This window comes from Numida meleagris, chromosome 6 (assembly GCF_002078875.1).
Source record: "Numida meleagris isolate 19003 breed g44 Domestic line chromosome 6, NumMel1.0, whole genome shotgun sequence".
Taxonomy (NCBI): Eukaryota; Metazoa; Chordata; class Aves; order Galliformes; family Numididae; genus Numida; species Numida meleagris.
The window spans coordinates 28,028,409-28,268,665 of NC_034414.1; the positions used below are offsets into that span (position 1 = coordinate 28,028,409).

General features: G+C 44.6%; 3 protein-coding genes across 10 annotated transcripts; all 3 read left to right on the plus strand.

Moving 5' to 3' along the window:
- On the plus strand, positions 9,862 to 67,635 carry LOC110401750 (desumoylating isopeptidase 2-like). Of its 2 annotated transcripts, XM_021403175.1 has the most exons (6): positions 9,862 to 11,308; positions 45,247 to 45,319; positions 46,592 to 46,685; positions 47,095 to 47,154; positions 47,726 to 47,867; positions 64,543 to 67,635. In XM_021403175.1, exons 1-6 carry the CDS (start codon positions 11,270 to 11,272, stop codon positions 64,783 to 64,785), a joined length of 651 nt encoding a protein of 216 aa, XP_021258850.1. In that variant the 5' UTR covers positions 9,862 to 11,269; the 3' UTR covers positions 64,786 to 67,635. The 2 variants fall into 2 exon arrangements, with proteins under 2 accessions (XP_021258850.1, XP_021258851.1); XM_021403176.1 differs by lacking the exon at positions 47,095 to 47,154 and having other exon boundaries at positions 9,871 to 11,308.
- Positions 68,694 to 106,766, plus strand: LOC110401751 (cytochrome c oxidase assembly protein COX16 homolog, mitochondrial). 3 transcript variants are annotated; one of them, XM_021403177.1, is made up of 4 exons: positions 69,004 to 69,355; positions 77,656 to 77,733; positions 94,098 to 94,160; positions 106,381 to 106,763. In XM_021403177.1, exons 1-4 carry the CDS (start codon positions 69,155 to 69,157, stop codon positions 106,495 to 106,497), a joined length of 459 nt encoding a protein of 152 aa, XP_021258852.1. In that variant the 5' UTR covers positions 69,004 to 69,154; the 3' UTR covers positions 106,498 to 106,763. The 3 variants fall into 3 exon arrangements, with proteins under 3 accessions (XP_021258853.1, XP_021258852.1, XP_021258854.1); XM_021403179.1 differs by lacking the exon at positions 69,004 to 69,355 and adding an exon at positions 69,469 to 69,672 and having other exon boundaries at positions 106,381 to 106,766; XM_021403178.1 differs by lacking the exon at positions 77,656 to 77,733 and having other exon boundaries at positions 68,694 to 69,355; positions 106,381 to 106,766.
- On the plus strand, positions 107,623 to 233,825 carry SLC8A3 (solute carrier family 8 member A3). Of its 5 annotated transcripts, none has more exons than XM_021403140.1 (10): positions 107,623 to 113,245; positions 114,782 to 114,831; positions 121,400 to 121,528; positions 133,399 to 133,609; positions 151,482 to 153,293; positions 215,816 to 215,919; positions 230,203 to 230,327; positions 230,848 to 230,947; positions 231,935 to 232,210; positions 232,367 to 233,825. In XM_021403140.1, exons 5-10 carry the CDS (start codon positions 151,528 to 151,530, stop codon positions 232,741 to 232,743), a joined length of 2,748 nt encoding a protein of 915 aa, XP_021258815.1. In that variant the 5' UTR covers positions 107,623 to 113,245; positions 114,782 to 114,831; positions 121,400 to 121,528; positions 133,399 to 133,609; positions 151,482 to 151,527; the 3' UTR covers positions 232,744 to 233,825. The 5 variants fall into 5 exon arrangements, with proteins under 5 accessions (XP_021258815.1, XP_021258818.1, XP_021258816.1 ...); XM_021403143.1 differs by having other exon boundaries at positions 151,615 to 153,293; XM_021403141.1 differs by lacking the exon at positions 121,400 to 121,528.

Consider the following 240,257-nt stretch of genomic DNA (forward strand, 5'->3'; position numbering starts at 1 on the left):
CTTTCCACCGGCAAAGGGTTTGCACTGGTGTGTTACTGCCTGCCAGGATATGTCATCTGTCTTATTTAGTGGTGAGCAGCAAATGATACAGGACACACCATTTAGATCTACATATTTCACGAGGCTTTATTTTCATGAAGAATACAGGCAGTGTTGCTGTGGTACAGTAATTGAAGTTTCTAGCTATTGCAGAGGAAAGCCAGAAGCAGTTGTCATTTCCACTGATACTTTGACAAGTTTTGGTTTCTAGATCAGTAAGGATTGCCCATTCAACTCAATTGGTTGAAATTCAATCTATTTATTTGTCTTCTTTTTGTCACATCTAAAAATAAAGAGAAATTGTGCCATCAATAGGATTGGTGCCCTGCCCTTCACCAAATAATAGATAGCAAGAACTAAAAGGAGTTCTTAATGGAAATCAACAGAGATGTTAGGAACAGACTAGAAGCTAATCCTGATGTCTATTCTTTCTGAAAATCTGAGACATAAGTGTGCCAGGACTCTGACAGAATGCTCTAGATGTGAAAGTCAAAACTCTTGGAATCAAAAAAGTCAGTTTTCAGCTGTTGCCTCCTTTTCCCTTTTCTCTTGTCATCAACTTCTCTACAAATCATCTCCCTTTTATAGGTGTTCCAGCATCACAGAAGCAGTGGAGATGCTCCTCTGTCCTCACAGAGGAGCTGTTGGAAACTGTTCCATGTTGACGTGAGCTCTCTGGCCAGGATTTCCTCCTGAATTCAGAGATAACTTCTATGACAAGAGGAAACTAGAAGGAGAATGAATAATACCATAGAAGAGAAGACATGGAGGATATTTTCTTGTTCTGTTGTTGAGAAAGAGCAGTGGTATTGATCAGGGGATGAAGGACATATGTAGAGGCTATTTCTTCCTAAACAAGCAGGCAGTTCTACCCCAGGGCTCTGTTAGCAGATCCTGTAGGAGACACATCAGCCACATTCTACTAAGCCAGCTCTGCCCAGGAGGAGGGCTTTGCTCGTCACCTTTTCTCCTGTTACAGCACTCCGACGTTGTTCTGCCGTTCCCTATGTCTGGTGGGTGAGATTAGGAGTTAGTAAGGAGTGCTGAAGTGGGAATTCACAGCTCCCTGATAGAAAAAAGGGAGAGGGGTGAACTGGGTTAAGACCGTTCTGATCCACTAAATTCATATCCATCTGAAGTATACCAGTGCACTCTGAGTGTAGCTGGTATCTTTGGGGTCTTAGCATCAAAGTGATGATACTAAAGTTTTTCTACATGTTCTTAAATGCTGATGTCACTGCAATGAAAGTGCATGTGAAATTGTGGAAGCATGTGTGACATGCTATAAGAGCGACAGGGTTATCCTACTGGAGAAGATGAAAGAATGGATGATTGCATAATATAAGTACACAAGTTCTATAGACAAGATCTACTGCAGACAGAAAGGTACTATCCTCATATTATTGTATGGCATGTCATAATCTTAGATTCACATGACAATCAAAATGGAAATCACAAACTTTAGAAGAAAAATTACACAATACAAGTAGGCATATCACATTTGAGAAGCTAGAGGATTTTGCTCTCTCAGTCTATTGTTGCCTTCCCAGGTGCTGTCTTGTACTTACCCTGCCTCAGTCAGAATACCATTAAGGCTGCGTATTTGCTTTTCAGTAAGGAATAGTTTTCTAAGTAATGATCGTACAGTAGCTTTAATTCTAGAAAGTCCTGTCCTTCAAAATAACACCTCCAGCCCAATTCAGAGCTGCAGAACCTTCCTTGCAGTTATTTTATACATGAGTTTTTGTCATAGATGGTGGCTGTGATTACTGCTGTGCAAGGATACTAAGGGCAAAACAAGCACCATGTATGCTTCTTTCAAGACACATAGAAAGATAAATGAAACCTCTGGAGACAGTGGAAGCAAGTATCAAGCGATGCACTCTGAGGTGAGTCTGAGCAAGACTAAAGAATGAAGTCTGGGAGTGTTTGAAGATGCAGATAAACCAGAGGTGGCTGTGGATGTATGGCAGGGGGGTGGGGGGTATTGGCGGGCTGTGTGTAGGCTATCCTTAAGAGCCAGATGGAAGGTGTCTGGAATGACACTGAGAGAGCAGCAGGGTCACAGAGTTCCCTGGGAGGAGAAAGGCTGCTATGGGCTTTGTTTTTGTTGGCAGAAATAAGACTTTACTTGTGTTTTTGTGGGCCAGCAGGACTGCACCTGCAGACTCCTTTACTGATACAATCATATTTCTTAATAGGAACATAGATAGGTCTCTGACACTATCAAACTGCTTAGCCAGAGTGTGCAACAGGAAGAAGAAGAAATATGCTATGTTAATATCTATTTATTTTAGTTTAGTTTAATTTCAAGGCTTTTACCAGAAGCAAGTTGATATCCCTGTCTTGGGTTGGTTATGGCTGTAGTTGTGGATGAGTGTGCTTTAGTGCTCATGACACCCACAGTTAGGAATGGGCAAACCCTGATATTTGTTTGAAGCAATGCTGCCATTTTTATGTAATTAATTTCTTCAAGCTCAGTTATGAGGATGATCAGTAATTTAGAACAAGTGATCTATTTGTACCTTGCAAAATTATATACTTAGGCCTGTTGCTTTGATTTTTTCAGTGATTCAAGGCTGGAGAAATCTATGCTAGCATTTGAGCTTGTTGATCAGAATGCCAAATACACTTCATTAATTCCTATAATAATAAGCCAGTCCATTAGCCTGCAGTGCCACCTAGCCTTCTCATCCTTGGGAGAGCAGAAAGTATGGTGTGACTATTAGAAAGATAAAAGTAAATAGGAAAACATTCGTGTAATGATCCTTTTCCTCCTTTGTTTAAAGATATAATTCAATCTGAAGAGAAGATTTTCATTAGCATTCTGAAAGTCATTATCCCAGTATTAGACAGTGTTGGGAAAAAGCAGTGGAGAAAGAGACAATTTTCTTCAAAATGTTAGTTCTTTGCATAGTACAAGTATTACTCATAATTTGTAAGGTCTGAGCTTGGTGAGGAAGCAGTCAAGCTGGTGCATGACTATTAAATATTTTAGCAGTCTGATTCATCTTGAAGTGATTCAGAGACTATTGATAGTTGTCCTGTCAGGAGTTACCTTCTCTGTGGTGAAGCTGGAGTGGTTAGTGACATACCACAAGTGCTCTGTTTAGTGTAGAGCCATACTCCTGGAACTGGAGGAAAAGATTGAGACATTAGCACAGATGCAGGGTGCGAACAGCAGCCCCCAGTCAAGTTGGATGCAGGAGGTTAGTGAAAGATCAGAAACGTGTCTTTACATCCATGAGCTCTGTCAGGTTCTGGCACAGCTTTGTGCCTCCATCAGACTCTCTATCCTGTCAGTTGAATCTTCTCCATCACTATTAAAAGGCAGAATTGTATTTTCCTCATCCTTTGGGTGATTAGGTTCACATTTTTTACTTTCTGTTCAGGTGTTGATCTGACTTATGTGTTGTTGTTAGTAGGTGAGGGGAAAAATAAAATAATCAATTTCTGACCAGTACACTTTCAGGGCATCTGTGATAGCTTCTGCCTTCCTAAATAACAAATGCAATTAATCTGAAGTTTTGATTATGTGTAGCTCTGTGGAAACAAACACGCAGCTTTTTTGCTTTGGCACCATTAACCCGAATCACTTTGCACTTAGAGCTGAAAGAGATTGGCACATCAGATCCTTTGTGAAAGACAACAAATGGTGACTAAAGCTCTGGCCGCACTCAAAATGTAAAGAAAAATAGGCAAAAATTGGAAGGTGTGCATGACCACACTCTGCTTTTGTGCTCTGGACTCTTTCAATTAGTTTGCTATTGCCAAGTAAAATCTCAAACCAAGCCCAATGAATATGGGTAGGATGGGACACCATTACTGGTTTTCTTTGATATGGTTTTCAGCATATATTATAGCAGAATTCAAAAAAATTGGTAGCCAGATATGTCACATGTACCATAGCAGGCTTCTTCAGATCTGTGGGTGGGAGGAGTGAGAAACAAATCTATTTAGTTCCATCTCCAAATCCTGCTGTATTTTCCTCTGTATCAGCAAATCTTCCTTCAATCTTTGATGATCTTATTAAATGTGAACAGTTTTGTTTGAGAAGGTACTGCTGTGGATTTGGACTTGACTAAATAAAGAATCATCTGAGCAGTGCACGCGTATCTGATGGTTAGCCATGGCCTGTTCATACAGGTGATGTGCAAAAGCATATTAGAGCCCCTAGGATATGCCTTTGCATGAAACAAAGCCCATCACTGAGTCTTGGAGAATTGTAAAATGCTATACATATTAAGAAATCATATGAATAATCTTAAAGGCTAACAGTGAAGCCATGCTCTCCTGTTGCTCTGAGGGAGTGAGCTGCCCATTTTCTGTATCTAGTTGAACAAGAGACAGGGTACTCCTAGGGTAATGGATGCCTACCATCTGCTTAGGCATAGATCTGTGTCTCACTCTTGAAAATTAACAGAGCTTTTCGAGTGGCAGGAGTTAAAACTAGCAAAGAAATGTGCCAATTAAAGCTGCCAGGGAAGTACCTATAGGTGGTGCTGGTCAGTAGAGCATAGTAGTCTTAAACATCAGAGGGCACTTCTGGATGCAGCTGCATTGGGTGTGGCTTTTGGGGTGTTATTCTAAAAGCCAAAAGGTTACTTGTGTTGTTTGGATGCTATAACAGTACCACAGAATCCCAGTTTGCTGTTGTATCAGCTGGCTAATCATGCAACATGAGACAATGGAAGGTAAAATAAGAAAACGGAATTAAGTGTTAGTATTCTGAAAAATAACCATCAAAAACAAACACAAAACCCTCAGTGACCCACAGCTGATTTGCAAAGAAATGGATGCAATCCATGTAAAGGCACTGGAACAGTTGTAGTTACTAACCATAGTTGCTAAGCCGTGAGACTAGCTTACAAGTTGCATCTTACTTTACTTTGCACACTGTTCAATATATTTGTGACTTCTTCACTTTTTTTTTTTTTTTTTTTTTTTAATGTTCAGGTGCTGATCAGGCTACAAAGAGAGGCTAGGTATAGAGAAAGGAGTACTTAAATTCTGTGAATAAGGTATGATGCTTACATGCATCCTTTTATTGATATCCCATACTTTCGATAACTTTTCTGGAATGCAGCTATGATTCAGCTGCAGAATATGATACTCAGCCAGACAGAAAAAGGGACTTAGTACCCATGTATCTGATGGCTGCACACTAATCACTTGGCAGTTTGAAGGTGCTGGACCAGCCTAGATTAGCATCTAGTGAATGTGTCTTGCAGCAGCTGACTGAACATCCCAAAAAGGGTATAAAATGCCATAATCTGAAGTTTTGGGTGCTGTCCTTTTTGGAGTGTGCTTTAAATCTACAGGAATAAGAGTCCATGTTTCCTGCTCCTTGTAATGTAACCATCAGGTGATTATATGAAAAGCAGGCAGTGACCCCAGCAGGGTGTGGATTCTGCATTCAACTGGCTATGTGAGGCAGGAGGGACTGGAGCACATCAAGCAGACCGAGTTAGCTGGGGGCTGATGAGCTGAGTCTCTGCCAGCAGTGAAGACCCTCCCCCAGTGCTCTGGCCAGTGGAGTTTAGGGCATGCTCAGCAGAGGGACAGACATTGTCCTGGTCTGGGAAAGAGGCAGCTTACACAGACTGAGGGCTAAGCTGCAGCTGGCTTTTTGTATCTTATCCTCATCTTCACAAGTGTAGCACTGCACATCAGTTTAGTTCTCTTTGATCCTGACTGTACGCTCTGCAAGTTTTCTGTTTGGCTGAATTTTGGTCACTTTGATTCCCCATACCTCTGTGATGCAGGGCTGGTGACACATCTTTTCTCTTGCAGTTTACCCGTGCCATCTCTTTAAATTATTGTACTGTCTTTCTGTGTGTTTGTACGGTGTCTAATAACATGAGACTCTTGAGCTATTACTTAGTGCCATGAATTTGTTAATAATATTCATAACTACTTGTCTAATCCTTACCATCATAGTGAACATGGATGTTCAGCATTTCCACCCCGGTTTCCCTGAAGTATATTGATTGCCTGTCAGCTGACAATGTTGCTTCATGTGAACAGACCAATCTGCCAGGGACCTGAGGGCACAAGTGGCCCCTAATGGCTCTGCCTCTTCTCCCTTGGGCCTCTCCCAACCCTATCCATGGCCCAGCAGCCTCATTTCAGTCCAGCCCAGGGCTGTCAGCCTCTGCCCCTGCAATGCCTGCCCTGGTAGGATGTTGGTCTCCAGCCCTGCCCTGCTGGGCTGAACCTATGCATCAGTGTTTCAGCTTGACATTGGGCCTTCTTCATCCCTGTGAACTTGCCTGATGATCTGGACACTTGGCTGAACATGGCTGCCAGCTTCAGGCCTGCCCTGTGCACCCTGCTCATGAGTTTTGGGATGGGGCCCTGGACAGTGAAGATCCTGCCCTGCCAGTTACTGCATTTGACTCTCCATCCCTTTAGGGCAGCCAGCCTTCAGTGCTCCCTGACAAATAACCTAATATTCAAAAGTTGGGAATTGTAGCTGCAGTGAGAAAGGAGGCAAATGCAAAATTGACTCAACGAGGAGTTGAATGCAAATATTAATTTTTGCTACCTCAAGCAACTGACACATATATAGCTTTCAGCTATGGCTCCCCACAGTGTTGGCTAAATCCTTTAAATCCCTAATTTGACAGTTTTTCTTTCCCTTTTTGGTGCAATTTTAAGGTAACTATTTCAGCTATTGCATTAACACAGAGCAAAGCACAGGCCCTCTGGCATTGTTGGCATCCCATGCTAATTTCCTCTCCCCATTTTTTTGACATATCCCATGCTCAATAACCAGAGAAGAATCAGTCAGCTCCATATTATGTGCTAAGTGTCTCAGGTGGAAGTGAGATAAAACTCTTTCAATGAAAATGCTTCCTGTGACGTTCCTGGAACAAAGCTGCAAAGCTCCAGAACCCACCCAAGAGGTCATTTGTTGTTGTGGATGGATGAAGAGCAATACAACTGTCTTTACATTCTAGAATATCCTCCACAATCCTTAGGGATCTGATAAAATACTATCTACTTTTTAAAATGCCATTTTATACTTCCTTTAAAAAGGGTAGTCTTGGCTAATGTACTCAGAATGGGATAAGAGTGACAACTTGAAGTGGGCAAAAACACTATATACAATCCAAAATAGCAAGTTGTTAAAAAATATAATGGACAGCCATGGATGGTGTACCTGATTTGGAGATAGGACCATTACGTATCTTGACGCTTAAACTTGGCAGCCCAGCTGTGAAACATACTTGAAAGCTCCATTGTCTACTGGGTTTCTAAGGAGCTTTGGAAAGTGCATGAGAGTAAATTAAGGAAAGGTGTTAATTTAAGCTGGAATTTCTAACTAGTAATGCAAGTAGACAGACCCTCAGGTACCACCATCACTTCTAGTGCTTCCATTAGTTCCCTTTTGCACTGCTGTTTTTCTTTTGTTCTTGTCCCCAGTGGAATATTGCAGTGCTATTTAGAGTGCCCAGCAGTGCCGCTTTTCTGACTGAGAACCTGGAGGAGGTGGCTGAAGTGCTCTCAGTTATGACCTTGATATTATATAATTACTGAAAGTAATACCTGATTCTTGGTTTTCTATTTCATGTTGGTTGGTAACTTTACTATCTATTTTCAACCCTTTCACTGCATTTTTTTTCTTAATCTAAGAATGCATTATCTGATTTACAGGCAGTGATTCTGGAAGGTACACACACTGTTTTATGTCACAAATAGTAAGTGTGAATGACCAAAGATGAACATAAATAAATGAACACCTTCTAAGGGGGTGCCAAGGATTTGGAGAAACTCAGAAAACTAGACCTTCCAAGAGGCTGTTTATATGTGAGCTTTAGACATATATCTGGGAATTTTTTTTTTCTGCAGTGTCCTAAAAGTAGCTTTGGGATCTGCTTTGAGGATCTGCTACTTTTAGGACACAGAAGAAACACACAGGTTTTGGATCAAACCAGATCCCAAGTAAGAAGAATCTCTCTTTCCCTTTGTATTTGCAATTCATTTGAATGCTTTTTAATGCTTAGACTACGATGCCTGTTAGCAATGCGGCTATCAGCAGCATTGTACTCACGTCTCTGAAACAGAATAGTTTGGTTTCATGAGTGGTATCAGCGTGAGCTTTTGGTGGAACATTTTAACACAGCCCAAAGCAAACCAAGCCTTGTAAACAATTTATGTGACTGCTGAATAGCTTATATTAATGTCAGGACATTTGTATTCAGGCGGATCCCTTCTATCATGAGTTATAGTAAGTCTCCTACAGTAGAATGAAGTAGAGAAAGGAATTTTCAAAGGATCCCTCAAACACTAGTGAGGCTATGTCACTATGTGGAATAGCTTCTTTCCATGAACATTAGAGAGCCTAGAGCAGGTACATTCATGATATTGCTCTTGCAGTTATGTTTCAAGTTAGGTGGAGTGAATCTCGATCTTCATGTGCAAGTGACATTTACTGTCTCTCCTACAGCAAAAATCCTTTAAATAACAAATGCACATTTAGACTGGCTTTGATCTCCTAAATTTAAAGACAAGCTTTTAGATTTAACTTTTTTTCCTTCTTCTGTCTCTAAAACTAAAAGTGGGTTTCTGGTCTTATTTATTTTCTTTCCATAGGTGATTATTTTAGAAATGTTTTTAGGACAAAACATGTAAGCTTGTGACTACCTGTCACCCTTCCAAACTACTAAATATTTATAGCTGTCTGTCACTGGAATGTGGGCCTGGTTAAGTCTCTTCATTTATTTTAGTGAACTTTGGGTACTGCAGACACTAGAGTTAATTTAGCAAGTAAGCAAGTGGAAAAATATGGGAAGAGATTGTGTGCTGCTCATCTTTTCCAATTACATCAGCTGATCTTATATCAGCTATTCCCTTTCCTTTCCCTTTCTTGTATTTTTGAAACATCATTGCCAGAACAGCAGAGATACCCAAAAGTAACAATCTCACGATGTCTTTGACAGTTTAGCAGGAGCCCTGTGGGATTCAGTAGGAGGTTTGCTTTACAAGTGAGGGCACAAATGATGGAGCTTAGCTCCTTTCAGTGGGAGCCTTTCATTGCTTCACTGTCTTTAGAATGATGCTGGGGGTTCAATCTGTCCTCTAAGCAATATCTGGACACTGAGGTGGAAGGGAGGAGGAGGCACCCTCTCCCACCTGCACAAACTGTTCCTGCAAGCTTCAGACTGCTGCAACCAGATGGTTAAAGGCGCCTAACAGGGTAACCGGGGGTGGTGGATTGGAGGGCTGGGGTGCTGGCCCCAGCCCCAGTATCGCGTGCCTGGAATTGCTTAACCCCCCATGGAATAACTAGCCTGAATGAAATTGCTGTGCTGGAGTCCCTGCCATGCTGCACGCTCAAGACCGAGCTGTGGTTTTCCCCTTTCAAAATGCAAATGCGTACGGTTAGGGCAAAGTAGTTCTAGGTCTCCTTTGGCACCAGCTGGGGGATAATTTTCATGGCTGACTCTCTGGAGCTGGCAGTTAGCTATACAGGACATGAATGCACTCTCCTTCCAGGCTTGCCTGCCTCCAGCACAAATCCTCCTGCAGACTGCGTAACAAGTCGTTTACAAGGCTGCAGCTCTGTGGTCTTTTCTTTCTGCTCCTGACAAAGAGAGGTGAGCCCTTCTCACAGACGGGATGGTTCCTGTGTGACTCAAGACAGTATCGGGACGGGCTGGGGCATGCTGGGCTTTGCTGATGTAACAGGCTCCCTGCAATTTTCATTCAGATCTGGTTGGCTGAGAGCTGGCAGAAAGCCTCAGATACGCCTCCAACGCAGATGAGGTCATCCCTGCTTTTTTTTTTTTTTTTTCTTTTTTTGGGCTGCTCCAGAAAGTCTGCGGTCTCTGAACATTTAAGGTCATCATGCCAATTTGCACACCACCTCATATCTCTGCATGCGGGAGCCCTTTTCTCCCCCTACTACACCCCTTCCCAGCACCATCACAGACCTTTCCCTCCCTTTAAAGGGAGAGGAGGAGCAAAGGGAAGATGAAATTACCGCAGTGGATTTTATAATTGACTCTTGCATCCTGGTCAGAGGGAAGCATTTGCTGGCAAGATGTTGCAGAGCTGCCCGGGTCTAACACGAGTGTAAAGTAGCTCCAGGACAGAAGAAACTCCAGACCTTGCCACTAACAGAAGTGAAACTACTCGCCGTGCCCAGTCGCTTCATCCCTTCCCCGCCCTCCCACCGTGCGCCGTGCAGAGATGCATCCAGCCGGCAGAGGAAGGGGTAGGTCTCCCCGGCTGTCAGTCAGCAGGGGCTGCCCGGCCCGGGACGAGCTGATCCCGAAATAAGGACTCGCCCTGGCGGACAGCAGAGCACTGGGAAGTGCCCGGACCCGCACCGTGCCTGGAAGCATCGCCCGCTCGGCATCCTTCTCCCTCTGGCGCCACCGATCCCTCGCTACCTCCCTCAGAGAGCTGCCTGCTAACTTCGGCGCCGACTCCAGGTCTGCCCGCCCGGCTGTGGGCAGGATGGCGGCTACACCATCCCCACTCCGCCCCGGGGGCAGCCAGCCCCTTCCTCTTCTTCGTCCCACCGCCGAGCCCCGAGCTGGAGCCCCTGTGGCACAGTCGCTTCGCCGTGTCCTGCCAGGGGCGGAGAGCCCTCTCCGGAGCGCCTGAGCGCGGATCGAGCTCCAGCACCGCGGACAGCTCCCGGAGGGCCGAGCCCCGGCACGACGGACAGCTCCCAGTGGACTAGTGCGCCCGACTCCGCGCCTCGGAGCCGTTGTTTATTGCGTTCTGCAGCCCCGTGCTGCGTGTAGCAGCGCACTGCTCTGCCGAGGACGCCGAGAGACGACCCCCCCAGTCTCACTGCTACCCACCGCGGTAGAAGAAGGCTTCTCTCTTTTTTCTCTGGGCTCGGAGTCTGTCTTCTGTAGATCGGGATTTACAAGCCTGAATGGTGCTTGGCTACAGTGGTGCAAGAATCTACAGACTCCAAGGTGTGCTACTGAGTTAGAAAGAAATCTGGGATCTGTCACGCTGCGGAAGGATAAAAGAAACCCTATACAACCAGCAAAACAATCCCAAACCTTCCTAACTCCCTCCAGCCAACTTTACCCCACACCTCCTGGCCGTGAGCATTTCTCCTCCCTTCATTCTCCTTCCTTTGGAAGCTGTAGGATGAGGCATTTCCTTCTGTCTGTCTCAGGGTAAAAGGATACCCTGGGGGCAGCAACACACATCTGGCAGGGATTGAAAGGTTTAAATCCAGCCTCCACGGCAATCAACAATGGCCAATGAACCGGTGATTCTGAATGTGTATGATATGGTGAGTATGAAACAGTTTTGATTATGGGGAGCAGTGGGGCTGGCTGGGAGCTTATGCTTGGAGGAAGGCATTGTACGAAGAGGAGTCAAGCACAGTTCCTCAGAGAGGATGATATTCACCCTCCTCCAGCAATCTCTTCATCTAGGCATGTCATGTTCTGGCTGTCAGAGATGATGCTGACCATGGCATTTTTCTTTGAAATGTTTAGCATATTGTGCCAGACTACAGGTAGTACCATGCTGGATTTTCTGCAGAATTTTTCAGGAGCAGCAGTGGGTGAGGGGAGGACTTTTTAATTTCCAGTGTCCCAATTAAGGAAGGAGATGCGATCACCTCTCTCTCTTTGCGGCAGCCAACTGTCATTTAATTTTGAGAGATCAAGTACTGCCAGGCTGTGGGAAGAGGGTCAGGATATCATCCAGGGATGAGAAACATCTGTAGAATTGTATTAAGGATGCTGTTTCCAGGCTAATAATAATCTGGATCAATCCCTCATGGATGAGATCATAGTTAATCTTTGTCTCCGAAGGTTAATTGCAACAGAAGAAATAAAAAAGAGGCAGAACTAGTGAAGTTTCAGCGTGGGGAGGAGCACAGGGACATGCTGATTGGAAATGTTTTTTGGAAGTTCATAGTGTAGCAAGTTGATTCCCTTGCTCTCTGCTTGCATAGGGGATTGTAATTGGAAACTATCTGTGCTAAAAAGTCAGAAGATCCGAATCCTATCGTTGGCACGAAGACCTAAAGAGAAGATGGCTTGGCTCAACCTGTTTTGCTCTCTGGCTCAGCACAGGCTTAGGAGAAGCATGTTCAGATGAGGAACATTTTGATGGTGACTTACTTCCTCTCCTACATTTGTTAACGAGCTGAAGATTAATAAATAAATAAATACTTTCAAATCTTTCAAAAAATTTAGTGACCTTTACAGGGGAAAGTCTAACTTTATGAAGCCCACATGCTGACTGAGCTCCATACATCTAGCTCCTTTAACATTATTGCATACATTTGCTTTTTGTCATCAAGTGATAACAACTTTCAACCGGAAGCCTGCAGAGTAGTGTGGGTTTCCCTGTTGGGAAAATCCAGAGAATAGCCACCAAAGAGCGAAGAGTAGGCTCTGGTAAACGCCAGACTTCTTATTAAGTGATCTTTTGTTGGCTGGAAAAGCTGGTTTATTTCCTCGTGGAAGGAGGGAGTGGTGAGGACTATTCAGATAGGACTGTGTCTGTACTGAAAGACGTTTGAAAAGCAGAACCAGAATAGCTTGAAGCTGCCTCTTCCAGAGCTCTACTATAGGCAAAATCGAGCTAGTTGGTGTGAATTCTTTCCTTAAGAGTGTTTAATTGTCAGATGCTTAGCAGCTTGAACTGTGAACTTTCCCAAGCTGTTCTTCAAGCAAGGGCTGGTAACCCAAGCATCTGGTGGCAAGTTCTTGGTAATCGGAGGCTGATATTGCAAATGTCAAAGAGTTCCTAGCTAATAATTTGAAGAAGGTAAAGGGGTTGTGTTGCCCTTTTGTTGTATGCGCTATCTTCCTTGCATTTTTTCACTTTGTTCTGCTGCAGGCTGTGGTCTAAACTTTCTCAGCAACTATTGAGCAGTCCGAATCAGTGAATATTTTGCTACTGAGGTGAAAAAATCTGAATACTGGACAAACTTGGTCTTTGCGGTTGTTTTTTTTTTTATGTCATTGACAGTAAAGATGAAGCCCATAGGAAGCTGGGGAGAAGGAACTTGCTATTTATGGTCACTGTGTTCTGAGATGGAAACCTGGACACAGTGAACTGAATTGAGGTCATCAGTTTAATTCAGACTGACTTTTGCTTCCTAGCAAGCCACAAAAACTCTAATGTGTCAGTATTAACTCCATGGGTTAAGCACAAATTAATGCTCTGTACATGGGAACCATTCTATTTTCATATAGCATCTGTTTGACTACCACTGAGTCACCTTCAATTCAAATCCTGCATTATGATTATTGAGGCTACATGCTTTTCCATTGCTGCTATGATTTTAACACCATGGAGTTTGGAATGTAGCCATGCAAAATCTGCACTTTGTTACATTGTGGTGGGGAATTGCGGGGGAACTGGGAAATGAGCACATTTGTTTGAATAGCTGTTGGAAAACTAGTCTTGAAGAAAAAAAGACAGCTGGGGATAACAATTAACTGGATGTAAAGCTCTGCTTTCCTGACAAGCATCGTGACCCCTGTATGGCATCTGGAAGCACTTACACTGCAGGAAAGCTTACCCTTAGGGTAGAAGTTCAATTATGGGCTTTGTGCAGCTATGAAATACCCACTCTGTGTAGTCTCATGTATTCAAAGATTATAGCCATTTATCCTTTTACCCATTGGATAGTACTAAACTTGAAAGAGAGAGAAAAAAAAAAGCTTGTACTTAATGAGGTACTTTGCACAAATTACTGAAGCAGGTAAACCTATTTATTAGACTTATTTTCTTAAGCATCAAAGAACGGAGCAAAAATCACTGGGCATTCCAAGTGTTCAGAATATCTGTACCAAATGCAATTTCTTAATCCCCCAGCATGCAGGATGATTATATCTTGTTTACTTGTTGCAAAAGAACTTCTACACACCTGTACACACTTCCAAAAAGAGAGGAAGGGAGAACTTAGCAAGAGTATTTTAAAGAGTATGCAGGATACTGAAGTCTAATTTAAACATAAGTGGGAACGCAGAATAACAACACAGATCAGGGGTTTGATCGTGAGTAGATCTCTTTCTCAGTTTGAATCCATCTCTTGCATGGACTTATCTTAAGTCAACAGCTGTTTGGAGACTTGCTGGTAATAACTGGGTCTGCAGATCTATGACAGAGTTTGCTCTGATCAGTCAGTTATCACTTTACTTTTGGAAGGATAAATCAATTTCCCCTTCATAACTTGCAGCTCCCTTCCCTCCAGCTCCCCTTAGTAAGCTATTTATTGTGGATCATCTTACTTGGATCACAGGACTGATTTTCTTCAACAAGAATCTCATCCTGTTTCCTTATTGCTTTGTTTTTTTCTGTCTTACTTTGGAATAGTTGAGTAAGTAATTGTAACATTAATAAATGTCACTTCTTTAAATCAGACACAAGAGTGACTGCAGATATTGCCTGGGTTTAAATCTTTAGCAAACTAGCTAAACACATTCAACTAAAAATAGTCCATTTGACGGAGATTCAAGCTGGAGGCTCTCATGATGTTTTCAGCTTATTGCACAGCACATTCATGCTACCAGATTTGAAGAAAATATATTTATATCATTGCTGTCCCTCTTACTGCAGGTATAGTTGTCCTGAATTTCAACTGTCTTTGCAACTGGTGGATGACACACAAAGCTTTCACTTTAATCTGCTGGTATTTTTGCTTACGCTTTATGCTGGTGAAAATGAGACCCTGAGCTGTGCTGCAGAGAAGAATGAGAGCCCTAGTCAGTGGGCAGTGTTGATGTAGCATCTGTTTGGATGAGAAGGATGAGTCTTTTTCTCTTCCTTGTCCCACCTTTATCCCACTGACACTGCTTATCATTCTCAGGCAAATAACATTCAGGTCACAGTAGGCACAGTAGTTCTGAGATTTCCTCCTGTGACTTCTAACTATAGAGAGGTAGCCAAAAATGTACTTATTTATAATGGCCTTCCCAACGTCTTCCAGTTCTTTGTATCCTATATAACATCTTCTATCTGAAGGGCTGATGGCTGTTAGCAAAGGGTGGCCCTGCAGATTGCTAAATGGGGTCTCTTTTACTTCACTGATTAATGGGTGACAGTGTTGTCACTTTGATTTCTCCATCGCACCACTAAATGGATCAACTAAGTAGCCCTGACAGAAAGGCCTCAGTATACCAATGGCCTTCTTGGCCAAGAGTGCACACTTTTAGCTCATGGTCAACCTGTTGTCCACTAGGACACCTAGGTCTGCAGAGATCCTTTCCAGCAGGTCAGCCCCTAACTTGTACTGATAGCTGTGGCTATTCCTTCCCAGGTGCAGGACTTGCCCTTTTTGAACCTCATAGGGTTCCCCTCTACTCAACTCTCCAGCCTGTCTGGTGCGTTTGCCACTCCTCCCAGCTTTGTAGCAAACTTGCTGTGAGTGCAGTCTATCCCTTCATCCAGATCACTGCTGAAGATGTTAAACAAGACTGAAGCCAGTACTACCCTCTTGGGAACACTGCCCCTTTGGGAACACTGCTAGCTGCAGGCCTCCAACTAGTCTGGTTGCTGATCACAACCCTCTGAGCTCTGCCAGTCAGCCAGTTCTGAGTCCACCTCACTGTCCTCTCATTTGTTCCACACTTCCTAAGTTTATCTATGAGGATGTTATGGGAGACAGTGTCAAAAGCCTTGCTGAAGTCAAGGAATCCTCCTTGACCAGGGGAAAATTACTTTCATTTCACTGTGACCACAGTGTGGGCTCTTAGTATCAGCCAGATGGGCTGAGATCCTACCTGCAGTGTGAGGGCCGAGGAAACACTGTGGGGGTGGCAAAGTAGCTCCCTCACTCTCTACAAATACCTCCGGTGAACAAGCTGTGGTGCTAGGTGGTAACAGCACAGTTGTGTACAAGTCCTAGCCTGTGCTTTTTGTACCCTCTGTCCTATTGCCAGGGTGTGTGTATGTGTGTGTGTGGCAGGGCAGAGGCTTTGCAAGTGGGTGCCCTCGCTGCAAAGAGAATGATGTGGGTGGAAGGTGAGGGCTGACCTGGATTGTCCTTTCTCTGTTAGTGACTGCAGCATTTCATCAGGGCTGAGTAGGTTGCAATAGTCTATCGTACTCCCTGGGAGAAGTGAAATAGTTTTAGCTCTACCACCAGGGAGCATGGACTATGCTCTGTATAGCTAGTCAGCTTCTGGACTCCTAGCAGAAGCTGATCGCAGCCTGTGAGTGCCTCAGGTGGGGAGGAAAGCTTTGAAGAGATTGCTTCTTTCTGACTTTATAAATGCTTGCATAGGGAGCAAGGCTTGGCAGGATGATGTTGTACCAGGAAGGGGAAGGTGTATGAAGCAGTCTGGCTCTCTTCTCAGTTCTAGGAGGGAGGTAGGGAGGATTCTCAGACAAGCAGCTTGTGGTGGGGAAGCCTGCGTATGGTGTTGTTCTACAGCAGACAGAGATAGCGTGAGAGTTGGATTTTGTATAATTTATGTGCTCTGAAAAGAGAGGACAGGCCAGTGATCTGTGAGGAAAGGCACAAAGCTAGAGGGTCTGTACGGCCACTGTACAAATGCAGAATGCTTTAGTGCTTTAAGCTAATTTCTCTCATACAGAACAGTATGAGAGAACAAAAGATGGGAGCTCCTTTGCTGCTTGTTCTTTTCAGCTGAAAAGCATTTTGCTTTAACATAAATTGCTTGCATCTGATTTGGAGGTAGTAACCTGTGTATATGATTAAAAACCACCACAATCTTGCCATCCTAGCATTGCTTTTTGGTTTTCTGTGCAAGTGTGTGAGACTCTGGCCGCTACAATTATGTGCTTTGGGATGAAAGGAATTAGAGGTTCCTTGTATTTCTAGCTTCAGTACATAAGGAGTCCTTGGATCTATTTTAGAAGCAGCAGCATGATTGCAAGCAGAACACTTCATTCTCTGGTGAGAATCTTTTAAGCACTGACTAAATCACAGAATGTTTTATTATCTCTGTTTGGAGGAAAGAGTAAGTCTAGTTCCTCAGATAAATGTCAACATGTTTGTGATTACTGTGAGTAGAGGTCTTGGATGCTTTCAGCTCACTTAGTCAGAAGGGAGAGAAATCCTATTGTAGTTGGTGGTCCTGCTTCTTGCACTACTCACTAGTTGTTTGTGAGCAGCTATGTGTAGAGAAATACAGCATCCCCTGACTATTTCTAAGGAAACAAATAGAAAGAAAAGGGATATTTTCATCAAATAGATTGATAGCTGTAGCGTTTCCAGTGTGATGAGCTAAAGAGACGCTCTAAGTTAACACAGCAACTTGCACTCTTGAAAGATGAAGTGATAGAGAGTCAGTGGGATCTCTTCTGTCTCTTTCCTCTTTCATAGGTTGGCCTAACAATTAATTTATCAAACAGAGAACAGAATGCTAAATATTGCCTTTGGGAGATTTTAATTAAATTCTGGCAACTCCTAATATATTTTTTTAAAAAAAAGTTGTTCTGAAACAAAAACACCACTTCCTAAAACACACTAAGTGAAATGTTTTGACTCTTTTAGAAAATGTTTGCCAGTCATCTCTGGCTAAAACTGTTTGCCAAATCTGAATCACTTCCATTCTCAGAAACACATTGTTCACTGAAGTTTGCCATATTCTTGGAAAAGCTTGGTAGGGGTACGATATCCTTATTTATTCTGTGCCCACTCTAACGCTCATAAGAATTCCCTCTTCCACGAATGAGCTCTGGCTTCACAGGCTTCTTATGGAGTAAGTTTAAAGGTAAACCTTTAGATTGCTGAATGACAAAGGAAACGTTATGGTCTTGGGATTTTACTTTATTGCTGACTCCAGTTGTACAGAACCTTCATCTTCTGTCTTCAAACCATGTCACATGCTGCATACTGTGTAACAAGACAGAATGGTGAGATAACAGTTGCCTGGTGTCTAGTAGTAGGTTTCCCCACAGTGCTGTAATATGCCCTACATAAGTGCTGAACTGTTTCTGTTTCTGCAAGTAATTGAACTTGGCACTAGTCATAAGCAGCAGTGGGTGGGGAGGACCAGGTGGATCTCAGATGCTTGTTTTCCTTTCCTTCCTGGGGCTTTCGTTGGCCTTCCGTGCTAGCTTCTTCATGGGACTGGGTTTAGACTGATAAACTGTGCTTGTTCTGCATAATAGGTCTTGGATTCACAGCAAGTCAGGTAAAATTATCCCTGCAAAATCTGTAATGGCAATAATCATACTAAGATACTTGTTGTTATGGGCCCAGTAAAATCTCTGGGAAAACTCTTGGTTAGAAACCAGAGAATGGATAGACCAATACTGTGAGTGAGGGAAGGCAGGTAGTAGAGAAAGCTGCTCTGATTGGATGTCAGCAGAATCCTTAGCCCAAGGTATGAGAGACTCCTTCACTTCTCTTGGATGCAGCACTCCTGGTGCAAGTGCCTCTGGCTTTAAAAGTGTATAAATCAGCTGTTATGGCAAATCTGCCAGCAGTATATTCAAATCTTCAAATAAGACACAGCTCTAGCTGAGCAGCCTGGCAGCATGTGCAGGTGGGGGAAAACTAGGCTTTGTTTCTGCTTTTCTCCCAGACTGCATCAATTCAATTAGAGTGATGACAGGCTGACCGCAGGGAGGCCAGGCACGGAGTGGGATTTCTGCTTTGCTCTGCCTGAGTATGGGAGAAGAGGGAGAAGGAAGGCAGTTCAGTAGTGCAGATCACTGATGTACTCAGTGCCTGACTCAAGCATGTGAGAAAAATGATGACATGGAATTAGGCGTCCCTTTTCTCTTGCATCTTTGGAGAGAGGAAGTTAATTGGCGGATGAAAAGATGAAGCAGCTAATACATTGATCTGCAGCTGAGTTCAGTAGTTCAAGAAGAAGGACTCAGAACGCGACATCTGATCTAAAGCAAGTAAGAAGCTGCAGAGTAAGTGGCATGGCCTGGGTTAATAAGTCCAGTGATGAAGTGTGCCCATTTATGCATAAGAAATGGGGTTCTGTTGTCTTAGCAACAGCCTGAAGATGCTATCAATTAGGGAACAGCCTGTTTTGATGTTGTCAGGGTGACAGGCTGGCTACCTGTCCATGTTATTGCTGAGTTTCTCCAGCACTGAAGTCCTTAAGCTGACTACTTAGTTTTGCATGAGATGTTTTATGAGCTTAGTCTCCTAACTGTATCTTTCTATTGTACATGGAGTGTTGCTATCTCCAGCTACAGCATTCACCCCATCAGCAGTTCACTGAACCTATTGCTCCATGAACTGACTTGAATTGATTCAACAAGGATAATGTGAGAATTCTCACTTCTCTTAGTCCTATGTGCACTAGGGAAAACTGCTGCACAGCATGCTCTCCTTTACTTCAGCATCGGCAAATATAAGAAACCTCGATGAGAAAGGAGAGCTTAGGAAAAGCTAACATAATATGAAAAATGGATGAGTTGTTCTTCTGGAGCAAAGCCTTACAGGTCTTCTTGTTAGGCTGGCTCCCGTGACAGTGCTCTTAAGGCAGTTCCTGCAGGTACCAATCTGACTTAGTATCTCTAAAGTCATTTCAGTTCCTGAAGAGGCAGGATTTGGCTTGCTTATGGGCAGGATTTCAGGTGTAAGGTCAGATCTAACTTGGAGACACAAAAAAACTTTTGTTGCTGCTGCAATTTGTCCTTTAATCTCATCTATGGACAAAGCCACAACCTGCTAACCTGTCTCTGAGCATGGTTCTGAGTAACTCTGAGAGAAATGATTACTTGCTTTTGTGAAACTGTGTGAAAGCTAATGACTGGTGAATTTTCTCTGGTGCTTTTTGTGGTTTCCCCAAACATCAAGGCAGGCTCCTGTTAGAACACAACACTTCTGGCAGCAAGGTTTAGCCTCTGGCTCATTATGCTGTCAAGGTTATTAATGTCCCTCAGATATTTTTTTTTATTTTTAAATAAATCTTAGTATCATTAAAAGTTGATGGGTTGACAGTACTGGAGGCTGTCACTCTTAACCAAGAAGACCTGCTCTGTCTGTAGCAAAGCAGACCCTTCTGCCTCTTGTGCTTCTTCTATGGTTTATAGGTTTGAGCCACTCTGGTGCCAGGGCTCAGCTGGCCATCTAGCTTCCTGTTGAGACAGCCCCTGGGGATCAATTATACATGCAGTGGGGGCTTCTGCTGCAAAGAGCTGAGCACCAGTGACAGAAACAGAGCCACTAAGTTGGAACAGCTGTTGGATCTGTTTCTAAGGGTGGTGGTGGGCAGCTTGATATATACTTGTGCATTAGTGAGATGGACTGAATTTAAATGGGTGTCCTAAGACCCCAAGCCACTTTATTGACTTTGGTTGTGCTTATTTGATTCTTTCTTTTGGTCTCTCTTGTTCCTGTTGTTATGCCAAGATGTAGCTGAAGCTAGGGAGGGGAGGCAGAAACCAATCAGTATGTTAGATCTATATTTCTGCTGGGAACTAAGAGAAGCAAAATTCACAAGTCTGTTGACTGCCTTTCACAAGCTGACTCAAATTCTTTGGTGGGATAGGGGGAGGGAATTTGATGTTGTTCTGGGTAAACACTGGATGTTCTTTAGTGTGAAAGGTCTAGAGGAGTGAGAACATCCCGTTACTTCAGAGCTTTACCTAATATCAGTGAGATTTCTCAGGGCAAAATATGAGGCTACGTCCTAAGAGTGGAAAATCTGTCTTAATTGGTAAATCAGTTTTTCAGCATTGAATATTAAGGTGTATGGAAAAGCAATGATAAAGGAAGGAGAAATACTGTTGTCTACAATTGATTTCTGATAGGCAGGGATGCTTATTTAGATAAGGAATTGCCAGATGCTGGAAATGCTAAAAGCGTTTCAGCCTGTTTAATAAGTGCCTTCATGGTGTGAGTCAACACATAGGTCAGCTGCCATGTGGATACTGAGGGGTTCACATCTGTAGGAGATGGAGGCACCATGAAAACTCTGTTGGTAATGTGCTTTGCTTAAACTTCAGCCCTGGATTTGTTACTATGTTTCACCTGTAGGCTCACTTAAATCATCAGGGAACTCTTCAATATCTTCCACTAGTGATTTACACTGGATGTTGATGTAAGAAAAGCTTCCTAGGTACTGATCACTGCCCCAGGGGTTAGAGTGCATGAGGACCCCAATGGTGAGTTATAGGTGGCCTTTTCTATAGGTTAGCTTTCCCTAGGTGCGTGACACAGGAAAATTTGAGTGTTTCTAGATATTTGTTCTTGGCCTATCTGTGTCTTACTCTTGTTGAGACTACTTGGAGTAGATGACCTTATACTTGCCCTATATTTGTCATCTTCTTCTAGCTCTGGATTTGCGTGATGAATGTCGGAAACAGCAGAAAGAAAAGATCAAGAGGTTAAGCATGGGACTAGTCTGAGAGGTCATTTTCTCTATCGTTAACATGTACTCTTGTGTGGTTTGTAGGACAAGCCTCAGCACACTTCTAGTTGGATGAAATCTGGGCTGTAGGTTTTTCCAGATAGGGCTGAGATGCTTTCTTAGCAAAGCACTTACATGGAAAACGAAGGGCTCTGTTTACCTGCCTGAGCACAGGCGTCAGGGGCCATTTTAGGATATCAACCTGATGTCTGGTTTCCCCTCAGTGAAGGTCCAGGTCTCTTCTCTCATGGATCCTGTTCTGTAACTATCAACCTTGTAGACATGTCTGGAGTATTCTGGAACTTTGCGGATGGCATGATATGTTGAGAGGTTCTGACACAACCATTAGATGTGTGCTGGGAGAGGATCAGTGGTATTTTTGCATTTGACTACTACCATCTAGTGTGCTGATTCATCTAGAGTGACAGAGACCTGGTTAAAATCCCTGAGGGAGTCAAACAAAATGCCCCTTCATGCAGGTCTGCCACAGAAGCAGACAGCAGGACACTCAGGATCTGGTCATTCTGGGTCTATTGTGTCAAAACATGTAATATTTGTTTGAAATATTGCTTTAGTGAATAGCGGATGTTTCCAGTGGCACCTAGCTGCTCCAGGAGGGTGTCTAGGCTGGAACCAGGCTACGGCATTATTCATACTTGTTCTTTGGTCTAGTGATTATGTATTTTGTATAAAGAGGGATCTTTGCTTTATGTGAAAGGAAACTGCTTTACCATGAAATGCTGAGAAGGGTTGACTCCAAATACTCTATGAGAGAATGGCCGAGTTGCTTCCTTCTGAATCCCCTCTAGCAGGCTGAGGAGGTTAGGAATTTGGTCTGAGTCCTTCTGAACAACTGCCTGCACTCCTTGTTGTTGGGTACAGAAAGCACTTGCTACTCCTTGTAAATAGAGGTCAACTGTACTCATATTGCTTTGTTTCCATTCAGGACATTTTCAGAGAGAAGTCAGGTTTTGTTTGCCCTGACTTCTTAGTTGGCTAGGCAACCTCAAAGATCAATTACTTATGCAGCCTCTCTTCTGAGTTTGTCCTAGCATTAAGAATACACAGGCTAATGCATCATCTTAAACTACCCCTGTGATGAAGGCATTATGGAAAGGTGGGAAGGCAATGCTGGATGTTTCCAAATCTGTAGAGGCCAGAGCAAGAAGTGTACGTTCTGAGCTGAAATCCACCCACTGGCTTTGGCTGATCTGTCTTCAGTTCTAGTGCTCATTGTTCTTGATTGCAGTGTCATTTGCTGTGCCTTTGTTCACTCTAATTTTTATGGCTGCTTGTTATCCAGGGCAGCTGGCTATCTTCTCTTTGGCAGATGTTGGAATGTGGAATGGACCAACTCCACTTCCTGCTGCTGAAGCACTGTGCCTCTTTGGCTTGCTACTGTGTGGATACTGGGGGCAAATGTTTGAGGAATGGATTGTACCAAACTAAAACAGAACAATTCACAGATCAAAGTGAGGCAAACTAAATTATTCCATTTCAAGCTCAGACCTTGGGACTAACAGAAAAGAAGTGCTACGAAACATTTTTTCTAAAGCCTCATAAGCGTAAGGGAACTGTGGCTTCTCCAGAGCAAAGACTTTTTGAAGGATAAACAAATGCAAACCATGTGAATCCATGCAAACCACGTGAATCCATGCAAATTTTGCTGCTTTTTACTGTCTGTGGACAGGTCTGGCTCTTCCTTTGGATAGAGTGCTGCTGGCAGGAGGCATTGCACCTTGGTAGCCCGAGGCCTTGGCAAAGCCAAGCAAACAGGCATGATGCTCCTTGGTGAGAAAGGGAGAACAAAAAGGCATCTGTCCCACACATTGTTAACTGGATTAGTTGCATATCTTTCTGGCCTTGCAGCACTGCTGAGTGATCTTTTCTGTCCCTTGTGTCCAGGCGTACCTAATGAGAGGGACTGTTTCTTCTAGGTGTTGAATGAGGAGGCAAGAAAAAAGGAGGATGGGAGGGAGATGCTTGTACTTCACTCCCTCACAGTATTTCTTCTTTAGTCCTATGTAACCAATCAGAATTTCAACTTTTCAGCATCCTTTACAACTCACCCTATTTCTAAGAGGACAATAAGGAGCAAGACGCAAGCTGCAATAAGACTGACCTCTTCAAAATCCTTCACCGCGGAGAAGTTATTCTAGGAAGCTAATGCATCCATCTGCAGCCTTAAGTGCTGTTTGTTATATGGCATGTTATTGAAATGCTCCAAGGATTCCCTTTGTAGTGTGTAATTACTTTGAGATATGCAGCTCAGCTCCTATTGCAGCTGCTGTTTCGGATAATCTTGATACAGTTAAAGCTCTTGCTGGATCAAACAAATATACAAATAGAAATTTTTAAAGTTAATGTAAAGAACAATTTAATACTCTCTAACATATCAGGTGCTTAAAAATCCTGTACTTGGTGCATCTGAACTTGAATTCTACTTCTCACACTTACAGAACTTTGAAGCATGTTTCCAGCTGTCTGTTACCTCTCCAGAGGTCTCAGAGGTGTCTCATTAAAGCTGATGTTAAAGCCTATTAAATACACGAAGGTAGCTTGTATGGATGCATCTCATTTAGGAGAGCTGTCACCAGGAATTGTCTGAGATCGTTGCTGCACTGATCCCCCAGTGACTGGGGTAGTGAAACTACTTTGAGAAGCCCAGGATAATACCTTCTCATGTGCTGGGAGACAAAAGGCGAAATGCCTGGAAAAGGCTGCTGACTTCCTAGGGGCGTGCCAACCTTGTCACCTTCTCTCCCTACCAGCTCCCCACCCTCCTCCTGCAAAGTGCAGCCTCAGCTCGCAGAGCTTGCAGATGGGAGGCATCTGTCCTTGAGCTCTGTGTCTTCAGACAGTTAATTATTAATCATCACAATATCCCTTATGTCAAGGATCTGAACTGCTCGTGATGCATGGAGAACTGTTTTATCAGACAAGTCAGTAAGGTTTCAGTGCCCCGCTGCTCATAATTTGTGATATTGTTGTTCTCTTAAAGAGCTTAAGTACTTGAGGACGGATAAAAACACCCAGAAGTAATGGTAACCTCATCTGACCCAACATCTGATGAGCTAGTACCCCCAGAAACATGCTAGCAAGGGCAATATGTGTAGAAACAGGGAAAATGGAACAGAAAGTTAAGCTTGCATTGTGGGTTCTGCAGCAGTACTGGTGCCGTACCACTGGGTATGTTTGGAAGTGTAATGCTACTGCAGTATAGGTATGTTGTCCTTTATGAGTAAAAGCACGTAAATATTTATCTCCCTTGAAAGACACCTAAATAGCATTTAGATCCTGGAGATGCATCTAGATACCTGTCTGTGAGATACTGTTTTTTACCACTGCTCTAGGAACAGTGGGGCACATGAGCTTGTGTGAGGCACCTGCAGTTTGTGTTCAGGTAGTAGGCTAGGTAGGAGGGACTTAACAGGGACAGACCAGAGAGCAGGCATGAAAAAAGAAGAAAGTCACTCAGCTTGTGTCAAGATGTAGGTTGTTTCTTAATGTTGGGAGTATTCAGATATGAGAACCTGACCTTCAACTCCTCCTAGCTGGAACTATCCTAGTAGGAAGGGAATGGCACCAGCACTTTATTTCTGTTTTACTTTTGCTTACATACATTGACAAAGATCTGAAAAGAAATCAAAATCCCAACTCCTTTTCATTTATCCATTGGACGGTTTTTACAAGGAGTAAACTTGTTTCCTTCTTCCTGTCTGCAGAAGATGCGATTTGAATAATCTCATAGTGTGAGGGTCACCCAAATAAAAAGAAAGGTACTGATGTCTCCTCTTAGCAGTGTGGCCTTTACTAAGTACCTTAGAGCCTGCAGCTGTTGCTAGACACAGTAATAGCTGTCTCTAATCACCAAGCATCTGAACTCTTTTCAAGTGTTCTGAGTACTCTGAAGGCTCTCAGAAGTGAGAGCATTTTTCTAATAAGTTGCTTGAACTGACAAGCAAAAGCACCGTTATACTTTCCTGCCACTGTTTAAAACCCTATTTTTCTTAGGTATGCAAGTGAACGAACCATTAAAACAGGATCACGTGTGTGACTTACTGTGCTCTTTTCTTCCACTGTGGTACAATTAATGCTCGGGTTCTCTAGGGCTTCCAATTCTCCTCCATCCTTCCTTCTATCCCAGGATGCCTTCATGCAGAGTGAAAGAAGTGATGGTGAATCTCACAGGATGCTTTTTTTCCTCAGTGAATTGATGATGGATTGTCACTAATTAGCATAGCTAGGGTTGAGTTTGCTCAAATTTCATTCTCTCCTAAGATACCATGATAGCAGACAAACTTGAATTTGTGCATAATAATAGAAGGGGAGAGATGTTTTTTTCCTATCTGCAGTTCAAATATAACATCATGTTCAATGACACCACTGTGTTTTGTGAAAAGTACAAGTGCTTTGAACATGTGGGAATCAAAAGCTCTAAATAGACTGTGTAATGCTGCCAACGAAGCATGTCCTTGGACCCTAGCCGAGAACAACCAAACCTTCATTTTAAGTAAAGCACTGGATTTTGAGAGAGAAATACCAAAACTATAGTCCTAGTTCCCCCCTCAGTCATACTTTACAGCAGGGTGCCTAAATCTCTTTGCCTTGGTTTGCCTCACCTGTGGGAAGGGAAGGAGTGCTCTTGTTGGGGTGGGTGGATATGACTGTGGGGTGCCAGAGGAGTTAAACCCAAACTGCTGCTCGGAATCTGAGGTGTAACTGCTTGGCTTGGGTTGAAGGAAGGGCAGCCAGCAGCAGTGTTTCTGGGAGGTGGGTTGGGGGCCTGCTGATGGTACCTGCCAGACCTGTGCCCAGGTGAGCGGGCTCCCTGGTACAGCCCCACTCCTGCTGCCTCACTGGCTGCCCCTGACCTTTATGTGCTTGGGGTGATCTCCCCTATCCTTTCCTCCTGCCTGGGGACATTCTTTAATCAATCAGCCCATGCACCTGCTCCTGGGCTTTCCTTTTACTGGCCTTTGATTGCATGGGGCAGATGAAGTGTTTAGAGGCAGCTGCTGTTTCTGTCATTAGCACCCAGACTTCCTAGCAGAAGGCTGCTGGCTTTGTGACAGCTGAAATCTGAATCAGAGGGAGTGTTTTGCATTAGCATGTATGGAAGCAATGGGAGAGGAAAGTAAGGAGGAGGGGAAGATGGCTCTCAATTTGCTATTCATTTAATTATGCTAGGAAAGCCCAAGCAATCCAAGATGATGGTGTACAAATTACAGATGTGCATGTTGCAACACACTGGTATTGTTGCAGATGTGCAGTGAGTAAGAAAATAATGCAGCACAAGCGGCTGTGTGCCCTGTCTTGCCAGGACACATTAGTTCCCAGTGAGCTGTTCTGTGCTCTGGGGTTGCTGCCGATACTTTCCAGTTTAAAGCAATTTTGAGTGTCTCTGCTGCTGTTGCAGGCGCAGTAACAGGAGGGTGCCCAGGAGATCTGCTTAGCCTTTTCAACCCTGGCGTACGATCCTTTCTGTCTTCTCTACTGTACTTCCCAGCACTTCCCTGGAGAAGGAAAAAGCTATTATCCTCATCCCACAGCTGTGGAGCTAGCATGCAGAGAGACTGGCTTGCCTAATGCTTAGGTGTCCCGGCTCCGTGCTGTCTCTTGGGGTTTGATTCAGAGTAATGTTTGTGAGACTGTTCTTCCTTTTTTCCAGCTGCGGCTGCTGAAAATGCTCTGATTTCTTTTCAAGGATTGTGACAGATGTCTCCATGCTAAGCATTTTATTGAGGCTTTCCAGTTTACCTGTGCTTTCCTTTGATGGATTTCAAATAATTTCCAGCAGTGGAGGGGATGGTGGGTCAGAAGCTCTCTTCCAGAGCTCATTTTTCTTAAAATGAAAGTGCAGGCTATGTATTGCTATCATGGTTTCCAATTTGAAAGAAAACTCCCAGGATTTCATGTTGTACTGTGACACCAGCAGGTTCAAAGATGGTTCTTTCCAGACCAATTAACTTACAGAACAGCTCCAGTAATATAATTCAAGAGGCTTTTCTGAAAAGATGTCACTTAATATACAGGGGTACATGAGCCAGAGCTAGAAGAATTAATGCCCCACTTGTTTCCCATGACCCTGCATAAGCCTGGAACTGAAATAGAAAGAGATGAGGAGAAACAGTCAGTCCTAGTTTTGCCCGATGGCTAGGCAACTGGATTTGCATGTATGTTAATCTACCCAAACTCATCTTCTGCTTTAGAAGCAAAAAAGATTGCTTAGGGCCAGCCTGAAATCATTATGCTGGTCAGTTTATACAGATCTTTTTTTTATCTTTTAATTTGATGGCTACTACATTTGAAAGTGGTTTTGTGTTTCATCTGAGACTTGCGAAAATAGAAACCAACCTAGGATTTGAGGGATTGTGACACAGTTGCTTTACACACTGGGGTTACTGGAGGGGGTGCATTTAAATACCACATGCGCATCTATGCTCATGGATGGTTTGACAGACTGCAGGCTTTTGGAAAGAACTAGTCTAGCAAAGGAGGGGAGAGTGCATCTGTCAGTGAATAGGTGGATAAAGATTCTCTGTGCTGCTTTTAAGAAGCACCAATCATCTTTATAACTTTGACAGGTGGCACTGGGGCAGGGAGGGGAGGAAGAGATTCGGAGAATCGTGTGGGTGGTGGAGAAATTAATCCTAATGAAATGGAAGAGCAAATCCAGAGTGGGCAGAAAGCTTTGGATTTCTGCCTTGCTGGATATGGATAAATGCAAGAGAATCCCTTTTGCGTGCAAGAGCTAATTGGGCAATTACCATGTAATCTCAAAACCATTGCTTAAACTGTATCCTGACTATCAAAGGGTGAGACAGATTCTCTTCCAGCAGTTCATAAGGCTTTCCCTGAGACTTTCAGATGGGAGTTTGAAATAGGTCTCCTTTTTATCTTTCTCTCTCTTTTAGAAAATAAAATTTTGCTCCTTTTTAAAGTCACTGTTATGAGAACTCATTTCCATTTTCTTTTTTCTTTCTTTTTTTAATGTTTTCATTGCTCTCTACCTAGAAGAGAACTTATGAACACAAGAATGGCCAAACTGGCTCAGGACAAGGGTTCATCTAGTCCAAGATTGTTGTTTTCCCGTTGCTGGGGACAGAGCAGGACAGGCACATAACGTTTCTGGTTAACTCAGAGCTTATGACCCATGGCTCTTTCTTCCTTTCAGTTCTCTTGAGCAGCTGCATCAACACTTCTTTGCTAGGAAGTTGACAGATCTGCTACCTATTGTGAAAAGAGCCCAACTACCGTGCCCTGAAATGACTGCCACTGGCTTCTTTTGATGGGTCTTGTAGCTGACAGTGACTAGTCAATTTCTATCTACGTTTCTCATGCCACCTGCAGTACCCTATCCTATCCCTTTATATGACTATATTCTCATGACTAGCTATATCCTTAAACACACTTCCTGAAGAATATCATAAAAATTTTTTAGAAATTACAATTAACTATGTCAGTGAGATCGCTGCTTTCTCGGTATTCACTGATTTTTCCAAAGAGTATCAAGAAGTTGATTTCATGGGACCTCCCCTTACAGAAATTGCGTTGACTGTTACTGAACTCCGGCGACCCTTTTCATATTACCCTTGCACGCAGAGAACCAAAACCCGGTCCTGACCAGCTGCTGCACAAGGCACATCAATATGATGAGCAGCAAAATGGCGTTTATTGGTAAAAGCTACAGAACTATATAGTATTTCTTATCTTTTACTAGACTGTTCCAGAAGCTCACATGGGCTTCTGGCCAATCATATCGAATCTCCCGCTTCTGACCTCTTACTTCTGAAAGGCCATATATGGGGTAGTTATACACCTCATTATGAAAACAAAGAAGTACAGCCTCCCCGTCTTACGACATGGGTTCAAGTAAAGTAAGTCACCCAGTAGAGCGAAACGGGTAAGGGCCTTCCGCGTTACAGCCCAAGTGCCCCGTAACGCCTAATGCAACAGTTGACCCTTACTTAAACAATCATTTTTATTGATCTGTTAGTTATATCCTTTATTATAGCTTCTGTTAGTTCATTCGAACTAGACGTCCAGTTCACAGATTTGTAGGTCCCTGGTTCTCAAGTAGACCTCAGTTTAAAGATTGGTATTACAGTTGCTGCCTTCTAGTGTTTGGTTCCAAAGATGCTTTACACTAGAGAGGGTGCCCACGATTATTAATTAAATTACTAATGTCCTTGTTTTACTCTTCTGTCCTTGTAGTTCCTCCAAAACTTTTGCATGTGTATTGTTTTGTCCCTGGTGTTTTTCAGGGCTGATTCTGTCTGTTCTTATCATATACTCATCTGTGTCAACTTTAAAGAGAGCCTCTTCTGATTTCCTCACTCCTCCTACTCTTTCTACAAAAATAAAAGTGGGAGGTTCAGGCATGGGGATCTCACCAGTTTTATTTTAGCGGAAACAAGAAAGCTCTGATGCAAAGATCTTATGTACTTTCTTTGCAATAAACACGTCAGGTTTAAGTTCTCTGTTTTACAGCTTTGCTGTCGCTTGGCCCTACAGTCTTTTCTGATGTGTTGAAGGAAGGATTGATGGAATAGCTAAATGTTACTGGAGAGGCTATCCTTACCTTCTTCAGGTCTATCTAAAAGCTGTAAGTGACAATGTCTTTATTTGCTGTTGAAAGCCCACATTCTGAGACAATTTGGATGAGGCAATTTGAATCAGTAAAAGAGCTCTGCATATTTTGAAGTTTTCCCATCCCTAAGGTATGGGTTCATGCTGTCTAAACCTTTCATGTGACGGGATTCGAACTAAAACTTGAGTGTTACAATGGTGAATGATTCTATGCTCCAAAGAACTTGTCTGGTTGCTCCTGTAAGCAGTGATATTAAACATCAATACTGAATTAAAACTTTAAAACTCAATATCGACTCCTGTTTACTTCAGACATTTTCCTAAGGCTTGTTTATGACGTGAAGCATGTTGTTTTCCTTCTCACCTTTCTCTGGAATGTAGTTGGTATTCTTTTTCTCAGAGGGAGTGTTTCTTTAGAATTGGCATCAACACAATGATTCAGCGTTGAACTGGTCTTGCTCTTATCCTTTATCTTTGACCATCTGATCTGATGAATGAAGTGGCTGTGCCTTGCTAACACTGAGTTGGAAAGGAAAGCCAAGAAGATACCTGCAAACACAACTGCTCAAACCTCACTGGCATTAGTGTTGGTGTGAGTTAACAACCGTGGCTACAAGACTGTACAAAATAGAAACGTAGCTGACATCATAATTTTTTTTTTTTGCAAATAGAGGAAGAAGATGCATTGGTGGCTTGTGTTTGTACATCTAGCACTGTTTTCATGCTTGGTTACCTGGAAGCTATTGCTACTGAAGGATAGAAAACCAAGCTGTGTGCTTGTTCTCATGGCTCCCAGGGTACAAATACACCTTTGAGGATAAAGTAAGCTGGGAGAAAGTTGAGAAAAGTGCTTTGTTCGTATTTTCCTTGCTGAAGGAAACTGGCCTCTGAGCAGGCTAACTATTGACACGGCACTAGCATTTCTAGAGATTCAGCAGCACTCCTGTGCAAGTGACCATACTGTGGAGGAGGTGTGGTTAGTAGAAAATTGTTCCCTTAAGGAGATTTGACAAGGACCATTATATAGTGCTGCACCTTTGATGCAATACTGGATGTGATTCTAGGCTTTATTACTAAAACGTATGTGAGAGAATGTTGACTGTCGGTCTAGCTGTGGCTGACTTTGAACACACTCTGGGCATGTTTTCTTACCATTAGCAGGGCACCTCATGTAAACTAGAGTTAAAATGCTGCTGTTCTCTAATTCTTCACTGCTATAGGTGCAACTGTATGTGTGTTTGTACATGTGAGGAAATATACACCATTTCTTGTGCAAGTTTTAACTAAGTTCTTCAGTTGGATGAGTTAACGCTCTCCTGCTTAATGATGGTGTCTGCCTTTTCCTGCTGTTAATAAATTATTTGATAGTAACTATGAGACCCAGCTATGAACTGGATTTCCACTGTATTTCATGAAGAGACTGGAGAAAGTGGAACAAGAGAGTTCTGGCTCCAGAGAGATCACAAGCTATTTTCAGCTAGGTCTGATAGGATGCATGCAAACAGGGATTGGTTTATTAGCTTGAGCAGGCATCCCTAACCACTTGCAAGAAGAAAATTTCCACAGACTCAAATATTCCTTTGGTTGTAGTGTCCAGTTAGATACACCTTTGTTCCCACTCTGAAGTTTTATATGGATTATTTTTTTTAAATTTGAGTCTTTTTCGCTGGCAGAGAAGCTGAGGAATATTTTGAAGTGTTAAGGGAAAACACAGTAAAAATAATTATGTAAATGATACCAAGCTTACATTTCATAGCGCAAAAGAAAGTTTACCGTAAGATGAACTACAGCATCTGGGCTGCTGATCTTATTTGTTTGATGAATCTGCTTACCTCTTACACGCATTCATCTAACTCGGGAGAAGGCAGATATATGGAGTGGGAACTGAATGGTCTCAAATCTATCCATTTATCACTTCAATGACTTTCATTCCTGTAGTGTCCAGATACTTCCCTATTATATAGGAACAAAAATCTTTGTTTTTCTCTTGGTCTGCAAGATAATTAACTTAACTTACAGATTTAGTGAAAGAAATGAGATCCACATCTGCTGCACAATCCCCTTGATCTCTTGTGAGAGTTATGTCCTTATCTAGATAGGGTCCAGTTATATGGGGTTCTGCTTGTGTTCTCCTGCATTACTGTCTGAACACTGCATAGAGCCAGTGGATTGCTTTAGAAAGAGTAATAATTTTTCAGGTCTCTACCTGTCAGGGCAGCATTTTTGAGTACTCACAGAACTTGACTTTTGGGTTTAGTGACGTATTATTAATTGTATGGGTTTTTATTTTTAGTACTAATCAAAACAAGAGTGTTCTGCTTCACTCCTAGGAATGAGTTTGATTTGAGAGAAGTTGTGGCTCCTTGTCAGCTGGGACTGAGTGAGGCCTTGGTTTTTCTGTCATAGGTATCTGGGCATCTAGATGGTTCTTGAAAGAACTAAATCACAGGGAGAGTTTCATCTGAGAGCAGATGTATTTGATAATAGAGGATGTTGTGAGCTAGATGAGGCATTTACAGTGTTTACCTCGTTCTCCTGTATTTGCCTGGCCACAGTTCAGATTAGCTGTCTACTCTACATGCAGGAAAATTTTTTGGCAGGCCTCTGAGGAATCTGGCAGATGGTACCATTTGCCTGCTGTGGTACAGATATACAATCATTTCCCTTTTAACTAAAATAAATAGGAAGCAAAATGCAGTTGCAGTATCTAATGGACTTTTAAAGAGAAATAAAACTGGGGGACTGAGGTGGGATATTCCTGGTGAAACTTATTACATAAGGCAAATCATTCTCCTTGATTTTCCTGAACTGTTTCCTTATCCTGCCTTTCCCCTCCAATCCTTGATTTCCCCATGTGTGTTTCAGATGTACAGGTACTATGAGATGCGTGTCCATGAAGAAACCTGCTTGCTGAATTGCAAGGTTGTTTCAGGTCTTTTTCTAGGCATATGTGCAGTGGACTAACATAGAAGTTGTGTTTTGGCACAAGTCTAAAATTTTTACCATACCCAGCAGATGGAATTACTTAAAGCAGCCTGAGTGATATTTCAACACTGGTCTCACACATGCTGTGGTGTTTGGAGGGAGGTATGAGGACAGGTTTAGTGTTTTCCAAAGAAGCCGCACATGTGGCATGGTTGTGCCTGTCCTTGTGTATGGGGGTGTGTGACTCTCATGAGGAACAATCACAGAGGCTGTCCCACTGCAGGGCTATGCAGATGCCCACATTTCAACCTGAAATTACATGATTTTCACCCCAAACAGTGTCTTCATAGTAACAAATGCTGATTATTTGTTGCTAAGCTCTGTGGCTAACCGTCATTCCCATCTTTTGGTAATGGATCACCATTAAATGGCATTAGAGCCACACATCCAATGCTGCTTATTAAATAAAGACAGTGGGAATCCTTGAAGAAAAATAAATCCCCTGTAGCCCTCAAGCAAACCAGAGTACAGCATATTGCATCAGAGTCATTAAGAAACTCCCACAGCTTTTTAATTTTTTCCCAGCCGTCATGGTGTGCTGCATGTATTAATCATTCCGTTGCATCTTCATATGGGAGATAAAGTACCCTCAAAGCTGTTTGTCAGCATCCAATAGCTGAGTGTCGCTATTTAGAAATGATTACTCAGACTTCCCAAACTATTGGTGGCTAGCGTTATTTTCAGTCATTTTAAACAGTGCTAAATTTACCCAGCGTGGAAGCCATTTGGTCATGGGTTATAAGGGAGTTTCTATCTCCACTTCTCTGCTTGCTGTTTTGCTATCAGTTTTGTGCTTTGTAGTAGATAAGTCCTCCAAAAACCCATGTGACATCAGACTAGGTTACATGGAAACTCATTTTTTTAGATAGTACCCTTTGTGAGGAAATGTTCTTTGCTCTTATCATCAACCAGCTGAAACTGGTTTCCCATAGCACAGCAACATTTCATCACTACTATAGCTAAGTTCCTTGGATTCTGCTTCATCCCTTAAATTTTACTATGCAAGCATCACTGCAATGCACTTTTCAGTAATTGTGATGCAGACAGAGACTTTATGATTATGGCACAAGTGTACCCATATCCTTTCTCTTGTAGGAAAAGACAATGCAGAGAGATGAGGCACAGTGTGAAACTGGCACTGTATTTGAAGAGTTTTATCCAAGACAGGACAAAGCACTGTATTAAAAAAGGACAAGGCACTTGCTGAGGAAGGCCGTGTTTCCCTGTATTTTCCTAAGCTAAGCTGGTTAGAAACACTGCCAGCTAGGCATGGCCCCTGGAACGTCTCCAGGAAAAATCTCAGCTCGCACTGCGAAAGGGTTTCCCCCGTCCGTGCTGGAGAACAGATTCCCTTCTCAGAAGCTTAGAGATAAATATTGATTTTTGCAATAGCAAATTAATGTTAATGGCACCCAGCCAATTTCTATCATGGGCATAGTGAGATATTTTGAAAGTGTTCCACCAAAGCCAGCTGGGAGTATGGCTTCCTTGGGTACAAACAGCCCACACCCCACTCTTCTTCTGACATTGCTGCTGACTCATGGGACAGGCACCACTGCTCCTGGCGCGTGAGTGAGAAGGTCAGAGAGAATTTACACGTCTGTATGGTATGTAAACACTGAACTTTATTTTTGGCCTTACAAGGCACTTGCATGGAGAGGAGTTCTAGAGGATATTTTTTTTGTTGTTGTTGTTTTTTAATGGTTGCTTTGCTGCCTGTGGGAATCTGGATTCACTAGTAGTAGGTTTAACTCCTGGCTGTGAGGTGCTGCTGTTGCCATTACGAACTGCAAGGTGAGGTCTATGTCCATGGACTTGCAGCAGAATATGAATCTCACATGTCCTTTTTTGACATCCTACCTATGGGACTGTCCATATAGTCCTTTAGTGGTTTGTCTGTAGATGTTTGAATGCACTTCCATTTCCTATTTGAAGCCAAGATATTTTTCCTGATTTCTTTTGGGCAATAATTTCCTTCACTTTAAAGTTGATGTACCTTTTCTTTTTAACCCCTTACTACTGGAGAAGTCAGCATTTGTCTAACAGATTTTAGCCTGCCAGCCTGCAGATTCTTTTGAAGTTGTCTGCTGTCTCCCTTGAGTCTCTGCAAAACAGGTAGAATGTAGTATGCTGTTGTATTTTTTATTAAAGGAATGGAACAAAAGGTCTGCTTATTTCACTGCCTGTGGTGTTCCTGACTCTTTGGTGACATTATGAAAAGACTTCTTGTCCCTTTGTGACAGCTGTAATTTACAAGGACTTTGTTACCTCAACCTTCTCCGAGTAGTTATCCATGAAAGAACTTAGCAAAAGTCAGAAGTGCTTTAACTAGTTTCTTAGTGTAAAGAGAGCAGATTTCTCTGCTTTATGTGTCTAGAAGCCTATTGTCCTTGGTGAAAATATTAATGGAGTAAGCTATAATGCAAAAAAAGTCTTGTAAATAAGCAAGACTGTTGATGTGAAATGAGGATTGAGTATGTTTGGATGACCTGGCAGTCTAGGTAAATGTCAGAGAATAACTGGAAGAAGCACCATTTGGGTAGAAGGGCAGCTTCTCCAGTCCACCCAGCAGTGGATTTCTGCCCAATGTTAACAGCAGACAGACTTTTTTTTAAAGGTATTTTCTTTCTCTCCAAAGGGCTCTGGTGGCTGTACTTAAGAGTCGGGTCCTGCTGAACAGTAGTTCATTCTTGAATTACTAATGGATGGAGAGAGGATAAGAAAAGAGGATTTGTGAAAATCTGCCCTACTTGGTCAGACATGGGCAGTTGGTGTGCCAGCAGAAGTATTTGTGTTCTGGCTAGGCAGAAGCACCCTTGGGGAGAACAGGCCAGAGCAGAAGAATCAGTGTTGTATGAATATTTTGCCACTATGGGAGAGAAATTCAGGTACCTGAGTAGGGTGAAAGCCTCTGGCAAAGAATCCTTAACTGCCTGTTTATATGGTGGCATGGATCTCTTTCTCTCCTGATGGACCTGTTTATGTGCACATACATCACACTGGTGGAGAAGCTATAGTTGGTGATTAGGGTGTTCATCTTGGATGTGACAGGCTGAAGTTCAAATTCCTGCTACAAATCTGCCAGAGCAGAGAGATGCACTGTGCATTTCAGCACTTCAGAGCCAAGCTGCCACTGTCAGGTGATTATGGAGAGCTCTATGGAGAGCTCAAGGTACATGTAACCTATGGCCTGGTTTTCCCAACAAAGGCAGATATTAGGGTCTAGGCAAGCTCAATACGTAGACTGGAGATTACATTTTCAAATGGTGCACTGAATGTCACTTTTCCTTCTGTACTACTGCCTATCAGGACAGGGCTAGCTTCTGGACAGGGATGGTGAACCACAGAATTGGGCAGCCTCTTGAATGTGTCGGCTCTTAGAATCACAGAATCATAGAATTGCTCAGGTTGGAAAGGACCTTCAAGATCATCAAGTCCAATCACAACCTAACCATACTACTCTAACTCCAACAGCCCACCTCTAAATCATGTCCCCAAGCACCACATCCAAATGGTTTTTAAACACATTCAGGGAAGGTTACTCAACCATCTCCCTGGGGAGCCTGTTCCAGTGCTTAACAACCCTTTCTGTAAAGGAGTTTTTCCTGATATCCAACCTAGACCTCTCCTGGCCCAACTTGAGGCCATTTCCCCTTGTCCTGTCACCAGTGAGAAGAGACCAACCCCGCTCTCACTGCAATCACCTTTCAGGTATTTGAAGAGAGCAATGAGGTCTGCCCTCAGCCTCCTCTTCCCCAGACTAAACAGCCCCAGTTCCTGTAGTCTCTCCTCATAGTGCATTTTCTCCAGGCCTTTCACCAGCCTTGTTGCCCTTCTTTGGACCGGCTCCAGCACCTCAATGTCTTTTCTATATTGAAGTGCCCAAAACTGAACACAGTACGCCAGGTGGGGCCTCACCAATGCTGAGTACAGGGGCAGGATGAGTTCCCTAGTCTTGCTCACCACACTATTCCTGATACAAGCCGGGATGCTGTTGGCCTTCTTGGCCACCTGGGCACACTGCTGGCTCATATTCAGCTGACTGTCCATCAGCACACCAAGGTTCTTTTCCGTCAGGCAGCTTTCCAGCCACTCTTCCCCAAGCCTGTAGGATTGCCTGGGGTTGTTGTGACTCTTGAGGAAAGCTGTTGGATGGAAAAGTGAAGCACAGAGCCTTGAGTCCATGCTGCTGGGTCTAGGTTGGCTGTGACTAGCCTGATAGTTCTACCATCTGCACTCACACTTCAGTTGCCTCGTAAGCTGGACTGTAGGTTATTTATCTCCCAGTGGTTTTGTACAAGTCACCTGAAATGTTCTTTGGGAAACCTGCTTCCTGATATTCTCCAAAGACTGCGCTGAGGGCCTACAATACATGTAGGTGTGCAGGATCCAAAATACGCTCAGCTGGGACTGTTAATAGCTTCCTAGAAGCTACCAGTGGAAAACGTTTCAGGCCATTCAATACTTTGTCATGCATAGGCACACTAACACTTTCTTGATGTAGCTTTATGTCGTATAAGTCTTTCCTTGTGCTTTTCTTACTGCCAGAAAACTCCAGAATAGTTAGTTTAAGTCTCTCTTCATTTTAAAATGAGTGTGTTACTCCTATTTGAATTCTTTTGTACCACTTTTCAAAAGTCTTCTCACATAATTCATGTCAAATGTTTGCAAATTTCTCATCTATAGTCATTGCTTTGCCAAGCTTTTAACTCTTTTGTATTAATTCTCTTAGGTCTGTGATCACTTAGCTGTTCTTTTTGAAAACTTCTCAATTTGTCATTGTGAATACATCTCAGGGAAAGGTATTGGCGCTTAGCTAAGTTCATAGCACACACAAGTTCTCCAGGTGTATTTCTTTCCTTCTTCCCCCTTCTAACCTCAGTTTCTTTTGTCCAAGTGGAAAATGACTAATATGTGTGAGTCATAAAGCAACTAATTCAGCCCTACAGCGTAAGAATAATTCTACTGCATGTGAACAAATCCTGTGTACATCTTACGTACATCATGTCTGATTTTTCAAGAGAGTTCAATTCCCTTTATGCTATGAACTTGGTTTGTATGCAGACAGCAAATGAGGTACATCTCCAAAACAGAGGATTTACTGTGCATAGGAGCTTTATCAGAAAATATGTTCAAAAATATGGCTGCCCTAAGACTGAGAACTGACCTAATTCCAACCATATGGACTGTATCACTTGAAGCAGTGACTTTACTAACACTCAGTGGTATACTGTGAGGGGGGGCAGAGTATTAAGTCTAACCTAGGAGTAAGAACACTTCAGTATAGTCCTGCAAATGGATGCATTTTTTTTCCTTCTAGCTCCGTATTCTTGAGAGTGATTGTACTGGGAAGTTCTCAGAACTAAAGAGACGGAGCACGTGAAGTGATGTGCAGTAGCATGGATAGTTTTTCTGCAAGGATTGTTAAGCGCACCCGTCTCCAGCAACGCCCCTTTCAGTGCTTTCATGAGATGCCCGCAAACCCACCCTGGCCTCCTTCAGGCACACTCAGAACTGAGGTTAAGGGAAGCAGGTAGAGGTTTGGAAAATGGCATATTGCTTCTCATATGGCACAAACAATCTACTACAAACACCATGTTATGAACACAGATACCCAATCTGGGCTGTTTGTGTCATGACTGGTGTGACAAACCCTTGATCTGGTGGGTTAACTCCTGCTAGCTTCTGTGTGAACTTGCAAGCAGCAGAAGACATGGGGATGTTTGTTCTGCAGGGACAGAAAATAGTTGCTTGATCTAGCCAGCTAGCTGCCCTCTCTCTCCACTGGTAAGGCAGGTCCCCGCTCAAGTTCCAGAACACTGGTTGGATGAACATTCACTATCCCCAACAGGAGTTGGCTGCATTTAACATGGAACTTGCCAGATCAGCTGCCATCTGAGCAGCAGGTTACAAATGTGTGCGGCTTGAGGGAAAGGTTACACAGGGGTGAGCTTTCTCCCTGGCATGGCTGCAGGAAAGAAGCTCTGCTTAGGATGACACTTGCCATCAGTGCAATAGGGTGGAAAGTGGAGTGGCAATGAAGAAAGTAGATGATTAGTATACTGAGCCAGGACTACACCTGCTCTTTTGTAGGATGAGGTGGTAAGTGGAAACACTGAAGGCATTTCATTCTCACAGCTCATTTTTTTTATAATTTTAAGTGTACAATGTTCAGAATATATCCAGAAGTTAACAGCTGAAATGCATGCTGTTTCCTTTCTGCAGCATGATTAATGTTATTCTGTCCTGCTGTTCTTCCAGTAAAATCACATTACATCACAACATTGACACATAAGTAGATTTCCAACTCTCCTTCAGCAGCAGCATCAGTTTTTAATCCACATGTGGAGTTCAGAAGCCACAGAAATAAGCCCTTTATGTTTCATGATTGCTTCATGCATTGGTTCATGAATCAGGCAATTCAGAAATGTACCATGATGTCTGAAAAACCACAGCAACCTTCAAAGAAATTCCTCCTGAAGAGACAGCTAAGGAATGTATTTAAAGCATCTTGAGAATAAAAGATCCTGAGCAGAGCCTGGCTGAAAAATAGAAGAGCTGCTGTGACAGTTGGCTCTCACAGTCCTGTGGGTATCTAGCCTGTCTTACCTCCCCAGAATGCAGGTGGTGCTGTGCTTGTCCAAATGTGAAGAGGAGTCTTCTCTTGTATGACCCTTCATCTAAGTGCCACATCAAGCTCTCTGGCTGTGCTGAGGCTGCAGCCTTCTCTGCGCTCAGTTGCTCTCCTGTAGGAAACCCTGGAGTTCCCCAGGCTTTGATCAGTTCTGCCACTGTGGTTGCTCACAAAGAAAGATGCCAGTGATTGCTCTCTGTGAATCGTTTTTCTTGAGGCTTGCCAGCTATTACCTATCACAACTGGAGACTGATCCTTTGGGTTTGGTTTGTAAGAGAACTGCTTACTGCAGTATTGTGTTTTTTTAAGACTATCTGGCATTTAACTAAAGTTAGCACACCTGACTAAAACAGGCACTTTTGGCTAATAGGATTTAGAGTGACCTGATAACTGATGCAGCAGGAGACTTGTAGACTGATTCCTTTTGCCAGCAGCAAAGAGAGCCTGGCATAGAATGTGATCCTCCAACTGAGAAGAGTCATGTTCTATGAGTGCTGCAGAGTGAGCACCTATCCAGACAGCTTTTCCCAGGTATAAAGTACCAAAGACAGGTTTCTGTCATCACTCCTCTTCTCAATATCCTGTTAAGCTTCTTTTTTGGTTGCTGTTCTGCCTGCATGCATTTAAATCCTTTTATGCTTAATCTGTATTCACAGTGTATTAGGGAAATAGCATTTTAGATTTGGTTAATATAAAAACCTTGACCCTCTGGAGAAGTGAGTGTAAAAGAGACACAGGTCACACTGAAATGAGCTTGGGTCTCGTCCAATTGCCAAAGAAAACTCACAGCAGCCATGCTGTATAATTGTCATTCCACATGAACAGTGATTTTTTTTTTATTACTGGAGCTCTAGGCCAGGAGGAATGAACAGCAGAAGGACTTGGACATATTGGCAGAACTGTGTGCATGCCTGGGGCTGTGGGACATAAGTGAATACTGCCATAATATGACTGAAGTGCCTTGACAAGGATCTATAGGAAGCATGCTGTCCTTCGTACCTATAGTTGAGATAATGCTTCCTGCACTACTACAAGCATTATTCAGAGAATATTCTGTGAGCTGTTTTATGCTCTTTCCTTCTACCTCTGTGGGCCCAAGATTCTAGATTTTGATTTAGAAAAATGCAGTAGGGGAAACTGGAACTCTTTTGAAGTTGCTGAGCATTTGCACCTGGCCTTATAGGGCTAAGATTTTACTCATGGATTTCCTGAAATGACGTTCTCTAGCTTCTCCTGTAGCTCTGTTGTTCGTGCTCTCATCTTTCACATCTGGATCAATACATGTCAGAAAATAGTGCCAAGGTACCATTTTGACACTCCCTGGCCGATCTCCTGCATCAATCAGCTGTTCTGTTTAATGCTGGCTTTTGGCTTGAGTCTAAACAGCACAGATGATTTTTTCTGGTGTTTGATATATGACTGACCGGTGCATTCATGACTATTCACACTCTGCTGCATGTTTTCCTGAAGTTGCCTAGGTAAGGTAACAGCAGGGCCGTGCTGTGGGCGGTCTTGTCTCCAGTCTCAGGGGAACTGGTTAGGTTGGGCTGCTCAGTACAGGGATGCTGGAAAGAATCTGATGATGCCATGGAAAATAATGGTCTGAGATAGGGCAGATAAAGAGAGAGTTAATGATAAAAACTGTGATGCTCTAGTATGATATTTATTGGAGGTTGAAGTTAGTGGGATATGGATGGTTCTCTCCTTTCTGGAAACCCATGTTTCTAGTGGCAGTTTCCAAGAACTCATGTTCTGAAAAGTCAAAGGGTGGCATTATCTACAAGTATTGGACTGTCTGCTTCTTCATATCAAACCTAACAGAAGCATAGCAATATAATGAAGCCTCTTTAGTTTCTTATCTACATATATGGAATATGGTTCACTGTCCTAATAAGACTTTCACTTCTATCTCTGAGGAGTAAAGATGAATAAAGTGGATAACATAACAACTGACTCAGAGCATCTCCCAGAATCTCAGCTATCTCACCGGACGTTTAGATCTCTGAAGTAAACCAACCATGAAATCAGGGATGGCTTGAATAAAAACTGGAAAATTCCAAATTCTACTTCATCAGGGACCTGCATTAAAAGATCTTAACTGATACACTGCAAAATGCAAACGGGAAGAAGCTCCTCTCTGGGTTTGAATTTGATTCTTGGGCTGTCTCCTGCCTTTCTGAAGCAGCTGCAGTCTGGTTTGCCTTCGTCCTTGCCTCTCTTCCCTTCTGAGCTGTTGTTTGTCTTGGTTTGTGATGGAAGTAAGACAGAATGCTCCAAGTCCTTCTGTATAGGCTTTACAGCATGATTTTGCAGGCAGCATGCAATGCAGACATGAATCACAAGTCCCTTTAAGATCCTGCTGAATTCAATCCCCTAGCTCTTTCATCTGGCTCAGAACAGGCTGCAATTTTTTATTTTTTTTTTTAAATCTAAGAAATAGCCAATTTACTCAAGAGATGAGTATTTGCTGACTGTTGCTGCTATTCTTATGCTCTTATATATTCTTATGCTCAGAACTGCAAAGCCTTTGGAAAATGAGGCTGGCTCGTGCTTGTGTCTACAAACTGGGTTTCAAGTCTGGCTTGGATTCTCTATTCCAGCTCAGCAAGTGACTGACATGTTCACTTCAGCACAGCTTCCTCCTGAGACAAGCTGTGGGTTGTGCCCCAGTGCCGTGAAGTGGTTGCTGCATGTTCAGTCGCTCACTGGAGGCACATTCTGCAGTACCCTGGAGATAGGGGTGAGCTGAGGACAGCAGCAATGATTCAGAGCTGCTTTGCATTTTGGTCTTGATAATAGTTCACTGCAAATAAAAATCTTTAGTATTATCTAAGATGCAAATCAGATCCCACTTCAATAAAATCCCTGCATTATTAAGGTTACTTGAAAGAAAACACTAAACAAGTATAGCTTTTGCTTGGTTGAAATTCACGTATGGCTGAGGTTGTCACAGTTCTGTCCATAATTATTCAATAAAAGGTTTTGTACTAAAGAACACAGTATTTAAATACAGGAAAGTCTGTGTTATGGCTGTAATCTTTCAGCGCCTGTTATCAGCAGAGAAATACTTCTGTTCCTCTCCCTTCCCTTGGTAGAGCCCCCTCACTAGCTGTCCTGCCATCTGCAGCCTGTCTCAGCTCCCTTGGCTGGGCAGAGGTTGTTCTGGGGCTATGGCCCTGCTGGGAACAAGAATGGTGCAGGCAGGTGGGGGACGGGAAGGGCTTGTGACATGACAGTGCTCTTCTCATATGAGGGAGTTGTGTTTAGTGCATTATTTTTCCTGTTTGTTTGCTTATTTGTTTGGATGCAACATGGACTTTAACGAGGAAGAAGGGAAAACTGTATTTGAAAGTGGCTTTCAATTTAAATTCTTTGTTTGAAATATATAAGCCAGATCCAGCCTGGCCTCTGCAGATAGCTCTGACTAGCTAATATGCAAGAGTGTTTCTGATTTGAAAAAAAAAAAAAAACTTCCTTTTAGTTACTCCTGTAAGCAAAGCAGCTTGTGTGACCTGGGTGTGTTGTGCTTGTATTGTTGCTGTAAGCCAATAGCTCAGCCTGAGGGAGAAGGTAACCTACTTACCTTACCCTCTGGAGGCAGTTACAGCTGCAGAAACCGGTGTTTCTCTGAATCTTACTGAGGCTGAGAGCCGGAAGCATTAACCCATGAGACTGGGAGATGAAAGAACTGAACTGAGGGCTCTGCCCATGTGAAGTGGCCTTGGGCTCCTCAGCAGTTGTGGCTGGTGTCACATGGGTTCCTCCCATATGCATCTCCTTCCACAGTTGGAGCAGGGGTATCCCTCCTGCAGTGGGCAGGGAGACCGGTCTGTGGAGAAAGGCAGCAGAAGATAAGGGGACATCCATCCCTAAACACCAAGCATACTGCTCAAGAAGAGAACTCGCTGTTCATGTCTCATCTCAGCTAGCAGATACTGAGGACTGCTTGATCTAGCTCAGTTGTATCCAAAACCAAGAGTTTGCATAATTCAGTGATGAGATAAATGGAGGTTATATAAGGGTTGAAGAGAGGAGTGGAAAGGCGTCCAGCTTGGGTCAGGTGCTGGCATCCTGCACTAATACATCATCTATGATACCAAAACTCAAAGAACAAGAAGCATTATAGGACTTTCTGGAAGGAAAGGAAGCTGCTGTACTGCCAGAGGCAAGAACGCTGGGGGGCACAGTGTAAGGTATCAATACTGACCAACCCCACATCAAGTCAGGCTGGGATCTGCACTTTACACATCAAAGCTACTGTGTTTTTCCAGAGTAGCAGTTGTCGTGCAGAAAGCATTTCCAGGTGATTTACAGAGTTACTGCATTCAAGACAGTAAACAAAAATACATAAGAAAGCAGAGTACAGGAGGTAGATGGAGTGTGCCAGACCTCTGGCTGCCTGAGAGCAGAGGATTCTGCTCATCACGTGGCATCTCCATGTCGCCAGGCACCAGGGATGCTGCAGATCGTTCTGGCTCCACCAAAAGTTGCTACCTGACCCGTATGAGAATTTTCACTTAATGAACCTGTCTCATCATCATACAGAGAGACGAGTGAACGCCACTTACTTCCCTTGCAGTCCTTGATTACAATAGGAATTGGGTTGCTTAGATTTACTAGAGATGTGTTTTCACTACATGCTAGCTGTAAGTGAACTGTAAACACACCAGGCACTGGCAATTTCCATTCATTGCCTGAAAACATCATTTCTGCAGCAGCACAGCTCTGCAGCTAACCTAATAAATACTTGTGCTGAGCAGGGCTCATTATCTCCAGTGCAGCACTGCCCTGGCATGGCTGTACAGCTTCCCACTCCAAACAAGCCCCAGCTAAGCTAATTCTGGATGTCTGCACTGTCCTTCACGGTGTGGTGGAAACAGGCCCTGAGCAGTGCTGGCGGAGTGGTGCATGCGTGCTGTGGTGCTCCCCTGCTCTATACTTAATGGGGAAGAGCTGGACTCCAAAGCAACAGTCACTTAACAGCTCCTCTAGAAAATTTGTCTTGGAGCTGTGTGAAGTTGTGGTTGCCTTGCTCCTACTTTTGGAGCAGCCAGACCTTTGTCTCTTCTGAAACAGTGCTTGATAGTGTAAGGTGCCTCTGAGCAAAATGCTGACTGGTATGGTCAGTACTCCTTTTTTCAATGAAGCAGTTACTGATGATGTAGATAACTACTAAGTGGTGCTTCTCTGACATACCGGAGAAATGGATTTGCCTCCAAGGTCTGGTTGCCTAAACAAACCTGCTTAAAACTTGCAGAAGATGTTGGGAAGTGATGTAAAATAGTGTGCAGAAAATATTTGGGAATGCTTTAACTCAAGCTGTTCAAGATCTTGAAGATAAGAACAAGTAAATCTGAACAAAAAAATAGTTAGCTATTTAAATGAGGAGAGAGATGAATGATCATGTCCTGTAGGAGCCAGGTTTATGAAGGTTCAGGTCTGCTTGTATCTTAATATAGGAAAATGCCTTATATGGCAAGGATTAGATGAACATGTTTTGGAGAAGTAATCCCAGTCAGCTGTATAAACACAGTGCCCACTTCTGTTGCTCTATAAAGAGACACAATTTGTCTCAGAAAAATTACAAAAATACTTCTTCAGAGAAGTTGCCTTGAGGAAGGGAGATGGAGATATGCCCTAGGGCAAGACTGTGTGTTTCTTTCCTGCTAATAATTCCAAATGTGACTTTTTTTCTTACTGTAGTACTGGATAAATGAATACACCTCCACCTTGGGCATTGGTGTCTTCCACTCTGGCATTGAGATCTACGGCAGAGGTATGAAGTATTTCCTTTCATTATCTGCAGTACATGGAAAAGAAACTGTGTGGCTGGTCTGATATGGAAAAGAATCCAAAATTTATAGCTTTTGGCAAGGGATGTTTTGAGCAGTGAAAAACTCTGCCAGTTCTGTTTTAATCTGTTGTGTAGTCCAGCTACAACTTGTGCAGTTCTGCCATAAACCAAGAAACTCTTCTGACCTTTAGTGTGTAATTCCAGACTCTATAGCTTGTGCAGGCATGTAGCAAGATAGCAGGAAGGACCAATCAAATTGGAAGGACCTGCTGTGAAGGAAGGGAAAGACTGGGGCTGGGGAAGAGAGATGGATCACTAGCTGTATTGAAACCTATATAAGGAAAGCTTGTGCTAATTCTGTGTCAGGGTAAACCAGCTTTGTGGTAGTTCTTTATGAATGTCTATGGTCTGTAAGTTTGGAAGGAAAAAATATTTTGCAAGAACTTTTCCAAATGGTTTGAAGCTGAGTAGAGCACCCAAGGGATGTGGTCATGGTGTCTGTGAGAAGAGATGTAGCACAGTGAAGCCAAAGGACAGGACAGCATCACAGACTTTCCGTTTCCCCCTTCAGACAGTGTTAAATGGGAGTGACTGGAATTATCTCACTCATGGTATTTTTAGCTAGTGCCATGTAGTAGATAAAATGCTGGGGGTGCTGTGTTCTGTCTCAAGCACAGCAGCTTTCATAGGCCATGTGAGATGGCCCATATATCAAGAAGAGGCCTCCAGGCTCAACACACATGCTAAGGCAGTAGAGTGTAATCAGCTTGGGCTTTTTCTGCAAAGAGTTCCTCATAGCTGGCTGCAAATCCCTCTGGAAGAAGAGGACAGATTTCTTCCTACTCTAGAAAAGGCTTTTCCTAGCTTGGTATCGCTGCTGACAGCCTCTTGTAATATTTCCAGATGCCTCTGCCACACAACTTTATACTGAGAGGAAGCCACCTGGTCAGGCACAAAGATATGGACCTGGAGAGCTTGTCTGGCATTGAGAAGTAGATTAGCAGTGCTAGATACTAATTAGCGGTGCAACCAGTAGAATTAGCATTGATGGACCCTGCTCTGGCGCTGAGGCTGTGAGGGTATCCTCAGGCTGCTAGGTAACTGGGCAGAGAAAATGTCTTTCAGAGGCTGGCTGAAGCTGATTTTGGCAAGGGCCCAGCCCCTGGTGCTGATGCTGAGCTTTGCAGACAGCTGCCATCCTGACACAGAGTTCATTCAATTACTCACAGTCTGTCTGTTTTCTTTCCTTGTCAGAGTTTGCCTATGGAGGGCATCCCTATCCTTTCAGTGGGATTTTCGAGATCACACCTGGCAGTGCGGTAGAGCTTGGCGAGACCTTTAAATTCAAGTAAGGGCCCTTTTTTACATCTTTTTTCCCTGCTAGTAGCTGCTTCTGCAGGGAGAGCAGGGAGGTCCTTTCCTCTGAGTCCCCATCTCCTCTCTCATTAGCACTCTTACTGCCTCCTTTACATGATCCTTGTTCAAAGTGAGCTCTGTAGGGGTCTTGATGGCAGATAAAACGGTGTACACCAAATGAGGAGTGGTGCTCAAGTGTATTTAGCAGGGTTTAAAAGTACAGTTATAAATCAATGTAGTTCTCTCTTCCCATTTTCTTTGCTTTCTGTGCTCCCAGTTTTACCTGTCAGCAAGAAAGGGAGTTACCGTGTTATGCAGAGCCAGTACATGGGGAAATAAAAAACTTTTTATGAGCGTCACCTAGTTATGGATATTGCAGAAATCATCTCTTGTGTTTATAGCTACACTGTCACAAAAGACAGACCAGCTACTAGAGGAGTCTGGGAGGATGCTTCATTAAGGTATTGTTCAAGGTCCTCAGGCTTTGGGGCTGTGGTTCAAGGAACTGCCCACAGAAGATGAGACTTGACTTTCACAGTCTGCGAGTTTACACTGGGGGATGCTGGGGACTTTAGAAGAACAAGCACTATTGAGTGAATACTGAGAGAAGCAATGTGTTCCCACATAAAGCTCTATCTGCTCCTTGCTGGCCCACACCATGGAAAACCTCTCCATCATGGGAAAACAGTCTTCTCTGTCCTACTGCAATTTTCTGCTGAGGAGCTATGGACATAGGGGGAAACAAGCAGACCTCAAGAGCTGAGATAGCCTTAGTGGTGAGCAGAAGGCTCAGGGGACTGCTTCTGTGCTGTAATATCCTCAAGTTTATCCAAAAAGCAGATTAGCATGCCGTTTTGCTAATAAGAATCTAATAAGAATATTTTGCTAGTAAGTCTGATAGCCCCAGATACGCCTGCCCACAACTTATGCCTGGAATTATTGTGAATGCCTTATCGTTTCCCTTTCCCTGGTGACATATCACTCTCTTCATTGTAGCTTTCCATGTTTCCTGTTGTGTTTTGTTTTTACTAGAGAATCCATTGCACTGGGCACCACAGACTTCACAGAAGAGGATGTGGATAAGATTATGGAAGAGCTGGGCAAAGAGTACAAAGGCAACGCATACCACCTGATGCACAAGAACTGTAATCATTTCTCTGCTGCTTTGGCTGAGGTGGGCACAGCTATTTTCTTTCTCTCTTTATTTTGTTTTTCTATTTCAGATCTGTAGTAGTGCTTACAGAAGGGGAAATAGGATCAGAACATCCTGCCAAGTCAGAGCCAAGAGTCAAATCTCCTGTCTCAGCCCTTAATATTTTTGAAAGCCTGTTGGTGTTCAAAAAGAGAGGGTTAGGAGGTAGAGATGCAGCAGGTTTATTACTGGTTTGGTTTAAACTGCCTATAAAACTTGGACTGCCTGCACTGAAGCTCATTGAATAGACTGCTGAGCAGAAATTGCAAAGACAAACCTGGCCAGCGCTCAAACTTGTATCATTTTAATAGCAAGAGTGTAAACAACCCTCCGTGATCTGAAAGCGAATAAAAATGGCGTAAGTGTTCTGCTAACAAAATGTTGCAGTATTCAAGAAGTGAGCGTTCCATTTTTTTCTTTAGCGTGCACTATTTAGAATGCATTCTTTTTTAAAAAGAAAAAAATCAATTTTTTCTCAGACTTCTTTGACAATTACACATTTCCACTTTGCCAAAAACACTGAACTGTAACAGAGCTGTTATTTCTATTCAGAGAGAACTGAAGCACAGAGAAGTGCAAATTTATCCCTTATTTCTGTTAATTTGGGATATTCCATTCTTCAGTTGACCAAGATCTTACAATTCTGAGGGAAAGTTGCCTTTCCTCCATCCCCAGCTGAGATATTCAAAGCTGATGTTTCATTAAAGTGTGTGTATTCAGCACTTGGTAAATCTGAATTCAGGATCTTGACCCAGTGCCAGAAAAGAAATGAGAAGCAGAAGATGCAAGTGACCTTCTATCCAAAAACAAGACCATGTTTCTGTGTTTTCTGCAGGCATTGTATGGCAAAGACAAGGGTAGAATCTTTTTCTTACCAACAGAGTTCAATTGCTTTAACTGTGAAACTTTCATTTCTATTTCTGGCATCCCCATCCTCACTCACTGCACATCTCTTACTTTCGTCATCATGTAGGGCAAGAGTCCAATAATTTCTTTTGTTACAAGTGACCGTTCGTCCCCAAGCAAGGCCCACCATGGATCCTGAGTGAGATGAGTCTGTAAAGTAAAAAAAACCAACAAACAACAACAACAAAACATGTATGATTTTTTTTTTTTTTGAGAAAATCTCTAATGAATCTGAGAACGAGCAATTAATTTATGAGGGACTCACGTACACTCTTAGGAAAAACAGTTCTTTATTGGTTTCACCTTTGCTAATTATAGGAAGGGAAAATGACATGAGTCCGTTCAGTAAATGCTGTCATGTTAAAATAAGCAGGAAGAAATTGTATCGGTACAAACAGAATGAGTTTCAAGCAGTACAGTGATAAATCAATGAGTTAGCTGAACTACTGTTTTGGAATCAAATCATTAAATTACAACAGAAAGCTTACAGATTACTAAAACAAAATGCAAACTTGAATATTTTGAAGGAAACCTAGGAGAAAGCTGTATGATTATTAATGAAAGCTAAAAAAAGCTTTACGTGAAATAAGGCCATTGCTTATTATATACTTTGACATATAAAAATTCTGTCTCGTGTCCAAGCCACAAACTCAAAGCTCTTTTTCCTTGATTATGCTGGAACACATCAGCAAACCTTTTACTGCCTTTTCCTTATCCAACCTTTAAAATGTAAGTCAAACAAGACAGACGTTAATAGAAAACTACTAGCATATTTTAAGTTTAAGATTTCTAGTGAAGGCGAAGTAAACCTTCAGTGAACACCTTTGCAGGAGTGGAATTTAGGGTTAGGTTTTCCTACATTCACTTTCTTAGTGGATTAAGCGTACCCATATGCGTGGACTTGTTGCTGCCCCATAACACACTCAGATAATAAAACAAAAGCCTAAATAGCTAGTTCTGACACTTCTCCCATCCTCTTCATTACTCATATGGGATAGGTAAATCAAGGTGGGAAATCCATCTAAAATATTAACAGCATAATCTAACCACCACAGAACTCAAAAGGTCAATTTAATAAATCCTTCATAGGGAAGCAGGATTATTTCGCTGCTGTTGCTCTTCACATATGTTTGGGCTCATTACCCTTCTCTAAACTATTAAAAATGCAAAAATAGAGGAGGTGCACTTCAGGCCCAGGAGGAGCAGGCCCTGGATAGTCTCTAGCATCAAGGTACAGAAAATGGGCCCCCAAAACCTTAAATAGCCAGTGTTAAAACACTAAGATGTCAAAGCCATTGAATGTGTCTCAGTCAGCAATACTAGAAATACATGTGGCTGCCTTATGGCAAATGTCTTCATCCTTTCTTACAAGCGCACTCATTTGACAATCACTGTTTTGGAACTACGTGAGAGCGAAGTGGTGTAGCTTGTCTCAGAATGATTCTGACCACATGGTCGAAGACTGCTTGAAATTTGATGAGACAGAAGCTCTCGGAACTAAAAGCAATTGAAGTTTCTATTCTCATTTCCCAACATCTGAATGCTTGCTTAACTTTGCAGCCTTAGTGCTTTCTTTTATTTTTGTAATCCCCATTAAATAAAACCACAGAACAAAACAAAAAACCAACCAGCTACACGTAGAGTTCCAAGGCAGAGCCTTCAGCTGGTAAAGGTGAGCAGAATGCATTAACTGTATGACAAGTAGCTCTCAAGACTGTGGAAGTGCGTCACCACAGAATGTAGAAAAGAGAACTCAGATCTGTGCTCTAAACCTGTGCTGAGACTACTCTTGGTGTTTGTATTGTCCTTTCATACTCTCCTTCTGCGAAGGAGTAATAATAATACTAATTAGCATTTATTTATGCACAGCTACATTATGTGGCAGTTAAAAGCAGAAAATGGGAACAAGTATTCAAAGAATTAAAAGAAAGGATGTTAGAAGCTTTGTGTGGCAGAATAAATCTGCCTGGGGCGTAAGCAGTGTGGTAAGTTCAGGAGAAGGCTATTCTGAGCCTCCTGACTAATGCCAGGCAAGTCACATCCCTGCTTTGTGCATGAGTATCCTATCTTACACACCAGATTACTTCTTCCTTTGAAAAATACTTTGAAATCTTTTGATGAAAGCTGCCTTATCTGCCAAGGTGAATTAGCTGGCTTGTGTCTTGTACTGCTCTGTATCAGAAAGCCAAGTGGGAGCTAGAACTTGATAGCTGTATGGTGATGTGTGAGTTAATGCATTCGCACAAGTATGTCTGGCAGGCCCAAGGATTTGGCTGTATGGCCATGTACTGGATAGCCTTATTTGGTCTTTCTAATTTCCTCCCTTGGCTGTGGGCTTGCTAATTAGTATCCATACAGATATTTCCGTGGTGGTTGAGCCGCAGGCTTGGAAGATCCCATCTGGTCACCTGAACTGAGGGCAGCTGCAGCCACATGCCCTGCTGGCCAAGGCCTTGATTCTGTAGAGGAGATGGAAGGGCAGGTATAAGGCTGACGTTTCCTGGCAGCTTTCTTGGAGAGTGAAACAGTGAACTTGCGTGATCGAGATTCTTCTCCTATGGATTTTTTGAGAAATACTTTATCATCAGGGAACTTTAGGATACTTCAGAAGTGAAGAACTGCCCGAGAATGTAGACCTCTGCCTATTAAGTGCTGCACACCATCTTCACTTCAGTTCTGAATGAAGTCCGGCTGTAATGAAGTGCAGAACTTCCTAGTGGGTAGTCATGAGGGAGAAACTAGAAGCACTCCCTGAGCACGTGCCCCACTTCAATTTCAGGCAGCTGATACACACCACTGGATACCGTTTTGTCGTTTCCCTTCATCCTCACAATCTGTCAGTGTGGGAAGGTGAGGGAGCTTGATCTAATTAGTGAAAATCTAGTTAGTGTTGTCTCAGCCACACTGACTGCTACGTGATCCTGTAGTACCCATTTTTATAAAACCACTTAAGCAAATTATTTGTGGGTTACAATGAAGAGGTTCATCAAACTGGGATAAGGAGTTTGTCTACATGGAGCTCGTTCATTTCATGCTGCTTATGTTGACGGTGGCCAAAATCAAGTAGTATCAGCACCATGATCTCTGAGGAAACTCATCAGGAGGAGGGGCAATCCTGGGGGGCTTATGCCTGCAGTTTCTCCAGAGGAAAATCAGTTGGCCACCAATAGCAGAGCCCAAGTTTCCTGTGATGTTCTGAGCTTCCATGCCTTGCTGCATGTTGGTATTACGGGTGCTTCAGGTAGGGGATGCTGCATGCATGCAGCAAGGATTTTAGCATTCTGATAATGTTGTGTGTGTGTGGATTAAGTTAGGGCGATTTCAAAATTGGGTGAAGTCCTTCTGTTTGATCATCTGTTTGTTAGTCGCTGTGCTCCTGACAATCCCAACTATACATGCAAATGGCCCTCCAAGGAACAGAATAATATTTATGTTCTTTTTGAGTTGCCCTGGCTGATGAAGGAGGTTATTTAAGCTCTCACAGATGGAAAAAAAAAAATTGGCTATTAAACATTAGAAAAACCCTTTAAAATAAAAAAGACAAAAATAATTTGATCTTTCCATATTTTGATTTGTTGAATTTCCTGGTTTTCGGAATGAGGACATGTGATATAGCAAAAGGATAAATGTTGCAAATTGCAGTAACGCAAACATAAAGGAAGAAGAACTCATCTGTGCTTTCAGCAAAAAGCCAAACTCAAAGTAATTGCTGTCTTTACAGACAGCTCCCCTGCAAGAACTTACGGGTTTGAGGTCCCAGCCATACCATTGCTTTGCAGGAGCACTTGTCACTGCGGCCTGGGGAAACAAGGAAAAATGCTACGAATAATGTGCTTGAGGTGCCGAGAAAGAGATGCAATTGTGCTATCATCAAGCCTATTCTTGAGTAGGTGCATGCAGACATAGGGATCTATGAAACTGCTGCCAGAGGGCTCTTTTCAGTGCAGCGTGGCTTGTGATTACCCTGCAACTCTTCAGTACAATTTGGACTTGTGGAAGGCAAATGGATAGCTGGCACAGCTTGTACCTCCAGACTCATGTAGAAAAGTTGACTGCCAGTGGATAAAATGGGGGGCAAATAAGTACAAGCCCTATTCATTTGTAGGCACATGGTGAGTATGCAGTGCCTGAGGACAGCTGCCTGAGAACACAGCATTAACCGAAGGACCAGACGGAGCATGAGTGCTTTCTCCTTCCAGGTTCTTCAGTCTGGTGGTATTCCTCAGTACTGAGGGTAAGGACACCATGTCACTGCAAGTTAAAGATTCTGAAAAAGTTTCTGCTGCTTAACCCATTCACAAACAAGATGACTCATTTGACTTCCCACCAGCAATTTCCTGTGCTTCTGAATCTTCCTATCTTAGATAAGCTATAGAGCTCCATTCTTACCCGAGTGACAACAGTTGCTACAGCATGTCTCAGAAAAGGGCAAACCAACATGGGAAGGGAGAAAAACACCTTTGAATCAGTACCAGAATGGGAAGATAAGTGGAATGACTCAAGGAAACCACTCCTCCTCCCTTCCTCAGTGAGATTACTGCCAAGAAACTGGAATGGTTGCTGTTTAAATAAATTGTTTATCACCTTGCTGTTGGCCACATGATAAAAAATTATCAGAGAAGCGAGGCTTTTGTGATCATCAGGAAAAATAACACCTTTTATTCCCCAACAGTCAGTGGTGGGACAGCAATAATGTCAGTGGGTCTTCTGAGCCCTTTTGGCAAGATCTGAAGTTGCTGCTCATCAAAAGAAATGGATTGAGAGACACTGATTTGATTCACCTTAAAGATTGTTGATGTTGAAACTTTACCTGAGGGCAGCAAAGATGGCAAGTTTTATTTTTTTATCATGTCTCCTCTCACTCTTCTTGAAAGAGGAATAATTTTTTGTGATTTATATGTATACCAGAACAAGTCAAAACACTGTATTTTGTAGCAGCTTCCCAGCTTGAAATTATTTATCTGTCTTGCAAATGCTCTAAAATTATTCTTAAAAAAAAAACCAAAACAATAAAACTTAGGAGAAGGCTGAGTCTATCAGCAGGACCAGTTTGGATTTCTAAGAGCATTTTCAGAGAATCATAAACCTGGAATAAACTTGGCTTAGAAGAACTTGAATGAGCTGGTACGAGTTCCACTGGAGTCAACGTAATCAGAATTTGGCTCCATGACTTGAGAGATGGTGAAGCAGAGTTAAACATCTGAGAGAGTGGTCAGACTCTGGAATGGGCTGCCCAGGAAGGCGGTGGAGTCACTGTCCCTGCAAGTGTTCAAAAAATTTGTAGATGTGGTACTAAGGAACATTGTTTAGTGGGGCAACATTGGTGGTAGGTGGATGGCTGGACTAGATGATCGTAGAATCATCTTTCCCAATCATAATGATTCTATGATTTCACGATCCCTATTTGCTTCCTAAATAATGACCCAGAGAAAGGTATTAAAATTGACTAGAACCAATATCGAAATTAGCATGCCAGGCTAACTTCCATATGTAGTCATCCTTCAGAAGGTTCTTTAGGGTCAAACTGATATCTCTTTATCCACCTTCCTCTTATTCCCACTGATCTTTTTCACGCCTTTACTCCTTTAAATACCAATGGATCTATTTCATTATTGCTCAGTATTTATTCATCCATAGGATTGGATCCAAGGGGCAGTGCTCAGAGGTGCCATCTAGGAAAATGGCTAAAAGTTGAACTAATTGTTAGAGCTGAACTAAGATATCTGGAATAAGCACTCAACAAAAGTGGAGCCTTTTAAGAATAATCTGACAGTTTATTAAAACTTCTCCTACATAAAGTTTTGTGGATTCTAGCAGAGCTGGTGAGACACTCATCCTCATGTAAACACAAGCTTCCTGGATAGAGAAAAGGTCATTGGGGTGTGAGAGCAAGTTGGTCTACATATTTATTTACCTTTTCTCCACCATTCCAACAAAAACTCTCCTGAATATCAGCCATGAGATGTTCTGGAGCTGGATGTCCCTCAGTCTCTTCTATGGGAACTGTTCTATTTTAATTGTTAATATAAACAGATAGAAAACACATTCTAGGAGGCAAACAGACAGGCCTGAATCAGAATGAGTGTGCTTATGGTTTTAGAAGCTCATTTTGAAGTTGTAGGATTTGTAGAAATCTCCAGAGAGAAAAATACTTGGGGGAACTTGGGGTCTTGTTCTTGAGCAGAAGAGGCCTTCAAAAATAGTCTTGGTGAGCTTGGCCTATTCTTTGACATAGGAGTGGAAGAGAATCTCCTGGGCATCTGAGGTTGTTTAGGTCAGCATTGGAAAATTCTCTAGAATCCTTGATAGGCCTGGCTACTATTGGGTGAGAATTATGGACCCTGTCAGAATCAAACATTTTGCAGTCAGAATCTTACTGATGCAGCACCGCAACGTTCCCCTGGGAGTTAAACAGCTCCCCCTCTCCTGAAGTCAGCAGGACTCTCAGTTCAGTTGACAAGGATGTTCTCCAAATGATAATACTCTGAAGGTTAACTGATGGAGTCTCCATGGTGAATCCTGCAAGTGAGGATTCAAGCAGGCATCTGGCCCGCCTACTGTTGGTGCTGACACTACAGTATGAGTATTAAATCTCCATGTCAGGTTGGATGGACGCACTTGGTAAAGCAACGCAAACTGAATCTCCCTGCGGAGGCTGTGGGGCTGAGTTGAAGGGACAAGAGATGATGGCCAGCACATACTCCTTTCTCTCTAGCTAGTCACTTGCCCTTTTTCAGCTAAGGCAGAACTGACAGCGTATAACAAACTTGCATCAGAATCTTGCTTCCCTTAAAGTAGTTTGACTTTCAGAAAATTTGCTGAGAAAGGCAAGTTTGCTGAGTCAAGGACCAAACGAGGGCAACTCTTTAATCATAATGAATAATTCAACCCCAAAGCTTTCCAGGTCCATCCCCAGACACACATGAGCTCTTGTAACGTTATTAAAACTAGGAAGCTTTCCTTAACCTGAAAGCTCAAAGAGAAGGGATTAAACATCAGAGAAGGGAACTTCAGAAGGCATTTGTGTCACAGTCAAAAGCAACAGAAGCTTCTATAAACCGTTCTGCAGCAGATCCTAAGTTGCCAAGTAATACCCATGTTTTTTTCCCTTAGTCAGTTAACAGTTGCTAAAAAGTCGCCTCTGTTGTGAGGAGGAGATGTGTGTTTTCTTGTGCAAATGCATACATGCTAGGCTGTTAATGGCGGAGGATGGAGCACTTGAGACAGACAGGAAAGAGGGACAGAAATGAACAAACCATCCAACCATAAGCAACCACAGGGTATGAAAGAACATAAATAAACCTTTGTTTCGAGGCACCTGAGCCAGTCCTCACACAAGCTGATGAAAAGACATGCTTTATTTTAGTAGTCTTTGAATGTTGCTTGTTCTATAAGGAACAGGAAGTGTTTTGTTTTCTGTTTTTAAAACACCGCATACGTCTGGAATAATTTTACTAATAAAGACATCCTGCACTCGTAAATTATCCTCATGGTTTCAGATGGATGTTGTTTTTCTCTCAATACTGCCTGTAAATATGCATGAATTTGATAGTGAACTGCTACACTGCATGCCAGATGTGCTAATTCATTCTGTAGTGACAAAATGACATTTCTAAGGGTAGTTTGTGTATTAGTTGAAATTTTTGAAGTATATGGGGAGTCCTTGGAATGAAGGCTACAATAAAAGTATAGTTTTTTTTTTCCTTCATTAACCTTTCTAGCCTTGCTACCCTGAACGAGTGCTCTATCCCAGTGAAAATGGTTAACAGAATAAATCTGATATGCACCTTCCAGGTCTCTCAGTAATTCCTTTTCCTCCATCTACCTACTTGTGCAGGAGAATAGTATGGGTTGGCAAATAATTTGAAACAGAAATCAAACTCTCAAAATGTCAAGTTCTTAGGACATCATTTCATTTTTTTGAAAATGGTCTGATTTTACTCCATGTGCCTCTGCAATTATTTTAGGTTTTCTCTTTAAAGCAATCTATCTAGCCAAAAATATTAAATGTGAAGATATTTTAAGAGTGAATTTGTAGAGAAAAATGGAAAAAAAACCAAAAAGCCACAACTGCCACCAACAAAGAAAACCAATACACCAAAACCAAAACATTTTATTCTCCCTGGGACTGGTATAAATGTGGATGTTTTGCACCATCTACTTTGCCTTATTGTTTTATTTTTCCAGCAGTCTTTCCAAACCAAAAGCTCTGTGGCATTTCTGTTATAATTAAGGATAAAATCTTAGAACTAAGTTAATTCATACCCTCTGGGGTGTTCATCTGTAGCCACAACATCATGGAGCCTTTGAGCATGAGTGTGTGTACAAATGCTGAGGATATGTCTCCTTTTCACAAATGAAGATGGCAAGGAAAAACCATGTCCTTTTCACCACTGCCTGTTGATGAATGAAAAGCATCAGAAATGTAAATGAACTGTCTAAGTGTGTTGATAGGCTTTTGAAACTGGAAGCTTTTGCTTAGGAGTCCTGCCAACACTGCCAGACAAAGTCTTTCCCTGTTCCTATGGCTTCCTGTATCCTCTGTACTCATTGCATTGCCATCCTCAGTAATCTGCTGCTGTGCTGTGTTAAGAAAGAAGGCTTCAGACTGAGATGGAAATGCAGGATTTTCTTGGTTACCTATTCAGGAAAAAGGATGCTATTAATGTCCATTACTCCATGGATGTGGATTGGCCTAGTCATGTCCAACACACACTTTGTGTGTGTATGCACATATATATTTATGGATGTTATAACATATGGATGATCATACTGGGCAACAGCTGTTCTCAGCTGCTGGTCTTGAAACAGCACCTGATAGGAAAAGTGTTCCCATCCACACCGTCGTGATAATACAAATAAATTGCAGTTGTTCACTGTTTTGGTATGCAAGTTGTTATTTTAAATATCAATAACAGGCCCAGACTTAATTACGCTCAGAATTCCTGAAATGTCAACCATTATAAGGCTACTTGCTGCCTACCTTATCATCTTGCTGGCTGTGCTTAGATTTGGTGGTTGCAAGGACTTTGATGCTCAGAGGGCATTTGGCCATGCTGCATTGTTGATACACAGCTAATCAGTGATGCCACTCATAATTTTGCTCTGAATGTGGTCCATCAAGATGTCATGTAGTCAGATTTGCAGTGCAGAGCTAGAGGTGTATTCCCTGCTGAGATACTTGTTTCCTTAGTTCTGTGAGCGCTGGGCAAAGGCATTCGTATGCATTGGGTTGTTTTTTTCCACGCATCTTGAAGTACTAATTTGATTGAATTGCTGTTTCTCTCTTTTTATGCATGTTCTCTGGCTGTCCTAGCAGAGCATACAAGCTTTGCCTGAGTAGATGTACTGGTTTGTATCTAATGCCTTATTCTGAAATTCAGCAAACCATCATCTTTGCTATATTGTTTAGGCCTCGTAGAAGCCAACTCATGCTAACACTGGAAAGATTCCCCTTAGACTCCACAGACTTTGCTCCTAAAAGTGCTGTGGGATGCATGTTGAATTCCTTGGGTGCCAGTAAAACCCTTTGCATTCTGTAAGACATGTCAAGGGGAATACTGTAGAGCAGCTCAATGGATATGTGCCCTACATGGATGCTACCTCATTTTCAGCAAGGCTGCTAAAGTGGAAGTGGCAGTGCATGGCTTAGCAGATGTTCAGTGCTGAACTCTCAGAGGCTCAGTCTGATGATAAGAATTGAAATAATTAGCATGCATTTTTTTAAGAATGTAATGTTGCCTCTGGACATCTGGATTTTCACAGATTGGGGCATTACATGGTGCCTTTGGGAGGGCTCACTTAAAAAATATTCCTTGACTTATACCATGGGTGTCCAATGTTTTGACTTGCCTGGGCCACACTGAGTGAAGAGGAATTATCTTGAGATGCATATAAAATATATAATATAGTTAACATATGTAAATAACAGAACTTTTTTAATTTTTTTTTTTAATTTAAATGTGAAAAACAGGGAGCAACAAAAGCATAAAATTAGTGAGATATGTGACCTTGTATTTATGAAAATGCTTCATCACTGTCTGGTTCAATGCCACTGGCTGCAATTCTTAGTGAGTTCTCAAGGTGCTTGTCAGAAATGTTTGATGAAATATGACTCTTCCTGTGATTCATCCTTGAAAGCAGTTGTTTACAAATGTATGTACTGCCAAGAACCGATGACATGTATAAAGCGTGATTGTGAAGCGTGGGATATTTTTTGTCTTTCAAGATAGATCTTATAAAAGCCTAGTAAAGAGACATGATCAAATTCTTCTTAGAACTGAATGTCTGATTGCAACTCTATACATTCCATTTGAAAATGTGTAGATAATGTATGTCAAATAAAAATGGAGTTGTGAATATGAAAAAAAAAGATTTTTTTTTTTGAAATCTGAAACCCATTCTCAAATTCTTTTATCAAAACTGAAAGCAAGACTGCATATTTTATGCTATTCACAGGACTGTGTTTAGCCAACGCATAAAAATGCATGAAATTATTTGCCATAACTTGAGCTTGCCATAATTTAAGTTCCATTTTGAACGGTTGAAGTTTGAAACATAGCACAGATAAGTTGATTTTCACCTTGAAGATGCATGTTTAACTCATCTAAATGAGCGGTCAAATCCACCAAAAATGCTGAATCTGTGAGCTATTTTTCATCTTCAAGTTCTGGCACAAATTTTCCTTTTGGTTCCATAAATGAATTGATTTCATTTTGCAAATCATAAAATCTTTTTAGCATTTTACCCTGACTTAGCCACCTTCATTCAGAAAAGTAAATGATGTCCCCATAATCAGCATCCATACTTTTAAAGAACTCCTGGAACTGGCGATGATTCAGCCCCTTGGACCTTATGAAATTTATAGCTTTGATGACAATTTGCTTGATGTTATCCATTCTTAAAGCTTTTGCACATAAATTTTCTTGATGTCTCATGCAGTGATATTTCATCAAAATGAGTTGCCAGTGGTAATTGCATCATCTTCTATTAATTTTATAAGTTCCTCTTTTTTACCAACTATTGCCAGGGCACCATCAGTAGCTATACCAGACACACTGTTGACAAGGGTTAAAGTAAATTGCTTTAAAATAATTTTTACTGCTTCATACAAATCAAGAGATTTAGTTGTGTCTTTTAATAGCACCAAAGAAGCTATTTCTTCACTGACATTATATTCTTTATCAATACCTCTGATGAAAATGGCAACTTGAGCCGTATCTGTGGCATCAGTACTTTCATCTATTGCCAAGTCATAAAATTTGAAATTAGCAGCAATACTCTCCAGATTTGTTTTGCCAGAAGTTCCTATTTCTTCAGTGAGCCTGGCTGCAGTCTGGTGAGACCGATTTTAGAAAAATCTGTTTTTTATCAGGACACATTCTGTCTGCCACACTTTCCAAACATTGCTTAATAAACTCACCATTGGTAAATGGTTTTGATTTTTTTTTTTTTTGCAATCAGATTTGCTACCACATAACTAGCTTTTGTAACAGAGTCTGAGTGTTAACTTTTTTAAAAAGATTATGTTGAGATGACAGACTTCTTTTCAGTTCCACTGTTTTGTCTTTATGAAACATTCCTTGATATGCATTGAATTTGGCAGCATGTTTTTGCAGATAATGTCCTTTCAAACTGTAATCTTTGAAAGCTGACACAGTTTCCTTACAAATTAAGCGTAGTGCCATATTATTTGTCTTGACACTGCATAGTTCTCAACAAGCGGCACAAGCATGTGCCATGTGTAATACACGTGGGGTTCGATGTGACTGAGCGTGTGCAATGGGTGTGAGAGGCAAAGTCGGCCCTGCACTGCACCCTCCCCTTCCCCTGGTTCCAGCATCAGTGCCGATCACACACCAGTGGTTTGATTGTTGCCGAGTGATGGGTGCACACCTGGGGCACAGCTGCCGCCATGATGGTGCGGAGCAGGGGGCGGCTGCACTGTGAGCTGTGCCGGGCCACACGTGGCCTGTGGGCCGTGGGTTGGACATGCCTGACTTACGCTTCTGTGCGTGGCCTGAAGTGCCCCAGGTGCATTATGCAGCACAGCACAGAACCTATTGCATTCAAGCATTTTGTCTTCAGATCTACAACTACTCAGCCCTTCAGCCTCTTTTGAAAGGGGCTCATCTTGTCAGACTATCTCAGATTGTGTCTAGTATATGCCAGTAGACACAGAGTGCTCAGAGTGGAGCTTGGAGCTTCACTCTTTTGAAAGAGAAGAAATAGGAGGAAAACAGTTCACTGATAGCATTGTCCTCTGCAAGGCAAAAGACTCAGCCTCATCCATTGCTGGATGGCATTTAAACCTGTGTTTTCCAGCTGCTTTCCTGCTCAAACTAAAGCTTTACAGGGAACTTTAAGGTCTTGCTGAGAAATAAACCCTAGCTCTTAGGGTATTTAATGGAGGGAAGAGTCATGGCTTGCAGTTCTTACTCCCAGAGCTGTTTATACATTTTAACCAGGGACTCATTAGTGCAAAATGGCATGGCTTAAGATGCTGAGAGGCTCGTCTTAAGTACTAAATGAGCTGCTTCTTGATGAGCTGAAATCCTGGTGTGGATTTGACAGCTGAGCAGAAGTAGCACCCAACCTGTCAGGTCCTGTTTCTCCATCAGATTTGGCTTCAGCCCCAAATGTCTGAACTGCTGTTACCGTTTGACTCTGCAGATGCCAGCTGGGTCACTCGCAGCTCTAATGCAGTGTCCCCAGAAGCAGCTGCAGCTCCGGGAGGCATGTGTGACTGTCACAAGGTGCCACGCAGTGGAAGCTGCGCGTACATGCAGCCTGCACAGGGGCTTCTGCCTGAAGTGGGGACTGGTTTCAGGGAGCAAGCAGAAGCTTATCCCTTTCAAAAGAGAGAAACCCACTTGTTTGTCAGGCAAGAAAAAAAAACCTCTAGAATTCCAAACTCTGAGAACCTTTAACTAAGATGAGAGTTCTGTTTGTGGAAACAATGGATGGTACCAGGGTTCTGTGAGTTCATTGCTCCGGTGTGTAGTTTTCAGTTGACAATTACCTTGAAGAGCCACGGTAAGTACATTTTCCGTGGACTCATATCCAGTTGGAAAACACACATTTCCTCTTGCTTCTGTTGTTTTATTTAAGCTCAGTTGGCTTAATCCCATTGCAGCCAAGTTTATTTGATGTTTCTCAATTAGCTAAGTACTGCTGGGTGCTGTAGCTCAGTACATTTTATGGCAAAGAGCTGAAAACAGAGGAGCAGGTTGTAGTGTTAGTGGCATTCCCTCCAGTTGCTTTTTTGCTCCTGTAGAGTGTTGTGTTTTGCTGAGGAATTGTAGGCTTCACTGACAAGAGACAAGCACGACTGAGGAAAGGGAAACCACTTTGAGTTCATCATTATCCTTAAGGTCCCCAGCGTGCCCTTTTCTGCTTGATGGCCTGCTGTCCACACATCTCTCTGTCCTCCGGGAGGCTTCTCCTAGCCTCATGGATTCATTCTGGGTGAAGAAGCTCCCATAAACAAATGGCAAACATCTCAGCATTGCTTCCACATTGGGAAGGGCTATTTCAGTTGCTAGGGGATCTGCTTACAAAAGAAAACTAGATCTTAAAACTGCATTTCCATTCCAGGCAGTCTAACCATGTGCTGTTCTGTTGCTTCTGGTAATTTTCTGAAGAATCATGCTCAGTTTTTGTTTTCCTATTAATATTTGGGGGAATGTTGCTAGTAAGAGTTACAGCTGCTTGAGAACTAAACTCACATGCATGCATACATCACAAGGTTCCTGAACTGAGTCAGTTTCTACACTGGCAGTATGTTGCTTAAGTTCCTGGGGAAGAAAAAAGAGAAATGCTACAAAATCTAGAGGCAATTCTGCTGCATTTGTTGGCTTTGGCTCAGGTTCAATGTTTGACTATAAGACATTGAATATAGTTTTAAAAAGTAAGGAATATTCTTGTGAAAACAATCAGAGATATCTGGTGAGAAAATTGAATAGATTGGACAGTCTTAAATGCAGATAGAGAGAGCTGGTGTTTATTGATTCAGGCAGTAGTTCTAGCAATGGAAACCAAGGATCTGGATGGGAGAACTGCTAATGAAGGAACTAGCCACAGATTAAAAATATCAGAAATACAGATTCATATGGCTGTATCTGAGGTTAAGTAGAATGCAGCACTGTTTTGAATTGAAATAGAAGTTACATTTGAGTTGTAAGTTACAGGGTATTTAGTAAAGAATAGAAATCTATGCTTGCATGCAATCTTAGCAGCCAAATGGTTCTGCTCATTCTCTGATACCTAATGATAATGTCTTCAGTTTCACACATTGATTTTTGAACAATGTATGTCAGAATAAACAGAGTTCTGTAGTGGAATTAGCATGGTCGTGTGTTGACTGTCTTCTCCACACCTTATTGGAAATTCCACGCTGTTAGAGTTAGCTAATTTCCTTGTACTCAAGGTGACTGCTGGAGTGGTGCAGAGATTGTTCTGGCCAGACCACAATACACATGAAGGACCAGATGGCCATCAGTCCTTAGAACTATAAAGCAGGCTGGCCTGTCCTCTAGCAACTGCTCCAGTGCTGCTCCCTGACAAATCTTTTGAAATCTCTAGCAAGCTCTGCCATTCCATTGTCAATAACAGGCATCTCACCAGATAAGCTCTTTAGTGGACTAGAGACAAACACCCTCTTAGCTTTTGCAGTAATTGATATTAAGTATAGTTTTAGACAGGAAGAGGGTGGGAAAAAGAGCAAAATAATTCAGTATTTGCAGAAGATGCAGCATGGACAACCCTGGAACCATCAATCCACATAAAGTGGAATTAGTGGGGTGGAATTTCCACCCAGTCTGTCCTGTAAACTGTGCTGGAAGGAGAATTCAGGTATTATGACCACTGTACCTGCTACAGATGTTAGGCTCTAGAATGCTGGTGTGGGGTTGGCTGTACTGGCAGTATATTTACCACAGACAGCTACTTGAAGATGATAAGTTCCAGGTGCCTCTTCTGTGTCTGCTGAGAAATGGTAACATGCAAAGGAAAATTTTCCTTATTTATTCTAAGCCAGATAAAGCTACTAAAGTCTGGCACCTGTATATATTTGTGGTCAAAATCTGCAGGAGAAAGTCTACAGTATGCAGCAAGTTTTTTCACTGTGCTGAATATGATATGAAAGGAAATCAGTATTTGTGCTAGTAGAATGTAACCCACATTGGTGCCAGGATCCAGACCTAGTGAGAGGCTAGGATTGTTATGTTTGTTGCTCTCTTCCCCACTTTTAGGAAATACCTCACAAGGAGAAATTAAAGGGTAATGTGACAATAAGAAAAAGACTCTTAGATACCATAACTTGACTGACTTGATGTGTCAGCATGAGGATGAAAAGGGAGCAGAAGGAATATCTTCTCAGACATCTCCGTCTGCCTCATCAGGCTCAGCTTCTTGACTCCTCAAGGTCTGCCCAGCAACAGCCTAAATCTTTTGCAAAAATTTTGAGCCAAAGATGTTGAGGGCCATGAGCTGCTTTCCCCAGTCACTGCTCTGATGCTGATAATGGCTATGGCTGGCAGAGCTGTGTGTGCATGTTGAGAAGTCACTGTGTGCAGTCATTTGCATTTAGAGCTGTTTTTAGCTGTAGAAGATACTCCCTGCATTCAAACAGCTCTCTTCGGAGCAACGGGGAATTCACCCTGCTGAGATGATGGTGCAGATAGAGATAACACTGCCAGTACAAATTCCTTTTGGTACTATTAACTGTGTTCTTTTCTCGATTGCTCCACAGATCCTGTGTGGGAGGGAGATCCCCCGCTGGGTGAACCGCCTGGCCTACTTCAGCTCCTGCATCCCCTTCCTCCAGAGCTGCCTCCCCAAGGAGTGGCTGACCCCAGCAGCCCTGCAGAGCCACATCAGCCTTGGCTTGCACAAGGAGGAGCAAGGGGACACAACGGATGAGGAGTCTCCCTCCACTTCTGCCACCCCCTCAGCCTCAGGCACCTCGCGAACCTGTAGACACACCCGGGTCTGAGCTGTGCCCACCATGGCCTCTAGTAACATTCTCCTCTCTCTTGTGCTGTTTCTTCCTCAGTCTCCCTTTCTCACACCATGGTTTCTCTCCTCTTTTTTCATCTGACAACACAGGGGAGGGAAGACCCCTGCTACTGAGGAGGAGAAGCTTCAGACCCTTTTCAAAGGGCTGCTACTACAGTTGCTTGGCAGAATGATTGTGAACTTCAACACTGAGCTGAGGAGTGTGGCAACTATGCTGGATTCTCCTCCCAGGATCTCCATGCTCCTTGATCCACAGAGAAAGCTGCTCTCTCAGGCACGAGAGCTCACGTAGGAGCAGGGAGCGCCATACTGTGATGTTCCTCCACTAGGACAGTTTTATCTTTTTATCTCTTCTCCCACCCACTTGAGCCCAGCAGTCTCCTCTGTATTTTAGCTTGGGTTGCCACAGGGCAAATTTCCTGCCTGCACCCAGTGAAGCAGGCAGAGCCAGAACTCAACTTTCTCATGTCTTAGACCAGCAACAAGATCCACTCAGCCACATCCCTTTTGTAATTATCAGGTTTCTAACTCATGTGAAGGAAATGAAAGGTGCTGATGTTCTACAACCACCAGTTTTCACTATTCAAATTTAAGAGCTCAAATGACTGCCCTGCTCTTGAAAATAATAACAAAGAGAACCCAGAAAATGAATGTGTTACCATGGCTTTTCTTTAGGGTCAAAAAAAAAAGGATGGGGCTAGTGCTTAGAGGCAGCTACTAAGTAGGTGCAGAAATGACTGTTGACCATATTGGTGCTTTTTGGCACAAACCCCTCTCAGTTCCCCTACTTCTAGGCAGTGTTCCTGGTTACCTCTTTTTCCCTTTCCCCAGGCTTGCAAATCTGTCTCGTAGCTGACATTTGCTGGCTTTTTTATTTTTTACTTATTTATTTATTTATTTATTTATTTTGAGGGAAACGGCCCTCTGGAGCAGTAAGATGAGGGAAAGAAATCTGCTGGGAAGATCAGTACTTCCTTTAGCTTTTTCTTCTGCGCCCATAAACAAAACATGTCTCCTGAGCCACCCCTCCCCTGTCTATTGCAGAGCCAACCCAAGAAGGTAAAAAATAAGTGATGAACCTGTTTCCTTCTCCTCCCTTTCTGGAGGTGGAGAGGGAAATCTAGGGCCACATCAAGAAAGCATGGATGACCCTTCCCATGCATGGGCCACCATGGTGCCTTCTGTTGTGTGCACTGTTTCAGTGGCATGAAAAATGGGCAGGGCTGGCTCACTGGTCTCTCCAGGCAGGTTCTTGATATGAATCTGGTCCTTGGATGTATTTCTGCTCATTCTGATGGCTGACAGGAAAGCTGAGGAGGGAGAAAAGGACAGGGATGCCAACCTTTCCACTCAATTACCTCACCAAGAGTTTTATTCAGAAGATGCAAGAGAGCATCAAAGGGGAATCCCAGGCCTCTCTCCCCCTTTTAGCTCCTCTTAACCACACAAAGGAGGAAAAAAAAGAACAGGCACAGTTTTGACAGGAGGTTGCTGCTTTAGAAATGCTGTTCTCAACAGCTGCTATCAAGTCAGGACTTTCCCCTCCATCCAGAAAGAACTGTAAGTCCTTCAGAGACGTTGTTTCCTTTTACTGGTTGCAGTAAGACCTAGAGCATGCTAAGTCCAACCAGCTGTTTCTTGAGCTCAGGTATATAGAAGTGTGTGCTTTCAGCACTGAAGGTCCTGGCTATGATGTCTACACAGACAGTGCTTCACGGTTTGTTACATGTGTACACTCCTAGTGAAAAAGGAGGCTCTGGAGAGATGTACTGTATGGGAATAAAACTCATGGGACGGTCCACTCCACTACTTCCTGGAGTGATGCGTGTTTGGGCAATGAGCCTTTTACAATGTGTCTCCCATTTTCATCTTCTGAACAAATTGCTGCAAGTTCTGTACCGAACTAAAGTTATGCTCCTTATTAACCTTGGCTACTCACAGCCAATACTGCATTGTAAGCAGTTCTACAGCTCCTGGTATCCAATCGAGCACTAGTCTGAATTACCCTGGCTTGTTCTGGGATGTTTAATAAGATTTCCATCCTGTTCTCTGTTCTGCTGCCCAGAAACATTACACAATGTTGCACGCTCCTTTCACCTGCAGTCATCGTCATAGTAGCCTAAACCAGCAATGCAAGCTCCATTCGTCTGAAGTTCCCAGGGTGCCTGCCAATAGCCAGCAGCACAGTATGTGCAGTGAATTTTAAAATCACTTTGTAGGTCCTTCTCTGGAGGTGAGAAAAGGCTTTCCCAGAGCTTTTGTGTAGACCAGGGAAACTGCAGTTGGAAATGTCTCATTCCTGATGTGACAAAAGCCAGCCAACCAGCACCCTCAGGTTTCCATTCTGCACCTGAGCTCCAGATAACACATCATTACACATTTAGGAGAGAACTATGGCTCCAGTGGCACATTTCACAAGGAAAACCCTCTCACAGTGTTTCACAAGGTAAAATGTTTAACTGGCTGTATTGTAACACAGAGAAGAAAGCTGAACTCAGCCTTCTTGGAGACATGGATAAGTGCTTGAAGTATTGGGAGTAACACTTGGGGTGAACTGTTGGTGTCATAAAAACTAGATGTTTATCTACTTTTATGTTTGTCAGTCTTTTATGTAGGGGTCATAACAAGGAGGCATGCAACCTCTGTTGTAAGTCGAAATGAGAATATATTCCACTCTTCAGAAAGGTTTTTCCTCACCCCTCTCTGTTCAAGGTGATTGACCAACAATGACAAGAACAAAGGGACACTGTGGAAATAAAATATATATTGATGATAGCTTTATCTCTGTAATTTAACAGCATTTTAGATTATTAAAAATGAAAACATTTTTAAAGTCTAATTTACTGCTCATCTCTGGCACAGCGTGCTTGATTTAGGCACTCTTCTTATCCTTCTGAACACAAAATTATTGTTATTATCATGTAATTATATAGAATTTGCATTTAGTTTCATATTTGTTTTCTTTTACTCTTTTGGACAGTAACATTATAGGAAAATTTCAGGTACCAGCAGTTATCAGGGAAAACAAAAGAACAGCTTATAACTCTTGACCAGAGCACTCAGTAGCACCAGCGCAGCCTCTTAACCCAAGACTTGTTGGGCCCTTTTAGAAGTTGGAATGTGAGGGCACCAACTCTGCATGTGAGCATCAGCAGCGGTGAATTATTTCTCTAACAGGTTGCTAATAGCACTCAGGTGAGGTGAGGTAAGGTTAGCATAATGCTGGAGTTACAAGTCAAACTGTTTCTAGGGAAAGTTACAGCAAGAGGAATGAGGTAAGTAATAACCTATCTTTGTAGCACTTCTGTGTCTATAATAGCAGCTGACTTGGTTTTGGGAGGTTAATCCCAGGAGTGCTCAGTGATGACTTCATCCCACCCTCAATGCAGCTCAGACATGGGCTTCACTCCCAGATGAAAGCTGGCCTTTCTGGAATTCAGGTGTTTGAGTGAAAAGTAGAACCCATTACATTGCTACCAAGAATAAATAACTACTGTTTCTAAATCTTGGAGGAGTTTATCTGTGCAGCCAGCTTTGTTTTGAAAGGACATATGAGTTTCTGGGGTGCAATGTGATTAGGATAACGGATAATAATGTGGAAAAACTGACAGTATTATAGTGGTAGTCACTTCCTTAGGAAAGAAACTGGAAGATGTAGCTAGAGACCAGACTTTGGGGACTGCTTTAATCAGTGAGCTTTGATGGAAGGTCAAAATCACAGAGAAAGCCCTCAGGAAAGATGTCTGTTCACCTGCAGAAGCTATTGGGGGCTGCAGGCACACCTTACCAGTGATGAGCTGACTGTCTTTTGTTGTAAGTGAAGATTCAGCTGGCTACGCAGCAGTTATCCACCAACTGAATATTAACAATGCCTACATGTTGCCCTGGGGAGGGCAGAAGCTGCGTGTTTCTTTCCAGCAATGATCCCAGTGGTTATGCAGCCTTGCCCTCCCTTCCTGCCCTGCTGGGTGTCCCAGCTGTAGAAGCTCTCGGCCCCTCAGTGCCTCTTGCTTTCCCCAAATGTCCCTGACCTCAGTTCGGCCACAGTTTTTTTTCTCCACAATCTTTTGCTTTCTCATTTCTGTGGCTTCAAAGTTGTCTCTCGTGAAGGCAAAGTCCCTCCTCCTTCCCGCGAATGCATCCAAAGGGAACTAACTATATCTCAGCAGGATAACTCAGGGCCAAGTGTGGGTCGCTGCAGTTTCGCAGGTGGCACTTTGATCTCACCGTGACCACCACGCTGCAGTAACTCTGAATGGTCGCTGTGCTGGAATACAGAGCGAACCGCCACTCACGAGCGCGAGACCTTAATAGAACGACACGATACATTTATACAACACTAGGCAATGGGCGCCCCGCTCCTCGAGCAGGCCTCAGCATCGCGCCGGCCCGGCGGAGCACAGCGGAACCCTGTGTCTCGGCTGCAGCGGCGGACGGAGCGGTGCGGCAGCGGCCCGGCGCCGGAAATGGCAGGAGCGGGCGGCCCCATGGAGCGGCTCCGCAGGCTGTGGCGGGGCCGCACGATGACCTTCGGTGTGCCGCTGCTGGTGAGCGGGGCGGGGGCTAAGGCACAGGGGGTGTGCGGGAGGGCGGGGAAAGGTGCTGCGCCGTTAAATTAGAGACACTTAGAAGCGACGAGCTGTTGGAGAAAAAGGTGGCCGTAGCTTTCCGGTAGTGAGTGCATCCTATTTGGTAGGGTCCGTGGTGCGGCGGGCGGGGAGCTGCAGCTGGGGCCGACGTGTCGCCTTTGATGAAGCGTTGCAGGAAGCACGGCGCAGATGTGCTGCCTCTCGTTTCCGTTCTTACTGGGTCAAAAAAAAAATGCCATAATACATACGAGCGACCAGTCTTCCAAACGGAGAAGGTACCTTGGGGGGTCCTGCAGAGTACACGTGGGTCATAATATCGGGAGCAAAAAAGGAAACGTGGTTTTGAGAGACAGAAAGTTGCAGAGTGAAGAGGCGGAACAGGACTCCTCTGGTCTGCGCCGAGCCCTCAGCAGGACAAATTTATCAGCTCCTGTAGAGGTGGCGATGGCAAATTCTGGAAGATTCGGAGAAGTGTGGCATACAAGATGCAGCAGGCGTTCTGCTGCCGGGGGTTATGTGAAGGGATCCAGTCAGCTTGTTTGGAGAAGTTCCGCACGGCTCTTGAAATGTTGAAGGTGGTGAACGCTTTTCGTGGCTTGTGAAGGAAGTACTGAAGTACACGTGCTTCAGGCCGGAGGCTGAAGCAGAAGGGTCTCTTTCTTAGGAGGGAAAGTTTGTGGTACTTTTTAGGAAGGGATTAAGCAAGCAGCTGCCAGCAATGGCGCGTTCTCAGTTCTGTGCCAGGCCATGGCAGCCCTTCTGGCCTTTCTGGTGCTTTTGCACGACTTCCCATTGGTCACAGCAGAAGTTTCTTGAGGCCTTATTTATTTATTTATTTATTTATTTATTTATTTATTTATTTATTTATTTATTTATTTATTTATTTGTCTTTTCGCTCTTTAATTTCATTCCGCTTTCCTTACTGCAGAGATCCTTCCTCTGGAGTCAGTGTTAAGCGGAGGAACATTCTGCTTTCTTTCTTTCTGGGGTTTCATGTCTCCCCTGCCTTAAAATTATTTTCTCCTGTGAATATTTTAGCGTGCTGCTGCCCAAGGGCTTCCTAACGAGGAAGGAAAAGGACAAGTCATGCGGCTTGTGACGGTTCCCCAGCTGAACGCTGAACTCTGAAAGCACCTCTGGAGCTGAACACAATTTTGCTAAAAGATCAATTGCAGCAGTAGAGGCACTGAACGCGTGCCCAGAACCAGAGGAGCATGCCTTTTGTGAGCACCAAGTTCTGCTAAGTTTGGTGATAATACTGACATGTGAGGTCGTGTTAGATTCTTGCATGCTGTACATTTTTTCACTAGACAAAACTTTATTCTTCAGTACTGCCAGACTTCTCACCAACACTGTATTTTTTAAACTTTAACTGTTATCATTTAAATGAATTTTGTGTCTTGCCTCTGTGCACTGCATATTTGAATGAAAGGCCCCTGTAGCACTCTTTAAAAAGACTCCAAGGTTAAAGAGATGATAACTCAGAGACAGGTTAGGCTCTCACTATACATGTGCATGCACAAATGTATATTAAAAACATTTCTTCTTTTTAGTGCAAATTATCATCTTGATCCTTTTTTTGTCCCCTTGTATTCATTTGGAAGTTGTTAGAATATTTTCTCCTGGAAGGGATTTTCTTGTCTGATCCTTAAAACCTCAAACTGACAGCTGCTTTGCCAGGAAGATGCGACAGTCGCAGTGTTTGGTCACACTTTTTCCAAAGGTGATAGTGTTCCTTTGTGAGTGCCAACGAGTCTGGAGGGGACGGGATTTAGTCCTGCAGGAAGCCCTAGCTGTGAGTGATTTCTTTAATTCTGCGAACTTGTCTCTTGTTCCGCGTGGCGTGAAAGGGAGTGCATGCGGAGAGAGCGATGTCACCTGGTGTGGGATGTTGGCACGGCTCGTGTGCCGCCGGCTGGGCGGCCTGAGGGCCACGGTGAAGGTGGTGACAGCTGTGTGGGCGCCAGGCTGACTGCACAGATGTAGCTCTGAAGTTCACTGTGAAGATGAAGGGCTGTGCTGTGGTGACTTAAGTGTCTTTGCCAGCTGCTTTGGCATCTCTTTCCTATCATGGTGATGTAAAAATCTCTCCTTATCGCACGAAGCCTACCGTACACAAGCATTTTCAGGATACTTGGTTCTGTCCTGGGAGAGTTTCATCACTGCTTTAAAAAACATGGTAAAAACCATTAACTTGCCCGCTCACAGCGCTTTCCAAATCTTGTATTTGTTTCTGCCTTTGACTGATTCCAGACAAGGGTCTTTCGTACTATCTAAGGTGCAAAAGCCATGTGCAGCTGTGGTTGTCACAGGGGAAAAATGAAATTCTCAGTGTCTTCACAGGCAGGAGGCACAATCTGTGCCTCGTTTGGGGATTTCTGTTTCACACTTATTTAAGTATATTGCTCTGTATATGGGGTGTTTCACGTTTCAAGCTTGTAGCACATCACAAAGTCCTTCATATCTGTAGGTGTGGATTTCCATGTCTTTCCTGTTTTTTTTGCTTTCTTCCTTTTCCTTCATCATGTAACGACTGCGCATGCGCAAGCACTTTCCTTGTGGGTCTCTTCCTCTCTCTGGATCTTTGATGTTTCAAGTGCTGCATGTAGTGTTGCCGAAAGAGAAGATGAGGGTAGCCTGGAACTGTGAAAGATCTTTTTTTCTGTGAATAAATGTTTTCCTAAAATGTATTTCCACTAGTGTTCATGTGCGCAGACTGTCCTGCATTGCCATCTGTGTTGCTGCCTTGAGCAGTGCAGGTTTTCTTTGATAGACACTTAGTTCCAGATGTCAGAGGAGGAGAAGGGCGGTGTCCAGCAGTGCTGCAGCCACTTGGTCATCTCCCAGGGGACCCATGGAGAACCCCAGTGGTGTCTCAGGCCATGCAATGAACCACTGGTCTCCCATCCTTATTGACCTACTCCAAAAACCCCAGTTCCAAGCCATCAGGATGTGGATTTCTGTGTCTGTGGTCACTAGTGAAGTCCAACTCATCTGGAAGCTGTGGCTGATGCTCTCTCTGTAAAAATGGTTATAATGGTTATCCTCTGATAGCATATGGAAAAGGATTACTGCAATTGACTTTTTTAATTCTAGATATGTCAGTGCTATTGTTAACATCATTCACATCGCTCAAGGTGGCGATGGGGGAATGCAGGATTGGGGAATTGCAGGATTTTCATTAACATCCATTACTTCGTGAAGCTTTACATGAGACGTGACATATGCAGAACTGTCAGCTTGTACATTTCTGAGCTCACCTTTTGAATCAGTGCCTTCAACTTTTCTTTTTGATTCTTAATATTTGAGGACTATTTTCCAGATAAGCATTTAGACAAACAAGTAGGCTCTCCTTTCTACTTTTTGAACCTGGGAGTGCCCGGAATGGTAATTTCAAGAAGGAATCCAAATCTTTGCTTTTAGGAGCTTCTGGAGAAGGAGGAGGTGGTATCCAGCAGCTGCAGCTTGGCCACCATGGAAAACCTGGTTTTCAGACAGCTGCAGCTGCTGAGTGAAGTTCTCGGGTCATCTGAGCAGCCCGAGCCATCAATGTGTGTAATGCAAAGTGACAGGGCTGTGGCTGAAAATGCCCTTTTTTGCTAATTGCTCACACTGAGGAACATATGGCTTGCTGTCTCTTCTGCATTGTTCTTAGGTTGGTTTCTACTTAATGCGTTCGCCATGCTTTCCAACCTGTTATGAAATGGACATTTGAATAAACAATTTTTTTTTTTTTCTGCCTAAGACAGAGAATAGTAGCATTGCAAGTGACAAACTGGGAGAGCTGGGGCTGTGCAGCCTGGAGAAGAGAAGGCTCTCGGGAGACCTGAGAACAGCCTTTTAGTATCTAAAGGGGGGCTGTAATAAAGAAGGGGACAGACTCTTTAGCAGAGTCTGTTGTGATAGGACAAGGGGAAATGATTTCAAACTAAAGAAGGGAGATTTAGATTGAGTATAAGGAAGAAGATTTTTACAGTAAGGGCAGTGAGGCACTGGCACAAGTTGCCCGGAGAGGTGGTGGATGCCCTGTTCCTGGAGACACTCGAGGTCAGGCTGGAAGGGCTCTGAGCACCTGACTGAGCTGAAGGTGCCCCTGTTCACTGCAGGGGATTTGGGTTCGGTGGCCTTTAAGATCCCTTCCAACTCAAATGATTCTATGATTCTAAGTGTATGGACTTTTTTTACTGTACTGCGGCCTGTAGCCACCTGCATTTGCAACAGTCAGGGTGACTGCTTGAACGTACTCTACCTTGAGATGATTAATATGGTACTTGGGCCAAGTGTGATACTCTTCGCGGAGTTCCGTGTTGTGTGGCACTGTGCAGGTCCGCACTGCCTGCTGGTTGTGACTGCCTCTGGTTTGTGGTAGGAACTGCCCCAGGTGTGCATGCAGCCATCTATGGGAGTGTTTAATCTGTTTCTGGATGTAGCGCCATTCGTGAGCTCTAACATACATGGTAAGTCAGTGCACTCCCTTACTTGATTATGCTCTTGAATCAAATTAAGGGATTTGTATTTTTGTTTTTTTTATTTTTGTTTTTCCTCTGATCTGAGCTGGCAATGATTCCCATTGGTTGCGGACAAGAAGAAAGGCAGACCCAGTTCTGCTCCCGCTGGGTGCAGGGTGAGGTCTCAGTCAGTTTCTGAGAGGATTCTGCTCTGGTTCTCTCTTAGCAGCCCGCACAGCACTGGCAAACATCTTCTGTGTGTGGGAGCTGGCAGAGGAGGGCGCTTCAGGCTCGGCTGATTTCCCTGGCAGCGTGAAGTGCTGCTTTTTTGAGGGAACAAATGGGAGACTTCAGTCCCCTGGGCTGCCAAATTGCTGTCTTTCACCAGCCATGCTCTGCATACGTGACAGTTATTTAAAAAGGAAACCCCAAAACCCTTCTGACTGTGATTACTGCAAACTAAAATAAAATCATTCATGGCTGTTCTAGTTTTGAAGCTCACAATGAATAGCTAGTGGGTTTTGGAGCAGCAGTCTTGAAGAAAAGGCTGGAAATTATCACATTCCTTCACCAGCGATATTTATCATAACTTTTTCCTGCTTTCTTTACACCGTAATCTGTGTTGGCAGCACTAATTAGTGTGATTTGATTCATGTAGGGCTCTGTGACGAATGTAATGTACCTTAGTGATCTGCCTTTCACAGTGCTGTAGCGGGGGTGAGTCTCTCTAGCAACAGGGATGCTTATAACCCTGCCAATTGCTGCTGCCGGAGAGATTGTTTCCTGTTATTGTTTCAGCCCAAGAGACTGAAAATGGCTCCAAAAAAGTAGGGGTCTGCTCTTAACTACATTCTTGTGCTATTATGGGTTCTTGGTGAACATCTAGCTGTAGTTTGTGACAAACACGAGCGTTACCCATCCTAAGATGCAGTTCAAGTGATCAGGCTGATGCCATCCATAACTAATTGCATAACATACTTCCCAACAGAGAAGTGAACAAATAGATTTTTAAAAAGAATTAAAGAGAATTTTATGTCATTTTTTTACGTAAGACATTTATTGAGGTTGCTGAGTGTATGTGACAGATGGTGCTCTTATGTCACATCCTATCTTTCATTTTGTTTTGCAACACGCAAGTCTTCCATGCATGCATAATTGCATTACAACATTGTAGGGTTGTTTTTTTTGTGTACTCACTGAAACATAAAGGAATGATCCAGCGTGAGTTCTTTGACGGGGGGTTGTGCTCATGGTGCTGCTGAGCTGCTCACCCTAACAATGGGTGCTGAGTGCTGGCTCACCAATGTGTTCCCTGATTTTACCTCTAATGGTAAACTTCAGGTGTAAAGGAAAAAGCACAGCATTGTTTCATCACTCTGCTGAATGCATTCAAGTAATTAAGCAGATTGTGTTCACTACATAATAAAGGTTGCGCTCTGCATTCTGAAGCATGTAAAATTAATAGTTCTCTAGCAGAATGGTGGTGTATCTGAACTTTCCAACTTGAGTTATCTACAGTTGCCTGTGCATTTACATTTTATGATTTAAACATCTGTACGATTGTAAAATCAGAATGGAGAAAAATATACTTAATTTCCATTTTGTGTGGAGTTATGTTCCCAGTTTTCAGTTTAGCCGGAGAGTCAAGTTGCATCTGACCTCATGAAAATGTTGCCAACCTAATTGTTCTATTTATATAGTATCATTAATACCTTCTGCTAGGATTTCCCCTCTGTCTCTTTTGTCTGGGCTGCAGTTGGAACGTACTGGGCTTTGCTTTGCCCTTGACTTACACCGATCATATTAATTCATTGTAATGCTTTTTTATCTTGCAAGGAATGTAGAGATTATCTCCATTTTATAAATTTCAAAACTAGAAATGTGAGTGAGAAATATAGAGTATGCAAAGCCAACAAGCTAAGAAGGTTGCTGGAATTTGTGATGTCTTACCCCACTTCTGATTGTTTTGCCTGCCAAATCTAGATCTGTCATTGTTTGTATGTCTGTATTCCTCCCTTTAAACTCAATTATATGAACATAGTGAGGACATCTTCCCTCATAATGCAAAAGAGAATGGCAATACTTTAGCCAAGGCCAATACTTCCGCTCAACACACAGTCAGTCTCTGAGTACTTTGTTACCTTTAGTGCTATAACAAATGCACAAACTCATTGATACTTTCTTATTCTGTCATTGCTTCTTTTATTGGCTTTTGAAGGCACTTTAATAAAATGTAATTGACTGAAATGCTGCCCGTGGCTGCTGTGGCATAGAATCACTGAGGTAGGAAAAGACCTCTGAGATCATCTGGTCCAACAGTCCACCTACCACCAATATTTTCCCACTAAACCCTGTCTGCGTAGCTCCATGCTATCAGCTAACTGCATTGACGTGCTGCTGGCTGATTAAATAAGTGCTGGATATGGTGATGTGGTTTGTTTTTGTGATGAAGTCTTAGACTGTTGTGCTTGGTTTTTTAAGACATAGACGAAACAGTATCGTTACTATATTCTTTATATTTCATGTATATACTATGCTTTTATATGATCTTACTCCTAGCCTTCCAGCATTACACTAATATTTCAGTGGCAGTGGTAATTTCTGACAACATCACTGGACTTTGGCTCTGGCAGAGCCAAGTTGATGTTTTGTCAAAAGAGAAATTGTCCGTCGCAGTACTGGAAGTGTAAGGCATCCATATTGATAATGGCTGTAAGCGACACGTCCAGCTTGCCAGGCTGGCTGCTCTGCTTATGCTGTGTGAAGAGCAAAAGGAAACCAGAATCCAAGTGGGGTTTTTGCCCTGGTAGCAGCATAAAGATGTCGTGAGTAAGATTACAGTTTCAAGCCAAAACTTGTCTTCAGGAAGAGAAGTGCGTGTCAACTTCTTTAACACGTGTATAGCTGCAGACATGAAGTTAGTGCATAATAGATGGCTGCTGTCAAACAAGTGAAAGAATGTGGTGAGGCCAAATGAGTAGCACATGATTTATTTCACGCAGCAGCTGTCTGCCTTGCTTCCCCTAGCTACTTTACAGTATTAGATGATCTAAGCTAAAAAAAAAAAAAAAATTTGCTTTTTAGTTGCATGCAATACGCATGTTCAACTATTGCATGTTCAACTATTGCATAGTTCATATTGCATCTCCTAGCAATATACTTCATGCAATTTTGTTGTCAGATGGGCTAATTTTGAAGTGATGCTGCAAGAGTTTCTGCTTTTTCCCTAGTTAAAGCTGCCGGACACTGCAGCAGTGCATTTGCTTTGGCTCCACCACAGCCACTCTGACAGCACAACCATAAAGTGATGTTTGTAACCATAAACTTGACTGTGGTAATGCTGATTTCTTTCGTTAGGACATGATGTTTGTTAAGTTAACTTTTAGGCTGTTAATTAACATAACGCTCATTAGAACTTAAAGAATATCAGCGAATGAAAATTTTTGCTGATACGTCAACCATATTAAGATTCATTTAACTGCTTGTTCCTTGAGACTTTCAGCATATGGTGTGAATATACCATATCTTCAGCTGACAAACCTGATTTGACTGAACAAATCTTAAATAACTTTCAGGTTCTTTTTAATATGTGGAGTGTTCTTCACAACATCTAAACGCTTCATAAAGAATGTTTAGATTCTTTTCATAAAGAAATGCTTAGTTGTACCGAGGGACATGGTTCAGTAGGAAATATTGGTGATAGGTGGACGGTTGGACTGGATGATCTTGAAGGTCTTTTCCAACCTTGGTGATTCTGTGATTCTTTTTTGTGATGGTCCTAACACGTACTTTCATTGTGTTGTTTTTCAGCTCTATCTTGTCGGGGGATCTTTTGGACTCCGTGAGTTTGCTCAGATAAGATATGATGTCCACAAACTACATGGCAAGGTACTTCAAGAGGTTTTCTCTTCATTTCATTTTGCCAATGTGCTGACTTATAAAAACTAATTTGCTAGGACAAGCAAAATATTAGTATTAGGAGATACTAGTATATGCTCTTAGGCAGCGAGCAGTGTAGATAATAGAGGCTGAGATAATGGCAAATCTTTTTGCCAACTGTGGAAAGTGATCAACATAAATAGTTTGGTTCCTACCGTTGTTTGTAAATGGTAATTCTGAATCTGGAGAAAGGAAGTGTAGCACATCTGGAAGGAGGTTATTACAAAGATTTTGTATCTAATTTAGACGAAGCAACTATACATTTGAAAAGGTGCACAAAAGGTTTCCACCCGCTGGATCAGGCTGCCCATGGCCCCGTTCAGCATGGCCTTGAGCACGCCCAGAGCTGGGGCACTTTATCGTATGCAAGCCTGCCACTGCAATGCAGAGGGGCTTTCTCATCCCAGTGCTGCTGACTTGCATAAAGTATGAAGCTTTTTTAAAGATTATATGGCACTTCATATAAAAAGTGTTTGTGTGAGACTCCAGCCACTGTGCATAAGAGGTTCATTACAGAATATGTAACATAAGCAGGAGTGGGCTTACGGTGGCTTTCTACTGTCAAATCTTTCATATCCTCACCTGTTCAGGGTGTGGAGACCCTTGTGTTTTGCCTTAGACAATTGTTACGGGTCATCTAAATTACTTCAGTTGTTCTTCATTGCTCCCTGCATTGCATACCTGGTTATGGCCCGTGAAGCACCACGCAGACCACTACTGCTCAGTCCCTTACTTGATGTAGCCCATAAGAAACAGGAAAAGAATCTTAGAGCTCTTTTCTACAGTGCTGTATGCTGGGTGGTTGCTTCTTCCAGTCCTGGGCTTTCAGAAGCAATTGCAGCATTTATGTTTTCCTCCGATCAGGTGAGGATCACAGCAGGGGCAAGAAGTTGTCTGTTGTTCCTGTCAGTTTCTTAGTCAGATCTGTACTCAGTAAGTTACATTTGACCTCCATTAACCGCACAGTGACCGCAGCCCAGAGTAAAAAGGCAATATTAGTTATGCTTATTCAGATCTATGAGGCTCTGTGTCTCAGCATTTATAACCAAGGAAAGCATCATTGAATTAGACAGCAGTACATGAAAGCTCTGAGGGGAAGCTACTGCACCCTGGAGTTCTCTGAAAAGCTAAAAGAGGACATCTGGATTCTGCTCCAGCCTGTATTACTTAAGGCTGCATCATCTCTTTTGTGTTTTCTTTTCATTATGATTTTATTTTTGAACAGATGAAATTTAAATAAAGAACAATGTAGTATTAGCGGCAATCTAGCGACACTGACTTTAGGCTAGTAGCTATAGTGAGACAAATGAAAGTAATGCGTTGCATTAGTTTCTGTTTCTACGTCCATGAAAATAGAGTTAAGAACCATTCTAATTCAGTAACTGCGAGAGCATAAGAGATTAGAATGTAGTCTTCTTTCTCTTCATTGGTTAAAATACTTTACATGTACCTCAGGTAAAGAACAGTAATCTGTGTAATTTAAAAATGCTATTAAAAATCCTGATGATCATAAGATCTGTCACCGGTTAAGACATCTTCCTGTTAGAGTAGAATGTTTTTCTTATGTAACACACTTCAACTAGCAGAAGTCCTTAACAGAAAAGGGACGAGTGCACCTCTTGGGGAGCTGGACTCTTGTATGCAAATTGCAGTAGACAATAACATAAATAGAATTTTTTTTTTTGTTACAGATGCTCCTTTGTAATATAAACTGTACTTAAATAACACTTTTTCTACACAGACATTGATAGGCTTTCATGGAATTTAAATTAATGAAGCTTCATAGCCTTGCTGTCAGACATGGCAGATTTATTATTTCCACATTACTGCTGGAAAAAAAAATGGAGGTTGTGGAAAGTTAAGCAACCCATCTGGATGTAGGGTAGGGTTTGTAATACCTGAGTGCCTGTCTTTTCTCACTGCATGTTAAGGATGTGCAAATTATGGTGTACCACTTGTGAGCGTGACTGCTAAACTTGTTTTCTTGCTAATTCAGCTGCTAGGTAGACGGGACTTAGATGGCTCAGCTGATGTGTGGTGTTAGGATTGGTGCAGAAGCAGAGTTGCAGGTGGAGAGGGGTTAGCAGCAAGAGCAGATATTCTGTCCCTTTAGAATAGCATCTTTGGATATCAGTGCATTGTTCACGTGTATCTCTTTGAAAAGAAATAAAGCTCATTGGGTATACCTTAATTTACTTGGATACTGAGACCAGCTGTATTCTTTAAGTACACTGAGCAGTCTGCATTTAAATAAACTCGTGTAGAGATGCTTATTGATGTAAATGCCTTTTATGCGAGACAGAATCAAGGATTTTTCCATCATCTGTTGTTGCCAAAATAGCCATTAATGCAGAAATCATTAGGTAATTGTTTCCTTTCTGGGAAGAGTTCATGCAAATTGCAATTGGATATGGAAAACCAGATATGCTTATGGGAAAACCACCTTGAATTAGTGGAGAAGCAATGGATGGGTTTGTGTAGGCATGTTTCCTAGTTGTTTACCTTTATTCTCAAATGGAAAACTAAGCCCTGTCTTTGTCTTACTTTAATGTTGTAGATGTAGTTGAACAGAGATGCCTTTAAAACAGAAAATGTGACTTCTATTTAATACACAGAAAATGTTTCAAGTACATAACTTTTTTAAAATTTATTTACTGTGTGCCCACTTTTGTCATTCAAGGCATGGTTAGAGGTATGCTGATTCAGATCTAATTTTGGATTTAAGAATCTTGGACAGGAGAACAGACAAGCAGTCTGTACTGTTGGCTGATAGTTACTAAAGGTCTGAAGAGCGGCAATATATCAACTACCTGGGGAAGTCCAGGCTTTCAGCCCCTCAGCAAACCCTTTTGACTAATAAAACAGAGTTATTAAGTTCTGATATGGACTACTGGGAGGCAGGTTCTCAGTGTGTGGAGATAACACCAAGCAAGTTCCTTCACAGTACGTGGAGCATGAGCACTTGCAGTAACCTGGAGTCTCTAGATCATCTTGTCAGGAAGCAAAACATCAATTGGTTTTAAAGTCTACAAATAGTTTCTACCGTGCAATGTGTGAGAGTGCATCATTGTACTGACCTTTTCAGTGGTTATAAGATATGTAGATCGTGGTTCACTCCTCCTTATGTGTTGTCCTAAGCAAAGTGAGTACACCCCAGAAGAAAAATGCTAAGAAATCGTCTTAATAGTGTTTTACTGCAGAAGGCAGTTACGGAATGTTAGTGTGTCTCACTTCCTCTATGAAAGGAAGATAATTAATGCTGCTGTACTTTACATAGGGAACAGGAAAGTTAATTAATTCAAAGAGTATTTAAAAAAAAACATTTCCTCAGGTGAGATCCATTAATTCAAGTGTTTTGAGTCAGGGTGAAATAGCGCGGGCAGAAACAGGAGCAGAGAAACATCCTGTTTCCATTATGGCCTTGTATCAGGTGGGAAAGCAACTGGCAATTGCCTCAGGAAGGTCCAAGAAATCAGCCTAGCATTTACTGGTTGCTGAGAGTGGATAGTCAACAAGGGGTATCTGCCTATTAGAATGCTTTTGTGTTGCAGTCAAAAACATTCCTCTGCTTCCGACGTGCGCTGAACGTTGTTTGAAAGCATTGATCATGACAACAGCAGCAGCTCAATATTTAAACAAGGCTGCAATACCTGCCCTAAAAGGGGAATAAATCTGCAAGTGACTGGACAAGGCTGTGCTGTGTTGCTGGCTGGCACATCCGTGTTGCTGTCCTTACAGAAACCAGCTCAGGTGTGTGTACAAAAGTTGCAGGCAGAGCCATGCCCTGAATTACTGCTACTGAAACTGCCTGTTGCTTCTGTTTGATTGAGCCGTGCTTGAAATTGTGTTACAGCATGGTGTTCTCTAAGTTTGGAACTCTGGCTAAAACTTGACTGACTTCACCATTTCAAAGGAGTAATCTGGCCAGGCGAGGTCATTGCAATTGGACTGGACTGGAAAAGCACAACGTTTGTTCTAACAATAACTGATGGGCATGACTATGGCTGCCAGCCGTGCTCATTCCATACGCTCAGTTGTCTTCTATTTTCTGCAGACTTTCTGCTTGATTTTGTTCCAAATGCATGTAGACTCTTCCTCTGGACTTCCAGGTGTGCCAGCACCTCCTTCCGATGTTAAGGTCAAATTAAATTAATGCTGTTAGTACTTAAAATAATCTAAATTGGATTATTTGTATAATTAGAGTTATGTAAGTGAAATTAAAACATTCAGTATCTGCTCAGCTACATCTAAATGTATGCTTGTGACGCTGTGCATTGTCTGGGATTCACCTTGCTCATGTTTCTCCTGTCTTGAATTCAGAGCCTAACTTGGGAGCTATCCAGGCAGCCCAGTGTAGATGGTTTGAGCCAGGAATGTCTTTATAATATGCTTCTTTCCTTATTCAAATAGATGCTTGAGAAAGATGTTCTTGTTTGACTGCAGCAAAAAGCAGAGAGATTAAGCTCAAAACTTCATTATTACCACATTCCAGTGAGATGTGCCCTCCTTAGCATGGCAGTATATTTAATTTGACAGGTAAATAGTAGGTGAGATAAACATTTGTGTAATTTCAGATGCGGAAGGCTTAGATCTGATTTTGAACACCTCTCTTACTGCCTCTAGCAATACCCATCTCTATTCAGCTGACTGTAGCAGAAGCCTAAACAGTGTTCATGCTTCAAATCAGAAGCCTGCCTTAAAGTTCTTTCCCTGGAGCCTCATGGCTTCCTTCAGAAGGAACGCTTATTTGATTCACTGGTGCTCTTTGAAGTATAATGGGATTCTGGAGAGTTGCCTTTTGCTGCTCTCATGATGTCGTAGGAGGTAGCATTAAAAAGAACCTGTTGGATGCCAGTGTGAACAAAGTCAAACCAAAACCTCTTTAATTAATGTTTGGTGGATTGTTTTGGGTGGAGAAGGTGTCTTTTCAGAATTTGTCAGCAAGGAAGCATGGAATCATTTTAGGGTCTGTCCCTGGACTTGGTGGAGGAGTTAAGTCTTCTCAGCTAGCTTTTGGCTAACGTTTATTTGCTTAGAAATGCATCTTCATGCATTTGATTGGTTTCAGTGAGCTAATGACACAAGCACAGTGTGGCAAGGGATTCATGCTGATGATTTTGTATTTGTTTTTACTTAAGCAGGTCAGGTTGGCCTGAGTCACACACCTAAAGAGGACAAACTTTGACTAATTTCCTTGTGTAAGTTGATTTAGGTGATTTTCAAAGACTAAATTCGTTAATGATCTTGGCCGTAGGTCCTCCAAAAATTAAGAAAATAACACACTGAAACCTTTGGTGTTTTAGAGGCTCTGTTAGGCATACATTTATGATTGCTTGTAGGGGAAAAAAAAAATCTTTGTCAGTCATTTCTCGTTATGTAATGGAGCACTTTTTGCTAAATTAAAGCAAACCTTGCTTTCAAGCATGGTCTGCTTAGTGGAGGGTTTTAGAATTGAATGTTAAGTGAAGCAGCCTGGCTCCTGCTGGCAGGGGGATTTGAAGCTTGTTTTATCTTTTGACTGTGGTTCAGAATCGTCCAAGGCAGTAATTTCTGCCCTGCAATATGGCACAGAAATGAAAGGTAGCAGGGCTGCATTGTGGTGGTACCAGATGTTCAGACATCAGTTTTCTGTTGTTTCGGTTCAGTCCAGGGGGACTGTATGGAAATAAGCTGTCTGACCGTGTTGTTCTTGAAATATTTGAGGTTCAGCTGCTAGCGTTGGATTCATGTATTTTGCATTGATTTTAGGAGAAATTAATCAATTTTGCTTGAGCTCAGATTACTTCCCCACTTCATCTATAAACAGTGTTTACTGAATTTGCTATGCCAGACAGATATGTAAATTTTCATTTTTCAGACATCCTTTCTGTTTAGCATTTTAACCACTCAAAATCCAAATATATATCCAGTCTTGGGTTTGATTAGATTTTTGTATCTCCATCCAGAGGCTGATACTACGTTCATGCTTTCGGGTGATTTTTAATCACCTGCACCCACTGCTTATTGCCACCACTAACAGCTAAAAGCACAGTAGGACAACCTGGAGATAATGTGTGTCCCGTACCTGCTCTTTCACATAATCCCTATCAAGTTGAATAAAAATGAGACTCTGGTGAAGGGAGCCTGTTCTAGTGGTACCAGCAGACCTATGAACACCACAAGACTTCTGCTAGCAACCTGAACTATGTATGGGCTCTCAGAACCACAGTATGGTTGTTGCAGGTTGGGAAAGTCTCATTAAATCGGGATGTGATTATAGTAACATTATTTGGTAATAACGCATTTTTTGTTCTACCATACATGCTAGATGTCATGCTATGTCTTTTTGTAAGGATACCTTAACAAAGTTTGCTGAATGACAAATGGCTTGTCTTTAAGAACCAGAAAGGTGTTGTGTTTTTAGTACAGATTGGAAATAATCGATTTAAAGATTCATGGGCTTAGTATCTGCCTAGATCGGAAGTTGTGATTCCTCTGTTCTGCGGCTGCCTGGAATTTTATCACTGCTGGCCTGGAGGTCCTTCATGTGCTTAATATTCTGCTTTAGGCCAAGCTCGCTGGTACCAGAGATTATATGGTGCTGCATAACATGGCATTTATTAAGTATATAGAAAATCTTTTAGGCTCCGTTAAATATATTCCTCAATCTATATTAGTGAGATGTGATCTCCATTAAGTGAGCTGATGACTACAGTCTCGAAGGCTTCATACAGAATGACTGTAGAAGCAGGGATGCTTTCTGGTACCTTCTGGTTCGGTCAGCACGCCCTTACCCAGGGTGTGGAGAGGAGTTTAAAGGCACATTTCATTTCTCTGGGAAACTCCTCACCCCTTCCTGTTGTTGCTCTGTAGTTACTGTTGCTCTAACTGCTGCCTAGTGTGAATTCCCCTTCTAGGCATCTTAACTATCTTCCTTTTTTTTTTTTTTTAGTTTTAATTTTTTTTATTTCAGATGTCTAATTCAGGTTGTGGATTTGGCTGCACGACCAGGTGGTAGGTGCCTGTAAATCTCCTTCTGAATCTTGAGATGTGTGTGCCAGCAGCATGGCTACTGCTGTGCTGCCTGTCCTGAACTGGAAAATGTCAGGTGGCCCCGTGTGTTATTCCGGCTTTCTTGTATGTGGATGCACTTAGAAGATTGCCACAGAGTGAATACTTCATGTGAGGGCTCTTGTATTTCTGTCCAGGAAAATGAGGACAGAATTTCCGTCCTACCTGGCATATCTTACTTGGGAGTTCTCAGTAAAGGCTGCTTGCTGTATATGTTCTGGATGGTTGCACACAAGGTAACTCTATTTGGATGGCTGACAGTCCCAGTGCATATATATTCTGCAGGATTTCCAAGCATCTAGCAACTGCGTCAGAGCTACTGCATGACTATGCTGCCCAGCATCTGGAAATTCTGGGCAGGTGGCCAAATCTATCTTTTTTTTTTTTTTTTTTTTTGGTCTGGATTGAATTTCTGGGTGGAAAAAAAAGGGCTATGTCTGGAGAAAGCTGGACATCTGGCAGATTTATCTCAGATTATTGAGCTTCTCTGTGACAAAATATGAAATAGAATGCAAATATTCTGGGATCCTTGTTTTGAAACAGGAGCCATTTTTCCATTTCATAATACTTTATGGTGTTTCTTTTCCATTGTCAAGATTAGATTCAGATGAAGAGAAGACTGTTAAGTGGAGAAACTCATTATAGTGCCATTGCAAGTGGAACTAATTTTGGTATATAAAATGTTGACAGATTTCAGATTTTTTACATTTTATACAGTACCAAGTATTCTGTTTGTTTTTTTAAAATCCTGTCACATTGACACAATTAATTACTAGTACTTTTAGCCATGCAGTTGGAGGGATTGCAAGTGTGTAATTTAGCTTCATATAGCTTTCAGATAAAAACGTAACATCCAGCTGTTTTCCTCTCACCTCCCTCAAGCACCAGGAGAGCTTTGCAGACTCCTGGTGAAGTCCTGGCAGTGGGATCAGCAGACTGAAGCTCAACCACAAGGGCTGATGTCTCAGTCCGTAGACCAGGATTTTCTGCTGCTCTTGTAGATTGTAGATCTACAAGATCAGACTTGTAGATCTGTACAGTTTTTACCAATAAGGTGTTGAAAACTCTTTTCCGGAGTTCCCAGTTTAAGTGTGATCTCTAAGAGGATCTTTCCTTTCTTACCTTTTGTGTTTTGTGGCTGGAAAGACTCAAGTCATTTGATTCTGTTGCTAACTACTGCTACTTGGCTGAAACAGCAGAACCCAAGCTCATATCTGGAGTACAGTCACTAATGAGAAAACACATGATCTGTTTCCCTCCAAGTATCTTTACTGCACAAAGCACTTACAGTTTTGCTTGTGATTTGATGGGTGATACATTTTCCATGGAGTCTGCACCAGGCCTTCTGTGTGTTGTGTCAGGCAGTGCTTAATACCTTTTTGTAATGATGCATAAGAATGAGAACTGTAATGAGTACTGAAATGAATGTTGTAGCTGGTGTAATGCGGTGTCTTGGACCACTCCCTGGAGTGCAGCTGTGCAGATCTTTGAGTTTGTATGTTGTCCTGGTGCGGGCAGAATGGCAGCCATGAGGTCAAGAAGTTCATAGCTCTCTTTAAAGCCCATCCACTTCTGAGCCCTCAAAGAATATGTATGTTCTTACACAGCCTTCCATCCTCTGTGATGAATGGGAGCAGGAGGCTGCTCATTTAGGTATTCCCAAAGGAACTTTTCTTTCTTCACTGATACAGGGAGAATGTAGGAATGCAAGCTTTGTAATACTGCATAGAGAGAACTTGCCCTATTAATATATACAGTGTATGAATTAAAATCTTTCTCATTCATAATTCCCATTGAACTTATTATAGTTGTTTTTTCACGAAGGATGTTTAGCCCTCAAAAGTACAGTAGTAGCCAGAGGGCTTAGGGACTGCTTTCTGCACAGCCGTTGTTGAGTCCTATAATATTTTTTAATACTGGAAGCATTACATGCTTCTTTTATGTTTTTCTCTGCTATAAATAGATACGTCACATTTGAAACAATACAGTAAGTAACAAGATCCAATTAATTGGAATACCTAATGGCAAATTGGAACTGCAGATTTTCATCTGGCATAACGGAAAACCAGTAACTTCATTAGTCATGTTTAATTTTAATTACACCACGTCTTATCATTATGGCTTCCTCTAATGTACCCATCAGAATGTCTGAGCCTTTTGCAGGTAAACATATTATTTATTTAAAAACAGAGGCAAAATATCTTTCAAAAGAGAAGAGTACATGATACAGGATTGTGTTACAAATTCTGGTCATTTTATGCATAAATCAGTAATTAAAATATAGGTAATTTGGAAGTCAGTAAGCTCTGTGCAACTATAAGAATAGGATTTTTCTTTTTCTGTAAAATTTCACTAGATGTCAGTGTGGAAAGTATTTTTTACTGTAGGGTGGGAAGCTGCTATAAAGGCTGTAATTCCCTTAGAACACAGATATTTAGGATATTAGAACTTTGTAGGTTTTTTCAATGTGTGATTTGTTTGCAGAGATGGAGTTTTGAGAGAAGCAAAGCAACTGCACTAAGTTCACCCTGAATTCTGAAAGTTGTTTCTGGTAAAATACCCATTAAAAAATGTCAACATTGTTACAGTACTTATGGAAGGTTTTCAGACTTGTGTGTGAAAATGGTGTTTTGAAACATAACCAAAATCAATTGTTGAGGTTAAAACCTGGCAAAATATTTTTCTTTTGTTTTATATTGATAAATGTTTGGACTCAGCAAGAGACTTCTATGTATATTTTCTTGCTGTTGTAGGTGATGGGTTGTTGGTTGGACTAGATAATCTTAGTGGTCTTTTCTAACCTTAATGATTCACTGATAAACAACGTGGTGACAAGCTAACCAAAATGGGCAGAAAGTGCATTCAAACTGCAAATGTCAAATTATTTATTAACAGCAGAAGCATTATAAGGAATTTTGAGAGCTTTGTTGAGGTACTGAAAAGTGCTCACAGGTAAGTTAAGGTGTGATGAAACTCATATTAAATATGTTAAGATCTTTTAGTAGATTTTATGAATTTTTCATAAATTATACCCACTTTGAGCAGAAGAAAAGGAATTTTTTAAGTACTGCTTTTGTAACGTTTCCTTTTTCTGGTCTGATACCTTAAGGGCATTTAGTTTGTATCTCGTACTTCACACTGTTTAAGTGGCTGTAGCAGGATGGGTATCGCATACTAAAGAGGCTTCACAAAGGCACCTTGAGAAACTCTCTTAATATCTGCTTCAGAAATATCTTACTCCTCTTGCTGTTTTGCCTGTTAATGCTTTGTGGTGGCTGATTCAGCAAATTCTGCAAGCCCGTTCTTCCAGGTTAAATTGACCGATGGTCCACATTTCAGCCCTAAGGCCAGAACACGCTGCAGCCTTACTTTTCACCCCTTCCTGTAGTGACAGATAAAAGCATTAAATCCTCTGTCAGTAAAAGTAGGCTGAGCCACTTTTGTGTTTCTTGCAAAGTTTACTTTGAGGCCTTGAGCATATTCACCTGGAAGCTCTTACAGTTCAGAAGAAACTAAAAAAGAGACAGGGGGGACACTGCACGCAATCCTTGGCGAGGTCCTTTCTTTGAGCTCTTGGACTACAGGGGAACCAAGGTATAGTAAAGCTCAGGAGTGCCGCCCTTGAGATCCCATGCCGGAGAGTTCTGTCCTGCAGAGATGGTTGGGTCTGTGCGTAGGGCTGATGCGTCCTCATGTACATGGCAAGATTTGGATTTTCTTGCAGGGACCTTTCAAAAACACTGAGGGTTTTGCTGTTGCTTCCAGTTTTGTACCAGAAAGAGCAGTTTTTGTGCTGAATTCTACTGTGAAATGAAATTTATGGTGGCATATTCAGAGCCAAGGTTTAAGGCACTAATTTATGTTTTATACTTCAAATAAATGTGCACCTGCAAATCAAGCAGGATATGAAGGCATACCATTCGTTGATTAAATGCTTGAGTACTTTTTTTCTCAGAAATCAGAGCTAGAGATCTCTTGTTAGCTATGATGATTTTATACAAAAGAAATCTAGATGTGCTTAAGTGCTTGCTGATGAAGGGGTTGGTTTGGTCTCCATATTAGCTTTTAACATAATAGCTTGCATTGCCCTTACGTTACTGTGTGAAAATGCATGGTCCAGAGTTTGGGATTGTAGGTGTTTTTGTTTTGCTTTTTTTTTAAATCCATCTGGAAGCAAGTAGAAGATTTCGATTTTGAGAGATCACTGGCACATCTTGTACCAGAACTGTGGGAACTGCTTCTGTATTAAGATTTAATATTGCTCCTTTGGAAATGTCTGCATTGATTTCTGTCAGAGGCTGGATGAAATATTATTTTTGTTTAACTGTGCTCTATGCACATCTTAGGGAAGAGTCAAAGGATGTGAACCTGAGTGTTGGATTTGTTCTCAGGATCTCCCCAGTATGCAGAAGAATTCCTGTCCAAGCTTGAGCAATAGCCTTACATGCATGTTTTTTGTGTATTACATATTTGGAATAATGTAGTTAAAGGCTGCTGGAAGTGCAGCCACATGTAATGGTACGTTTTCCCTTGCCCTTCGCTCTTGCTGATGCTCTGACCTTCGTTCCCTTACTGCCTTCAGCAGAATGACATTTAGCTGTAGATTACATGGCGTTGCCTGAGTCCTGGGATGTGTCCTCTCTTGTCCACAGCTACCCAGGCTGCTTATAAGCCACAGGTTGGAATATTTGTGACGCAGACTTTTGTAACAACTTATTGGAGTCTTTTCTCAAGGAAGATTTAAGTTGTTCTGCTTAAGATTGCTGATTTTCCATCTAGAGGAGTAGACATGATTGGTGCATTTGAAGATGGTATTCTATGGGACAGCCTGAACTGATGGTTTTTGGTTTATACTTGGTTTAAAAAATGGGCGTGGAGAACAAAGTGGAGGATTTCATGTAAGCAGTCATTTTGCGGGCTGTCTGTGTTGTGGATATTGCAGGAGAATTGTGGCCCATCTGTTTATGCTGGTGTGAGCAGATGGGGGGGGAAAAAAAAAGCTTAATTCATATTCATTAAATCCCATCCATCCCTCTTCCCGTTTCCAAAGTAAAAGCTGAAATCTTTCAGTGGGATATTATTTTGTGGAGAACTGGGTAAGAAAGGATGCCCATGTTTTAGTAAAAATAACTAACTAGTTTTAGGGTAGACAAGTCTTCTGTCTTCTGGAAATGTTTGCTAGAGGGAAAGTTTTGTGAGACTGGTGTACAAATATTTGGTCAGGCCCTGGACACCAGTGTACAGCTGATGTGAGAGGGGCCTGTTCAGGCACAGGGCTCTCCTGGTGACGTGGCTGTCCCCTGACTGCATTGCTGTGCAGCATGAGGGAGCCCACAGTTTTAGAAGGTATACTGTACTCACAGCCTGGCTTGCCCTAAAACCCCAGGCCACAAATAGTGAGAACGTATGGGTAAATAAAGGATAATGATTGTAAAGGTGGGCTTTCTGAATTCCACACCCAGGCATGTATTCGTTGTGGGTGACAGGATGCTGTCCTGAAAGTCAGAACGTGGATCAACTCACTCCTGTCTGAAGACTGAATGGGCGTGACACTGCTCGCCAGCGTTTATGTACTGACAGGGGGTAGTGGTGGTGTTCTTTGGACTCCTTGGTGGCAGAGCCATCCTTTGGGTACCCTTGAGGTAAAATAAGTAATGTTCATGGCTTTCACAGTCACTGTATTATTTGCTTCTAAACCAAAATGAACTGTGGTCACTGAGGACTAGCACAAAGCTGTTAGCTAGAGAATTTTTAGTAGCAGTGCTCTTGAATTTATAACCATGCCAGGAATATTTGTGTTGCAAATAAAAAACTACCCAAGAGAAAGCTGAGGGGCTTGCAGCTTCTCACAGCACGCTGCAGGAGGCCCCGGCCTGGTAAGGGTAGTGGGCTCGAGACATTCCTGCTCCCCTCAAAGCGATGCTCCTGGTCTGCAGCTGGAGCCAGGCTTGGAGGGACATACACCAGCTGGTTTGAACTGAAAGACTGGAACATCAGCCTTAACATGAGAACTGGGCCATCTTTTGAAAGGATTTTAGGGACTTACAGCTTCAAATAGCTGCCTATTAAGATTTCTAGGCATGTTTTTATGATTAACTCTCATTAGTCTTGCTGCCTGAAGTTTTGTTTTGTTTTGTTTTGTTTTGTTTTTTTAAAGTCTTTCTCTTTGGTAATCTTGAGAACTTTTAGAAATTTGAAGGTACAGGGGCTTGTGAGATAAGACAAAATTATAGTTTGATAACTTTGCTCTTAAACTTTTTTTGAGATTTGTCTACATACCTGCCTTTGTGTTTCCAAATGATGTAATGCAAAATAAACCTGTATAGGGCAAAATACTCTGAGAATGTTTCATTCACATTGCTATAAGCTCTACACGGAATTAGTAGGCATGAACCCACTTTGTGGAATGGTGTCTTTAGTATTGGTGTCCAAACCTTGCTGATGGCTTTGCATGAAGGCTGTCCAGATACTTCTATCATGTTTTTCAGTAGCTTTTCAGCAATAATTTAAAGTTGCACTGTAATTGAAAGAACAACATGCATCTTTGAATTTCATTTTTAATGACAGAGCTTGGATTTAAATGGAACTTAAAGGAGTATGGGAGATTTTGCCTGACAGGCAGTAGGCTGGTGCAAGGGAATGTTGTCTTCTGCTCCTGCCTGCCTCCTAAATGATGGTGCGGAGGTTACTGCCAGTGCCGGGCTGTGAGGGCATTTGGGCTTGCCCTTTCCCCCCATCAGCTTTATCAGTGGGGATTTGTATTTGTAACATAGCTGATCATTCATTTCAGCACATGACTGAATACTTGTAGCTCTTTCAGCAGTGTGTGTGTTGGCATGGCAGTCAAAATGAAGCAAAATGTGTGTGCTTGTGCTTGGCTTTTCTGTCAGGTGTGTGATATGCAGCACTTCTCTGGTTCTGCCCACACTGTGAGTGTTCCTGGTTATAATCTGGGATTGTGGTTCATATTGATGTTAATCTGCCTTTTCAGAATGGCCATAAGATCGTTCCACTTTCCTGTTCTTCATACTGTGTTCTCACAAGGATCATGCAGCATGGTACAAATGCTGGGAAAGCAGAGCTTCAGAGCATACCTTCCCACGACTACTCTATCAGTTCTAAAAATTATTTGTGACCTTCTGTTTAGATTTGGCAACTGTGAAGTGGGATTTCATAGCCAAGGCTTTAGAACACATGTGTGACTTGACTTCTGTACAGAGTCAAGTGTGTTTTAATTATGCATCATAGGTAAGTATGTAAGGAACACAAAAGGTAAAGATAAAGAGGAAATACAACTTTGCTCCCTGGTATTTTTGTGCAATTTAAAGCAAAATAGCATATTCTGCAGGTTGGACTTGAGTCTTTTGTCTACTTGTCTAGGAAATATTAAGTGCTTGCCAAGATGTGTGTATAGTTTGCCCACAAGATAGGGTTTAACTGCTATTTTTTCAGTAGGTTAATTTGCTGAATAAAATTTATGCTTCTAAAGAGGCAGTTTCTCTTTGTTTCTCGTTCATGGGATAGTGTTTGGGGTTTTTTTTTTTTTTTTGAGAAATCTAAACTATCCTCTTTCATTTTTGCATTTTTGTCAATATTACAGAGACAACATGAAACAGTTATGAGTTCTGGGGTGCCTGGGATGTCTCTGCTTTAGTCAGTCTTTTCTCTTCTTACAGATAGAGGAGAATAAATATGGAAGGAAGTATGAGAGCAGAAGGACCTTCACTGCTCATTTCCCTTTACCTTGTAGGAGTTAAGTTATGGCTGTGGCTAATTAAGTAAAGATGCTGCTCCAACCGTGTTATCTCAGGTGTCTTCTTATTAACTGAAGGGAGAACATAGGAGGAAATAAAACTCCTCTTTCTCGCTGCTTCACCTGCTGGAGCATTTATTTCCCCCTGTCCATATGTGTGCTGTGAGAACGCTAAGCGTAACAAATGGTGTTTGCATTTAGTTCTGAACACACTGAGGTCTGCAATTGCTCTCATCTCAGCAAATGCAAGCTCCACAGTGTGCCTGGCCGCCCAGCTAGGTCCCGCTTCTGCGCCTGTGATGGATGGGTTCGCTGCTCTAATGAGGCATGGCTGTTGTTGGAGGTCACAGTCACAGAAAGGGAGAGGCAATCTGTCTGCAGTGAAGGGCAGTTCTGTGCAGGCCTTGAATGCCAAGGCACAGACATAGCGTCTCATTTTTTATTTGGTGTAGGAGACCAATATAGGGCAGAATCTGAAGGTAGAAGCTAGGCAAGTTCTCTAACTTGTATTCCCTCCTTCTTCCTTTCTAGACTGATTTTAGACATTCAGAGCTGATGGTGATAAGGATAACTGAGCACTTTTCAGTCAGATCAAGTAGCAGCAAATTAAGAATAACAACCTCTGTTCATTGAACTTGTCATAGTTGGACTAGTGAACCATAGCTATAGAACTAAATAAATACATTACCAGTCCCCTCACACATCTATTCGTTTAACAACATTTGTATTTAAGGTCTAAAAATGAGAATGAGAGGTTTGATATTTTAATTGATTAGCCTAAAGACTGTGTTTGAGTGCTGCACATTTGGCTGATTTCTGTTTGAGGAGAAAGAAGATGAAATACTTTCTCTAAGGATGAAGAATGCTTCTGCTCTCAGGCCTGTGTGAGAAAGGCTTAGCAAGGGATGGGATGAGCGCAGACAACTCCCTCTGGGCTCAACTGCATAAAATTTGCCCTCTGTGATTTGCTCGTGTTTCTGTTCTTGGGTTTGTTCTTTGCCCACCTGTAGGGTGGCAGTAATCACCAACAGAATCAGAACTAGGAAAGAGCAGTGTGTTCACCAGAAACATGGAAGTTTGACTCAAGTATAGGCTTTGTAAAGCAGAGCATATTGTGTGCCTGTTCACTGAACGTACCATTCAGGAGTAAAACATGTAACGTGATCACAGATTTTTCTTTGTTGGTCTTCTTTTGTTTGTTTAAGGCTTTGTTTATTTCCAAACTGTCAATCTAAACAGTTTCAGGTGGAAGCATCTAATGTAATGAAAGCGCGGGTCTAATTACAAATGTGCTTCTGGTTTGATATGAAAGTTTGTCTGTTGACTTCTCTCTTTTTAGCCCAGTTCTTGCGCTATATTCATCATACTAGTATCTGAACAAACAGCACATATTTAGAGGAGAGGAGGGTTAACATGTACCAATACTTAGTTTATTTGAGGTTTAAATTTATTTTAGAAAGATTCTTAAAAGCAAACTTTTTTTTTTCCTATATTTTTCTTTGTTTTACAGGTTGATCCTGCTTTGAAGGAAAAATTAAAGCAGAACAATGTGACACTGGAGTCTGAATATAAGGTAAAATAAATCTGTTGCTTGGGGCTCATAACCTTGGCTACCCTTTATTACCCTAGCCGCTGGTGGGGTGGGTATTTCCCTATCTAAAATTAGATCAGCCATCTGCCTTTGACTCACTGATGTCCAGTAAAAACAAGGTTTTATGTAAAGGAAGATTTTTGAACATGCAGTGCTTCTTTCTGAACGCAGCTTTACTTTGATGTCCAGGTGCCAAGTACAGTGCTACAAATAAATGTCACTATGTCTGTGGTTTACCTGGTCTATAAAAGTAGAGCTGATGCTGGGCTTAGATGGTATGTGTACCTGTATGCATCAACACTTCTGCTGCATAAGTTTTGATGATCTTTAGCCTGAACAGTGTACTTGATGTGCTGCCTCTTACCATTTCTTGCTTTTTAAACTTCTATATAGCTTTCAAACTACTGTGATTACTTTTTCACCATTTCTGGAAATTTTATAGAGAAGTATTTCCTTCTTTCTTCCACAGTACGTTTTCTTCAAACTTTACTGAGCTCCAAACTGGCTATTTTGTCCAGTTTAATATTTAGAGTTTCATAAATCCTCAGGCCTGCAAAAAGCCTTTTTAGGAGAACTGGAAAAAGGCCCCTCTTATCCAGAAGCAAAGCATAGAGCTATTTCAGATATTCTTTAGTGTTTTAAAATGGCATGGATCAGATGTCCAGTTAACATTTTGTCTGTCACCGTGGTCTTCATGGTGAATATAGCATTCAGCATTCCTGTCACAAGCCTTTCAAGAGCATGATTGCACCCGTAGATCTCACACTTAAGTGTCCGAATGGTGGTACATGGTCTTGCTAATAAAACCTTTCTATTACATTATTCTTCTGTGACTTCTCTATGAAAGAACTCTCAACCTTTTGTGCTTCTGTGTATGCAATTTTGCAGAATATCTGCCTACCTGCCAGATTTATGACAATGTTCTACCGTTACTGAAAATAATTTGGGGACAACCCTGTTCTATAACAAACTGTGTTCTGTGGTGTGGGAAATAAAAAGATTTGATCTCTGAGTACATGTGGAAAGCTCAAGTGGAAACTCAAAACATACAAATCCCCTCAGTTCCGAATGCCTCTGCAATTACTCTGTATCTCATTTTCCATAGAATATATGTGCATCCACTCTGATTCATTTATATGGAAGAACCACAAGCAGTAAAAAGAGCCGCATCTCTCCATTTAACTTGCTGCCTAACCACAAAATCAACTGATCTGTATTCAGATACGCTTAGATTTCTTTCCAGCAAGATAAGTAAATAGTTGAAGGATAATATTTAAATGGCCATAATTGCATCAGCTTTATGGAGAAATCAATGGTAGTAGGATGTAGCTGGCATAACAACATATTACAAGCCTACTCAGGTAATGAGGCTCCTTCCTGATGGACAGAAGTGACAGAAGCAATCTTATTTTTTCTTAATCTAAACTGCTGAGAGTTCTCATGCTGAAACTTTTCAAAAGCAACGCTTGGGTTCTAGGGAGGCCAGACCAGTACAGAAAAACAAATGGATGTGAATTTCCACATAATTAGAAGAGATCCGGATCATTGTTTTGGACTCTGGTCTCAACGGGTACTTTACTGCGAGCACTGACTTGCAGGCAGGAGGCATACTCATTCCTTGCTTCAGTGAAGCTGGTGGAACCACCAGCAGTTCGGCAGTCAAGCGTGTACTTCACGGCCTGTCTGTCAGTATTTGACAGTTTTAATCAATACTTACTGCCTCTCTGTTCTGATGGATAAAATCTAACCAATCACCAAGTTACCGCTGACATTTAGGATGGCAGTTTTCTGCAGACCCCATGTGGTCCAGCTCTTAAGAACATCTAATTCTATATTTAGGTCACACTGGAGGATTACACTGGTGGCTGTTACTAAATGTGGCATGATAAGAGATCAAGGGCAATTTAAAAAAGAAAAAGTTGCTGTTTTAATATGTGAAGCCTTATTTTATGATATTATTAGCAGCATATCTGCAGCTGTTACTGAGGGTACCAAGCCAGCTCTTTTGGAGCATGATTGCTTGTTGCATGCAAATGCCCATTGCTCTCCCCTCCCTCTGACTTTTAAGTTTATCTTATTGTCCTTACAGAAGTCTACGTGTTGAATATGTACTGGATTCTTTTAGAATGTAATAATTTCTGCTTAAGGATATACCTTTATTGGATTATTACAAAAGACAACAGCGTTTCTCATATTTCATGCCTGTTCAAGTCTCTACTTTTTCTTCAGTGTGGTGGTGATGAGAAAAGATGTAATCACAGGTATAATCAGCTTACTGCAAGGAAATTAACAAAGATGTTTTCATCTTCTTGCTTACTAAGTACTATCCTCTCAAACTAAAGAAAGTTTACCTTTTTTCATATGGGAGTGTTTCTGGAAAGTATACTGATTTGAGCAAGATTGAATTTGCATTTGGATTACATACCGCATTTCTTATATCTGTTAGTAATGCCATTCATCATGTGGTTGTATCAAAGGAGCAAGCTACATTTGCACGTGTTCTCTGTTGTTTAGGCATTCCTCTCACACACTTGTGTGTCCTCATCCAGCCAATTAGTCCTTGCTGCTCCCTTTTGCCTAATAAATCACAGCTCTGTCTGCTAGTGACACTGGTACTAATGGAAATGTAGTTCTGCTGCTGAGCTGTGCCTTGTAGAACACACTGTAAAAAATGTCAAGTTCTTGACCTGTGACAAAAGTCTGGAGTATTGTATTTCAAAGTGCAAAAATACTGTTTAGAAGAGAGGGATAAAGAACTGATTATTGTGATGAGTAACAAACTTTTCACGGATATCTAACAATCAGAATATACTCCTTATCATTGTTTAAATGTCATGCCAATTTGCATTCCTTATTTTAGCATTTTGTTTCTGTACTTTTGTGAAAATAGTGATATAGTACACAGTAAAAAAAAAAAATAAAATCCTGCCTCAGTCAGTCACATCAGACCATGAAATAAAGAATTGTTGTTTAGGGTTTTTCAAGCAAAAAAAAAAAAAAAGCAAACCACCACCTTAAAAAAAACATATTAATAACCTACAGAATTATAATTTTATGATGGAAAAATCGGTTGAGTTTAAATCGGATATGTTTTAACCAGCAGAAGCTGAAGTACAGTTAAATAATGTAAAATTATTGCTGTGAAAATAGTAAATGAGAAAGTAGAGAAGATTGATAAAAGGACATCACAGAGTTTTCTTTTAAGTAAGTTGACAAGTTGACATATCTAGGCGATATTGAGTACTTTTTTCAGTGATCTGGAAAGACCTGCAAAATCATTACTGATGTACGAGTGACACCAAAGTACTGAAGTAGTCAAAGTGTGGCCAGGCAGGTGCAGGGGCCTCTTTAGCATTACTTGGTAAGCTGGGCCTATCAAGGGAGTGAAGTACTTGTTAAAATAGCCACAGTTATCTGTTAAAAAATAGGAAATGCAGGTCAGAGTGGACTGTGTGATGAAATGCAGCAACTCTGGAAAAGATTTAGGAGTCAGTGAATGAATAATTCAGATTGATCTTCTACGGTGGTTCTGTGGCATAAAGAGCTAATTCAGTCTTTATAAATATAAACTGGAATGGCAGATAGTAGGAAGAGATGACTTTTACTTCTGAGTGTGTTATTGATGAGGCTCATACTCAAGTACCATATCCACTTCTCATGTCCACATTTTGAACAGGACTTTAATAATCAAATAGGTTGCAGAAAAGGCTGAATATGTGTGCTTATGGCTTGAGGAAATGCATCAAAAGAAACTTAAAGATTTAAATGCTTTTAAAGTTACCAAAAGGAATATTAGTTGTATATAAATACCTTCATAAGAAGAATGTGCTAGCTATTGATGAGTTCTCTGATGCAGCAAAGATATTAGAAGTGAATGCCATTACTAACTGATAGGAATACTGTTTGAACATAACAGCAAAAAAAAAAAAAAAAAAAAAAAAGGTCTGTCTTTCAGCATACTAAATCTGCAAAATTTTAAAGTTTTCCTTCAACTGGTTGTGAACTGTTGGACTTGGCACAGGTTAAGTGAGTAGAGTACAGTGCTGTGTGGTAGTCTAGAGAACACTGTTCTCCTGACTTAAAGTACTGGAGTATTTCACAGATTTTGTTCCTCATAATTTGATAGCTCAAATAAAGGTCAGCGTAAGCTCTGAACAGACATCTGTTTGTCTTGAGAATTACAGCAGAAGTATTGTAATTGCAGTGCTAAAATGCTTATCCAGGACAGTTAAAAAATCACAATCAAATGTATGGTGAGGTGGTTTGGGAACATAACCTGTGTATTTACTCTCTTAAGAGTATTCAGTAGTTACATTAGAGATACGGGTGGGAGGACTGTACTGGAAGATAATTCCCCAACAGCAGAGGCTGAAGTCTGCAAGCATCTTGTTGGTGCCGTTATTGGTACCAGAGGATTACTGACTTTGTTGTTATTGTTTCAGAATTAACAGATTGGCCTGTTCGATTGATTTACTTCAGTGTCTGTGAGTTTAACGCTAGCGGCTATGTATCTTGAGCTGTTTGAGAGATGTTAAAGATGTTGGGGAAGAAAATACACCCTGGTTTGTGACACCAAGTGAGATGAGATGTTGTTCCTTCTTCATTTAATCCTTTCCCATCCTTTCTTCTTTGTCAGAGTGTTGTTAAGCAAAGCTGCTCCAGGCAGCCACAGGTTCTGCCTGTCCTCCGGGTTGTGCCTCAGACAAGCACTGGATGAAGCTGTTTGCACTTCAGTTACTCACATGTAAAATGAACTGGGGACTTTTTATTTCACTATAAGTCCTCATCACTTCTGGTTTTGTAGAGAAGGACAAAGTGGTGTTAGCTTGCCATAGAGACTGCCATGGACAAGACAAGGGAAGGATTTTGGTTAAAATACCTTTCACTAGGAGTTTTATTCTGAGTAGATATGCAATCTATACCCAAGCAGTTTACTCGTCCTCCTTGCACTCTCAAAGCTCTTGTGTACCATACCTCAGAATGTGATTAAAAAAAACTATGAACAACAACAACAATCAGATAAAGGTGGAATTTGGTGTTGGCTATGGAATGGGGTCTTAGGAAGAGGTGCCGTGAAAAAGCTTTTGTCCAGGAAGAGACGCGTACCTCCTGAGGGAAGCTCACAGGGCATCACTTCCCACCGGCCTTACTTCTGGAACTCATCTTTGCTAAACAGTCCTGTAATTTTTTTTTCTACTCATGTTTATAGCTTTTCTCTTTGCATGGGATTTTCTGTAGCTATGAGCTCTTTCTTTTATGTGTGTTGCATCTGCACTTTTCTTATCTCCATAAGATGATGCTGATTTCTCATAGGTAAAAACCAAAGTGAGGCAGCTAACAGTGCAGTCAGGCAGCAAACTGGGCTGGGATGTATAAATCTGTTGAACAAATAATCTCTTCTCCTCCTTTTTCCAAAATAGACATCTTTGTAACTGCTTGCTTCCTTGTATGGCTTTTTATCCCAGAAGAACTGAGCAGCTCTCATCATGTTAGTGCCAACTCTATGTGTTTTCTGTCACCAAAAGTTTTTTTCTTAAAAAAAAAAAAAAAAAAAAAGAGTAGGGAAAGTGGCATCCACACAGCACAACTGAATTTGTTCCTTCATTGTCCTGGGGGATGCTGCTATCTTCTACCAGGCAGTGCTGAGAGCGTTCTTCTGTGGAGCTGACTGTGTAGAAATGTGAAGCACATCTGTCATTACTGGGCCCTCAGTGGGGAATTGCTGGATCTTTAGTATAAAATATCTCTGAAGCAGCTTTCAATATAGTGTATGGGAATTTAGCCACACAGTTGAGGCTTTATGCATTCCTTGCATTTACTGCCTCTGAAGTGGATACAGGAAAGGAGATAGTGGTTATGGAACGGACAAAAAAAGAAAAGGGAAAGCAAAACTAACATGAGGTGGCCAATGAAAAGCCAGTTTGCCAGGTCACTGAGATAAAAGCTTCCTTAGAAACTGTCTGGAATATTCTGTGACTGCCAGATGATGCCCATATAGGCACTCAAGTTTGAAATACTACAGAAGATTGCTGTACAGTTCTCACATGCTCTTTGCTTGCTTCTCAAATTATTGTTGTCCATCTTTATTTAGTGCTTAAACTGTACAGTACAAACATACTGTGCATAGCCAAGTTACTGTCAGAGAGTGAGATGCTGTATGTCTTAATAGACATATTGATCAAGCAGGTGAATGTAATGGTGCTGGAGGCTGATCATGGATACTGGACAGTTTTTAATGACAGTTTGTAGTAATTGAATGGTCACTTTCCCTGTTTAACCCCTGATGTCATGGTATGTCCAGTTAGAGCTGAGTTTTTCAGGTAAGTGCCTCAGTCCTTCTCAGGTACAGCGTACAGTCTTTCTCATTTAATTTTGAGGACCCATTGGTTCAGATGGAATGAATGGTAGAAGTATTTTCAAGTTATTTGTTTGCTGTGCCATCAGCAATATTGCTGAGAAGTATTTTTACTGACCTTGGCAGTACAGTCGGGGGCCAGCACCCATATCAGTGTCCTCATCAAACATTTGCCCAATAACACAAATCAGAAGTTGCCATTGATGTCATTGGAAAAACTGTTTTTGGCTGGAAGGATTGAAGTTGCTCTGCTAACAGCTGGCCAAAGCCGTAGTTTTTCAAAGGGAAAAGCATTCTGCTTCAGCACATAAATGGACAAGCAAGTTCTGGAAGAGAGATTGGTGGAAAATCAGCAGGAAAGTGTGGAAGAGAAAGAAAGTTGTGAAGAACAGCAACTCCGTGTGTTGCCTGAGCTGGCTGAGGCCAGGACAGGGGCAGTGCAGTGTGCGAGACAAGTTTAACTCAGCAGGTTAGAGGGTTACACTAGTTAATGTGGTTGGCTGATGATTTGAAAGAGTGTGGTTACTTTGAGGTAGTCATGTAAAGGCTTGGACTGAAGTTTAATTTGACATTATTGTAGTAAAACTCCTCTAGTTGTTTCTTTTCTTATGCCCACGCACTTCTGTTAGTTTCACAGTGACACCTGATCATTTCTTCTGGTGGTAGTCTCTTATCCCTTACCTCTGATATTCATTACAGCATTTTTCTCTCATGTCAGAAGCCAGTAAAAGCCTATTTTTTCAGATCTCTTCAGAGGGAAAAACACCAGGTGTGAGTCCAATGTATTTTGATCCTTGTAAAACACTTTTTGGTTTAGATGTTCAAGAGTATTTTTTTTATAATTATTAGGTATATTTTGCCAAACTTTAGATATGCACAGTGAAAAAAATAGTTCACACTTGAAAGTGTATTTATAGTCCAAGTAAGATATTTGAAAGAAACCTTCTCTGTGTTGCCAGCCTAAAAATTCTGCAGGCATTTGTGGGCTCCAGACAGGGGTAGGCTGTGGAAATCCATCTGCTCTTCCTCCTAGCCACAGACCTGGAGGATTCAGGTGTGGTTTGTTCCTCTTACTGCACTCCTGCACTGCAAAAGATCTTGCATCCCCTTCAGCCAAGCTCTGTTTTAGATAGTTGAAAAAGAGCCGGCACATGTCCCAAGTGTCTGTCCCTCTTTTAGAGGGGTCTGCTGCAGAAACCAGGACAGACCTTTGCAGAGTTCATTGTGATACAAAGTTGGCAAGATCGGACACTTAGCATCCAGAAATTTCTCACTGCTGTTAACTTGGCTAAGTCTTCCAAGCTGTAAATTCATAAAATAAACCTCAATACGCAACTTTTTACTTCCAAGCGCATGTTAACTGTAGCTTAATAAAACTTCCATGTACCAGGGAAATAGAAGCCTTGCTAAAAGTACTTCATTGCTTAATTCACTGTGGAATTTGCTGAATTTTGGATGTTTGATCTTGCAGGTGTAATATTGCACTCATGCTGTTCTTTATATGTTGAATGTTCCGGAGTTTCATTTCTGATGAAGGAAAAAAAGATAAATGATCCGTGCAGCTTGAGTTCTCTTGACTTCCTCCACAGTCCATTGTAAATCCTTTGAACCCAGAAGTCCATCTTGGGTGCTGTGCAGGTGTGATGCATAAATAGCGTTGAGTTACTTCTTGAGATTTAGTATGATTTTTAAGATTTTCATATTAAGACTGAAGGAGGAAGTCGTGGCAAAGTTATGTAACCATATACTTCTAACCAAGTTCCTTAATTGTTTGTTTTATTAAGTAATTTGTATCACTGTAGCATTTTCGCATGAGGTTATGAGAGCACTCTACAAGCATTAATTAAACTTGATGATACCTCTGAGATGAAGGCAAGCACTCTTCATTCTTCAAATTGGGAAAAAAATGCACAGATAATTTGGCATTGCAAGTCTATGATACAAATCCCTTACAACATTGCCAACTAAAGATATTTCTGTTCACTCTCAATCGTATGATTCCTCCTGCCATGGCAGTTCAAGTGTTTGCATAGTCTTATACTTAAACAGAGTTAATTTGTAAACAGTATGCCCCAATGTAGTTAATTTCTTCTGATTTGGAGCACAGCCCCACAGTGCTGAATTGGCCAAACTAAGGGGAAAATAACCTGTGGGGAAAGAGCCTCTTAACCAAGCCCATGATAAGTTAATTGGTTGTGCCATAAGTTAATGGCATTGGGTCCTACTGAAGGCAGCAACAAGAACAATGTTGGTTTCATCTGTGTGGATTTGCCAGTCTTTAGCAAAGCTAAAAAGAGAAAACCTGTGGAGGCTTAAGTGCAAAAAAAAACAAAAAACCCCACATTTCTTCCCTTACTGAGCAAAAATATTCTGGCCACAGTGTTCAATTTCCTAACATGCTTATGTATTAATAACATGAAAACTAAACGTTTTCTAGTTGGAAAAAAAAAAAAAAAAGAGGTACCTCTTTTTAATGTGAGGGATGCTAATCACAGATAGTTAAATATAAAATTATGTCCCATCCTAAGCAAAGTGAGTGAAACCAAGATTTTATTACAAAATGAGTTGTCAGAGACATGGCTCTGGAAAAGTGCTGTGGAAAAAATGATAATAAGACCAGAGCAATGTGATGATAAAGTTGAGGCTTTCAGTCCCTCACCAGACAGCAAATATAACGTAATCCCTAATTCTGCACCTTTGCATCTATTTGTCAGAATGGAGTTCTTCAGTCTATCTTTCATGGACTTCAAGCTGTTTTGACAGTCTAGCAAGAATGACCAGGTTTAATGCACTTCTTTCATTGCTTCTCTCAGCCATGAGAATGTTCTTCCCTCGCTAAGCTTTTATCTGCAAATGGGGTTGCTTACTATAATAATGGGAAATAATTGTCTCTTTAAATTAGAGTCATTTCTTTCTATGGCACTCATCACAGAATTTATTGCAACGCACTATGCAATAAACAGGATTTTCACATGTAGGAAGCAGACTAAAGCCAAATGTTTACTGCAGGTGGCAACCCTGAATTAAGTCCATCATTGCAGCAAGGCTCTAAGTGCATTTTTGCACATTTGGGTTTGTTGTGGTATAACAACTATCCTGCAGGAGTAGAACTCAAACTTTTTTAAAAAAAATATTTTACTGTAAGGGTGATGGAGGATTATGGCTTTTACTTTCTAACCAACCAGCCAGATATTTGAACCAGCAGTTCAGAAATGAAGGCTTCTTTCTGTCCTCAGTGGTGCACTGGTGCCAGGCAAGCTGTTTGACAAAAGTTCTAAAAGTCAAGTGTGTGGAAAAGAGTTGAACGTTCTTTTTTGTTCGCTGTGCCTGCATAGCTGCATTTTTTCTTGGATTTACAGCTTCTGTCAGTCCTGTACTTTTAAGAGGCAGTTTAGCTGATTTAGGAAGTGAATCAGTAGATTTAATAGACTACACTGATCTTACTTTAAACAGCTAATTTTCATTATCCCTGGGGCTATTTGAGACGAGCAGGGAAAGCAGTGCTGGTCTGATCTGATTACATTTCATTGTAGTCTCCAATGATTGACTATTTAGTACATTTGAACTGGGAGAAAAAGCTTTTCACTTTTAAAACTGACAGTCTGTATGGAATTATTAAACCTGGAAGTGGTTCGCCATCTTTATGGTGAAATTAGGTGGGCAGAGTACAGGTGGCTAAAAATAAAATAACTGAAACAAAAAAAAATTAAGAAGTCCAGACAGGTTCACTTCATTTGGAGGAAACACCGACGTCGTGCCTGAATTCTAAGAGTGCAACGTGGTTTGGGTGGTCTGAAGAAGCTTTGTAGCTTTGTAACATGTGCTGCACCTAATCGGAAAGGGAAGGAAGTTACCTTCTTTATGCAAATATAAAGAAAATAAATAAGAAAAATGTTTCTTTCTGCATTCAGTAGACTCTTTAATTCTTTGTGTTTTAACCGACAAAAAATATCTCTAAATAGATCTCATCTGTTCCATAGTTTGAGGCAATTCCATTTACTGCAGAGAGCTGTGGTTGTTTTATTCTGTCACTGCATCACAGTGTGTTTTCCAGGTACTTTTGTTCTTTCCATTGGAAGAGTTTTACAAAACTCTCTGAAAAGCCTTTGTGAAGTTTTGGGGGCAGATTAATACAAACTTTTGGTAAGGTTCTCCAGTATGCATATCTCTCTTGATAGACTTATTTATGTAGCGTATCTTTGGATACTGCAAGCTTTGTGGTATATACTTTAAATGCTGTTTCTTGTTCAGACTTTGTGAGCTGAGCCCCCTTGCAAATAGTTTAGAACTTCACAGCTGTGCAGTACCTCTATGCTTAATAAAATCAGCAGGCCTTCCATCTGTTAAAGCACAAGGTTATTTTTAGCATAGTTTCCTTGAAACTTCTACCTGAATCAGGTGTTAAATTCTGAATTTGCAGAGTGGATGGTTGCTGATGCATGGGATGATGCCTACCTTCCCTAATCACCCTCCTTCTCCCTCCTCCTAGGTCATTCAGATCCCTTCCAACTGAAATCAAATAGCAGCTAGCTGTAAGATGAGTAAGGTAGTGAAGGCCGTGCTTCAGAAAGATCTGTACCAGCTCCACTGTATGAGAAACTCAGCTGCTTCTGCCTGGTGAAAGTCTGCTGTGTTTGTGTGTGTGTTCTCGTAGCTCTTCTGTTGAATGCTGCCTACTTTCGTTTGATATCTGGCAGAAAACTTTTATATAACGTCAACTAATAGCAGCAGGTCTGTTATAGCTGTTGAATTATTCTACAGCTATTATTCAAGTCCCTCAGTATTTGCTGTTTGTTTGGATAATTGATAGCATGCAAATTAGCCACAAGCTCAGGGCAGGTTAAGTACATAGGTTGCTCTGAAAGCAATGCCTCCCGTTTATTTCAGTGCAAACTACAACAGGTAGAAAGAGCACGACAGCACTACTTGATAGCGCAAGCCCTCATCTGCAGAACACTGGGAGGGATTGGGCTCTGAGTCTGCACCTGTTGGGAAGGATCTTCTGCATTTCTCCCGGGGGACTGTGGCAGTGAAATTTGTGTTCAGCAGCAGCAGCCTCCTCAACAGCAGCACTTGATGGCTGGCTGAAGTTAGAGGGGCTCCTCTTCCTTTTTGCTCTCCTCTGAGGCTAGGTAAAGACTGTGCTGAATGCCTCGTTTGAGCGGGGATAATAGGAATAGGTAAGGAGATCATTTAAAATCTAACTAGCTTTTAAGTATATGCCAACAGCTTGGCCAGTTAGCATATCCCATGTATGACTTTGTGAGAGGCCTGTCTCTATTGGGTACCATATAAAGCTGGGCAGCAGAAAGCATCGTGTACTTCTCTCCAGTTAAAACTGCATGGATTTGAGGAAATTGCACTGTGACTGTCTCTCATAGTGCTGGATGATTCCTCTTTTCCAGCAAGGTTTGTATCTGTGCTGACAGAATTCTTCAGGTCACTACTAAAAGTCTTTTGATGCAGCTGTACCAATGCTTATCGCTCCCAACTCAGGACTAGGCAGACTTGCACATGAAGAACTGATCTGGAAAACAAGGTGAGTGAAGAAAGAGTGAATACAAAAATGCCTTCAGTCATGTTCAGATGCTGTAGGTCTTCCTGTTCTACCTTTCCTTATCTGTTGATAAGCAGCGGCAGTAATGCCCACCTTACTCATTTATGTAGCTATATGAGCGCTTCCAAATTGTTTCTCTTTGTTGCTGAACAACTTTTGGAGGGTAGATGACAGTTCATCACCCCAGTGGTTCTGCTGTGTCTTGCGCTAATAGAAAACAGTTCAGATTAATGCATATTTTAAATCATAATGCTTTCAAGGTGACACTTCTGTTTGATGTTTATCTGCAGAAATTGGAAAAATCTGACTTGGATAACTGGGAGAACATCAGAGGACCCCAGCTGTGGGAAGATTCCAGGACTGTTCAGAAGCAGCGGCGGGAGGCTGCTCGTCTCAAGACAGAGTGATTGAGCAAGTCTGCTTTGCTGCCTGCAGAACCAAGTCTCAGGCTGGACTACCTTATTTTCTAATCCAGCATCAGGAACAGACTTCGGAGGGGGGAATTCCCCTGAGCAATTCATACCACTGTGTATATAACTAAATGCGCGATCAGTCCAAAAAGCACTATGTTGTGTGAAGCTCTTTGTTTGCATCCATTTGCACAGAATTCCACAGGCTGTATATGAGAGATTTCTCAATTAAAAAAAAAAAAAAAGGCTGATTATTTTACTAGGAATATTACAGTTTTCCTTTTTCATTGCTTTTGACAACTGCAGTTCAAAAGTGAGGTGCTTCAGTGAGAGTTCACATTTCAAGAGTCATTTCTCAGTGCCACAATGAAAACAACAGTGCTGTCATCTTGATATGTGTGACCAGATAAGTGCTGCTTCGGAGAGCCCCTGTGTGACTTCAAGCTCTTAAGCTTGGAAGGGACTCCACAGGCATATGAACTGTTCAGAAACAGTGAGCTTGTTTTTGGCTAAATTACATTCTTGTATTTCATTTTCAGGAGCTTGTCTTTACAGAAGCATGTGCAGAGTGTCAGCTGGTAATTGGTCAAATAGCATTTGTTTAGCTATGGGCTGATTTTTTGATTAGTTGAACTATGAATGTCTGCATGCGGGCAGGACCTTTGTGTTGGAGCTTCTTGGCTTAAGTTAGAAGAATTCTTCCTCACCGAGACCTGTGCAGTTGTTGTGTGAGCAAGCATTGCAGCAGCATCTTCCTGAAGCACTACGTAGTGGTAAAACTCATCTTACATGTATTATTACATGTGTATTTGTGCACGCGCACAAAAATGTTTACCTTTTGGTGAATTATTCTGAAATGTCTTTTTGTCTTTGCTACTTATTTGCTATTAGAAGAAGACATACTAACATTCAGGACCCTTCTGCTGAGACAATCCAATGAAGAAATAACTAGTCAATTTTTCAGAAGAAATAAAGCTTTTGGTTAGCTGTTATAACAGACTTGTAAAACTCCTCTTCAGGGGAATGGAGCATTTGAGCACAGATTAACAGCAGATTCTGATTTCAGACTGTTCAGTGACACCTGTATGTAAAAGCTTTGGGAACTCACAGAAGTGTGGTTATTCTCTCTGCAAGGGATTCATCAAATGCAATCTAAATGTCCTTTTGGACACTTTATCTACTCATGTAAATCTTCCCTCAACATGTAGTTTTTTCAGTCTTTTATGTTGAGGTCCAATCTTTCTCTCAGGAAGAGGAATCTACCTTGATTTTTGAAGAGTTTGACAGGCAGTTCATAAAGCATTAAGTATGATGTCTTCACCATGTTTTCTGCAGGCTTTCTCCTGACAGAGTTGTGAAGACCATCAGGTGTGGTGTCTTGCCTGGAACAAGGCTGGAGCTGTGTGTTTGTGTGTTTCCCTGTGCAGAATCATACATACCTTTGCTTCTTAATAAATGCGTTAGCAAATTAAAATAACCACGAGAGGACCAAGTGGAGCAGTACAAGACAAGGCAAACATATATGCTCTAAGGAAATTATTTTATAAACCTAGAATATGGGGGTATTGAACTTTGCTAGAACTAGAGAAGAAGGAACATTTCATTGTTTTGACATTCTTTTCTACTTAGAAGTTAAAAAGACATTCTCAGGCAAATAAGATATAAAATAGAACAAATAAGGAGCAACTCAAACTACCTAGCTTGCTAAGCATCTTTTCAACTCCTAAATTCATGTTCTGGTGCAGCTCTGCTGACAGCAGCAAGATTGATTGCTCAGAGTGCAGTACGTGCAGTGACAACCTTCCCTGAGCTGGGGTTCTTACTAACACTAGCACCACGGCTTCTGCTAAGGTACTAGCTGGGCCACTGGAATTGCTTCCTTACATTTTCTGGTATAGACCCATCTCATGTGGATTCTTCAGATTCATTATGTCTATTCCAGAGGATAAGTGTCTTCCTTTCCCAGCCTTGACTGAAGTTGCCTTTATTTTGCAGATGGAGAGAAATGAGTAACTCCCAGTCTTGCAACACTGGCTCATATTGTGGACAGATACTCTCCCTGAAATAAGCGCATGGTTTTCTAGGAACAGCACGTAGGAAAAGTTACCTCTTCCTCTACTGGAAGAAGAAAAGATATTTCTCTTTCATGAAGCCCTTATGTGTATCACTTTCCTTGATGGCCAAAACATGTACTGAAATATCCCATGTATTTTTAGGAAATTGATACAAGGGGTATTTGGGGGTCAGTAATCTTATTTTAACTGTTTTGGAATGCGGTTGCAGTTAATTCTGTGGAGAACACTTTTTATGTTGTGATTTAGAACCCAGTTTTGGCTTTTGATATTTCTTCATGGGTTGCAGTGTTCCCTTACTTCACTTTCACATGCACTGTATTTCCTATAGTTTCCAAGGTCATATTTGTAACTGCCTTTGAAATGACATCTCTGGAAAGTGATGGAATTATCTCAGCATCTCTGAACAAAAATGACATGCAGTTGGAAAGCATTTTAACTTGCCCCTTCTCTTCAGGATACACATGAAGCGATAGCCCTGATTAGACTGAATATTTAGTGATCTTCCACTTAAAAAAATCCCACTTTTTTTTTTTTCCCTCTGTCACTTGTTTTTTTCCCTCCCCAGTAACATTTGGCAGGTACAGAAGCTGTCCTCTTCATAAAATGAGTAGAGCTGCCTCAGGAATTTCTCTTTATTGCCATGCATTTGGATGACAGCCTCGTGTTTTATGCTGTGCTTTTCTCAGCAGCAGAATTGGAAATAATACTTAGGAAAGTACCAGATTGAGAGAGACTATTAAAGTCTCTTAAGTTGTCATACATCTTGAAGTAGAAGACACTCCAGAAATGTGGAGAATTGTAGTTCGTAACACAGGAGAGAGAGGCAAATGTTAGTTGGTTTGGGATTCACGCTTAGTTTGGCTGTTTATTTTTGAATTTTATTATCCTTCTGAAAGTCACTTCTGGTCGTCTCCAAGGTACCTGGGGACAACCCTGCTAAGTTCCTGATTTGTCATTCTGAGCGTCCAGGACCTGTGGCTGAGAGTCCAGAGGTGGTGAATTACAGCTGTCTCCAGGGTCAGGGAGAGCTTTAGCAGAGGATTACAGTGGGTGGTCTCTAGAGGTCCCTTCCAAACCCCTGTGAATCTGTGAGCTCAGTGTAGCGCCAGTGAATATCCAGCTGGATGGTTCCCAGCTGTTAGCACTGTTTCAGCAGTGGGGATGGCAATGAGAAAGACAAGCTGCATTCTGGGTGGCCATGCACAACTGTCATACCACAAAATGAAGAGCATCTCAATCAACTCATCAGCTAATGGTGGTGACTATGTTGAAAAACAGTGTTTTGTAGCTGAGAATTTGCTCTGTCAAATAGTGTTATTGTGCTCTTTGTAACTGTCATAGTTTGGATGGAAACAAATAGAATGTATTACTTTTGGAGTGACCTAATAAGAGATGAGTGATGGAACTTTTAAACCAGTGTACAGAATGCAGAAACTTCTTAAAAACTTCTTAGACACACTGCATCAGCAGGTGGGGAGCAATCCTGAGAAACAGAGGGTCAATATCACTGATTGGTGTTGGCAGGAACATGTGCACAGTGCTGAGCACTCAGATCAGGAGAAACCCATTTCTGCACAGAGAAGCCACAACCTGGAGTGATTTAGAGGTGAGTGTTTGGTGGAAGTTTTACACAGACAGTTTTTGCTTAGCTGCGTGTACACGTTTATAGGTGAAACTTAAAGCAATATGTTTCACCTTCTGAAGTACGTACATAGATTCTTGTAATTCTCGATTATCTTGGATTTGCTCTAAGTTGCTGTGCGTGAATTTCCAGGACAAGTTGCATGTTGATTTCCAGCATTTTCTGTGGGCTTTTCTTTCTGTAAGAAAGAGGAAAACCTAAGTATTATCATTTAAATCAAACAATGTTTCTTATGTGCACTGGAGAAAAATAAGAAGGAAAGAAACAAGAGGAAAGAAAGGGTTGGTCTAAAGTCTTAGAGAAAGCAGCAGAGCCATTTTGACGTGAAGATGATCACAGAATTTTCCATTAACTTTTATTTTTGGAAAGGCTGTTTTTTTCTCAGTGTTTTCAGTGGAAAGTTTCTTTTCATCCTTCATTGGAGTAAGGTTGTCAGTAAATGTCCCCTGTATTTTAGCCTAGCTAGCTACAAATTTGTATCTGATGTAAGGTCATTGCTCACTGTTGGGCCTTCTTTTCCTGTGAGGACTTGCAGCCAGACACATCCACATTCTGGACGTAGAAACAAGTACTCCATACAGATGTTTTTCTTAAACTCTTCCTTACCCCAGGAGACCAAAGCAGTCTTTCCTACCGCTGGAATCAGACAGACTGTATTTTCTTGCTGAACATGTGCAGTTAAAGTCCTCCTTAGCACAGACAGGTAATTAAAGTTTCATCCTCACCATCTCCATCCTGTTTGGGAGGTGTGCTAAAATTAAATTCAACCAAAGGAGCAGCTGTTAGTGCTGTGGAAAGGCCACGTAAAATACAGTTATACATTGCAAATGTGAAGAGTAGAATGTGTCATGGTCACAGGTCATTTGAGGGAAAAAATAAACAAACTAGCAATAAGGCTGTACTGTGTATTACCCTTCTCTGCAGGAGAGATTTATGTGCTTTCACCCAGCGTACTTGGGGTCGGGCTTGATGTGCTTTCCTTGATGGAGAAATAGCTGTACTTAATTCAACATTTAACCATTTTTCAAGGTGGCAGATGAAATCCTTGCCGTCAATACCAACTCTACTGTGCATATTCTGTACCAAATCCGTTCCAGTATCAACTTTGGGGAGGCCCAGTGACTCCCAGGAGTCCTGCTTAATCCCAGGAATAATCAGGGAGAAACCCATCAGTCTGTCCTCTAAATCCATTCTCTTCTTTTCCTCCTTTTTCCCAGTGTTCTTCCTAAAAAGTAACAGCACAGGCTCTGTGCTGCTTATTTCTAATGGAGCTGATCGCAAAATGTCCTCTGCTTTTTTTAGTGTTCACTATCTATTGAGAGTTGAAGAATAGTGGTTTCTAAATTAATTTGAAGATGTCCTGTAAAATGTAAGCTCTGAAACACAGCCCCATTATTATATCCCCTTAAGTGTGGCACCCTGCATACACTGGGTCTCTTTTTATCTTTGGATGCACAATGCTGTGCTCTGTATTTTATGTACAAAGGAAATTAAATGTATTTTTTTTCTTTAAAAGATGAGATCTTCATCCATCACCAGCTGTCAGCTCCTAATAATGTTGCCCAGAGAAGTGTTATCTGTGATTTAGTGGCTATAGTGGACTATCTTTTGTTGAATAGAGGACGGCAGAATAAAATTTCAGCTTAATATAGCTCTTTTCATACTCCCTCTGAATAACGGAGGAAAGGAGGAGAGAAAGAGCAAAGAATCTTGGCTTCCCAGCTCAAGTTTCTTCTGTTTTACAGCGCACAGGGCATTTTAGAAAAGAAAAGAAAAGGAAAGAAAATGAAAGTGGAAAAAAGGAACTAAGAGAAAATAATTAAAAAAGTGGAAAGAAGAAAAGCTTAGGTACAAAAATAGTAGTGGAAAACAGAGTGTTCTTTCTGACTGGTCCCTCTGGATAGAGGAAGAAGGAAAATTATTTCTGTCTCGGGAAAAAATCCTGGGCTTAAAAATGCTCTTGTCTCAAGTAAGAGTGAGAAGTCAAGTATTGTATTTTGAAAGGTGGTGGTTTTAGAAATGATTTTATTTGAGCGAACAGTGATGTTTTATTTTGGTTTTTGTGTTTTCCTATTCTTGATTATTTTTTCTCAGGCAGCTTAACTTCGGAAATGAAAAGCCACTGGTCTTAAAAGCATGTTTTTCACTCAAAAGAACATCAACGCAGAGTGTTTCAGCAGTTTCCAAAACTTTTCACAAAAAAAATAGTCTCAATAAGAGTAATTTAACAACATAGATTCCTCTCAACGAACAAGCTACTAAACATCCATCAACCAGATAGAAGATGTTCTACAATGCATTTTTTAACCAACTGTTGTAGTCATTTCCTCAGTTAATTGATGAATCTGCATCTTACACACTCAGTACATCTGCAGCTGCGTGCTATGTGGTGGTGCACATGAGTGTTACCCCCAGCAGGAGAGCACACCTGCTAAGGGTGAGCTGCACACTTGCAGTTGACTGGGGATTTAGGTACCCAGTAGCTCTTTAAGAAGACCTTTTCCTTACTGTCTCCAATGTTCTGCTCTCCTGGCCGATGACAGCTTTTACATCAGCTGGGATGTTGTGTCTGAAAACAAGTCCTTCTGTCTCCTTCCTTTCACTAATACTGCAACCTAAAATTATTTCTGTTTACTTTGTCTTAAATTATGTCATTTCATGTTAAATATTTCAAACAGAATTCTCATATGCTGTAATATAAGAAGAAACCCAACATTTTTCCTAGTCTCACTACCCAGGTGTAAAAGATAGGTGTAGGTTTTCCATCATTTTAAGTTACTTGTAGGGGAACTGTTAGGTCAGGGCTTGAGCTGGTGATTGAGCACCTGGTGAAGGGGTGTGCCTGGTCCAGGGAGCACAGGCACATTGCTTGCACCAGTGCTCCCCACGTGAGCAGAAGGAGTAAACCCAGGGGTGAGCTGTCCTGGGCTCATATAAGGGCTAGCCACTGGAGGGAGGCTGTTTCTTGGATGTATGCTGCTTCCTGAGGAGGAGTGCTGTATTGCTAGAGAGCCCCTTCACCAATTGGGTGAGTTCTAGTCTTCTTTCTGCTTATGACTATTGGCCTACCTGTGAGTACTTTATCTGGTATTGCCAAGAATCTGTCAGAAGCTGTTTTGCTTCCTCATAAGCAGAACATCTGTCTAACAGTGAAGTGGTTTTCAAGTGCAGAAGGACTCTGGTACTACTTATGCTCATATACTTGAAGTGACAGTAGTCCATCCAATCTGAGTTTGTGTCTTTCTGCTATTTGGCTGTCTGCCTCACTGCAGATGCTTTTTGCTATGCAAACATGTATTTTTGGTGCAAAAATCTGAGATTGCGCTTTTTTCATAAAGTCCTTTTGGTCTGTGTGCTCCCTGTGAAGTCTGAACGTGCTTATTGGTTATGCTGAAATGATAACAAAATCATGAACTCTGGGCCCTGTGCATGGGGCTATGGGCTCTGAATGAAGTTTGAAAATTGGAGCATGTTGATGTTATTTTAAACTTATTTATTTTGAAAAGCTTGTTAGTTTCTTGATAACTCAGCCTCCTTCAGAAGCAAAAGTTTTGCTTAGAACATCCTTCAGCCAGAGCACAAGTTGCATGGGCAGTAAGGTCAGCGGATCTATCTCCTCTAAGTCAGCAGGGAGCAATAAAAAGATATTTTCTGCCATTAAAGATAACCTTGTGTACTGCAAAAGCACGAACAGTGTGTCAGCAAACTGGCCCTGTGAGAATACTTTATTGATGCTGCTTCAGGTTTCTTGTAACATGCAAAATGGCGTTATTAGGACAGTAGAAAACTGGGTGCAGACCTTTCAGGATTATGTAATAAGAGCAGATCAAATACCATCTGCGTAACTTGAGAAATTCTAACTTCTATTCCAAAGAGGTCTGCCCTGGCTTTCCTTGGCAGAGCACACAGAGGCAGCTGCCCATCGTTTTTGTCCCTTCCCCATCACCACTTCTTGCCCTTTTGGCTGAGATCAGACGTGGTCCCAGCTAAAGTCCTGACGTGTCCTTGATGTGTCTCTCTGGGGACTCGCAGCAGGCCAGACTCAGGGACTTACTGGCTCCTTTCCATCTGTAACTACTGTCATTCCTGCTCCATGGGAGACCTGACAGCTTTAGAAGTCAATTTGTTTTCTGTTTGTTTGTTTTTTAGAAGCCAACGCAGGTAAGTCCCCAGAGGTCTTTGCGTTCTTCCATTGCTGAGGTTCTAGGACCAGGCAAAAGAAAAAAAAACTCTCTTACACAAGAAGCCCTTAAAATACCGTGATGATAATACAGCAGTTATACTCCCATATTTTTCTAGTTTTGCTAGTTCTTAAACTTCCTGAATCTGAACCTAAGCACCCACAGGGAACACTGTAATCGCTAGCCAGGCTTAGTGCATGGAGGCCTTCCCAGTCCAGGCTTTTGTACGTGGATCTGTTAATTTGCAATAAAAAAAAGAGGCAGAACAGAGTGAAGGTTTTGATGGCCCAGGGAAAAAACATTGGATGCTATTTGGTATGAAATTTTGTTGAGACACTGCATTTTTTCCGTGACTTGACCGCCTGAGCTGTGATCCGTTCTAGGTGCCGTGACTGGAGGTGGTGCCTCTGTCAGAGTCTGAGGAGTCACTCAGGTAATGAATCCCTTCCTTCCTGGTTTTTCAACATGATGTGGCTGCAGGAGCCTTACCTTCGGAGGAGGAGATTTTGAGAAAGATCGGTGCAGCTTTTTCTCGTGAATTTGCTCAGAGCAGTCCCTGGCTTGCTTTCTGTAGGGGACCTGGCTTAGGGATTATATGGAATGGTTGCATCAGTGTAATTGCAGTATGCAAGGGTTTTTATTTTTACCAAGTAATCCCTCAGTCACTTATGGAACAGGGAAATCATATGCATTATCTTTGGAAGAGACCACAAAATGATATGGTGGGACCTCTTCTACAACTGAGAGGAATTTCACTCCAGCATTCCTACATAACTACAGGCTGTCTTATAGAATTGATGAGTTGGAAGGGATCCTTAAAGGCCATCTGGTCCAACTCTGCTGCAGTGGACGTGGACACCCACAGCTAGATCAGGGTGCTCAGCGCCCCTCGAGCCTGACCTGAGTGTCTCTGGTGATGGGGCACCCGCCACCTCTCTGGGCAACCTGTGTCAGTGCCTCACTGCCCTTCCACTCTTGGTGTTGGGTGGGTCATTTGAAAGCTCCTCCCTTATCCCCTGCAGCTGCTCATGGTGGAGCAGGTCCACAGACGGCATTGTGAATTCACCTAGGGAGGGCTGTCTAGGTGCCATCCAGCAGCCACTGCAAGCAGCATCAGGTAGCCCTACATCCCACAGCAAGGCGGGTGGGGAGGTGCTTGCTGCAGGCAGCCCCTGGCTGGATTGTGGGATGGCAGCAGTGTGTTTCAGGGCCTAGGTCTGAAAAGTCTGATGTACTGACACAGGTGAGAGGAGGCTAGGTTTTGTTTCCTGCCTCTTACTTTTGTTTGCAGGATGTGATTTTTCTATTTCTGTTGGATGAGGTGGAGGGAGCATTGCTCTGCTTTAGAGAACACTGCAATTAGATTCAATCAAAACAATCATGATTAACAATCGTAACCATCTCGTTACTAAAAAAAAAGGGAAGGTGGAGATAAACCACATTTCCTGTGGATGCAATCTCTGTCTCTTTCTTTGAAGAGTCCTGCGCAGACCTGGAAGGACTGGGCTGTCCTTGGGGGGAGCACAGCCTCCTCCCGGTGCGTAGCAGTGAGTCTGGCTCACATATGAAAGTGTCATGATGTTAATCTTTTGAAATGAATGAATTCTTAGTTTCTGTCATAAACCTCACTCAGAAGGCCACATTCCATTTTCTTCCTTTTTTTTTTTTTTTTTGGAGAGGTAACTCATGTTTCTGGGTTTATAGAGGAGCTTGCTTCCATGTTCCCAGAGGAGCAACTCGTTATCCCTTAATACAAATTTTATACTCAAACGATCTCTGATCAGTAACTAGAACATAAAGTGCACGTGCTATTTTTGTACAGAAAGATGTCCTCTGTGTCTAACTTAATAATGAAATTGCTCCGTGAGGTGTGCATGCTGCTACAGAGCATCCACCTCCAAAGGGCTTTCTGAGGTGTTAAGTAATTACATCATTTTAAAGAAATAAAAAATTGGGGGACCCCAAAACAAATGCTAGAATGCTTCAACCATCAATTTCTCCTATTAAATTTTGAAATTGATTAGTTTGGAGCGCTCATTTAAAGAAGTACCTTACAGTAGTGTGGCTCTTGTGTGTACAAATTAGAGGCATGAGGGACATTTTTTTCTGAAAGAACGATGAAAAGCCAATCTCAGTAGCTGAATTTTGTGATGCTGACAACAATCCTAAATAGAAGTGTTTGTTTTTTCTTAATCTTCTTAAGACACAAATCTTTTGCATAGTATTTTGCTTGAGGTAAAGTTCTCCCTCTAACAACTGAGGTCTTGTACCAGGCTAATGTGCCCTGGTTTTGTACAAAAACAACCACATTGCTGGTTTTTGTTCCCTTTTGATCCACTGTTGTTGAGATCTATTGCCTGACATTTATAGCATTTCCAACCTGTAATTAAAGCTTCTATTCTGGATACCTAACACACAAGCAGGAATTACTGTAACTTAGTATTTGAGTATGCCTTTCAAACCATAGCAGAGAAAGAAAATGTTTCAGATGTGAGGTAAAAGCGTTTAAAGCTAACCAACTTTTATAGTGGATCTAATGTTAAAAAAAAAAAATTAGTTTATTCATATAACTATTTTCCCATCTTTTTGAACAGCTTGCTTGCATAAACTCTGTCTGATATCGTCCATAGGTTGAATGTGGTGTTTATTTTTGTTTTGTAGAATTACAAGTACATTGAGCATTTGGGTCAAGAAAAACTGAGATTTTTATAATCAACTTCTTGTTATCTAAGATTTTCTGTATCTAAGTGCCAGCCTGTCTGGTTTCTGAGGCCCTCTCCCCCAGGCAGCTGGCGGGCCTTTTCTGGTGTCTGTGCACTGAGTGGCTCATGTTCTGGGGGAACATCAGGCTGCTGCACGTGATGAAGCCCTACACTGTGTCTGCTATAACCTTGGTCTTTTGGCAAGGAAGGGGCTATGCTGGCCTCAAAGAGTAGTTGAAATGGCCAAGTTTGAGCTCTACAAGCCTGGAGCTCTTGCTGTGCAGAACAGCATGGTTAATGTTGGAGGGTGGGAGAGGGAATGGTCCCCTTTGGCTGGGGGAGAGGGCTGGTAGTCATCCAAAGAGCTAGGCTGGGCTGTGTGAGCTTTGGTACGTTGTGTTGTGTAAAGGAGGGATATAGTGAAAAGAAACGAATGCTCTTGGCCCCCAGAACACCTTTCAGATTAAATCACTGTTTGATTGCTAACATGAAAGCTGGAAATTCTGTTCCACCAGAGGTGGGGGGTGGGGAGAATGAAGGCCCACATGTATTTTTAGCATTCCTTGTAATCATGTCACCTTTTGAAATGAAGGCATCAGTGCATTAAAGCGGAGGAATTGGGGAGAGGGCACATTCTACCAAGAGAAATGTCATGCCCAGGGTGGATCGACTGAGTTGCACGCGAGCTGTGCGCAGTGATATTGACATTGGCCAGGGCAGGGATGTCTCGTTCCTCCTGCATGTTTCCTTCCCCCTCCCAGATCCTCAGCTCCATTTGGCTTCCTCCCTCATGCATCTCAGCATTTCTTCCCTGGCGACTGTGCATTCCAGATGATATCCAACCAGCGTACATATGGCACAGGCAAAGTGTTTAGGTATCATAGAATTATAGTGTGGTTTGGGTTGGGAGGAGCCTTAAAGCCTACCCAGTTCCAAGCCACTACTGTGGGTGGGGCTGCCACCTGCCAACTCAGGCTGCCTAGGGCCCCATCCACCCTGGCCTTGAGCGCCTCCAGGGATGTTCCCTCAGAGTAGGTCCCTGTCTTGCCCAGAAGGTAAGGCAGCCTCGGCAAGGTGGCTTCACGTAGCTCAGTGGAAGGTATTTAGCAATACCTATTTCTTTTATCTTTTTCCATAAGGAGAAATCAGATCTAGCACAAGGAAGAGAGGAGGGAATCTGTTCAGCAATGAATGTTTACTTGCTGTTCACCTCTGAAATGCCAATGAGCATTTGCGCTATCTAGGTTGAACTGATTGTTGACCTTGGAGAAATTACTGACTGCTGCTCTTGAAAGAAATTGTTCCCTGCTTGCTAAGGAGGTATACAAGAGGTACAGAAGGTCTGTCATGGTCTCCCTCCAATCATGGATAACTCACATCATAACTCTGCTACAAATAGGAAAAGGGGGTAATTGCTATTTCTTCCCACCCTTTATTCTTAACCCTTCACAAGCTGGCAAGGGGTAAAAACTAATTTCTCTGCATTTATACAGTACCCAGAATAATGATCCTCTGCACCTAATAAATTCCTTGGTGGTGTTAGCAAGCAGCTCAAGCCATTAGCCATCCCATTTAGCTGATAATAGAAAGGAGATCACTGCAATCGCTGACAACAGCTGTGGTCTTCCTTAGGTTCTGAGACCCAGAAGATGTGATGTGCTAAGTCCCGTTTCCTAGTGTCGTGGTCTGGGAGGGCAGGGGGAGATGCCTTTCAGCTTGAGGTGAGCTGTTGGCCTCAGCAAAGGTGGAGGAAGATACTCAGCTAACCCAGCTGAGTCCGTGCCTCTGGCACAGCTCTGGCAGGGTGTGTGGCATCTACTGTAAGAACCAGAGGAGCACTTTGCACTCCTCTTTCAGCGCCTTGGGATGTTTTCATCCTGGAAGGTAATGAAGTAGGTGGAAATAGTTGCTTAAGGAAGGTTGACGTGCCAGGGCATTCACTGCAGCTCTGTGCAGCGGTGTTATCTGTGGCCTTCACTTTGGCTTTTGGCTTGGGTGACCTTCCTTGAGTGGATGTGAAATTGGTGCTGCAAGCTTTTTAACAGGTTTTATTGTTTGGGACAATCCTTCATGTGTCTGAGAGCAGCAGACATCCCTCATCTCTTTCTGATCCTTCCTTGAGCGTTATATTCAATCCATTCTCCATTGTATTGGCACCAGCTGAAGTGTGATGTTTCTCCAGCTTGCCAAGTTTTCAATCATATGTTTTCACTACCTCCTGCTGCATGACAGCCACCCGTAAAATTAATTAAGCCACAGTGATTTCTTCTGCCTCTTCTTTCTCTGTGGAGGAGCTGATGATCCAAAGGACTTTGGAGAGTCAAAGACCTGAGGTGTGCGTGATGAAAAGTGAAATAAGTGGCACTGTTTCTTGTTTTTCTCTGAGCAGCAAAAGGTGTCTTTAATAGATCTTTATTTTTTCACGTGACAAAACCATCAAAAGGCTGAGCACAGGTCTTCCCCCACTTCTTTGTTCATCTTACACAGCTGTTAGTGACAACAACTTCTATTTGCACAGCACTCGTCAAAGGATCTCCAGGTAGATTCTAAAGGTGGCTGTCTATTTTTAACCTCCTTTTATAGATGCTGAAACTAAGGAGCAGGCAGGTTTGCGCTATGAGCTGTGCAGAGGGGTGAGAGGAGGTGAGCTGGCTGCTGAAGCTGTGCAGGCAGATGGAGAGGGGCAGGGCTCCTGGGGGGCTCTTGAGCTGCCTGGTGCAGGGTGTAGCTAGGGCCGAGCAGCCCCCAGCCACATCAGGCTGCATCTGTCTCCCTTCAACCTCTCTTATCCAGAGAGCAACCACTTCTGCTGTTGACTTGGGATTGTCACACAAGTGTAGGGCAAGGCTTTGTAGTCTGGTGGTGTGCAGAGTGATGTGGTGGCTGGAGAGTGACCTCTCAGATGCCCAGCGAGTCTTGAGGCACTCAGGGAGTAGCCCCGTGCATGCGTAAGCACTTGCTTTAGGGACTTGCCCATCAGTTAAAGTGGAATTACATGCTTAACTTAAGTGAAGCCTAGAGTAATTTAGTACGTAATTAGGAGTTATGTACTCAAAGATAACCATTTGTAAGGCCTGCTTGCTGTCCTGCTTCCATTTCTCTAACCATTGTCTGTGCTCTCACATTGTTCTGCCTAAGTCACGTTCCCAGCACTGGGACCAGCAGGGAACAGAGACTGGAGGGGAGTCTTCAGGGTATACAGGCCCATATGGGATGTAATCTCAAAATCTGGGAGCATTTAAATGGTACAAATATAACTGGAGGTGCTTATCTAAATGTTGCACAGGCACAAATCCTGAATGTTCTCCAAACCCAGGCTTTTCTTTAAGGGACTTTTCCCTTCATGGGTGGGTTTAGAAGGAGCCAGCCACATCTGTGCTCAGCCCAGCTGTTGGTGGGGCTGTGTCCCAGCATCACTGCCCTGCCAAGAACAGTTTGATGTTTAGCAAGCTCAGCTTTTCAGAGTGAAGCCTTTGTGTACCTCCCCTTCTAGTGGTTTTTCCAAACTGCTATCAGCATCCCAGAGGGACAGCGCTGGGGGAATGCACACTGCCACTCCCTTGTGGTAAACCAGTATTGAAGGCTACAAACAAAGGGCTGACAGCTGCTGGAACCACAGCATTGTGCTAGAGACATCCATCTGCAGAACTGAAATATGCAGGTATGCATAGAGAGACAGAGGAGGAATGGATCTGGACTGATTATATCAGCAAGCAGTGTCCTTGTCCATCAGCCAGCTCCTCAGTGTTGGTGCCTCCCAGAGAGCACTTCCGCAAGGAAGATGTTCCCAGGTCCTGTTGTGACTTAAGGCAATATTTGGCCAAGGCATGAGAGCATGGTAGGTGAAAGTTGTATTGTCTTGTAAAGGAGGGAGTGCTGTGTGACTAACACATTGGGATTGCCTGTTGTGGTCTCCTCTTGTTGCCCCTTGTGCCTTTAACATTATGTCTACATGAACCGTATTTGTAAAGATGGGGAATGCAGGTTGAGAAGCTAAAAGCTTTCAGTGTTTGTATGATTTTAAATGCAAGAGACAGGTTTATCCTTCTAATGACTCACGCTTCCTTTTCAGTGCCAATCTGCCAAAGCTCAGAGAAGGCAAGTTCACATTTTCATGTGCCTGCTCTCTTATATAGGTCTGTTTTCACTGCACTTTTTCCCCTCTGACTGGTGCCTGTGGTGCCCACACCTGCACCTCTAGGCTCAGCAAGGTGTTACTGCAGATGGGATGTACTGGGAGAACAGAACCCACCCATGGACCTTCTCCCATGGACAGATCTTTCTCTACTCACTTTGCAGGGGCAGAAGGATGCCAGGGAGTTCAGGGTGGTACCCTCCTCGCTGAAATGAGCTGAACCTCTGTTTGGTTTCTGGAAAAAGCTCTAGTCGTGTGTCCTGCTACCCCCATGACAAACAGCAAACTTGCTGGTAAGATTGTTCAACTCCTTTGACCTCATTTTTCCCTTCCTGAACTTCAGGTATCTTTGGGCAAAGAGTTTTCCTTTGGTCCATCAATATGAAGCTACAAGCTGTGGTGAAATTTAGGAAGCAGGTCTTGTTCCTCTTGAGTCTGGGCTGTGTGACTACCCAAGCAGAGCAGGAAGAGATGGTGTCTGGTATGTGAGCTGTGCAAACAAAGTGCAGAGGATTGTTAAAGGCTCTGTTGGTCTGAAGTTGGCATCGTGACAAAATCTTGGAAGAGAGGTGTGCCTCCTCCAGGCTGTCTGCATGCACAAACCATGCTGTGTACGCTCATGGAATGTATCCTAGACTCAGGTCCAAGAGTCCTGCTTGAAGTAAAGCAGATCAGTTAAAAAATATCTAACGTTATTTTTAAAATCTGAAGTTACAAAAAGCTAGCCATGTTCCAGAATGCTGTTCCCATGTTGAGTTGTTCTTACCACTCAATGTCTGGAACCGAACTTCACCCTGTCTTTAGCTCCTGCCAAATTTTGCTGGCCTGCGTGTGTACTTTCAGGCCTAAAATCCCACAAAGCCCCCAGGAGCTCTCTTGAGCCAAATTCCAGTGGTGATGATTTCCCTTTATCTGTAGAAACATATTTCCCAGTGCTATTTGGGTATTGCCTTCTTCACCTCTGGTCCTAAAGCAGGTGTGTCTGTTACAGCTAATTACATCTGTGGTGCTCCTCCAGCCTAATCATTTCAGTGGAGGATGGAGTGGCTGAGGGTGGTTTGTTTCATTTTGGCAAGATCTTTATTCCTTGGGGAAAATGAACTGCATCATGGCTGGTGCACACTCTGCTTTCTGGGGCTTTGCTCTCACCTTATTATCTACTTAGTAAAGCTTGATCCAATTTGGACCGTAGTTTAGTGGTGTTACCCTACCGTATGTCTAGTATTTAAGTAGAGCCCAAGCACTTGCGTCAGACTACTTTTGGAGAAGGTGCTTGTGCTGCACTGCCCTGAAATGGGAGATTCCTGGCCCACAAAATGAGAGCTACATTCAGTTCTCTAGGACTAATCTGCCTCTCAGAGCAAGCTGCTCTATAAATGCAGCTTCCGCTATTCAAACAGAAGATAGCTTGCCCACACTGAGTAATTCCCACTCCCAAGATGCCGGTGACAAACTTTGTGTCACTTCAGTGTTATTGTTCAATTCATCCTGTGTGTTCAGTTCGTTTTTCTACAGCTTCTAGCAGCTCTGTCTCTGAAGTGTGAGCACAGCTTCATCCCCATCTCCTGCCTCTACAGCGACTGTAATAAACCAGGGAGAGGCAGAGCAGTGTGTGTATGTCTTTGAGGGAGCAGGAGCTCTTTCCAAATTCATACCCATCATACGGCTGTTCGGCAGCTGAACCCTCTACTGTAGCTGTTCTTTTTTTTTTTTTTTTTTGGTCATGGCACCTCCTCGTGTCTGATCTGATAGCAAATGTCTCCTTTTATGTGCCTACATCAAGGCTCCCATTCTGGCCTCCCATCCCATTTGCTTCCCTTTCTAGTGCTGTGCCAAGCATATTAATGACAGGCAGTAGTGCCCCAGAACCCCTGGAGTAACCCCGTGCTTTGCTGGCTCTGTCCCATCCCCATGTGGGAGCACCTCTTTATTGATCTGGTGGATGTGGAGGGCTGGTGTGACAGCTGGCCCTGCTGTGCGCTGCTCTGCATGCCTCCTGCTGCCCCCTAGTGAGAAGTGTGCTGGCCCAGGCCTGGCAGAGGGACCAGAAAGGGGGAGTGGGGGGGTCATGGTGAAAAACCTTTGGTGCATGTAGGCACGGGTGTGTTTCCAAAGCCAGCGATGCAAAACATGCTGCTGACCGTATGCCTCCTGCTCCAGGCTGTGCTGAGTACTGCTCTGCTGCCCCTCATTCTGCTCACATGTAAGCTTTATCCTCAGTCTACACATGCTGCAAAGTCATGAAAATCATGAGCAGGCTGACAGTGAGACTGACAAGATATAAAGGAAAGGGAGGAGAATGGGAAGGAGCAAATTACTTGTCAAGTTATTATAATATTTATCTTGGGGTAGCTCCATGCAAGCCAGTTGGGCTGCTCTGTATGAACCTAACTGAATTTTGCTGCTGCATTAGTATAAATCTTCCATTGCAGAACACAGGGAGGGGCTCCTCCTCATTCATGTCTCTGTTAACCAGGAGGGGTCTGTCCAACCTGACTGATGCCCCACAATACGCTGCTGATACCCAAGTTAATAAGGCAAAGGAGGATTTGGTCACTCTGCACTACTGACAGCCCCCCTGGGCAGCCAGATCACTGCACAAGTGTGACAGCTCCTGCTCGCTCTGGCTTAGCTGGGGATGAGTCACCTTGAGTGCCTGAGTTCTTGATAAATCCTGGAAAAAACAGGGCAGTTAAATGTCAGCCAATGGGGAAAATGTTCATCTGGGGTAAGTTAAAGCAGCTCCACAGCTGTCAGAGGCAGTCGCCACCAAACACCCACTGTGAGACCTGGCTGGTTTTGCAGGCAGGTTTCATCTTGTGCACTCAGCTGCAGCAAATTTGCTGGGGTAAGGCTGATGAGATGGTACAGGGTTTGTAAGGAAACCTGAAGTGCAGGTACTCTTTTCTGTCTGAGACTCAAGGTTTGCCTTGTTACTGAGGCCAAGTACACAAAGAAAAGCTCAATCGTTCCCTGTGTCTCAGGAATTCTGGTACAGAAGCAGCTGAGAAAGTGCCTCCATTTCTGCCTGATCTACAGCTGTTTCCAGCTCCTGGGCTGTCTCTTTAGTCACTTTAAAAGCTGATAGGAATTATTGATCTTATTTACCTTCTGTATGTCTTGACTGATTCTTTATTTGGAAATTAGAGTCTTGAGATGTGGAGGAAAAGTCAAGCTTGTCTTTGTCCAGCTTTGGCTGGAACAAAAGTGCTTTTGCATACCAGCAGTCTATAAGGAGGCTTTGTGTTTCCATAGGTATGCTGAAATATGGAGTCCCTGGCAGGTAGGGAAACGTGGCCTACTTCTCTGCTGTGCAGGGGATGCTGGCCTCATGGTTCTCGAGCAAGGACCTCTTCTGAAGTCCCACTTGTGTGCATTTCTCCAACTTCCCCAAACACACAGCTCTTGCGATCAGCAGGTCTTGATCAGGAGGAACATAGCCATCAACATCTCCATCTCCATCCAAGGCAACTTGCCAAGGTCCCAGTCCTAACTGAGGTGCAAGGGGCATACCTGACTCTTCATTTCCAGTTAGTGTTGTGCAGGCTTCTGTCAGAGCTGCCTGTGCTGCAGCTATCATTTCAGGTCTTAGAAGCATGCCTGATGCTCACTTCTAAGAGTGCTGAGTTCCAGGAAGGATGTGGTTGACTCCTTAATGCCAGGAGCAGTGAGGGTTGTCTTTTCCAGGAGCTGTGCTTGACTGTGAGGTAAGCTTCAGATAACCTGCTTGTAGGGAAGAAAAATAAACCTTAATTCTGGACACTTCTTGACTTACTTCCATGCCATTTTTCCCTCCGTACCACTATTTGTGTCTACAAGAGAACAAGTTTAGCAAGAAAAATTCCTGAGTGACTGTCAATAGTTAAATGCAATTTTGTGTATTGGATGCTTTTGAAAACATAAAGAACAGCAAAGTGCGCAGACTGATGCATCCAAATGATTTACTGCTTTGCCTTTTATAGCTCTTGATTACATCAGGTTGCTGCATCAATATCTTGTCTCTTACATTGCTGCCTGATAGGCCAGCGAGACAAGTGATACTATTGCTGGGTGAATTTTTCGGCTAGGGTGGCATTTCAGGGGGATGTAGTGCAGATCTCCCAAAGGTGGGGATGCAATTTAGATTTATGCATGTGCAGATGCTTATCCAGACCATATATGTAAAATAAAAACATTGTTTTCATGAAATATCCTGGGTACACAGCCTGCTTAGCTGGTTGTATCCGGGCAGAACTCATTACATCTGACTGATCTGGGTTGTAAGTAAGGGTTGTAAACCAGGGTCTTCACTCAAAAATCTCTAGGACATGGAGCTTTTTGTGCTCAGCTCAGAATGAGGCACCAGAAGCAATGCCTTTCTCCAGGTGAGATTCACAAGCTTCATCTCCTTCCAAATATCAGCAGGGTAGGATCATAGTGCCCCCATGCTCCATTAGAGTTGGTTTTCCACCCGCAAGTCTCATAGTTCTTCTGGATGATGCCCTCCTGCCTAACAGCTTAAGAAGTGTGCTGTGTGATTTGGCTTGAGGACCTAGCAGAGCCTACAACAAGAACGGATTCCTCATGTCCTGACAGCAGGGCTGCATCCTTTATCTGAACGCAAAGGAGTCTTCGCTCTCACCTTAGCAAAGGTAACTGTCCTGCTACAGTGCCTCTTGTTTCTCTGTTCCCCTTCAACTGACCAACCAGCTTCTCCTGCAGGCTGCAGAGGGTGTCAGAGTGAAGGGAAGCAAGGATGTTGCTCAGTGTGTTACCTCCACAATGGCACAGAGCAGCTGGGGCATGGACGATGGGAGGGAGGAAAGGTCTTAATGCACTTTGAGAGATCTTTCAGCAGAGAGAAGCTGAGCTTAAAAAGCAACTATTAAAGCAATTCACTGATTTCTTGGTGACAGCGGTGATAGTTGTGAATTTAAGCCCTGGATGACAACAACAGGTCAGGGTATTCAGGGAGGAGAGGAGGAGGCTCCCTGTTGAAAATAATTTTCATCAACAGTTCAATTTCCTACTGTAGCCAGAGCTTGTGCCTCGCTCACGTACATCTCTAAATCAGATACACTTCACACTCCTGCTCTTTGGCTGCACAGTAGACACAACGAGTGATGGCAGGAAATTGAACACACAACTGCATGTCTGCGGCTGCAGGGAATGTGATGACATTAACAATCTGACCAAGCAGCCCTTTCTGGTGGCTCCAGAATTCACTGAAATACAGTATGGAGCCTCAGATCCAATTTCCTTTCTCGTTTATCCTGGATGTACACGTCAGTCAGAGCGGCTGCCTGTCATTATCAGGTGATCCATCATATTAAAGCAAGTAGGAAAGAAAAACCACACCAAAAAGGATAACTAATGCTTCACTGTCTTAGAATTACTTTTCCTTTCATTTTAGCCCATAACATTTTGGTTTAGTTTTGTGTTCTAACTAAAGGGTTTGTCTCTGTCCAAGTTCTCTGGCCTGCTCAGCCCAGCTTGGACACTGGTGGAAGCCAAGCAGCGTGTGCATCTGCGTGTATCCATGTTGCTAGCACCATCCAGTACCATGGAAGCTGGAGAATTGTTGCTGCCCAAGAAATCTGCTTTGCATCTCCTTAAATGAATAATAAACAGGCAGAGTGCAGTGCCAGGGTGACCTGTGATGCTCTGGACAGAGTCCATGTTTGCTTCTGAGAATTCCTCTTGAAAGCTGTTGGATACAGGATGCTTCAGTTCCTGCCCTCTACCTCCCTGCACCGATTCTGTATTCTCCTGAGGTGTAGTGTGGACTGTAGCTCCGACAGTGATGAAATTCCAGCTAATTTCCATAGGATCAGAGACAGGCTTTATCTCATCATTTGCTGTACTTTGCTAAAGTGAGGGGAAGCTCTATCTTCCACCTGTGTGCTGTGGTAATGTTGGGCTGATCAGGACTTTGTTGCGCTCACCTCTCTAAAAGCATGTAGCAAGGCAAAGGGCCTGAGCTGGTGGATGTGGATGGGTGTGAGGAGAGAGTGGCCTCCAGTTCTGTAGCAGCCACAGAAGGCCACCAATAGTTCAACAATGTGCGTTTTCTGAACGGGTCCGACAAGACATGGAGATCCTTGTCTTGGCCAAAGATAGTGCAATGCTCAGACAGCTGTAGCTGCAGAGCACAAGTGTCTGGATGGAGTCCTGGCTCAGAGCCTGCACTCAACACTCTGAGAGGTGCAGGAGCCTTTCCCGGGCAGCAGAGCCCTGGAGGAAGTGCACGTGGCTTATTTATTCACTATCTGCTGTTGGAAAACCTGTGAAGGTAGCTTCCCATGCTCAGCATCTCAGCACCCTGGGGGGTTTTTGTAGCAAGGACTGGAGCTTGCCTGCGTGTTTCTGTCAAAGAGAAGAGGTGACCTGGTTTGCGATGTTTTGTCTCACTGGTTTCCCCAGCGGTATGTGGGGTAAGGAGGGAGCAAGAGGGAACCTGCAGCTGCATTGAAGAGAAGAAGATTTTAAGTCTCCACCTTCTGTGATGAAAATCGCAGACATAAAATTAATTGGTGATTTCATACTTCCTGATACACTATGAAAATGATTAGACACAGCAGCAGCTGAGGGAAGTGACGGGACTCATTGAGGTTTTGCTCTTTCTAATAATATCTTTTTTTTTCCTTTTTTGAATATGCGTTCCTTAAGCCAGTGCTGGCAATGATCTTAAGGTCTCCATACACCCACCAAAGAAGTCCAACAAGGGAGCTGCAGTTGCAGCTCTATCTTATGAAGGCAGTAAACCATGAAACCACTGATAAAGAAATGAGGACAAAAACATGTCTATGCAGAGGATAGATACATTGTGTTTCCAGGTTTCTGCCTTTCCAAAGGCACGATGAAATGAAGTTCCCTTTATGGCTATGCTATATGCTGTTGTCCCTGCATGCCTGGGTGATTAAAATCCTTAAGGCATGTGGAGGGGAAGGCCATTTCCTTTACCTCTCCTGGGATTCCAGGTGTCTGGGTCTGGCAGTGACCCAGCCAAGGGCTCAGAAACCACCAGGTTTCTGAGTGCAGTAGCCTGGAGACATGCTGCTCCCGCACATCAGTATTGAGCTAAAGGGAGTTCCAGAGGGGATGCTGCTCCACCTGCCAGAGGAGAAAATGGGACCCTTGGTCTTTTGCCTAGTTTCCAGGAGACAGCACTCTGCCCGTGTCCCATGGAACCACCCTCCACTTTCCTTCTCAGTAACAAGAAAGATATATAAGCATGCTGAGTAAGTAAGGGCTCGGCCAATTGCTGAATGCCATTAGAACCAGCAACAGAGTGTCAGTAGGGACAGCAGCTGGGGAGGAAATGCAGAGGGGTTCATGGCAGGTCCAGGCTAAGGGCCCTGCTGCTGCTGTGCTGTGAGCAACGTAATAGTAAGGAGGCTGTTCCTCTTGTCTAGTAAATACTAAGTTTGGTAATGAGCTATGTAATGGGTGTTCTGAGCCACACCTTGATCATCCAGAGGGCATCGCGGCCAAGTGTCAAGCAATTAGCCCTTGCAGCTGCCTTGGGAGATGAGAAATGCCTTGCTGCAGGTCTCTTCCTGCATGTCTCAGGGCACAGATTGTTGTGGAGAGGCAGAGCTGCTCCAGGCCTGCAGCAAAAGTGATGTGCTGGCTGCGAGCAGGGCCGAGGCCCTTCCCCACAGCATGGTGTGAGGGGATGTGTGGGGAAGGGCGGGGCTGAGCATTTGGGCAGAGACTGAACCTGAATAAATCAATGCTTTAAGGGTTTTCCAGTGTTGTATTCAGGGTCACTCACTTCATCAAGAACCAGAATGCGTGTCAGAAGTGTGGCCTGGCACTGTTGCAAGACCTTGCTCCTCAGCGCTTGAGTGGGGAGCGGGACACCACCGGTGCAGCAGGCCCAGGAGCACTCATCCCCTTGTGTTACCTGGAAAAAGTCCACGCGTACCCGAGAGTGATGCACCTCTCCAGTGGCTCCCCATGCAAGGCTTTCAGTCCTTTAATTAAACTGTTAGCGTGCAATAGCAGCTGATGTTAATTTACATTAAAGGTCCCTTTTCCCCAGAGTTTTGCAAACTGGGATCAGAGTCTTCTGGAGGGAAGCGTGGCTTCCTTCTAACTGCTCAAGGGGAAGAGACAATCTGGCACTCCTTGCTTTGTCCCAGATTTTTAAAGGAAGACACACTATTGCATAGGAGACATTTTTAGTATGTCTCATCTGTTTTGCTAAGAAAATTATTACATTCACCTTAAGGGAATAGTAAAATCTTATTCTATCTTTATTCAGCATTTATTGTTATCCCCACTGGAATGTGCTATCGAGGTCTGTGCTGTGTGATCTGGTAGCATCCCCTGAGGTCTGGGGCCTTCAGCTCCAGCATCTCACACCTCAAAGCAGCATCAAGCTGTGGTTTGAAGCCTCAGATGCAGACCCAGGGGCTGCCCTAGGTTAAGGCAACCCTCACCCTCATGCCTGATATCTATTCCATTACCTGTGTTCTACCTGCATATAATATAACCCTGCCCATTTTTCATTAGCAATAGCAGCACAAATCAGCCAGTTAGTAAGTACACTGTCTAGGTAGTAGCTTCTCCAAAATTGTGAAGGGACAGCTGAAGGGGAAGAGTCTGAGAGAGGCCATGCACAACACATGGCTGAAGCACCAGCTGCTGCTCTAGGGTGGCTGTGAGTTCTCCCCACAAAGAGCTGGCTTAGTTTTAGAAGGCCTATGGGCTGTAGCAGATAAACCATGGCTTGTATTATGGGATCTTGTTTGTTGGTAAGGATGTGTGCATAAAGCCCAGCTTGGCTCTCAGAGCTCCAGTCATGTTTGCAACATAGGCTTTTTTTTTTGTGGAAAGAAAATAAAGCACAAAGCTTCGCATTTAAACTGGGTTCATTTACTCTGTAATCACTGATAGCCTTGAAGCTGTCTCCAGTGTAGTGACTCCTTTCCTCTTTTCCCCTAGGAAGTATTTTTTTCTCAGATCTGGAACTTCATTTCAAGGCTCCGGAGATGCATCATACTAATAAATGTCATAATGTGACATTATCCCATCACTTCTGACATTAACGTAAGCAGGCACCTGATGAAAGCTGATGAAGTAGGAAAAGCAAAGCTATGAAAAGATAACATGACACAGCCCAGATGCACCAAGATCAAATCTTGAATGAAAAAAAAGGAGCTGTGCTGGACCCTTGGATACAAACTGTGGGTCAGGAGCAGTCGGTGGAACAGCACAAGTACATGTAGATTGTGTTTGTGTCTGTCCTTGGTTCAGCAGGCCATGAGCTGAAAGATCAGAGGAGAACAGCAAGACAGTGGGAGCCATTTCCCTGCACTTGCTCAGCTAGGAATTTTCCAAGGAGAGAAGCCTGCAGCTTGTGATGTCTGCTGTAATATAGTAGTAATATACCCTTATCAGTCTAAGTTTTAGATAGAAACTGTGTGAATTCTTACCTGTACATGTTTAGTACGTACTTGGTGAGCGAAGGAGTAGAAATAAATCCTTTCTGACTCAGTTAATATGCTCCCAGAGTTTCTTCCAGAATGTATAGGACACTGGCAGATTTTCTTGTACTGTGCCCTGGCAGAGCAAGTTGATGCCTGCTCCACAGGTTGCCTGTATCAGCTGTGCTGCTTTCAGGAGTGCTCCACTGGCAGTGTCTCTGTTACCAGCATGGCTGCCAGCAGAAGACTGAAGCCATAGAATGTTGAAACCATGGATTAAGGTAGAGGAATCTTCTCTCCTCTTATGTGAGCAAGGCAAGGAAAGGAGAAAAAAGTCTATATTTCTTGTTCTGACCCAAATCTTAAGAGCTCAAGAGGCCTTTCTGGTTCAGAAGGGATCTTGCCTCTCAGGTTTCAGGTAATTGGAGGAGTCTGGAGGGGAATGGTTTTTGCTTTACACGTTTCATGTATACTTTTTTGCTATGTAATTATTAATTATGCTTCATAGTCACAGAAAGTGAGAAAAGCTTTTCTGAAAGAAATCGTCTGTTTGTTAAGTATATGAGTATTTGGTAGTCTGTTGGTAGTTTTGGTTTAGGTTAGTTAACACTTGAAACATCACATGATCTTGGTATTCATTAAAACTGAGATCCAGGTTTGCTTAGTGGGTTACCAGACAAGCAGTCTGGTAGTTTGAAATCTCTATGTTTGATTTGCTGAAGGTAATGTAAACAAGACAGATTTATTATTATTAGTGTTAGCATATAAAGTGTTTGGATGCTTTCACCCCAAGTCAGTACCTTGCAAATACACCTCCAAGACCAAGGAGACAACAATTTTCACATACTCCCTGTTGTGATGGACGTTTTCTACCTGAACTGAGTAATGCAAGACCAGGCCCATATGGAACAGGAGGAAAGAGGGAGATGCCCAAGAGTGTCTCTTAAACGTGTTTGGTGTGATTTTATGTACTGGGCTGAGGAACTGATGTGAAATGAAATGTCTGCAGACAACAGAGTTCTGTTTGTCTGAAGTTACTATCAGCTGCCATCCTGTGTGCTGCACGAGGGTGTGCACAAACTGATGTGCCATTTGTATGCCCGCTCCTTGATGCCTCCTGCACTTGCTTGGGGCCACCTGACAATGAGTCCTGTGTCAGAGAGTTCCCCTCATGCCAGCAGGAACCTTGTCCCTCACTAAGTGTTGGAGGGGACTGGAAGGCTGATGTTCCTAGGCTGGTATCCTCAGTTTGTGCACCTTGGCCCAGCTAGAGCTCAGCTTGTTCTCTGACTGGTGTGTCCCCCACCATGTACCCACCTGGCCCATCTTTTTTTGGATTATTGGGAGACAAAAGGAGCGGCGGGTGGGACTTAGGGTGATGCAGGGCTGAGGCTGGGCCCCCTGGGCTGTTGTTCTGTGCTGCTGCCTCCTGCTCATTCACTGCACCTGGCAGCGATTGAGTCCTCTTCCAGCTGCTCCTCTGTTTCTAATTAACAACAGCAGGTTCCAGATTGTAAGTAACTGCTCCTGCAGGTCTCTGGATCCTTCCATCCTATGGTGGTGGGGCCAGGGCAGCCCTGTGGGTCAATCACCATGATGGAGCAGCTGGTGTTCAGGGACGCTGTGACCTGCTGGTTGGTCTCTGAGGGATGGAATCGCCCATCCCCGGTGTGCAGCTGTGCCAGGAAATGTTGCCTTACAGCACCTTTTGTGGTTCTTTACATTAGTGAAAAGCCACAGCAGAAGGTAAGATGGCTGGAAACCTGTGTCTGTGGTAGCAACAGGCAAAAATAGAGGGGATGGCAACAGGAGAAAAACCCGTGTGCAAGCATCACTGTGTATGTTCTGTGAGACCGAGCTGCAGTCTTGTTCCATGGTCATGGAAACCAGCCCCTGGCCATCTCCTGCCCAAGTCAAATAGCAGCTTTGGAGGCGATGTGTATTTTTGCCTTGGGATGACTTGCTGTCTCACAAGTTGCTATTTGACTTTGGTTAAAAAAATGATCGGGTGCTTTCTGCTAGCAGAAACCGAAGCATGCGGCTTCAGATGGTTACCAGGACTAAAGCTGCCCGTGTAATTACATCGCCTATATTTAATCTGTTTGGCAGATCTCTTAAATTTCAGATGTGCAATCAATAGCTTCTGCTGTGAGATTTGGCCACCGTGTGCGTCCCCTCCCCTGCTTGAGATGCACAAAGTCAAGTCAGTACGCTCGGAGGGTGAGCGCACGTCCCCCTCCATCCATAACCCACAGAGAGCGCAGAGGTCCGTGTGTGTGCGTTACATGCAAGACAGCTGCTCTGCCTTTATTTGTTTTGCAAAGGGTTTGCTCTGGTTTCATTGTGGCTCCCTTTAAACAATCCCCAAATCCCCCCCCGGGTTCAGGAGAATAAATATGCACGGCTTGTAATTCTGTTGCAGCTCTCGCTCCCAGCTGATAGGGTGACGTGGAGTTCGTAGGCTCGCAGATTGGCTTTTTGATTTGGCTTCTTGCTGCAGTTGTGCAAACCTCGGCGTCTCGCGGCAATCGGGCTGAGCGCCGCTCTGCTGCGCGGTGCGGGGAGCCTGGACGCGCCGGGGAAGCCCGGCACGTTCATTGCCATCTGGGGTACAGCCCATTTTCTCCCCTCCCTCCTCGACCCCCGTCCATCTCCATCCTCCTCCCCCTTCCCTCGCCGAGCCCGGAGCTGAAGACCGAGGCTGGTGGATTTACCGACGTTTCCCGTCCCCCCCCCCACCCCTTTTCCAGATGCACCTCCCCGCTCACCCTGACAGCTGCACAAGAGAGCCCAGGTTCCGTAGCGAGCACGGCAACTTGGACTGACATGCGGAGGAGCAGCCCCGCACACACGCACGGCGGTGGTACCCACGAGATGCAGTGAGCTCCGTTAGGAACCGGAAGGATTTATCCCAGTGGAGCCCCCCCACCTCCCAAAAACTCAGGAAAGCCGCCAGAAGGGGTAAGTAAGCGATGCTCCCCGGGGAAGGGGAGGCCGGCGGCCAAGTGCCCCGCCGCCGAGGGGTCCGTGCGGGTGCCGGGGTGGGGGCTCGGGGACTCTCTGCGGGGCTCCCTCCGGGGAGGGGGGGGGAGCGGTGCCGTGTGTGCGGGGTGGGGGAGCGCCGTGCCCGCGGCGGCCGCTGCAGCCTTCGTGCCGGGGGGGCCGGGGAGCGGCGGGGCACAGCGGGAGCCGCGGCCGGGATCCTTCCCGGGGGTACCGCGGCACGGCCCGCAGGGATGCCGGCAGCCGGGTGGGGGGGCTCTGCCTGGAGCTGCGCCTTTCATGCAGTGCTATAAATTTATTTCCTTTTGATTTTTTTGTCCTTATTTTCATTTTTTCTCCTCCTTTCTTTATTATTATTATTTCTTTTCTTTTTTTTTTCTGCCGGCGTGGGCTGCTGGGCCATCCCTGCCGCACGCTGGGGGCACCAGGGCTGCCGTCCCAGGCAGCTGTCGCGCTCTGTCCGCCGGTGCCGCTTGTTTACCCCCGGTGTCAAATATAGCTGCTGCGCCAGGCGCTGCCCTAAATAGGGCACGGGGCCGCCTGCGGGGCCCCCGCAGCCCCCGGCGCACGCACACATGCACGCGAACTGGCCTGGATGGCGAGTGATTTATTGCTCTTTTTCCTGCCCAGCCTCTCTTCGAGCTTTATTGTTCTCACCTGTGTCCAAAGTATCGCCCTGAGCAGGAGATGAAACCGTTGCAAGTGGTTTTGGTCTTTATTTTAATTAAATTAAAATGCTAGGGTATGGCCATTTTCCCCCTCTCCCAAGTGGAAATGTAGAGTAGTAGTTGGCTTTCCTGGCTCCTTCATGCATTCCTGGGCTCGTTACGGGGACTTCACCTGAAAAATATGCTTCAGATCCTAGGGGAGACACTGGAAGAATGTGTGTGCTGTATGTGCATTTTCCTTTCTATGCACATATATGTATATTAATTTCTCACATCACTTTGTAGAGCAAGAGGGTGATTTTTCTTGAGTTGTTGTCTATCTCTGGTGAGAATGGAGCTGGAGGATGGAGGTCCTGGCTGGCAGCACCATCCCACCCACAGTGCTCACCTGCTCGCTCTGGTAGCGCAGCAGAAGCTGCTGGGACACATGGGCCTTGAAAGCACTTTGCTTTGGTGCAGTGGGGAGAGGCATCACTCCCACGTGGCACAGACATTCCTAGGGAGTCCCCAGGGCTGCTCCATCCACTGTCATTGCAGGCAGCTGTGTGCCCTGATGATGGTTCAGCTAGGAAAGTGATTTGTGTTTGGTGCTTGCAGTCAGGTTTCTGTGGTCAGCTGGAACGAGACTTGGTTCCTGAGCAGGGGTAGTGATGTTGGAAAGGAGCATATCCTGCTGCTGCCGAGGGCCGACTGGGGCAGAGCGAGAGGAATGTGAGGGCCCTTGGTTCTGCTGCTGGCACGCAGCGTGATGGCAGCCACCTTGGGCACCCTCCTGCTGTGACCAGAGGGGTGCAACTCCAGCTGGGGTGGGAGCAGGAGGAATGGACGTGGATAGCCCTAGGCAATAGGTGCAGTAGAGCCGCCTATCTTTTTTCCCAAGCCGGGTGTGAGTCCTATTCTGGTAAACTGGTGGTTCCAGCATGCAGAAGGTATGATAGATTGTGGTAATCCTGCTGTGGAGTCCCATGTGGGCACAGTGGAAGTGCAGGTGGGTTCCCAGCCTCTGTGGCAAGGCTCTGGCATGCTGCTGGGCACAGGGTGCATCCCCCCCGGGGCTCACTTGTACAAAGCAGCTAATGGTATTTTCCAGCCTATATGGGGATTTGGTGAGGAGAAGTTTGCTACAGTCAGTGGATGACAGGGTGCGAGAAGGGAGGAGAATGTGGAGCCATCCTGCAGCACATGTCCCTTGCAGAGAAGTTGCCCCTTCCTCAGCAAACCACCATTGGAGGGACCAGCTGTAGGATTCCAGCAGGGATTCCAGCTGTGGCACCCAGGTGGGGACAGCACTTCCCATTGCCAGGTCAGCGCAAGAGCAGCTCTGCACCCTGTGTAGGGCTGCAGAGGGCATTGCTGGAGCCTGCGCTGACCCGATGCCACATCACTCTTGACCCAGCATGCGTGCCTTGGTCTCAGAGGGTCCCTTCTGCCACAGCATCTTCCATCCCCAGGGATGGGGAGAGCCATAACTGAGTGTGTCAGCACTTTTTAATAGATACCGAGTTAAGATGTATTCTCTCCACCAATATCTTAAAGTGAAGCACTATACAGATAAATGGCCTGTCTGTCAGGGTTGTGTTTGCTTGTTTTAAACAAACAGCATCCCTCTCCTCCCCTAAGCTTCCCCAATGACCAAACAGTGTTGACAAATAGTTCCTTGTTCTTTGTTGTCGTCATGTTTCTGATGCCTTTCATGTGATTCAACAGTTAAAAAGATAGCTTTGGTTGTCTGCCAGGTACCTTCTTTTTTAATTGGGCAATAATATCTAATTCTGTATTTAAAAAAAAAAAGCAAACAAGGAAATGAGATTACACAGACAAAAAATATCTTCATGTGGAAAAAGAATGTCTGTAGCTAGGAAATTGATGGCTGTGATACCCTGTCTGCCATCACCCACTGTGCTTAGGTGTTGTGGCACAGATTAGCACTATTGTTGATTTAATGTTTGATAACAGTAACTCCTAGAGGCATCAGCCCAGCTGGGAGCCCATGTTTCTACGTGCTGTACAAATGTCTAATAAAAGCTAGGCTCTGTCTCGAGGAGCTCTGTGCACTGAGACACAAGAGATCCCAAGCTGCTCTTGGGACACAGCTGAAGCACCCTGCACAGCTGAGTTCATGGTTTGACATTTGCTGAGGTCAGTGACATGGGGTTTGTGGAAGTAGGTGAGCTTGCTGTCCCTGCATGCTTCCAGGGTGGAATCTGGGATCCACCATGAGCCTGCAGCAGTGTGAAGGGGATGCTGCGGAAGAGGCAAGGCATAGGCAGTAGCTGGCTTCTCTCCTTCCCCTCTGTTTTCTTTGCCTTAATGCTTGAAACTGGAAACTCTGGGTGATGACCATTAAATAAATGTGCAAACTTGAGCACGATAACCTCCCAAACTCAGGATTTTGCAGAAATAACAAGGCATCAAGCAGCAGTGATATGTCAGGCTAGGCTGAAGGTACCACCGCCACCACCCCCACCTTCCAGTGCTGCAATGAGGAGATCCAGGTGGTGTTGCTCCTATGATACAGCATCATAATTAGTTCACTCATAAGAAGCATTTATAAACAGGTGACCATCACAGCCCTGTGCTCCTTCAACTCTCAATTTTCTGGCAATTCTGTCTCTAAATCCGCTTGCTGGAGCCTTTGATCACACAGCTGAGCTGTCACTGATGTCCCTGACAGTTGACATCATGGCAGAGAGGGGAGCTTAGGGCTCTTAACATTTCCTTTATGATGGCTTGTTTTCTAACTAAACACTCCAATGAGGATTTTCCATCATAATAAAACAGGGAGCTTTTCCAGAGCACTCAGATTTAGGAAGAAGCCTCTGTTTCCGTTCAGCGTTTCCTTTCACTAGCAGATTATTTCAGGGCTGCAAAGCTGGACTTGCTCTATTTGCTTCCTTCGCATACTCTGCTGTCTTTTTACCTAAGCCTCCTAACTCAGGACAGCAGCCGAGACAGCCAGGTCAAGAGCAATCAGAAATACTAAATATCCTGTGCTGCTGGGCATGTTTTGCAACCAGGGACGTGTCAAAGAGCTTTAGAAACTATAGCATACGAGACCGCATTGCCGCTGCTTTCATCATCACCCCCTCCTAGCCTGGTACTTGGAAGCTGTCTCAAAGTAAACAGCAGCAGTATTCAGCAGCAAAGCAGAAGAAGGTTTTAATCAAAAGAGGTGGTAGCGGTGCAGGATGTATGTGTGAGAGGGAATTTCTTAGATCTCGCTGGTGAGGTTGTATTGAAGGTGACACGTGCGGGAGTGAACATGGGCCTCTGGTGCTGAAAATGCAGGGTGCCAGTGTGTTTGTATGCTGGTGTGCTGTTGAAAGCCGGTTTACTTCCCAGGGCCAGAGTAGGGGCAACACCAGGGCTAGCACGTGTCCACACCTTGTTCTGCTGTCTGAATGTGCCCTCGCTCCCCTTGATGGGAGAAGTGGTAGCAGGGATTATTTATTATTTATGCTGAGTTGAAAGTTCACCTCCATCATCTTCCATGATTTTGATTGGGTTTATGTGGTGACCCTTGGATGTGTGTGTTGGCTGAAAAAGATGTCTGTGGAAGGCCTTTGTGTAGCAGGACAAGGCTGATAAGCGGTCCATCAGATGCTGAAGAGAGAGACCTGTCCCTGTCTGTACAGCTGATGCCCCTGCCATGTTTGTCATTTTTATCTTGGTTTTTACAGACTTCCCACCTGCTTGTTCCTGCTCCTGTTCCATCCCCTACAGGCAGCGGGCACAGAAGTGTGCATAAGCAGGTGTTGCGTTCAGCTTTCTTTACTGCCCAGTCAGTTCCTGGTTATTATTCATGGCATAGTCATGCAGACTGTTAGGCCAACAAAAAGGCAAGAAATAATGCAGAGTGGGAGCAGATGACTGGACGTGGAAAATGTTCAGCTTGGCTTAAGAAGCCCTTCTTCCACCTGTGAAGCTGCTGTCTGTATTGCCTGAAGCAGTAAAGGCTTGGAGTGGGCTCAGCCTTGAAGTCTACTCTTGATGAGATGGATAGTCCTGAATGCAAATTAGTAGCAAAAACCTAGGAGTGATGGGGTCTGCAAAGTACTTGATAAGCTATTAAGAAACACAGGAAAAAAAAAAAAAGACAAAGGAATTTTTAATATAAAATCTTCCCAAGAACATGTACAGGGGTTGATCTTGATTGAAAAATAAAATCAAATACAAGGAGTGCAGGCGAAGCCATTTCTCAGATGCAGCATGCCAAATGGACCTCTTCAAGAAGAGAGTAAACTGATAACTTTCCCTCTGCTCTCAATTCTTTCAAGTTCCTTGAAAGCTTTGCACTAATGCTCAGCATGTCATCAGCAACGAGCTTACCACGTTGAAGCCTCCAGAGTGCTCTCCCTGGCAGTACAAAAGGGAGCAGCTCCACTTGTTTTATTAGGTTTGTGCCCACAAAACCCGCTGGCAGGGGAGATCTGGCCCCTCCTCCTGGCGAGGCAGCAGTGGGCTGGTTGTCTGCTGCCCTGTGCTCACTGAGTGTGCTGCGATTAATTAACCAGTATGGCCTGAGAGCCCTAGGGGGAGCTGCCTGCCTCAGAGCTAACTGGGGACCCTGGTATGTGGACCTGAGGACCAAAGTGAGATGGAGGTCTCAGTGTTGTTGTCTTGAAGGTACAACGCAAGCTGGATCTCTGCATGGGTTTTTCATTTGTAAAGGATCCCAATGAGAGTTAATGACATGCTGCTGCTTTTGTTTGGCAGTCCCCAGACAGGAATGGGCCTTTCAGAGCTTGGAGTATACCAAGGTATCAAGGTAAGCATAGGGGAGGTAAGCATAGGGGATGCCTCTGGTGTTAGACATGACGGAGAATTCTCCTGCCTGAGCATCCTGGAAATGGGTGCAGGAGAAGTTGCCCTCACTTAAATTACCACCTGCTCTGACTCTTCAAGCATCATTTTTTTGCTTCCATTTTAACCTTACAGAGTAGTTTCAGGTTCACTTCTTCTAGTAAATGTTTCCTCTTCCCTAACTTAAATAATCTATCTTCCCAAACCTGACCTGACAGATGTTTCCCCTGCAGTGACCCTGTGCACACAGCACACTTCATGAAACCCTGGCTTCCATGGGGAAATGCAGCACCAGCAGTGACCCTGCTGCTGTCCCAGCTAAAAATAAGCCTGTCCCTCCTGGCAGTGTTGGGGTTTGCTTTTTAGTAGGTAGGCAGTTTTACCCATTGGCTGCAATGTGCTCTTACACCAGGCAGAAGGCACAGCTTCACCTTCAGAGCGTGACAGAGCTGCCTCCCCTCTGGGGACTCACTCCAGGAGGCTGAAGGTGAGAAGATGCTCAGCTGCACTTGGTGCACTTCTGTCAGCCAAATGGCTGCCAGCCTGCTTGTTGCTTGCCTAGATCCTCGCTGCCTCATACACCCCAGTGAGTCACAGCCACCTCTCTTTCCCTCAGCTCTGGCCCTTTCCTTCTGCTTTTCCTACTTAAGTATGTGGAATTATTTATGTTGCTCCAGTCGTTGTCCCAGCTCACACAATCAAAAGTGGTTTGGGTTGGAAGGGACCTTAAAGACCACCTTGCTGTGGGCATGGACACCTCCCGCTAGATCGGGGTGCCTGGCCTTGAACTCCGCCAGGGATGGGGCATCCACATCACACAACAACTCCATGCCTTCTCCAGGCTTCTAACAGCATCCCTCACATATTCAGTCCTCCATTTATCCTGTGTGTTGCTTTCTGTCTGTCTCATGGGCCCATAGGGGCTTGGCTGCTGGGCTGAAGAGAGCATTTGGGCCAGTTAGGACGCAGACACTCAGTTAAGAAGGGCCTTCCCAGCTTTCGCTTGTATGTGCACATTAGTGAGTTTCATGAAAACCGGTAAACAAGTGGTTGGAATGCATTCTGGAGCAGGAGGAAGGTTGCATCCCACCTGGTGAACCTATGGATATTTTGAATATTTACATGCATATCTAATTTTCCTTTGAGCCTTCCAGTACTTCTCTTAATTTATTTATTGAATCCCACAGATTGCACAAATGCTCATGAGAAGTTTCCAGTGCTTGCTACATAAAACACCACTGAGTCAGGGAGCTCTCTGGTGGTACCCTCGGGCTTCTTTTGGCATGGCTGACTGTCCCACTAGCCATCTCTCTAGCCAAAGCTCATTTTCCAAGAGATACTGAGGGAGAGGCATGGGTGCAATGACAGAGCTGAGAAATGTGTTTGGCCATGCAGGTCTCTGGGAACTTCCTCTACTTATTGCTGCAGAAAGCCTGAAGAGGTGGCATGATTTTAATTTCCACATATCTGCATGCCAGCCAATGCTTTCATGTTGATCCTTCATTTGAAGGTACAAAGGAAGGACAATTCCAGTGACTGGAAGCTGCAACTTGATGTTCTTAGATTGAGAGTAGGGTTATGCCCTGTAACGCTGGGTGTGATGAAGCGGTGGAACAGTTTAACAAGTGCTGCCAATCTTGTAGTGTTGAAGTTGAAATGGGTTGCTTCTTGCTTGGCTGGGTATTTGTGGGGTCAGAGGAGAGGGCATGAAATATCCCATGTGCACCTGCATGGACAGTGGAGGACGAAGACAAGAGGCAGAGGAAGGATTACTGAAGAGTGGGGTGTTCTTGGGGTACAGGGGACTCAAATTCATTGGAAAACAATTTTTATTCACTTGTCTGCTCATTTTGCTCTCATGGCAAAATAGATTCATTTCAAGGCTTTGCTTGGCTTTAAGAGTGACTGTCCTTTTTTTTCTGAAGAGGCTGTCATCAGTGCCTGCAGGGACAGCTGGGTTCAGGATGCTGCTGTGGAAATATGATGGGCAGGAGAGGCTTTCTGGCCTGGGGGGTCAAAGGACAGGCTGAGTATGGAGTAAGGGGAAAATGCAGGCTGCTAATTTTTGCCTTAGCTGTTGCTCAAGCCAGTTCTCCACACATACTCCCAGTAAGTGAGGTACCCTGCCATTTTCTTGCCTTAGCCTTGTCTTAGAAGAGATTTGGACTTCAAAGCAACTAGAGCACATCTCAGTTCTAATCTTCTCTCTACAGAAATGGATGGAAGGGTAGCTTCTGCAGTGCCTGAAGTGGGCTCTGAGCTCCTCAGTAAAACTATTGGAGATGTGGGACTGCTAGCATCAATAGCAAAGGCTGTGCTCCTTGGTGGCAAGACTGAGGCCGACCTCTCTGCCTCAGTGGCTTAAATGGCCCATACAGTGGGAGGCTGTGAGTGCTGAACATGCTGTTCAAGCACTAGCACTAAGCCAGCGACTCCCCTCATTGCACTTCTAGGATGAGGCATGTCAGGAAGCTGATCCAAAGTGACACTGAGCAAATGGTGGAGAAGAGACCTTCTTTGCTGAGACTTGGGGTTGTGGAAAGAGGCTTTTCTCCTTCCCTTCTCTCCTTTCAGTGCCTTTGGCTGATGTGGTCATCGCTCGTGACTCAGCTGCTCCTATTGGCAGGACTAGTTGTAGCAAACCCAGGGCCAGCACGGAACACAAGGGGAAGGCAGGAACTGGGGGCTGGTGAGAAGAGGGTTTGGTATGGAGAAAGCAGGAAGGTCCCGCCAGCTGCTGGGTGTAATGTGAGTTACGGAGAGTAAGTAGATTAAGCTTTCCTGTTAGGGGATTATGTTACATGCAGTGATGCCAGAGCTCCTCTGGCTGCTCTTCTTGGACTCGTGGAAACTATGCTGAGTTACACCAGAGAAGAACTGGTCCAAGGACCTTCTATCTCTTCTGTCTTACTGGCCTTCATCTGACTGTGTGCAGATTGGCAGGGCTAGAAAGGCAGTCCTCACATTGCACAAAAGGAGGCTTTTGGGAAGGAAGTTGGCCTAAGTAGTGCTCTGAATACAGTGAAAATGGTACTTCTCCCACTTTGGAGAAAAACAACACTACAATTAGGAAATTCTTCTGATAGACACTGTCATGCATCCAAGTTGCTATGTGTTCTTCGATAGTATTTTAGTTCAGACCTGTTGAGTGCTGGGTATTAGGGTCTCGTCACTAAAGGCATGTTAGAAATGATGAGGGAGGATTATCCTTGTCAGACAAGGTGCTCTGTTGTGTTCCCCAATCATGACATCTTTGTCACCTGACTGCATACATGCAGGAAGCTTTGAGTTTTTTTGAATCTTCAGGAAGAATCAAGCTGTGTACATGGCTGGGCCCTATACCTTTCATAAGTGGGACCTGCCCAGTGCTCTTGTCACAAACTGATGAAAAAAACCTCATGTATTTCTTTGGAGAAAACAGCAGTGGCCTCTTGTAGTAATCTATTTGGGTTTCTGCAGGAATGTTAAATCACATCTAGGTGGCGAGTGAAAAATTAATTAATTCAATGAGGTCAAGGTGTCCAAGTGGGTTTAAAGAGCTGCTCCATTAGACTTAGAACTATCCTGTAAAATCTGGTCATTTGGGGCTCCCTCAGTGAAATTTCTGAGATGTGGCATGCTGAGATCCTGTTTGGGGCAGAGGAGGAAGGTAGTTCTGCTGCAAAAATGGAAGAGGAAATGCAGATGTTTAGAGTGACCAGCTCTAGGCTGCAATTCAGATCATCTACCCTTGACAGAACAGAGTGGGGCAGACAGCCAGGCAGGGCAGACCAGCAGGTGAAATGCCATGCCAACCAAAAGGTGAATAAATCTGTCCAGTCATGCCATAGCAAAGAACAGATCTCCATGCTATAGAGATCAGAAGGGTATGTGCGTTTGTACAGCCCATGAGGAAAAACATCAGAGGGTGAGGGGGAAGGAAATGAAGGTGGGGCAGCGGATAGCCTGGAGACTGCTGCCACTTACTGTAATTGCTGTAACAGCTCAGCTTCCACTGTTGTCCATGTGATCTCTGCAATTACCATATGGTAAATATGACTTGAGTCTCTAGCAAATAACAGAGCTAATATTAAGAGGGAATCTGTAAACAGCTAGTGCATAAATGAACAAAGAGCAATGAACAGCCTGGACTTGAAAAGAATGAATTAATCATGCTAGATGCAAGGTTATGGGTGTTGGTTTTTTTAAGCAGATGCAGAATTAACAGCTAAAAAAAAAAAAGCACTGAAGGATTAAGATGTCCAAGTTGTCAATAAAAGATATGTGGGGATACGTGTCAGTAAAAGCTGAGGGTGCTGTGTGAAATCCTACTTGAGAACTGCATTCAAATGGATGAATTTACAGATTTTGGCACCTTCCGAGTGAAGTGGGAGGTATTTTGAGGATAACCCGTATCAGTGTATTTTTCAAGTCCCCTGCTGCGATCAGATCTGCAGAGGCAGTGAGTGTGTTCCAGTGCATTTCGCTCCTCTCAGCTGGAGACCTGACTTCTGGGTTGAAACTCTGGAAACGTCGCTGCCCTCCTTTGCGTGCCAGGTGGCACAGCAGTCCTCATGCAAGCACTGGGGGTGCAGAAACAGCTGGAGAGACCCTCGAAGATGGACAAGGAAGGCAGCTTGTATGCATTGCTCTAGATTTAGCTTCATAACAGTCCAGCTCCTCTCGAAATCCAGTTGTTTTGGAAACCATCAGATGATCTGCTGCTGGCTTCAGTGGGAGCAGGCGCTCCCTGGTACTAAGCTGCTGCTGTCCATCTCGAAGGAACCGGGAGCAGAACAAGATAAATACAAAAGGGCTGCCTGGGCTAATTTATAAAGATTAAAATAAATTTGTGTGCTGCGGCCAAAGAATAACTGTGGAGGAGAACAGCTATTTACAAGTATTTGAAGCATGTAAATCTCAGGCAGGGAGGAGAATGGTTGAGAGTGCTCCAAGGACAGGGTGATGAGAACTAGCAGCATAAATTTCCTTAATTTCATCCTAAATGTAAGGAAGACGTCTAAAACCTCTGAGATAAATTACATTGTGGCACAGTGTCTATGGGGAGTTGTGGAAGTGCCATCACTTGGGTAATTTAAAACTGGGCTGGACAAAGTGCTGGGAAATAGCGTTCACGAGGGGAACGATGCAGCAGTGGCCCCAGAGGAACGGGCCAGACAACTCTTCTGGTTCTAATTTGACTAATGCTGTGAAATCTGTGCTAATTGGGCTAAGCAGGAGCCTTTCCCATCTATCCCGTTTCTGTGCCTGTTGCACAGAGGAGTGTAAAAGTCTTCATTTTAACATGACAAACGCTGAGCCGCTTGTTCCATGCTGCTGTGCAGATGGCTTCTGAAGCATGGCCTTCTCTCCCTCCCAGCCCCTCGTTGCCTTCTGCCACTTCTCCCACCACTGTGCTTACACTGCTTCTGCCTCCATTCACTTTTTTAAAAGGTATTTTCTTCCTCTCTGAGGCAGGAGCTGAGCCTTTCTGAAAAGAATTGTGGAAGATTCATAACTTCTTTTGTGCATGATGTGGACATTTTGGTTAAAATGTACTTTTGGCTGTGTTCAGACCAAAAATCAGAAATACTCATTTTTCTCTTTCCTCGGGGGAGACACTGAGGAAGGAATGAGGCTGTTTCAGGAGGGTTGGAGTGGTGCATGGACGAGCACCACTGTGGCTGCCCAGTGCCAGCCCCGGGGCTTCCTGCCCTCTGCTGAGTGCTCCAAACCCAGCACATCACCTGGCTTGCTCTGTTTGCTTCAAATGAGTGTTTTCTGCCAGAAAACTTCTTCAGGCATATTTTTCTTAACTAATTCTGCATCTAAAGAGTGAAATATGACAGTAACAGTTTTTCCCCTTCTTCGTTACAAGTTAGCACACCTCTGTGTACAAATAGCTACTGGCTCCGCAGCACGAATGTGCTGTTGACAACAAATCCTAGGGTCTTTAATTGTAGCTACTGCAGACCTGTCACCAGAATGCTAAAGAAATGTCATGAGTTGCCTCTGTCATCCTTCCTGTAGGCTGCTGTGAGCCACCAGGTGATAAGTTGTACTCTGATGGTGGTGCCTGAACCAGCAGTATAATATGTCCATGGAGCAGGAGCAGTAAATAACATGTCATGTGTGCTGCCACAGGCACTACATAAAATGTCTTTTAATGATGAGAAGTTTTCCTCGCACCTCTAGAATCGTTTTTTTTTCCCCTTCACCCTTCCCCAAATGGTCTTTGCTGCTCTTTGTAACCCTGCAAGATGGAGCGGTGAAAACTGCCTTCAGAGCTGTGGCTCCGAAGGAAGCTGTGCTGGCCCTTGCCATAAATAAGGGCTGGGCCAGAAGCATGACCCAGTGAAGTGCTTCCTTCAGTGCCTCCTCACGTGCTTGTGCACGGAGAGTAACCCACAGTGCTGGGTGAGTGGCTGCCTGCCTGGCGGTGCTTGGGCGCCTGGCTCCGGGCTTTGCATCACATGTCTCAGCTGAGCAAGGCAGCCGTAATTTTTCAGCTGGGGTGAGAGTGAGGATGTAAAATGCCCGGCCGGTCAAGTGCAGAGTGTGCGGTATGGGAAGGGGACAATTAAGTATGGGCATCTTTATGGGCTGGCTATTTATGGCTCTGCTTCTCCAGGAGCATCACGGATACTAAAATACAGAAGAAACATCATGGAGCAGTTCCCTAGGGTGAGTTGAGCGTTTGGAGATTGCTCTAGCTGTCCACAGACTTGTGATTCATTTAGGCCATCCTCTGGGATCAGCTAATGTAACTGGATCCTGTCACTGCAGCATTTCTGTAGGGAATTATTAGACTTCAGTTGTGTCAATTAACATCCCTTTAGAATGGAAGAAACCACTCAAATTAGTAGAGACTCCAGCTTGTCCATATTAAAGACTTGCTCCGAGGGCTGGATTTTTTACAGTAGCTATTTGCATGATCTTGAGAGGAGAAAAAAGGCTTTGGACGCATATCGAGGGGTTGTTCTGTAGGCAGCTAATTCCAGTTCCAGGCATGTTTCCTGTGGAACACAAAACAACAAGCAGCTACAGCTCCCTGCCATAACTTTTCTATAGAGCCAAACTCTGGGGATTTGTCATGGCCTAAGCATGACTTATGGTGCTTTTTGCCTCATAAAATATAGGTGGTGCAGTAGCAGGGAGCTGAACTAGCTATTGCTGTACAATATCCAATGTAAAGAAAGCTTGGAGTCGTTGGTTGTGTTCCTATCATATAGGTGCATGCCATCAGTGTGATTGCTTAAGGCCTCACATGTGTTTTGAAATTTGCATTTGTCTGACACAGTGGATGTAATTACACTGCCCTGGCTTTTGGATTGCAGATAAATCTTAATTTACACTTTGGGTCCTGTTGTAGTGATGAGCAAAGGACTAGATGGCACTTGAATAATGATGACTGAAAAATGTACCGTGTTTTGTATTAAATACTTTTTATGGTTTTATTTTGGTGAATGGAGGAGTGTGAATTGGGAACAATACTTATGTGAAAAATTTGTGTTCTTTGGCAGAAAGGCTATAATTTCCTTTTTTGCTGATGCTTATTAAAATCTTATGCTCAGTCAAAAAGCTTTTACGTGCTTTGGAGCTGAGGAACGTGAGGTAATTTTTAATTTTTCTGCCCATCCATGTTATTAAGATGAACCTCATTTCTGTCTCCTCCAACTTAGGAGCGGGTCTGTAAGATAAGATGGATAGCAGTACCGCATCCGCTCTGCTCTGGGGCAGATGCTTGTCAAGCAGACAAAGCCCTTGATCCTGAGATGTCTGTGTCTGGACCTAGAGCATCACCCACGCCTGAGTGGGGCTCAGCCAGCACTCGTATCTGATCTGCAGCGTTTCCTGTCTGGCTGGAGCCAGGGAGAGAGAGGATGCGTGGTCCCAGATGCGCTCAGTGTGCCTCGTATATTTGGGGGTGGGAGGGAGGTGCCAGGCAATCTAATGTTATTTGCAGGTCAATTTCAAAGGCTCTAGTTTTTATGGTAGTTTTAGGGGAGTCTTACCTAAATTAGAATTGAATAGGAACTTAGAGCTTTGCCTTTGATTTTGTATTTACTGAGCAGTGATCTTGGGAATGTGGTATGTGGAGGGTTGCTTGCTGTTGATTTGATTTCTTGTCATGAATGCTTCCTTTCAAAAATATCCTTGCCTAAAGAGTCATGAGAGGAGATGTATACTTAATGCTGAAGTGCAGGGGTTCAATCAATACAGCCTTCCCAGCTCCTTGCTTTGCCATAGGTTTGCAGCAGAAAAACCACCGGTCTTCTGAAACCCAGCCATTATAAAAGATGTTAGGAGCTTGATAGTTGTCCAAAGTCATTTTCTATTGCAGGCTTAATAGTGACAAGCATGGTCCATGCTTCCTTCTGGACTGTCTCCAGAAGTATTTCAAGAACTGATCTTTTTATTTATGGGTTTTATTTATGGATTTACAGATCATGCAGTCGTTGTCAACTCTTGTGGAAGGAGTTTCCCCTGCTAAAATAACTTACGCATCTTCCCAGAGCCGCCTTATTGAACACCAACTCCTTCTGCTGCACTGGTCCTTTCACTGTTCTGTCTCTCTTGGCACTGATGGAATGCTTTCAAAACTTATCCTATCAGATAGGGGACACTTCACTCAGAACTACTGCCCTTATTTGCACGTATTCGAAGCAATAATGATAACAGGGCTGAGATCTGTGGAAGAAAATGATGTTCGATGGCAAAGAGGTAGCAAAAATCAGCAGAATCATGATCTTGATGGTATAAAGCCAAAGATTAGCTGATGCCAACTGACGTTTTGCTGCTGCTGGTGCAGCCTCCCGTTTGCATCCTGCAGGGCCTGGGCCATAGTGCAGCTGGAATTTCATCTCTGCACCAGATGTGGATGGGCTTTGTTGGGCTGGAGCTGGAGGAATGACACCGTGCTGCCCCCTGGGTGACAAGCAGTGTCTCTGGAGTGTGCTGGGAGCCCACCCCAAGGCTCCATCCTCAAAGGGAGTGGCTCTAGTTGCAGCTAGCCCTGATAAGATCAGTGCTGCTGCAGGGCAAGAGATAGGAAGAGCTGTGTTTGTTTCCTTCTGGGAAGGCTACAGCTACAGAGGTCCATGGCTGTGGTGCTGAGACTGGTTGTAGGAAGTGCATGTGGGGCAGACTTGCATCTTTTGTAAGCAGCCTTGCTGACCTGGAGCTACAAAGAGTTTTAACTCTTCCTTCCACTGACCGCTGAATGGTAAAATTGTTTCCTCAATATTTTATTAACAGCTGTTTTAAAATTTAATACTTTTATTCTGCACTTTTGCACCAGTTCCCAAGTGTGGAGAGGAGGAGTGAGAATGCTTTCCTGTGCTTTTCAGATGGGTTAGGTTAACTCTGTTTGTGTTAACGAATGCATATTAAGATCTTACTAGGCAGTTTGTCCATGGGCAAAGTTCCTGTTGGTCTCACTAGGGAGCTTCGTGTCACAAGATCAAGTCATAATTTCAGAAAATGATTGTGACCTCCACTTAACGTTGAAGTGTTTGTCAAGGCAAGTGAAAAGCAGTGAAAAGACATGTTCCCAAATTCTGAGATTTTAGTCTACAACCAATAGCTTGAGTTTGGATGTCCAAAAGCATACACAAAGTCTGCCCTGACAGAGGTTGTTTTTGAAATAATATGCAATTAATTTGAGGAATAATAATATAATTAGCCTATACTTAAAATCAAATATAAAATTAAACAAGGACTGGAAAGCTCCTGGAGTGACTAGCGTGACTGGTGACAGGAACCATCCCAGCATTACGTGGGGTTGACAGACAGTTTCAATGACACAAGGTGGCTGTACCACCTCGTGGTGGTGGCAGCAATTAGTTTCAGTTTAGTCATTGTGCTATTCCTAGACAGGGCTCTAAATTTATGTAATAATTAAACTCTTAAGTCATTTTTGAAACCAAATTTAGGTGCTTGAATCACATAGATGGTTCTGAAATGACTCCTGTCTTTCTGTCAGCCGTTTCTACGTGGCTGATCCTGGAGGACACTGCGCCTACTGGCTGCTGTTCAGTTAACGAGACTCTGGAAGCTGGAATAGTCAAGAGGCTGGTGGATATCTGCCAGCAATTGCAGCATGGAAAGGGATAAGCTGATGTGCCTGGGGTGTACCAGAGCTGTTGTGTGCATGTACCTTGAGCCAGAGGCACCTGGAACTTGTCATCTTGATGGGGATGTGCATGCATCTTCCTTGCAGCTTAGGGCTGGGCTCACTGCTCATAATTTCTCTGTCCCTTTCTAAGGGATTTCCCTGGTTCTGGTAAAATACCCTGTGGAGAGGGAGCAAAAACAAAATGGAAGATGGGAGTGTCAAACTGAACCCAAGTTGTATGTGCTGGGTAGCTCAGTCTTCCCTGCAAGAAAGATGGTGATGAGATAGAGGGGACTGTGCCCCCCAGTCCAGGCTGTGGTTTCCCTAAACCCTGGGGGCTGGGATGAAAAAGGAAGATAAGTAGGCATTTGAAAGAGAAGATAAGTAGACTAATATGGGAGAATGTCTCTTCTGAATTAGTCCAGGTAACATGAAGAAGTGTATTATTTTTTCATATCAAGGGTGTCAGATATGGATTTGTGATCCTGATACTGCATAATCAATTCTTTCCCCTCTGCTGTGCTCTGTCAGGGATGGTTTTGCTCATTTGCAGTTCTTGTTCATGCTTTCCTTCCTGTTTTGCTTGTCTTTATAGATTTTTATCTGAAAGTTGAAAACATTTTTGTTGATACTGGGAAGATTGTGCCCACTTTTGGGAAGATGTGAGCGACACAACATGATGATAAAATAGCCATTTGAGATGGGTTTCTTAATGCTGATAACATTAAAATGTTGCCTGGAATCCATACAGTACAAGGGAGAGACAGGACCTCCACAAGGGTTCAGGGGTCAGTTCATCCCTTTAAACTCTCTCCATCCCAAGGTTAAGCATTTGCTCTAAATTGACTGTTTGGACACCCTCTCTAGAGCATGGAGAGAGATGGTAAAGGACAAAATCCCTTCTGGAGATGTGCATCTTAAATAGTTCTTTTGGATCAAATCATCCCCAGGAAGTGGCTGTCTTTTTCCTCTAGCTACAAAGAGAGCCTAGGCGACTTAATTTAATTTACTGCCCAAGATTTAGATAGTTACAGTAGGGGAAATGAATCCCCATCCTACTGATTTAGCAGTACAAACCTCAATGAATGTTAGTGGGAGTTAAGGCTCTTGAACCTTCCAAGTGCTTCAGATAATGCCATTATTAAGTTTGATGTTTCCTGTGAGATACTTGGCTGTGGCTGGACTCGCAAATGTGGTTTTTCAGCTAAGCCTGAGACCAAATTCTTCCTGGCGTAAAGGGAGAAGAACAGCGTGTGAAGGACTGAAATTCCAGTGTCAGCTGGTGTAAGTCCTGTAGTGATGCAGTCCGTAAGGAACAGTATTGTGCAGTGATACATCAAATCCACATGATACATCAGTCGGCTTCTTTGTTTTTACCAGGTGTTTCAGGTTAGAAATGACATTTGTTTTAGAAGATGTTAGAAAATGCATTAATTTCTTAGGGACACAGAAGGAATATTTGTAGGTACAATTTACTATATCTTAAGGCTCTTTCTAGCAGTAGTGTTTTTGTAGGTTCTCTTGCCCTTTTAAGAGCAGGATTACTAATGTAAAATGTGATCCTCCAGATCACAGTGGCGAAGCTAGTGAGAAATGGTCTTTAGATCCTTGCCAAGCACGGTAGTCTTCTGCCCTATTTTCCTGCTGCCATCTTTACCTCCTGACGTGGGGGCCCTGTGCCTCAGAAACTTAGGAGAGCTCTGGGGCCATTCTGGACATTCTGCAGCCCGTCAGAAGGTTCTGGCTGGGGGGATGTTTGGCCACTAAGGTACTCCATCACTGAATTATGACCTACAAATGGACTTAATTTGGAGATTGCTCACTGGCCTTAAATGATACTCCATTTGTTCCTAGTGATTCCTTGACTTGTCTTATCCCCTTGGAGGTGAGGCAGGGTTGCCTTCAGATTTGGTTTCTTAAGTTGAGCTGAAGCACAGTGTTCTGGGGAACATGGTGGCATCATTAGGGAAGTGACAGCTGAGCTAGCAGTATTCCTATGGCATATGCTGCAGGTCAGTTGTGGGCTGTTGCATAGTTTTCCTCTGAGCTAGTTTTCTAGCGATTCATCTTTATCTGCTGGGCATGTAAATGCTGCCGTTTGTTATGGTCCCTGCTAAATGTCTTCTTCAGAGTGACAGAGAGACAACCGTTGCATCTCTACCAGTACTCTTCTGTGGTGAGATACTGAAGTGCATTTGGGTAAATGTTACATCTTCCTTTTCTCTCATGCTTCCCTCCCCCCTCTCTGTTTTGTTTGTTTCAGGTTCTCGGCCTTTTTGGATCTACACAGTGGAAGTTGCATCTTGTGTATGGCGTGGTTAAGCTTGCAGCCTCTCACCTCGGCCTTCCTCCATTTTGGGCTGGTTACTTTTGTGCTGTTTTTGCATGGTTTGCAGGTGGATGCTGGCCTGACGGGAGACTCAACCAGTTCAGTACAAAACAGCTCGTGTTCAGGATCTTTTGACTGCAAGGAAGGTGTTATCCTGCCAATATGGTACCCAGAAAACCCATCCCTTGGGGACAAAATTGCCCGTGTTATTGTATACTTTGTAGCACTGATCTACATGTTCCTTGGAGTCTCCATCATTGCAGATCGTTTCATGGCATCTATAGAGGTCATTACATCGCAAGAGAAAGAAATCACAATTAAGAAACCCAATGGAGAGACCACAACAACAACCATTCGGATTTGGAATGAAACTGTTTCCAACTTGACCCTCATGGCTCTGGGCTCCTCCGCTCCTGAGATCCTTCTGTCTCTGATAGAAGTGTGTGGGCATGGATTCATAGCTGGAGACCTGGGTCCGTCTACAATTGTTGGCAGTGCTGCCTTCAATATGTTTATCATCATTGCCATCTGTGTCTATGTGATCCCTGATGGGGAAACCAGAAAGATAAAACACCTGAGAGTTTTCTTTGTCACAGCTGCATGGAGCATCTTTGCTTACATCTGGTTGTACATGATCCTTGCTGTCTTCTCTCCAGGTGTAGTCCAGGTCTGGGAAGGTCTGCTCACACTTTTCTTCTTTCCACTTTGTGTTCTTCTGGCGTGGATAGCAGATAGACGCCTGCTTTTCTATAAGTATATGCACAAAAAGTACCGTACTGACAAGCACAGGGGCATTATCATAGAATCAGAAGGTGATCACCCTAAAGGAATTGAGATGGATGGCAAGATGATGAACTCCCACTTTCTGGATGGAAACTTAGTGACTGTGGAGGGGAAAGAGGTAGATGAATCTCGTAAAGAGATGATCCGGATCCTTAAGGATTTGAAGCAAAAACACCCAGAAAAGGATTTGGACCAGCTGGTAGAAATGGCTAACTACTATGCCTTGTCACATCAGCAAAAGAGCAGAGCCTTTTATCGCATTCAGGCTACCAGAATGATGACGGGGGCTGGCAATATCCTGAAGAAGCATGCAGCTGAGCAAGCCAAGAAGAGCACCAGCTTGCATGAGGTGCGTCCAGATGAGCCTGAGGAATTCATCTCCAAAATTTATTTTGACCCATGCTCCTATCAGTGTCTTGAGAACTGTGGTGCCGTTCTCCTGACAGTGGTGCGGAAAGGAGGGGATGTGTCCAAGACCATCTATGTGGACTATAAAACTGAGGATGGCTCTGCCAATGCTGGTGCTGACTATGAGTTCACAGAGGGGACTGTTGTCTTGAAATCAGGGGAGACCCAGAAGGACTTCTCAGTGGGAATCATTGATGATGACATCTTTGAGGAGGATGAACATTTCTTTGTGCGGCTCAGTAACCTCCGTGTAGTGGACAATGAGGAGCCTCCAGAGCTCGGTAACTCCCCATACCCAAAGGCCATACTGGCTTCTCCTTGTGTGGCCACAGTGACTATCTTGGATGATGACCATGCTGGCATCTTCACGTTTGAGTGTGATGTTATACATGTCAGTGAGAGCATTGGTGTGATGGAAGTCAAAGTCCTAAGGACATCAGGTGCTCGGGGTACAGTCATAGTGCCATTTAGGACAGTAGAAGGGACAGCAAAAGGAGGTGGAGAAGACTTTGAAGACACTTATGGGGAGCTGGAGTTCAAGAATGATGAAACTGTGTAAGTACCCTATTCATTCTTGTTCCTCAGTCTAATTTTGGTGTTTAACCCCACATTTTGCCTCCATTACAGGTGAATGCTGACAAGGGACAGGCTCCTTTCTTCAGCTTTCCTTCAGTTTCCCTACTTACCTCTTTCAGGCAAGAACCGACAGCAGGATTTAAGATCTCAAAGTCTTTTGTCCCTTCCCTCTTGGGAATAACAAAGTGAGGCTTAGAAATACTGCAGGGGACAGGAGGAAAATATTTCATTTTCTGAGATCTTGTGCTCAAGCTATGGGTTAATGGTGAGTTAAGGTAGAGAGAGGAGAAAAAGGGGGAGCTTTTAACTGGCTGGGCAAATATGGGAAAGCCTCTTTTTGAAAACCAAACATAGAGGGTAGACAAATTTCTTGATATCCCCAGATGAAAGTTTTACAACAGTTATTTTCTGGCAATCAAGAGCTGCTCAGTAGATATGGGGCTTTATTTTCAAATGAACAACACATCATACCTGTGTCCTTAGGCTGCCCGTGCAACTTGCAGGTCTGTGTGGCAGCTAATTCAAAGCATAGCCACAGCTGCAAGCTGTTCTGCTGGACTTGTGCAATCCTTACAGCATTTATGCCCCCTTCGTCTACCCATATTCCCCATGTCACCTTCTCTATGATCTCCCAATGTCTGTTTTTTTGCTACCTGTGGCTTTTCTCCTTGTAAAATACCATGGCAATTGGCAGTAATGGACTAAAGCACTGCAGCTCACAGCCTGTCCATGTGGCTCTATGACCCAGTGTTTTCATACAGAATTAAGAAAGGAAGCAGAATAGTCTGCACCAGTTCTGTTAATTCAGCTCTTTTATTGCGTACAAAGTAGCTGATACGAAGCTAGGAAGTAATAAAGACCAGAGAGGCGATAATGTCTAATTGCTCTAAGTACCTGCTGTTAACATTAGTGGGGAATGAGAAAAATCCCTTAGCTGAGCAGGGAGAGGGAGGGGGTGTGAACCTAGTGCTAAAACTCCCTAGTGTTAAGTGCCTAGGTTCCTCTTGTTAACACCTAATCACTTGAGCCATCAAAAGAAGAATCGTACCGACTTGCAACTGGCATCAGAGAAAGGAAATCTTTGTACCAAATCTCCCTATACAGTATCCGAAAGGATGTTACTGTATTAAATACCATGGAGCAGGGATGCCCTAATACAGCAGCACCTTCTGCCTTAGCCTGCTAAACTACTTAATCCAGCTAACATACACGGTCCTCATGCTTGATTGTAAGCACATGTTCTTCCATATTAAAGGAACAGAAGTTCCTGGTTGGCTGGATTCAACCACAAGCAGAGAAGGGGGAGGATCAGCTGTCCTCATCTGGCCTTTTTGGGGAGATGGGCCAGGCAGGTTAGTCTCCTAAATTGTCCCTCAAGCTAATTTCTCCAGAGAAAGCAAGGAAGAATTTCAGCTGTTTGAATGCAGTCTTCTGTGAGACTACCTAAAATGTAATATGTACTACCATGCTTCACCCAGACCTTGAAGTAAAAAGTCTTTAAGATCCATCAGTGAGAGGCTATTAAGTTTGGGGTACCAGAGAATAAATAAGCCCATGAGCCATCAGTGCTCCCTTTACCTTCCTGCTGGTAGGAGACTTCTGTTTGTCTTAGAAAAGTCAGAGCGTACCCACATAGTTGCTCCCTTGCGTTAAAACAAATGACATTCGGCAGGACCATGTACGTCCCTGTAGAACAGGCTAATGAAAAGTAAGGTAGTGCAGAAAACAGATACATTCTGGGTGCTTAATTTGTGGCCCGGAGCAGATGCCCCAGAGCACAGATTGGACCTTTGTGTGGTCAAAACAGTGTCCTCACCTAACATAATGTGTCTTTCACTTCTGTGTCAGAAGGCTGCTGGGAACCGTTTCCAGTCCACAGGAGAACCCCCCTGTGCCTTGTGGCACAGGGCCGTGGGGCTAAAGGAGAGAAATTTATTTTGAAGTTAAAATTAGTATAACTGATTAAGTCAAACTAATAAACAAGGAGATGAGTCTTATCAGCCTAACCACATAGGCCAGCAAGCTGCCTTTATTCATTCCCAGATTTCATTTTAACTCTCTAGGTCTTCTGGGAATGGAGTTTTGGTCTGGAAACATGAGAGGGTAGTTTTGGTAATCGCTCCTTGGACTTAAGCACAGTGAACACAAGTCAGGTGCTGTACATTGCCAGTACTTTGCTGATGTGTAGGCAGCTGCAGTACTACTTTTCCAGCGAACACTATCTAGTTTGGCCATCCCTAGTTTCAGAGGACAGGTGAATTAGGTGTTTGGGGCAATTTTCCAGGTCCAGAGGGCAATGTTCAAGTCACTGGTGACGTTATTGTGCAGTGCAAGGCTGCATGAAGACACTGGGTCACCAAACAGCTGGAGTTCTGCCTGGCTGGATGCTTTAGAGCCTGCCTTTTAAATGTCTCCCCTCTGAGGGGAATCTACCATGAAGTGTCCCTGTGTGCTGAAGGGAAACTGGGAGTCCACAACACCCTGGGTAGAAGAGAAGAAAAAGCAGGGAAACAGTGTTGAGTATACAGTGCTAATGACAAGTGGCAAGAAGGCAGTGAAAGATACGTGCTTCCCGCTTCAGCCTGCTGGTCAGACCCTTACTTAGGAAAGGTGAAGCTTTAACCTTGTCCTTTTCCTCATGGAAGTCACTTTTAAAAGCTTTTTGGCTCAAGAAGGAAGCATGTGAATTGGCAGCCTCATGCAAACGTGTAAGACAGCGTTGAGTTTTACTGTGATTATGCATATATGCTACTGCCACAAAGACATGCTCACTGGCATATGTCAGAAGAGGGCAAAAGCTGCAGTTCACACTTAGCTCACTCTCTGATGGGAAATAAGAACCCTCAGATTGCATTCTGCAGTAGCAGGCTATCTGTAAGTAGATTTTAGGTCAGCCTCCTTAAATGTAGCAATGCCTAAATTAATCTGAGGGACACTGGATTACACAGCATCTTTGAGATCAAACTTTTGGAGGACTACCACTTACCAAATCCCCAGGGCCAGTGGTGGTTACAGTGAGCGCTCTCCCTTAAAACGGAACGGAAAAGGGGTCTTCCCTTAAATCTATCATGTAAAGTTAACTATTATCGGACTTGTTCTTAAGAGGCTTTCCCTGAGGTATGTGGGACTGAAAAAGGCTGAGTAGATGTATGAATTACAGATAAGAGGGAATTGGATCCTGCCGCCGACTCTTGCTTTCTGCCTCTGTGATTCTTTCTGGACTAACAAGGTCAAAGTTTCCTTACTTACGTTTGGGTGGGAGCACAAAGAAAGTGGGCAGAGGTGAGGAGACTCAGAACAATGCCATTGTTACTGAAATATGCAGTGTGTGCGTATGAATGTGTATGGATGTTGGATAGCTGTAAAACCATATGATCTTGAATTCTGTCATCTGGTGAGAAGAGAACTGATCAGGTTTCAAACGCTTGATTCTGCTGCTGCTTTTTCATTGCACTCGTAATTTCTGAACTCCTGTTCCAGTGAGGCTCAGATATGACCTGAACAGCTCGAGGAGACTGTTAGTTCTCTTGTTGATTAAAAGGAGGCTCTTGAGGAAGCAAGTCCAAAACTTAGATTTTTTACAAGATGACCAAACATTTTTCTATTAAATAATATTGTGTGGAAATAAGTTGGGTTCTTGGATGTATGAAAATGTAGAAAGGTGATTGACCATGCTGCTTTATCATGTCCAAGCAATACAGAAATCATTAAGAGATTAAGAGCCAGCAGGAAAAAGTGAATTGGATTTTAAAGGATTTTCTTTCTGCATAATAAAGGGAACTCCAAGCAAGTAAGGAGAGAAAATTAAAATTAAGTTATATTGCTTTGAATTGGTTCCTCTGTTTAAAACTGTTTAAATTCATGTGAAAATTTTTCTATGGCTTGCTTCAGAAATTTTCAGAAGATGCACAAGTTACCACTAGCTAAGAGATCTACTTTATTGCTTGCCCACGTTACTGGTTGCTTAATTATTTGTAGGATCTGCAGTCTGGTGGAAGTGTAGCCATCTGCCCTGAGTCTGTTGTTCTCTGAGTGTTGCCTGTGGCTCAAGGAGGAGTGCAGGAGATGCTGTGGTGTTAAACTGGTATTAAATGGCTTGTGAAGTCTATTTGCAAAGTCAGCATAGCTGGTCTTTGGTACGGTCATTTACCTATGTGTGTTAGGCAGAACTCATGGTAATGGAAGGCAGATAGTGCTAGAGATAAATGCGTTTAGGACACCCTGATAGCCAGTGAGATTTTATTTCATTTTGCCCTTTATAATTTGGAGATGAAGTTATAAGTTATACATCTCCTTTCCTTGCCTGCTTTCTCCCAGAGAAAGCCTTGTGCTGCATCTGAGTGCTTTCTCAGCTTGGTGGTCCTCCAAAGCACAAATCAATGGGAAACCACAAGCATTTCCTCCTATTTGGAGGCATTTGGTAGCAGGGGCATTCATGGGATGTGCTTGCGTGTATGTACATGAGGGCCAGAGCTGTGCTAGAGACGATCCTGTTTCAGGTTGGTACTGTGTCCTAGGGATAGTGGCTAATAACTGCCCCAAGCAAACACCATGTGCTGCTGCCTTCTGCTCTCCGTGCTATGCTACCATGTTTGGTGGGGAGGTCAGTAGTTGTTTCTTTGCATCCTTTCCCTCTCCTGTCCAGCCATGCTTGGACTCGGGGCTACCTAAACTGTCACCTCTTGCTCATAGACCTGACATGGTAGATGTTAGCTTCCCCTTGTGGATCTGGTAGAGATAATAGTAGAAAAAGGTGAATGGCAGTTTTCTGTGTGAAGGACATCGGACTGAGGTTGGGTGCAATTAATTATCCTTCCTTTTTGCCTCTTGGTGCTTGAAGGAACTGTCAACTTAATTTGTTAATCTGATCACCTACGCAGTCATGGTTGTGGCATTTTGAGGGGAATGCTATTAACAACACTTAGCTCTTTTGCATGGTGCTTCCTCAGTAGATCTAAAGGTGCTTTGCAAAGGAGATCAAGGGCTGTTATTCCCATTTTGTAGCTGGGGGAACAATGCAGAGAAAGTTGCTTCTCTTTCCTTTGGATTATCCAGCAGAGGCAAAAGCAGGAATAAAACTGATTCCCTGAACTACTGGCCAATGCTCTATGCAGAGAAGGGACTGCGTACAGTAAGCTTGTAATTTAGTGTCACTGAAAACCACAGTGAATTTATGCAAATTCACTGACCTCTCCCCAGCTATCAGGAAGCAGACTGGTACAGTCCTTCTTCCCCCTAGGCTGTCAACAGTAACTGCAATTTTGGGTGCTCATTTTCCTAAATTGAATTTTGATCATATGGTATGGAGGTGTATGGGAATCTGGAGCTCTTGGTTTATCTATGTCAGCTGTAGTGACACAAATTAATGACCTAGGTCATCATGAAATTATTGTGATAATCTAGTCTGAACTCTTGTCCAGCAGCTCTCATATACTCTGCGCTGATCCTAATGCTCTGGACTTGAAGTAGAACAGCTCTCAACAAATTAAGACTGAGCAATGGGAATCTAGGCAATGAGAATTTGTTGTATGAATCTGATGGTTTCCTTCTCTCAGGACACTGTTCCTTCCTATTTCAACTCTCTTGAGATTTAACTTCTAATGAGTTCTCCAAACTCTTCTTCAGTCTGTTTCCATCAGAGGATGAGCTCCTTCTGGCTTTCTCTTGCAACGCTTTTGCATAAATTGGAAGTTCTTGATTCCTATTTTAATCCAGATTAAGGAAAAGCAGTAGCAGCTGTCTTTGAGAGGAGATAATGGCCTTGCAAGGAACAGTCAGAAGAGAAGCTCCAACATCGCTCTGTGACCTCATTTAATGATTTCCTGAAGGGGAAAGTGAAGGGCAATTTTGTTTCCCTGTGGCTAGTTATCTCACCTGTCCATCTGAACTCTAACTTGCTGCAGGCAATAAGTTCCTTGTAGACCTTGATTTGCTCACTAATACTGACAGTTTTGCATATGGTCCCAGTAAAAAAAACAACAACAAATAAGAAACAAACAAACAAAACCCCAAGCAAACAAAATGCCCCCAAACCACTCCAATGGCTTTCCCCCATTATGTTACCAGTGGTGAAAGGCTCTTATATTTATTTCTTGCAGTGAAATTTTCATGTTAGAGTTTTTAACAGTAGCAGTTTGTGATTAACTGAAGTCATTTACATAGATGCCTGCTCTGAGCATCTGCTTTAGTCCTGCCGTGAGGTCTAGGTGGTGTGACCTGCAGGGATTAGTGTAAGGTTTCAGGGGACTGTTCCTGGAGTGTTCCTGAAGTCGTTCTGGAGAAATGTGAGACAGTGACACCATCCTGGGAAGAGGAGAAGCCCCGAGCTGACCTTTACCTTCCCAGATAGCCTTGTTGGCAGGTATCGAGTGGACATAACATCCATCTATCCATGAAGAAGGATAAATGACGTGCTCTCTCAGGGACTGTGACTTCTTGCCTATCAAAGGAGCCATTTGTATGAATTAATGTAACAGCATTAAACAAGAGGGGACTGGGACCTCAGCTCAAAAGAGAAGAATGCACTAGAGAGTGGCTTTTCAGAGTTAGTGCATGCTCCGGTCTAGCAGAGAGGACCCTGCAAACCTGATGGGTTCCTAAGGTAGGAGGCCACCAGAGGGGCAGCTCTGGGAGGTGCCAGGGATGGCAGCGCCATTCTGAGTTTAGAGCAAACACAGGGAAATTCACTGTGCCAAACAACACAGACAAGTTCTGGATTTAAAAAAAATCCGACCGGAACCGAACCAAGATAAAAACAAGCTTACTGTGTGTTGAGTGAGTTTTGCCTCCTCCTGAGTCATGCAGTACTGCATGAAGCACCTTTGGATGAGTGGCCAATAGATGTGCATTTTACATGTGGGATTGCAGCGCACAGATCACGTTTGTTTCCCACTTACAAGGAGAAGGAGAAGCCATGGTTTGAATAGTGCTGCATCAGGGCTGAGATGCTGGGGCAAGGCTTGGTAGACTTTACACCACTCAGTGCAGGTATGGGTTAGGTTTTTTTGTGTGTGTTTTTTTTTTTTTTGTTTGTTTGTTTTGTTTTAAATCTGCAGTGGGAGCATTAATTACAGCATCACTTCAGTGCATCTCTAACTTCTAACAGATCAGAGTGCAAGCAAAGTTTCTAGGTAAAATATGGGCTTATCGTTTTCTAAAGGAGATAAGGAGACAGGCAGAATCTAGCGTATCCTTGACAAGAGGTCCTCCAGCACGTTTCTGTTGTGGCTAAATAGAAGCAGCTGACCTTGGTGAAAGAGGGCAGCTCTTTCAAATAAGAGGGGACTTGTCTGTTGCTATCAGTGTGGCTTGTTTCTCATTTACCTCATGTCAGGATAAACTATGATGATAAAAGAACTTGCTACTCTAGCTGTTGTAAGCACTGTGAACCAAGTTCATTCTCTGTTTAGCTTCAGTGAAAACAGCAGATTTAAAGCTGGGAGGAAAATGGACTGGTACGTGCTTACAGCTGTCCTGGCAGATGGACCACTGACAGATGAGGCCCCTCAGGCCCATGCCTGGATGCCAGCACTTACTGCTGCTAGCTTTTCACCTGGAGCCATCCTGGTGCTGAGCAGGCTCTGGTTCTCACAGTGTTGGGCCTTTTGAGTGGACTACGCTGCTCTCAGGAGTTGATGCACACCAGCTAACTGGGAGCAATGGCCATCTTTCCCCCTTTCCAGCTCCTTCCAAGTGGTGGTGTTGAGCTCTTCTGGTTATTCAAGGAGCCTGGGGCTTGGCACTGCATCCCATGTAGATAAGAGCCATGGCACTGATCTCCTGGTTTCTCTGTTAGGCTGTGTATGATTTCCTCCAGCTCTTATAGGTTTTTTATTTTGGTTTTTTTTTTTTTTGTCTCTTTATTGTTCATCTCGCCAAACAGAGCTTCTAGGGGTGGGTGCCTTTGCAGTTCTGGTGAGTTGAGCATGTCCAAGTGGTTTGCCTACTGCTGTACCTCTTAGTGCTCCATGTAAAGGCATGCTGTTAAAGTGAAACGTGCTAGGAATTACCTTTTGTGCCTCTGTGGTTCTTTCCATGAGTTAAGCAAGCCAACCAGGTCGTACCCTCATAAAAACCACCACCTGAGCATCGTGCTGCTCAGCTTTTATCCTAATGTGATAAAGCCATCAATATTTAATGCAGAAATTTCACTCCTGTTATCTTTGCTGTACCTGTCTTCCCTCCTGAATTAGCCTCTCCTTTACTTCATCTGTTTGATCGTGTTGGCTTCATGCTTCTATCTCTTCCTCCTTTAGTAAAGATAACTGGGCTACATTGCTGGTGAGGAAGAATACACCAGGAACAATGTACTGTACTCTGCAGGAGTAAATAAGCACCCAGCTATCTGCTCTTAAGATACCAGAAGTACTTCTTGAAGATGCCCAAAGTATTTTGGGGTTGATTGTGGTTAGTTTTGATATCTCATAGCACTTTTTTTTTTTCTGAAGTGGGGTTGTGGAGGGAAAATGTGTGATTTGGCAGCTTTTCACAGATGTGTCCTGTTAGCTCACACCACCGGAGGTGGGCAGAACTCTGAATAATGCAGAAATGCAGCAAATTGACTACATGTGAGCAATAACTGCCTGCCTGGCAGCCAGGCTCCTGGGGCTGGATGGGCTGTACGCTGCAGAGCAGTGCTGCATGCAGGATGGTGCAGCACGTCAGACTCCCACCTGCTGCTCGGCACCATGGCAGCGTCAGCAGCTGCATGCCTTATCTCAGCACTGACTCTGGTGCCTTTCCTGCAGGAACATCTTCATTTTCTATAATTAGCAAGTCCTTGGCATAACTGTCTTCCTTGCTCTTTTTGCGGCCTGACAAGTGGTGTGGTGCTAGACACAGGAGTGAGCGTAGACTGTAGGAGTCAAAGCTGATGACAGCTTCAGCAGGTCATTCCATTTTGTGGTGGGCAGCTGGTGCTGGCTTTCCCTTGAGGTGATGGAAAAAATAATAGGCTCAGGGGCCTGATTATCCCATCCTTTGTATGGTACAGAGCAGCAAAAAAAAGGCATAGTAGATGTGACGTCTCCGCTGGCTGTCAGTAAGTTGTAGGCAGAGGTCTTGGAGTAGGAGAGAAGCAGTTTCCCTGATGCACAGCACCCAGAGGAGAGGCTGGGGGGTGACCCTGCTCCAGGGCTGCACCACTTCCTCTGCATCACGGTGGCAGCTGCTTACAGTTCCATGGTGTTGTAGGACAGGCAGACAGGTAGACTACGTGTCTGGTGGTCCCTGCTATCTTTGAGGACTCCTTCTCAAGGGAGGTCCTCAGCTTTCCAAAGGAGGCTGAGACCTCCCTTGTACATCTAGCTTGGCATGCGATGCTTTGTGCAGCACTATATCTGCTGAGCCCTGTGCTGGGAATTGACCCAGAAAAGGTCATTACCCCCCTGGAAATGGGCCATGACTGCCCTCAACGGGGTGTTTCTCCCCTTGGGATGCAGGCCAGGGAGTTTGATGGAGTGGCAAGTCTGCAGAAGAGTCCCAAGGAAAAATATACAGCAACAACAAAACTTCTGCTAAAGACACCTCCCTTCCAATTTTGTTTGGGGAGGGAGATGGTTTTTAAGTGAATTGCTGCATAGTATAACAGCCCGCTCCCTGGAGGGTGCATCTAATGGAATTAAAGGGTATCTGTATCTTGTTCTGGGCGGTGAGAGCTTCCTCGAACCACTGCCCAGAATACTTGTGAGACACCCTATAATTCAATTAGAAGTACCCTCCAGGGAGCATATAATTATATCATATCTATGAAACGTAATGACAGCCCCCTTGTATCACATGGTGAGCAACTCTCTGCTGCTGCCCAGAACCTTTCACCGGTAAGGAACTAATCTGCTTAGCACAGATTGAGCTCGCTGGTCTGCAGAGCTCACCCGCCTGCCGCTGAAGGGAATCCCTGCCAGCGGAATAAACCTGTTAGCAGCACGCCTGCTCTGCCACCCCGCATCCTCCTTCCACCCTCCAGCTGGGTCTGCTGTCCTCTGCCTTGCCGTCCTCTCTGAACAGTTTGCTCTCTGAAGTTTGCCAGGGAATCTGACAGATGGGAAGTTTCCCTTAACCTTTTCTTTTTGCCCTTTGTTGGGCAGTAACAGCCAGTAATAGCAAGTATGCTGAAGGGATTCAGTTGCAGAACAGGCAAGGTGTCCTATCTTCCTGCCCCAGCTTGTGAATTTTGATAGGGGTTGATATGCTTTGGGGAAAGGAGTAATTACTATGCATAATTACGAACTCACCAAGTCCTTTCCAGCATTTGAGATAGTTTAAGTCTGGAATTGAAAAATGCCAAACATGACAAACATGGAGGGGATTTCCATGGGATGCTGCAATTTCAATTTACTCACACTAGCTTAAATCAATCTCCAAAAAGCTAGAGAGGGAGGGTAAGGAGGGGGCCTCGGAGTGACTTTGTGTAGACTAAAGAAATCACATGGTGGAATTTCCTTTTGGAGAGTCCTCTGGGAAATGGCACCAGCTGCCTTCCAGCTGCCTCATGATCAAGAGACGCACCTAGTCTGTTCAGGTCTGGTGGATGTATCGTATCAGGTCTACTGGCAAGGCTGTACTGCCCCAACCCTCTGTGGTTCAGCTGTTCCAGATGGTTCTTCCAGAAGGTTTGCCCACTCATGCAATTAATTAATCCCATCTACCTGCCATGAGATTGTACTTGCTGTCAATGCTGCCACATCACTGGCTGTCAATCCCAAAGCGTCTTTTTGCCCTCAAATACTGGAGCTGTGAGTAAGTTGGATGCCTTTGGAATATGAGATGAAAGCAGTGAAGAGGATTGGGAAGTCACCACTGGGAAGTGATGAAGGAAGCAAGTGACATATGCTCCTGTTTGAGGTAGGAGTACATTGCACTGACCTTGAAGGCAGCTGATCCAAATCCCAGTATGTGTCCTTGCCTGGTGTTTCATGCGTGAGTCACCAAATGTGGAGCAGAGGTGTGTTTAACTGGATTTTTTCTCTCCTTGAGGATAATTAGACAGAGAATCACTGGTCAGCAGGGCCATCATGGGGATACATTCGGCGTTTGAGGAGCTTAGGTGTAGATTGCTGAGTACTCTGGAGAAGGGCAGATGGAAAGTAAGGTGGTCAGAATGATAAAGAGCAGCCTTGCTCTTCTCTCTAAATGTTTCATGTTGTGAGGCCAATACTTCAGTCAGTGGGGATATTTTGGACATGGATTCAGATTGATCTCTGAGCCCCAAAGGTACTAACTGGTAGGAGAAGAAACTTCCAGCCTTGCTGAGGCAAGCCAAAGATAGGAGGGGCTATTTTCTGCTTCCTTCTTGTCCCTTCTGCTTTCTCTACTCAGACCCCAAAAAACTATACCATCTTGGAGCCTACTTTGTCCCACTGCCTATTCCTTACAAACACTTCACATCACACTGGGAAGCCATCTGCTCTTTTTCAGGCATCACTGCCTTTAACTTAGCATAGTGCGGAATGAAGAAAGAAGCAGTTTTACTGCCTGAGTACTTCTTCTTCTCCCCTCTTGGCATCTGGGTACCTGTAATGATGGTCCCTAACTCTGAAGGTTGCTGCAAAGTGGGAAATAGCATTAAAGAAAAATCTGAACCATTATGTAGCCCCTGATGTCTCTCAAGCACCATATCTTTGTTTAGAACAGGAGCGGGAGGTAGGCAAGCAGGTTGTGGCAGGCCCTTCCCTGGCTGTTAGGGGTTATGTTTTCACTACAGCTCTGGAGTAACTCTCACTGCTCACCTGCATTTGCACAAGGAAATCATTTTGGAATAACGCTTTGGTTTTCTGTTCTTAGGGAACCCTCTTTTACCAGCTGGCTCATGCTTAACTTACATAGAATCATAGAATCGTTTGAATTGGAAAGGACCCTTAAAGGCCATCTAGCCCAACTCCCCAGCAGTGAACAGGGAAGCCCACAGCTAGACCAGGTGCTCAGAGCCCCTCCAGTGTGACCTTGAGGGTCTCCAGGGATGGGGCATGAACCACCTCTCTGGGCAACCTGTGCCAGTGCCTCACTACCCTTATTGTAAAAATCTTCCTTATATCCAATCTAAATCTCCCCTCTTTTAGTTTGAAACCATTTCCCCTTGTCCTATCACAGCAGACCCTCCTAAAAGAGTCTGTCCCCTTCTTTCTTACAGCCCCTTTTAGGTACTGAAAGGCCACTTTCAGGTCTCCCTGGAGCCTTCTCTTCTCCAGGCTGAAGAGCCCCAACTCTCTCAGCCTGTCCTTATAGGAGAGGTGTTCCATCCCTTGGATCATTTTTGTGGTCCTCCTCTGGATGCAATCCAATGGGTCCATGTCTCTCCTGTACTTAGGACTCCATATCTGGATGCAGTACTCCAGATGAGGCTTCACCAACACAGAACAGAGGGGCAGATCACCTCCCTTGATGTTCTAGCCACGCTTCTTTGGATGCAGCGCAGGATATGGTTACCTTTAGAAATAGTTAAAGACCAGGCAGCCTTGAGGCTAGCCGTGTTGGGCGCAGTGCCTGGCCTGTGAAGAGGCACACATTGCTCTCATGACATGTGTTGTGACTGCCAGAAGGGTGATCAGGGAATGGTCACATGGAGCTCAGCGTGGGTGGGGCTGTCAGAAGAGATGTTGGTGGGCCTCACGTCACGCTGTGTCCCACTGGCCTGGGCTGTGGCAATGTGCTGGAGGCCATCTTCCCTGAGGAGACCACTGGGAGCTGAATGTCAGCTGCTGCTGGAGGGCTGCTGTGGGGCTTCCCGAAGCCCTGCCATTTATAGTACCTATCCTTGTAGCAGGTGCAGAAATATTTATCCGTCTGGTGTGTTTTTAGCCACTGGGCACACTGTTCTCTCTCTCTGTCACACACACACCATGTATGTTGTGTACAAGGTGAGGGGAGAAAAGTAGTAGGGCCACCGTCTTCTCTACCTGTGCTGCCCATCCAGAGAGCACTAGGGTCCTTAAAAACTTGACCAGTCTAAGCATCCTTGTACAGGGAGCCCAGGTGGGGCCTGGGGAGCTGTCAGTGGCTGCAGCGGTGCCGGCCAGGGGCCAGCTGGCTGCCAGCAGCTCTGCAGGCAGGAGCTGTGCTGCAGGGAAGCTGCTTGCTTCAGGCAGCTCCAACCAAATCAGGATTGAAGTGGTGTATTGACTTATCAGCAGCGTGTAATTAACCATCAATCAGTGAACTCTGTAAGGAGGATCGATATCAGCAACGCAGTGGATAAACCACAATACTGGGCACCTATGCATTGCTGATGTTCAACTATGGATTACTTAACAGCCTTCTATGAGTGATCCCCCTGTGGTGGTCTTACCTCGATGGCTGTTTTGCCCAGGATGGGCTCTGTATGCTCCCACCAGACCTGCTGGTCCCCTTGGGCATGAGTCAGCAGTGTAGCGCATCCTCAGTATTAGCACTGTGCATCTGCACTACTGACCTGGGATCCCTGTAAACAGAGAAGCATCTGCAGCCCTCCCGGGGGGGGGGAGCCCCAGGAAGGTCTCCCTGGGCTGCCCTTCTTCTGCCCTGTTCCTGGGGATAGGGGTGTCTGTACTGAGCTTGAATTTCCCAGCCAAAGTCCATTTTGTGCCTTTTTTTCTTTTTTTGCATCTGGAACAGGTGAGATGCTGACCGTCTCAGCTGTTCGTTATTAGACATGTAGCAGAGCTCCCCAGGAGAGCACAGCCAGCAATGTAGCACATAACGTTTGGCAAAAAGATGGAAAATTATATTGGAGAAATAGTTTGTGGGTTTTTTTCATCTTTTTTTAAATGCAAGGGCAAAAGTGATATCTTTTTGAGATCTCAAATATTGTGTATTTCATGCAGAGTAACACAACAGCCAGCCTGGATGTCTTTCAACCTTAGTGTCTGGTTGAATTTCTTCTTTTTTTTGTTAACATCCAATTTTAAATAGAGTAGCCCTCTGAGGGCCTGAGCTGAAGCCTGTTATGTGTGATAGAAAGGCTCCTGCCTTTGGAGCGGGTGGAGAGATTGAATTAACCATGTCACTGCTGGCGTTTGCTGGTCTGTTGACAAGGACAGTGTTCACCCAGCACAGAACATTTTGATGTCATTTTGATGTGATGGGATGGAAGAACAGAAGCCATGCAGTCATGGCAGCTTATATAAAGCACCCCTGCCCAGGCATCCGTGTGCCATGAGGGCATATCAGTAAATAGCCTTGAAACTGGGACAGTATTAACCAAGATCTGCCAAGACAGGAGTGCAAGCAAGCATTGAAAATATTTAAGTCCTACGCTGGGTGGAAGAGCTTTCTTTTTCCTAGCTGAGAGGGTGTGGAGATTTCACAGGCCCAGAGGATGAGCGTGTGAAATTAGCCTTGGAAACTTCAATTTTTCTGGTGGCATTTCTTTGTGAAAAAAGGAATAAAAAGGCAGTTTAAACATCTTCAGCTGCATGATATTTTTGTTTCTTCCAATAACTTGAAAGTACAAGAAGAAGTAATGAGAAGATGCAGTAACCAGTAAGAGCTGCAATTAGAGGCCTTTCCTGCAATTGTCCCTACTTCCCCTGGGTTTCAGTGAGAGCAGGAAATCTGTGTCTCTTCCATAGGCTTTCTTTGCCTAGGTGGACATCAGGAAGTTTCCTCTGAACTCTATTGCTCCAGTCTTTGGAGGGGTTAAATCTCCACGATCAGGGTAGGAAATGTGACATAGGAGATTAGATCTAGAATCCCATTTTGCTGGTGCACTGATGACAGGATCTTATCAGCCTGCCACTCTTATTTGATTACTAACACTGCTACTGCAGAAACTGAAAGGGAGAGATGGGAAGTGGCTATTGATTGGCAATCAATAGGATCTGAGGTGCTTTCATCAACCCCAGAAGACAGTGCATTCACCTGCTAATTGCAGCCTGCAAATCCCAGAGGGGATGCTTTGCACACTGGTACTGGCATGGCTGCTTGTCGTGCTATCAGACCTACACTGGAGATACCAGTCTTGAAATTAGTGCTTTTGGCACTGGCCCTGTGAGCTGTGCCATTCTGTGACAGCCACCCACACTCCAGCCTAAGGTTAGCGGCATTGACTAAATTCATCAAACGTACTCTGGGAGGAGGAAGAACAACTCAGTATTGTATAGTGGGACAGACTGCGCTTACTGTTTGAATACTGATTCTTCATTAAACAATAGAGGCTTGTGCAGTTGGGAATAGAAGCAAGCATCCATGCTCTTGAAAGAAGCTGGATGAAAATTCATTTTTTTCTTTTTTTCCTATGTATATTCCTCTATTATCTTTCATCTCCTCTCCTCTGGCTCTCCTTCATTTCCTGATTCACTTGTGATTTCACTTCTAAGTGCATCTTTGCTTCATGTGCTTTAAAATTCCTTGGAGAAAGGAGCCAGTGTTGGCAAGCAGTGCGAATACAAGGAAAGCTGAGGAGTGCCATACGTAATGTCAGCGTCACCTCCACCATGGGAATATTTAGAGGTTACAAAGGGCAGTCTCTAAGACCCCTGCAGTCAGCATGCTGTTGTGGATATAGGCTCAGGTGCAGGTGGTCCCTAAGTGGCCAGTGACTGGAAGCCAGGTGCCAGGGGAGACTATCTGACCTTCCCTGAACTAGGATCTTGGGCTGGTCCAAGATCCCTCCTGTCATCCCTGGTTATTCTTGCAGAGCATGGTGTGATGTGGCCTGACGCAGGGCCGTTAGTGGCAAACTGGGACATCATTGGGCCCAGCTAAATGGTCTTTAATGCTTGGTTCGCATCAGCATGACAGGCATTTGATGGCGTTTATAGCATCAGGCAGGGAATGTGGCTTTGTTCTGCACTAGCAGTTGCTGAACTGTGTTCAGCCATGGGAGTGGCACGAAATGGAAATTTTAGACACAACTGAGTTTCTGATGTAGATGTTCGTGAATGCCATGTGTTCCAACTACTCCTGCTCTTCTTCTCCTTACTCCTTTTTACTGTTAGGATTCCCCCACGCCTGCACAGGCTGTTTGAAGTAAGAGCTGGGGCAGGATGCTTAACGTAATTGAGAGCCCTTCTGAAATACTGCAGTAGGGTGTGATTGTCTCTGGAGTTGATCCTCTGTCCCACAGATTACTGGCTGGAGCTGCCTGGGGCAAATGTGGTGTTTTTGTGCTAAATCCAGCCCTGGGATGGAGAGCCTTGTTTCTTTTCTTGTATTCTTCGTTTAAGCCCATGAGAGGCTATTTTAAAAAATCTCGTTAAGAGAATGCTCCATTTGCATGATTAAGTCCTAGAAGTCAATAATGCCAAGCAGAACATTAATTTTGCCTCCAGTGTGTATAGTTATAAAGTGATATTTAATTACACAATTACAAACTGTTTATCTGATAATCAAATGTACTCTCAGCATCTTCCACACACAGAGCTTCATATGTGAAACATCTTGTCATATTTTTGCAGTCTGTTGTACTTCCACCAATTTAATTATCCTGATCCTGCCACATGACCTATGTCTAATTCTCTCTTAATTTTTACTGAGCCGCTGGTGTTCATGAGAAGATACTCCCTTTGCATTGATTGAGTTGCACTGGTGTGAACCAGGCAAAATAAAATAAGGAGCTTGTCCTTAGTGCAGGGGTTGTCAGCCTTCTTCAGTCTGTGGGCCTTTTGAAATATTCTAGGGGGATACATAAGCCCCTTTGCAAAAGCTTCACTTAGTTTGCTTTATGGCGTGTAATGATCTTGTTTTTTCACAGTAGCCTTTCATGAATCCCTTAGGAGCAGCCTGCAGTCTGCCATCAAAACGGCAGGCTGAAAGCCACCACTCTAGACTTTTTAGGCTAAACGTTCCTTTCCATGTCAGTGAGTGTGTGTTGTACCATTCACTGTCCATTAGCACTCCATTTTAGAGGATGAAGCGTTTAACTTCAGAGCTATTTTAGCTGCAAAACTTAGGTGGCCTAAATATGCCTGCAGTGTTTCTCTCTTATTATGCACTGTTATATTTAATTTCTAGTAGGTTGTGTAACAGCAATGTACTACACTCTTTTCTCATGAATGACTCCGAGAAGTTCTGTCTATAATATGCAAAGCAATTCCTTCTACTGAGAGGTATTGCATTTATGGAAATAATATGGCTTTGTAGTATTTAAATAATACGTTGTGGTTATGTTGGTAATGTCCGTACCACATGTGAAAAGAGAATTGTGGGTAAGTGTCTCTGTTGTGCCATGGAACAAAAATAATTGCCATCATCATGTTCTCCAAGATGTTGCCATTCAATTTTATCCATGTAGTAAATATGCCAGAGCACTAAGCTAAGAATGTAGATTTAAGCATTGCTTTCCTTACCAAAATCAAATCATGCTTTTTAGAGGGGTTATTTTTCAGTTAGCTCCATGCAAACATCTTTCTATTGGTTTACTATTGCCATCATGAAATATGTGCCCTTCATAGTGTAACCAAATAATAGAATCATAAAAGATTCTGAGTTGGAAGGTACCCATGAGGACCATCAAGTCTAACTCCTGGCTCCTCACACTACCACCCAAAATCCAAACCCTGTGTCTTTGAGTGTTCTCCAAATGATTCTTGAACTCAGTGCTGCTCTCCAGGAAGCTTGTGGTGGTTTTGGCGTCTGCCACCACAATGGGGGGAAGTTTATGGTCATTGTTACAATATGTTTTTTTAGTTGAGATGAAGATATGCCTGGAAGCTGTGAAAACTTGAAAAGGAACAAAGCTAGAGGGCAGTGCTTCTGTTGTCTAGTTTGTGGCCATGCACTGAGCACACGCAGGCTGCTCTCTCTCAAAACCAGGCCGGGCCAGTTGTATTTTTATTGACTGAGGGATTGTCTGCAGACATTAGTTAAAGTCTGTTAAATCCTTGTGTGGCTGATCTCATTCCCTTGGTCTTGTGCTAGCCTAATTGCCTTTGCAGGAAGATTAAGCTGAACTGAACTGAGGTCATGTTCCTTCAGAGTGAGAGCGTTCACATGGGGTTTTCTCATGCCTTAAATGCACACTCCTAATTAACACAGCTAGTCTTTCTGGAGTGTCCCCAGGCAAGTGAATGCTTCCCGGTGTTGCTGGGCTGCAACTTCCTTGTGTGATGTCTGGAGCACATGCTCTTCCTCATGCTGAATCTGGAAGACAAGGGGAGCAGAAGTAATCTAAAAGTCCTCAAAGAAATTGGCAAATACCACCTGGAGCATCTGGGCGTCTGGGTCCTGGGGCACCTGGAAACACCTCTGAGATTTGGCATCAGTCAAAGTGACTGGCCGTGCAAACCATGGGGAACCCAGTGCAGATGCAGCCTGGAGTCAGTTCATCCTGATGCGGGTCTGTCCTGTTGCAACAAGCAACTGCTAGGGCAATGTGCACCGTCACTGGCAAAAACAGAAATGCTCCCTTTGTTACGTCTTCATTTGCCATAACTGAGTAGGCTAGTGTTAGATTGTGTTTTATACTGTGTTTTTGGTGTATGCTTTCTGTTGGGACTTTTTCCCAGCAGTGATAGAGTTGTGCTTCTTTTCCAGGTTTGGCCATATATGATGAACTAAGATTTGTCTCTATACAATTAACGGTGGTAGTTCATAGTGGAGTAGCACATGTAGTGGGGGGAAACTGGCTTCCTCTCCTAGTCCTGCCTCTGATTTGCTGTGCACCATAGGGAAGTCACACTGCTGCTCCTTGTACAATGATGGTAATATAGAAGTCGTTACACTTTATATATTACGTCTCTTGCCCTGGATCTTGTCCCAAAATTCATATTCATACTCAAGATGGAGTATCTTGAGTGTCATGGCCCACACAAGGACTAAGCATCTTTTCCTTCTGGGGGCCAAGTAGATTCTTCAAATACATTCATTGAGCTATGCCTGAATAAAATGACCTGCTGCATTACACCTCTGGGTCTAATGTATTTATTTGTATATTGGAAGTATAGAAGAACATTTGCTTTCAGATGGAAGGAAAGATCTTTTATATTTTACTTCTAGAGCATTGCCAGCATAACAATCTCTGTACTGTATTTAAAAAAAATGTTTGAACCACCAAGTGGACTTGGTGGCTTTGTGAGAACCGGTCAACATGATGTTAGTTACGTGGCAGGGAAAGGTACGATGTGCCATGCACAGAACCATGGGGGATGTGATGTGTGCAGGACTAAAAAATAAATGTCCTTTCCCTTTCTCTACCAGTTTCACAGCCTTAGTGTTATCCGTGGCCTGGTGCCTTTGTGAATCACCTCTGTTCACTCAGCCTGTGTGGATAAGCTGCTCTGTCTCCCAGAAACAACATAGCCAAAGGAAAATAGACTGGGACGCCTTCTGGTTAATGTAGTAGCGCCAGACTTCCCTGTGTAATTACAGGATCTTTATTATGGGGGAATGCAGAAAACGCCTTGCCTGACTCTCGGATCCTCAGCTGAGCTTGCAGAGGTGGTAGTTAAAATAAAAAAGTGATCTTTTGACTTGAAAACTGAGCCTGTTCCATATGGAGAGAGACAAAAGGACAAGAAAAAACAAAAAGCCACCATCACCAATAAAACAACTGAAAAACAAATTACAGAGTTCTTCTAGTGCTAACCACGCTCTGGGGAGCTAAATATGTCTCCCTCAAACACTGAAAGCATCTAATTAACAAAGCCAGGCAGTCACTAAGGAGACCACCAACCATCTCCAAGCAAGACACGTGCATCTCACTGGCAGTGTTTGCAAGGTCACCCCTTTTCTTTCTTTCCCACTCCCCACCCCCAAAACTGACATAGCAGGGAGCATCTGCCATCCATTTCCCCCTGCCAGGCGATGACAGGAAAGGTGCGCTAGGAAGATGAGAAGCATGACTGATGGCAGCATAGCCTTGCTGAATTATTGCCTCTTGCGTGGGGAGCGGAGATTTGCTTTTGGGATGCTGGACTGTAATTCATCCATCTCTTTCTTTTAAAGGTGAACTGAAGAGCTTTGCACGCTGGAGAGAATTAACCAGTTTTTTTTCAGAGGGCAAGACAGTGTTTGTAAGCTTTAAGTTCAGATACATTTACTTATTGAAAACAAGGACTGGAAATCGCTTTCTTCTTTATTTCTTCTCTACCAAAGCCATTGATTTTTGGTAGTTGCTTTTGTCTGGTCGGCAGCAGCCACTAAATGGGTGTCAGAAGGGGTTGCTGTATGCTGGTGTTGTTCTGCCCAAATACCATGTGTTTGCTCCTGCACTCAAGGTGTAGCTGTCCTGCAGTGAAGCTGCTGTCGCGTCTCATTTGAGAGACATAGTTTAGTGGGCACAGTGGTGATTGGTCAGCGGTTGGACTAGATGATTTTAGTGGTGTTTTCCAACCTTAATGATTCTATGATTCGTTGAGATGGGATGGGGGCTGGTCTTCACAACTCCAGTATAGACCTTTAGATCTGTTTTATCTAGAGACATTATGGAAATACAAGCAAGTTACACGCATACAGAAAACCTGTTTCTGTTTTATCAGAAAACATGAAAATGTCTATCTGTGGCAAGATTTGGCGTAAATAATGGAATTTTTCCTGAAATCTAGTCTTTTGTTACGAGTTATTCCAGGGTAACTGGTGTTTAATATCTGGAAACATCTATTTCTGCTGGCATGAAAAATCCCAAGCAGTGATGGGGCTCTTCAAGTATCCCAGCCCCAGTGTTTTGCCCCTCCACATAGCCATCCCACCTGGGTCTGGAGGCAGCAGGGCAGAGATCTGCCTTGGGCTCAGTCTTGAGCCCTAGAAGCGAGCCCTTTAGGCACCCTAGACAAGTGAGGAGAGCATGAAATCCTGGCATAGGTAAGGAGTTAGGCAGCAAGTGAAAAGCACCTTTTAAAACAAAGGTTGCATTTGAAAGGGTGTTTAGAAAGCTCAAGGCCTGCCTGGTGGTCATGGTGGAGTTTGGCTGTGGCCCTGGTGTTAGCTCCCTTGGAGAATGCTCAGAGTAGTCAGTCTCACCATGGTTTACTTTGGGTTTTAAATTTCCATTTGACAGGAAGATCTCTGTAAGACAGTATCCCAGCACCGTGGTGCATCTTGGCTGCTTATAGGGATGCTTGTGCCTTGCAGAGAGGGAACAGCAGTGCTGATGCCATTTCTGAATTCTGATGGGGTCTTCTATGGTTTGTACGAGGGCTTGTGGGTCATGGTGACCACTGGGAAACTGCTCACCCTAGGAGATGACTGCAGGGAGAAGAAGCAGAGTATAACGCAGACTGTGAGGAAGCAGGTGGGATATCAGTAGCCAGAAGTTACGCTTAGGCAAATCAGCAATTCTTGATTGGCTTCACTGGGCCTGCAGCCACAAGGAGGGAGCCTGCCTTGCAGTCTGCACTAGAGGGGCCACTGTGCACTTTAGTAACAACGTTTAGTGCCCTTACTGACCTAACACCCTGTTTTGTATTTGAAACTCTAAGGCAAGGTATCAGTTTTGTGAAGTTAAACCGTGGTGCCCTGCAGACGAGAGAACAGGACTGAAGCTTCCAGGGCTTTTCTCTGCTACAAACCCTCCTCTCCATTTTCAAGCATTAGGAAGGAGGAGGAAGGGTTTCTCTCACTTCTTCTTAGGTTAAAAAACTGCAGTGTCATTACACTATATGTGCCATTTGTCCAGGGAGAACGTTGGTGAGTGGACACAAGGGGCTCAACTGGGTGCTGCTGCTGATGGGGATCTGGGCGGGGAGTGTGGTTCCTGGGGAATTTCAGTGCCCTGGTGAGTTTTGGAGTGATTTCTGCTTGTAAGCAGTGTTGTGCTCATCCATAAATTCCCTTGCAGGAGCAATGGTGTGGAGCTGCAAGGGCTTTGTGAAGGGAGGAAAGAAGCCACAAATCCTGTGGAGTGCCAGCCCTCAGGCAGGGAGACCTAATCTCATGTTCTTCCTCTGAACGTCTTCTCTGGATCCCAGGGACTGGTGTTCAGCTCTGCTGGACCTGAGCAAAAGGCTCCCACAGAGGAATATGCACATTACCTATGCTTGCAGAGCACACGTATGTGGTGGCTTGGGGATCATTCAGTCTCTCTCAGAGCTGTCCCCAGTAGAGCAGGCAGTGAAGTGCCTAGGCAGGAGTGAGGGAACTTTAGTTTATTGGCTATTGCCCTGGGCTGAGGTGTGGTGATGGGAGTTGGGTGGTGGAAGAGCTCTGGCACTGCTGGATCTTGACCCCTTGTCTTGAGCATCTCCTTATCCATGCAGGTGCCCTTCCACTCGTGTTTTACAAACTCAGAGCCTAATGCTCCCTCTGTTTAACTTTTCTGTCCTGTGGGGGTGCTGTGTGAGCGTGGGCCGACATTTCCCCTTTCAGGGAATGAATTGCTCACTGCCATTTGGGGTGATATGTCCCAGAGAACAGCATCCCCCACGAGTCTGCCTGGGGTTGATTGAAGCACAGCCTGGCTCCAAGGCTCCCCCGGATCTTTCTGTCTCTTTTGTTTTTATTGCAGTAATAAATCTCCCAGGATCTCTCTAGCTGGAAGGGTGGGAGGGATGGAGAGAGGAGATTTCCCGTCTAGTGCATTGCAGGCTTTTATTGACTGTCAGGAGTGGCAGTAAATCTGCAGCGGGAGGTGTGCCCGGCATCGGTGAGCAGAGCACCTCCAGCAGCTGAGGCTGGATAGGAGATGTGAGGGAGCTGTAATGGCTCTGTCCTGTGGCTGCAGTCAATCTTGAGGGTGGGACTGTCATAAAAACTTCTACCTCTGCTTTGTTCGACCTGCTTGCTGGTTCATGCTACTTGTAAGATCCTTTGCAAGCTTCTCTGTATAATCCATATTCGCCAGGGCTTTCCAACTGGAGATCACTCTGGGATTTGCCAGCCTGGTGTGCAGGTCTGTCTCTGTCTTGCTGCTGTTATTGCAGAGCTGGGGATCCAGACTGGCCCCCGCAGAACTGGTGCGTTTCAAGGCAGAGGTGGGTGTACATCCTCAGTGCAGCTGAGCAAGATGGGTCATCTGATTCTCCAGGGCTATGGTTAGTGTGCCTTTGATGGAAGAAAAACCAACCCTGAAATGTTCTGGCCGGCATTGTTGCAATATACGGAAGCCTGGCTTCTGGGATGTTTCCAGATAGCTGCTTCACTATAGCCAATATTCTTCATCTCCAGCCCCCAAGCCCGATCTATCTTTGTATTTAAGCTTACTCATTTTTGCCTGCTATACATTTCTTAGCTGTGTTTCTCGCAGCAGTGCGTATGGCGGAGGGGCTGGTGGGTGGGCGGTATGTTCCCTGCACAGCCCAGCAGGGTGCCCCCGAGAGCCCTGCACTGCAGCTGGGGCAGCTCGGGCTGCAGCTGTCAGAAGTGCTGGGGCTGCTGGGATGGCCATGAAATCACAGCTCTAGTCCTGCTCTGGGGGGGCAATTAAATGCCAGAACAGATAGCCTGCAGTGCCCGTATGATCTCTGTCGTTGGAGGATTTAAACAATAGATTGGATGACTGTGAGGAATGGCAAAGGTAAAATAAAAATCACAGATAAAATAAATAAGCTCTGAGCGTAGGCATCAGCAGTCCTTCCCAGCAGCTTTCAGAGGGAGCACATTGTATGGTTTTGTAGTAAGTACTTAATACCCACCAAAACACTGCAAATAGTATTTGAAATACTTATGAGTAGCTTTTTCCACAAAAGCTATTAAGCAGTAAATCTAACAGGGTTCTCTTTGCTTATCTGCCCTGTTCATCATATTTAAATGCAGAGCTGCAGTGTAACACTTGGTCTTCTTAACTTTCACATACACATGTGTAGCTACATCCCCCTCTGATTTTAATTTCAGAGATGCTTTCTCAGACTCCTCAGTAAGAGTGTGACACAGGATGTATGTCACCTGGATTCCTCTAGCTTGGGAAGAATGACAATGCCTCTTCTCTTTTATGTTTCCCTCAGCACAGCAGAACTGTGTCAACAAGCTCAAGTGTGGGGATCCTTACAGCTAGCAGCATCCTGCTGTTAGAAAAAGGCTAGGGTGTTGTCCTTAGATGCTGGTAATTCATAAAACCTCTAGCCTGCAGTCCAGGTCAGACAGAGGTCTGCCTCTTTCTTGGATCTCTGAATGATGTCACTTTTCCCCTCTGTTAGTCCAGCCATCTAGATATGAGTTTCCATTTATTTGCTTCTATAAGCCCTTCCTTGCTCTGTTTTAAAGGGAGAGCAAATGTCACTCAGCATGTGGCCTCTTCAGTACTGACAACCACTTCTTCCTCTGGTATTCAAATGAGCAGTGGAGGCAAAATGTTGCTCTAGCAAAAGGGCTCTCTGTCACTTAGCTGGAATACCCAGCTTTTATAACTTGGGGCATGAAAGGTATTGATGTGGCTTGTTTCTCATCCTTCTGTCTCTAACTGACCTCAATAACCACCTTAAGGAACCTTTCAGGACATGGTTCTGCAGCCATAATGAAGCATCCTTGTGGTCTGGCTCCCCATCATTGAACACAAGAGACCCACACAGAGGTCTGTATCCCCTCTCTTGTTTCTTCTGCCACATAGATAAATCCTGTACCATGAGGCCTGTTTGCAGTCTCCACACCTCAAGGGGATATTTCTGCATCTCTTGTGAAGTTTAGATACTTATAGTAATTCAGCTAGAAGCAGGAGTATCTTTTCACATTAGATTTCAGCACACTGACTATGTTCTTGGCCAAGATCTGGCAGTTTGTTGGCAAGAGAAAATGAGAAGTAGGGGGGGAAATGTAAAAAAAAATGTCAGATTTTTAACAATGTTCTAAAACTGGTGATGCTACAAAAATGGCCATGGTTCTCAGCTCTGTGAAAACAATTCTCATATCCTTAATTCATAGCCTGTCTCATCTGAACGCTGGGGCCAAATGGCTTGGCAGGGGAGGTGATTGAAAGCATCTCTACTACCACGCACACAACATAGTGCTCTACAGTTTTGAGGTCAAGTTGGGTAAGCAAAGGGTTTTTCTTCTCCCAACTAGCCAGCTCTCAAATTAGCCTTGCTGCTCATCCTCTGTTGGCTCTGGTGTTTATGGAGGAGAATGCCACTGCTCTGCTGTGGTAGCTGACCGTCAGCAGTCCCCATTATTGCCTGCTTTTACTTGGAAGAGATTTCTCTTTTTCCTGGCACCAGCCCGCCTTCCAACAGCTGCAGCCAATGCAGTGTGCTGTTACAGGAGAGTGCAGACAGGCAAGGAGATGGGCAATCTCACTTTGTGGAGTGAGGTAAGGTTGGCCAACATCTACAAAGCTCAAGAGATGATTTATCTGGAGAGGAGAATCCTCCTTTTGCAGTCCCAAGATAAGCACAATGACTGTTGCGCATACAGTTGAGAAACATGGGCATAATATGATCTAAAAGATGCTCTATGCAACTTCATCTCAGCCTAAGGCAGAGCCACTTGCATCCATGTCATTTCTGACAGATGTTTTCCCAGCCTGTTCTTATAGGTCTCTTGGTGCAGAGATATCTACAATATCCCTAGGCAATCTCTTGTAGGCCTTCACTGTCCTAACCCCCTAAGAAGATGAAGCTAATTCTTAAAATAAATTGACCTTGCTCCAACTCCAGCCTCATATCTGAGGATGTGGAAAATACATTTTTCCCACATCCATTCTTCCCTCTTTCTTTCTGGATAAAGCTTTTGTATCCTCAAATGTTATGCCTGAAAGTTGCACTTCCCCTTCTATATTCTCCTAGTCTACAAGGTAATCCCAGTTTCTTTAACCTTTCCTCAAGTAAACCGGCCCTCCTCATCCTCCAGTTGTTCTCTCTGCTCTTCTGTGCACTCTTTCCATTTGCTGCGTGCAGAAGCCTGAGCTGGACACCACACTCCAGCTGGGGCCTTTTCAGTGTAAGGTGGTATGAAGAACTTCATTGGTCCCAGGATAGCTGGTCTGTGCCCATCTCTGCCATCTGCTCTAGGTCCTGTCAGCCCTCACTGGTCCAGGCACTGGAGGAGATTGTTCTTTCCAACCCTTATTTCTGCCTCTTTTCCTAGTCAATTAAAAGTAGGTCTTGTCTATCTCTGCAGTTATCAGTGCAGTCAGCAAAACTTTCCATTAGAAGCTGAAGGCATGCTCCCTGTGTCTGCTTTCCTACTCTTATGCCTTCCTCTCAGTTTTGTGCTGCTGCAAGTCCTCTATGTCCTCTCTTCTGGCTTCACGATGCTCTGCAGGACATCTGTTTTCATGCCGGGGTGCACCGGTGCTGCGCACAAACCCTCATGCCTAAGGACCATTCATATCCCACACCCTGCCCGTGAGACTGTGTATCATACTTTGTATGTACTTTGTAATATGCACTCTACTTGAGTTCAGCCTGAGCTGAGCTGCCAAGAGACACTGCTGGGCTGGGCACGGGACATTTGAACAACCCCTCAGAAATCCTATGAGGAAAGGAGCAGGAGTTGAGTCTTTTCCCTTTTGGTCACCTAGTGAGGTGATGGGCTGGCTATTTCTTGAAGAAGTCTCTACCAGTGCCAGGTCTGGCTCTGGTATTGTGCAATGTGGATGAGCAGGTGGCTGAAGAGACTGGAGAGAGAGTAAGGACTGTTAGGAAAGGAGCTGGGGAGAAGAGATTTTCTTTCTCAAACCAAATGGGTTAGATCTGCCTGCGGTCTGAAGATAACTAGAAGAAAGAGAATATTGAAAAGGGACAGGTAAGGTGGGTACTGTCAGATAATGGCACCACAATAGCAAAGTAGTGACAGGTGGGGCTGCAGCAGAGCAAGTTGGAGCTGCTGGGAGCTTCTGCTGTAGTGCAGAAGGCCTTTGCTTCTATTTGAAAACAATATTTCTATGAATTAAATATTCTTGGAATAAGAATAGAATCAGCAGTTGTACAAATCAGGATGGAAGGATTCCACAGGCTTCAAGATATGAGCTGCATGCTGGTCAGGGCCAGGAGAAAGCAAAGACAATCTGAGACCTCTAATGCAGATAGGCACAAAGCAGGCACCATGCCCAAAGCAGCTGGAGGCGCTGACTGCTGAAATGTAGAGGTAGAACAACGCATCACCTTCTTGATGTGGCAGATGTCCGTTACACTGTTGTGGGATGCAGGGTGAGAACAGGGACACTTTCCAGGAATTAAATCCTAGCTGGCTTTTCCTCGTGGAAATGCAGGTACAACTGGGAGTGACAACGGCTGATGAAGAGGTAGAGTACCTATGGTGCCTTCTCTCTCTGCCCTTTTGAAGATCTCAGGGGGCACTTCTAGGAGACATTACTTTAACAACAAATCTGAGATCTCAAAATTGTTTCTACTCTCTGAGACATAGGAAAGCACACAAAGCGTCATTGTGGCTATATAAAGGGCTGCTTCCATGACTGTCTTCTAAAATGTCACTCTTAGAGATTGGTTTAATGTTTGCCTTACACAGCAGTTTTAGAATTACTTATTTTTACCAACATGTCTTTGTTATGCTCAGCATGTCTATAGCCTCTTTGAAGCTTGCTCTTTTTCCTGGGATGTCACAGTTGTTTATCATATGTAAGATGGACCCTACACTGGTCATCAGCTATCATTTGCATCTGTAATGGGTCTGAGTAGTAGTCAGCAACTTAAAGATGAAAATTCCCTAAGTCTGCAGTCAACCCTCTGAATGAACCTGGTCCTGGAAGTTCTGAGCACATTCCATTGTCCTAGTTGTTGTGGTGAGATCTTACATGGTGAATGCCTAAAGTCTGATGGAGATGATACACCCTCTCGTATGGCAGCGGTGATGGCACCAGTCCTCAGGTCCAGGACAGACCATGTACTTCTGAGGTTTGGATGCACCCACTCAAACAGTTGTTGTGTGCAAAAGAGACACTGATGCCACTGAAATGGTTCGCTGGCACCCAGGTGAGCCCTGGGGATGCTCTTTTCTCCCTTGGGAATTCTGGCTTGGCTCACAAAGTTTTCGTGGCACCATTCAGGTGTACACATTACTCCCAGCCTGCTGCTGCAAACCTGAGAGCTTCCCTGCCTCCTGGAGGTGTGTTAATCACAGTACAGATACACGTGTGGTACTTAGGCCACCAACACTGTGGAGAATGCAGTGGGAAAGGAATTTCATTCACTGCCAGGAAACTGCACAGCTAGACACAGCCTTTTTAATCTTCTATGTAACTTGAAATGGAACCTTTCATTCCTCTCTGAAATATCTTCACTGGCCATTGAGCTCCTTCCCCCTCCTGCATCCACTGCATTTTTGTGTAGAGCAGTTTTCGTACCGAGACATCTCCTGTGCCTGCTTTCCTCAATGGACACTGATGTGACACGCAGAGCTGAGCTGTCAGAGCTCTGGGGTGTTTTTTTCCTCCTCCCTGTGATGAGCTGTGACACGCAGCTTCCCAGCTCCACAGGCCACTTCTCGACGCTTTTGTTAACATTACATTGTGAATGCAGCAGGAGGCCAAGAGCAACACACGGTGGCTAGAGGTTTGCCCAGGGCACGGGGCATTGTGCACAATAGCATTTTTCAGCTTTACATGAAGAATCAGTAAGGTAGCATTGCAGAATATTCCTGTTCCTTTATGCTCTTTCTTCCCCAGTTCTTCTGGAATTTTTTCCTGTTATTCTACATCATCCCAGCCATTTTCTTTTCCCTCTGCTCCTCTTCTGTCTGGCTCAGGAGAGCATTTCATGGGCTCTTTGGGGCAGACTTACATCCCTTGGTGATGCAAATGAGGCAAAGCATTACTGGTGAGCAGCATAAATGAAATGATCCCAGCAGGCTTATTTCCATGGAACAAAATAACACTGAAAATGATAAAGGAGCCAAAGAGGTATGAGTAGAGCTTCTCTGTTAAATCTTGTTCAACGGCAGTTACAACAAACAAATGCTCACCTGTGCCCCACGCAAGGGCTAGCTGTGCCCTCAGCAGTTATACTAAGGGGGTGTTTGCGTGGCTTTGGCTGTGTGGATTTTGCTCCACATTAAAGATGGGGCAGTTTATGCTCTGTACGTATAGTTCTGCAAACCTTCCCCAGACTCCTTTGAAAAGTGACAGCTGTGCACTGGCACAATTGGTCCAGCAGGCAAAACGTGTAATCTCTTAGGGGAGACGTTGCTGGAGGTGAGGTGAGGTCTGGCAGGGAGATCTTGAGTCTGTTGGTACCAGCAATCAATCCCAGTCATGCATCAGGCCTGGAGCTGCTGCAAGCAGGAGGTAGCATTGTGTTCTGCACTAGCTGGAAGTCCCAGCCTCTGTGTTTTGCTTTCCTTGGGCTGCAGGCAAGGTCAGAAGGTGCTGGGGGTGCCCTGGTTGGTGGGAGGCATGGGAAGCGTGGTCCTTGGGAATACACTGGCTTTGGCAGAGCAGGAGAGAGGGGGATGTGGAGCCAGGGGTGGGAGCAGATGGAGGAGCAGGCTGTGGTGCCAGCTCCCCCGTGCTGCCTTGGCCTGGTCCCAGAGAAAAGAAACCCCCTTTTTAAAAATTTTTTTTGGTTGAATAAAAGGCCGATTCCTACATTTTCCAAAACTCCATGCATTTTAACTCTGCTCTAGATGCTGTAATATTGAACATGCATTGCAAAATATCAGTTCTTGTCTAGCACATGCCCGGGCAGGGAAGCTGACTGGAAATCCTCAGAGAGATTACACTGATCTCACAAACAGTGGAGCATGGAATAGAATAACTTTAAATATTAATGCAAATTTAACCTTAACTGTGTCTTTGTTGCTGGTGGGAGGTGCTGCTGCAACACTGCCAACAAGTTGAAATCCTCTCAGACTTCCTAGTCCTATAAAATGGAGATGGAAAGGACAAAGCAGATGCTTTGCTCTGCTCTTGCGCAGACTGGTGGGAGGTCTGTGGCCATGGGGCAGCCAGCCTATCCTGGCAATTCTTTGAACAATATGACAGATTTGGGAAAAAAAAAAGAAAAGAAAACAACAAGGCAAAACCCACCTTGTAGTGGTCACTGCTTTCTTTCCACATTAGAGCAAAAAATAGCTGTAAAAAAAAAAAAAAAAGAAAGAAAGAAAACAACAAGGCAAAATCCACCTTGTAGTGGTCTCTGCTTTTTTTCCACATTAGAGCAAAAAATAGCTGTAAAAAAAAAAAAAGAAAACAACAAGGCAAAACCCACCTTGTAGGGATTGCTGGTTTTTTTCCACATTAGAGGAAAAAATAGCTATAGACATTCCAGAGGGAAGATTTTAATTTGTTGGTACAGCATTTGAGGGTTTTCTTCAGATCTAGGTTTCCGGAGCAGGTAAAACCCTCTGCTGGCAAACACGCTCTGCATAAAAGCAGAGCTGGATTCACTTTCCACAGCAGCAGTGCTAACAGTAAATATACACACATACTAGGGAGCTTGGAGATCTCCAAAGACACTTGGCCTTATAGTGCTGCAATTATGTTGAAAATATTGCTGAATTTGGAAAAAAACTCATCTCTAAATTAGATTTGTTGCTGCAGCCCCACTGCCAGCTATAGGACTTGTGCTGTGTCTGCAGAAGAGAGCTAACTTTGGCTTTAGCCTCAGTGCACCTTGGACTGTGATCTGTGATCACTCTGAGACTTTCTGGTGGGTGTTTGTTGTTAAAGCAGGACTGCAGTGCTGTGGCCAGGTGCTGGGAAGGGCCAGCCTTTCTGCTCTGCATGGATGTGCGCTGGTAGGGCTCATTGCTAGTTTTTCCAGGCCACCACAGGGCTGGGCCATTCGAGCTCTGCGCAGGTTTTCCCGGCAGCAGAGCAGGAACATGCTCGGGTCTTGGCTGAAGAGCATTGGCAGATCTGTATGTCAAAGTGCACCAGAGCCTGCCTGTGCTGTTGTAACAACAAATCATAGCCTTTGTGTACCCATGTGAATTTCATGAGACTTAGAAATATTTCCCCCCATGCCTCTGTACCCTAACTGTGCTAGAAAACCAACCAGGTATGCAGTTATGTGAGAGTATTATGCAACGAGTGCTATGGAAAAGCACAGCGTGCTCTGTTTTGCAGCAGTTGAGAGGTTTTTCCACAGCACTTAGCAGCAGAGCTGGTACAGCCATGCCCACAGCCATGGCTGTATGATTCCTGCATCTCTTCTGGATGCAACAACCTCAGTTGGCCACTGTGAATACGCTGTACGATCCTTTCTGTCTCAGTTTAAAGAATTTTATGTATTTGCTCAAAGTGCTGGTTGAAGTATAGCCAAACCCATACTTATTGGGATATTTCCTCAGCAGCACTGAAATGTCTGTTACCTTTGTGTCTTTCCTATGTGGGGAAAAGATGGTGATACAGCCCCTACCTCCCTTGAGCTTTGGACGAGCGTGTATATGCATGTATTTATGGATTCTTTTTTCCTGTGCTGTTTATCTCCAAGGTTTAATTCAACTGATGGGCGTTAAGCTGCAGGTCTGTAGCTTGTGCGTTGTAAACTCAAAAGTGGCAGTACAGCCTTTGGGAATGAGACCCTATCCTTGCTGTTGTGAAGGGTGAAGGCAGAGCTCAGTGTGGTACGTGCAGAGCACTGAGAGCTGTCTTTCAAAATGAGACACTTCAGACTGTTCAGTGAAAGAAGTGAAAAGCCAAAGAAAAACAGAAGGTGACTGCAAGGGGTTTCTTTTCAGTGCTCAACCAAACTGACAATAGGGTTTTTAAACTTGGTGTTCTTAAAGATACTGGGAGAATAACCTCTCCTCCCTCAACACAGTTATCGTGCTTTTGGGATGAGTGCTGATGACCCTGTTCTGCTTTGGCAGGGATGAATCATGTCTGTGCATATGTCATGCTGCAAGAAACAGCAAGGGAGGAAAGGAAGGAAAGGTCCCCTCATCAATGGTCCTGATTCGTCCTTTCCCTTCAGAAAGAAGCAAGGAACTGCAGGTCTCCTTTGTTTGGACACTTCATCCTGAGTAAATACAACACAGTGCAATTCCTCTTCAAAGGACATCGTGTCTCCCATTATTCATGAGTTGCAAGGGTTAAGGAGATTAGCTGTTTCAGTGGATTAGTATGGGGCTGCGAGATCTGTTCATCTCAGTGTAGCTAGCTGTCTTGTGAGTGGATGTGTAGAGCATCTAAAAATAATTCTATTATTTGCATAAAATATCTGTCAGGCTGGTTTCCCTCAGGCAGATGTTCGCTCCCGTGGCATTGCTCTCACAGCGCAAGGTCCCACCCAAGGAGAGGTGGAAACTTCTGATGGATGCAGAGCATCAAGATACCAGTTCCCCGCTCCTCCTTCCCCCGAGCACTGTTTCCAGGGGTGGGTTTCTCTCTTCTCCAGACCTTGGCCACGCAACTACTGTCTGTCCCCTGATGTTGATGACTGGAGATGGCTGTGGAGCCTGGGCAGGGCCTCCAATGGCAGCCTGGTGCTGGCCCCACACCAGCAGGACTCCTTGGGGGACGATGCAGGTGGGTTGTTGAGGAACCCTGTTTATACGTTGTTGCATCTCTGCTTGCTGCTGGCGTCATTTGTCTTTGGAAATAACTGCGCCCAGACACCCAGTATTAGTCTTTTCTGCTGCCAGTGCAATAAAAATCAGTGGCCCTGGGCGGTGTGAAATGAACTTTAGAAGCCTTGGCTGTAGATTCTTCACCTGTTTCAATATATGAAAAATAATAAAATCTTTATAGAACCCTAAAGCATCTCTGAGAGCATTTCAGCATTCTGTGCTGGTGTTACTCCTGCCCACGCACGGCTGCTTGTGCTGGAGGTCCTCGGGGTGGCTGCTCAGGGTTAAAGTCACTCGATGCCAAGGGGAAGGGAGCAGCACGCAGGGAAAGGGTTGGAAAAGCAGGAGCTTGGATTCTTTCCCATTTTTTTCACTGAGCTCCTGAGCACGCTGGCAGGTCACTTACCTCACTGTGTCTGATTTCTGCTGTTTGTAAAATGGGAACACGTTTCACCTCACAGGGCTGTTGCAAAGCTTAATTAAGATTTGCAAAGTGCTTTGGTGCTGTATAAATGCCAGTCACTTTAATTAATAAAATGAAACGGCTGTGCACTCTTGGCTTCTTTGTTTACCTGGGTGTGAGCAAGAAGCAGCTAGCAGGATGACGTGCATTAGGGTTGATATTCCACACAGCTGTGTTTTATAAATGTCCTACTTTCCTGAAGGCATCTTGAGATGCCTTACTGATGTGCTCCAAACTGGACATCACCCTTGGAAACCAGGAATGGTCTCTATTAAGCCAAGCCTAAGTCATTACAAGTCTTATGAGGAGTGGCTGAAGGAACTGGAGTTGTTAAGTTTGGAGAAGAGGAGGCTCAGGGGAGACCTCATCACTCTCTACGATGACCTGAAAGGAGGTTGTGGCAAGGTGGAGGTTGGCCTCTTCTCCCCGGTAACAGCACTAGAATAAGAGGTAATGGCCTTAGGTTGCTCCAGGGAGGGATTCAGGTTGGATGTTAGGAAAAACAACTTCTCAGAAAGAGTGGTTGGGCACTGGAACTGGCTGCGCAGGGAGGTGATGGAGTCACTGCCCCTGAAGGTGTTCAATAAATGTGTAGATGTAGCACTGAAGAGATATGGTTAGCGGGCATCATGGGGATGGGCTGAGGTAGGACTAGATGACTTTACTGGTCTTTTCTAACTGTAATGATTCTACAGTTCTAAGTTATGAGGACTGCCTGTGGTGTTGATCAGGAAGGGACCAGTGGTTCCCTGATGCAGAGGGACTCAGCTGAGACTCTGCTGAGGGGAACTCCCAGCTTGCTCCTTCATAGCAGGCCTCAGTGGAGCACAGAGAGCTGGGCAGCCCCAGGCCCTAGCAGCGGGATGTGAAAACAACCAAAGTGTCCTGTGGAAATAGCTTTTCTTTCCCTTTTGATAGTTTTCCCTGACTACATTCAAGGAAGGATTTTAGCAGCCGTGTAATCTGCATCTTTATAGAAAAGGCTATTTCACATTCATGAGAGCTAAAAATGTCCAGGAGCGAGAAGCCAACAAAAGGATTGTAGAGGGATTCTTTTTGCAGTCTTCCAGATGCTGCATGCTCCAGAGAGCACTCTCAGCTCCATCCCTCACTGCCAGACCCAGGCCTCAGCAGTCCCTGTGCCTAGTGCCATGCAAGCCAGAGGTGCTTCACATTGCAGTGACCCAACATCACACGCTGATCCAACATGAGCAACCCAACAGCTCTGCATTTCTAGCTGTTCCAGTCCAACATCTGAGCTTCTATACTCTGAAATAAGGAATCAAAGCATGATATCTGTGTTCTCTTGAGTTTTAGTATGTTGGACTCGTTTCTGTGTGGCACTCTGCTGTCCAGGAGACTGAAGACAGGTTGTTCAAATGGAGCCCTCTTCTCCCAGTGCCTCTGCTTCTCAGGCACAAGGTGACCATCAGGACAAAGGACACATTTTAGTCCTCTCTTCCTTACAGTGAAAAACTATTTTGTTGCTTTCACATTAGAAGAATCTGTGCAGAAGGAAACATGGTTTGGTTATCTGTGATCTTTTTAAAAGCTCCCAAATGAACAACAGTAGGAGGGAGGAAGAATCTGCAAGAGTGCGTCCTTCCTCCACCAGTGCATGCCCCTGCAGCTGAAGGCACTGCAGATTGGCACAGCAGCACATCCTCCTGTGGAGGAGACTGTGTGGGTAGCCAGGAGATCCCGTGCCTCCTGCTGAGGATGGTGTTTCAGCACGTAGGTATCAGTATTGGCACACTCTACTAGCATGTATAGCTGTGTGTATCCCCACACCTATCATTTGTACTATAGAGAAGCATTACCTGTTATCTGGGAGTCGGCACCACAGGGCTGAGTAGGCGTATGTATAGATGACTGCTTTTTTGAGCTGCCAAAGGTGCATACGTGCAGCACGTTGGGGTGCTGGTACTTGAACACCACGTGCAGCTCTCTCTTTTCCCACCCAACCCTCTAGGCAGGACTGTAGGAGTTTGCTGGTGATTTCTCAGTGCTCACCTCCTTGCTGGACTAAACCTAACCTTTGGCATCTGATTATCGTTCCATGGTTCATGCTTTTAAGCAGAAATCCATATCATCTTTCTTCCCTTGCAGAATGTGAATAACTCAAAGCACAGGCGATAGTGAAGGATCAGGCTGCTCACGGGCTCTCGTATTGCTTCTTACTCATCCTGGTGTGACTCTGATATTATATCACAGCTTAATGTGTTGTCCAGAATGTAATATGTTAGCATAGTAGCAAATACCAGAGAGAGTCACAGGATCATATTAAGCTGCCTGCCTCTGACAGATTTGATTTCAGGAGTGAATTTACAGCAGAGGATGGAAATTTAGAGTCTAATTGCTAGTTTAACATGAATTTCCAAATATAATTGGATCTTTAAAGAGTGATAGTGCTGGGATCAGGAATATGTTATTTTTTGTTTTATATAGCCATTTCCACTAAAAGTGATCATGATATGCTGTTATTTAAACTTAAAAGGGCAATTAGCAGTCACATCTGGCACGGCCAGCCCTTAAACAGCTTGCTGCTTTTTGCAAGTTTAGATGCCAACATTAGATTAGTTTTGTAGCTTCTTCACACATCAAGGAACAATTTGTTCATTAATTATATTGTTTCATTAAACATATATGTAAGCAAAGGGTCTAGCATCTCTATCATGGTTTGCACTAACTTAAGGCTATCAGATTTTAACCCTTCTTTAATTAAACCACTACAATTTCTTGTATGGACAGATCTAAAGAACAAACTAGTTGTTTGGCTATCTGTGGGTATCACTTTATAACCCAGAAGTAGCATCTGTGATTCTGATGAATGTTTCCTTGAGTCAATGTTATGAGACTCTCCAGTGCATAGTACAAAGGAATATGCTTTCCTGGTGACATGTCCATCAGTGAGAAGGTGATGGCTAGTACAGGTCACTGGCTGATAGCCTGTGAAACCACAGGAGTCTGTCTTGGGGTTTAACTCATCTTAGAGGCATCCAGACTTTGCAGAGGAGTCAAGAGTGGTAGGCAAAAAGCCACACCACCATCAGTGATGAGGCAGAGAGCAGCCCACCTTCTCTCAGAAATATCCTTTTTTCCCATGAAGTGCCAGCATCCTCATTAGAGGACCAGTGATGAGTGGTGGCTTGGCTGTGATGGAAAGGCAGAAGAGACCTTATTATTGCAAGACAAGCTGGTACCATGTGATACAAATACAGAGGTACTGGGTTTGGTACTTACTGGGTAGTGCTGCTAGGGCTGAAAAGAGCCACTGGCTATGGCTAAAGTCACAGCATGGGACATGGGACCTGGCTGCAGAACAGACAGTGAGTCCTTAGGGTGACTTAAAGGATTTGATTAAAAGTGTAGCAGGAATTTTGAGTGTTTAAATGTGTTCAGACCTCTTCAGAGAGTTTGAGACTGGAACTCCACTTCAAGAGCCCTGGCATTGCCAGTGTGATGCTGGACATGACACACGCAGTGTGAAAACAGCACTAGTCTGCTTGGTCTTTTTGCCATCCAGAAGTGGAAATGCAAAGAGCAGTGAAAAGTTGCAAAGCTAAAGAAGCTCCTTTGAAATCTCAGGAGTGGGGTTCAGTTCAGATGCTCTCAACAAAAATTCAGAGAGTATTTCTTTCTTTTTTACTCCCCAGAGCATTAGCTGGGAAACTAGAATGAAGAAAGAAAGAAAAAAGAAAAACCAAACAAAATACAAACCACCCCAAATAATTCACTCACTGACTGGCTTCACCTTCTCAGAAACACTGTGAGACCGTTCCTGGTGAAAGCAAGAGGAAGGGCTGCTCACCTCCTCCCTGCATGTGCCCTGACCCAAATCGAGCTGTGTGCCTGGTGAGCTGGCTGTGTAAGAGGACCTGGCTCCTCATGGGGCTCTTCTTTATTGAAGGTGGGGTGCCCTACTTTACTTGCAAAGTCGAGAGCAGCACAGCCCTGGGAATGGGAGTATTTCCATGATGCAGAAGTTGCTGGGATGCTGACTCACTGTGCATGCCAGAGGCACTGCTCTGCAATCCTGAGCATGGAGGGGGAGGGAAAATGAGCCACCGCGAAGATTGGTGGAGAGATAAGGTCACCTAGTGCCTCCAGTCACCAAATCAAAGGAGCTGGGACTTTCAGTGCATCGTTTCCCCACATGGAGAAGAAAGCAGCAAAAACCTTTCCATGTTACCCACAGAGAGATCATGGGTTTAGCAGCCCTGGCTTCATTCCGATGCATGCTTTTTAACAACATATAGATCAGGAAGGAGACCGATGAATTACTTGTTTAGCCAGCCTGTCTTGATATGCTGAGTGTTGCACTGAGTGAGATTAGCCCACCATAGTCTGTGCTCAGGCGTATGTGAGGTGTGTGGCACAGCATCCTGGCATATCTCTGCTTTGTTAGGCATTGTTGTCCTCCTTTCCAGTAAGAGCCACCTTCAGCTCTAATCCCATGCTTAGAATCAATAACACTTTGTTGTGATACTTGTTAATTCTCCCCAGGCTGGAGCTGTAAATGCTGAGGCACTGGGACATTTCTGCCAGGCACAGCCTGTGCCGGGCACTGGAATGACTTCCCACAGGAGCAAGGGACATCTGCAGACATCACGCCTCCCTCTCTAAATGCAAGGTACCTCTCCGCAGCTTGCTGTGCCTAACGTACCCTCACAGCAGCCAGTACCTTGGAAAAAGAAAAATACTAAACCCTACCGAGGCCAAACTCTGTGCTGCACACAGAGCCTGCCTTCTGTGTGCAGAGCCCGCGGGGAGGATGAGTGATAACAAAGCACACGTGACAAGCATTAGTCACGTTGCTTAATGAACAGCTAGAAGGCACTCGGAGACTGCAGACTCGGGGTAGATGAAGGCTGTTCATGTGGATTTTCTGGCCCTGAAGTTAAAGAAACACAGAAGACCTTGTTCTTACGAGATTTCAGGCTAGGTTTTTCTATCAGAGAGTTGCATCTATTCAAGATAACCATGTAAAGGAGATACTCAAAGGGAGCTGAAAATGTAGGGGGTTTGGGAATTTTTCTTTTGCCTTTGAAAATCATCCACCAGGATGGTAACAAGGGATTTCCCTGAGCAGATCCTTTTGACATTTTTAACTTGCCCATCATCTTCCTCTCTTCTTCCAGCCTCAGTTCTTGACCTCATTCCCTCCCTGAGGCAATTACAATACCAGGGCTAATCATTTAAAAAAAAAATTATTACCAAACATTATAGGAAGAGTAGATGGTATAAGTCTTTCCCATGCAGTGGGCACAGATGCTTGGTTAGACCACCCTGCCCAACATGGTATTTGTTGCCGCTTACTTATTTTCGTTACAGACCCTTCTGTAGATCAGTTGCAGTGCTCTTTGCGTGGTTTGTAGTGCTCTGCCTGGCATTTTCCATGGCTCTCTTTACGTGTTTCAAATCAGTCATCAAAAGGAACCGCGGGAGAGCCCAGTGCCTGGTGCGACAGACAGGCTTGGGTTCTCTGTCAGCCCAGTGGGTCAAAAATAGTCTCAGGGAACTCTGTGACTCTTGCACAGGAGAGGAAAGAGCAGGGCAGGTCACTGCTTGAAAAGTGACAGACACTTTGCTGTTGTGACAGCAGCCCTTCTGCTGACCACATAAGAATGCTCTGCAGGCCACTGGTGCCCCACAGACCACGGTCTAAGAACTGCTGTCTGCCATATGGGTTTTTAATTACTTACCCCTTGTGTTCTTTGAATCACTGAAATATTTAGCATCCTCTTACCACTCTATGTTGGCTGTTCTAGTTCAAGATCCCAGGAGTGAATGGTTTGACTTTTCTCTCAGTGATTTTCAGACTTCATAACGAGTAGGTCATATTTTCCTTTCAGAACAGAGGGATAGGAAGTCATTTTCCTTAATCTGCTGGTGAAAGTCCAGCCAGTTGTTTAATCTGTCTCAGAGCAGGGGTCACCAATCCTCTTTCCCCTGTGGACATGTCACTGAATCAGGTGAGCGGGGGGAAGGCATTCACTGTGTTTATCCAGAGAGGCAGAATAAGGAGGCACAGCAAGAACATTTAAGACCGAAGGAGATATGTACCAATGTGCTGATTAAATGCATGCAGGTCAGTGAAACTAAGTTCTCAGCCAGAAACTTTACTGCAGTAATCAGCTTGAACGTTATAGGCTGTTGCATGAGTCCCAGACATAACATCAGCTTGCACACACTGATTGTATCAGTATTCTCACAGTCTTCCTTTATATGCTGCCATCGCTATTTTTTTGTGCTCTTTAGGGAATGGTTATTCCTTCGTAGAGTGGCACGTCACGATGCTCATTTTTAGAGTGCTTGACATCTTAGCATCCAGCTTATTCACGAGTTTCACAGAATCACAGAATGGTCTGAGTTGGAAGGACCCTTAAACATCATCTAGTTCCAAACCCCCTGCCATGGGAAGGAACACCTACTAGACCAGGTTGCTCAAAGACCCATCCAACCTGGTCTTGAACACCTTGGACATCCACAACTTCTCTGGGCAGCCTGTGCCAGCACCTCACCCCTCTCTGAGTAAAGAATTTATTCCTAAATTATAATTGGAACCCTTCCTCTTTTAGTTTAAAACCATAATCCCTTGTCCCATCATTATGCTCCCTGATAAAGAATCCCTCTCCAGCTTTCTTGCAGGCTCCCTTTTGGTACTGCTATGAATAGCTGAGGTTGGCAGGGACCTCTGAAGCCATCTGGTCCAGCCCCTACTTGAACCAGGCCATTCAGAGCAGAGTTCTCATTACCATGTCCAGGTGGTTCCTGAATATTTATAGTCATTGACAAGGTCCCCCCAAGCCTTCTCCAGGCTGAACAGTCTCAGCAGCGTCCTGATACAGCCTGGGACACCATTAGGCATTGGCTAAGACCATGCGTTGATTAGGCCTGAGCTCCTCTTCTTTGTTTTTCTCCAAGTCAGCCTAGCCCTTTTCCTAGGAATTCACCTGTGTACCCCACCCTCCACACAGTCACATGCCCCCTGAGATTTTTCTCTTTCTGTTGCGTTACTGTCCATAATAAAAAGTCAGACAGAGCCTGCAATGGTGAAGCTCTGTATTTGGAACCATGACAGAGCTCCACAAAGGAACAGTTTCATACCCAGCTAGAAAATGAAAATACCAATTCGGAGAACACCCACTGGGAGTTCAAGAACAGCCTGATGTGGAGCGGTTGAGGAACAGCACTTCCACCACTTTCTTGAAGGCTGTCTTTTACCCTATAGCACAGGTGGAAGCAAATGGGGCTGCCTTAACTAATAGGTGCCAGCTGGGAGGGATGAAGTGCTGTTGGCCCCAGGTATCTCTTTCTCTGCTCTCTAGTGAGCAGCCTAGAGGAGCTACAGCCATAGCAGTTGCCCAAAGGTAAGAAGCTTGTGGTTATGAAGAGCAAGCAGGGGCTGTGTCTGTATGGCATCTCTGGGGGACAGTTGGGGTGTCAAAAGGATAAACCCTGTATTTTATTCTTTAAATTCTGGTTGTCTGTGTTGTGACAATAGTTTATAAAAGGAGACATGAAATGGATTTACAATAGTTTATGTAGCTTGGAAAGCAATGTAGTCCATGATTTTTTTACTCAGGTTTGCAGGTAGCTTGTAGCCTGTGAGGGGCTCTGTGCCGCCCTGGCCATACTGGCAGCAGCCCCCCATCTAGCTGCTGATAACCAGGAGGGTAGCTCAGCATCACTCATAGTTATAGGTGATTGCGCTACAGATGCAGCCCCTAGCATGCAAACCTGAGAAAACCCTACCCATATGTAAATCTCAGGGCATATGTTTATTTGTGTCAAGAGCTAAATTAAATAGAAATGGATGGCTTGCCAGGTCTATAAAAACATTGGGACTTCAGAAGAGCCACATCTCTGCAAGAGATTTGAAATACTGCATATATATTGGAGGGGATTAGAGCCAAATGAGAAGATACTAGACAGAGCAATAAACTGAGCTTTGCAGCCTGTTGTTTTCAGGGCTGATGAGAAAAGGGACTGCAGGTTCACCTTGCGACAAACAAGTTAATTGTGAGGACTGTGGCAGGCTACTCATGCGTATGCAGGAACAGGCATAACTTCACCATGCCTATGTGAGATTTTTTTTTTCCTCATGGAGCTAAGTGGACAGGGTCTATTCTGTGAGTTTGTGCTCAGCTTCTTCAGAAAGCAGCCTCAAAGTGAGGGGTGGATTTCTGAGGTGGGGTGGGAAATGAGCATGGCTGACTAGTAGTAATGTGGGAGACAGAGCAAGCCCTTGAGAATGTCTTCTTCCAGGCTTCAAGCTAATGGTTTTCCTTTTGAAGGTTTAGATGGTGCCCCTTTTAACCCCAGCAGTTAAAAAACAAAACCCAAAAGAACAAAAGCAAGCTTTCCCCTTGTCTCCTAACCCCAAGATTTAGCAGGCTGCCATCAGCAAACGTGATGAGAGCCAGATATTTGCCTAGACTAAATCCTGTTTCCCATGCAGCCTGTAGATTTTCTATTGTTGCTCTTTTAGTCTTTGTCTGATATTTCCTCCTCTTCCATCACAGAGGTATTTTTCATTCCCTTCCACAAAACAATATTTAACAGGGCTTTTCTGCCTCTGTATGGCTTCATTTTGGGCGAGGCTCAGTTTAGGCATCTGCTCGTAGCTACCTTATGCAGAATGTAGGATTTTATCCAAGACATGCACTGAAAATCTGTCACCTCTGGTACCTCTGGCAGGCTGCTCTCCAGAGATGATCAAGACTCAGATGAGAGAATCACTTATGCGTGAGATGCAGGCCAGAGGTGCTTGTTAAGCGTGCTTTAACAGAAGCTTTGTCTCTATTTCATTCTCTAAAATCCAGAGTATTAACAAATAAGTAAAAGTGAAGTGTAATGATTTTATTATCCTTCTTTCCTCTCCTGTTGTCTGACCTGAATGTAACAGCCTGTTAGGAGGGTGTAATCTACTACAGACTTCTCTTCGCAGCCAGCATGCCAGATTGTGCGCGCCTATTCACAAGATAACAAAACCCCTTCACTCTATTTTTGGGTGTAGACTTATTTTAAGAGCGCTTGTAAAGCAAGCCAAATACAAGGCAAAGCTTTGACTCTTCCTCGCCCACACGCTATGGTATTTCTTAAGAGTGGTGAAGTAGTAGAGATGTATCTGTAAGTGGTTCAAAACCATAGCACATTCTCCAGCTTTGTGTGCTGTAGTGCCTTGTTCTTTGCAGGTAGGTTTGAAGACACTCTTGTTATATACTTACAGCTCTGATGGTCCTGACTTCGCTGGGTTTCTTTACAGCAGACTGCGTGTCCCCTATCAGAGGTTTTCCTTCCTTTCTGTTGGAGTGGTACAGTTATAGGGAGGTATGAACCTGTCTGCTTTGCAGGGTGGGAGTTTCATCTGCTGAAATCACTTGACCCTCCGTTTGGAGGCATCAGACCTTTGCAGCTTTCAGATATAACCCTTCCCATCCCTTAGCTATCATCTACAGGAACCCGTGTGTAGGAGAGGGTCTTCTCTCCACGTGAGAGCAGGTGGCCAGGAGCTGTGCAGTACCCAAACTGCTGTGTGCCGTGGGTGGGAACATTAGCTGCTGCCTGAACTCCTTCTTGGGTCTCTGTCTACAATGGCAGGTATGTAAAAGTGTGCAAGACATTAGGACATGAGGAGGTTCTGTAAGAGACTATATTGCTAGAAATGGCTGTGGCTGTCCTAATCACAGCATACTTTGTATGCTCTGCCAGCAAGTCTCATAATTTGTAACAAGCAGAGGTCTCTGGGTCTGTGGCTAGGTTTCATCAGTTTTGACAGATCTGCTGATTGCTGGTTTGCAAGAGCTGGGGATGTGGTAGGGGTGCTGAAAAGACTCAGGAGCTAAGCCAACTCCAGCCTTTGCTCAGGTTGTGTGCCATGTGTCCCTGCCTTGGTGTCACGCTGTGGGTACCCTCCTGGCAGCAGAAAGAGAAGGTCTACAGCAGCTGAGCTTTCCCCTCTTGGCAGCTTCATCGCCCTTGCAGCCAGCTCCCTGCCTGCCTCGGTGCTATTGGTCCTGCACTGGTTATTCTAGGGAGCAAAGGAGCCTTGCATAGAAACTGAGGGGAATGGGACCAGTGTTTAGGAAGCCTGCCCAGCTGAGTGCATCCCTAAGGAAAAATCCTGGAAAGGGAGAGAGCACAAAGTGGGCAGGTTGTCTGAGGCCAGGTGTCTGAGCTGCTTGGTGAGGTGGAAATCTGCCAGAATTATCTGCCTCACTGTGAAGCGTGAAAGAAACCCACGTGCAAAGCCTGTGAGAGTAGCTTTGGGGATTAAAAAAAAAAAAAAAGAACTTGTGGAATTTTTACACATGCATACAGTGTATACAGTAAAGCAAGATTTCCATTTTGTCTGGAAATGAGTGCTCAGCAGTGTGGCTGAAGGAGGGCAGGCAGGAGAGGTGATGCTTTGGGGGACATGATACTGGGCAACCTGTTCAAGGTGTCCCTGCTGGAGCTGGGGACTGGATCAGTTGGCCTCTAGAGTCGCTTCCTACCTCAGCCGTTCTGTGACTGAGGGCTCTGTGGCATCTTCTCTGCTCCCATTCTCCAGGGTATGGTCTTTGGCTCTGCGATGGCACCTGCTCTGATGGCTTATATGCTTTCAGTTCCTACAGTGTAACCCGCAGTTTATAAACTCACTATGTTATGTCCTTGGTAGGTTTAAGTGGGCTATTGCTCTTTCAAAGAGAACTAGGGCACCATTGTATCTTCTGGAAGGAACTAACGCCTACCTGGTGGGACTGGAGCTGGTGTCAGTCCTTGGAGCAGCTCTTCTTCGGCAGACTCTCCTCAGTCCTGGTGAGAACTGAACAGGCATTCAAGAATATTCTCAAGAGTTTGGCCTCTTACTATTATGCTCCATATTTTCTTTCTTTCTAGTTATTTCTCAATATTTTTTGTGTCTTGCTGTTTCTGGGTTGTATGATAATGTGTAGAAATTTGGGTGATTGTAGGGTAAACTATCTCTCTGTATCAGTAACTGGAACCTTACTGCCTTCCCTCTTGTTGCAGCAGATGTTTCGGGCTGCATCTCATCTGAGTTGTCTGAAGTCAGAAAGCTGGTAGAAAGCTGAAGGATTTCTAGAAGCTGATGAGGATGCTGGCTTGATTGCTTTCTTACTTTTAAGTAAGAATTTAATTAGCTATTTATGTTGTTGTAAACTGTGATGGCCTAAGGATATGAGAGTGCCAAAGTCTCTGGGGAGAGAAAATGTGAGCCCAGCTGATTGGTGTGAGTTCCCAGGAAAAGGCAATTTGAGTCAATGCAAACCTTTTTACAGGCTTGAAAAGAAATCCCAATTTTCAAACTGAGTACATCTTGGACACAAATCCCTTATGCTCAGAACTCATACAGAAATATTAGTTGAGCTAGTAAAGCATATTACCTTTCCTTAAAAACCTTGCTTCTATTTATTTACATATTTCAAGCATTCTTTCTTCCATAATATTGAAGCATCTTGAAACGTTAATGCATTTGTGCTTCTGATGTACTTCAGAGGCAAAGGAGTGCTTTTTCCCATTTTACAAGCGGGGCAAAGAAGTGGCTTTCTTGGAGCTATAAAGCAGGACATTGTTAGAGGTAGAACAAGGAGGAAATGGGGGCATCTCCTTAGGCCTTCATCTAAGTGCCCACAGACTGACCTGCCCATTTCTCCCACTCAGAGCTCAGCTCCAGCAACCCAGGCACCTCGTCTGGTCAAGGGGATGCTGCTGTAGCTCCTCCCTTGCACCTTCATCTCCCTTCCCAGAGAAGGGCATACAGAGCATGGCCAGCATTCTGCATGGGTAATGGCATTTCATATCCCTAAAATCTCTGAAAGGTTTCAGCATCTTAATTTGTACCACTGGTTTTTGTGCCACGTGTTATTTAATATGCACCATGTTTCATCCTAGCAGAAGGCTTTCTATGGGGTGGAGAGATGATTTTCTATTATAGCTTGTGAAATACTTCATGTTGCCTTTCAGTAGGTTTATAACAGGGCACGAGCTTGTTTTAGCAGGAGAGATGTCGCTGATGGGACCTAACGTATACAAAATGAGCTTTTGCAAGGGATAGATGCCTCCAGATGATGAATTCTTGCATCAGTTGGGATGCCTCTTTATGCTGGGCAAATTTCTCTGAATCGGAGGGCACCTGAGCTAAGAGATAGGAAACAGTGTTTTTGTTCTTAATATTCAGAAATATGGGCTTCCTGCCATGTTAGGGAAGCCTACCTGGGGCGTTGATTTTTGGGTAGTGCTTGATTTTGGCCAGAATTTTCAATAACAAGCTGCAGTTAATTCTGAGAACTTTGGTTTTTGTTTCCAGAGCCAAATACTTAGATCTGGAGGGAGACTGGGTATTCCCTTTTCCCATGCCTCAGTTTCTCATCCATAAAGTGAAAATATCTATATTTACCTTTATTTTCTTTTGAGTTGCTTCAGTTTCTTCTTTGTGAAGAAGTGATACGAAGTAGTGTTTCAGTACAAGGTGGTAAATCACACTATAAATGAAATAAGCAGAAAATCCCCAAAGAAATCTGTATTGTGGAAAAATACTACATGTTTCTAATGGAAGCAGGGCCTTTGATTTGTGACCTGATGATTGTTTTCCAGCAACGAGTAGCAATGAATTGGCTGGAAAGAGGCTAGCTATTTCTGAAGTTCTTTCCACATTTTGCAGAAATAATCTATGGATCCCTAAACACCCGTCAGGCAAAGGACAGCCCCTGCTGATGTAATGCATAGAGCTGTGCGCATCAAAGTGGGATTTTAGCCAGCACGTATCCGTATCCTTATACACAGCGTAGGAGGATCAGTATGGAGAACAAGAGGCAATACTCGGTTTTATTCTTGTTTGAAAGCTTACAACATTTTTTTTTATCCCAGATTTTCATCAGCTGCGATGGTTGTTTCTTGGGTTTTTGTTTTTTTGTTGTTACTGGTTTTTGCTTTGCGTTCTTTTTCCTCCCTGCACTGGCACAGAGGACATCATCCATGAAATGCCAACCAATGCCACTTCCCTTGTGACCTTAGCTGTCCTCAGGGCTTTGGCTCGGCCAGTTCCAGCGCTGTATTTTATAAGCTACGGCAGGAGCCAGACTTTACCGAAAAGGATTTTTGTAGCATTGGTAGGCTGAAATGGGCTCTTTGATTTATCCCTGTTTTAACATTTCTGCCTGTGGGTGATTGAGTTTAATTAAGGCCGACTAGTAAATATTTATCCTCATGCCAGAAATAGATGCAGGTTTGTCTGTTAAAAATACTACACAGCCTGCCTCCTTGGCTGCAGCTAACTGAACTGAACACTCAAAAATTTTATTAATAACGGCAAGGAAAAAACCTGAAGCCTGACTGCCGCGAGCTTTCCCCATGCAGCTGAGGAGCATCTTCCCCCCCCCCCCCCCCCCCCAAGAGCCCCTCCATGAAGCTTGTTGCCATGGAAGCCTCATTAAATTTGCATCTTGCCAGGCTGGGGCTGCAGCTGTATTTTTAGCCAGTGGTGGTTGTGTATAACAGGATGGCTGCTCAGAGCATGGCCAGCAGGTAGCTGACGTGCCTTCCATCCTGCCTTGGTGCTCACCTGGCAGGAGCAGCACCCTGCTTGCAGTCACTGCCAGCCAAAAGACACGTCCCTGCCATGGGGTCAGGCAGCCTTTTGCAGCCCCTGTTACTGGTAGAGCTCATTGTGGGGCAGATGCGGTGCCCAGGGCCACTTCATGGCCAAATATGCCTTTTGGGCCATGGCATGGTTCTTTGCAGTGCTGGCAGCTTCCAGTGACAGGGTCTGGTTAGATTAGGCTGCACGTAACAAATCTCACTTGACTTAAGCTAAACCTTAGTGCCTGGAGGGGCAGGAAGAAACTCATTGGAGCTCAGCTGAAGAACAGTACTGTACTTCTAGCTGTGAATATTTTGGGAAGAAGGATGCAGCTAAAAGGAGGAAACGACTAGGTGGTACCATAGATGCTCAGTGTGAGCCTAGTCCTGCCCACATCTGTTTTAGAAAGGCTGAATTTGGGCCCGTGTCCCTACTTGAGGAACTGCAGTGTGCAGTTACTGTACGAAAGAATTCAGTATGTTCCCTCTCGGTCATTCCGAATCAGATTTGCTGGTACTGGAAGGGAGGGGAGGGGAGAAAAAAGGGTTTTGGTATCTGTCAGCACTGTGAGGATTTCTTGGCTCAAAACATGGGCCCCTCTCTCTCAGCATAGAATCTCAACAGTGCTAAATGTTCCATAAACCAGATTTTATCCTGAATTACACCTGGGCAATCTTTCAGTCTTCAGTGGGCCTCACAGATGGCCAGGAGAGCCTCGTTTAGCCTGAAAAGCTGTTCTCATTTGTGCTGAGGCAGGAGAAAGGAAGAGTCCAGCTTGACTGTAAACCAGTAACTTGTCTCTAATAAAAGAGGTCTCTGTGAGAATTTGATCTGGAGCAGTTGGGCTAAAAATTAAAGAGGAGTCCAATGCTGCCGTCCTTCACAGTCACTCTCTGTCAGGTCAGAGTTGTGTTTTATACTCCCAGGGCTGGTGGGGATTGTTACTATCAATGCTTTTTAAAGAGATGGCCATACCATTAGGAGTGGATACTTTTTCCCTTTTTCCACAGATGCAGATTTCAGAATTTCTGCTTCTGTGGGAGGCACCAACTGATAAGTAAACATATTTAAAAAAAAAAAAAAAAAGATTATTTCTAACTTGCAGAAAATGGGATGTGCCCTGGATCTCTGTGGGCCTGACACAGCCAGCTTTTGCAGCTGCAGGCTGTTTCTGCTGTAGGCTGTCTCTAAGCCCTCAATAGGGAGTTATTTTCAAGGCCAGCTCTGCAGACCCTGCTCAACATTAGGGCCATGAGAAAGCCAGAGCCTGTGGCTGGCAGGCTTGACCGGTTCTGCTCTACTGCTGCAGCACATCCAGGAAGCACAACTCTTCTTCAACTCTGTGTCAGACTAGGGCAAGAGACATTTTGCCCAGACAGTCTCGTTTCTCCTACTGCAGATCACAACTTTGAGTCTTGCTCTGAGTGGAATGGGAGTGGGCTGCTCAAGCTGCTTCAGAAAGCCCTCAGTGTCCCCTTCTGGCTCTTGCTTTGGTCCCATTTCTGAATTAAAGCACCCGAGGCAGTGAGCTCCCAGCAAGGACAGGCAGGGACCCAGAGGGCCCACAGCACTTCTCCTGTGCTTCTGTGTGCCCAGTGTGCCAGTGAGGCTGCGGCAAACAGGTCAGAGAATGGATGTAGGCTGCAGGGGCAAGGTCCTGCCCTGCAGTGAGAAGGCACAGCCAGCCCAGGGCTCTCCCCCATCTGTCTTCCTGCTGTTCCAGCTGATTGTTGCGTATGGAGCTCAGCACTTTTGGTACTTTCTCTGCTTCAGTTCTGCTTCTGGAGAGCAGAGATAAATGCAGCTGAACCATGCAAAGCCATGGGAGAGCCTCAGCCTAACAGAGCATGTGTTCAGATCTGGTCTGTGGCTGATCAGGATCAGCTGCTCAGGGGCCTTGAGCATTTAGAATTGATTTCTCAGCATACATTTTACTATAGCACCTCTTGGGGTGACTGAGGAAGCAGAGAGGGAGTGTGATAGCAGGGAGCTGGGAGAGTCAGAAACATAGAATGAGCTGTTGATAAATGCTAACAGACACCCGGGTTCACAGACAGACCGAGCAGAGGCTCCTGACAGCCTCCCTTGCATACAGCAGCATCCTGGTAGGAGCGCCGGCACTGCAGGGCACATGTGAACCCAGCTGGGAGAGAGCAGGGGTTGGAGCTGGGTGCAGGCACCAATAGTATTACTCCCTGGGTACGTTCTGGCTGGGAAGGGGGCTGGCTGGTACCTCCTGTATGGGGGGGAAAGCATCAAAATCAGCTCAGAAAACATCAAATGCACCTTTTTCTTTGTCTTCAGGAGCTCTTTATCTTGGGATTTTAAGTCGTAAGAAGTCTCCTAGGTACCACAATAGGAAGGACACTTAGTAGACTCAGGGATTTGTGTTTTTAAGATGAGAGGGCTTGGAAGGCAAAAGCTAATTAGACAACATTGGAGGCACAAGGGATTGATTCCTTGTTAGAGGTCTGTGAGAGGTTTTGTCCTTCAGAGCTCCGGCTAAAGGCAGTTGTGCCATGTTACTAAACCCCTGGGGACGTGTTTGCTGATGCTGAAGTGAAGGGTGCTACACTTACCACTGAGCTGGGTGAAACACAGCTTAGGGAGAATTAGGGGAATTGTTGTTTCATTATTAGGTTATGGTTCTGCTCAGGTCATGAGAAGTATGGGACACCAGCTTGCAAACCACAAATTCAGTGGAAGTTTGATGGGGTGTACACCAAAGTGGATCACAAATGTGACTGGGCTTTGTCAGGATGTAAGCTGTTGTTCACTGTTGCCTTCAAAACATGAAAGGGAGAAGACAGAGCATCATTTATTAAGGCCCAAGGGGCTGAGGGACCCGGAGGACTAGTAACAAGAAGGGGATTGAGAGCTGAGGAGCATCTTTGGATGAGGATGGTGGAAGCTATTCTCAAGAGTGAGGGGCCTTAGTGTGAATTTTCTGTCACGTGGCAAAAAAAAGCAGGAGGAGGCTCCTACCTGTTAGCCAGGGACCCCAGGAGGAATTCAAGCTGTCTCTGTGGGTTGGTCAGATGAGTTTGAGAAAAGTGCTTCCCATAAAGCAGGATCCACATGTGAAGGCTGAGATGCGACAAAGTTTTATGGTGGAAATTGCAGCAGTAAGATGGTTGATTAAATGAGACCAGTTTGGGTGGATGTGGGCTGTGGTCAATTGGGTCTGTTAGGTCTGGCTGTGCCTGCATGAAGCACTTGTTCCCTTCCCCTGCTGAGCGGAGCTGTCCTGCAAGGGGACTAGCTGTGGAGAGACAGGGAGGAGGCTGGCATCCCAGATCTGGGAGTGGAAACAGTCATCTGCAAAATATGGCAAGGCTTGAAGGATGTCCTTCTGAAACACTCTTGCTCACTGCAAAAATAACTGATGACGTTATTTTTTGCTTATTTTTGGATGAGGAGTGGTCTTTTTATGGTCTAAAGCTCTGGGTTCTGGAGACACAGGCTTGTGGCTAGAAGCCCAACAGAACTGGTGTCCTTCTAGGAACCTGTGTTAGCTCCTGGGAGCTAGCAAGTCACCCCATTTCTAGGTTTTTTTTCCATTGTGTTTTTAACTCGGTAAGAAATGAAATGGAAAACAACCCCAGAGGATGAAATAGAGTAAAGTATAGCAAGTTACACCATTTTCATTGCTATAGAAGAGAAAAAAGAAAACAGTGAGCCTGACCAAATGCACATTGCCTTGGATAAAGATGCACTATATTGGCTCTGTGTAAATGTTTGGATGTTTAACTGTGATGTTGCTGTAGAAATTCGGCGTGATGTCCCTTATCTTGGTCACAAGAAGCCTGTGACTGGAGCCAAAGCATCCAGGATCCGGCTCCAGTTCCTTTTGTTCATATATAATAATTCTATCTGCAGCATGCAGAGCAGGCTCATTGCAGGCTGGCAGCTGAACAACGTTGTTTGCAGCTCATTAATTTCATACAGATTGCTGCCTTGCTGCTCTGTTGAATGTAGAGCAACTCAAATGGCTGGGCTGAGCACTGCCCTGCTGGGTTGAAAGCATTGTGTGCATGGGGAAAGAGGGCCATACAAGGCTCATGTCCGCAGGTTTCCCTGTGGCAGCAGTAGCTTGTGCAGGGACGGAAGGGAGGAGACTTCCTCTTTCCAAGTTCCTGAGCGCTCTCACCTGGTCTCTTCCCAGCCTGTGACTGCGTACCTTCATGATGTTTTCCCCAGTGTCATCTCTGAGAAAGAGCTGTGCTTGTTAAAACACGAGTTTTGTCAGCTATGCATCACAACTGATACTCATGCAGCATTATGACCTGTAAACCCAGTCAGTGTTTGCTTTGCTTCTTGCTGTTTTTGATGTGCTTTGAGCACTGAAAGGTGGAGATGCCATTAGGTGCTGGAGATCTAGAAGGTGTGAGAGAGCTGAGATGTGCCAGCTCCCATGTGAGGAACTGGGGGACTATTCTGACCTTTATTGGAAAGCAGAATTTCATTGTAAATGTAGTATGTGTAGTTCAGAGAGTCTTGGGAACATTCATTCCCACTGAGTGGGGTCCTTGTCCTCCTGTGTTGGGAAGAGTAGTGCTTTTGGAGGTATGTGGGGATCTGCTCACAACTGCACATCTGGTCTGTGCTGCAGCTGTTGCCTGCAAAGGGCATGTGCTTGTGTCATGGGGGGAGACCAAATGCTGTAATCCCCACCAGCAGTGGCCACCTTCTCTGCTGCTGCAGCTGGGCACCTGTGGTGGTGGGATCAGCAAGCTCAGGTCTTCACAGTCACCAGCCTCCCTTGCTCTGCTGAGTGGCTTGTCCCCAGTGTGCCCGCTCTGCCAGGGAGCTTTGAGCAGTCCCCAGCTGGGGCTTCCTGTCTGCCTTCTCAGTTGGAGGCAGAGACAAAGCCATCCCAACTATGCCAGCAGCTGGCCAAGACTATCAGCAGCCTTCTAGGGGATCACAGTGGCCATCTCCTTTTTCTTCCTTCCTTTTCCTCTCTTCCCCATTGAAATTTATGCATACATGACAGCTGGAACCCGAGCCCCTTGGCATCTTCTCCTTTGAGTCAGGGCATGCTGGGGCTGACCCACTGCTGCCAGCCCAGCCATCAGAAATAGCTGTTGCGGCATTTTCACATGGCTCTGCTCTCTGTTCTTTGATTCCTGAGCTGGGTCATGTTACTTGGTGGTACTCCTTCATCAAAGCTTTATAAATCAGTTTTCCTGCCTCCCATTCCCACCCGAGCCCCTGGTATAGAATCAGTATGAGCTTGTACTGCAGCATGGGAGTAGCAGGGCTTGAGTGGAGCTCAAAGAGGACTAGCTTTGGCTCTCAGGCAGCAGCAGCTAGTGGGTCTGGTGGGATGTCACATGGCACTACAAGTTTGTTTCAGGCCACCTCATAGCTGAAAGTTTTTGCATATCTGTCGATAGTTCAAAGAATCAAATTTTGAAGGGAGATTAAAGAAGTTCCTCAGAGCTCAGCTGGACAGCAGCCAGCAGCGGGTGGCACACGGCCCTCGGAGCTGTGCCCGGAGAGTAGGACGTGGCTGGTTAGCCTAAGGATGTGTGGAGTGGATGTCCTAGGGATGTGGGTGGCTATCAGTGCCCACAGAGTCTCTTCAAACCAGCCACAACAGCACAGAGCAATAATGCAGGGCAGTGCCAGGAGACTCCTTCAGCTAGCAAGTTTCAGCGACTTTTGCCCCACAAGGAATTTCAAGCCTCCCCGTGCTGGTGCTGTGTTTGAATCTGGCACCTCTTGTTCCAACTTTCTCTCCCCCTTCTTCCCCACCTTCCTGTCCTTGCCAGCATCTCCATGGCAACCCTATTGCTGAAGAATAGGGAAGGTGTCTAAATATAGTTTCCAAATCTCCATGCCTTCAGCTGAAAGCCTAAAACCAGGGGGGACCGCTTGAAGCCCTGGGCTGCTGATATATCAGACAATAAAGGGCATCTTGCAGGTGGGATACCAAAGCACTTTGGTGAGACAGGGTCCTTCCAGCTGAATTGCTCTTGACAAATTGAAGCACTTTGAGGTGACCAGCTTGCCTTCTGCTGCCCATTGTGCCTCTGCTCCTGCACAACATCAGGTTTTGGAGCCATTCTTGAGAGTAAACAGCAGCATCTCGGTGCTTAATTTGGCTATCAGTACCCATAAGGGGTTTGACATCACAGTCTTTTGTTGCAGTGCATCCGAAAAGCTGGAAGCAGAGAAATTCAAAGTCGTCTGATAAGGAATGAATTGTCTCCCTTCCTTCTTTCTCCACTGTCTGATTTTTCTAAAATTCTGCACAGGGTTGTTGTTGATGTTTTTCTCCTTGTAAAATTCTTTTCTAAGAGAAAAAGGGCATAGCATCATCTCAGAGTAGTTGCTTAAGCAGCCCAAGCTAATGGGAGAGAGACATTCATGCCCAGGGCCCTGGCACTGCTCTGCAGCCACACCGGGCTGATGCCCACCAGAACAGGCTGGTTCCATGGACTGTTGAGCTGCATTACTGCTTGTATAAGACAAGTGCTTATTGCACAGACCTCAGCACGTAGCTCCATAGGCTGCTGAGGCTGTCAGCTCTCTGCTGCCCTGAAGCACTGATCTCATAGGGCCAGCAGGAAGAAGCTGACCTGCAGCTGGCCAGGTGAGGCCTGTATGTGCTCACAGCACTTCAGTAGGCAGCACCACCCACCTGGAAGGGGGATGCACAAAACAGTCCAGAGTGTGTTTGGTTTTGTGTGTGTGCTTTGGTTGTTTTTTTTTTTTCTTCATTTTTTTTTAAGGGAATGTAAAGACTATATAGCTGAGCCTTCAAAACACTAAATATAAAAATAGCTTTATTAAACCAAGTAATAGCCCAACTCCATGGGCATTTTTCTCTTTATGTTTGTGTAACCACATGTAAGTCAGCTGATCAGCAGTGTGGATCAGCTGTGAGGAGGGGAGTTTAACAAACCATGCTACCGTGTTCTTCCCATTTTTGCAGTAATTCTTAAAAACAAATTGTGGCATGTTTCCTTGAGGAACCCTTCTGTCTTGGAGAATTTTATCATGCTTGTACAAAGTGAAATGTGGAACGCTTTGGAAATCTGCTTATCTGGCAGAGCTGGCTGCGCTAAGAAGGTTCCCAGGGTGTTTTGCTGTGCCTGCCTAGCATGCCTTTTCCCGCTCTTCCAGGGCTTCAGAGCTGAGCTTGAGATGTTTGCCATTTAATAGCTCCAACGCTGATCCCTGTGGCTGACACGTGTAGATGTGCTGCGTCTCTTGAGTTGCCCTAAATACCATACCAGGTACTTAAGGATTTGTTCGCAAGGAATGACTGTGCTGAATGGGCTCACCTGTCTGTGACTTAGCAGCTCTGATTCCTTATTGCTTGCATAGTTGTTTGCATCCGTGCAAAGTCGCTGCAAAACAGTCATGTGGATTTGACTGCACTTTCTATCTCTTTGCATGGAGCAGGTCCAGAGGAGGGCCATGAAGATGATCAGAGAGCTGGAGCACCTCTCCTATGAAGGAAGGTGGAGGAACTTGGGCTTGTTTAGCTTGGAGAAGAGACGGCTCTGAGGAGACATCATCATGGTCTTCCAGTGCTTGAAGGGAGCTTACAAGCAGGAGGGGAACTGACTTTTTACACAGTCTGATAGTGATAGGACAAGGGAGAATGGCTTTAACCTAAAGGAGGGGAGATTCAGGTTAAATGTTAGGAAGAAATTCTTTACTCAGAGTGTGGTGAGGCACTGGCATAGCTGCTCAGAGAAGCTGTGGATGCACCATCCCTGGAGGCAGTCAAGGGCAGGTTGGATGGGACCCCAGGCAGCTTGATGTGGTGGGTAGCATCCGTGCTCATGGCAGAGGGTTGGAACTGGGTGATCTTTAAGGTCCTCTCTACCCTAAGCCATTCTATGGTGCCATGGCAGTGGAAAGTGAGGGCTGTGCTGCTGTGGCAGGAAATGAACGCAGACTGAGAGGTGACACTGATCACAAAGTGCTCACCAGCTTTTCCATTCAGGATGCAGGAAAGGTAACAGATATCTTGTGCTTCACTTTGACTTTATTTTACCAGGTATTGCTATATGTCTTTCACTGGTAGCACTTTCGACTTTTCTAGTACAAGTAAAGATTTAAAAAAAAAAAAAAAAAAAAAAGCTTTAGTCTTGGCTATGTCCCTTTAATTATCATGTGTCAGCTACTAAAGCATTTTCAATAGTCCTAATTGAAACATGAGCCAATTTACTAATTAGCCAAGGCTACATGGGGAACAGGGAATACACAAAGGGAAATCACTTTTTTGTGTCAATATTTCCTCTTTTATCCCTCTCCAAGACGTAGTGCAATGTGCACAAACTCTATACTCCAGCAGCCAGACAGATGGGGCTCCTGGACAGCGCCCAGCACAGTCTCACCGGGACTGACAAGGAAAGGCACACAGAGTTTGGGCTGGGCAGCCTGGTCTTCATCTCAGGCTATGGCCACTTCTTGCATAGCATCTTCCTCACTGAAGTTTCCTTCTCCCTGTGATCTGCCTTGCTGTGAGATGGTATTCCTGGCCTTGGTCCTTGCAGAAGTGGCTATGTGCTGCTCACGTGGTAGGGGCCCTTCCCGGGGTAGGGGAGCAGCAAATTGTAGGTTGCCTGCACAGTTCCCAGCCCTAAGCTATGGGGAAGCTTCTCAGAGGCTTCCACGCTGCCTCCTTTCTCTATCCCCATGAAGGGAAGGACAGCCAAGGCATTGGACTATGGCAAGGAGCAATCCCTGAAGTCTCTTCCCCCCTCTCTCAAGAAAGCTTGCACCTAGTGAGTCAGGGTAGACATTAGGAAGGACTTTCTAAGGCTAAAGAGATGAAGTATGGTGAAGGAATATCCAGAATATTGCCTGTATCATGAAGCTTTCAGAAACCAGCTGGGCAACCACTGACCTGTTAGGAATGGCTTGGTGGCACTGGCCCTACCTGGAGCCAGGGATGACAGCAGTTGCTTTCAGTTCTATTTTCTGGGACTTTTCCCTCTAATGGAACAGAGGGACTTGTGTGAGGGAGTGCCCTAGAGAAATGCACAGCTCCCCTCAAGTGAGAACCAAGGCAGAATATGTTCATACTGATACATACCACTTCTACCACTGCTCGAAGCTCTCTTGCTTCCTTCCTCCCCCCTCCCTTAGCTTGTATCTCTGTAACATCTTCTAAGTGAGGAGCTCAAATGTTCTGCAAATTGCGATTGTCCCCAATCAAATCTCTGTGAGAAATAAGGATCACAGCCACTGCATGGATATGGAAACTGAAGCACAGACATATCAAGTGACTTGGATAGCCTCAGGATTGCCTGGAGAAATAACAGGTGTATATAATGATTAGCACTGCAGAGAACCCTGTTGTAATGATAACTAGTTATCATCTGGTTATCCCACAGGCTAAATTGAAGACAACAGAGAAAAAATACCATTTTTAGAGGACTTCTGTCTATGATGCTTTGCAGCAGACTGGTCTGGTAGTGAAACTGTCCAAGCTGTTCCCTGTGTGCTTGCTGCACATGGTGGGACGGCTCCTGTACGGCTGCTTTTCCAAGGTCCTCATGAATGACACAGCCAGTTCCTGGAAATTGGCCCGCAATGGCTCATCTCCAGCTTCTGCACTAGCACCAGTTCTTCTGTAACTCTTACATCAGCAACTTGTACATCAACGATCTGCCTGAAACTCTATCCTGACAGTTCATCTATCCTGTGGACATCTGCTTAGATAATTGGTACCAAGGTTGGCTCTGACCTTAGAGGCACCTTCACTTCTGACCTGACTGCTAGAGTGAACTGGGGCCACCCCTAGTGGCTGCAGCTGTGTGCTTCTAAACTTGTTCCCCCTTTCATAATCACCACGGGAGCCAAACATCTCCTTTTGTGGGCATAGGCTGAAGACCAAAGTGCATCCTGTCTATCCTGGTCTTAACACTGGATAGTTTCCTAAGTTACATGATTTCCAATTGACAGTAAGATCATTTGTTTCCTTTGTGACCTTGAATTGAGCCTGCTTTGGGATTGAACGCTTTTCCCTCTCAAAAACCTCGTGTCTTATGTATGTGACAGCGTAATTCTTTGCTTCAAAATGGTTCAGCTTGTCCCAGCTGGATTACTCAATGTGCAGCTCTGTGACCATGTGCATCACATCAGGGTTTCTCTTGCTGTCTTATTCACCTTGCCTGCCAGCACTGTGTCACATTGCTCTGTTAAATATCTGCCTCCCAATGAGCTGGGCAAAGGCAGCTCCCCACTATACCCAGCCTTATTTAATCCTCTCTGGTTTGCCTCACATTCTGACATCTTACCTAGTCAGCATTTCTGCCGCAGAACTTCTCAATGAAATCTTCTGGCAGAGAGAATAGATCCTACCCATAGTTTTGGGTTGAAAAGCCATCCCAGTGCCAGCAGGTTCTGAGCTCTGGGCAAGAGTCAGACAGTGGTGCTGCCACTTTGAAACTCATGCTGCGGGTACCTGCACCCACAGCAAATCAGATGAGAATCTGGTTATATCAAGGTGCATCCAGAATGTCGTGGCTTGACCCAAGATGTGTGCTCCAATTATTCATATTAATGAGTTACTAAAGATCTCCTGATACTTTTCACTGTCTTAGGGACGTTTACCTGGCTGTCCTGGCTGCTTTCCGTCCTGGCTGCTTTCCATCCTGGCTAACAGCATCCCACCAGGGACTGCAAATCCTGCCCTTGCACAACCCTGCCTGTTTCAATGGTATACTCCATGTGACATTTCCTGACTTACGCTGTTTTTAGAACTGAGCCTTATTTCACATTCCAAAGTCATTCAGACACATCCTCTTAACCTCCTCTGCAATAATTCCTGCAAATGAGAGTCTCCACACAGAGAGATACTCAATATTTTCTAGCACATTAATCAAATAACCATCCAGTTGTTGCCTTATGTGTTAGAAGTGGACGTGTTGTCAAATAAAATGATTTTATAGATTATCTTCTGTACTTCCCAGATGGGGAATTTAGCAACATCATGCGCGCAAAGTCCTTTAGGAGAAGATCGATGTCTATTCATTTCATCTTCTATTGCTTACTCAGGGAAATCTTGTTCTTAATGTTGCTCCCCAGAAGGGGAGCTTTCCCATCTCTAGCTTTTGAAAACGGCGATTATTTTTAAGTGCATGCTTAAAGAAGAGCCCGGACTGGCAGCATGGGGGCTCTTGGTGGCAGGAGAGCGTGGTTCAGTGCTCTTGGAGATGGTCCCTGCCCAGCCCCGTCTGACCCATAGGCGCACGTGCAGAAGGATGCTACCCATGCTTGTCTGAACTAAAAGAATTGCCCAGTCTGCTGAAAGCACCGCTGAGGACTGACTGAGAGCGCTTTCCACAAATTTAGCTGTCTGAGGGCTGGGATTGAGCTGTGCTATGGCTTGGTGCTGGTCCTGGAGCTTTGGGTTTTGCAGAGTGATTTCTCGCTGCTAGTTCCTGGAGGCATTTAATGAAGGCAGTTGACTGCTAGGACAGGCTTTTGGATGTTGTTCTGTTGTTATCTGCTTTAGAGCTGTCTGAGGTGCATCTGGGCCATGATGGAGCTGTCAGAAGGGGAAGGACGGCAACTGTCCTCCTTTCCCATTGCAGAGCCATCAGAGTGGGGCGCGAAAGCTGCACAGCTGAGCAGAGTATAGTGCGGATCTCATCAGGGAGAGAAGTGGAATGCTCTCCGTGGCCAGAGCTGCCGCAGAGCCTGGGACTCCATAACTGCCCTCCATCAGTGGTGACGTTTCCGCGGTGATAGTCACTGGCCCAGTGATCTACGGAGAAAAGGGCACTTCCCCACAAGGAAGCAAGCATGGCCCAGCTCCTTGCAGGCTGCACAGGAAACAACCTGGCTCAGAAGCAGGCAGTCACTGCATCAGACTGTACCATCCACCCACACATGGTGTCAGAGTTCCAAGCCACAGGAAGGTCCCTGTCACACAGCCCACATCCCTGGGCTCCTGTGCTGGGTCCTGGAGCTTTCACAGTGCCATAGGCTTGCTGTGCAGGTCAGGTGCAGTGCTACCTTAGGGCACCTTCTCCTGTGGGCCTGAGATTGGCTGAGGGCTGCAGTGTTCTCCCTGCTCTTGTATTTGGCTCCTTCACCTTCATTTTAGGGAAGTGAGTGGGATGAAGCTGATGCAGGTAACCTTGACCAGATGGAGCCTGAGGACAGGGAGTGTGCAAGTGCTCTGCCACAGAGCTTAGGCGCACAGTATGTCCCCAGCTCTTGGATAGAAAAGCTGATGGCCCTTGGATTGGTTGCCAAATTCAGACACCATTTTTTGAAAAGCCATGTGTGCAGAGATGATCCAGTTTGCCACTGAGCTGATGTAGGAGTTCAGAGGATTGGTGCTTATGGAGAAGTCTTACTAGATATCCTGATGAGTTTCTGCCTTTGAGTTGGACTATATATATCAGGGCAAAACTTGAGCATCTGTTTCTCTTTACACACAAGAGAAAATCTGAATATTTTTCTTGTTTCCTTTGGCCTTCCCTACAACAGCTAAGGTAAGGTATTCTACCAAAGGAATAGGTTGTTTGGGGTTTTTTTTTTTTTTTTTTTTCCTTCCTGAACTTTGCCTTGTGGCAGGCTCATTTCCAACCAACTCTGAGTGATGCTATTGTTGCTCAAACCTCAGTAATTTCCATGAGAACCAACCATCACCAGGCAGGGAATGCTGTCACAAATGAGATTTTCTCTTGTACAGGTTTTCTTTTCTGAGCAGCCCTTACTTTGGATCATGGTTGAACTTCACTGCTTTGCTGGAATAAGGATTGTGAGAGCACTGGGCTTTAAAAGATACAATGCTTATGTCCTGAGTTAATTATGCCTATGGCATGCAAGAGAGGTAAAGTCTGCACTGTTTGTGCAGTCAGACTGAACATGAGTTGGTGTTCTTTTGCTCCTGTGGGATGGAGAGCTAGGGCAAGGCGGGCTGGGAAGAGGGCAGCAAGCAGACATCAGTATGTGTGAACCCAAAGGAAGGAGGGAAAAAAAAGAAAAGGATGTGTTAGAGGTAGTGACCCTTTACTTGATTTTATTTTTGAGTAATTGTATGTGCTCCTACTTTTCTGTGCCCCTGCAAAGCAGGGAAGCTCAAGGAGATGGCCATACTACAGGCAGAAGTCTTGTAGGGAGAGGTTGCCTGGCTGTCTTAGGAAACCATACAGTGTCCCAGCCCCCTGAGACTTCGTTTTGCAAAGTCAGCATTTTACCATGCATCCCTTCTATGGTCCTCACTGTTTTCTTTCTCATTCTTGGCTTAAAAACAACAACAACAAAAAAAGAAAAAAACATTTAAAAAGACCACTATAAGGAATTCTTATCACTGTGGGACTACTTAGCGTACCATACAGAGCTCTGTAGTTAACAAAATGGGTACACAGTGAGTCATTATTCCTTGAGTCTACAGCTTTGCGTGCACGTCGTGCAGGCAGGTGGATTGTGGGAAGTCAGGTTTTCCACACATAGCACAACTGTAGAGATCATCTGCCGTGCACGCTTTCTCATTAAGTGAGCATTTCTCCTCCGCTCTGCTATGTGCACGTACGACTGATGGAAACAGGAGAGTCACCTCATTTAAAAAAAGTGAAGTAAGAAGGGTAAAAGGAAGTTGCTGTATGAAACCAAACTCAAATTGTGTATATTCTTAATGTGCATTACATAAAGCTTTAGAATGACTTCGATTCTGGAGACAAGTTTTGTTGCCGTTACTGACTAACATGGGGCTCCTGGAGTGGAAAGCAGTAAGCAATAGTAATTATGAATGGGGTTTTAAGAGGCAACCCACATTCAGGAAGTGCTGTCCGCTTTTGAAAATCCCACCTTCTGTTTTGTAGCATGAGAGCAAGAAAGAGATCAGAGCTATGAATCAGACATATATTTAATTCAGCAAATTGAAAGAGCTTTGCTAAGTACCAGGGGCCCAGACAACATCTGGTTCAAAAGCGAAATTCCGTCAACCTCTCCAAAGAAAATGCAATGAAATCATTGTGATGAAGTCTTAGCAAAGCGCCAACATTTACACCAGAGACCTATCATTTAAAATCCTACATCCTTCAGGCTGGATTAGAGAAGATTGAAAAGGTCTAGAGAAGGGAAAGGAGGCTTGCTGGCATTAGCGCGGCATATTGGTAGAGCAAGTACTGGCAAAAATAAAGCTGATTTAGCTTAGAAGAATTAGAGGTGATATATTTTTTTTGCATATTCATACACTGATGGATATAGCAGGGGTTGTTCAGACTCTTCCCTCTATCCCATATGCCATCATCTGAAAGACATCTCAAAAACAAGAGCCAAGCAGAGGGAGTGAAATTTCCCCCATCAGAGCACAGAAGCAGTTATGACTTAGATGAGTCAAACTGGACAGAGGCTGGATAACTTCATGGTTGTTAGTGATATCAGTAGGAATGCAAGCTGCAGCAATGGAAGGCAATCAGCCCGCCCATTTCCCACTGTGAAATGGTGATTTTCAGGGGTATGCTGGCAGAAGCGTGAGTTGCAGCATCCCCAGGATTCAGAACTGGATTGTTTAGTCTCTGAAGCAGTATGGGGCCAAAGACACCACTTGTGTTTAATACCTCTGCTTAAGAGAGGAAGGTTCGCAGTGCAGCAGTCCTTTTCATAACCAGGCACAGGGAACAGTACTTTCTGTCTTATCTGTAAGTACCTGAGCAGAAGCAGCAGCTCAGCTTGGGGGAACTGAGGCATACTGTCATTTAAAGCCTGGGGCTATTTCTCCAGGCTTGATGGTTGCCAGTCCTGCTTTTCTCATCCTTGCCATCCGCAGCTGAGACCAGTTATAGGCAAAAGGCAGCAGGAGCCAAGCGATTGGTGTGCGTGTGCTTTGGTATGTGTGTGCAGCAGCAGTGGTGTAGGTGAAGCATGCTCCTCTCCTGCATGGTGCAGCCCCAGCCCTGGCTCCTGAGTCAGAGCTGTTCGGGTCTCACTTCGTTCTGCACAGCATGCCCTGCCCTCGGGCCTGCTGGTTAAACAGAGATTGGTCAGTGTTGCTGGCAGCAGCAGGCTTTAGTCCTCTCTGGAGCCACACTGAGCTCGTTCAAGTGGGTGAGAAAACTTTGACTCTCTAACGTTCCTGTTCAGCTCCCAACCTTCCTCCACTTTGCTCCTCTGTTCCCTTCTCCCTTTTATGACGCTTACTATTATTTTTCCGTCCACAGCAAAACAATTCACATCAAAGTAATTGATGATGAGGAGTATGAAAAAAACAAGAATTTCTTCATTGAGCTGATGAGCCCCCGCATGGTGGATATGAGTTTACAGAAAGGTGTAGTACTGGCCCTCCAGACTAACATTAACGTTCTTCTTTCTTCTTCTCTCTTCTCCTTCCTCCACTTTTCCTCCTCTTCCTCTGATTTCTCTTTGTTTCCAACTGCTCTGTCCTAAACACTGCTGTGCACGCACTGTGTCACATGGTACCCATGGAGCAGGGGAGATGGTGGCAGTAGGGGAGCCTGGGGCAGACACTGAGGGAGAGAAAGAAGGAAGGATGGTCCTCAGTGGGAATATTTTCCCACGATGAGAAGGGCCAAGTCTAATTCTGTAGTGCTGGGGGAAGATGCTTGGTAGAAACATCAAGCGTGTCCAGAGCTCATCACCCAGCCCTGCTCCAAGAGCTGTGTCCCTTCATCACGGAACAGGCTGGGGGAAGAGGCAGGCAGCATTAGGGAGGAGAAGCAATGAGATGTGTTGCTTTAAAACTGGGAATTAGAAACACCAGCCTGCTGCAGCTAGCGGTGCTGTAGCCTCGCCCCACAGGGGAATATGGCTATGAGTATGCATCTCTCTTTTTCTCAAGCTCTGACCCCAGAGTCCCTTTGTTAGTTGTGAGAGTAGCAGAAACAGTTGATCTTCCCGCCAAAGTGCAATTGGTACCCCAGCGTGGCTCCTGTTGATTTCCAGGCAGCTGATACCCTTTCCATTACCATGTGACACTGAAAAAATGTGCTGCAGAAGTCGCCTCCCACTAACCATCAGCAAGGCCTGACCCCACCTTTCCCCTCCCTTCTCGCCTCCCCACCAGCCCTCTCTCCCCCTAACACCCTCCTGCTCCCCAAGGAGCTGCAACCGGTGCGCCATGTCCAAGAGGCCGGCTGAGGCGCGCTGCCCCGCGGGAAGGGGCTGCACGCCAGGAGCCTGCGCTGCTGCTGCCGCCGCGTCGTCCACGGCCCATCGACCTGCTGTACACAGTTGTCTCTCTTGTTGTCCCTACAGGAAGACCGTAAGGGTTAAGATAGTAGATGAGGAGGAATACGAAAGGCAGGAGAATTTCTTCATTGCCCTTGGTGAGCCGAAATGGATGGAACGAGGAATATCAGGTGTGAGATTCTTTATGGGAAAAAAAAAAAAAACCCACACAAATAGAATCAAGTCTCCAAACCCCAAATCCAGAAAATATAACCCTCTCTCTCCTCCTTCCCCTCCCTCCTTTTCATCTCCTCATGTGGATGGATGGACTTTGACTCTCTGCCCTTCCATGTTCTCACTCTCACCCTCTCCCGGTGTCACCTCTCCTTTTAGAGCCCAGCTTACTTCCGATCCTCCTTTTGTGCAATGCTTGAGCCTCAGAGGCTGTACTATTTTGACTGGATTTCTTTGTCTTGGTCTGTTTTTGTTCTGAGCACACCTCTGCTGTTCTGCCCTCTCCTGCTCCTTTGCCAGGACCTTGGGGAATGTGAGAGACAAGGGACGGGCATAGTGCATGGCTGCCTCTTCGGCTCCTCCTGTACACCCCCCTGTCCTTCCCTCTGTTGTTGCCTGCCAGTGGCATTGCCTTGGTGCTCTTGGGTCCCTATGAGACGTGGTGAAAAGCCCACAGAAGAGGGAAGGTATGAGGTATCCTGTTCTGTGTTTACTTTTCAAAATGATTCTCCTTGTCTTTCATCTGAAAAGCACCTTAATGTGTCTCAGACAACCCCATCCTGTTATGCACAGAGTGTGCAGCTCTGTTAATGTCCAACTTGAGTGTTGGTGCAGTGAGACCTGAGATCTCCCAGCAGATCAGGATTGTAGTGGGAATAAACCCGGAGTTTCTGCCATGCCTTGCCTGCATATATCTTTGTCCTTGTATATGTCTGACTTCTTTCTCACTGAACAAGTTTTGCCATTGGCGTCACCAGCTTTGGGGTGCCCCGGGAGGGCCGATCTTTTAAACAGAGAAGCACTTTACAAAAAGGAATCCCAATTCACCTTTTGGAGTCTGATATGAAAGAAAAACAGATGTGCATGCCCGTGGGCTTATTTCTAATCACATGTACTGCTGCAGGTGATAGAAACATCTGGCAATTTCCTGTGCATCTTACAGCTTTCCCTTGTTGAAACATCTCCTGTTTCTAATCTCATAAATGCAGGAACTATCTCCTAGTCAGTTTGAGCTCTCCTCCATGGTTCTCTAGGACACTTAGGATAGACACAGCTTGCATTAGCATGAAAATGTCATATAGTATCTGTGGATTTGTAAAATGTAAACCCCCAAACCATTAGCAGTGTAGTGCTGTTAGACCATCCTATGCCTCCCCTGGGTGGCAGTGGAATTAAGGTTTCTCTGCGTGTTGAGCTCAGCCCCTCAGGTTTCACTGAAGTCCAACTTTAGTGAGCATTCACTCTTAATCAGAAGTAGTGATAAGCCTGCCATGTCCTATGGGGGTATATTCACTGCCCTCCCATGTAAAAATGTGGGCATGGCTTCTACCTGAAGTTGCCTGGCATCAGCTTGTAGCCACTAGTTATTTTCCTGCTCTTCTCCATCAGATATAAGAACTACGTAGTGTGCTGCACCTTCTGGGTAGGTGCTCACTGCATCTATATTACATTTAAATTTCTTCTTGGAAGGTTAAGGAGATTCAGTCTTTGAACCTAGGACTGCAAAATGTTTTCTTGAGCCCTAGAAGCCTCCCAGGGTCTCCTCTCCACCCACGTCCCTTCCTGTTTGTGGGGCTCACACCTCCATCTCACCGGGTACAGGAGGGAAATCACTTCTGACTCCCTCCTGCACATGCAGGAGCATTTCAATGAACTTCTTGCTCAGTTGTTTGCTCTCTGTGAGCCCTGGATCCTTTTCTAAAGCAGTGACCTACAGGATCTAGGTAGGGTAGGGCTGGTTTTTGTTAAATCCTATGTTTATTTTTCCTGTGTAGGCCACCACCCTCATGGTTAGCAGGATGCTAACCTTGCTGTACTGCATGCATCTCATTTACACTAGCATCATTTGTAGTCAGTGGGGTTGCCAGATCTGTCGCAGGCAGAGAGGAGAACTGCTGGGCTACTTGTTCTTCACCACACAGCCTGCACAAGGCAGCCACTTCTACCCAAGGTGAGGGTGCAGCCTCAGCTGGACTCTGCCTACCAGGAGGAAGTGCAGGACCATGAAGAGGAGGAGACATGGAGCCCTGGTTGGCCTTGCGAGAGAAAAGTCAGAGCAAGAGCTGTGTGTTTGTAAAACCTAGGAGGAGCGAGATTAAAACACATCTGTAAGTGTTCCTGGCACAAGGTGGCACAGTTGCTACACTGATTCTAGGGCATCTGGAAAGGATCCTGAACTCTGCAGAGCTGCACAGCACAGCCTCTCCAGTGAGCTTACCTGGAACCTGGGACAAAGAATGAGGAGCTCAGCAGCACTGGGAGGGACATACAGCCACTGCCATCACCAGTGGCATTGTGGATGGCTCCCAACAGAGAAGGCAGCCCAGGGCATGGGCTGTCAGCACTTGTGAAGGCATGTGCCCATATTGCTGTATTGCATCACAAACGCTTCTACCTTGCAAGACACCCAAAGCAAGGCCACAGCAGCCACTTCTGTGCAAAGAGTCCTGTACAAAGATGGAAGGATCCAGCTACAGACTGGGAAAAAGTCTCCACGCGTTGCCATGTAGCTGGGACTTGTTTTCAATGCGGTGATGGACAGGCCCCATGGAACTTGCAAGGCAAGAGCAAAGCGTGGCTCCTGGCTCTCTTGGGAGGTTCAGGCCAGGTTGCTTTTGATGAAGAGTCTCCCTGGGTTTCAGCTACTCACACTTCCTTCTAGCACTGCAAAAGATGTGGTTTTCTTGACTGTGTGGCCTCGTTTTGTTGTTACTCCTCACTTGGCTCTGTCATATTGTGCCTAGAGTGCTGTAGGAGCATTTCATGTTTTCAGACTGCCCTTCATGGTGCCTTCAAAACATCTCTTCTGGCTCCCTTGGGAGCAGGATTTTGTTGCATGCCTTGGCTGGCTGCCAGTCTTGCTGGGAAGCAGCCTGCTGCCCAGCTGTGCAGAGACAGCTTCTCCAACTCTGCTGTGTCTGCACTAGGGCTGTGCTGGGCTGGGGCCTACACTTGCCCCGAGGCCTCACTGGGCAGAGCACAGCTGATGGCTTGTCTGAGGGACAGGAGCAAGGTGGCAGGACTGAAATGGGCATGGAGATGTGTCTGGGTGGCCCTAGCCAGAGCTGGGATGGAGTGGGGAACAGCTGTGAGGTGCGGCTGGGTTCTGTGAGGACATTCATCCTGTTGCGTTGGCTCTTTTGCACCTGGCAGCACCCTCCCACAGGAACAACATATCTACCTAGGAAGGGGCCTGCGGGGATCCAGACCCAAGCTGCTGTCTTCAGGCTTGGGGCCCACACTGTGTGTAACAGGCACCTCAGAGTAACGATGGGTGCTCCTCCTGTCTGTGTAGATGGCTGACGGAGAATTTTGACTGAAACGTGCTGCACTATCTGTAGTCACTGCTCCTCACTGCCACCTGTATCAGTACGACACCTGCTCTGAGCCTGGGGATGTGCTGCTGTTAGACTTTGCCACATGAGATACTGACTGCATACTCCATTCTGTGCTCTTCTTTGTATATAAATGTTGTATGTGCAGTACCAAACCCTCTCTGGCAGCCCATTTCTTTTTTTCATCAGCTGCTTTCTGCAGCTACAGTTTCTCAAAGTCTTTCTGGTCATCCAAACAAATCACACTTGAGCAAGTTGGCTTTAGCAGCTTTTTTGTTGATGTACTCAAATAATTCAGAGATCAAATAGATCTGCAATGGGTATCTTGCCAGTCCATTCCATGATGAAGACTGACACCGACTCCATAGTGGCATATCAGATGCAAGGAGTGCTAGCAAAGATGGTACATGCTGCAAGCTGGTTTTATTGACGTGAATAAATATGAAGAAATCGAAGAAAGAATCCCGTTCTCTGCTTGGTAAAGAGGCTAAAGGCAAAGAGTGAGTGTTGCTTTTCTCTGCCCTCCGTGCCAACTCCCACATTTCCTGATTCTTTTTTTTCTCTATTTCCAAGAAATTAGTCTCTGGATCTGTCTTGTTTCACCTTTCCTCTGTGTTGGCAGTCACATAAACCAAATCCCTGTCCACTGAGCACAGCAGGGCTTTGAAACCTCCTTGTGCTCTCAACCACCTTTCTGGCCATCCTTTTCTCAGCACCTTTTTAAAGTGTTCCTTCCATGAAATGAGTTCTTTGCTTTATGACAAGATGCAAAATTTTAGTTTCATTGTTACTCCCATGGCAGCTCTGGTATCGTGTCACTGCTCAGCTCAAAGCTAGGCTTTTACTACTGCCAGCCCTGCAGGATGTCAGAGAAATCCAGCCTGTTTTTACTTTCTTCATATGTTAGCTTTCACAGTTTGTCCATAGTCCTGGATTATGGGAACAAAACTTGCTTTGCTTTTCCTGGAAGAAATCGGTGTTCTGCCTAAATTGTAGTTGACCTTCGGGTTGATAAAGCCCAAATGGCTACTGTGGAAGATTTCACTTGATAATAGATAATGGTGAAAATAACTTCTGGAAGATTGTTTCATGAGGGTGATTGGGAATCTGCTCATGAGAATCCAACTAGCGGCACAGTGGCAGAAGATTCTACCCTAGGGATGGAGCTTGGATGCTGATTCCAGAGCATTGCACTCTGTAAAAGGGACTGACATCCTTCATGCAAGATTTTGCTTCAGAAATCATGACATGACTACGAGATATGCCTTCACTGGAAGTGGGAGCACAGCTGGCTGGTGAGCACTATTAAATAGGTAGCTGGCTTGGGAGGATTTTGTCTGAACTTCCCGTTAGCCTTTCCAGCACAGCGTGAAGTGATGTGGATGGATGTCCTGACACATCTCTGTCACCTCCCTGTACAGGAAAGCTTCGTTGCTCAGAGGGCAGATGTGGCTGGAAGTCAGAGTGAGGATTAAACTGCCAAGAAAGATGGATTCCTAGCTTGGATTGATCCAGCCAAGTTATCTGTTTCAAAATGTTGATGATGGCACAACTGGGTACAAAGGTCTGCGCCTGGATAGATAAGCTACATCAATATGTGAGGATTTGTGCGGCAGCTTTCTGAGGTGTGGGCAGGTTCTGAAAAACTCCTTCTTCCATTAGCTGCTAATGGGAATATCAAAGATATGTTAGATTGCTGCTGCCTTTTTCCCCAAAGGTTTAATAATTTGTTGCATGTCTGTGATTAAGCTGAATGCTGATTCTCTTGATGGACAGAATGGATCAGGGTCTGTTTTTTGGAGTCATTGCCATTGACTTCAATAATAACAGGATTAAGCCTAAAGCTTCAAAATCTCTACCTTGTTTATCTAATGAAAAATACATGTTCATAGCTCTTCACAGTCCTTTAGGAAAGCAGTTCGCTCACTTCAGTGCAAGCAGGAGCCAGAGCCCATGGGTGGCTGCAGTGAGCCCTGCTTCAGGCTGGTGGGCAGGTGACTTGTGGTGTGGTGCTTCCTTTGTGTGCCCCCAGGGTCCACGCCATGCTCTTTATCTTCATCAGTGGCGTCAGCAGTGGAATTGAGTGCATCCTCAGCAAGTTTGCAGAGCTGTTTACAGTCAGGGTGGTGAGGCACTTGCACAGGTTGCCCCATCCCTGGAGACACTCAAGGTCAGGCTGGAGGGGCTCTGAGCACCCTGACCTAGCTGTGGGTGTCCCTGTTCATTGCAGGGGGGTTGGGTTAGATGGCCTTTAATGGTCCTTTCCAACTCAAATGATCCTATGATTCTATGCACTCACTTTTCCTCTCAGTGCCTCTGGTGTACATGGGGCTTTCCTCCAAACCCTCAGCCTACCTCATTTCCATTTGCTCTGTAAGCAACGTGCATGTAACCACCTATGGCAGATCCTTTTAGCTACGTAGCGGCTTTCTGGAATCTTTAGGTACACTGATTAGAGAAGATTTATGTAAATGAGCAATGAGGCCAGAATAAAGCATGCAGTGTGGTGAACCCCTTCTGTGACATAGACAGAGCAGAAAAAGTTATTTCATCTGAGCTTGTGTGGTTTTGTCTGTGCACCACTCCCCCGTGTTTGCTCCTTTCAGTACATGCCACTATACTCTTTCCCTAAGGATAGCAAGGCTTTGAGTCTCCTGAGAGTCCAGGGGAAGGCAGCATTAGTGTGTCCAGGGCCTTGTCTGCAGGCACAGGTATTTGTCCACACTCCTGCTGTGCAAGGTTTAGGCTAGGGATTCTCAGGACTGTTCATTTGGATTTGGCTGCTGAGCTAACTTTAGCAGCTGCCTGTCAGGAGATGCTTGCCAGGCCTCTGAGGCTACCTGACATGCCAACAGCAGTGCTGAGGTGGTCTGGCTTGGGCTCAGGGAGGGATGGAAGGGCAGGGGCGAAGGAGAAGAGGTGCAGGGGGAGGCCATGCAAGAACAGCACAGGGGCTGCAGGAAGCTGGTATAGGTGCGGCATCCCCAGACAGACTGTCAGAAAGCTGTACAGGTCAGGACTGGGGGCACATTAGCAGATGCATATGCGGGAAGGAAGCTTTAGTCCGTGAAATCATTTTCTTGCTTGCGTGCACAACATTCACTCAGAAATATACAGATAAAATAATCCCTTGGCTTTCTGCTTGCTGTATTCTTAATGTTTCATTCATAGCTTTATAGGCTTCTTCAAATATTCATGTATCATATCGTAAGTGAAAGGGAGAAAAATACTTCTTTTGCAGGCTCAAAAGCAAATGGGAAAAAAATAAACTCAAATCCCAAAGCGCTAGGATAACATTTTTAAAAAACATGAAGAACCAATGATTTTTTTTTTAATAAGCACAGTAGCTCAGGGGCCCAGTAATACTTCATTATATTAAATTTTAACACTGAGCCGACCCATTGTATTAATACTTGTAATTGCAAAAGGAAAATTAAATTTCTTCCCATTGTCTGGAGGACCAGTAGACCATGGGAGAGGAAGGAAGCCACAGTATGGAGCTAGGACAGAGCTACAAGGACTTGGGGGCGACAACCAGGGCCATTGATGGTGCCGAGCCATAGGGCTGGTCTTGTATGGTCGATGCCTCTTTGCAGCCTTCAAGACAGGGTTTCTGACTGCATGCAGGAGAGCTAGGACACAGCATCGCTCCCCTGGATATGCGACCTTTGACAAATTGCTTAGGAAATCACTTTCAAGCCAGCGTAGATAAAATTAGGTACCTCTGTGCAAAGGTGCCTGCTTCTCTGAGGCCTGAGCTGGCAAGCCTGGGTAAATTAGCACTTTTGGACTCCTGCCCATTTCTGAGTTTGCAAAATGTTCCCTTTAGCCTCTCTTTGCTGGTTTCACCATCTGTCAAATGGGGATGTTAATACTGACTCAGTCTTTGTACAGAGTTTTAAGCTTCTGAGACTCAAAGTGTGTGATAATAAGTGTTAGTAATTACAGTACCGTCATAGCATGCAACCAAGTCTCTGGAGACTTGCTTGCTGCTTGAAGGACAAGCAGAAGTCACAGCTAAGGCACAGTGCTCACTCCTTTTGGAGAGGGTTTGGTATATTTTGCTGTGTGATCTCTCTTACAGGTTTCACTGTGGTTACTTTGAAAGCTAGGCGTAGACTGTGGCTTTCTAGGGGAACACTCACTGTAATCCAGAGCTCCCCTGGCGAAGCTCTCACTGAGCTGCAGCTTGGGTCATGCCAGGCCCCGATAGCAAGCATGGCTTGTCCTTGCTCCTTTCCCCTTCCTTCCCCACCTGCATCCCATTCCTCTGCCGTTGCTTGGGGGGTGATTTCTGGGAGCCCTGGTGCAGTGCTCACCAGCATCACCTCCATGTTGCTGCCATCTCCTCAGCCTCTGCCTGGCATGCAACCCTGAGAAGCTCACATATAGCATTGGGCCATGGCTGTCACTCACTGAATGTTGTCTTCTGCTAAACGGCTTCTCCTGCTTTTCCCAGTGCAACATTAACTTTCTCCCTGTTTTCTTCTTTCTATCTGTCTGTCTCTTGTCGTTCTTCTCTCCCCACAGCTCTGCTGCTCACCCAAGGTAAGACTGCTTTTTCTCCTTTCCTCATCCTGCTCTGCCTGTTCTCATCCTCTTTAGTCAGCCCTCTCTGTCTGCATTTGCTGTGTGCAGGAGCGAGGCACTACCCCAGCTCCAGGTGTTTCCATCCTGCAGGTCAGAGCTGTGCCTTAAGACCATAGCAGTGACTGATGCCCAAAAGCCTTCCTCCTCATTCCAGAATTGCCCCCGCAGTTTCAGCAAATGGCCCCAACCAGGCTGCAAAGCAGGGCCCTCAGTTCTGACCCTGACTCTACCCCCTTCTTGGGCAGCTCTGGGGCTTTGTTCTTCCTCATGCACCTGGGTTTTCCTGCAGTCACAGAACCCCTCGGCCAGGGCAGGCACCTGGGGTTCCCCACTGCCATGCTGGGAGCCTCTCAGTGGCAGCAGCACTGCTGGGATGTGTTGGGCACCAGCCCTGCTCTCGCTCCTCACCTCCCCATAGCAGCATTTACCATTATTAGCGTGGAATCCCGCTTCGTTGCCTGAAATCCCTATTATGCTGGTCTATCTTGATCACACCATAGTGGTGATTTATGCCTCCTGTATTTTTATCATTCCTTCAATCCCCGGTATGATTACAGTTCAGTTTGCACTAAAGAAACATTTATCAAAAGCTGAAGGCCAGGTGAGCACAGTGCAGGGAAGAGCTGGCAGGTTGGCATGCTGAGTTGAAAACTGACAGCCCCACACGTAGAAGTTGTGAGTCCTGCAGGGGCTGTGATGGTGGGGGTTGTTTGCAGGTTTCAGAAACCCTGAGAAGAGCTCTGTGCTCCTTCAGCTCACCATAGGCCATGGGTTTTAGTAGGTTTTGTCGCAGGTGAATTCAAAGCACTGATTGCATTTATTTGTAACACCCGAGCTGTGCTGCAAACTGAGAGTATCTCTGCTGTGAAAGCTTCTGTCTCTGCAATTTTTAGGAAGATGCCAAATGTGCTGTGCAGGGATGGTTTGAGCCCACAGGAGATGGGGCTAATTAGGAAATTGCTAGTGGCAGGCAGAAATCCCCAGCTCCCTGAGTATCAGCTTAGGGTGTTTATGGAAAACTCCGAGCAGTTTGGATGGCCTCCTTTGTTACTTTTTCAGCTCCAGGACGACTAGGAATAAGTTGAGCACAGCCTCCTTCCCAGTAATTTCATTGCTTTAATTCAGTAGCTGCCTAATTTGATCAGAACCTTAGGAACCAAATAATCTGTATTAAAATAATATAACTTTCTCCCTCTGTTGAAATCCAGTTTGATTGCTTTTGGCAGCTGTTACCGGATGCTGTGGTCACCAGCTCTGAGAAGCTGTTCTCCAGCTAACAAAGATAGCTGGACATGACGGGGAGGTCTGTGCGGTGCAGTCCCCTGCTGTCCCCTGTGCTGGGATGCTCCATGCCCCTGGGGCACACAGTGGGTGCGTGGCCAGGGTCTGGGCTGGCAGCTCTCAGCCCCGCTCCCAGAGTATGTTGCTGGAGTGTCACTCAGCAGCCATCATGGCTAATAAGTAGGGAGAGAAGTGACGTTCTCATTTAGTCCATGTCATGTTAGATTTAGGTTACACAGAAGTGCAGGAATCTTTGTAAAAATGGCTTTGTTGAGCATTTTGGGGGAATATTCCAGTCCTCTCCTTTGCAGACCATCTCCCATGTTCCCCTGCCCTCACCACGTGGTGTTTACTCTTGCATGGCACAGCCCCCACTTGCCATCTTTTTGTAGAAGTCCCCAGAGCCTGTTTGCAACATAAGTGGGGAGATGAGCCCAAGTGCAAACACATTTTGTGGCCAAATGGCCTTTTGTTGGAAAACATTGGAGAGCCTGAGTGTGACAATCCCTGCAGACCTATCCCTGGGAAAGCAGGGCTGTGAGTTATACATGAGGCAGCACTGCTGGGCTGGGAGAGCCTTTGGGTTGGGTTCATCTGTGGCATTTGCATTTACCAAACTCCAAGACAGACTTGCAAGCTTTTCATGGGCTTAGGATGTTTGTATTCTTAAAGGTATGAGGAATTACCAAAACATTAGCTACTTATCTACCCACACTTCCACATATTCATCCAGATCAAAGAAATAATAGTTCTAAAAATATTACTTTGTGCATTGAAATTTGTGGGCCTGCTTTCTGCGTGTGAGCTGCATGGCAGCTGCCTGCTTTGTGGTGGGAAGACTGGGAAGCAAGGCCACCAGCATGGGCCTGAGAGGAGAGTAGCAGGGAAGTCATACAATCATAGAATAGCCTGAGTTGGATCCTTGGGTCCCCATGAGGATTATTGAGTCCAACTATAGAATCAGCGCGTTGGCTGTGTGTTGGCCCTTCTGTCATGGATGCACAGTTTCCCAGTTAGCATTAAGGACACTGGAGCATGTACGTTGGATGCATCACGCCTCAAAAATAGCTTTCAGAGCTAAGTAAGCAGATTCCTTACATTTTAGACAGTGGCACAGGCTGTGTGCGCATGCGTGCATGTGTGTGTGCATGTGTTTCTTTAAAGGGCATATCAATATGCCAGCCTCCACCGCCAGTGCATCTCCTAGCCAGCAGCTTTCCCCAGTTGTGACTGATAGATTGACGGCCCTCCGGAGAGAGGAGCTCATTCACGCGCAGTGTTTACTTTGTGTAGCTGGGATTATATTTTATTGAGCCGCAACAAAAATCCCACTTTAATTGTCGCTTTAATTTCTTCCTAGCAGCACAGTCCCCAGAAGGGGTGACCTTCATGCAGATCCATGCCCACTCTAGAAATGGATGGATATGAGATAGCTCGAGGGGTGTGAAATGGCCTTCGTAGCAGTCTTTCATGAATGCATTGCTGATTTTAATCCAATTTATTCAGAAGCGACAGGGAATGGAGACTGGCCCGTGGCTGTTTGGTAGTCTTGCAGCATTTCCTAGGTGATAGGTATCTACCTCTCCCGCAGTGTTGCTGGGCCTTGCCATTGCCTGTTTCAGCACAATGCTGGCAGTGGACTTTATCTAACTGATTTACAGTGTACCCAGACAATGTCCAGTTCCCACTTGTTCCCAGCTGTCCACAGGGATTTGAGCAAGCAGGCACTTGGGTGCAGTGCATGCTGAGGGAATGCTGCTCTGCTTTCCCCTTTCCTAGGGGAAAAATAACAGAAGGAGCTCCCACCCAGCCTTTGCTCTTGCTAGACTGGCAGATCTCCCCTGCCTGTAGCAGCCCAAAAGCAACCTGGCACAAAGAGCAGGTGCCCTCCTGCATTACCTGGTGCAGGTAGTCCCAACTTGCATAGCCTGAGCAGCCTGCACATCTCCTGTAGCTCAGATGGGCTGTTTTCCCTTGGTGGTCACAGACCTACATCCCAGTGCAAGCAGGGTTTTGGGGACTGCTCTGTCCCCACCTTCCTCTTCCCAGGGAGGAGGTGATGGCAGCCCAGGAAGCCCTGGTGAGCTCCTGTTCTTGCCAGGCATATCCAGACCTTATCAGGCTTAATTGGGGTTGACAGCTGGGAGTCCAGGGTGCAATCCGCATTGAAGAGTAGGTGCAGATGCTGATACAAACAGAAATCAGGCTAGTTAATAATTAAGCTTCAGTTTGGCAGTGTTCACCTTGTCAGACTTGACCTTCCAAATTAAAAAAGTCTGTCTCTCCCATCTAGCTCAGCTGCTGGGTCCCTACTCGTGGGGCTCCACTCAGCATCCCATGGGAACAGACAATAAGCAAGCTCAGTTCAGGTTGCCTTAAGTTAGGATGAAAGATTCAGGTTTAACATTTTCAAATTCACCTTTGAAGTTTGTTAGGTTTCTGTACTTTGCATAAGATGTTCTCTTTCTTGTTGCATATTTGGAAACATTTTCAAAATATTTCTGCTTTTTGCAGCCCTGGAGTGTGTCCAGAGAAAGGCAGTGAAGCTGGTGAGGGGTCTGGAGCACAGGCCTTATGAGGAGCAGCTGAGGGAGCTGGGATTGTTCAGTCTGGAGAAGAGGAGGCTCAGGGGAGACCTTATCGCTCTCTTTAACTACCTGAAGGGAGGCTGTAGTGAGTTGGGGTCAGCCTCTTCTCTTGCCTAACTAGCGATAGGACTAGAGGGAATGGCCTCAAATTGCGCTAGGGGAGATTCAGGCTGGACGTTTGGAAATACTACTTCTCCAAAAGAGTGGTCAGGGACTGGAACGGGCTGCCCAGGGAGGTGGTGGAGTCACCGACCCTGGAGGTGTTCAAGGAAAGTTTAGGCATTGTGTTGAGAGACATGGTTTAGTGAGAACTATTGGAGATAGGCAGACGGTTGAACTGGATGATCTTGAAGGTCTTTTCCAGCCTTGGTGATTCTGTGATTCATGATTCAAGCAGGAATCACCTCCTTTTTGCAGCTTCCTTTGTGAAGGTTTCTGTGAGATACCCCATCAGACATGCTGCCTATGGCTGTTCCCCCGCTTGTAGCTAATATCTGAGGGGTTTAGCATGGGAGTGGTATTCAACCACCTGCCTCCAGTGGACACCCTTGACACGGCTTCTTGGATGACCATGTTTCTTCTCAGTGCTCCAGTTCACTGAATTCACTGCAGAGGAGCTGTGTGGGGGCAGCTGGGCCTCCCTTACTCAGGTCTTGGGTCATGCTGTCAGCAGGCTGCAGTAGTCCAGCTCTGGCCATCACCTGGTGAGGCCTCAAGCATGAAGGTGCCAATTCTGCTGACACTTCATAGTACTGCACATCCCACAGCCTCCTGCCAGCATCCAGAGGTCCTGCCGCCGGCCTGGGCACCATGCTCTGTGCAGCCTCACAGCCCCAGAATGGCACGCTCCTCAGAGTGCTGCTGCAGCTCTCGTGCTGCCCTGCCTGGCGCAGGCACATCAAACAGCATGAGTAAGGAGGCAGGAGCTGAGATAAGTCTGTGCTGGATGCTGCTCCCCACAGGGAGGAGAGCATGTTCTGTGGTGCGCACACTCACGGACCTGTCTGAAGATGGATAAGGTTTGCATGAGGCTCTGTTGTCTTACTGCATCAAAAGCTTTTGTCAAATCACTTAAAGCCGGGATGGATATGTTTTTTTAACACTTCTCCTGTAGTTGTTAAGTGGGGGAAATTTGGTCCAAGATTCCCGGTTTTCAGGGCAGCTCTGATTCCAGACACTTGCTTTCTTTGCTGTGTGACAGCAGCTGATGGCCAAGAGTGCCTGGTGCTGCCAACTGCAGCCCATGGCTGTTCTGATGTAGTTACTTCCCAGGGAAGGTCATAGTGAGCCAGACTGTCACTGAGTCTGGGCCGTGCAGCGCTGCTGGGATGGCTGTCTGTTGTGCTTCATCCCCAGCTCCCTGCTGGCATGCACCAGCACCATCTGCCATGCTGGGCCCCTGCAGAGCTGTGGGTGCTTCCTACCCTGAGCTTTTTGTTGCAGGGGGCTAAGCTACACATGCAGAATGGCAACTGATGTGTAAGCACCTGAATCTTTGATGTTAGATACAGCTTGTCATCCTCATACACTTCTGGGTAAAGGCAGAGACTGATTTTCTAGGTCTCTGTCTAGGAGAAAGAGATGTAGGTTTCATGAACTCCCTGCTCATGTGAATATAAGTAGCTTGAATCTTGCCTCCAAACACAGCATACGGCAGAATGTTTTTCCAGGTATCCCCTCTGGGGCCGCTTGGCCTTTGCCTGCCATCACCCTCCATCCCTCTGCCACCATGCGTTGCTCCAGCTGCTCTGCTCTTCTGTCTCTGTCAGTACGTATAAACTTTTGGGGATTCCCAAATCCACAGGACATGTGTTGGAGCTAGGCGGTGATGGTTTTGATGTACTTCATTGATTTCAAGTGATGGATGTAGTTGTTTGTGCTTCTGTGACGGGCTATAGGAATACCACTTGACATAGGAGTTCTCCTACATTTTATAAACCCTGCAGTCTCACAAGGCTTACAGTCTCCACAGTCCGTCTAGCAGGGCTGATGAAGAGAAGGCAGAGTTTACAACTGGACACTGCTGGGAGTTTATCACTTCTGTGCAATTTTGGTGAGGAATACAAGATCTGCTGGAGTCCACATGGGATTAGTCATGTCTGAGGCATTACTGGGGTGTCTGTAAACTCAACGGGAAGCCTTGGTAATACCTGACCCACTACTTGGCCAGAACAGGATGCTGTTCCTTTGTGGTACCTCCCCAGGTTCTGCTGAGCTCCCACAAATCAGCATATATCATCCAAGAGCACCAATGCAGGCTGAGGAAATTTTTTCTTTAAAAAGACGACCATGCTTTATGTGCTCTCAGTGACTAACCGATAGGCAGAAATCTTGGTCCTTTATTCCCATGGCCCAGCACCCAACCCCTGCCCTGGGTCTCTGTGTTACTGCAGGGAGCTGTGATGCAGCTGCTGCCTGCAGCTCAGTGTTGGCCTTGCTTTTGCAGAAGTGGCTGAGAGGAAGCTGACAGTTGAAGAGGAAGAAGCCAAGAGGATTGCAGAGATGGGCAAACCAATTCTTGGTGAACACCCCAAACTAGAAGTCATCATTGAGGAGTCCTATGAGTTCAAGGTCAGTGGTTGTCCCTGGGGTCCTCCGGGAGGGAGAAGCTGTGTGGCAGTGAAGAACTGCTATGGAAAGCAGGGCTGAGGAGGCAGGGGGTGGCTGCACGTACAGGGAGAGGGCTGCCAGAAGAGGAAAAGGAGTGCGTGATACAATAGAGGGTAGGGGAAGCCTGAAGAAATGCCAGGAGATGTAGCTGCTGATAGGCAGAGGTAAAGAGAGGAAGACAGGGGAGGCCTGCTGGGAGCAGAAGATGCCAGTGTGCAAGAGAAGTCAGGAGCAAACTGTTCCTGCGAGACAGGATTGACCAGAGAAGGAGCTGAGCTTTGTTTGGAATAAGGAGTGGCAAACAAGCAGACTCTGGTGAAGTACAGCTCATGCATGAGGGAGTTATGAGTCTGTTCAGCATGGAGCGCCTGGCAGGAGCATGTTTGTGGCACCTCCACAGTTTGGGAAGGGGCAGAAGGGAAGATCAGCTTTGCCTGCTAGGAAAGGGTCTAATTGCTGTGCATCTTTATTCCCACAACAGAGCACTGTGGACAAGCTCATTAAGAAGACAAACCTAGCTTTGGTTGTAGGGACACATTCCTGGAGGGACCAGTTTTTGGAGGCCATCACCGTCAGCGCAGGTGAGGGGGAGATCAGCAAACCCACATCAGCATCCCCAGGGCATGTGCAGCCAGGAATGAGATGTGTCGGGGCTCATGAGGCAGCTTCTGCCTGGGCAGACCTGCTCAGTTGTTGAGTATACATATGGTGGACTCTCACCAGTGGCCAGAAGGGCTTTTTCTGAAGTGAAAAGAGAGATGCAGAATATTCACTTTTCTTCTTTCTAGCAACTAACAGAAATGACCTCACTGGAAACAGTACCTCCATCCTTGGAGCAGTCTTTTCTCCCAGGCCGCCGTCTTTCTTCTTCCATCTCTCTCTTTGCTTTGTTATCTGCCTTGTGCTCCCTACCTACTTTCTCCAGTTTATTTCCATCATCCTGTATTCACACCCAGACCAGCAGTGCCTCCAATCTCTGAGTTAGTCTCCCTCCCACTCTCCAAGAGGTCACACAACTGCTGCTACTTATAACCTCTCACAGGTGTGACACTTCTTGCTGGGAACATACTGTCCATCAGCCCATGATTTGGAGCAGGTGGACCAAGAGGGCCCTCTAGTTTCCCTCAGTGGCACTCATTTCTATAACCTTCTGCTATGTGATTTCATGGTGTCCCTCAGCAGGGATTTCCACAGGCTAACTATGTATTTCATGATGGCCTGTGGCTGGGGATGAGAAGAGGACAGCCCCTGAGGGTACTGCTTGCTGCGCCCCAGCCACAGAGGGTGGATGTGTGGTCCTGAGATGTCCTAGGAGTCCCCCTGTCTTGCCACATCCACTGAGGGCTCTGGCAGCTGCTAAGTCCCACCAGCTGGTTCCCAGGGTGGTGGCTGGCACCAACGCAATACACTTCCATGCTGCTTTGTGCTGGGAGGGAGCAGCTTGGGGAGGTGGGCAGTCCCCCAGTCTTGCACCCACTGGCCAGGCTGGAGAAGTGAAGCAGAAGGTGGGTGGCCATGAGCATGCTCTGTCACTTTGAGCTGGACCTTTTCTTCCACGTTGTTTGCAGCGGGTGATGAAGACGAGGATGAGTCTGGTGAAGAGCGCCTGCCGTCCTGCTTCGACTACGTGATGCACTTCCTGACCGTCTTCTGGAAGGTGCTGTTTGCTTGTGTGCCCCCCACCGAGTACTGCAATGGCTGGGCCTGCTTCGTTGTCTCCATCCTCATCATTGGCATGCTCACAGCTGTCATCGGCGACCTCGCCTCCCACTTCGGCTGCACCATCGGCCTCAAGGACTCAGTGACCGCCGTTGTGTTTGTAGCCTTCGGCACCTCTGTACCAGGTGGGGACGCCGTGGGGAGGGGATGGGGGGCCCAGAGGAGATTGGGGTCCATGTCCCAGCCTGGCTGGTGGCACACCTGAGCCTCCCTCATCCCCCAGGCATGAAGGGTTGCCCATTTCTCCTGTTGGACCCTGATGATCCCTCCTTCCCCTGCAGACACGTTTGCCAGCAAAGCTGCAGCCATCCAGGACGTGTACGCCGACGCCTCGATCAGTAACGTCACAGGCAGCAACGCCGTCAACGTCTTCCTGGGCATTGGGCTGGCATGGTCTGTGGCGGCGATCTACTGGGCGTCACAGGGGCAGGAGTTCCAGGTGTCGGCTGGCACCCTGGCCTTCTCTGTCACCCTCTTCACCATCTTCGCCTTCATCTGCATCAGTGTCCTCCTCTACCGCCGGCGGCCCCACCTTGGGGGAGAGCTGGGCGGTCCCCGGGGTTGCAAACTGGCCACAACGTTGCTTTTTGTCAGCCTGTGGCTGCTGTACATCCTCTTTGCCACCCTGGAGGCCTATTGCTACATCAAGGGGTTTTAGGCGGCGGAGGGACAATGCCGCCGAGGGAGGGGACCCCCCCTCCTCCATTACCTCACCAGACTCCGGCCCTGGACACATGGTTTCAGCAGGAGGGACGGCTGTCAGCCTGCCGCCCAGAAGGGCTGGGTGCCGGGATGGGCAGATCCATCACAGGATGAAAAAGAAATCCATGAAAACCACCCCAAAAATTATACAAAAGAAAAGAAAGCAACAAGGGCAAGCGTTTAAGTGAGCAAGACAAAGTGAACCCAGCCACTGCCCCCAGTTGACGTGATTAAGAAGTCTCAGCCATCTCCCAAGGCCACCTCTCCCGCAGGTTCGTTTTCTCTTCTCTGGATCACCCCTCCGCTGTAAGGAGATGCTTTTTTGTTTTTACTCTTTAGGAATTGCATAAGTGTGATAGGGAATTTTTTTTTTCTTATTGCTTTTTAGTTTGGGGGGGGCATATGGCTTGATTTTGATTTTTATTTTTTTTAACTACTTAAACAGAAAAATGTTAAAAGTTTAAAATCTAAAGCTTCAAGCTGCCGTCAGTGCTGGAATTGGAGGTGTATTTTTTGAAGCCACAACAGACTCTGACACTGTCAAAGAACTTTTTCACTTTCACAAGTTTCCTCCCCCACCTCCATCCATTTCTTTCTTTTTTAAGAGCATCACAGGACTGATATATTTTTAATACAAACACACACACGTACACACACACACACACACACACCAGTTTAGTGACAAAGGCTGAAGCACGTAGCATCTCAATCACCTGCCTGGGCTAAGAAAAAAAAGGAGGAAAAAAAAAACAACCCCAACCCTCTAATATTATATGTATCATGTATATTTTGACTGTGGCATTTCTCTTTGTATGATTAACTTTGAGCTTGTGGTACTGCAGGAAGAGAAAAAGATGTTAATGGGCAAGCGGTAGTGAAATGAACAGCGTCACAGACATGGCCTGCCAAGCGGCTGAGGGGCCTGGGAGATGGCATGGGCTGCCCAAGATGGCGGCGGTGGCACAGCCCTGTCCTCCAGGCCTCACTGGATGTGAGAGTGAATCCCAGTGAATAACACGCTGCTCTGGTGTACCGAAGTGAGCAGAAAGCCTCCGGGTGTCTCCCACAGCTCTCTCAGCGTTGGCCTTCCAGGCTGGGGTTGGGTTTAAACACACAGGTTGGTGAACAGGAGCAGGGTCCCTGTTCCACCCGTCACCCCCTCATGCACTGACCCCTGGCCTTGGTGCCATCCAGCTGCTGAGAAAACCACACCAGAACAGCGGAGAAATAACTGGAGGGCGACAGGAAGCCCGGGGAATGCCAGTGCTGTGCTGTGTGCCCAGACCTGAGCTGCACCATGGCTGGTCACCCACCTGGCCCCATATTTCGAGGGCAGGTGCTGCTCCTGGAAAGGTCCAGGCTTCAACCTGCTGCCCACCCACAGTCCTCTGCCAACTCCAGCGCATCCCAGGAGAGCAGACAGGCACACCCTTTTCCTCTGAAGTGCATTTCTTTTTCAGGAAAAACAAAACAAAAACAAAGGAAGAGTATGTCATGAATTACATCGACGGCTGCAAATCGAAATGTTGGGTTGGTAATAAAATTAAATAAAACTTATCCCTATATATAAACAGTTCTATCTATTAACACATTTCTTAACTGAGAAACCTGGAAGAAGTTGTTAAAAAAAAACTTGCTTTTTAAAAAATGTTTCCAAGAGGAAGATGATTTCTTCTATCAAGAAACAGGTGCTGTACAGGGAATTCTGTGACTTCGCTAGCATCAACCAAACCCCGGCAGTCAGCACAGCACGGACAGGAGGGGCTGTCGGCCTACTGGAGTGCTTCCTGCTGCCCCAGGACAGGGAGACGGTGGCTGCAGGTGAGGGTAAAGCAGCAGGAATCAGGCTGTCATGGAGGGAACACGCGTATCATTACAGCAGGTAAAAAGATGAGCGTGACAATGGTCCTTAAAACACAGATGAAATATTTATTTTCATACAAAAGGTCTATTGAATATCTTGCTATATAAATGTATGTGTGTAAGCATAAGGCAGAGAAGAAGGATCCACCTTGCAGGAGCTTTGCAGGTGGAGTGCCTGTTGTGGAAGCCAAAACGAATGCAGCCTACTGCCTCCTCTCCTCCCTCTGCTGTGGCTTTTGAGGGAACGGCACAAGAAAGATGGGAATCCTGCCATGTGTATTGGTCTCTCTGGTCTCTGGCCATGCCACCACCCACCAAGCAGCTGCTGCCAGCATTGGGCACCACCTCTGCTGCCACCCAGGCTAGGACCCCAGAGCACAGACGTGACGTGGAAGGAAAAATGAAAGAAGCCCCCAAAATGATCTCTGGATGCGTGTGTAGGGGTGTGTAAGGTGCAAGGGGATTATGTTATCATTGCTGTTTTTAATTTGGACATATCAAGTCTGTTCTTATTTTAACCATATCAGTTCACTCATTCCTGGCTAAAACCCGGGCGTGGGAAGCTGCAGTGCTGTTATTCTGTTGCTTGTGCTGTATTGGTCATGTGCTTTTTCATCTGCAGCTTTCTTAGGCTCAGTCTGTGGGAGGGGGTGCAGGGGGATGAGCATCTGTGACTGCCAATTGCATGGTGACTTTGGTGCCCTCGATGCACTGTGGAGATCTGTGCCAAGCTGACAACTTCAGTCAAGTGTTTATTTTATTTTTCCTTTTTTACTTCATTAAAAAATATGCAAGCTTTAAAAAAAAAAAAAAAGAAAAAAGAAAAAAAAAGCAAATGTGGTGCCTTGGGCGATGTGTTTTTGCTGAGGCTTTTTTGTTTTATTTTTGGTTTGTGTGCTTGCATCGGGGCAGGTGACACCATCGCTTATCCTGGCTGCTTCACTCCCTGCCAGTGTCAGGTTATGCTGGGAGGATCCAGCCGCAGCTGTACCTGTGATGCTTTGCAGAGGGAAACTTTTGCTGCTCTGTTTTCCTTGCTGCTGCAAAAACGGCAAAGCCATTGCCTTTGGCTTCAGTGACTGGGCTTGGTGTGTAGGGTGCTGGAGCCCCCTGCATGCCTGGCTCACTGCCACCACTGCACAGAGGCAGCCAGCACTCAGAGGATTAGGTCTGGAACCTAAGGATCCTATCCCAGAGGAGAAAGCTAGGCTGAGAGGAGACTGCAGGCATTGGGAATAGGCTGCACTACACAGTTAAGAACCGAGAGGCTATTAGAGCTGTTGAGCAAAGTTTTTAAACCAGGGAGGAGAGCATTTGCAGCTCTTAGCTCAGTTTCTTACCTTTTTGGTAGTTACTGTTGTGTTAACGTCATCAGAACTTTTCTGGACAAGCACAAATTAAAGACAAAAATACTCTGTGATTTACATTTCCTCTGATCTCACAGCTGTGGCTGCTGGACTCATTTGTAAGCCACTTGTCCATGGTATCAGAGGACTACTCCACTCTCCATCTCAAAGCAGCAACAATGCCTCATCCCACAGCACCATCTGCAAGGAGAAGCCACCATCAAGCTGCATGTGCCACTGCCATGGGCTTCAGTCATCCTGGCCCGCTGCTGTGGTAGAACGATGCCAACTAACATGCCTTCCCCCGCAGAGCACTTTGCTGTGGGAAAGCATTTTGAAGGCTACTGTAGTACCGCAACATTGGTGAGATAAAGTATATAGAATAATAAAGGTTGGAAAAGACCACTAATGTCATCAAGTCCAGCCATCAACCCATCCCCGCCATGCCCACTAACCGCGTCCCTCAGTGCTACATGTACACATTTCTTGAACACCTCCAGGAAGGGTGACTGCACCACCTCCCTGGACAGATCATCCACAGTCACTGTTTGAATGTGTGGTGTTGCACAGCTGCAGGTAATCCTCCTTCACCTGGCATTGCTTTGGGGGTGGGCACAGGGAAATTTGTGAGTTAATTCTGCCGGGGAATGGTCTTGGCCATGACCTTGGTGTAAGAACAAGTCCACGCAAATGGGAGCAGCAGTTGCTCAGCCCTGGCCACAAGCTGAAAATCACTGTCACCGAGAATAACCTCTGGAGTATTGTATGGAAAAAAATGTTTTTAATGACTGTTGTCATAATGTGTGTGTGTGCCAGAGGCAGCCTGCTTGTTAATAGTGGTGTTATTTGTGACTTGCCTCTGCAGGGGGGTGGGGACAAAGGTCCTCTCAGTATTTAAGTGAGCTATTTACAATATAATATCTACATAATTAAAACCATGAGTAAATGACTCACCAATATTAACGCCACGAGGAGTTCTACCCAAAACACACACCCCTCTGCCTTCCCCTCACCCAGGAGGCCATGCTTTGCCTCAAGAAGTGGCTGGATTGGGAAGGTTTTCCTCAGGAAAACCAAGACATGCCTCCAAGAAACCATGGCTTGAGCTTAGACATGGAGCCTGCAGGTATGACGTGATGCTGATGAGCTCATCACCTATATCTGAGGATGCACCAATGTCCCACAGTGCCATTGCTGATGCCACTTACATGGTGAGCTAAGTGGTAGTTATAGCTTAAGGAAAAATTGTCATTGCTGGGGGTACACTCAGAGATTGGCCCAGTTTAAAGAATGCAATAAAAAACAACACAAGCCTAGGAAGTTAAATTTAGTATGACATCTAGGTGAATTAAAGAACTAAACCCTTCAAGCAAGACTGTATTCTTTAGGATCTAAGTTGTGAAGTTAGTTATAAATAAATTCTTGGGATGATCTCTTTGCTGTCTCAGAAAATAGGCTTGCATTACAGGAACACTGATCGTGTTTTGTGAGAACAGCGTGCATACAACTTGGGCACACAGAAAAGATGCAGGAAAAAATCTCAACATTAAAGCTAAAATGGGGCCCTCAGGTCTCAAGGGCACCTCCGTAGGGCATGCTGTAGATACCACTCCCATGGTTGTTCAGCAAGCTTTTAAAAATGTAGAAAAGAGGTTCTATCACCTCCTTTCTTTCAGTAGCGTACTGCATAGAAAATAACAGCAAACAACCTAAATGGTTTTCTTTTGCCCCGATGACTTTTTTTCTTCTTGTTTTATTAACAGTGGCATGGAAAACCATTGATTACTATCCCTCATAAGAGTATGGCTGTATGTTGGAAAGCCCTTCAGGTTCTCGCCTTTCTCCTGTTTCAGCTTCTAAGCAGTATTTGCTACTGGATTGCATTTTGTTTGTACATTCACCCCAGTATTCTCATGGCAGGTCACTGCATACTCCTTTGCTGAAACTCATCCTGTTGACTTGGATGGTTACTCCAATTTATCAAGCATTCTGGTTTTACCCTTTGTAACTGTCCCATGCAGTTGGATGCCACCTGGACTTTGTATAGCAAAGCAGGTTCCTAAAGCTGCTGATGAAAATACTGAATAGACCTGGAACCTAGACAGACACTCAAAAGACTTCCTCAGGAAGCTCTCTGACTTTGACACTGAGCTCAATGTATTGTGAGTCTAAATAGGTTGCATTTCCTCAGCTCGCTTTTGAGAACGTCTTCTGGGACAGTGCCAGAAGCCTTACCACAGTCAAGATATATCACATCTAATGCTGACCCCAAAGCGATGAGGCCAGTTATCCTGTCAAAGAATGGAATCAAATTGGCTTGATATGATTTGTCCTCAGCAAAACATCAACAAACCCATTCCAGCCATTTTCCACAAATTTATACATCAATCTAGGTGATTAAGGAATAACTGTTCAGCACCTCGCTCTTTATAAGTTTTCACATAGAGACATTATTAGGATATCAGGTCTATAATTCCCTGTTTTAATTCACCTCTAGTTAGGTGACCTTGTCTTGCCATCCTTAAGTCCTCTGGGAGCTCACATGTATTCTGCAATGGTCCAAAACCCATGCCACGTGACTCAGAAACACTTGGGCCAGTACTCTGAATTTTCCACAATGAGCTTCACCAGGTTCTGCTGACATTCTCCTCAATGATCCAAATATCACTTACCTTGCTCTTTCTCCTCATCAGTCAGGGGCTGGTGTGGCGTTATGCTCTTTTCTCCTTAATAAAATTAATTCTGCTAAGAATAGGGTCACAATTGCTTTTTTTTTTTTAACAAAGTGAATAAAGCAAGCTTTAATGATTCTGCTTTCTTTAAGTGACTGTTTCACATTACCTTCCATGCTATAACAAAGTTTACCTTCTCCCTCCACCTCTTTTAGATCACATTCTAGTTAAAGGTATTCTTAGGCTTCAGCCTTTCTGATCTTATGCTTGCCTTCTCATGCCATTGCTCTATTCAGAGTCTTAGGTAAATGCTCTTGTTTCAGGTCCTGTGTTTTTTCATGTCGTTTCAGGATGCTAAAGCTCTTCACAGGTGAAGGTCCTTTATTGGTCTCTCTGTTTCTTCCATTTCCTGTACAGCAAGATAGTTTCTTACTAGGACTTTGACCCCAGCCCTTGTATCGGTTCTCAGATCTCTTTTATCCTTTTGGACAGCTATTCAGAGGTCCTGCCCCCACCAGTTTCCTGAATTCATTGATATTTGCTATTCTGCCCTGTTGAAGTACTTTAACACATTTTACAAAGGGCTGGTATTCAACTGCATTTCAAGCAGAAAAAGCCTGCAACAAACACGTGACCATCTGAAAAACTTGTAACAGCTCAAGGGATGCAATAATTTGCATTCACGTTGGACTGCAGGTGACCAGATCCAACTTTAGCCACCTCCATGCAGCTTTATCTGTTACAACTGCCAGCTCACAGTGAGAACATCCAAGTCACTTCAGAAATAGCTCCATCTCTTCAGCCAAATGTTGTGTTAGCTCTTTTCTGATGTAGAGAAGTCAGAAGGGATCACTTGAGTAGTCCCAGCCAAAATCATGGGATAGCAGTGGCACTGCGTGCAATGCAAAGCCAGAGTGTTACTCTATAATGGGACATCGAACATTCAGTTGCTGCAGTTTTTATTGCACAACACTGAAATGCTACGGAACTCACTTCAGCAAACCAAGGATGAAGGTCACACACAGTGCTGAGTCCTTCATCTACATATCAACAATTCATGCATCCTCACAGCTAAGTATGCAGTGAGGATATGGTCCTTCTGCCTGGGCTGAGAGCCACAGACCTCCAGTCCAGACCCAACATGGTGAAAGAACAATGCAACATGGATTAAACACTCACTCTTGCTTTTACGGGAGGTGGGGATGTAGGTTTGTACTGCAGCATGTAGCACAGAGCTGGCATTGTTTTCCAAACAAAAGCTAGACTCCTCCTGGTGTGCACAGGTAAGGCACTTCTAAAAAACAAAAACAGCCATTAAAATCGCTAAGTGGGCCAGCCCACAGATAGAGAATAGCAAAAAGCATCATTACGTGTGGCCCAGTCAGCCTCAGGTTTTCTAGCAAACACTGGTTAGAAAATGCTTGCTGTTGTACTCCTCGTTTCTGAGGTGATGTTTTTTAAAACCCAAGTGTTTTCCAAGCCAAGGATAACCACTTCTGCAGATCCTGCTGTCCAATTTAACAGCAACTTTGGAGGGCTGCCAAGTTATTTTGCCCAAAATGGCTTGTAAGGGCTGGCTGCTGAGAAGT

Bases quoted from the DNA above. Each gene is read 5' to 3' on its own strand.
- LOC110401750 (XM_021403175.1), top strand. From the start codon at position 11,270: ATGGCCAATGAACCGGTGATTCTGAATGTGTATGATATG. The intron at 11,309-45,246 runs GTGAGTATGAAA...TTCTTACTGTAG, and splicing joins TTCTGAATGTGTATGATATG to TACTGGATAAATGAATACAC. The intron at 45,320-46,591 runs GTATGAAGTATT...TTTCCTTGTCAG, and splicing joins CATTGAGATCTACGGCAGAG to AGTTTGCCTATGGAGGGCAT.
- LOC110401751 (XM_021403177.1), top strand. From the start codon at position 69,155: ATGGGCGCCCCGCTCCTCGAGCAGGCCTCAGCATCGCGCCGGCCCGGC. The intron at 77,734-94,097 runs GTACTTCAAGAG...TTTGTTTTACAG, and splicing joins TCCACAAACTACATGGCAAG to GTTGATCCTGCTTTGAAGGA. The intron at 94,161-106,380 runs GTAAAATAAATC...GTTTATCTGCAG, and splicing joins CACTGGAGTCTGAATATAAG to AAATTGGAAAAATCTGACTT.
- SLC8A3 (XM_021403140.1), top strand. From the start codon at position 151,528: ATGGCGTGGTTAAGCTTGCAGCCTCTCACCTCGGCCTTCCTCCATTTT. The intron at 215,920-230,202 runs GTGTGAGATTCT...TTGCTTTTGCAG, and splicing joins GATGGAACGAGGAATATCAG to AAGTGGCTGAGAGGAAGCTG. The intron at 230,328-230,847 runs GTCAGTGGTTGT...TTCCCACAACAG, and splicing joins AGGAGTCCTATGAGTTCAAG to AGCACTGTGGACAAGCTCAT.